Source organism: Pantherophis guttatus, chromosome 3 (assembly GCF_059756535.1).
Source record: "Pantherophis guttatus breed Tessera chromosome 3, ASM5975653v1, whole genome shotgun sequence".
Taxonomy (NCBI): Eukaryota; Metazoa; Chordata; class Lepidosauria; order Squamata; family Colubridae; genus Pantherophis; species Pantherophis guttatus.
The window spans coordinates 80,927,435-81,200,425 of NC_142065.1; the positions used below are offsets into that span (position 1 = coordinate 80,927,435).

A 272,991-nucleotide genomic window follows, 5' to 3' on the forward strand; every position below is an offset into this window, starting at 1 on the left:
ATGGTTCTGAATCAACCAATATACCAAGAACATGCAAATCAGATGAGCCATAGATTAGGGTTTGGGGATCTGTAATCAGAGCAAAAAAGTATAGTAATAGTAAAAGATATAGGAAAAAAATAATCAGCGAATGAAAAATAAACAATGTGAAAGCTATACTGAATGCACACTGTCTTAAATATGAATCTCAAAGAACTATAACAATGGCCTTGCTATCTAGTTCAGGTTTAATTCATTTTACAGTGGCTTCAAAGTCCAATCACTTGTGTCTATTTTGATAATGCCGAAAACTGACAACATTGTTCTGATGAAGTATTGATGAAGGAGATGCTTGAAATATAGTAAGCAATATAACAGTTTTAAAATAGTTTTAAAAATACCCTCCACTAGTAAAACCCAGGGAAAAATAGAAACTCATATCCCCAATAGATTTCACCACTGACAAACCCCCACCTACACAAATCTGAATCATGGAAATTTTTATTCACCCCTGAACTACCTCAAGAATGAGGTGGCTATATGTGTACCATCTATATGTTCGTCAGATACCCTTTTTGCTTCATCTCCATTGCCCTGCTGCCATTTTTGCCTCTAACACTCAATTCACATGATGACATTGCTGATGTAGTAGAATTAAGGAAAGGTACCAATTTTGCACCCACCAGTACATGGTGGCATCTCTGCAGTGGTTACTGTGATCCACATTCCCTTCATCTGAGCAAGATTTTTTGGGAGGAACACCCCCCCAAAAAATCAGGCAACTATAGTGGCCCCCTGTCCTAATTTTTCCTTCTCACTATTTCCATTTCACTGTGAGGAAAACAAATCAAGCAAAGAAAACATGGCCGCCATGCACAGGTATCAGAACATTCTAGCAGCAAGCAGGACTAGAAATGGGCAATCAAACCCAGAAGCTCTGGGTTTGGTGGGTACAATTTCTTAGGTAACAGCACAAGCCTGAAGCTCAAATACTTTGGCCAACTCGTGAGAACAGAGAACTCATTGGGAAAGACCTTGATGTTGGGAGAGATTGAAGGCAAAAGAAGGAGCCTGTGGCAGAGGATGAGATGGTTAGATAGGGCAGTGGTGGGTTTCTATCAGTTCAGCCTGGTTCGGGTGAGCTGGTAGTGGCAGCATGGGAGGCTCCATCCACCCAACCAGACATCATCACAGATGCTCTGCTCATGTGCAGAAGCACCACACGTGAGCGAAGCAAACACACGTGTGAGCTCACAGTTCCAAACCGGTAGCAAAGGTAAGTGGAACCCACTACTGAGATAGGGTCATTGATGCAATGAACATGAATTTCAGCAGACTCCAGGAGTCAGTGGAGGACAGGAGAGCCTGGCATGCTATGGTCCACGGATTCGTGAAGAGTCAGACACAACTTATTGACACAACAACAACAAAAACAGCACAAGTATGCTTTCTGATATAAGTCCTGAAGATGGGGAGAGGAGGAGGGAGGGAGAAGAGGGAGGGAGGGAGGGGGAGGGAGAGAGAGAGACAGAGAGAGAGAAAGAGAGAGATTGACTTTTCCGTAGCAATCATAATTCAGCTGAAATAACTGGAGAGAAGGCTTTAGATAGCTATCCCTAAGTTTATAAAGGTCCTCAAAAGCTGGCAAGTGTTTGGCAGAGTTAAGCAATGGAAATTTTTCTCAGCTGGATGAAGAAGAATTCACCACCACATAAAGACTTTATGGAAAGTCTCTGTATGCAAGCAAGAATGTGTAATAAGGGATATCTTGGAAAAGTTACTGATGTGAGACTCCAAAAACCAAGACACACAAAGTTACTTCTAAGAAGTTTTCTTTATTATGTTCCTCATCTGTAGACAGAAATCTTGTGAAAGTAAAGCAATTAATTGCTTCATTAAAGATGTAATCTGAGATGTTCTAGGGAGGAGCTATCTTTACCCTCTTTCTCTCAACCAAACTGTTTAAACCTCATTGTCTCTTGCTCCTCTTGCAGCCCCTCCCACCTGGGAATCCAGACTACATTCTACCACAGCTAACCAATTAAAGGGAACAGAAGGAATGGTTGGTCTACTCAGAGATGTACTTCTAAGTAGATAAACTTAGTATTACTCTGTTACAACATAAAATATGGAAACTCTCAAAATGATTTTCTCGGTCATTTTTATAGTAAGAACCTGTCAACTTTGATAAATATTTTTTAGCCCAAGGTATTTTACCGGTCTGGTAGAATTCCAGAATCTTTATATACTTCTATATAATCACAGCCTACTTTATACGAACAGTCAGCAAGATGAAAAACCTGCAGAGTACAAGTTAGGGAATGCCTAATTTTAAATTTAAGAAAAGAAGGAAGATGACTACTGCTAATCTTTTCCTTGATATGCTAGTTGTCCGTGTGAGTGTTTTCTATTTCTTTAATAGCATTTCCATCCTGTTTGGAGATTGTTTTTAATCTTGAAAAATTGGAATATCAATTTGAACAAGCACCTCCCACCTGTTATCTGAAACACTATACTTCAAGCAGATGTGTTTTGTGTGAACATAGCCAAACTAATGATCAATTCAATATCTTACAGTGTAAACACAGGATAAAACTATATTGATATTTCATACTAAAGATGTGGTTTAATGCAGGGAACTGAAACATGTGGCCCACTGAAGTGTTTTTGTTTAGCCCATGATGGCTCCAAAAACGTAAGACAAGACAAACAGCCACCATAGAGAGCAGACTTAGCAGGATCCCAATTCCAGACGCTGCATAGGATTTGGATCCACTGTGGATGATATGCCAGCAGGAAGAGCCCACAAGGGCTCAAAAATTTACAATCTACTGATCCTCAAATCTCACCATGGTAGTTTTGCAGCTATGCTTTCATCATCCGGCTTTGCCTCGTGCTACCATTTGTCTATGCTAGTTGGCACCAGGGAGTGTCCACACAGACAACACAGTGGGCAAACAGGCAGATCAGATATTGCAACCACAGTGATACCCTGTTTAATGTGCTTTTGTTTTCATTAACCATCAGTAATGACATTTTAAGTTATTTTCATTCATTGTACAATAATACCTTGTTTTAATTATTTAATTTATAAATAATTTAATTTAATATTTAATTATTAATTTAATTAATGAATAAGTATTTGATTTTAATTTTAATTAATGAATAAGTATTTGATTTTAATGGATGTTGCACGTTTGCCTCTGTAGGAATGCAGCCCACTGAGTAGCTCATTGTATGTAATGTGCCACCATATTCATTTGAGTTTGAGACTTTTGGTTTAATGCCATGTGTACCTTTATAAAATGACAGATATTAGTAGATATTAATCCCTATGAACTGGGTAGCCACTGGAGATTCTTTTCAAATGCTATGAGTAAATATATTTTGTTTGTCTGCCTGTCTGCCTGCCTGCCTGCCTGCCTGCCTGTCTATCTGTCTATCTGTCTATCTGTCTATCTACAGTATTTATCTATCCTAGATTGTATGATGCATCCAAATTGTCCTGTTTCAAATTCTTACTTGGACTTGAAGACAACTTTTTTTAAAAATTGGGGGGAAATTAAGACTTATCTTCTCTGTATTGTGGGGTTCTAATCTTAACTGGAAGCCCAGCAGCTGATATTTGCTATATATCTCTAATGGCACATACAATTTGTCACTTGTTCTTTGCTAGTTGTTACCCCAGCTACCAAAAATAAGCATCACACAGATTAAATGAAGCAACTGCAACAGATAAAGCTACATCGTTAGAAACATATAATGAAACAATTATCACAGCATCTCTCTGCAGACTGAACCATGGCAACTTTCACATAGGGGTTATAGCTCAAAAGGTTATACGTGGAGATAGAAGAAGATGGGGAATTGATGTACTATAAATGTCATCTGCCTGCCACAGGAATCTACCATCCTTTTTTCAGGATGTGGGAATTAAGTTATAGCAATTTGAAGAATGGCAGGGCCAAGTTACGCCTCTTGAAAAAGTGAGAGAACTTCATCCAAGTCCATTAATTTTGCAGATGTGAAAATATAACAGAAGTTATTGCTCCTACTTGGAACATCTGCTGAAGAACACTAATATCAGTATAATCCTGATGGCATCAATCAGATGTTTATAGAGATGCTTCATCTGATTGCTTAGATGACAAAACAGCACCAGGCCAAGCAAATTTAGATTCTTATACTGCATTTGTCACTATAGGTTAGCTTAGAACATTATCTAAACAATGTTCTGTAATGATGAAACGAATATCAGAAATGCTGTATTTAAAACACACGAGTTGCTTTAAAGCTTATATAAGAAAGATGGGAGGACGAAATATGTCTACATACTGGAGTTGGTTGTTAGACAAAACACATAAAGAACATTTTTCTTTCTTTCTGACCTTGAATGCGACAAAACTTCATGTAAGGGGTTAAGCTTATGAAAGAGCTTCCATTTACAGTTATCTAAACATTGTTTAAACTAGTTTTCAGAATGAAATACTAGCAGGAGTTAGTATTTACTCCATACACAATCATAATCACTTTAACCTTGCCATTTGCACAGTGGCTGTCTTCTTCACAAGACTACTGAAGCTATGGGCTATAAATCTTTATAAGATAAGTTGCTCATTCCTTGTTTGTCAAAATGCCACAGCGAACTACATCAAAGAAAACAATTGCCAACTCAAAGCAAATACTAAAGCGCTGATCCAGCAGTCCTTAAATTCAGTGAATTTTGCCGTATATATGTCTATGTGTATTTCACATACATGTGTATGCATGTATGTATATACTGTATACATACATATATACACACATATATACTGTACATGTGTATATATATATATATACATTTTATATTTACTGTAATATATATAAATGTAATATTATATATATACATACATACTATATATTTGTGTGTAAGTATATATATATAAATATGTGTGTTATACAGTACATATATATAAACAAACATACAGATATAGATATGCACACACACACACACAGCTATTCAATCTTTTCTATTTGAAATGTTCAGGCATATTGACAAGGCATTATCAGAAACTGCAGTCTTCTTGATATCATAAGGAGCATCATACAACACCTTCTCCCTCAAATCTGGTATCAGCTCAGATGATTAAGATGTGTATGTTATGTCTTAAAACCACTTGCTGTATTAATAAAAAATATTTCTTGAATGGAGAATCTTTGTGTGGGCTTCTATTTTAGATTGAAAATTAATATTACCATCTAATGAATTTGGTTTTTCCTGGACATATTTTCTTGGAGCAATATTCCTCCCTAACAGCTTTTTAATTTAAGACCCCAGATATGTTCGACTTCAACTCATAAGATCCAGAAAATCAGTGAGGAGATTTTAACCATAAAGTCATCCAACCAACCAAAAGAACATTTAGTGCAAATATGTGTTGAGACAGAGAAATCTGAAGAAAATCCATTTCATCTACTCTGCCTTTCTTATGAGTCAATGGATGATATCACCTCTCAATTTAATTAAATTATGCTTGCCACTTCTGTGCGATATGGGAGGGCCACGCTATAAAGGAAACAATTTTTGTCTCTTATAAAACATGAAAAGATAATTAACAAGCAATCCCTGGAAGTCCGGGCATTGAAATGACAATAAATTGCTGACAGAAGAAGCTGGCACTGGACGTAGGTCCCTACCACAATAGTTAACAGGCAAAAGCTGTGTGATGTATTAATGCTTTGTATTTTTAAGTCCACTTGAGAAACAGCATGGGAGAGCAGCATCTTAGGTTGCTGGGTGAAACTGCCTTGTGTCTCCAGTCCGTCATCTAATTATTTCCTTGGCCTTATCCAAACTCCAATTCAGGAGAATCTCAGGAGACATACCAGTTAGGCACATTTTAATTATCATACATGTCCACAATCTAGATTTAAATTTCTCTCTTGTAATTTGGGAAATCAGCTTAGTCTGGACCAGGTTGATCTCTAGCTGTATAAACAGAATTTATTTGCAAATCCTAGCTTGGGGCTTTGGGGAGCTTTGTCTCCAATCTCAGTTTTGCACTGGATGCACATCTGGGAATCAAAAAGGATCTTGGGAAACCCACTTTGCCTTTTTCATAGTACAAGGTGCCTGATGTTAGTTACCCGATTTTAACATGAGACAATTTAAGTGAGATTGGGATAAAATGCCTCCCTCCCAGGCTCCATTGGAAATTAAATGGCAACTCTAAAATTATCAGGAGCATCAGGAGCATAATCTGAGGAACCTTGTTGTTTTAAAGGGTTGGATCACTCTGCCTAAGTATTTCCAACATTTAACATCAGCTCTGGGCATCTAGTTAGCAGGCTGGGAGTCAGCGGTGGGTTTTACTTACCTTTACTACTGGTTTGTAATGGGATCGCACACGCGTGCCTTGCTTCTACGCATGTGCAGAAGCTTCTGCGCATGTGCAGATCGCCGATGACGACATCCGAGGTGGTGGGCAGGGCCTTCCACCAGGGGCAACCCACCACTGCTGGGAATGTGTTATCAGCTTTGGCGGGTGTTCCCATTATGATGTGGCATGTTGTTATTTTTCTACTTGAAGTATTTGTAAATATGTATATATGCAAAGAAATAAATTTAAGTTGCTGTGGAGGAGCAGGTTGCATAGAAAAGTTGCATACATCTGTGCTGCTTTCTTCCCCTCCCATATGAGCAGTGTTGGTATGCTGCTGGTTTAACAACCAGTTTGGTGATGTGCGCTTGCACACAGCACTGAAAATGAAGCATTTAGTAGTTCAGCTGCTTACCTTCCAAGTCAGCAATGGTAAATAGAACAGCGAGGGAAGGGGGAAATCAGCTGTGCCATTACAAAGCAGGAAATAAAGGACAGGATAGAGAGAGGGCAGGTGGGCGGGGCCAACTGATCGTGGGAGCTACTGGTTCGCTTGAACCGGTCTGAACCAGCTGAATACCATCTCTGCATATGAGCCTTTTCCTCAGATAAGCACAGCAGAGTTGCTAATAAAACTGCAACCTTGAAACAGATGTGGGAGGAAACAGGTGTGGTGGAAGCTCTGCAGCCACTAACAGAAAAGAACCTGAATAAAAGAAGTTTGTTTTTCCCCTTTAAAGGGAATGGACGGTCAGGAGGGGGGGGGAGTATAGGTAATCCTTTTTTTTTTTTAAATTTGATTTATATGCCGCCCTTCTCCGGAGACTCAGGGCGGCTTACAATGCGTTAAGCAATAGCCTTCATACTTTTGTAAATTTATACAAAGTCAGCTTATTGCCCCCACAAACTGGGTCCTCATTTAACCTACCTTAGAAAGGATGGAAGGCTGAGTCAACCTTGAACCTGGTAAGATTCGAACCTGCAGAAATCCTTGATTTATAACCATTCATTTAGTGACCATGTGAAGTTTCAATGGCACTGAATAAAGTGACTTTGTGACCGTTTTTAGCACTTACGACCCTTACAGCAACCCGATGGTCACATGATCAAAATTTGGTTGCTTGGCAACTGGTTTATGACAGTTGGGGTTATGTGATCACCTTTTGCGACCTTCTGACAAGCAAAAGATTCACAATCATATTACTAAAGTACAGTGATTCTCTTAACAGCTGTGGCAAGAAATGGGGCAAAGCTCATTTAACAACTGTCTCAATTACCAACCTAAATTTTGGGCTCAATTGTGGTTGTAAGTCGAGGACTACCTGTTGGAAGCTTAAAATTTCACTTCCCAAATAAAACTAAGTGCAGCAGCCTGCATGGTTTGGGCAGACCCCGGTATGCACATGTATCACCTCTCCTGCGGGAGCTGCATTGGCTGCCAATTTGCTTCCAGGTGATTAGAATTTGGGGAAACATGAGCAATGGGAGAATATCCTCTTCATTTAGATCTTCTAGAAGTTAAACTGAAATTTCAGAGATAGTTGGGGGAAAAAACTCTTCAAGGACATGGTTAATGTGCTTTTTCTCAACTTGGTACTCTGTAGTTTTTCAATGTTGGTAACCTGAAGACATGTGGACTTCAACTCAGTGGTGAAATTCAAATTTTTTTACTACCGGTTCTGTGGGCGTGGCTTGGTGGGTGTGGCTTGGTGGGTATGACAGGGGAAGGATACTGCAAAATCTCCATTCCCTCCCCACTCCTGGGGGAAGGATATTGCAAAATCTCCATTCCCACCCCACTCTGGGGCCAGCCAGATGTGGTATTTGCCAGTTCTCCGAACTATTCAAAATTTCCACTACCGGTTCTCCAGAACCTGCTGGATTTCACCCCTGCTTCAACTCCTAGAATTCCTCAACCAGCATGCAGGCTGGGGAATTCTGGGAGTTGAAGTCCACATATCAAGTTGCTGTAGTTGAGAAACCCTGTTGTAGATATATCTGTCAGATGTAAATGCCTTATTCTCCAATGTGTAAATAATGTATATATGGAACATCAGAGGTTAACTTATTCTTTGGACTTTAATGTATTCATAACTTACCACTCCCATTCCTAGCTCCACCCCTTGTATATATAAGGAGCCACCCTCACCATTCTCACTGCTTCTACCTTGAATATTCAGTGAATATAGAATGCCTATCATAATTAAAAAGAAATATATTTAAAGCTCTAACTCCTATTATCTTTATTGAGTCTGATCCTGAAAATATTGCAACAAGCTGGTAGCAGAGGATGGTTAATTGACTCAATAAGTAATTAAAAATGTCCAAGAAAGATAGGCCCAACACCAGGGCCTACAGCAAAGAAATAGAAACTGATCAAGAGATGACCAACGAATCCACCAATGCGATTTCGAGAGAATCCGAAGAATACACCACTGAAGAAGAAGAACTAATGAGTGAAAATAATGACCAGAGAGAAATCGAAATAGAAAATAACGAACTCAGGTCAGAGATATTAAAGATACTAAAAAGCCAAAAGAATGATGAAAATCTCATCGCGGACCTCCAGGAGATGCTGAAGAACAGCGGAGCAGCGAGAGAGAAAAACGTCATTAAAGAAAAACCCAAAGATCAAAAAACCGTAAGTGAGATGACTACTGAGAAAATAGTTGTTAAAAAGAAAAGATGTGATCCCGCGCGAAATTTTGAATGGCAGCCATCTTGGTTTCAACGAACTTCAAAAGAGAATGGAGCAGAGCCAATCAAAACGCTCAGTTCAAAATTTCTGGCGCGAAAAACACTATCAGACGAAGAAAGTGAGAAAGAAGTCTCAAACTCTTCAGATGATTCAAAATCAGAAAGTGAAGACGATTTAACAAAATCTCAAGTAAAATCAGCAATGAAAACGCTTTTTGCTGCTTTTGGGCCAAGACTGAAAATTACCAAGACATCTACGAAGAAGCAAGAAATCAAACCGGCGACTCAAGACCTGCACGCTCCCATCCTGACTTCGAAAGCGACGACGCCCGAGCCCAGAGAGCCATGCCGATTTCGCCCTACACCACAGACAAGATCGAATGCCAACGCACACAAAAAGAAGAAAAGAACCGTCGCCACCACCAGAACCCCAAAAACCGAGCCAGAGACCGACTCATCTGAGGAGGAGCGGATCGAGAGAGCTGAAAGGGAGAGAACCTTCCACGACGCCACCAAAGAAGAAATGAGCAACGCGCATGTGCGAAACTACGTAGACGACCCAGAAGGACTTGAACTGGCCAGAGAACCGCGCAGACTCATTGCAAGCATCCCAATGCCGTTCTGTAATTTCCTGCACTTGAGAGATCACGGACTGCCCCAGGTTGTAAGTAATGGACAGAATAATGTAGGTAACTTACCCAGTGACTTCCCAAAACTTAGAATTGATGGCATTAATTTACAAGAGTGGTATCAACAGCTTCAGGTTATTTTCATGAAAGAAAATTTACTATTCTTTATAACTAGCCCTCCAAGAAGACCTTGGACCTTAAAAATAGATTGTTTACATCATAGAGCATTTTTCATAATAATATCTAGCGTGTCTCCTGCAATGTATCATAGCATCAAACCAAACCTAACAGTATCAGAAATAATTCAATGCATGTTTAATCTATTTCACAGCGATAGCGTAGCTACAACCACAAGAATGTCTAAGGATTTCTTTTCCTCTAGAGTAAAACCAGGGGTTTCTATAAGTGAGCATTTGATAAATCTAAACAAAATAAGAGCTGAGCTACAATTGAGGGGGGAAGTGATTTCAGATCAAACAATGAAAAGTGTTATTATCAATTCACTTGATCCATCATGGGATAGCTTTATGTCACACTTAGATACCATTAATTTGGGATATTTATCCATAGAAAGCCTATCTAACAAATTGATAGCAGAAGACAATTCAAGAAAAAATCGATCCAGTAACCAAACAGACCACAAACCTTTTAGGAAAGTAGTCTTTCAAGATAAACATAATGAGGCCTTTAGATGCTACAATTGTGGATCCAGGGAACATAGTAGAAGAGACTGCCCCAAAGTCTCAAGAGAGAGACATAGGCCAGAATATAAGAGCAAATATAATTACAGACAATCTTCCACAGATAGACACAAATATAGAAGTCCACCAAATTACAAAGAAGGTAGAGGGGGTAGAGAAAATTCAAAAGAGAGGAAATCTGGGTCACTGAATGGGCTAAATAAACAAGACAGCACCAGAACACAGCAGGATGAGAATAACAATTGGCTTATTGATTCTGGTGCAACAAATCACACCACCAACAACAAAAGTATATTATCTTCATTTATAGAAGATAAGTTTGTGATAAAGGTAGCTAATCAAGAAAAGGTTCAAGTACTAGGCAAAGGAAATGTGACCTTGCCTGGTCTAGGGAAAATAGAGGGGGTATTATTAATCCCAGAAATACCTCACAACATACTAAGTGCCATAAAATTAAGCAGAGAATCTGATATCAATATAGTTTTCTCAAAGGGGAAAGCAACTATAGAAAAGAACAAAACAAATGTAGGTACTGTAATGATAAAAGGAGGTCTACCCTATCTGATAACTAAAGAAAGATGTTTACATAACATTGATTCAAATATGGAAGATTGTATTGAAGCAGATGATGAAAATGTCAGTAACAGTGACAATGATGAGTGTAGAATAACTCATGATCACAAAAATACATACAAGGAAAAGAAACCAAAAATAGGTAAACCAATTCATGATGAGTGTGCTCACATCTTACACAGGAAGTTAGGACATGCAAGCTTTCCTGTAGTACAAAAAATGACTGAACACGCAGAAGGTGTCAAAATAAAAAATTGTGAAAATTATTTGGAATGCTCAGTATGTAAATCCACCAAACTAAAAACCAGTCCCAGACCAAAAAAATCTAACAGATCAACTAACAATATTTTTGATTTGGTACATATGGACTTAGTTGGTCCATTAAGTCCCTCAATTACCTATAGAAAACGTTACTTCCTAACAATAGTGGATGACTACAGCCGATATGGTTTTGTTTACACATTAAAGCACAAGGATGAAACATTTCAGAAATTTAAGGAATTCTACAAACGTATAGAAACACAACATAATATCAGAATAAAGCAAATTATGACTGATAGGGGATGTGAGTTCATGTCTAAAGAATTCTCCCAATGGTTAAAGGATAGAGGAATGTTACATTTCACGTCCAATCCTTTTTCTGCATTTCAAAATGGAGTTGCAGAGAGGAAAAATTCCACACTACAAACCATGATTAGGTGCACATTAGAGGATGCTGGTTTAGGCAAACAATTTTGGTCAGAGGCATTACATTATTCAAATTACACTCAAAATAGAACCTGGTCCAGTATTGTGAATAAGACACCATATGAGGTGATGTACAATAGAAAACCCAAATTATCACACATGCACATATTTGGAGTCACTGCAGACGTACACATACCTAAACAATTGAGGAGAAAGGGAGAAAACGTATCCAGGAGATTAAGATTCATGGGATACGAAACTGGAACCAAAGGGTACAGATTCATTGATGGTAATAACAAATTTATAGTATCCAGAACAGCTGTGTTCCATGAACAGGCCAATTGGTCAAAATTGCACCTTAATGAAATATTTCCTAATAAATGTAAAGATACGATATCTTGCGAGGAAGGAACAACAGAAAATCAAAATATTAACAAAAGTAAGAACAAAACCAAAACTTGGACTAATAGTCAGCATAAAATAAAGACAGACACATTAACAAAAAAGGAAGCTAGATATTTGCATGATAACCATAGCAAGCCTGAAAGAACTATTAGAAACAATAGAAACCAAATACCAAATAAATACAAAGATTACATAATGCATATGAATGGAGAACAAATAACACCTAATACATATGAAGAAGTATTGAAACTTCCACATGAAGAAAGAGAAAAATGGGAACTAGCTATGGAAAAAGAGATGGAAAGTTTACAAGGATTGAATGTATTCACACCTGCGATCGCACCTAAGGATAAAACAATTATAGGTACCAGGTGGATTTATAAAATTAAGAACTTAGAAGGAGGCAATACCTTATACAAGGCTAGACTAGTTGCACAAGGCTATGCACAAAAATATCCAGAAGACTATACTGATACATATTCACCCACAGTGAGAACAGAGAGTGTCAAAACAGCCCTTGTAGTAGCATCTGCACTCAATCTGGACGTATTCCAATATGACATACAGACCGCATACTTACATGCAAAATTAGATAAGGAAATATATGTAAGAGCACCACACAGTCAATACACTAATAAGAACGAAATTTGGTTATTAAATAAGAGTCTGTACGGATTAAAGCAATCCGGCAAAAGATGGTACGATTGCTTGGTAAAAGTACTTAAGACCATGGATTTCAACGCCACCACTGCCGATAACTGTTTCTTTGTAAAAAAGAGTAATGATCATATTGAATTTGTATTAATTTACGTGGACGATATTTTATACATTGGAAAGCATAAAGAGAGCAGGGAAATCTTTGTAAATAAGTTAAATGAACACTTCTCACTGAAATCCCTGGGTAAAGTGAATAAATACCTTGGTGTGCAAATTAACAAAACTAAAAGGGGATTCAAACTTACACAGAAAGATAAAATCATCGAACTCCTAAACAAATGTAACTTAAATAATGCCAAAACCTGTGACACCCCTATGCAAACTGATTTTCTTAGAAACACTGATGAATCTTCCCCTGAGTTTAAAGACAACACATTTTACAGATCAGTTATAGGTTCACTCCTCTATATATCTAATTGGACTAGGCCAGATATTGCATTACCTCTCAATCTATTGTCAAGATATGTTAGTAAACCAACCTTGTATCATTGGGAAGCTGTCAAAAGAATTCTAAGATATCTGAAGGGTACATTAGATTTTTGTTTAATGTTGGAACCCAATAATGACAGAGAACCAAAAATTACTTGTTATGCTGATGCAGATTGGGCTGGTGATACATCATGCAGAAAGAGTACTTCTGGTTATGTTTTTCTATTGAATGATTGTCCAGTTTACTGGTATACTGGTAAACAAGAACTAGTAGCCACTTCTACTACAGAAGCGGAATATGTTTGTTTGTCCAAGGCTGCAAATAACCTTGTATGGTTCAATGATCTGATCACTGATGTTTGGAAGAAACCCACTTTACCATTTATTATGCATGAAGACAATAAAGCGGCCATTGAAATATCCAGATCCGATGCAATTGGACAAAGGTCCAGGCATATTGATATAAAGTTTAAGCATGTGAGACAACTGTCCCAAGACGGATTCATTAAAGCAATACATTGCGATACTTCTGAACAATTAGCTGACATATTAACAAAACCCTTACCTTCTAAACAACACAAATATTTAACTTCTAAATTATATGTATTATATTGTCCTGAATCAGAATGTAATTGGTGTTGTGTAACGAACCGGCATTTAGAGGGGGATTTGTCAGATGTAAATGCCTTATTCTCCAATGTGTAAATAATGTATATATGGAACATCAGAGGTTAACTTATTCTTTGGACTTTAATGTATTCATAACTTACCACTCCCATTCCTAGCTCCACCCCTTGTATATATAAGGAGCCACCCTCACCATTCTCACTGCTTCTACCTTGAATATTCAGTGAATATAGAATGCCTATCATAATTAAAAAGAAATATATTTAAAGCTCTAACTCCTATTATCTTTATTGAGTCTGATCCTGAAAATATTGCAACAATATCAACCCTGATGGGTTCAGTTCACAGTGGGAATGACAAGGCCTTGTTTTGGGGAATTGTTTTTCAAGATAGCTGGAGGATAGTAAACAGAGAAGCAGTCAAAAATCTTGGAAAATGGAACATTTTTAAACATTTTCAGTTGTTTTCCATATGTTCATAAAACCTGCAACTCTATCCAAGCTAACACTTAAAGAACGGATTGCAAAATTTTCCCACTATTGCTACAGAGGTAGGCACTGGTAGATCTGCCAGTGAATGAGATGGTGGTGCCTTTCTAAAATCAAGTTTCCCTAACTAAGCAAATGGCTCTCTTATCCAAGAGTGAAATTCAAAGAGTTAAAATTCAGGTGGAGATAATTGGTTGTCAGCTTGACAGGACTGATCAGAAGAATCCACAGAGTAATTTATCACCTACTCTTTTTCAAGTGTTCAGCACTGCATTTCTAATTAGAAAACCTAAGTACTTTTCCTCAAATTGAAACTCAACTAATTAGAAAAGAATTTATTCTGTGTACTTTAGTTTTATCCCAAATTCTCCCCACTTTTGAATCCCTTCTAGGCTTCAAACTTATCTCTCATCATTTTCAGCCTTCTTAAACGTAGTAGCTTTTCTTATACAGATGACAGATTATTAAAAAGCAGTTCTCGGTGCTAATGGACATCAAGTTCCCAGGGAAAATCCTTGACTCATATCAAATCATTCCTGCCTGAGGAGAAAATTATTTTGGCCACATGAGCTAAAACGAAACAAAACAGATTATGTCCCACCTTCCGATTATCTCCCTGAACTCATTTGCAAGATGCTGATAAATGTTTTCCAACAGGCCCCTAAGATGCACTTACCAAAAGCAGGGATTTTTTCAACCACCAAGCATCAAAGAAAAATGTATGCGATGCCAAAGAATTTATATGAGAAAGAAATGGCCAATGATAACTTTGGATGCAGAATTCATCCACTGACTTTCAGATTCAAAAATGGCTTGAGCTGTTCTATAGTAAAAAAAAAAATCAGTGAATGATATATCAAGAACTGCACTTCAGAAATATAGATAGTTCTCAGCTTACTGGCAGTCATGTATCAAAGATTCAAAGTTCCAACTAATGTACCTGGAGGTACTTAAAACCCAGATCCAAAGTTCCAATGGTGGTTCCATTAAGCTACGGTTATCAAGTGAACCAATGCTTCACTATGGGTGCAGTTTTTGCTGAAATTTTAAAATGTGGTCACATGACTGTACTTTGCTTGGGAACTAGACCACACTCTTTAGAGCAGGAGTGTCAAACTCAAGGCCTTTGGGCTGAATCCAGCCTGCAGGGTGCTTAAATATGGCTCATGGGGCCAGCCTGAAAATATCAAAGGACTGGCCTGCAGTGCCTCTGCCAGCCCAAAACGGGCTGTGCGGAGCCTCACAGGGCCTCTATGCAGCCCATTATTGGCTGGCAGAGTGCTGCAGGAAGCCATGGAGACCGAAAATGAGGTGAGGGGAGGGCACACATGCCCCCTGTGCCCGTTTTGGCTGGCAAGATGCTGCAGGAGACATCCATCCCATAGCAGCCCTCGCTCCCCCGTGCCCCCCGCCGGCCCGTGAAGGAGAATTACAATGCTGATCCGGCCATTGAAGAAATCCAGTTTGACACCCCTGCTTTACAGTCCTTTACAGTCCTTCAGCAAAACTGCACCCATAGTGAACCATTGGTTCCAGTGATGGGCTGCTACCAGTTTGCCCTGGATCGGGCGAACCGGTAGTGGCAGCGATGGGAGGCTCCTCCCACTTGCCCGGATGTCTCTGCACACGCGCAGAACTATTCCACGTGCAAGCGTGCACACACCCACGAACAAACTGGTAGTGGCCGAAATTGAAACCCACTACTGATTGGTTCACTTAACAATCACAGCGTTTGCTTAATGACTGCAGAGCCAGTTAACAACCGCACTGATTTGCTTAACAACCATCACCAAAAAGTCACAAAGGTGCTTTTTCAAGTGGCAACTGGATTTTCTGGTTTTTGTTTGAAGATGTTTCGCTTCTCATCCAAGAAGCTTCTTGGATGAAAAGCGAAACGTCTTCAAAGAAAAACCAGAAAGTCCAGTTGCCTCTTGAAAAAAGCACTTTTGGGACAACCATGACCGTCCTAGATGACTGAGAATCTCTGTAGACATCACCAAGAAGGCTGTAAATTGGGTCAAATGACCAACCCATTTATGATTGTGATGAGAAGGCTCCATTATAGTTGTAACTCGAGGACTACCTGTGCTAAACCCCACAACTTTGAATGCTAACTGATCGAAGATATCTTATTCAATCTTGTGTTATTTCATTCTGTCTTTTTTATATAAAGAGACTGTATATTGATATAATATACTTAAATTGTTAACAGTCTATTAAGTACTTTAGAATATACAACTGAATATAGAAAAAAGTGGGTATTCTATCAATAGGTGGTACATTTTAAGATATTAATATTACTAGCATTTTGATTATTTGGCTTTTTCATTCCAAACTAAAATGTAACATTAAAAATCAGGATCAGGAAAGAGCAGATGTCTAGGTATCTGTTGTGTAATAAAAGTTTTATTCTTAAACTAAATTACTTGTCCTTGCCATAGCAAGCCCATTCCATTCTTATGCTTCATTGCATAGATTATTTTCCTCTTAATTTGTATTTCAGCTCTGTCTAGTTACAATTGGCACCAAATCTACTTAAATTTCAGCCTCAATTACAATAAAACAAGCACAGAGTTTTGGCTGAACTTATGCTGCTGTGTCAATCAGCATTTCAATCTTTATTGAGTCATGATACTTTTTCCGGTTTTAACCTATTTTACTGTGGTATGTGGCATTATTTAGCCAATCTCTAGACAGCCCCAAGCAAGTCCTGGTGATACGCAGGAAGACAGAAACTGGGTGTGCCATCTGACCTAAGCTACATTGCTCCCCTTAGATGCAATTGGAGGGCACTGTGCCATCACTAGCATTGAAGTGTGATTTAACAGCCTATCTCCGTGATGGTGAACCTATGGCACACATGCCACAGGTGGCACTCGTAGCCATATCAGTGGGCATGCGAGCTCAGCTCAGGTCCCACCAGAAGTTGGCAAATAGGCCATTTCTGGCCTCTGGAGGGCCACTAGGGGGGGGTGGGGAAGGCAGTTTTCGCCCTCCCTAGATTCCTAGAAAGGTTCTGGAGGCTGGGGAGAGCAAAAAACAGGCTTTCCAGTCCCACCGGAAGTTGACAAACGGGCCGTTTCTGGCCTCTAGAGGGCCTTCGGGGGGGGGGTAAGGCCATTTTACTTTCTTTTCCCTGTCATCAAAATAAGCCATGATACATAACTTGCATGGGTTTTGCAGCAGGATACTCAATGAAAAATACTCTATGAGTATTATGAGTATTCAACTATCACATCAAATTCTCTTTTCTTTTGGCACAAACACATAAACTTTGGAACGAAATACTTTGAGATGCCTAAGCTGGGCTTCCTTCTATGTTAATATTGAGTTCTTGGTTCTCTGAGCTTGCTTTTTCTCCTGCAGATGTTCCATTGTCAACCTTGGTAACATCATCAATGCATGGGAGAGTAGAATTTTCTGGTTTATATATAACATTTATATATGTTGGTTGGGGTGTGGTTATTTTCTTGATGGTTCCTTGATTAGGATATTGTTTCTTCCTTGACTGTTTATCTGGTACTGTTTCCTGCATATCTGGGTGTTGTCTGCTCTGGTTGTTTGCTTCCTTCCTTGATATTTGGGTGTACCTTTCAAATGGTATACAGATGGAGCCTCCAGAGCTACTGCCACAACAGTTCAGCTATGAGCTACATACACGATTGCAGGATCCAAACTGGGTCGGTCCCTGGGACCAGAGGTTTAGTCTTCCGAGCTTTCGGACTCCTGCTGGAGCCCATCCTCAGGGAACCTCTCTCTACCAGAATGTGTGCTATTGGGCTATTCTATGCTTAGCATTTATGTGGTGCCTGGTTGTGTGTGGCTTTTTAGTTGTTGATTATGGTGCTGCTTGCTGGCTTTTAACGTCGTAAATTCTATGCATAGAATAGCCCAAAGCACACATTCTGGTAGAGAGAAGTTCCCTGAGGATGGGCTCCAGCACCTGTCTGAAAATTCAGAAGATTAAACCTCTGATCCCAATGACTGACTCAGATTGGATTCTGCAACATTATCCTGAGACATGTATATTTGCCTTTATACAGACACTGTCTATTATAGCTCAAGTGGTATTGCATTTGTGGATCTCATTGGGAGCCTGTTTTGCATGTAGTTGACTGAGCTATTTACTTTTCCTCAGTACTATCCTGCAGCATGCATCTCATCATTTCGGCCACCAAAAAGAAAAAGAAAAATCCTGATACCCCATTTTGTTCTGGGGATAAGAAACTCTGGTCTCGTGTACAGTCTCTTTCTCTTTTACCTGTTGCCTGCTGTATATTTGCTCCCAACATCAGTGGTGGGTTGCCCCGGTTCGGACTGGTTCGCAAGAACCGGTAGTAAAACCGGCGGGAGGCTCCGCCCACCAACCTGGACATCGTCAGGAAGCTTCTGCGCATGTGCGCCGTCCTGTTGCGAACCGGTAGTAAAGGTAAGAAGAACCCACCCCTGCCCAACATGTGTGCGGTCTTTCTCCCATATTTATCACACACTAATGCCATGTATTTTTAACTTCCTGAAGCACTTGACTGTAGTCACTGAACAAGTAGCAAAATTGTAACTGCATGTAATCATCTATGAATGTGAGCTTATTTTTTTTCCCCCAATTGGCAGGGCGATATTCATTCCCACAAATGTCATGGAGCATTAACTGTAGTGTTCTAGAGCAGTGTTTCTCAAGCTTAGCAACTTTAAAACAAGTGGACTTCAACTCCCAGAATTCCCTAGCCAGCAACGCTTTGAATTCTGGGAGTTCGCTTTTCTTAAATTTGCTAAGGTTGAGAAACACTGCTCTAAAGTTAATTTGTCTCTTCTTTGTCCCTTTCTCTCTTCTCTCCACTTGGTTTATTCTTTTGATCTTTATACAGTTTGAACATCCAGAATCATTCACGCATGACTGCAAATTTAATCCTTTAGCTAACTCTCCAATTTGGACCCCGGTACCATATTCTTTGGTGCAATTAATGTATGGGTAATCCTCAATCATTTGTATAGCAACTGTTCGAAGTTACAACCATGCTGGAAAAAAATAACCTATGACCGGCCTTTGCACTTACAATCATCACCGTCTCAGAGTCAGGTGGTCAAAATTCAGGCACTTGGCAACCAGCATGTATTTACAATGGTTGCAGCGTCCTAGGGTCATATGATCCTCCAACAAGCAAAGTCAATGGGGGGAAGATGGATGCCCTTAACTACATGATTCGCTTAACACTGCGATTATTCACTTACCAGCCTTGGCAAAAGGTCGTAAAATTGGGTGCAACCCACTTAACAATGGAATTTCAATGGAAATTCTGGTTCCAATTGTAGTCGTAAATTAAGGACTACCTATATGCAATTTGGAGAGTTGCAATTCTTCACTGCTCTTGCTTTGTCTGCTACACAATCTAATTCCTGGAGGGAGCCTTTCATAAGCGATTTTCCAACCTCAGCTACATAACAATGCTTTCCTTTAAGTATTGCATTCTTTCTCTGTAATATATTTTACTGAAAACAAACTTGACTTCAGATCTGGGACACTGTCAGTGTTCCAAGATAGACCAAATTTGGAAACCAAAGACACAAAAGCTAATATTACCTTTATTATAACATTACAGTAACAAAATCTTCCAAGTCTGAATGTGTTACTGCTTCTCCCTTTTTCTTCACGAGAATTAGGGAAAGCCAGATCTGAGATGCTTTATCAAATTACATTTCTGCCCTGGACTTACATTTCTTTTATCTGTTGTCTTGGCTGCAACTCTTTCTCCTGTTCCTAAAGATTATTCCTTTCCCCCTTTACAGACATATAAGGTATTTTAATTGTTACAGAAAGTACATCTCTAATGAATAACAGAATTTTATAAAGCCTCTTTCACCTGAGGTGACCTTTTATCCATTTGTCAAATAAATTGTTAAGTTTATACACTTACTGTATAAACCGTAAGTCTATAAACCTTCTTAAATATGATGTGTGACTGCTGAATATTCTCATGTTTTCTTATGCAGGCTGAAGTACAGTATGTCATGACTTTTAAAATGAAGTCTAACAAGTTTGCCCTGCCTCCCTTTTCTAGAACAATTGGTTTGCAGATGACCCAAACCCTTGCACATGAATCATTTCCTTTCTTTTCTCCTGAAGGGTTTTAACAGAAACCACAACTCATTTTTAAAGAGTTATACAAACTACAATTTGATAAGTGACTTATCAACAAATTGAGATCTGCTTTCTTTTTCTAGTGTTTCCTTTAGTTGCTCAAGGAGATTTACTCTTTCTTGTTCCTTTGTGAATCTCTTTTTTCACAATTACTTCAGTTTCTGCAGCCCATAATCCTTCTGGAGAAGTGTGTCTGTGTGTCTGTGTCTCTATGTTCCTGAGACCAGGAATCTCGCCACAGCAATGATTAATGAAGCTGCTGTGGTGGGATTCAAGTAATTTAACAACTGGTTCTCTGCCCTAATGATTTCTTCCCACAACCAGTTTGCCAAACTGCTCAGAAAGTTAACAACTGGTTCTCCCGAAGTGGTGCGAACTTGCTGAATCCCATCACTGTATGTATGTATGTTTATGTGTGTGTGTGTGTGTGTGTGTGGAATTGGGATCGTAGAAACACCCAGGAGCATAGAAGAGTCCAGGGGCAGATGCATGATTAAATGTCTTAAATGTATTTATTCATATAATAAAGCATATTAACTATGTACAAAGGCTGTCTTAGTATTCATTATAGGATAGGGGGCACACAGTGTGTGTGACTACCCTGATCAGAGATCAAGTCTCATGGGGAACAAATGCGAAAAGAGAGAGCCTGATAGAAAAGGTTGGAGGGGGTTTTATACTCAGGGTAAGCCCCTCCTTTCCACATAGGGGTGGAGGCACTCTCTGTCTCCACTGGTGTCTATATGACACATGTGCCAATGGCTTGCAAATACTTGACAGTTCCCCTCCTTGCGAGCCAATGGCATGCAAACACACTAATGCAATGCACAACAGATTTTACCCTGTGAGACATAACTTTTTACACAGATCTTTGTGCCTATCCGCTGGTAGAGGTTTTGTGAAAATGTCAGCTGTTTGATGTTTGGTCTGACAGTGCATTAAAGATATAAACCCTATTTCTACTAGTTGTCTAACATTTTGATAACGGATATCGAAATGTCTGGACCTTTTCCCCACCGCATAGGCTTTGGCAATGCCTATGGCCCCGGTGTTGTCTTCTATAATTTGGATGGGCAAAGTCGGTGGTGTCCAGATGCTAGAGATTAAGGCATCAAACAATCAGGCAGAATGTGGTACAAATGCCTGACTACGACACTCAAATTACTGGGTTTCCATCCATCTCCAGCTGATAAATGTACCTTCACAAGAGATACCAAAGGGGGGCTGGAGAAAGTCCTGGTGTATGTCGATGACCTTTTATATATAGGGCCTGACAAGGAGGGATGTAATATATTTGCCAGGACCCTACAAAAAAGGTTCACTCTAAAGTCTTTAGGATATGTGGACAAGTACCTAGGCATACAAATCATCACTACACCAAAAGGTTTTGCTCTCTCCCAAAAGGAGAAGATAGAGGAACTTTTGGTGAAATGTAAAATGGAAGATAGCAAGCCAACTGCTATCCCAATGCAGACCGACTATTATGGATTGGCATACAAGGATAGCCCAGAGTTCCAAAATAATACTCTATTTAGGTCAGTGGTCAACTCATTATTATATATAAGTAATTGGAGCCGTCCAGACATTGCCCTGGCCGTGAACCTGCTATCCAGACAAGTGGAACATCCTACCCAGTTCCACTGGTTGGCCATTAAAAAGCTATTAAGGTATCTCAAAATCACAGCAGATTACGTGCTTCGCTTGGAACCTGAGGATAGAGACAAGGCCCAATTAGAATGCTTCGCGGATGCGGACTGGGCCGGAGATACCAAGACATGTAGGAGTACTTCAGGCTTCTTAGTACTGTTAAATGGGGCACCCATCCATTGGCATGTGGGGCAACAGAAATTTGTTTTGTGCTCCACCGCTGAGGCCAAATTTGCATGCCTATCAGAGTCAGGGAACTATCTGATATGGTTTGATGCCTTAATCTCTAGCATCTGGACACCACCAACTTTGCCCATCCAAATTATAGAAGACAACACCGGGGCCATAGGCATTGCCAAAGCCTATGTGGTGGGGAAAAGGTCCAGACATATTGATATCCGTTATCAAAATGTTAGACAACTAGTAGAGATAGGGTATATTGCTTTTAATTGATCAGCTCGTACCTTATTAGTTTTGAGAAAATTATTTAAAACCGAATTGTTTCAGAGGAACCTTGATAATGTCACCAATCTTATTTATTTGTGTCTGATTGTTTTGATGTTTTTTTATTTTACATTTTTAACTGTTTATATCTTTTTATGAATGCCTACTTAATGTATTTACTGTGGACATTTTAATGTGATTGTAACTTACCAAGAGTCTCTCAGCCATGACAGGAAAAATATATAATGGATAAATTTTTCATGTATTCTCCATTGCCCTCTTGTAGACCATAGGTGCTGAAAAGTCAGCACCATTGGATCCGTACTACCAACAATGGCAACACATTCCCCACAACCAAAGAAACTGCTATATAAAAGACTCAAATTTGCTACTTTGCCCAAAAGTGCACCCCATATATAGCAGTTGTTGACAACATTATACACAATCAGAGACCAGAATCTCAGAAAGTATCAGACGGGGACACTTAAGTTTCAAGTTCAGTCTCCTCTTTAAGTCATATGATTGCACACATTTTGTTATAGGATAGCTGCTATTCTAAACAGTAGGATAGCCACTTTGTTGTTCTGATTATGAACTACCTTTGCAATCAATTTTGTCCTGACCGCTAGAACTTGGAATTCTATTATTTTACTGGTTTACTGCACACCAAGAACTACATGGCTTCCAGGAAACTAAATGCACATCAGCAAAAAAACTGAAGGTGGAAGGAGAAAGAAACTAGCTCTCTCACATACCAAACTAAGGATGATGCAGTGTGTGCCACTCCAAGGATTTTTAACTGGGCCAATAAGTATTTATGCTTGTACTGAAATAATTCTTCGTTGAAAGAATTCTGGAACTAAGTTTTTAGTCTTCTTTTTGCTAAGTGCTTCTTAGTCAGTCACTGAGCAGGTATTTCCCAGATTTTATATGAAATACTGTACCTCTAAATATAAAAGATGCCTTCAAAGATTCTGTCAGCAAATAATGGCCGACTGCTATACAATGTGTAAGCTTCTGACTTATAGCCTAAAGAGAACAACTTTTGAAATTATCTAGGAATTTGAAGACCCCCCCCCCCCCCGAGGACAGTCATAGCTTGCTTTTGCTACCTTGGGTTCATACGAATATACAGACTGGTTATATCTTTTGGATACCAGCTTATAAATTAGTATTAGTATCCCTTCATTGCAAACAGGCTATCCATAAAGTCATATTGCTTAATGCATTGTAAGCCGCCCTGAGTCTCCGGAGAAGGGCGGCATATAAATCAAACTAATAAATAATAAATAAATAAATAAATAAATAAATAAATAAATAAATAAATAAATAAATAAATAAATATTTGGTACTTTAAAATTTGGAGCAGGTTTAAAGAATTTTGCTTGAGTAGGCAATTTTATTTCTTATTAAAATAATTCTGGAAACAATATTTCCAAGTTTAGGAGACTTGGTGGGACCATAGTCTCCTAAACTGTATAGAAATTTCATTTATACAAAATAGCATGTTTTAATGTTACAAACAGATTTAATAGATTACATAGTTTGGGAATTGCATCTTTTTTTCCCCTCAGAAACATTTTTCATCCCTAATTTTTATCTTCAGAAGGATAGTGAGAAGAACACCTAAAATTCCAATAGCATAGTCTTGTTAATCTATTCCAGAAAAGCAAGAATCTTGTATGGCTACTCTTTGACTTATAGTCACTTGTTTAGTGACCGTTCAAAGTTACACAATACTGAAAAAAGTGAAATGACCATTCTTCACACTTAACAACTGTTGCAGCATCCCCATGATCATGTGATCAAATTTTGGACACTTGGCAACTGGTTCGTATTTGTGACAGTTGCAGTGTCCCAGGATCATGTGATCCTCTTTTGGGACCTTCTGACAAGCAAAGTCAATAGGGAAGCTAGATTCACTTAACAACCGTGTTACTAACTTAACCACTGCAGTGATTCACTTAACAACTTGGTAAGAAAGACCGTAAAATAGGGCAAAAGTCACTTAACAGCTGTTTTGCTTACCAACAGAAATTTTGGGATCAATTGTGGTCATAAGTCGAGGACCACTTGTAGTGTGTTTTAGATCAACAACTTATTACCTCATAGCCTTCCAATCTACTTCATCTTATCATGTACATTGTCCTGACTTACAGGCATCATTAAAATTATTGTTCTACTATTGAGTAAATAAAATATAAATATATTTAGTAGAGTTGTCACACAATTAATTATTATTATTTCTTCACTTCGGCTCTATATTATTTCTATGTCTTTTTTTGGACTTTTAGTTAAAGGAACATACAGTATGTACCCACTGACCACTAGATGGAGCAATTCAATTTCAGTAATTCCGTATTAGAAGGAAGATCCTCAAATTTCAAATCGGAACACTTTCTCAGTACCATTTGTCTAATTTTCCCGTTTAAAAAAGACCAAAACAATCTGAAGCAACGTCTGCCTTTGTCATATAAGCAACTGAACTTCTATTCTATATTATGTGAAGCCCACAGATTACTTTTTTCAGAATCCTGCCCCGTGTTTCCCCAAAAGTAAGACCCTATCTTGTTTTTTTGAACCCTGAAATAAGTGCTTGGCCTTATTGCCATGCACTCAAAAGCTCGATTGGGCTTATTATCAGGGGATGTCTTATTTGGGGGGAAACAGGGTAATTACTAAATATAACTTTTCATGTTTTACTTAAGTGTAACTAAATTTTGGTAATATTTATTTTTATTTAAATTAGGAATCCAAAAGTTAATTACCTAATATTGTTACAAACATGAGTCGTGTCAGCCCGTTATTATAAGCCTGTGCAATTGGCTTTGAAATCACATTCAGTTTCAGTGTCACACACTATCTGTACTCTTACAGTTATGGGTTAGAGCTGATGGAAGTAAATGGATGGGGAAACGATCCTAGCAGAGTCTGCTCATTACCTGCTGCCATTAGAAATAAGACATGTTTTGTCTTCATGTTGGAAATAGAGGTGGTATAGTTGCTTATCCTTCCAGTAATGCTCACCTAGATTCCCCTGCTCCCTCCACTAATAACAAAAGCAGTCTGCAGAAGATCATGAGAAATGGGAAGTATACTGTTTTTACTCACAGGCCCAGCCATCTGACAAATAAAACCAAATATTAAACTTTCTGCAAGCTGGCTTTTCTCCACTACTCTTCCTCTATACCCCTCTCCTTTTTTTTTTTTTATAGCTCAAATAAAACTGCCCTGGAATTAACAAGGAGTAAGTTGAAAACAGCCCTGGATTCTATGAGCCCAGAACCTTACAGAAAATAGGTTGCCAGATCACTGGTTTCCTGCTGCTTTAACTGAAGGAAATTAGAAACCTCTTTTCCTCTTGGTTGCTGATCAGAAGCTCCATAGGCATATTTCATGCAGCTGTGACTTGTCTACCTATATATTCAAATAATGCACTGCAGTTAGCATTAGGGGAGAGATAAGTTATTCAATGCCCGCCAGATGTTTTGGACTTCAAAACGTATCACTTTTTAGCTTGGCCAACAGCAAGAAGACAAATTGAGAGCCAACTCCTATATTACAACAAAGGTTTCTTGACAAATTACCTCTCTCCAAAAATGTGGTGCTACTTGAGCATCAGCGAAATGTGTTATGAGCTGTTATGCCTCCCCCTAAATCCCATAAGAAGAAAGAATCGTAAGTATTATAAAGCTGTACGCTTGCTCCAGGGTACTTTGAACCGATTACAGTTTTAATATTGTAAGCTGCCCAGAGTTACCCTGCAGTAAGATGGGTGGCCAATAAATTTGACAGACAGATGAGGGATGGATGGATAGATGATAGGTAGGTAGGTAGAAAGGAGATACATAGACAGACAGACAGACAGACAGACAGACAGACAGATCAGTGAGACAAATTAGGTATAGGTATAGGTATAGGTATAGGTATAGGTATAGGTATAGGTATAGGTATAGGTATAGGTATAGGTATAGGTATAGATATAGGCATAGGCATAGGCATAGGCATAGGCATAGGCATAGCTATAGATCAGTGTTGGTGAACTTTTTCAGCACCGAGTACCGAAATGGGAGTGGGTGGGCAGGTGAGCGCCAGAAACCCGAAGAGCAGCTCCCAGGTGTGCACACGTCAGGGGTGGGTTCTACTTACCTTTACTACAGGTTCGCAATGGGGCCGCACGTGTGCACTTGCTTCGCTCACATGCACACACTCTTCTGCACATTTTGGTGACGTCAGGGTCGGTGGGCGGAGCCTCCCGCCGGTTTTACTACCGGTTCTATTGAACCGGTGCGAACCAGGGGCAATCCACCACTGGCGCACGCATGAGTGCCAGAAACTGGAAGAGCAGCTCCCCGGCACCAGGAAACTGAGCTTCCGGTTTCCAGCGCATGCATGCATGCCAGCCACCTGGTCTTCCAGTTTCTGGTGCTCATGCACGCATAAAGACCAGCTGGGCTGCACGCATGCGTATGCCAGAATCAGAAGCTCAGCTTCCCGGTGCCGGGGAAATAAAATAAACATAATCTGCATTTTGTTAATTAAGAAATTGTCACTTTAAAGCAGTTATATTTGTCATGCCAAAGAGAAGATGATTCCAGTGACAAGAGCCATTTGCCAAAAGGAGAGGTTAAAATAATTCCAGCCAATCTGAAACCATTTGTGCTAATTAGCTTGCCTAGCTTTATGAGGCTTGGAATTGTCAGAGAAACCAATACATGGGAGTTCCTATACTATTGTATAGAATGGGAATCCATTGTATTTCAGATCAATTTCAGTGGGGTATCTAGACTTGTTAACGTCAGAAGTTTGCCAGAAATAACTCAAGTAAGGCATTATTTCACAACCTTGTTTCTCTCTGATAGATAACACTGCACATGCGACATGGGGAAGGTATGTCCATAAACAATTACTACAAATTATTAAATAAGCAATACTAAATTACTACTATATTCCTATCAGCTCTGCAAGGAGAAATATTCTCTTATTTATTCCATTATTTCAAGATTGAAAGGTGCAGCAGAAGTTCCCATTTCCCAGGGGAAGTTAGAAAGCTGTGTAGGAAGTTAGCACCCATCTCTCTCCTAGAAGAATGAAATATGCTAGGAGGAAATATTAAAAAGGCAGAACAGTATACCTCCCTGGATGAGAAAAGGAGAAACATGCTCTCGGAAAGCAGCCCCCACCTTTGCTAATAGCCCCAGAAAGGCTGGACCAGCTTATCTACAACACAAAAAACCTTCACCCTCAGGACATAATAGGATTAGCCCTCTACTCATCTCACCACATGACGCCTAAGAAATTACATCACCCAGCAAGATTCAACCAAGCCTGGGACTCGAGACAACCTACAAAGTTACCCCTGCATGGCCCCATGGGAGTCTGACAACCAATCATTTCTTCTCTCCCTCTCTCACCCATGTGCTCTTTTTGCCCAGGACCTCAAACCGTATGGCCCTGTCCACCATTAAACCATCTTTCCAAGCGGTCTCCATGTTTCCAGTGTCTTTCTTCCCACTTGGAACTGAACCCAGGTGGACATTTCTTCCAAAAGCTGCTTGTGACCTTTCACATCACCAAAAACACTGCAGTTCAATCCTGGGCTACAGATAATCTCTATTGTTGGAAGTTGTGCTTTCTCTAAATTGCCATGCCACTAAGAGCCATTCTTGGCTCTTATCAATTACAACACACAAGTGAGGTGCTATTAGATAGGGGATGATTTAATTTCTTCTGAAGATTTTACAAGATTTTACAATTCACGTCTACTAACACTACAGTATTTTAAAACAAATGATTTTAAAAGGTGATCAATTCTCTCACTCCATTCTCAGGGGAAATATACAAGGCCCTTAGCAGAGGTGGGCATTTGGGCATAGCTGAAAAAGGAAGGGAAAAAAATCATGAATTCCAGACTGTGCCTCTGCATGATTTAATTTTAGGGGCATCCATGGGGGCGGGGTGTCAAAAACAAGTCAAGATGGCGAATGTGGTCACATACTGTAATCATCACATACCTTATTGTGCATGTGATGGAGGTAACACATTAAATGGGATGGGTGTTGATTGTGCAATCATTTCTCCCACCCGGACATTTTTACCCTTTCGTAGACTTCTCTGCCAAATTTACTGATACTTCTGTTTGAGCCAAATGAGACATCAGGAGATATCAGTTAGTGGTAGCCATTTATCAAATCATGGAGGCTCAAAGCAGGAAGGTTAATCTTCTGCAAAAATGTATATAACAAGGTATTATGGTTAATATCATTTTATAATACCATGTTTCCCTGAAAATAAGACCCTGTCTTATATATATATATATATATATATATATATATATATATATATATATATATATATATTGAACTCTGAAATAAGCGCTTGGCTTTATTACCATGCGCTCAAAAGCCCGATTGGGCTTATTATCAGGGGATGTCTCATTTTGGGGGAAACAGGGTAGTACTGTAGTGTTGAACAAGTATAAAGTTGTCAGTCCTATTAGGTGGACCAGACCAAAAAATCAACTCCACATGACTATTTTTTTATTGAGATTGGTTACACAATGGTTACAGTAGCACAATTTTGCAGGCCTCTCCCTAGAGAGGTTCCACTGAATTAGGAAAGTGTATATTTGAGCTACTTTGAACTATTATCTCTCTATTATGGACTTAAAATATTTCACCCCCTATCTGGCAAAGTTATCTTCCTTGCCCTCGACAAAAGGGGATCTTCACAAGATAGTTAAGTTCTCCTGATGTGAGATGTTTCCAACATTATTTGTCAATGTTCTTTTATCTGCAACGTTTTCAGATATAATATTGCTGTTTCTACATTCGCATGGCCCACAGGATAGCTTTTCTCAACCTGCTGCTTTCCAGATAAACAAGAGACTGTGGCTATGCTGCTGAAAATCCTGAACAGCTTCATGCTGACAATTTTAGTAATAAGCTAAAAAGAAAGGTAGAGATTTGTACTCAGACAAAATGTAATTTCAGTGCTCAAAAACTAAGGCCAAATTTCCATCCGGAGCAAGATCATCAAGATGTAGTCTCCAAAGCAAGTCTGGTGGGGCAGATGTGAACAAAGTGCCTTATCGGGGACCTTAATACAATGTACATTCTGAGTCCAATCTTGTTGATGACTTCAATGCTGGAAGAAGATTGAGTTCATCCAGCTTTTCTCCGTCACTGAGGCAATTACAGAGGGAGGTTTTCTCACACCCTTCCCATTACCCATATTTCTTTCTTTTTTCTTTTTGGCAGGTTCCCACTTGTGTAAACAATACATTTATAGAGGAAGAATAAGCTCAGGAAGAAATTCCATCCCAAAATGAAGCCAGCAAAGCTAAAAGGATTCTGCAAAAAGCCTGAACCAACGTTGTATTTATTGCACATAATTCAAAACACACTTTCTGTTGCATGCCGAATGTTAGGGTTTTTGCAGATGTTGTGCCATCCATTCTGTCCTCTGCCTCACCAAAACAAGTTTCCCTTGGGCTACTGTTATGTTCCAACCTATGAGAGCTTTCTGGTTAAACTGACTTGAATGCCAAATTTCCACTAAGTCAGTTAGGTCTGCCAGAATATTGCCCACTGTCTCCTTTTCAAAACACATTCTCCCTCCCTCCCTCTCTTTTTCTTTAATACAGAGTTGTTCTCTTGATTTGAATTATAGCTCCAGATGCCAACTCTTTGTTTTCATCCCTCTTCTTCAGTCTATTTCTTCCAAACCATCTAAGCAGAAAAGCATGTTTGCAGAACAGAACCTATAATATATATATTTTTAGCGACACATTTAGTGTGCTTCCCTTAAAAGTTCATTAGATTAGTATTTCCTCTCAAAAGTCATTAAGCAATAATTTTGAAAAAGCAACCCTTTTGGAAAGTTAGCAAAATTATATTTGTACAGAAAATAGCCTCGGGGGAGGGGTTTGCTCCTTAAAAAATTCCATCTTGTCAGTTGTCTCACACTTGCCTCAAATGAGGTTAAATGAAGAAGTTCTTAAAAATCAGTGGAAAAAATATGGTGCTGAGTCAATACTCTCCACCCTGTTTTCCAAACCTAGTGAGCATGCTCAAACCAATGGGCTTAAAAATTTCTGGCTCTATAACTCTGTCAACTTCCAAAAAAGCCATGGGAGTGAAAGCTGCAGAAGGGAATCTCTGGAACTGGGGAGTATCAAGGAAGAACAAACACTTAAATTATTTAAAGGTAAACTTTAAAAGTTCTTCTTCTCCTGATAAATGCTATAGCATGCTCTTTTTCCCTTTTTGCCATCTTTTGAATCCTTTATTTTCCTTCAATATGGGAAAGTAATATTGTCTGTATTTACCAAGTCATGAGATTTCCTACCATGTTAGACCTTCTTTGTCTGCTTCCTTAAGAAAATAATCTGTTTTGCGCTAACAAAAAGAATCTGCCCACAACACAAGGAAAAAGGAATTTTAACCAAACTCCAATACTTAGTATCAAATCCCCAGGTTTTAGTAAACTAATTCTATACTTGAGCATAGTCAGACAGTCTTGTTTTCGGGTAACAAGTACATCCCCTTGTGAAGCATCCCCGATAAAACTCAGAATCACCTTTCCCAGCCAAATATGGTTGAACAATGAAAATTATTAATTAATAAAATTCCATTTGTATTATATTAGTTCAGGAAGGGCATGTTCTGTCTGCTTGTACATGAATACTCCAAAGCACAGACCCTGAGATAAACTGCAACAAATAAATTTACTCAGATCTTTAGAAGACTTCTATCTCCTGGCTTGTTGCACTCATTTTGCAACAGTTGCATTAGCTTCAAATTCACCCTTACAAGGCCACCTTACCTTAGCCTTCAAAAAAGAGGCAATGCAAATTCTTCTCCATATCCTAATTGTAGTGAAGGCATCATACTTATTGATAGGGAAACAGGTAGGGCTTCGTGGAATTTCTTACCTAGATAGGCTCATCTAACACCAATCGTCTTAGCTTTCTACAATCTAGCTAAGGAATTTTAATGGAACAATATCCTTGTTATAAATTGTTTTATCTGCTGCATCTATTAATTATTATTGTTACTGTGTTCATGATTTTAAAAAAAAGATAACTGAGTTCAAAAGTTAATAGTACAACTATGCAATACTTGCAAGTTGATTCCAAAGCAGAAATAATGGCTTAAGAAAAGACAAGTGCTGTCTAGGTTCTCATAACACAGTGACAACTATGGTCTGGCTTCAACAGAGGTTTGTTTCAGCCTTGATTTATTAGATAACCCACAGATGGATTTATATCCATCAAAGGAATCAAATCAAACCATTATAAGGCTTATCAAAACGAGTGGATCCAGCAACTATTTATTTCGCATAGGTCCGTGATGGCGAACCTATGGCATGCGTGCCACAGGTGGCACGGGGAGCCATTTCTGTGGGCACGCAAGCATTGCCCTAGCTCAGCTCCAGAGCACATGGCTGAGCCGGCCAGCTGATTTTCGAGCCTTCTGGGCCCACCGGAAGTTGGGAAATGGCCATTTCCAGCCTCCAGGAAGGTGGGGGAAGCCGTTTTCAACCTCCCCAGGCTCCAAGAAAGCCTCTGGAGCCTGGGAAGGGTGAAAAACAGGCCTACTGGGTCCACCAGTAACCTTTTTGCCATCGTGTGCCAAAAGCGGGGGAAGTGCGGGTGGGGATGGCGGGGAGCATTGAAGTATGGGTATGGGCACGTGTGCGCGCGACCCCCCCTCCTCTCCCCATGCTTTTGGCATGCAACGGCAAAAAGGTTAGCCATCACTGGCATATGTGAACACAAAACTTAAGTTTATGATTATGTTTGAAGTTGGATTTCGTCTCTGGCTAATTAAAGTTTTCATGCCATAGTTTTCAGTGAGGATTTCAAATATGAACGTAGACTATTTAAAAAGTCTCAGAAGCTTTACATGAGAGAGCCGCAAACACGGTGAAGAATGTATGGGCATATATTAGATTTTGTTCCAATAAGCCATTTTTATTGGACTATTAAATCTGAATCAATTCATTTTCCAAAATAGATGTAAACTATATCTTTACAGAATTTTGATAACCTTTATCTCTGGCAAACAGACTAAAACAAATATTTATGCATAGCCAAGTCCTAAGAAAGTTCATTCACAGTAAAGTCTCACTGAGTTCAGTAGGACACACCTTCAAGATTATAGCCTGATGTAAACTTGGACTTATTGTTTTCGTTTGTAAACTAGGTTAAGTTGCTTTATGATTCATTGCATTTTAGAAAGGTCTTTGTTCCTAGAAAGTGCTCTTTGGGCTAACAAACCATTTGATAGAATTTGAAATTTTGTTTTTTTTTTTCCATGATAAAATAACATGATTATTGGGCTTACTCAGTAATGCAAACTGATATAACAAAGCTCTCAATAACATTAATTATTCTTTTTAAAGAAGAAATAGAGACTGTACTTTATGTTTATTTTTTCCTTTAAAAATGGTAATAGACTCTTTAAATTCAAATTAGGTTAACCAACAGCGGTAAAATGATTGGTTGTAAATGGCTGTGTCCTTAATGTTCAATGTTAGGGAAAAAAATCACTCTAAAGAGGATCATGAATTAGTCATAAATTCTGACTGCAGCTCACTTTTATTTCAAATATAGAATAATATTTACAGGATCTAGAATTTTCCTAGAATGGAAACTATTCTCTAAAAGCAAAAAGAAAGGATTTAGCTTTTTTTTAAAAAAAGAAAGAAAGAAAGAAAATGACTTTACAGATCTTCTGGATCTATTTCTGGATTCTGGATCAGTTGTTTTGGGTGTTTAATCACGGGAGGTTTTTAAGAAGAGATTGGACAGTCACTTGTCTGAAATGGTATAGGACGGTGATGGTGAACCTTTTAGATACCGAGTGCCCAAACCGTGCACTCATGCCCAAACTGAAAGGTGCACGCGCATGTGTGTGTAAACATGTGCACGGACGGCATACGTGCATGTGCTTTCATGTGCGCATGTGCAGCAGAGACCTGAAGACCATCTGGCGAGCAGAAAGTGGGGCATCCCAACACCGGCAATGTGGTAAGAGGTAAGATCTTTTTCTTTCGTGAGTTTGTTTCGTCGTTTGCAGGGAAACAGAAGCTCACGAAAGAAACGCCACAGAGATCTGACCTGGGCCAAAAGTGCACTTGCCAACAGAGAGGGCTCTGCGTGCTAGCTCAGGCATGTGTGCCATAGGTTCGCCATCACGGGTATAGGATCTCCTGCTTGAGCAGGGGGCTGGACTAAAAGGCCTCCAAGGTCCCTTCCAGCTCTATTCTGAGTGATCTATTTCAATTGATCTATTTAAGCAATTTAGAAACAAGGGGTCCTTGGTGCTCTCTGAGCTTGCTTGTTTTCTTGCAGACATTTCATTACCCTAACTAAGTAACATCATCAGTGCTATTAAGGAGTCCTATTTGCTGTCAATTTATATTCTGGTGTCTTGCCTGTCTGTGTGGGTGGGGGTGGTTTAGAAAGTCTTTGGTTGGGCTGTTTACTGATGGCTCTTTGGCAGTTTCTTGATTGGGATATTGCTTACTTGATTGCTGGACTGAAGTTAACCTTTTATTACCTTACAACGTAGAATTTAGAAACAATACACAAACAAACAAACAAACAAGATAGTGGGGAGATGCAGAGATGGCATATAATCAGCCAATCGTATTTGGTTTAGGGCTAGTCCAGGGGTGAAATCCAGCAGGTTCTGACAGGTACTGGAGAACCGGTAGCGGAAATTTTGAGTAGTTCAGAGAATTGGTAGTGGAAATTTTGAGCAGTTCGGAGAACTGGCAAATACCACCTCTGGCTGGCCCCAGAGTGGGGAGGGAATGGAGATTTTGCAATATCCTTACCCCAGGAGTGGGGAGGGAATGGGGATTTTGCAGTATCATTCCCCTGGAGTGGGGTGGGAATGGAGATTTTGCAGTATCCTTCTCCTGAAGTGGGGTAGAATGGAGATTTTGCAGTATCCTTCCCCTGCCATGCCCACCACACCACGCCCACCAAGCCACGCCCACAGAACCGGTAGTAAAAAATTTTTGAATTTGACCACTGGGCTAGTCCATGTGAAAAAAATATTGCAATACAGTAGTAGTTGACTACAAACTTGAGTATGAGTCTACAGTGGGATGTAGATCAGGGGTGGGTTCTACTTACCTTTACTACTGGTTTGCAACAGGGCTGCACGCACGTGCTTCTGCGCATGTGCAGAAGCTTCCTGATGACGTTGGGGTTGGTGGGTAGAGCCTCCCGACGGTTTTACTACCGGTTCTATAGAACTGCTCCTAACTGGGGGCAACCCACCACTGATGTAGATGCAAAACAAATAACATTTTAAGCTACATCAACGGAAATATAATTTCCACATTATGGAAAGAATGTTGTATCTACCACATCAAGGGTACAGGACATTGAATAATACAGTTAAGGAACAAAAATTCTGGTTGAATGTTAGACAAAACATTGTTAGGCAAAATTAAGAGGAGTTTGACAGTAGAATCAGATACCCGGCGATGTACATGGTTCTTCTTCTGTGGACGTGTTCAGCTAGGAGCTAGACAGTTATGTGCCTGGGATACTTTAATTTGGATTTCTGCACTCAGCAGGAGGATTGGACTCATGCTCTTCTTTTGGACATTTTACAGGCCAGGAGCAAATTGCTTTATGGAGCAACCTATACTTTTGTGCCAGCTAATCTAATAGCAGTGGGCAATAATGAATAGGCACATAAGACTTTAGTTTTCAATTTATATATATCTTGCCTTTATTATTTTTATAATATTAAGTAGCTGATAGAGTAGAGATAACTAACAATCTGACTTGATCTCTTCATACGTTATCTTTAGTGATGCGTGCAAACTAGCATTTGCATTTCCTGTATCGGAAGAGGAGAGCAATCTTTCTCCTTCTGTCCTGGCCACTTTTTACAGAGGCACGATTGAGAGCATTTTAACAAACTGCCTCACTGTTTGGTTTGGTGGTAGCAATGCCCTCTGATAGAAGGTCCATACAGAGAGTGGTAAGGATAGCCGAGAAGATTTTAAGAAGCTTGCTTCCAGTTAATCAGAATATTGCTTATAAGTACTATGTGCTTAGAGCTCAAAGCATTGTTGGAGACTTCACAGACACACTTCATGGTCTGTTTCTGTTGCTCCCCTCTGGGAGGCTTCAAAGTATCACTTTGAAGCCTCCCAGCATGACTACTAGATTCTGTAACAGCTTTGTTCCTTATGCCATCCCTCTTACAGGATTCTTTTTTTTTCACCATGTATAAGTATACATTCGAACTAGACTTGGGTTGTTTCTTTGTGTCATATGTGTGGGTATGTGGGTATATGCATAATGGTTTTCTTTTGAGAGCTGAATGCAATGAAATTTCATTTGAATGTGCCAATTAGTGTACATTTAAAGCGAGTTTTCATTCTATTCTACAAATAACTCAAGGCAGTGAACACATGCAACATCCTAATATTCCTTTTTACTTACTCTTTTCATGTATTCAAATTATGTTTATACTTTTACCTGTTATCTTATATATCCTTGACAAAATAAACTTATGATTATGATTTCCCTCACATCCCTGTGAGGTAAATTGGGCTGAGAGAATAACCGGCCCAAAGTCATCCAGCTGACACTATCTCCTCTCTAGGCCAGCACCTTAACCACTACACCAAACTGGCTCATTGTCTTTATAATATTTATTTCTTAATGTACCGGTAGTTTTTAATATATATATATATATAGGTGTTGCATCTGTTGCTTTTATACCTGTGGTTTCTTTCTTTTTTTATGATTGTTGTGTGCTGCCCAGTTACTTTTGGTGAGATGGGCAGATAATACAAATTTGATAAATAAATAAAAGATGAATAGGCTCCTCTTTTTTTATTTTATTTTATTAGATTTATATACCACCCTACTCCCACAGGACTCAGGGTGGTGAACAGCCAGATAAAACACATAAATTACAAAATTTAAAAACAGTATAAAATCTGATTAAATAATTTGGCCCGTGACAATTTAAACAACCCTAATGTTTTTAAGACAAATTTAAAATTCATCATTTGAATTAATAGGGGAAAAGAAAAAGTGTTTAACCTTTAAAGCGCTACTGTTCATATTACTTTGGCTTAACATATCTAAAACTCTGGATTACATGGCAGCAAAGAGTCAAAAAACCTAAAGTAAACTTTAGGCTGGCGTCTGGTGGTTTGAGATTTTACTGCTTAAGATGCCTAACATGACCTCTAATATGGCACAATCCCCTCTTTTACTGCCTAATGATGGGGAAAGGGAAAGAAAAAAGTGTCTACGGGTTGTGATTTAAAAGAGAAATGGGGGGTGGAGAAAATCGCTGCCTCCTCGCCCGACCTTCCCCGATAAAAGGGAAGAACCCAGGATTTTGCCCAGCCTGCAGGAGGATTTGCGTCCTCCTCCTTAGCCCCCCCCCCCGCCAACAACCCCGGCCGGTCACCTGATTCAAGGAGCCGCAAAGCACTCCTGCTTTTGCGGCAGGGTGACAACCAAAGGGCGCGACAAGGAGCGGCGGCGGCGCCCAAAGCTTGGGGGGGGGGTGAGGAGAGGAGGAGGAGCCGGGCGCGTGGTGGGCGGGAGGAAAAAAACGGGAGGGCCGCGCGGGCGGTGGGCGGGAGCGAGCGCGACGCCCGTCCCGACGTGAAACTCCCCCCCCCTCCTTTCCCTCATGGGAATCTGAGTCGAGGGGGTTAACACCCCCACCCAAACACACACGCACACTCGTGGCTCTCTGCTCCTCCGGCCGGCCGAGGCTCCGAGCCAGGGCCGCCCTCCTCACCCCCACCCCCACCCACCCCCCGTCCTGGCCCAGACCCGCCTCCCCGGCGGCGGTGTCCAGGTGCGAAGCCCAGACCCAATAGCAATGGCGTCCAACGCGGCGGAGAGGGAGATTTTCTTCACGGAGCTGCAGCAGGTAGAGAAAAGAAATTGGAATGGAGGGGGTGGGTGGGGGGGTGGGGAGAGGGCAGGTCCCCTCGCTCCCTTCCTTCCCTTCCGTTCCTATTTTCCTTCCCTTCTTCCTTCCTTCCCTCCCTCCAGTCAAAAAAATTCCTTCCTTCCTTCCCTCTCCTAGTCAAAAAACTTGTTTTTCTTTCTTCTTCCCTTCCTTCCTTCCTTCCTTCCCTCCCTCCAGTCAAAAAACTTGCTTCCTTTCTTCTTCCCTTCCTTCCTTCCGTCTCCTAGTCAAAAAAGTTCCTTCCTTCCCTCCAGTAAAAAAATTCCTTCCTTCTTTCCTTCCTTCCCTCTCTTCCTCCAGTCAAAAAACTTGCTTTTCTTTCTTCTTCCCTTCCTTCTTCCCTCTCCCAGTCAGAAAAGTTCCTTCCTTCCCTCCAGTTAAAAAAAATCCTTCCTTTCTTCCTTCCTTCCCTCCAGTCAAAGAACTTCCTTCCTTCCTTCCTTCCCTCCCTCCAGTCAAAAAACTTGCTTTTCTTTCTTCTTCCCTTCCTTCTTTCCTCTCCTAGTCAAAAAAGTTCCTTCCTTCCCTCCAGTCAAAAAATTCCTTCCTTTCTTCTTTCCTTCCCTCCCTCCAGTCAAAAAACTTGCTTTTCTTTCTTCTTCCCTTCCTTCCTTCCCTCTCCTAGTCAAAAAAGTTCCTTCCTTCCCTCCAGTCGAAAAAGTTGCATCTTTTCTTCTTTCCTTCCTTCCTTCTTTCCTACCTTTCCTACCTTTCCTTCTCCTACTCAAAAAAGTTGCTTCCCTCCTTCCCACCCTCCCCATCTTCTTCAATTCCTGACTGGGGAGGTGGAGCCGCCCCCTCCAGGCCCCCTTTCTCGCCTGGTTGGCGCACCACCCTCCCGTCCCCGATTTTAATCTCCTTTACGGGACTAGCCTTTGCCTCGCTGATTGCCTGGCCTAGAAGACCCCTGGAGTCCTTCTCCCCGCCTTTCTTTTTTCCTCGTTGCTTTTAATTGAAAGTAAAACTTCTCATGTTAAAAAAAAATCCTCTTTTCCCACCCCACTCGTACTTTCTTTCCAGTTTAGTTTGGGCTTGAAGGATTCTTAAGGATGGAAATGGTAGAAATCTGTGCTGGATTTTGGTACCCACAGTTGTTACTTTGTCCTCCCCTACCCACTTTAAAAATGTTGAGTGTCGCATTATCTTGCCTGTTTGAGGAAAAGAAGGCATAACAACATATATGTTGGGTTTCAGCCCTCTTGATTACTTAGCAAGTAGTATATTGGCTGGGCATGATGGAGTTGCAATCCAATGCATCCAGAAACCACCAGTTAGGGAAAAGCTGATCTAATAGCTAAGCAATGAACGGGAAATGATTAGAGCAATTGTTTAACTTGCATCTCCTAATTTAGGAATATAAGAAGAGCTGTTCTAGATCAAACCCCCAAAAAACCTGATCTGGTCCTTCATTCTTTTCTTACAGAGACCAATTAATTGCCTGTAGGCAGGACACAAATGTGCAACAGTATGTTCTTGTTTAGATTTTGCAGCAGTTTTCTGGTAAACATTTTCAGAGTTGTGGCAGCATCCCCTGTTTCTTGCACAGTATCAACTGAGACAAACTGTTGTGGAAATTTTACAAGTTTTGTAAACCAACTGAATATATATCAACAATTCAAATTACATGGTTTTGTAAGCTGCCCAGAATAGGTACAGAGATGGGTGGCATACAAATTTAATAAATTTATTCCTAGCTGATGATACCTTAGTGCTCAGAACAGCATTGATTTAATGCTGTTGATTTAGGAAGCTTGATTTTTTACCAACTGTAAAACTTAAGTTTATTACAGATTTCATTAATAATCTGAATAATTCTTCAGATTCAATAATTGTCCTAAAAGTTTATGATAAAAAAACTGTATCATGGTTAAACAAACCGTTTAAACTGAAACATGATTGGGCCAAGATATGAAATGAAAGCAGGTGTCTATTTGCTCTAGAGATGGGTGCAAAGATGGTCAAAATATTTTGGGGTTGTGAAACAGAAAAATGGAGAAGGCTTGCAAAAATGGGTGTCTGTTGGGTAGCACATGTTATGTGGGGAGCTGCTGGGGGAGGGAGAAGACGGGGCAATTCATATCAACCTTGCTCTATTTGTCCCAAAAAATTCTTTTAAGTGTTGTTTTGACCAAAATATGGAAGAACAAAAATGTTCCAGCTTTTGCTTCTGCTAATTTGGAAAGGTACAGCAGAATTTTGAGAATATGATAAAATTTATTTCATGCTCAAAACAAAAAATACTTTGCTTTGTGTACACCTTTAAAAATGTTTAGTGTTTAAAATACAGGTAGTCCTTGACTTAAGATCACAACTGAGTCCAACATTTCTGTTGTTAAGTGAGACATTTGTTAAGTGAGTTTTGCCCCATTTTATGACCTTTCTCATCACAGTTGTTAAGTGAATCGCTGCAATTGTGAAGTTAGTAACCCGGCTGTTAAGTGAATCTGCCTTCCCCATTGGCTTTGCTTCTTAAAAAGTCATAAAAGGTGATTCCATGATCTTGGCACACAGCAACTGTCATAAATATGAGCCAGTTACCAGCATCTGCATTTTCATCACATGACCATGGGGATGCTGCAAAGGATGTAACTCTGAAAAATGATCATAAGTCATTTTTTTCAGTGCCATTGTAACTTTGAACAGTCACTAAATAAATTGTTGTAAGTTGAGAACTACTTTTATACTCATGAAATGTTTGGCCATGGTTAATAATACCCTATAATGGGCAAATAATAGAAAGGCAAAGATTAGGCTGAAAACTGAAATATAGTCATTGCCCTAGGGTGTGAAGAAATTATTATGATGTTCTCTAACCTGTCAACCTACTCTAAACAAACGTTAGATGTTGTTGTATATACTTTACTACTCCATGTTGTGATAGATACCAGCTTTTTTCTATTTAAGGGCAATTTTTTAAAAAAAAACCATTTGTCTGGTTTATTTTCCATTCCAATACCATGCCATATGGAACAATTAAAAATATTTCATGTGAAAATTAAGCAGTTGTTGAATTAGATGGTATTTTACACATACTACCTCAGAATATAAAAATGAATGGAAACTCAGAGAATAAGCAAAAGTTCCATGCATATGGTCACTGAGATTCCTAAACATTTTGATGAGCTAAGGAATGATTTTGCCCCCATTGAAAAATAGAATTAATAGTAATTCTGTAATGTTTGCTTAATTTACTAGATTTTAGAAAAAATAATTTGCTTTTAGAAATTATCATAATAATAAAGTCTAATTTTTTCAAGTGGTAAAAAGTACAGAAATGGTTACTGCTATTCTTGCTAGCTGAGAAAAAGGAGTGTTTGTGTCTTAATGTGGCCACTTCTTAATGCATAGTTCAATAGTTGTACATATGGGGAAGGTTTGATAGTGCTTTTCACTTTCAAAGTACAACATAGTACCGGTAGCTGTAAAGGGGCAATAATCCCTGTTGGCTATAAATTCTGCAAGCAGAAATCCCAATATGAGCTACTTTGATATAGTGGTTAAAGCACCAGACTAGAAACCAGGAGACTCTGAGTTCTAGTCTTGCCTTAAACTCAAAGCTAGCTGGACAACCTTGGGCCAGTCATTTTTTCTTACCCTTAGGAAGACAGCAGTGACAAACCAGTTCTGAAAATTGCCAGGAAAACTGCAGGGATTAGTCCAAGAGAAGTAGTCAGAAATTAATGACTTGATTACTGATCACTGATTTGAAGGCACACACAAAAAAAGTCTCAGTATATCTGGAAAGGGTTGTTATTTGTTATTTATTATCTATTAAATTTTTCTTAGAAAATGGTGAGATACTTTGGCAATCATATTCACTTGGATAATGAATTAATGTTACTGATTCTCAGATTGAAATAGCCTCTGTTCCCAGCTTCTGATGTTCCATTGTAACATTTCTCACTGCCTTGCATGCCCCTGAGCTTATCAGCACCTTCTCTATTCCTCAATCGCAACAAAATTAGTGGGTTTTTTTCCTAAGTAGCTTCATCCTCACTTAATCTATGTGTCAACATTTTGATTGGTTTTTTTTTTCCATAAATGGGAAATCCAAAAGAGTTGATCATAGCAAACTCACTGCAAAGGTGGCTGGTCATCAGCCAAGAAGCACTGCAAATGATCAGTAGCAACAGTTTGCTTTCTTGTCCAACAATGTAAACTTGGAGGTAACAATGATAAGATTTATCGTAAGTATAACCATTCTAGCTTCTAGAATCATTCTAACTTCTAGCATTAGAAGTTGTTCGACTGAGAGCTAGTAGCAGCATTCACATGCACTCTGCTGTTCATCTTCACTTGGGCTTGGGAATTCCGGGCTCAAGAATTTCATATCCTGATCCAGAGTATAACCCTGATCTAAAAAGAGATATTCTGCAAATAGAGTTTTGTTCTTCTAATATGCATAGCAAACCTCCAAACCAAATGTAAACAGCAATAAAGATTCTATCAGCATTTACCTCTTACACATAAATTGTAATCCCTCTGTGAAAGCAAAATTTAATTCAGTAGCTGAGAAACAGAATTCAACAGGGCCTTTTCTGCTGTCCATTTTTGAGGGAGAGATTATTAAAGAGTCTACACATCAAATTTAGTAATGGGTGGGTAGAGTTCCTGTTTGTAATTTTTCATTTCTCAATTGAAATTCCTTAAATATATATCATTTTTATAAAAAAAGCACAAAGTAGCTCATGAAAAAAATCATAATATTCATGTCCAAAGTTCTGAAAAAGGAGAAAAGGATAACATACAAAAAAGTGGAGAAACAAATTGTTAATTTTGATTAGTAGTTCATGAAATAAAGTTATCTTACTGGTTCAATTAAGTTTTAAATAATTTCTATTATAAATTGTTATTGTTTTGTGCTTTGACTATTTGAAGGTTAATTGTCATTTAAAACACGGGTCCCCAATCTTTTGGACCTCGGGGACCACCAAGTTCATAATTTTAAATTCCGCGGACCACTAATCCGAATCCAGCGCGCTGCTTGCTGAAGCACCTGGACTCCCAGTGACGGGATGGGGTCCTTTAGGCTCTCTCTCTCTCTCTCTCTCTCTCTCTCTCTCTCTCTCTCTCTCTCTCTCTCTCTCTCTCTCCCTCCCTCCCTCCCTCCCTCCCTCCCTCCCTCCCTCTCCCTCTCCCTCTCCCCTTTCTTTCTCATTTTATCTTTCTCTCTCCCCCCCACTCTCTTTCTCTCTCTCCCCCCACACACTCTCTCTCTCATTCTGATTCTCTCTCTCTCTCATTCTCTCTTTCATTCTGTCTCTTTCTCTGTCTCTCATTCTCTCTCTCACACTCTCTCTGATTCTCTCTGTCTCTTTCTCTCTCTCTCTCTCTCTCTCTCTCTCTCTCATTCTCCCTCTCATTCTTTTTCTTTCATTCTGACTCTTTCTCTTTTATTCTGTGTCTCATTCTAATTCTCTCTCTCTCTCATTCTCTGTCTCTTTCTCTCTCTCTCATCTCATGGGCCAACCAGTGTCTTGGGACTGAGAAGAAGTCAAGCATCTCCCTGAGAGACCGAGGTGCACAGAGCACCAACAAGGGTCGGAAGAAGTGCGGGAGCGAAGCCCTACTTGAACTTGCACGGCACCAGCATTCGCCTCGGTATATTTGCACCAGCCAGGTTCAAAAGCGGTGTGGGAAACTTTGGCTGGGTTCCTCGAGAAACGAGAGCTTGCAGGGGGCCAATCTGGCGTCCACAATGGAGAGCAAAATCTGGCTGCTCCCCAAACCAGACACCGTTTACCGCTTCAAGTCCCAAGCGGCAGGAGACGAAGGCTGTGTTGCGCCACCGGCTGGCACAAATATACCTAGGCAGAATGCTGTTGCTGCGCAAATGAAAGTAGTGCTTTGCTCCTGCAGGTTCCAGCCATCGCAACCGCCGCTTCTGCCCGCTTGCGCCGCCCCCTCACCCGCTGCCGCAACAGCACCATTATTTCATTCCCGATGGCGAGGGCTGCGCTCCTTTTTCCGTATTTCCAAAGTTGCATATTGCACGCACCATCCCAGGGCAGAGATTTCCAGCCCCGCCACGGCCAGTTCCATATTCCAGAGCTGTAGTAGTCTCACTCACAGGAGTGGCCCATTGGTCATCCCAGAGCAGCTCCTCCACCTGGGTGCACCGGCCTGCCAGGGAGGAGGCTGCCTCCATGGCAGGCCGGTGCACCCGGGTGGAGGAGCTGCTTCAGGTTGACCAACCGGCCAGTCCTGTAACTACTACAGTCCCACCCAGAGGCCATGCAGAAGGAGAGATGTAGGCCCGAAAGGCAGCTGAACCTCCCCACCCCCAGGCAGCCGTTTGGCTGAGCGCTGGGAGCTCTTGGTCTTACCTTCCAGTTCCAATTTGTGTGGCTTGCACCGCTCTACTGAGGTTTGCACTCAGCCTTAAGAGTGGGGCCTAGCGTGTGGGTGGGGTGATGTGGGCGGTGCAGCCATGTGTTCCCGTGGCGCGGGCCGGATTAATTGCTCTCAGGGAACCATATCTGGCCCAGGAGCCATAGCTTTAGGATGAGTGCAATCTTCTTCCCACCACCCCAAATATTATTTGAGTGCTAAGACTTGTTTGTATGACAAAAATGAGTTGCAGTTGAATGTGGACATTTTCTCTCCATACACTTTAATTACAGGAAAGGTACATACATTTTTATTTCTATTTATTGTTTATTTATCAAGCATCTGAATGTTTAAGTTTCTGTCAGTGTGAACCTTATTTATAAGCCTGTAAATTGTGTAGACAATTAAGCTATATATAGTACATTTTGTGTAATATCTTGCAATAGTTGCATTCAGTGTTATTTTGGAAATTCCAGTAGGAGTGAAAAACTTGCTCATTGTTATCCATGTTGCTTTTGATATAGATACTATTCATTCAAATGTTGGATATATACAAACTTTGCTAAATGCATATTGTGTTGGGAGTGTGTACAATATTTAAGTGGATAGTGAAATACTGCTGCAAAACACATGACTGTAGGGATAATTATTTTTAAAAAGATGGGCTGGCTTCTTTATTTCTGAAATCCAGCATGTATTGAAATAACATTTATTACACTATTTGGCAGTTATGGCATCACATTTTAATCATCATCAAATTTACTTCCCTTTTATTATTTGGCTATTTTATTTTTCAAAGAAAAAATAATGTGAAACTAGCGAATTATGAGAGACCCATATCTATCATAATTATTTGTCCTCACTTTTTCTTCTGGTAGTTTCTTTCATGCTAGAGTGCATCTTGGTTTATTAAAACTTACATTTTCCACCACTTTTAAAAAATACCTTAGGAGTATTCGTTTTGGTCCTACATGAAAAAGGATTGAACAGGCACAAATCTATTGAAGACGACAGAGATATGTAGACCCCGACTGTCATGATTGATTAAAGATGGATTGTGAATAAGGAGATTCTTCCTCTCACTGTCTAACATGTATATATCATGTTGGAAATAAGAACGGCTGCTTTTAACAACTAAGAAAAAAATGATTGGTGAGCCCAAATCATAAGAGTTTTTTTTTTTAAATAATAAAATGAAGTTCTTGCAATTATTATAGATAGATAGATGATGGCATACTAAATAAGACCATTATAGAAAGGTTAAGGAAATAAAAGGCAATTTATGTATATTTAATATTAGTTCTTGGTTAACTATTTTTAATGTATGACAAGCTATTTATAGAATCTGATATTTAGAAACTTATATTGACGTTTGATGTACTCTAAAGTTAGAAGCAGCCCTGGAAATGTAAGAGTAGTGTAAATCAAGCATGCCAGACTACTGCTGTAGTTCTTGAATCATTGCCCATGTAGAGAGCTCTGTAATCTCCTTTAATGGAGACATGTTTTCTTTGATAGCAAAGTTTGTTTGTTTGGTAAATTGAATCTTAAACCCAATATGGTAATTGTCTCTTACTGTTTTGTGATTGGAAAGCTCCAGATACTTTTATCAGCTAGATTTTTCATCATTTCTTTTTAACGGTAAAAATTTACCTATTTTCATTTGTTTCTGACACCATGAATTTTAAATGCAAAGTATTAACAATGAGCTGTTTTAAATATAAAGATTGTGAATGAACATTACAATAGAAAGTTTCTTGGAAGCATTTACTGTAGATTCTTGAAAATATCATTGGTTAAGACTATAAATACTGTCCCATAACTTAGATTCCACTTAACACACTATTGGCAGGAGCAGCTATTCTAGAGGGATCTCTCCTTGTGCTGTTGCGATGAGAGAAAATTTAATTTATATTTATCATCCCCTTGTGTTTCTGAATATCTGCTCCAGAAGTTCTATAGGAATGGATAGTAGTATAGGGATAGGATTGCACATTCAATGAAAAACCCATGAAAATCATCCCCTTCTGCTTCCTTGAAAAGAAGGAAGTTTTTAAATTCATTAAAACAAAATGTAAACATCAGTTCCAGGACTGGTCAGTACTGTCCAGTTCTCTGTATATAAGCTAAATTTATTTGCCAATTTCAGACTTAAGTGTCCCACGTTTATTAGGTATTTGTAATGATTGGTAAACAATAACCACATCAGGTAAAGTGAAATTAATATGGTTTACTAAACTAGTTAAAGATTTGAGAGAGACCTGTTTTCTCTTTCTGTCATGTTGTAGCTGTGTAATTGAAATCAACAAGTATAAATTTGATTGTAGAATTAGGTTTTGCTGATTCTGTCTCCACTTTAAGGCAGCCTATATGCATTCTCCACTGGTGCCTAAAACTCAGGGCTCCTTCTGGAACAGCTTGTGGAGAAGATAAAGGAAATAGTTCTAACTGTCCAATTTAGAAGATATCTCGAATCAAAACTATTATTTACATATTTTTTTTATAATTTAAGGGAGTTTATTTATATCCATACCTGAATTTGTCCAAGCCAAAAATCTATGTAGTTCTGTATCAGTCAGTCAATATTTTCTCACTACAAGCTTCGTACATATATGTGTTTTTATCTGTAGAAGAGTTTTAAGGTGACAGCCAAATGACTAAAATCAAACATTATTTATTATTTATATTTAGTCATAAAACCTTCAGAGCTGAGCTAGTTAAGCTTGTTTGCTTCATGTAAAGAAATGAAATGATTAATAGTAACCTATTTGGGGAGAAAAACTGGAAAAAGTAAATGATATAACTGACATATCTCTCTGCAAATATCTAAAGTGCCTCAGAACATAAATTTTAAAGAGAAAAGGCAAGTTGGTTTATACTTAACATACAAATAAATTCTATACTTCCTGTTAGGTTTCTACAACATTATTTGAGTTGAGAAAACTTCATATTCCTTCAACATGGATCAAATGTTTTACATATATGTTATTATGAATAAGAAAATTTTAAAAATATTTCTAGTATATAATCATTTTAGGTTCCAAATGGGCTAACATTAGTGTCCATTAATGAGTGGTTTGGAGCATGTTTTGCAAAGATAAGGAGAACACAAGGAAATAAAAAACTGGTGGCCTGGCTATCTCTCAGTGTAAGGGGACTCTAGTGTATGGTAAGATGATTAAAGGGGTAATGTAATGGATGAGATATTACCAGACACTCTTCCCTATCTGCAATTCAGGAGGCTGGAGCTGAGAACCCTGTTGAAATCTTTGGTGATAAATTATGAGCAAATTGGTCATATTTGGCCAGCTTCCTAACCAAACCTTACTTTCTCCTAATTACCAACAGATGTAAAGATACAGGGATTTATGAGGTGTTCTTAGTGTTCCTGATCTATGGATATGACATTTAGGAAGGATTATTTTGAACTTCATTGATACAATTGTTAGATACATTACTTGTATCTCATTTCATTGATACATTGTGGTGCACTTAGCTCATAAACATTCTCCCGCTCTTCCTATGAAAATAACAGATTGTACCTTTTTTGCATAGGATAAGTGTGATCAACAAAACAGATTCTTGCCCAGGATTTGACCTCCTAAAAAATAATAAAATCATAATAAGCAGGAACAAATCATTTAAGGGTATCCAGTTTATCTGATGCATTGCTGAGGTAGGACTGAAAATATCCCAGGTGAGCACACCTAAATATTTAGTACTGATATCTAGAGATTGGTATTACTCTTCTGATTGTGACTTGAAACATTAAACATATGAATATAAAATGGAATATTTGGGAGAATTGATTCATTATTTTTCCGGTGAGAATGTGGTAATTTATCTTTAAAAACCATTGATTCAACAAACTCCGAAATAAGAATCTTGGTCCACAACACTAGATTCTTACAGGAATATGTGAACAAATCCTTTCTAGTTGACCACTGTCTCTTCTGATTGCTTAAATTGTGCAAGATAATGGCTAGATTCACACACATTGCACTAAGCTATATGATTTGTAAAGCAGGTTTTAGGTTCATTGTTTTGGGTGAACCCATTTGGTTGTGGCTTATTCAATGTATGAAGTAATTATTTTTCCATCCCACACTCATGTATATCCCAAATTGCAAAGCACTTGGTGTATTTTATATTTAATAGTTTATTCCTTTTTTTTACATTTTTAGAATAAATAGGATAAGAAATAAAATTAATGGATTCATTTCTTAAATTATTAAAGATTAAAATAATGGTTTTTATATATTAATGTATTTATTCATGGAAAGCTATAATGATTTAAATTTTTGACATTGTTAGGCAAATGCTTAATATGTTTAGATAATGTGAGAACAGAAAATCATAGAGAATGAGTTATGACATATTTCCAACCCCCACCCCATCCCTTCTTTAGTTAACAGGTTAGTGATTGAGGAATTGTAAGATTGTATTAATTTGCAGAAAGATCTAATGGTACAATTTCAGTTACAATTCATATTGAGTTATACCTGGAGCTGCTGATTGTGATCTGTTATAATTGATGGTCATATTTTTCTGAAATATTCAACCCAGTAGGTAATTTAATACAGGTACTCATCACTTAATGACCATAATTGGGATTGGCAACTCCATTCTTAAGTAAGACATCATAATGACTGCAACAAACTTATAACCACACTTCTGCCATCATCCTTCCTTTGGTTTCAAATACTAACTCACAATATTTGCTGGGATAGTTCACAGTTTATTCAAGGTCAAAGAGATAACAAAACAATGCAAGCCAAAACAGAGTCTTTGACGGACACTTGCTTGAATAATTAGCTTTTTAACAAGAATTTGCAGAAGAATAGTCCAAAATCAGTCCAAGGTTCCAAGAGCTGGATCAGATTTTTCAACCAGTTCAGAGATCAGAATTTTACAGGCAGAATCTACCCAAATTATCACACGTCCACCAGAGAACATACAGTTGTTTTAAGCAAAGGAATTTGGGATAAGGCTGCCTTTAAATCAGGCTGCGGCCAGCTGTTGCTGATCAAGAGACTTCTTCCCTTGCTTGGCAAAAAGCCTTGGCAAAAAATAGAGAAGTCTCGTCTCTGTTCTTCTTTCTACTGGCTGGGTATGGGGGCTGGGAGACCTTACATCATTCTCATCTGACACTCTGGCTGTCCAGGTGATGCCTGTTTTTGATCAGCCTTGTGTGATTTTTGGCTTTGTGTTTCCTGAGCCTGATTTTTTACAAGTTCTGCTGGAGTATTTTCTTCAAGCTCATGGTCAGCATCTAAGTTTTGGCCCATGTCAGTTACAGTATTAAGCAAATCAACTATGGCAGGGGTGTCAAACTAGCGGCCCGCGGGCCAAATGCATCACATGCTGGCCACGCCCACCCCCATTTTATCAAAGGGGAAAAGTCACAATACGTAATGTGATGTGAGGCTGCAAGTTTGAGACCCCTGACCTATGGTCATTAACTGAAACTTCACACAACCACATCTTGCAATTTTACTGCTGGCTGCTCCATTGACTGTACTTGTCAGAAGCCATATGTGAGGCACTCAAATGGTGATTACATAATAGTGGGATGCTGTGAAGATTGGAACAGCCCAAGTCTTGTCCTCATGTCCACGAGGACACTGCAAATCTACTGCAAACGTAAAGGACTGGTCGTAAAGTACCTTTTTCAGAGCTGTCATAACTTAGAACAGTCGCTAAACAGAGCAGTTGTTAAGGGAGGACTACCTATACCAACCTCTACTGGTAATGTTAGTACTAGTAGTACTGATAGTAACAACTATTTGTTACTATTTTATTTATTTTAGGAAATTTATATTGCCGCCTATTCGCACATGGCAACTCAAGGCGGCTTACAGGAAAATAAAAAACTCATATATAAAACAATAAAACTAATAAAAGAGAAGAATCACATAACAAATTAATAAAATAATATAACCCCCCACCCCAGCGACAACATATCACATGAGACATATAATGGACTCCATCCCGCTCTCTGCGTTCCCCAGGGCCAATGGCAGAACCAGGTCTTCCGTGCCTTCTGGAAGAATGTTAGAGTGGGGGCCATTCTAATCTCTAGGAGAATAATGTTCCAGAGAGAGGAAGCCACCAGAGAGAAGGCTGTTCTTCTGGGTTCCACCAGGTATATGTCCCTAAGGGATGGGACCTGCAACATTTCTTGTCTCCCTGCTCTGGTGGGTCGGGTAGATGTGACCAGCAAGAGACAATCCCTCAGATAACCTGGTCCCAAGCCATGAAAGACTTTAAAGATGACAACCAGTACCTTGAATTACTATCAATTTCTAACAATATTTCTATCATCTCACAACTCTTGAAAGTTACAGTATTTCAATTAAAACAGTTAAAATCCAATTAAAATCCAAAAATAAAATGAAAATGAGAGAGAAAAATAATGACGCACTAGGAGTAAAGACTCTCGGGGGTGGGGGAGCTTAACTTTTGAAAACTTCCTGAAAACTATCAGGGTGTGCTAATCTAATCTCATTAAGGGGACAGTTGCTCAGTAAGGGAACATTGGCACTGCTTCTTTGTAGCAGTATCTTCTATCTTCAGCTCTTCTAACATCCTAGTAATGTGAGATAGTAGGAAAGCCTCTCCCCAATCCTATATCCCCTATTATAGGGTACTGTTTTATTACAGGAAAAGATCCTAGCTAATAGATTTTTTTTAATTAAAAATCTCTTTTAGGAAGCAAAAACATCTAAAAGAAGACACAGTGCCAGAGTTAAAAAATGTAACCATCCAAATAATTTAATTTTTGTTAGATTTTCTCTGTATAGAAGTCTTCATTGAATTGCTTTATTTTGAAAACATACTCATAGAGCAGTATGGAGATAGCTTTGAAGAAAGTAAGTGGCAGCCATTATAAAAACATCAGCTTAGCCCAGAAAGACAGGAGAGGATGATGAAAATTGCCCTGGCTTGACTCTGGTTAATTTCTTAATTTTCAAAATTCAGAAGCCTATATCAATAAATTAGAGTACTAGCATTTTTTGTAATGCCTGTTTTTGACCTGATCTGCTTCAGAAGGCTTATAGTACACCGAGGGGTGGGCTTCAAAAATTTTAGCAAGGGGTTCTCTGCCTGGTTGATGAGTGGGTGTGGCCTAGTCGGCCTCCTGCACCATGGCAGGGAGGGGGCGTTTTTGCCCTCCCTGGGCTCCAGAGGCTTTCCTCAAGCCTCCAGGAGGGTGAAAATTTCCTCTGGAGGCCGGAAACAGCCTGTTTCCGGCCTTCCCGAACTTCCTGTAGGCCCATTTATTGCCCTCCCCAAGCCTCCCTGCGTGCCCTGCACTTACCTGCATCCAAAACAGGCCACGTGGAGACTCCTGGGAGGGGAGGGGCAGGGTGGGTGGGGACAGCCAGGAACAAGATTTGGGGGTTCTCTGAACTGCACAGAATTGTAGCTAGAGGTTTTCCCGAACCCCTGCGAACCCCCAGCAGCCCACCCCTGAGTATACCCTCCTCTTGTCTGGCAGTCTCAATCTTTCCTTAAATCAGAAATGAAATGGTCGCTAATTGGGAAGATCACTGGCTATTGCCATTCAATTCAGATAAAGTTCTATGGTATAGTGTCCTATGTTTGATTGTTCTGCATTTTTTAAATTTTATTTTTGCCGTCTCACCTGGTTAATAGCTTTTATTTAAAGGTTTTACAATAGCTTTTATTTAAAGAAATACATTCAAAGAAAAAAAAAGTACATGCAAGAAAGAAAAAGGAAAGGAAGAGACAAAGAAAATAAACAAAATATGTTTGTAAGTAAAATAAAGAAGTGGCTTCTGATCTTCCTGTTGGCAAACCTAATCAGTCCTCCATTCTCTAGTCTATATGATAATTCCTTTATTATAGTCTATTCTTTCCAAACATCAAAACCATGTCACAAATTCATTTTCTTTTTTATACCATGTCCATAAGAGGTTTCCACTCATTGATGATGTGACTTTAATTAGTTGAATAAAACCTTTCTGCCCACTAGGATTGCTGCCTGAAACTGACTAGACCTTAATTGAATGCTTTTATTGTCATGGGCAGGAAATTTGGTTAAAAAAATGCCTCAGAAAATGATATATATGCATACTATACTATGATTCATGGTGTTTGTTAGACTGTTCAGAGTTTAAAATTCAAAGGGAAAAGGAAGTTTAGGAGTATACAGGTTCTCATATGACACCTGTCAGCAACTCCTTAAAGAAGCCGTATCTTCTTCTAGGCTTATGCACTGCAACATGATCTTCAAAAAAGATTAATTTGGGCTAAGAAATTATCAACAGGTGCTACATATGTACCCACGCAGGGAAACACAGATTTCCTTTTGAATTCAAGTGTTGCACAACCTTATTATACAGTTTGTCCATTGAACATCTGAACTCTTGGAGCTTTATTATTTCTATACTTTATATGGGATCTGTGTAGTGGCATAAATTTCATTCTGAGTCATACATACTTCCCTTGCAAACTTGCTTAACTAGCTATACGACTTGTAATTAAGTCTTCCTCGGTATATACATTTGCTGCTTCTCCAGTTCAGTACAGTCCTTCTAGTTCAGACATTTCTGTAGATAACAAAGAAACAAAAAGAATTCTGTTATTAGGAATATATCTTTGTGATATAGATGTATATATTATGTTGTATTACATACTATTATATATTTGACAGAATAATAAGAGTTGGAAGGGACCTTTGAGGTCAAGGTGGCATTTAAATCTGAGATGAGAAAAAAAAATAGTTTCTGAGTCCCACTTATGCAACAATAGCAGAAATAGAATTACAGAGGGATGCGGTGGCTCAGTGGCTAAGATGCTCAGCTTGTCGATCAGAAGGTCGGCAGCTCAGCGGTTCAAATCCCTAGTGCCATGTAATGGAATGAGCTCCCGTTACTTGTCCCAGCTTCTGAAAACCTAGCAGTTCAAAAGCACGTAAAAATGCAAGTAGAAAAATAGGGACTACTTTGGTGGGAAGGTAACAGTGCTCCGTGTGCCTTTGACATTTAGTTATGCCGGCCACATGACCATAGAGACGTCTTCAGACAGCGCTGGCTCTTCAGTTTAGAAACAGAGATGAGCACCGCCCCTAGAGCCAGAAACAACTAGCACGCGTGTGTAGGGGAACCTTTACCTTTACCTATCCTACCCTAGTTCTCCAGAAAATTTTGATTTAGAAAGTGTTCCTATTGAAATTAACCTAGTTTAAGAAGCCTTGTTAACAAGGAATGTGTTTTTTATATAAAAATCATTTTTGTTCCTTAAATTGCAATAGAATCTCAGTGTCTAATTTTATCCTGCCTTTATTATTTTTATAAATAATTCAAGGTGATAAACATATTTAATACTCTTTCCTTCTCTGAATTTATATGTGTGTCTAAATAAAAAATAAAATCTGCCATAATCTCTAGTAATTTCAAAATAATTGTTTTCATAATGTTTAGTATTACTATATGAATTGGACCATTGTATTCAAGGATGTTGTTCTTGATTAAATATTGTTGTTCGGAGTCTTTTTCAGGAGAAATAGTTCCACAATGTTTTTAATATACTGCATTTGTCATATTATATTATTTAGAGGAGACAAAAACCTTCTTAAAGGGCTTTCTTCTCAAAAGAATTATCCATTGAGTTGGGGGAAGGTATCAAGTACAGGTGCCTCAATGATCAGTTCTGGATCCTTTACACTTCAGTATTTTGATGATTTGGATAAAGAACTGCAATTTATGCTCATCAAAATATAAACTTGAATGGTTATTAACACTTGACAAGGCAGCAATAAAAATCGATACTATTTTTGTAGTTTGGCAAAATAGGCTGAAAATAGCACATCAAATTTCAGAGACAAGTTCCAAATTCTTCACTTAGGAAATAAAAAATCAAACATACAGCTACAGGATGGGTTATATCTGACTTGGTAATAGTACTTGCAGAAGAGTAATTGCACATTTAATATGAACCAGCAAGTGTCATGAGGCTTCAAAAAGCAGTACAATTTTGAGCTACATCAACAACTTTTTTCCCAATAATGGAAGATAATTCTTTTTTTTTTGTCAGCCCCCACCCCCTTCAAGAACTATGTTCAGTTCTGAGCACCCCATTTTAAGAAAGATTCTAACCAATTGGAATGGGTGCAAAGAATGACAATTCTAATCAGAGTATTAGAAACTAAGCCATATAAAAGGATTGAAGGAGGTTTGAGAATGGATACCTGGAGTGGCACGATAGCACTATTCCAGCACTTGAATGGATGCTACCTAGGACAAGCTGACTTGTTTCTCTTGTTCTTAAATACAGATCATGGAATGGTGAATATAAACTTTAGAAATCCTGATTCTTACAAAATGTTAGGGAAAAAGCAATGAGAGGAGTTTGACAATGGTGCCAATTACCTTGGTGGTGGGTTCCACCTCATTATATATGTTCAAGGTAGATAGCTTTCTGGGATGCTTTAATTTGTATTTCTCTACAAAGAACGGAGTTCACTTCAATGGCCTAAATGGTGTTATTGTTATGATTATTCATGTTAAAGATGTATTGGTTGTTTTGAACTTTCTGGAAATCAGGTGCCTGAAGTAGGCAGCCTCTCTTCTCTTTCAGGGTTTCACAGCTGCATTGGACTATAAGAAACAGTGATGCTTCCTTGATTTCCACTTAATGTGAATTCACATAATCATAGGGAAGCACACTTTATGATTTTTAATATAAAAATATAAAAAGGAAAATGTATTTATTTTGAGCTTTAAACAAAACAGTCTCATTTGATACTTTCTGTACAATACATTTGGCGGAATAAAACTCAACTGCTCTAGCCAGGGAAAAAACATTGAGAATTTAGGATCAGTTGCCACTTTCTTGTTTTTCAGCCAGGACCACAAGTAAGGGTGAGGTAGTGTCTATAATGAGTTGCTATCTCTTATCATTGAAATCACAGAAAATCAGACAGCTGTCATTTCAGTTTTAATAAATAATTTACTTCAGCAATCTTTATATATATATAATCTCTTTCACTAATCTGACCTCCCATTTACTAAGCAATATAAGCAGATTTGATATGTATCTTCTTTTTATAGCTGCTTACCAAGTGCAAGCCTAGCAAAATAATTTGTGTGATTCTCTGCTGATTTTTTTCCCTGCACATAATATAATAGTGTTGCTAGCTGCTGGTACTTCTTAATTACATAGAGAATATTAACCTTACAACAATAAGATGTAGGCATCAGAATTTAACAACTCAAACCAATATTATACTAGTAGTACTATGTACACAACCTCAGTAGGATACACACTACCTACCTACAAAATGAAGCTTAATATAACATAATCCATCCACACCAATCTTAGCTTTCCTACAGCAAAGGGGTTTAAAAAAGTAATTTATCAGTTGGACTGGCAGGCATGCAGCTGTGTAGGGTCTACTTTTTTTCTGGCAACAACTGCTCCTTCTCAAAATTTTATATTACACATCTTAGCTAATCAGAACAGGAATATAACGGGGATCTGCTGCTATATAGACTAGGCTGTGAAAAAACCTGGATTGTCACAGAACACATCCAGTGGCATTGCTCAGAATGCTGAGAATACTCAAAATCATGTATATTTTTTTCCAGCTGGGGACAAAACATGCATTCTGAGTTGGAAACAAACTCTCAGAAAACATGTTGGCTTCAAACTTGGCATACATTAAATGATGATTGGAACGTTATGAATCCCCATGGTTTAATATGCTGTGCAAACCAAACCATTTATAATTTACTCCAAATGAGGATAATTTTATTTTCCTTCTGCCTATTTAGTTTTCAGTGCATAGAGAAAAAAAGTGCTTGTCTTTTTCTCTCCAATATTTTATACATTTATTTCCCACTGCAGCCCTGCCAACTCTGAATGGGTAACAATAAAATAAAACATTTTATACACATAAACAGCATATGAAATGTAGAAGAAAATGATTTGTTCTTAAAGGAAAATCTTAACCTTCTATTTTTCTCAGTATGCCAGTAAATCAGAGGTCTTCAAACTTGGCAGCTTTAAGACCTGTGGACTTCAACTCCCAGAATTCTCCAGCCAGCTATGGTGGAGAATTCTGGGAGTTGAAGTCCACAAGTCTTAAAGCTGCCAAGTTTGAAGACCTCTGCAGTAAGTGATCTGATCATGGTTGAGGCTCCGTGAGCTGAATGCAGCCTCCTGGTCAGAAGCCCCACAGCTCTGCTCTATATAAGTGACATCTCATTTCCCACTTGATCTGTTCTTTTCCAAACCACACGATCTAATCTTTACTAAACAGGACAAGTGGGTGTAATATTTTATTACCCATGCAGGTTTAACAATATTTGAAAAGTAAATTATTAATTTTGGGGTGGTGTTATATTTCTTAATAATCAGGCATCCACTTCTGATAGTAAGATATACTCAACAAATTTGAAATTGTTTGGTTTTATTATACAAAATTTTCCAAATATCATATCTGATGCTTATCTGGGTGACTCTAGCCTATTCTGATTGGAATGAGTGGAGGCTATTGCAGAATTTACTTAATTATTGGGAAGAAAGCTCAAATTTTCTTAAGATGCTTGTATTCAAAGTTCAATTCATTTAGGATCTACTTAAATGCACTTCCTGATTTTGTACAAAATGGGGGTAAATATTTTATTTAGGAAGTTTGTTAATTTTTAAATCATTAGTCCAATATTCCCTCTTCCTTCTCTTTGTGGTTACTGGTTATTTAATTTTCTACTAATGCAGAACTGAACGTGGAAAAATTCATTTTCAATATGTTCAGAAACTGAAGCAGTTAAGGAAAAATTAACTCACTAGTATTATTCTTGTTTATTAGATTAATATGCTGCTTTTCATTCATGATCTTAAGATCAGTTAATATGTCCTTCCTCCTAATACTATGAAGTGAGGTGTACTGAGGCAGGGTGACTTACTAAAGTCAGTCAATGGGCTTTCAGGCTGAGGATGGACTGAACATGGTCTAGTTCAGAGCCTTAGCCATATACCCTCTCAATCCAGATAGTAGAGACAGCAACAACCAAATATGGTTAAATCAGATGCTGAGGAGCCAGTCAGGAGTGTGGGTTTCCTCTCTTGGGTTTTACAATTGGCATGGGCAATCTCCAATTTTTTTCTCCCTCTTTCTGTTTCTTCTCTAGAGTTAGCTGAAAGCCAGAAAAGGGGAAATCCCCATCTTCAAAGCCAGCAGCAAGAAGGCTGGATCTAGTAATTTGGACATCAAGATAGTGTCAGTGAAGCTACTTGTAACATATATTCTGATTTATTCTATGAACTGAGATATATGGCATGTGAGATCAGGTGGATCAGAAAAAAAATAAGTCCTTCAATAGACAGCAGCTGTTCCTTCTTCAGAAAATGATTTTTCTTTATTTTTATTTTTATTTTTTTGTCCAGCCTTCTTCAGACTGAAAGGGATCTGCCATTTTCTTACTGGAAAACCAGCTGCTCTGAAAAGAGTTTCCCCTAGAGTAAAGTGACTTGTGGGAGATAACAGAGGTGGCAATCCTCTGGAATTGCAAGGGGGTGTAGCAGAATTGTGAGAAGAGAGTTTTGAGGCTTTTCGTTGGAATCAGCAGGAGGTCCAAGCCATTACACCTTCAGTATGAACAGTTCATCACACAAAACAACTTTTTCTTCAAAAAATTGCAACGGTGTCAGGGTAAAGTTAAAATGTTACATTAGATAAAATTTTACAAATAATGTAGTATTACAGACTACTTGATAGAAAATACCACGGCTTTTGAAAGAATATAACAGAAGAATAATGATTTTCTACTAAAATAGTTTCCTGTTTTCTCAGTCTTCTCCTTTCTCTTAAGCTATTTACTATATTTATAATTTGTTTTATAATTTCTCATTCATTCTCACCATATCAAACTACCTCAACAAATTCTTTCATGTGTCACTCCGCTTTGTATTCAGTGTACATTAATTCAGTGCCCATTAATTTTTCATCCCATCTCTTCTTATTTTACCACATGTATTCTTTTAAGTACTCCATTACCAAAATATTCAGCTTCTTTTTATATTTCACCTAACATTCCCAATTCACACTTCCATATTTTAAAAGGGCAGAAGCACACCACACATTATGCTTCTTTCAACAAAGTTTCATTCCTCACAATAGTCCATACATTATCCATTAACTTTTTTTTTACATTGCATGTATGTTTAAAAATTTTGCATCTATTTCCCTGTATAAATAAATATTCTACCAAGGGGCACAAATAGCTCTTCTTTTTCATCATTTATATATAATTTTCCAGTATTTACTCAGTTTTCCCTGTGAAACTCAATTACCATTCCCTTTGATAACATTAATTTAAATGCTCAGATCTGTACTCCAATCCAAGCACCATATAATCTATATAATATTTGCTAGAATTATTTAGGGTTGTCATCTTAACAACATGAGATCATTTGTATACAAAAGTATATATGTATTTAAATCCCAACCAACACCCATCAAACAGCAGCAGAAGCATTCCTTATGCATTTTTCCATAAATACATTAAACTCTCAAGGGGATATTATACATCCTTATCTTGCTGCCTGTTGAATCATTCTCTAAGCATTTCATTTATTCTTACACAATTCTGACACTGCATCATATACACTTATATTCAGCACGTAACCTTCATAGTCTTGCAGACAATTCTGTAATTCAAACTCTATGTTATCATATACTTTTTCAGTATCAACAAATGGTAAAACATCCTGCTATATAAAACATGTACAGTAATGGTTCAAGTGACATATTACTATTAAGTAGACCAGTGAGTAACCTATAATAGAACAAGATTATATATGTGCGTGTTTTTCCTAATCAGATTTGATCTCATTACCTACCAGCTTCTAAAGTGGTTTATTTTTATTTAGGATTTGGACTTCAGTTCTTAGTTTAATTATCTGTTTTGACAGGAAGTTTTTTGAACATTGTGGAAAATCAGTATTAAATGGACCAATGGATAATTGACATCTGAAAAATATGGCAAGTTTCACCAATGTCTTACAATCATTCTACTGCATATTTATTATCTGTGAGTGTCTATATGTGTTCACACAGTTAGAAGGAAGGTGAAAGGATGAATTTCCTAGAAAAGAACGATGGTTTTTCTCTTTGTAGGGGTGATATATAAATGAGATAACACTATAGGTAAACTTAATTATGTATGATTGAGGTTATTTAGAAATAGCGACCAAATATCTTTGGTTAGTCCATGTATATGTGACTTACTAGACATAGATACTGAAACACCTTGGTATTCAGTTGGAATTTTTGTTTCAAACTTGATTGAAACCTGACTAAAAAAAGTTGTATAAAATTGAGCATATGTGACACTATTTCAGATGTGTGCAGCGGAAAAAGGGAAAAAATGAACCTTTTAATATATTAATAGTACACAGCATAATTGCTTTAATTTATTTCCCAACAAGTATTAGAGCTGATATGGTATATACGTTTAAGTAGAAAAAGTTCTCAGGTAACTCAGTGGGACTTAGTTTTGAATATGTGTAGGATTGCTGTGGTTCTCAGACTTATCAGAATAAAATTCCTGTGTTACAAATCTTGTGGAATTTTAAGGCATTTAGGTTAAAAAAAGGCATACAACAGATTCTCTAAATCTAACACTTATATTAGTGTTGTCAGTCAGCATATTAATCTCTGTGACTTTTGGGTAAAGAATGTCTCAAAACAAATGAATAGTAGAAACTCACATAGTTTTGCAAACTAGTGAGTTAACATATTTTTCTGATTTTTATAGGGAGATGTGCGAAATATCATTGTTCCTGAGAACGTGAACATTGGACAGAAATTGGACTATTCGGACACAATGGTACAACAAAATTTGGATGAAGTGAAGGACCAAATTAAACGGGAAATAAGGAAGGAACTTAAAATCAAAGAAGGAGCAGAAAACCTCAGGAAGGTCACTACAGATAAAAAAAACTTGGCGTATGTAGACAACATTTTGAAAAAATCAAACAAGAAGCTAGAGGAATTGCACCATAAATTACAGGAATTAAATGCTCACATTGTGGTAGCAGAACCTGAAGATGTTACAGGTATGCAACTTGTTTTCTTTCTTTTTGTCAAAGGTATAAATTTTTTGCAGCAATTTAGGTGGAAACAGATTCTTTAGTGTTTTGAACATATTATTGCTAAACATTTTACCTGCTTTTAAATATTGTAGGTTTTAGCAACATTTGCAGTTCATTACTTGCAGATGTTTGTATGTAAAAAAAAAGTGGCCATCTTCATGTCTGTTTAGTTATATGTGGAAACATCCGAATTTGGAATGTTTGTGTCATCTGGTTGTGATTAACTTTCTCTTCTGTATCATTATTTATGCCTTTTATTAAATATATTGATACTTCTCTGCCAAAGCATCTCAAAGTGGTTAACGGTAAAAACAGCAGTAGAATACTTCAAAATAATAAAGTACAACTTTTTTTTTTATGAAAAGATGTATTTCTTAAAATGATAAACATTCTTCCATCGTTTATGTTAGGAAGGCTTGACCAAAGTTTCAAGAGACTACTAGAATATGTTATAATTGGTGCTTCCTGAATTTCAGAAGAGAAAGTGTTCCAAAATGAGGTGCCACCATAGAGAAGTTCCTCACATAAGTGTACAGAGGTTTTCAGCAGGACCTTCACTGCAGATCTGATTGAACAGTTTTTTAAAAGCAATCTGGCAATATGAGTAGGAGTTTATGCTCCTAAATCTTAAAAATATGATTAGCTATGATATATTAAAAACAAAATTTAGAAGAATGATGGGAATTCATCTTGTGCTAATTATAGTTCTGAATTTCAGTTACAAGGTATATAATTTGATGGCTTGAATGACATGCACAATATTTTTTACTCCATAGTATTACCCACAAAAATGGAAATTTTAGTTCTGCAGTCTTGTTCCCTGACTACAATATGTTAATTTGCTGTAATATGATATAGTAGGAGTGTTACTGTTTTCCTTAAGTTCATCATTTAGTTAGTTTTTGATGCTGAAAATCAGTAGCTGCAAAACTTCAGCATTTGAGTAAACTGCTTTTCTACAAATTCTGAATTTGTGAAAAATTTTTATGTTTATACTCTTAAAGTTCATTGGTGGATCTACAGGTAGCCTTCAACTTATGATCAGTTGTTTAATGATCATTCAAAATTAGGATGGACCCACCCAAAAGTTACTTATTACTTGATTTTGAAGTTACAACAGCTACACAAATACAGTCTCATAGTCATATGATCATATTTTGGGCACCTGGTAGCTGGCTCACCTTTGTGGCTGTTTGCAGCATCCTATGGTGATATGACCATATTTTTTTACTGCCAGTTTCCACATTTATTTCCAGCAAAAAGGCCCATTGGGTAAAATTCAGGGCTGAATTTGCTTTACAACCACAGCATTCACTTAATGACTGCTGCAAAATTGTTTTATACTCAAATCTGGTTATGTGATGATATGCTTAATCACCACAATGACTTAACAACTATAATTCTGGGCTCAATTACAGTTGTCAATTGAGGAGTACCTATATATCATTAAGTAAATATCTTTAGAATTGCCCAAATTTCATACTTATTTTTACTATAACATGCTGGTAGGATGAGGTTATTTTTCTGCCAACTAAAACAACAGTGTCTTTTCTGTGATTTACATCAATATTCCAAGCCATGTTCCATGGTGAGAAAAGCAGAGACTCATGGTGTGCAGACATATTAGCTGTCTAAAACATTTATGGTCTTATCCAAACAGTTATACTTGATGCTTTCTGCCATAAAGATTACTATAAATGATGATAACATTAAAGATGCAATGATAAGCGCAGTGGTGGTACGGTGGTTAGAATGTAGTATTGCAGGCTAATTCTGGCAACTGTCAGGAGTTCGATTCTCACCGGCTCAAGGTTGACTCAACTTTCCATCCTTCCGAGGTCAGTAAAATGAGGGCCCAGATTGTTGATGTCAATATGCTGACTCTGTAAACTGCTTAGAGAGTGCTGTAAAGCACTGTGAAGCAGTATATAAGTCTAAGTGCTATTGCTATGATGGTGATTAACTAAAACTGATAATGGCAAAAATTACTGTATTTTTCGGAGTATAAGATGCACTCCCCCCCCCCCAATCTGGGTGGGAAAGTCTGTATCTTATACAGCAGGTTGGTGCAGCGCCAATCGGCTGTTCTAGAATGGGCAGCGGCAGCAGTGAATGGGCGGTGCCAAATGTGCCACGCCAAATGGGCCGTGGTGAATGGGCCAGATGAGTACCAGATGGATGCTGGGAGGCAGAGGCAGATTTTTTTTCTAGTTTTCCTCCCCAAAAGGTAGGTGTGTCTTATATTCCGGAGCATTTCATAATCCGAAAAATACGGTACTTAACCTGGCAATATTAGGCTTACCTTGAAGTTAAAATATACTACTTTGTTCTTTCTTCATTATAGTGTTGATTTTTTTAATGTTGTAATACAGTGCATATATTCCTTCCCAATTTACAGTTGCTGTGGGTTTCAAGGTCAGGTTTTCACCTTTATTATATAATTGAGATTTGGTTTGGGAAAGTGACAATGTCACTTTCACTAAATTCTGTCCTATAGCAGCCTTAATCTCTAGATGGTGGAAGTAGTATCAAGGATGATCTAATGACAATGCATGATCTTGCCATGTATGTGGTTGTCAGTAAGTGTCTATAATGTTGGGCTAGTGGGACAGTTAGGATCCTGCTTGTGTAGTTCATCTTGCTGCATTGTCAAGTTTTTTCTTGACTTCTTGGAACTTACCATAGGGCTGGGCTTTGGGTAATGAATAATTTTAATTTCCATATGTGTGAAGAAGGTTTTGGGAAAGTTCAGGAGTCAATCATGGGTTGGAAATGACATACATAGGCAGTTACACTTTCGGTTTGGATTTTAGGTCCCATCAGCTGTTTGGTGATCTGAAATCGGAAGGTGGAAGAGTGAGTCCTTTCACATAGTCAGATCAACCCATGATTGCTCTGAGATTTTCACCCCAGAATGCTTCTGCGCAGTGGGTAAACCAACTAAGAGGTCTGCCTCAAGCCTGTCTTATTTTCATTGAGGGCTGCATCAGGGTTGTGTTTGACCTCGGGGGCTGGGGTGGGCATGGCCATGTCGGGGGCATCTGTGGTGGTCAAGTGCTAAGGCAAGACTTCCCTCAGACCCTCCCTCCCTCTCATTATAATCTTCCTTCCTTCCTTCCTTCCTTCTTTCCTTCTTCCTTCCCCTCCTTCCTTAACTTTCCTATCTTGCTCTCTTCCTATCTTTCCTTCTTTTTCTTTGTCTTTCCTCTTTCCCTTTCTTGTTTCCTGTCCGTTCCTGCATGCTCAAATGCAAAAGGGGAAACATTTCTCCTTTTGTTTTTAGTTTATTTTGCTAGACCTCTGCCAGTGAAAACAGCGGTCAGGAGGGGCGTTTTCAGCTGGACGGTCTCCTGCAGCCCTCTGCCAGCGAAAACGGAGCTTGGAGGGCCATGTGCGCGCCCCCCCCCCCCAGCTCCATTTTTGCTGGCAGAGGGCTGCAAGAGGCCGTTGCAGCCAAAAACAGATCCGGGGAGGGCCACATGTGGCCTTCCCAGGCTCCATTTTCTCTGGCAGAGGCATTGCAGGCCGGTCCTTTGCTGTTTCCAGGGAGGCACCACAGGTCAGATTTAAGCACCCCGCAGGCTGGATCCGTTTCGCAGGTCTTGAGTTTGACACATAGATCCACATAGATTTCAGAAGTGATTTTTGGACCTTCCCAGTAATTTGTAAAGCAGTCCAGTTAAGCTCTGATTGATCTCTGGAATTTACAGAAGCCCAGAGTATTTGAGAAGATTGGCCTCTGAGCCTTCTTTTTAATATGTTTACTGAGGAGTTCCAGTGGGGGAAGATCAGATGCTGGACCGGATGCTGGTAAAAGATTACACTCAAGACAATACCGTTGTAGTAAGGGTAACAAGGATGACTTGTTTTTGCCTAATTGTATCCACAGTAGCTCTTGCTATAGTAAACTACACATTTTGGAGGTAGAAAACATAAGTATTTGCCTGAGGGGCAGGCTGAAATTTTCTGACCTGGTTCCCACATGGGCAAGGTCAGAAGAGGTGACTATGATCAAATGTTGCAGTGAAGAAACAGCTTGAAACTGAACCAAGCACAACAGAGTTGCTCTTTGTCCATTTCAAATTTTGTTCAGATCTTAGTGTTGTCTCTTGATGATGCGGCATGGGAACAGTAAGTTAATGCCATATTTAATATATTTTATTTTGAATTGTTTATATTGATTTAATTGTTGCTATTGCATATGTTTGTTCCTATTTAATTATTGTTTCATTTTATATTTAAAATGAAATATGGATAGCAATAGCACTTAGACTTATATACAGCTTCACAGTGCTTTACAGCAGTGGTCCCCAACCCCCGGTCCGCGGACCGGTGCCGGGCCGTGGAGTACCTGGCACCGGGCCGCACAGTGGCCGGGGGACATGAACGCTGCAGCGCACGGCCCAGGAGCCTTTGCGCTGCAGCGTTCATGTCCCCCGGCCGCTTTTGCGCACTGGGCCGTGCGCAAAAGCTCCTGGGCCGTGCCCCCACCCCTGCGCGCGCTCAGCGGGCCGCGGCGATAAAAAGGTTGGGGACCACTGCTTTACAGCCCTCTCTAAGCGGTTTACAGAGTCAGCATATTGCTGTTGTGGCCCGTCAGCGGCCTGTGCAGCTAGTAGCTGCTTCCGACAGCGAGGAAGCTGGTGTGCTGTGTCAGAAGCCTGTGCAGCTGGCACTCGAGTCGGACAATGAGGAGGCTGGAGAAGATGTGGTGCCAGAGGCAGGGATTCAGCCAGGGCCTTCAAAACCTCCAGAAACTCCCATAAGTGAAGAGGAAGAAGAGGAGGAGCCTATTCTCGATGCATGGGCATGCAGAGCTGCCAAAAGGCAGGAGTGGCTCCTCAGGATGAGGTCTCCTCGAGAGTAAGGCTTGGGGCTAATTGGCCACTCCCTTAGCCTATTTAAGGAAGGACGCTGACAAGCAATTTGCAGGGAACAACTTAGTTCACTCTCCTTCACGTCTTGATCTTAGTTCTCTGCAAATTGCTTCTGGGCTTTCTGCCAACCATAGTAAGATTACGATTATTCTTTGGATTCTGTTAAGGCTGTTAAGAAAGTTAATTAACAGCCGTTGTTTGAAAAAAAAAGCTGATTTACTTTAGTAAACTAAGGTTTGTACAGATTTTGTGTGTGCTGCGTTCTTTGGGGTCCGTAGCTGGGGCAGAACAATTGCCCCCAACAATCTGGGTCCTCATTTTGCCCACCTCGGAAGGATGGAAGAAGGTGAGTCAACCTTGTGCTGCTCAGGATTGTAGGAACTGAACTCCTAGCCAATGTGAGAAGAGTTAGCTTGCAATACTGCATTCTAACCACTGCACCAATACAGATATATGTTATCAAAAGTTTTGTAAACTGCTAGATGGATATTGTTAATTGTTTTGTAAACTGCTATGAGTCTGTATTGCTTTGGCAGAATATAAGTAAAATCAAATCCAATAATCTCTAGTTGGCATTCTAGATAGCCAGTCATTTAGTGACCGGAATTGGGACTGGCAATACAGTTATTAAGTGAAGGGGTCACTAAGTGAAAAATCACATGTTCACAACTATGCTTACAATTTTACTTCAGTTTTCTTTTGCTTTACAGAAGGATAAGCTCTCAAACAGTCAGATAAACCCAAATGGCAGGAAAGGTTTCTGGAACTCAACTCACGAGGGAGCAGGGGAAAGGGGCAAATTGTATAGCCTTTTTTCCCCATTCCTGCCCTTTGGGATGCTCATCCTGGCATTAGGGTAATTAGCAAGAAGAGAATTGATGCTTGTATTTACCTTTATTGGAAAAGAAGGGATTATAAGAGAATAAGCAGGCACACAATGGTGAATACACATAGAAAGGAATACCCTAGCATTGGCTGTTTGCCTATTGGGGGCTCATGGCTGCAAGCCCTTTAGGAGGTTTAAAAAAGCCTTCTGTGTGAAAATGATTAGGGTTTTGTCAATATCAGGCAACACTGCCAGCTGGTGGGAGGACTTTAATGAACTAATTAAGGTCACAGCTGAGCTGGGTAACTTGCAGTTACTTATTTATTTTACCTTCAAGTCAGTCTTGGTATCAATAGTAATAGCGCTTAGACTTATATACCACTTTATAGTGCTTTACATCCCTCTCTAAGTGATTTACAGAATCAACATATTGTCCCCAACAATCCGGGTCCTTATTTTACTGATCTTGGAAGGATAGAAGTCCTGAGTCAACCTTGAGCTGATCAGAATCGAACTCCTGGAATGAGCAGTGAGTTAGCCTGCAGTACTGCATTTTAACCACTGTGCCACCACAGTTCTTAACATGGCTCATCAACATGAATAAGGCTATCCAGTCTTTTTGGCAACATGTTTCAGAAGTGGCTTGCCTTTACCTTCTTGTCAGGGCTATGAGAGAGCAAGCTCTGTGCCTAAAGGAGATCTAGAAGTCACAGTCTTTTGCTTTCTGTCCCAGGGTCTTTAAGCACTACACCAGAGTAGCTATATATATTGCAAATGGATATCTGATAATTATCTAATAATATTCTGATTTGCTTTCTAATTTGAGGCTTTTGTGTTCTATTTAATTTTTGTACTTCAAGGACGTGTAGACAAGTTTCCAACGTTTTACTTATATTTATATTTATTTTCCTATTTCTTTCATTATTGAATCCTATTTCTTTCATTATTGAATAATATATTGTGTATATGTAAATAATACAAGTAAATTGTGTGTGTGTGTTTAAAGGTTAAGGAGACGAAGGAGTAACGATAGAAAAGCAACACACAATCATACTCTCATATGTAGCAATTTTCAAATCTTTTTTTAAAAGTTCATATTTGAAAAATATAGTAAAATATAAAATAATACAAATAAATCTAATAACTATATAAAGAAAAGCATAATCACTAGATGTTTCTCAGGCCACATACTATTCATGACCTTGCTGTCAATATTTGCCTATCTTAAAATTTATCCATTTCCCCATTTTTAGTAAACATCTTACACAGTACAAACATTCACTCACTTGTTCACATTTCTTGGCATCTGTATATAACATGCAATCATTTATCCCATCAACCACAATTGCCACATTCCTTGTTGTAACAATGCAATCTATAACATTTGCTCAAAATCGTGCAGCTTGTAGGCCAACAACATAGCATCATCTCTATGCCAGAATATATGTTCATTCTAACATCAGCCCAAATATTCCTTATACGTTTATCCCAGGGGTAAAATGCTTCCAGTTCAGACCGGATCGTCTGATCCGGTAGCAATAGTGGCAGGTGGTTCGGAGAACTGGTAGCAAAAATTCCTGCGTGTCCCCCACCCCCCAATGCCCAGCTGAGTTGCCTGATCGTCAGAGGCTTTTTTTTCTTTTAAAAGCATTTTTTTCTACAACCGCTTCGGCCGAAGAGGTTGTAGAAAAAATGCTTTTAAAAGTAAAAAAAAAAAGTTGGCCACACCTACCCAGTCACATTACTCCCCCCAAGCCACACCCACAGAACCGGTAGTAACAAATTTTACATTTCACCACTGGTTTATCCATATATATATTAAACAGTCAATGGGATATCATTTGATAAATAATAATAATTCATCCTTATCTTGCTCTGTGTTGAATTATTCACTAAGTGTTCCATTTATTTCTGTACATTCCTATTACTTCTATTTACACTTATGGCATTTAGCAAACAACCTGCAACTTCATTGTTGTCCAAAGCATTCCATAATGTAAGATTTTTTAAGTTTATAAAATATATACATACACACACACACACATACACAATAAACGTTCTCACATTAATTTCTCAGTGAGCTACTGAAGAATAACATTTTGGGATGCACATGCCCTAACCTTTGTAGAGCCATACTATATTTTCCTTGCATACACTTTCAAGCACCTTTAGGCATACTTAACAAATTAATATTTCAGTAGATTTGCATTCACTCAAACTATCTACATCTGTACCCATAACAGTTTTTCAACATTCTCAGCCCAATTGTGGCTAATTATTCATCATATTTCTTCTTGGAAAACATTCATAGCTTTCTTTTAATTCTAGTTTTGACCTAATCACTATCGGACTCCTGTTAACATTTCCTCACTGCACTCTTAATTCCAAATCATTGCACTACTTTTTATTTTTTTTTCAATTCCATTCACACTTCTAAAACATTTCTTTGTTTCCATCCAAATTGCTCTGCATTTTGTGTGCCTCATTTAAATGTCTTTAATGCTTCCTTGCTACCTTTGGCTACATTTTCCTCAATCTCTCTCTCTTCCCACACACATAATATCTTTTGATAATCTTTTTTTTTTTGGGGGGGGGGGGGGGAGGGGTTGCAGCAATTACACTATTTTATCTATTTTTTATCTATTCTTCCTCATCCACAACCTCCTTCCCTTCATTTCACCAAGCATCTTTTCCCATACTTTGGTGCACTTCTGTAATATCCTATGATTTCATCCTTTCCACTCTATTCTAAGCAGCTGCCACATTTTTTTAAAAAAAAAAATACTTTTTTTTTCTTCATTCTTTTGGAAGTTAACCTGTTCTTTAATATTTTTGCATACAGAACTGAGACTTCTTGTTCTGCTTTAATTCTAGTTTCTTTCGCTTCTCCTTTTTTTTCCATATCCCTTTTTTTCTCAAGACCCATTCTTACATATTACTAATTTGAAAAACCTTACACTAACTTTAGTGCCTTCTATGACCCAACATTCCTAAACTAAACTGAGTGTTCGTAACTTCCTTTAAATCTGTTAAAAGGTAAAACACCCAACATAAGGAATTTTGCAAAAAACTGCTGTTGTCAAGGGAAATTATCAGCAATTAAGATTATCCAAAGATTTGTCTGTGATCTTTTATTCTGAGACCTCAGAAGGAATATTTAACTAAGGCCCTGTTATCTCTGTAAATATAATAAAAAGAGAAGTGCTTATGTTTTGGTATAATATTTTTTTATGGACACCAAATTACACTGCCTTCCCCACTCCATAACATATGATTTCAAAATAGCTTTACAACACTTTCAGATGCCAACACAGTGACGTGAATATTTAAATATATATCTAGAAATTCTGCCTGTAAGTAATCAATAATTTAATTGGCTTTGTTATTCCACATTTGCAAATCTACCTACTTGATAAAATATATTTGTAACCACAATATTAGCAGTGTTTTCATGATTATTTGCAAACACACAAAGAGTCTTAAGAATTTGAGTGCACATTCCAAACTGAGATTTTATTATTTGCTAATTCAGTGTTTGCCTCAACTTTATAGAGCATAACTTCCATGAATAATGAGAACTGATTGTATATGCAGACTTTGGAGGTGCTCCCAGAATGGTGAACGTTAATTAATTACTAAACATAATTTAATAGTAATTCACTAACAATGATGCCTTGTAAAAGAACTAATATAGGGGCTACATTATAATTTGTAAAATTATATTTGTAAAACAACTAGATCTGTTTTCAATTTCTTAAAAGTAACTTCTTCAAAGCTACTTATAATCAAGAGCAATATGCTGTGAATGTGTGTTAATGAAAATTTTAATGGATGATTGATTAAAGTAAAATTATTGTTTCCCCTTTAAGTAAAGTAGTCAGTGCTTCCTTCTTAAGCCAATGGGAACTCATATACCTTCAATAGATCATTTGCTATCTGGTAAGCTTCCTGTACCATATTTTTTTAAATAAATATTTTAAATATTTTTAAAGAAATGAATAGAAAGTTAACCTGTTGCAAAGTAAAATATTTTACAACAATACTGTTGGGATTCTCAGTAATCCCACTGGTACAGTGGAAACAATCATGTGGGGCTAGTTCATCTTTGTGTGAGATTCCATTAGCAAGAATATGGTGTGATCAAAACTTCACTTACTGTTATTTATTTGGTTTCCTTTTTATTGAAAGGTTTTAGTTGAAATACCTTTGGTAGCCAAATTATTACTGGTGGGGATTTTTTTAATGGATATTTCAATTGTCTAGGAAAAGTTTTGTAGAACTGACTGATACAAATTTAATGCATTTCTTTTATTATGGAGTATTTAGAAAAAATGATGTTGGGCATTTGTTTCTAATTTACAGATTGTCCCAGAACTCCAGATACACCAAATAGTGATCCTCGCTTTCCTACTAACAACAGATTAATTGCCTTAAAGAAACAGTTAAATATAGAATTGAAAGTAAAGCAAGGAGCAGAAAATATGATTCAAATGTATTCAAATGGTCCATCAAAGGTAAGACTTATCAGCTCACACAGTTAATCAGGTTTTCAGATAAGGGATTTAAAATTTCACAGTCAAGAGAGACAATATAAATAGATGCATACCAGAGTAATGGATAATTTTCTATCCTGTTGCTAATTACAAATAATTCATGTTTGAATTCAGTAATACACTATTTAATTTTCATGTTTGTAACAATTTGTTGAGATTGTTACATTTTGAATATCTGATATTACAGAGTTGGATTTGGGGAGGTGTAGAAATCATTATATGCTATGTTTAAAAGTTAATTTCTGAGCAAATCACATATTTTGTTGGTATCTATTTGTACCAAGAGGAGTTTCTGCTGCTTTTGACAGGATGTACTAGCCATAGATCATCTAGGGTTATGATACAATTTCCACATCCTCCAGTAATGTGCCCTGATAACATTACCAGTAAATCATATTTGGAAATATTGTTTCTGCACCAAACCATGGAACGGTGTTTATCAGCAATCATAAATAGGAATTCAGTTTTGGCATGTAGAGCATGAACTACAGAAATGTAGATTTCTACAATAGAATTGAATGTATTACAGTGACAGAGTGTTGGCAGTTTGAATTGCTTCTTGATGGTTCACTGACCTTTCTGAAAATCAATTTGTAGCTTTCCAGACATTTTCACTTATATATTAAATTACATTGTTAATCTTGCTGCTGAACTACTAACATAGAAGGAAACTTCTTCAAGTCTTTTCCATTACATTCAAATTTTAAACTGTATGCGTATGTGTTGTCTGACAGAAGGAGAAAGAGTAATTTTTTAAAGATTTTTTTTTCTTCATTTGTATAAATGCTCTCAGTATTACATACTGCAAATAAATGCTAACAGCATTATAGTAAAAATCCTGACAATTTCTTTTTAGTTCTGTCTCTTAGAGGCTGCATTATTCTATTGGCTTTAGTGCTCTAATTTCTAAATTATTCTGGATGAAATAAAAATAATAAAAGAAATTTAAACAACAAGGGTGTATTTGATGTCTATACCTGATGCAGCCAAAATTTAAACAAAATGTATTGGTAGTCTTTGCACAATAGTTTTCAAACCATACTGATTTCTGAATCTTGTTCAGTTTGTCAGAATTCACATTCTCAAAAGATAGCGTGAAAAGGTACTTGAAACTCATTGGAGAATTCAAATTTTAGTATCACATAACTGCTTTTTCTTTCTTTTTTTAGGATAGAAAGCTGCTTGCAACAGCTCAACAGATGCTTCAGGATAGCAAGACAAAAATTGAAGTTATAAGGATGCAGATTCTTCAAGCAGTGCAGACTAATGAATTGGCTTTTGATAATGGTGAAATATTAGAGAGAAAACCTTTCATTAAACTCTTTCTATAATCTTCTAACTCAAAACTTTCATGGGACTTTTTAAAAAGTCCCAAGTCCTGACTTCCCCATACTACAAGGCCAGACCAGTGCTCAATCAGTCTTCCTCCTCCCCCTTTAGTCTAGGAATCTGTACTACAGTTTAACATAAGATATTCTGAAAAGGCTCATTAACCAGGCTCCTGTATTCTTCTTCTACAACTGGTTGACAAACATGGGTATGCACACACCGCCTTGAGCAAATCATAACTTCCTACCTGTGTTGACTCCCTGTGGCTCATGTCAAATCCCTAATGTTGTCATCTAAATCCCATTTTTGTAGTAATGTCTTGGGACTGCTCAGAACTCTCTGTGTTCTTACACATCATTCTGTATAAAGTTTATGCAGAATAGATTATTACGGGGGGGGATCCCTCTTATGAGTATAATAAGCTTTCCATACACGCTTCATTAACACTTTAAATATCCTTATTTATTATTTATGTTATTTACTAAATAAACTTAAATAGCTGTCCATCTTCCTGAAGAAACTGGACATTGAACAGAATAGAACTACAGTACGTAAAAACAACAAGCCTTTTAAAATAAGAAACAATATTGAAAGCCCAGTAAAACTTGCATTCTTCCAACAGCCACCCCATGCCAGTTCCATTAGTATCCTGGCCCAAGCACCTGGGGGGTGGGACCAAGTCTAGAACCAAGTCAGGGACAGGGTCATATCTCCAAGGCAAGGCTGTTCCATAAGGCAAGTGCCATGACAGAAAGCATGCTTCTGAGACCTTCAGGACCTGAAGTATGCCTGATTTCCCCTCCAGGACTTGAAGTATTCCCAGCCAGCCAAATCTAGTAGGATAAGCAGAAACCATTGGGCTGTCCCACAAGTAATTCTCCTCCATTCCAAGTGAGAGTTTAAAAGTATACATGCCGAGTACATTTAGATGTCATGTGACAAACCCATCAATCAGTAGGCTTGGGTAAGAGTGCTACTGGCTTGCTACTGTTTCGTATAGATGACTCAGTGTTGTGAGTAAGCCTGTTTAAATTAGACTAGGAAAGATGGACTAATAACACTGTTAAAAGCTTTCTAAATACACTGAGTCCTTTTTGTACATTGTATATCAAAGATGATTTCCATCTAATGCAACCAGCTGAATCAGGACAGGTGTGAATTACTGAAAAAGTAATAGCATTGTATATTGTTATCACTAAAAATACAGACATAACTAAAGGGCCGAGAATAGAAATTGAAAAGTAACAAAGACAGGACTTTTTGTTAAACAAAGGGAATTGAAAGGTCAGTAGTTTATGCTAGATATACAATTGCTAAGGGATGGAGACAGGAAAAGTAGAAAATACATTGTAAAAAAAAAAAAGGTAGTTTGTCCAGTGTGGAACCTGGGAGACTGTGAATTCTAATCCTGCCTTGGGCACAAAGGTAGATGAGTAATTCAGACCAGTCACTCTCAGCCCTAGAAAGAAGGAGGCAGTGGCAAACCATTTCCAAAATCTTGCCAAGAAAACTGTAGAGACTTGTCCAGGCAGTCACCAAGAATCAATACTGACTCAAAAACGCACACACCAAAAGATATTCTCTTATGCTTATATAGTCATTCAATAGTGTGCAGGTAAAGAGGTCTCTGCTGTTCAAATGTATAGGTGTTTGTGTGTAAGTGAAACTCCTTGTGTACTTTGTAAAGTTTAGAAAATTAATGCAGTGGATGTCTGCCCACACCAAGATGGATTTTTAAAGTTGTTTCAGTTGGCATTTGCTCTGCCATGAATCTGTTGGCAAGTAAAATACCTGTATTCAAAAACTTTTGTTAATTTGTAGGTAAATGTCACATTAAACTCTACAGAACTTAAAGAACCATCCCTTGAGTGCTTAGATCACTTCGTTTATCTGTCTATCCATCCAATTTTAAATGGCCTATAAAGCAGAAGCCATGGGATTGGATTCAATCTGGACAAGATAACAGATGTGGAGTCATAACCCAAACTGTTCTTTTGTATGCACATGTAACATTGGCACTCATACAAAAGAGGGCAGACTTGCCTGCTTTAATGCCCTCTCTCCCCAAAAAGGTCACATGAACTGTAATACATCTATTAATTTTTTTTTCATTTTTATGCCAATATGCTGGCTAGTGTAATATACTAATAGTTCACTATACTAGTTAGTACTAATTTTTGTTTATTTTTATATGTATAGCAAAGCCCGTGATAAGCCCTCTTGAGCTTCGAATGGAAGAATTGCGACATCATTTTAGGATAGAATATGCAGTAGCAGAAGGAGCCAAAAATGTTATGAAATTGTTCGGCTCTGGAAAAGTTACTGACAGAAAAGCGCTTTCAGAGGTAATTTGTATGTAATAAGTGAAATTTAAATGTAAGCATGTTAAAGAGTTTTTCCTAATTGATTTTTTTTTTCTGTTTAACTGAATAAGGCTCAAGCAAGATTTAATGAATCAAGCCAGAAGCTGGATCTCTTGAAGTATTCATTAGAACAAAGGCTAAATGAACTCCCTAAAAATCATCCCAAAAGCAGTATTATTATAGAAGAACTTTCACTTGTTTCATCACCAACACTAAGTCCACGGCAAAGTATGATATCTACACAAAATCAGTATAGTACACTGTCCAAACCAGCAGCATTAACAGGTTTGTTGTGACAGTAATAGCTACATATTTTGTGTGCTTTGGTTTCTAACTTGAAAATATTTGTTACATTAAAAGATACAATGCAGTTTTGTACATTCGGGAATATCTTTAAATATAAAAGGACATAGCAATCATACTTAAACATGTATTATCTCTTAGAAAATGAGCAGTGGCTTTTTTTCGCCAAGTTCTTATTTGCATTAATTATATCATAGCAAGCATTTCAGCTGCTTGACTAAATTCAGACTTTTAAAGGTGGGTTATGTGTAAATTGCTTATGAAGATGATCAGTGAAGGGGAAATTTTTATTTTAACATGGTGGTTTCTTATATATTTTTATTATGGGATCCAGCCTGTGAAACAGTAACTTATTATCAAAGAGTCTGATAAATTAAAGAATTGCATTGTATAACTTGCTAGAATCTGCAACTCTAGTTATTGCTTAAAGGATTCCAATTCAAAATATTTGAATCATTTATTTAATGCATCTAATTTCTGGAACATTTTTAAAAAGTTTTTGTATCATTATTCCTTATATTAGAAAGTATCGCAATGAAATCAGGACATAACCTCATAGCCATTCAGTTTTGATGAGAATTTAAGTTTTTCCCTAAAACATTAAAACTTAATAATACGAAGAGAATTTTAAACAGCAGCAGTGCATAACACTGTATCTCTCGTTTACTTGTGCTAGTGTGTTTTTAGATTAAAGTAATTAAATATAAAAAATTAAGAGTAGGCATTACAGAAGAAAAACTCTGCACGAGGGTTATGAAATTTGAGACTCTGTAGTCCAACAGTTCCCCTCGACAGTCTGTGCATGCTTCTGTAATTGCAGCATTTCATAAAGGAAATAAATTCCAAGATATCTTGTATGCTTAATGAAGATCTTAAATATATCCCTGCAGACTTTATTTGCTAACTTGAAGCAGGTGTTGAATAAAACTCTGATCCTAATATGTTGTTTACTAAATTATTTAATAAACAACCAAATTAGAAGCAGTAGCACAGCTGTTAGCTTATATTTCCCAAAATGACTTTGTTTTTAAACTAAAGTTGTAGCAGAAATTGTTGATTCTCTGAATGTGCCTGAATATTGTTTGTGTGTTTGCGCCTAAATATGCAACAATACATTGATCAGCACAGGTTAAATATGTAGCATCCCATTTTACCATTTCTGTCCATTATTACAGAATTACTAGATTGAGATTATACAGATAGAATATAAATTGATTTCCTTCATGTTTTATCCACATTAAATCATAATATCTAAGATAAATCAATACATATATACATACACACACACATACATACATACATGAATTCAAAAATCTATTAACATACATAGGTACCATGTTTGGACAGGGTTTCCTGGTCCCTGCAACATTTGCCTTTTGGGGGGAAGGAAATAGTACATGAGGCAGATTGTTAGACAATTAGAATGGACCCCCTGATACATTAGGTAAAAACCATAGTTTAAAAATACTTATTAGCATTCTGTAACTAGCAGTGTTGACACAAGCTTAGGCAGAACAATCATAAAAGTTCATGTCGGGTAAGCCCACTATGAATGCATATTATAATTACTGGGACTTGCATCAGTAGCTAAACCCAGTTGATTTCATTAGATTTATTCTAATTTTGGATTCAACCCACATTCTTCTAGTTAAAGCTTATATATTTAAGAGCTTTTAGACTGCCTCATAAATATGAAGTTTACAGAGTATTAAGATTCCTGCCCACACAGAATGACGTTATTTATGCTGATGCCATTTATCAATTGCTTGTACTTGCTTAAGCTGGTGTTTTACTAATTATATGAGTTAAGACAATCTGATCTCATTTTAGGTACTCTGGAAGTTAGGCTTATGGGTTGCCAAGATATCCTGGAAAATGTCCCTGGTAGATCAAAAGCAACATCCTTCACTCTACCTGGATGGAGTCCAAGTGAAGCCAGATCATCTTTCATGAGTCGAACAAGTAAAAGCAAAAGTGGCAGTTGCAGAAACCTCCTGAAAACAGATGATTTATCCAGTTCAGTACCTTTCTAATGTTTTTTATTCTTCATTTTCAGAAGCACTTTTATGAAATCACTTAGAAAAAACAACTATGTAAAAATAAATTCATTTTAATCATATCTTTTATTACCACTTGATTATTATTATTATTGTGTTTTAAATAATAATCCAGGAGCCTGGATTATTATTGTGTTTTAAATAAAATATCCAGGAGCCTGGATAGCTCAGCAGACTAATGCATTGTAATTTAACTCCAGCTGTCTGCAATTAGTAAGTTCAAATCTTGCCAGGCTCAAGGTTGACTCAGCCTTCCATCCTTTCTAAGGTAGGTAAATTGAGGACCCAGTTTGTGGGGGCAATAAGCTGACTTTGTAAAAATATACAAAAGTATGAAGGCTATTGCTTAACGCATTGTAAGCCGCCCTGAGTCTCCGGAGAAGGGCGGCATATAAATCAAAAAAATTTTTTAAAAAAGGTTGTGCAGTAGTTTGAATTTGAAAGTAAAAAAGACACTTACGATCACCCATTGCACAACTGCTGTGATTCTCTGTAAGTCATTAAAGCATCCAGGCCCTTTTCTGGATTCATTCATTAACCAAATGATTCTAGGAAAAGAAATATTTGGTTTAGTGAGTTTTGTGCCTCTGGCACTTCAAATCACTTTATTATTATTATTATAATTAAAGGTGCACACTACTGAATGTCAGCAGTAGTTCCCAACAACATGGATTTCTATGAAATGCCCATGGTAAAATAAATTAAGTCGAATCATAATATAATACACAAAACATAATGAATTAATAATCAGTAAAATCCAGTTTTAGATTTCTTGGCACTCAATCCCAAAGTTCTCCCCAAAGAATATGGTCTTCACTGCCCTTTAGGCAATCATAATTGAGGGGGCTAGCCTAGATTTTAGACAAAGGCTATTCTACAGTATAGGTGTAGAGTGTTTTCTCAGTCACCATGGATAGAGCTATGAAATTCCCCCTCTTGTAGTCAGAAGGCAGGCCTTGAGGCAGGCATTTGCATTGAGTGAAGGGTATTACGCTTTGGTTTTACTTCTAAAAAAAGTAGGAGGGCTTTTTCCTTCTCAGCTCCATCTTGGACTGAAAACCAATCTTCCATTAAATAAAAATGAAAGTGCAGTGGCAGAAACCATTTGTCTTATCTTGCTTAGGAGAATTTTTCCACCTTTTTTTTTTTTTTGGTTCTACTGCCTTTGCAAACTACACCAGGAGGCATTTTGACCATGGTAGTAGGCTCTCCAGAACACCTCACAATCACAGCAGAGTTTACAGAATCTGGAGTATGGCTGCCTGCATAAGATGCCACCGATAACATGAGACAAGCCCATGAAAGCCATGGACTTTATGTCTCGGTCCAAGGCATTGAAATCGCCCAACCCCAAAAAGCATACTGTGGGGTCTCCAATACCAGACCAGAGACCAGATCAAGAAGCCCAGAAAGGGAACTAGTTGGATAACAGCCAATTCACCAGATGTGTAGCCAGCCTGTTCCCACATCCTGTGGCCTTAGGTCTTCATATCCAAAGCACTGCCCTGGTATATTCATGCAGACTGATGTCTTGAACAATTTTTTCTCTCAGCCCATGAATTTTTTTTATTATATAACCCAAAAAGTACTATTTCAAGAATCATTAACGGTAATAAGAATCTTCATTTAAAAAAAAACTAGGTTGGGTGATGTCCTCCCTACAGTTGGCCATGCCTGCTGGAGTTATAGTTCAGTGCAGTGATGTGCAAAATATTCCAGGAAATACATAATATTTATCTATTCCTCTGAAGCATGTCTGTCTGACTATTCTGGGCTGGCAGTTTTGTGGAAGTAATGTTTCTGGAATATAAAGAAGTTGATAATGTTTTAGGTGTAAACTGGCCCTCTATCCAAATTTTGGTTCATGTCTAGAATAGCACAAAACCATCAGGAAGGAAAACCAATGTAGTTTTTACCAGAATATATTGTTCACAAAATGGAATGTTTTGTACATCCTTAACTTGATGATGTCTGAAAGGTGGTAGGTTCTCTTTTCTGTTGGGAGCCTGTGATTGGGATATTGCAACTAATAAAGCATAGGCTGCCTCAAATATATTGGAACAGTTCAGCTAAAATTGAATTTTAAAATGTAATGAATGAGAAAATGAATTATATTTCCCTGTTGATTCAAAATACATATTGATTGAACCCTCCATGATTGATGAAATTAATAGCATAAAATCCAAGTGATATTTTTTTTTACAATTCCCTCACTGCTGTCTTTTTTTTCCACCTCATAATGATAATATTGCAAGACAGGGGTAATAATATGGACTCGTACCTGTGCCCTGGTATATAGAATTGCTTACCAAGAGTCCCAGCGTTCATAGTGTGAATGTAGAATGTAGGGTAGGGTACACCTTACATGTGTAGGGTACACAGGAAGTCATTGACTTGTGACCACAGTTGGGACCAGGATTGTTACTGTAAGTTGGTGTGGACATAAAGCAAGTCATCACAATTTATGGCAATCCTGGTAATCCTCATTGTCGTTAACTGCGAATCTTGGGTTGTTAAACAATTATCCATCCCAATCCAAGCCTTTCCAATTCGGTCCCTCACAGCCCCAAGCCTCAATAAAGGGACTACTTCCAACTACAGCTGTCTACCACCCACCTCTATCTTTTAGCTGCCTGCACCCTGTTTTGTGGGTCAGCAAGCAGTTCCCAGAACCGTACAGCTCTGGGGCTGTTTGCCATGACCCAGGAAGCTCCGGGCACAGCAAGGCACACATTGCTGCTGACAAGCAAACTTTTTTTTCACCTCCTATGTGTGCCTTCTGTTCTTTAACATTGGTCTGGAAAAGATTACTTTACCGCACCTCGGCCATTACCCTTCAATCAGATTAGTTTAAAATTAACTTTGGCATCCCTTTATTTTTCTTACTCCTCACATCAAGGAGTTTCACAGCCCCATGCATTCTACCTAGCTCTGGCCTGCCTCTTCATCCACCGTGGGGTTGTATCTGGAAGTCAGGAAAACAAGTGCAACAATAGGCCAGAGAAGCATGTTGAAGATTAACTCTTGCCCTGCCAAAATCTATCTCGCCTCCAATTTGCTTGCAAGGGGCAGGTTAATCTCTAGCCATCCTCCATTTCCTTCCCTTCTTGATCGCTTTCTAATCCCGATCTAGAACTGATCTTTATGAGTAGGGAAAGGAGACAGCTAGAGTTAGAATGTCACTGGTTCTGGGGCTCCTTGTTGATCCACAAGACAAAGTGCAAGGTGGCCAAAGGGCAGAGATGGGGAAGGTAGGCAAGTGAGAGGATTTGACCACCCCTGTGATCATGAGTTCTGGTGGCCTGCAAAGCACCCAGATTTTGTTCACCCATTGCAATGGCTGCAATTTCAAGCATGGTTCATAAATCCATTTTTTCAGCACTGGCATAACTTCAGATGATTGCTAAATTAATGGTTGGTTGCAAGTGAAGGACTATCTGTATATGGAGAAAAAGGAGCCAACATTTTATCTTTCTAAGAAAGGTTGAGAGAAAAAGGAAATGAGCTGTTGTTTTTTCTAGTGAGAGAAGGGGGAAAATGCAGTGCCATAGTTTGGAAAGCTTTGCACACAATGACTTGGAACATTCACACTGAGAATTTTCATCCACCATTATTGTTGTAGGTTAACCTAAACAAAGATTGTAATTACTCTTCAAACTAAGTAGAAGTTTGTGCTTTACTTACATTTTTGTACAGATTTTACAGTGGTTTCAAATTATTACTCATTGTCAGGGCTGCTTCTGTTACTGTTTTTGGAATGTCATCTTAACATTCTAAACTGAATTTACTTAATTTGCTTGCAGATGAAATCTGTGCTGTTTTGAAATTGGATAACACTGTTGTTGATCAAACTAGCTGGAAGCCTATCTCCAATCAGTCCTGGGACCAGAAATTTACACTGGAACTAGACAGAGTAAGGACCTTTTTAATACGTTTACAATGATTTTCAGTTGAGTTTGCTTCTTATGCCTAGAGAGAGATTCTGACTTGGAATGTAGCTTCCCTTTCCTGAACAGAATAGAGCATTCCAGCCTTCCCTCTCTCTGAAACAAGGATGAAAATATGAGATGGTACTTATATGAGCAGAAGTGCATTCCAGTCATACAACTTTAGGATTCTGCATCAGTGTGCTCATACATTTGCAACAAATCATTTATAAGTGCTTAGCTTCTCATGATATTAAGTAAAGTCAGTAGTAAAACGTATGGAGGGTTTGAGAGACGTCTTAAGTAATTATATGTACTGTTGTAAACCAATTGTATCTGTTGAAACAATTTGTTCTTGGAGTAAAGTAAAAATATTATAAAATATAGATCATAAGTTGGGCAGCATTTCACAAGAAATTTGAGTGATCTGTTCGTACTGGGTTTTTTTAAATACTGAGTATGCTTTTTGTATATAGAGATTTTTTTTTTAAAAAAAAAAACTTATTTTATTTGATGAAGTCAGGAAATAGATTTCCTGAAACTGAGTCAAAAAGATGAAGTTTTTTGACTTTCAAAATAATGTTTCATATCTAGTCAATCGGCATTCTTAAAATAAACAACCTCTTGCCCTGCCAATTTACTGCTTTCAAAGACTGCCAGCCAGTCAGTGTAAAGACAGTGAAAGGCAACTGACATTTGGCATGCTTACAAAGTTCTTCTCCATGTGTTTTTATCTTTGCTCATATATACTTAAATCTATTCCAAATGCATTTATAGGGTATGAGTTCAGGACAAGAAGTTTTTTTAAAAAACAAATATATAAATAACATTGAACCGTGTGCTAAAATCCCCCTTAAGTTTTGATTTTCTCTTATGTGGAAGAGATCTGAGTTTGATCTGAGATTGACAAATAATATGATCTAATCTGTATATAAAGTGGCCCATTGAGGTCATGGGAAATGGCTCTACACATTAGAGGTAGGGATACAGTATTTGTGATGGGAAGGGTTGGGGATGAAGAAGAATTAGAAAAGCAGCAAACTGAAATGAAGGTACCCCTTGATCCTTGCATCTTGTTTAGTGTACCTACACGCATGTTATTAGTCTTCACTATAAAATAAACGGTTCCTTTTGGAATTAATATAGAGTAGTTTACTTTTATCCAGCATTAGTGTTGCAGATCATAAATTACTCTATTCTAGCCTTCCAAGTGCCACCCAGCTTTTACAGGATTAAGCTTTTCATTTTAGTATTTTTAACATTTTGAGAATTGCAGAAATAATATCCTTTACTTCTTAATTATGATCAATACATGGAAGCAAAAGAAGATTCTTCTCTAGTCTCCAATGATTCTCCTTAAAATTTGTAACAGCATTGGAATTATTTTTTATCATATAGTTGGCCATTCATTTTATGGATATAACATCTGAGCCAGTTTATGCAGTACTGCACTAGCTTGGAAGCGGCAGGTAAATTCATGAATTAATTCTGTGGGCAGAAAAGAAAGGTGGTTTCTTCCATTGCTAAAGTCATCTGTTCCCCCAAGGTAGGGTGATTTTGGTGTAAGAATATTTCCAGCTAGGTCTGCTCAAATCTAGTAAATATAAAAACTTAGCTTCGGTTTGTTTCTTATTGTTCTTCAGTCACGTGAGTTAGAGATTTCTGTTTATTGGCGTGATTGGAGATCTTTGTGTGCCGTGAAATTTCTGAGGTTAGAAGACTTCTTGGATAATCAGCGACATGGAATGTGTCTCTATCTTGAACCTCAGGGTACTTTGTTTGCAGAGGTAAGGGCAAATACTTTTAGTAAATATTTTAAGTCTTGTGAAGTCCTGTTTCCAAAAAGTATTAGTCTGCATTCTAATACCTATTGCCTGAATTGCAGGTTACATTTTTTAATCCTGTTATTGAAAGAAGACCAAAACTTCAGAGACAAAAGAAAATTTTCTCCAAGCAACAAGGTGAGGGGGGTTGGTTTTATAGTTTTAGCACTTGGTCCTAGAATTAATAAAAATTGATGCTGATATGTCAACATTTCATTAAAGATCATTCTTCATAATTTGTCAACAAGGCTTTAATAAGAAAGAAAAAAAATAGGAAATACGACATGCACAGCTTATCCATCACAAGTAATAAACTAATGAATATATGAATTCTCATTTAGTTATAGCTTTTGGTGATAAATAAAGAAATTACTTAGGCTTTGTTTTCTTTATCCACAGGCAAAACATTTCTCAGAGCTCCGCAAATGAATATTAATATTGCCACTTGGGGAAGATTGGTGAGAAGAGCTATTCCAACAGTAAATCATACTGGGACCTTCAGCCCTCAAGCCTCTGTGCCTGCTACAGTATCAGTAGCTGATGCTCAGATTTCTGGATTAGGCTCACCAACTAGGTAAGTAAATGGCTAAAATGAACACATTTCACATGTTAAAATTCATGTGAAACATTTGCAGCATAAAAAAACCTAGATGCTTATCACTGGAATTTTTTTTTAAAAGAAAATTAAATAATTGTGTAGAATTCTGCTCATATGGTCAATAGGCTTACTGTGAACTTTTTTTCCCAAGTGATTCCCCTGTAGGTAAATTGGTGTTTGAACTTGACCCTGAACCCACCTATCCTCCACGCGTATCTTCTCATGGAGAAATCAGTGAACCTTCGCCTGAACCAAAGTCTCCGCCTACCCCCACACAGGCAAGGCTCCTCATTTAGAATTCTATTGCAGTTTCTTTGCTTGATTGTTGTGAGCTGCCCAGAGTTGTTGAGAATTGGGCAGCTTACAAGTTCAGTAAATTGTTGCGTGGTTGTTTTAAAAATGTTTAATTTACTATGTAATTTTTAAAAATGCCATCTTAAAATGAATATGATGGATGAATGTTCTTCCTGTTGTGATTTTGAGCGATGTGTTTAGGGGCCGCGACGTTGGATGAAGACTGGTGAGCTCCATGCTCAAGATCCTTGTTGTTGCCCATTGAACTTAGACAGACAGAAATTAATTTCAGCCGTTGACCAATAAAAATACAATAAATAAAATGAACAACACAAAGCTGTCCCTTAACAATAAGAACTATGAGCAACCATTTGTGGGCGAATTTTACACATAACGTAGCAAAATTTTATTTTAGAGAAATAAATTTCTTATTTATCAGATAAGTGCAGATAAAGGCTATCAGAGTGCCCCAGAAATGTAAATAAAAAAGGTGTAATCAACTCATGGCAAACATCCCAATACAGAACTGTCAATACAGAAAAACATGGGCTGTTGTTTCTGTGGCACCCATATCATAAGGCAATATTGGATTTCATATGGGGTTTTCTTATATTTTCCTTTCAGGACACCTGTGAGGAGCTTATATTCATTGTATTTTGCACAAAAGCTGATCATTTTCTCTCTGCCAAACCTACCTAGTATAGGTTTAGTATAGGGAGGATGAAATTAGTAGAGGTCTCCAAGTAAGCCACCTTGAGTTCTCAAAGAAAAAGGAAGAATATAAACAAATAAGTTCATGGGTTTTGGTATTTTAAAAATGTAATCATGAAGCTGTTGTTTCCTTTAAATGACTGCTTAAATAATTGCTTTTGCATTGTTTCCTTCCCTCACAATTTAGCTGGTTGCTTGATTAAATTCGGTGTGTGTGTGTGTTCACTTCATAATGAAGATCCTTTAAAAATCTAGTCAGATAAAAACAGATGTCAGCCATATTTTGGGGTAATATATTCTTGGAAGAATGTTCCAAAATTTGGGGGACAACACACAGAATGTTTGGATGCATATTTTTGTGGTGGTGCAGATATGGAAAGAGAGACAGTCTAGTCTCCCTTAAGAGTGTGCATAATATTTTAAAAGGTCTAAAAGAGGGTTATAAATAACATGCCCAGTCATTCATAGCTAGTAATGTTCTTTCAATATATGGCTATAAATTGAACCTTTCATAATGGAGAAGTACTTCATAGTTTTTCTTTGTATACAGTACATGTGAATAAGAAATAGATATAGATTTGATATAGATATAGATGTATGTATATTTGGGGAGTTTGGGCTTTCTAGATTGCCTTTAACTTTTCCTGTTTCAGGGTCTTGTTAACTTTCTAAGTTTTATAGAAGTATAGAAATATAGCAAAAGTGCTTTTTATAGATGATTTTTCAAATCATGGCTCTGAAAAACTACCACTCTAGTTTTACTCTTCTAAATTAAGCATACTTCTCAAATTTCTGGCATATTTTTGAACCTTCTTTCTTTTTTATTTGTTTCTCAAATTTTCACAGGATGTGGAAACATTTGATTTTGAGAATAACAAAAATAATTTTGTTCCAAAATTTCAACCAGAAATTATTTGTGAGACTCAGATTTCAAATTCTGATACTGAGTATAAACAAGTGCCCGAAGATAGAAGGTAAGCTGTTGTGTTACTTTTATATGACTTCATGCTGAATAAGGCTATGCAAAACAATGTGCTTTGCACAGATGCATTGATGGGAGCTTCCCAGAGAATGTGAACTGCTTTGCTTTAGTATTTCAAGAAAGGTTGGATTCTCATTTTATTTTTAAATTTGTATATTTCAGAATACAACAGAGATTTCAGTTTAGTTTACAAGATTTCCGATGTTGTGCTGTTCTGGGTAGAGGACATTTTGGAAAGGTACCTGTGAGAGCTAAAATTACAATTTTGTATATTTGACATACTTCTGTAACTACATAGCTATACTTGAGGCTTACTTGCTTTTAGTATGTTTAGAGAATCTGTGTGAATTTGTGTCTACTTAAAAATGATTGTCAGTCTAAAGGAAATATTTAACCAATAAGATTTTTAAACAATAAAAACACACTGTTTTGTATTTCAGGTCCTATTGGCTGAGTATAAAAATACTAATGAAATGTTTGCTATTAAAGCCTTAAAAAAAGGAGACATTGTTGCTAGAGATGAAGTAGACAGGTTAGTATAAAGGGGAGTAATAGTTAAATATGAATGTGTTTTTAATTATTTCTGTTTAATTATTTCTATTCTGATTTAAGTTTTTGTTCAGAAACAAGCTAGAATTGGGGTGACCAGTGAAATGGTGAGATTTGCGGATGATGCAAATAATAAGAAATTATAGCAAACAGTTCCAAAGGGATTTTCTAAATTTATGTGAATTGGCATTGAAAAGATAAAGATAAAGTTCAACATATAAAGTGATATGATAGGAAAATATTTTCTAGTTTCAAAATTTTCCTGCAGAATTGAATACTTCAGTTAAAAATATTGATCCAGTTTGTGATTATTATGAAAAAGACATCCTGAGATTCATTATAAAGGAATACAGGTAGTCCTCGACTTACAACAGTTTGTTTAGTTACCGTTCAAAGTTATAATGGTACTGAAAAAAGTGACATGTTTTTCACACTTAACGACTGTTGCAGCATCTCCATTTTGTGATCAAAATTCAGATACTTGGCAACTGATTCATATTTGTAACAGTTGCAGTGTCCCAGGGTCATGTAATCCCCTTTTGTGACCTTTGTGCAAACAAAGTCAATGGGGAAGCCAGTTTCATTTAACAACAGTGTTACAACTGCAGTGATTCACTTAACAACTGTGCCACATAAAATGGGGCAAAATTCACTTAGCAATTTAGAAATTCAGAGCTCAATTGTGGTTGTAAATTGAGAACTGCTTGTAACATTTCATCAATATTATACAGCACATTTGGAATGCAGTTTTATACACAGCTTTAGTCATCACACATTTAAAAAAATACTGTAGAATGAAATAAATTGTAGAAAGGAATAATAAAAGAAATTGAGTAGATAGAATAATTTACTACAGTGTTTAGGTTTCATTAGATTACAGAAATTCAATTACATAAAGGCACAATTGAGTTAAATAGAAATTAGTGCGCTGGGAGTACAAAGAATTTTCCTCTTATTACTACAATTAAGTTGAATGATCAGATAAGAGGATAAGAGTTAATGTAGTTAATGGTTGTTAGAAGATTTGCTGATAATCACCAATTTGGGACAGTTTTAAAAGCAGAGGAATTCAGGGCAGAGAAGATTAATGACTGCTAATGATGACAACTATGTATTACATCCAGTATTAGAACCAATGGGATTTACATTCTGGCCTTCTATGAATGAAAAAAAACATGCTGGAACATGCTGGTCAATTGGTCTCCATTGGTTCCTTTTACTACAGGAGTGGCTAAACAAACACGTTGGATGACTTTATGAAACAACCACTAAAGCTGGTATTATTTGTAGATCCAGGCTCCTTTTATATTGTCAGGAGGATCACACCAAGCTCTCTAATAATACTTTACAAACAAATTCAGAAAATCTAAATTTTTTGAAAATCTGTGAAAATCTTTTTCATAGAATTATAGGGTATATATTTTTCTATCTTTTATATGGTGTGAACCTTGAACCCATTATTTGTAAATATACATATTTGAAAATATGTTTAACAGAACGTAATTACAAATAACTGTAGGATGAGAGTGTAAAGTAAACTAAGCATGTGTCAACAGGAAATCTGTTATTGTGTTAACAGCTGTTTACCTCTTTTTCTCAGTATGTGCCACATGAGTGTATATCCTCTTCTAGGAACACAAACATAACATTTGTTTGTATCACTGTGGAAATTCTACGAGCCTGAGTGCTAAATTATTTATATTTATATAAGTTTGTCATATTGAATGTAGTGTGGTGCAATGTAGTATAGCATGATATATAAATATAATAATATGCTATACTATGATACAATGTATACTACACTGTATATCATATAATATGTAAATATATAATATATAATATAATATATGATATGATATATAAATATAATATATTCAAGGAGCCCATTCTAAGCTTCTGTACTTACTTATTGAGTATCTTTTTGCCCAACAGTTGTAGTTTTTTTATTTACCTGGGTATTGGCACTTAAAAAACATTAGCTGTATAATTATTATACAATAAGCCTCTAAGGGCTGTTTTGATACAATCTTGTCATTTATTTCCACCATTTGTTTTTGATCTTTTATATCAGGTTATATGAATTGATCTTCTGGCCTTTTTTTTTTTCTTTTAACTTGTTTTTCTGATATACTAATGGTAAAATAAATCACATTACTTTTTTTCTGTCTTTCGACTTTCAGTCTTATGTGTGAAAAGCGAATTTTTGAAACTGTGAACAGTGTAAGACACCCCTTTTTGGTGAACCTCTTTGCCTGTTTTCAAACCAAAGATCACGTGTGCTTTGTAATGGAATACGCTGCTGGTGGGGATCTCATGATGCACATACACACTGATGTCTTTTCTGAACCAAGAGCAGTGTAAGTTTTCAGCCTTCATATCATCTCCAGTATCTTGTAAATTAATAGATTTTTGGAACTTGGCTTGTGAGAATACTGAGGACATGACTTTTATTTCTTGCTTAACTGAGTTTAGATTAGAAGACAAATCACTGTTCAGAATTTGGTTTAAGACAGTAGTGATTGTCTAACTTTGATAAAGATACCTCATTCATAATTACAATGAGAGATATTCTTTGAGTTAGATGTTTTCATGTTTTCACATTACTAGTTTAATTTTTATTGTTTAAAAATGTTTGCTATATATGTTTTGAATTTTGAACTGCCCAGAGTTGTTTGCTGAGATGGACAGCTATAGAAATTAAATATAGATATTCCTCGACTTACAACACTCCATTTAGTGACTGTTCAAAATTACAGTGGCACTCAAAAAAGTGACTTAACAACCATTTTTAACACTCATGACCATTGCAGCATCCCCATGGTCGTGATCAAAATTCAGATGCTTGGCAACTGGCATGTATTTATGACAGTTGCAGTATCCCAAGGTCATGTGCTACCCTCTGACAAGCAAAATCAATGGGGAAGCTAGATACACTTAACAACCGGGTTACCAACTTAACAAAACTTGACTACCCACTAGATTAGGCAGTATGGCAAAGTTAACATGATCCTTGGGGCATAAAGCCTGAACAAAAGTGAACTTCTTACTTCCTGGAAAATAATAACTGCTGACAGTTATCTTTGGGTGGTGACAGTTTTCTAGAGCTTAAAAAACAAAGAGTTGCACACGGCTCGGTTAGAAATCAGCAGATTTTAAGCTTGTGGGATTCTGTTTTGCCAGAATCCTTAGATCGAGCCATCAGAGAAGGTCTTTAAAAAAACCTAAATTTTCATGACAAGTGAAGTGGAACATTGGACTTACAATGCAAGTTCCTTTTCTTCAGTTGAGAGAAGGTGCCTGAAATCTGGATGACTCCTGCTACTTTCTCTGATTAGCAAGACTGAAAGTTTAATAACAACCCCTAGAATGAGAAGAAGAACTCCTTTGCCATCCCTTTCAGGGATGTAAAAAAAAACATTTTATTCTCCAAATGAAATTCAAGAGAAAAAGAATGACAGAAGAGGAAAAAAAAAACCATTGAAAAGCTAGTCTTGCTCCATAGTAAAACATCAACAGGAAAGTAAAAATACTCTCCATCCAGTATAGAGAAGGAACTTGGGCAGTTAAATCCGGAGCTTTATTTTTTTGCAATTGAATGTTGAAATACGGACATTTACAGTACACTATCTGTAGACAAATGAAAGCATAGCATCTCTACAGCCCAATAAGCTTTTTAAGCAGTATTATTTATTTATTTATTTATTTATTTATTTATTTATTTATTTATTTATTTATTTATTTATTTATTTATTTATTTATTTATTTATTTATTTATTTACATGTATTGGCCCTCCACCTCCAGTGGACTTTTGAGTAACATAGAAAACTAATAAAACAACTAAGACATTAAATCAACAGGTAGCGCAGACTTACATGCCTTAATAACATATGCCACAAAACAGAAAGTGGCCCCTCAGCAAATAATAAACTTCAATCTCAGGAAAGAGGGTGCCATCCTTACCTCTGTTCCAGAGGCTGAGGGCTGCAAGAGGGAAGGAAGGCACACTTCCCAGATCCCCACGAAATGTCAGTGTTTAATGAAGATAAACTGGAATGTACCCATTCTGCTGGAAATACTGGTTGGGCAGAAAAGAGATAAATGGTCTCTCAGGTATTCAGGCCTATGCCATACAGGGCCTTATAGGTATTTAGCAGCACCTTGAATTGCACTCAGAAGGCAACCAGTGTAGCTCACGTAGCAGTGGTGACACATGGACACACCAAGAGACATCCGTTATTGCTTACACTGTTGCATTTTGAACCAGCTGTAGCCTCTTAGGGTTTTTCAAGTAGAAGTTGTGTCCTAATAATATAGAATTCTAGTCCTAACTTAGGCACAAAGCCAGCTGGATGACCTTAGGCCACTTATGCTTTCTCAGGCTTTGGAAGGAGGCATTGGCAAACCACTTCTGAAATTTTGCCAATAAAACTGCCGGGACTTGTCCATACAGTTGCCAGGAGTCAACACTGACTCAAAGGCACCAAAAAGAGAGAGAGAGAATAAAATAAATAGCAAAATAATAACCTGCATAAACACCAGATTCCATTGCAAGAATCTATTGCTTCCTCATTTACCAAGCTTTAATCCCTCAGACCACAAAGGACAGGCCATCTTTCTTTAGATCTTCTATTAATAGAAGAAGGAGGTATTTTTTCTTTGAGAAATATAACAAGCTATATTGCTAAAAAAGAAAAGTCCCATAGAAGATCTTAAGAACCAAGATGACTCCAGGGAATATAAATGTCTTTGCTTTTAAAGGTTACATGTATCAAGCCCTGATAAATTAGCCTCCTACTTCGTTGAACATAACAGAATCATCTTACTACCAAAGGAATTATTTTCTTCCTGCCCTCAGATCATATTAAAATAGCTTTCTGATGCTCAGCAACTGGATGTTTTTCAACTTCTCCAAAAGGGGAGAAAGACAAATTAGTCTTACATTTGAACTTTACAGTCCATATTATATCATTTTACTTTTGATATTGAGTGCATTTGCTCCCCAAATACAGACCGCAGAGTATTGGAACTAGCATTTCTTCTGTCAAAGTCAGAATCCCTTCTTGACTAGATGAAAAAGCTTGCAGAGCATTTAATTTAATTTAATTTAATCAATTAAATTTATATGCCACCCCTCTCTGAAGACTCAGGGCGGCTCACAAAACATTTAAAAAAATCATTATAAAAAGACATTGAAAAATTTAAAAACATGAAAAGCATTAAAAACTCATTCACACCATTCATGGGCGGATCTCGCCAGATCACAAGAGCGAGATCAACAGCCCCAGGCCTGTTGGAAAAGCCAGGTTTTCACCGCTTTTCGGAAGGCCAATAGGGTGCTTAATAGCATTAAGCATTGCTCTTATGGGGATATCTGGAGACAGTTATTGCACAGTCCTGGTGAAATCCTGGGAAAAGTAAAAACAGCCAGATTTACTATAGCTCAAGAACACAATGCCAGAACTCAACTGGGTCTTTTGCGATGGGATCCTGGAAGGCAAGGAGGCAATTCCTTTAGACAAGAATCAGGATCGGGCCAGTAGCACAGATTTTGTGTCCAAAATTTCCCCACAGCAAGTATAATGGAAATGTGCCCCAGTTGACAGACAGTATTTCCTTGCATGGGAATCTCCAGAGATTAGAAGGATGGCTACATTGATAGCTTCTCCAAAGAGGTCTGGAATATAGAAGACTCACCCCATTTTATGACTGCTCCTTCATCTTTTGTGCATAGGAGTCGGGGGGGGGGAGATTCCTGCTCTACTCTCACATGGATGTTGTGATTTGGGTCTGAAATGTTGTTCTTTGCAGTAATGTAAATAAATGTGCAGAATGGATGAGGACCAAAACATTGTATTTCTCTCCAAACAGATTTTATGCTGCATGTGTAGTTCTTGGCCTGCAATATTTACATGAGCACAGGATAGTTTACAGGTAAGTATTTCAAAAAAAATAGTGTTCCATTTCATTTTATGTTCTGCTATGTATGTGAACCTGGCTTAAATGCTGCTGTTGTTATGATTGATAAAATCGTTCCTTTTCTTTTCTAGAAGAAATTAATGCCATTGGATGTTTGTACATTATTAGGTTTTGTTCAGATTGAAAAAAGGAAACATTAACAATTAGTAAATATTACCAAGTGGTAACTCTCTAAAATAGCCTTCAGCAGATTGGGTAACTTCCCAATGTGTAGACATTAATTACAGTCAATGTGACTTTTGCTAAAAATTCTTGAGATTCTCCTTTCCATAGGTCACACAACCCAGCCTGGGGAAGGCAGCTCTATAGCTTAGCAGTTAAATAGTTGGGTTGTTGTTTTTGTTGTTTTACTATTTTTTTTTAACTTTATTTCTTTGGTAGAGATCTAAAGCTGGATAACCTGTTGCTGGATACTGAAGGCTTTGTTAAAATAGCTGACTTTGGTCTCTGCAAGGAAGGTAAGTTTTGGGGTTTTTTGGCTGATAATACTTACTTCTACTACTGAACATGTTGTGGTGACTGCAGATAGCAACTTTTCCCACCAGCAGGAGAATGATTAAGAACAGAATGTGTTACAGTAATTCAGGCTAGGAACTCTATTGCTAAGTGATGCACTCACAAAGCATGATGTCATATGACAGCAATTGCAGCAGCACCAGTTGCTGCTATTAAGGGACTTCCATGTGATGGTTAGGTGTGATGTCACGTGACTGACATTTTCAATCTCCTAACGACTTTCCCCTTGAGTTAGCTTGTTGGAAACCAGCAGTGAAGCAGTAAAGCAAATGGTGATCACATGGGGTGCTGCCAAAGCTGCAGTTACGAAGATCAGTTGTAAGTTTCCTTATTCAGGGCCTTTGTAACTTTGAACGGTCACTGAACAAAGTGGTTGTGTTGTTAAAAACAAGGACTACCTGTACTTATGATAGGTGTGCTCTGTGAATATGCAGAATGAAGATGCTGTATAAAGTCCTACATCTCGCTTTATGTGTCCTTGATATAATAATTGCCACATTAATATGAGCAAGCTACAATCTCCATTGCAGGAAGAGTAGTAGGCTTTATGAATAGTGGCATCGGCTAAGTGTGCCATATGAAAGCTTTAATCTTAAGAAAACTATGCCTTGCTCGTAAGTGGAGATTTTTTTCTTTGTCCTCCAGTTTCCTCTGCTCTATTTTTCAGAGCACCAGTTCAGCAGTTTTCAGTATGATTCAGGAAACTGAGAGTTATAAATAGAAGTCCCTTAAATTTAGCAGTACCTCCTCAAAGTTACTTGGTATGTCTTTAACATTGTACTGTAGCAAACATTATTTTATTCCTAAGGATAGAGATGGTGGGAAAACAAGGCACAATTCAAATACATTATTTAAAAATCTCTGTTTGCAAACCATTGGTTCAGATATTAAATTCAAAGGAAGTTTAGTTACATTTTTGAATTCATATTTGGGTTCAAATTGTCATAATCATTCAGAAACCATCAAAACTGTATCTCATTGTCAGAACTACAAGCAGCCCCAATTGACACTTGAACTGTTGGTTTACTTAGGATTCTTGCACTGCAAGGTGACGATAAAAAATACGTGGAGTACAATGGGAAAATAGCTCAGTGATTTCATATGAAAAACTTGTGTGACTCTGCACATTCATGAATACCATTTTATCAACTGAATTAAAAACGCTAAATTTGGCCAGTTTTTTAAAAAAGAAACAGATTTGAAAACCAGGTATAATCCTGATTCAGCACTTTGAATGGAAACATTAAATTGACTTCATTAAACATATAGACATCAAATTGATTTGAGTGTTTAAATGGAATTGATAACATAAATCAAATTTGAGTCAGTCTGTACAACCCTGACAGATATATATCTAAATCTTCGTGTAATTTGTGTAACCATTGCAGGAATGGGATTTGGTGACAGAACAAGTACATTCTGTGGCACGCCAGAATTTCTTGCTCCAGAAGTATTGACAGAAACATCTTATACAAGAGCTGTAGATTGGTGGGGTCTTGGTGTGCTCATCTATGAAATGCTGGTTGGTGAGGTAAGCTTCACAAAAAGTATGGAGGTTAATAGGCACATTGTTCTGTAAATGTAGTGTCTACATTTATGTAGTATAAGGAGAGTTGTACTCTTCAGAGTACAACTCTCCTTATGCCTGAACACATGGTGGTGGCAGATAGTCTGCAAATTTGGCCCTGGTCTCTCTCATTTGAGCATTCCTCAAGTGAATGCCTTAATGGGATTGACGATTCTTTTTCAGTATTGGTTTACTTTAAATTTGATTTAATAATGCTGTTTGGGGACGAGAGAATGAGAGAGATCAGATACATACTTGCTCAATACCTACATTATTTTAATACCTTAAAAAAATGGCTTTGAATTACCATTTCTAAGAAGGGGTTTTTTTCAGTCTCCTTTCCCAGGAGATGATGAAGAAGAAGTTTTTGACAGTATTGTAAATGATGAAGTAAGATATCCTCGATTCCTGTCTACAGAAGCCATCTCAATAATGAGAAGGGTAAGACTATATTTCTGAATAGGTATTGTAACATTAAAGTATGATTTACTGATACTAATAACAGCATACCTTGTCCCAGTGCCATTGAATAGAAGTGCTGAATGCATGGCCTTTAATTTAACGGCAGGAATGATATAACTGAGAATTTAGAAGGACATTCCCCCTCCCCTCTATCAATGGACTTCAGAGAAGGTACTATTATGCAAGTAGAAATGCAACCAGAGGCTTGCTGATAGTTAAGGACTAAACCTTGAATGCATACAAAATAGAAAATTAGAATTCTAATTAAATGCATGAGGGCAAATGAAACTGGAAACTTAACGAGCAAATTAACTGGCCTTATTCTGTTTAGCTTGCTTAAATAGTATTTATAAATTGAAGGTGCTTCAGGACAATGTTTCTAATTGTCTAATTGGATAGCCCTGGTTCACTATTCTGGTAAACCTCAAATGTTTTGAAATACGAACAAAAGTAATGATAATAAAAAACTTGATTTGACTAGTTTTCAGAGAAAGCAGCTTCTGTTTCCTGTCTTTGTCTAAACTTAGTGTCTCTATCCAGACTATGATTCTGTACTTGATTTGTTTAGAGTAGTATCATACTATACATAGAAAAGAATGACCTGACTTCATTCCTGACATTGTTTTCAGCTTCTGAGGAGAAATCCAGAGCGTCGCCTTGGTGCTGGGGAAAAAGATGCTGAAGATGTCAAAAAGCATCATTTTTTTCGGGTGAGTGCCATCTCTCAAGCATGGTTACAATGTAACGATAGCCAGAAGCACAACACTTAACTGGTGCTCTTTTTACAGTTAATTGACTGGAATGCGTTGCTCGCCAAGAAAGTGAAGCCCCCTTTTGTCCCAGTCATAAGAGGAAGAGAAGATGTCAGCAATTTTGATGATGAATTTACCTCAGAAGCGCCTATTCTCACTCCACCTCGGGAGCCTCGGATACTTTTGGAAGATCAGCAGGAAATGTTCAGGGACTTCGACTACATTGCTGATTGGTGTTAATCTTTTAGTCACTGTGAAAATTCCAGCCGATTTGCTCCCCAGGACAACTTTCTCCCATTGCCCTAAGAAGACAGTTCTTTGGATCACTCTCTGCTGCCCGTAGCTTCTGATTTTTAAATCATATGAAGATTTTAAACAGTACTGTTTTTAATACAGAGGAGGCATGGCCTCTCTTTTGTATATCTTTTTTGTTTCTTTCTAACCTTGAGCACTGGAAAGCAATTTTGTGCAGCTCTTGAAGCTGATTCGGTGGGTGCGGGCTGTTTTCCACATTCACATGGGCACCCTTGTACTGTATCTTTATTCTTCCAGAGAAGAAAGCATCACAAAACACCTGCCTTACAAAGTGGGACCATAAACAGATAACTAAGCTAGACCGATCACCTGCCCGAGTTTTAAGGAAAAAAAACAAAAGCTGTCGGTCCTTTTCAGAAGAATGAACATCCCCTCAAAATGGTAGAACTCAAAAGACTGTCGAGCACACTAGTGACTTGATTTCTCAAAGTATGTATTACAAACTAATGCCTTGTTTAACAAACTCTATGGTATTTATTAGTGAGGAGATGCTTCAAAATCTTACCTATGTCAAAGCAGCGTCAGTGCTTCCATTTGCAGAAAGAAAGAAAAAAAGACTGGTCCTAAAGGTTTACCAAAGTCACTTGCTAAACAGATGTGTTTGCCTTTAAATCTTGTTAAACACTGTTCAGAAATAACCAGCAAATATGAAGAATGTAATGAATGTTTTTCTAGTCTTAACCAGGAATACTCGTAAATGTATGACTTTCCCTTTAAATATGCAATCACTGTTCTATATTTTTAAAGTTGTGTATTTTCCACATTAACTTCAATCATATTCTAGCAAATCAGTATATCTAGTTATCTCATTCATCATACATTTGCTGTTCAAAATGTTCAAAACATTCATGTTTAAAGAATGAGGAATTGTATTGTATACATCCAGTATACATGTATATTTGGAAACTATACTTTTGCTTAAATCATATAGATTAACTGTACACTTTTAGTTTTGTCCAGTGGCTGTTTGAATGTATTACTGAAATCCAGATTTAATGGTGAAAACCCACTTGTATACATTTTTATGGCCACTGAATTCAGTAATCATCATCGGAAATTACTGAGAATAAGGGTAAAAGCAATATGTTTTAAGAGAATGTATAAATATTTTTGATAAAACTTGTATATTTTAAGTCTCTTAACACTATGCTGTACCTCAAAAGTTAAAATATCTTTGACCAGATGCTGTGTGTTTGCTTTACAGACTTTAATGTAGTTAGACATTCTGAAAGAACAAAATCATGTTTAAATCGGTGGAAAGCAACATTCCACTTTGTCAGTATATGTATTTGTGATCAACTTTATTTCCTAACACCAGAAGATCAAGAATAAGCATTAAGTTTTTAATTAGTAGACTTACTATTCAATCTGGAATGTGGTTCAACATCGATAAGTCACACACAGGGCAGATGTTGCAAGAAAGTAGAGTAACATCAATAAGGAGTTTGTGTGGGGATGCTGGGGGGGGGGGGGTATTTTTTTCATAATCTGTTCCATCACCCCATTCAAACTATTTTGTTTCAGTATGATAGCTGGGGACTCTATTCATATTTTATAACCTTACAAGAATATAAGGAATAAGAAGGTTGCCAGAACAACATATCTGTAAATTCCTTCATAAGGAAGATAAATACTTTATAAAAATCATGAATATTACTAAATTGCAGTTTTTTTAAAAAAATTGCACTATCATTTTTCAGTATGCTAATTTGGTTTTTTTTTTTTTCAAATGGCTACATCTTAATTAAGCAAAACACTACATATCTGAGGTACAATCTGCCAACCCCTTCCTTATTATTTCTATAAACAGCTGGGTCCCTGGTAGGTGCTTCAAATTTAAAATCCTATGGAAGAAACTTTTTGTAAGTATAAATTGTACAGAAATGTTTGTAATCTTGAATTTCTGAAAATCACATTAGAGGCAGGGTATTTTCACAATTAAGCTGAATGAAAGCACTAATTTTATCTAGTTTTGAAAAATAGGCAAATTAAGTTTTAAACTCTAGATTGTAAATATATTTTGCTATACATATGTGGCTGCTGAAGCACTTTGTAAAAAAAATTAGGGTATTTTAGAATGGTACACTATGCATTTAAATGAAATGTGCCTTTAACAGTGTAATAGTACAAAATATCTGCAATTAACTCAAAATTTAAATAGTGAAATTTGTATAGGAAAAAAATTACTGATTTGAATTATAATCTTGTGTTTGCTCTTTAGATAAATGATGTCTTTGGAACTTTGTGTGAATTACTTTTTCTTTCAAGGTGGATAAATATCTGCTTTGTTTTTTAAACATTTAAGAAACCTCCCTTAGGTGCCATCTTCTAATCAAAACAGTTTATAGAGCTGCTTAGGAAATTCCTTAATGGTTCACTTGGGAAACTGATTGTTTGAAACTTCTGTGCAGTATTCAGTGGGTAAATTGGAAGCTGAACTAATAATTTTCAGTATATGGTTTCAACCGGAATGAGTATCCCTCCCACACAGGCTGAATTTAAACTTCACACTAAACTCTGTTTTATATGCATTACAGTAGCCTAAATCACCACACCACTATGGCAAGAGTCACATAATCCAGTAAACCCAAACTGCATTTATGTGTAGCATGTTTACATTACAATTCATGGGATGGGAAGGGGGTACCAAGGCCTGCATTGAAAGCTTGGGAGGACTTGGGTTATTACGAAGTATTGCTGAAGATTGGCCCTAAAATAATTCTCAGCATAATTCTCAGCTTTTATCTCTCTCTCATTTCTTGACAAGAGTTTTTAAAGCAGCTCCTTTTTCATGTACAAAATGAGATGATTCTTTCCCAATGCATTGTCTCATTATTGTACCCAAGAGAGAAACAAATGGAAATAATTGCATGAAATACACTTAAAGCCCTTCCAAACCATTCATTGAGAAAAGCCCACCAGTTAACTGAGATCAGCATGGATTTGATAAGAACATGATTTGCCAAGCAAATCTTGTAACTTTTTTAATTAAGTAATTTAATCGATGAGAAATCTATATTCATAATACCTTGTTTCTGGGCAAAATATCCCATCAGATTCAGATTAGATCAGAAAGCTATTTTTTAGTTAGATATGACAATTATATAGGTTCAAAGCTGGTTTGACATACTCAGAATGGTTTCTCATCACACTAGAGAGATGAATCAAATGGGTACCACAAAAGTTAATCTTGAAGCCTTCTCACTTTATTTTGTCATTAATACCAGTATATGAGAGGAATGGAATCCTTCTCAAAGTTGTATGAAATACAATTTTACGGTATAGTTAAAAATTAAAATAACCTAGATGAATGGACTGAAAACAAAAATGAAATTGGATACATGCAGAGTCTGTCACTTAGGAAACAAAAATTAAATGTACAATCATAAAATGAGAATACCTGCTTTGGTAATCATACTTAAGAAAAAGATCTTGGAACAGTAAAGTAGGAGAAAATTCTGCAGTGATCAGACTCTAACTCAGGTCTGGGTGCTACACTTTAATTGAGACACTAGAACCGTGGTGGCGAACCTATGGCTTGCGTGCCACAGGTGACACGCAGAGCCGTATCTGTGGGCACACGAGCCTTGCCTTAGCTCAGCTCCAGTACGTATGCAAGCACCAGCCAGCTGATTTTTGGGCCTTCCGGTCCCACCGGAAGTTGGGAAATGGGCCGTTTCTGGCCTCCGAGGGGATAGGGAAGGCCATTTTCGCCCTCCCCAGGCTCCAAGAAAGCCTCTGGAGCCTGGGGAGGGCGAAAAACTGGCCTACCTGGCCCACCATGCCATTGTGTGCCAAAAGCAGGGGGCGTCATGCGTGCATGCGCGTGGGGGCGGGGCACATTGAATTATGGGTGTGGGCACGTTCATGCATGACACCCTGCTCTCCCCCCGCTTTTGGCACGCGACGGCAAAATGGTTAGCAATCACTGCGCTAGAACATGTTCAACTAAGATCAGGATCATCAACAGACTAGAAATCTGAGTCCTATGAAGGGAATTTGATAAAACTGAAAATGTTGGGTTAGGATAAGAGTGATAATACAATAGCAATCTTCAAATACCTGAAAACATATCAGAGAAGCCAATCAGAGTTTGTATTCCAGATAACCGGACACAGAAGTGAATTTAAATAAGGCAGATCCTGATTGGATGTTAGGAAAAAATAAGAGACACCAAACAATGGACTATCCTTTTACTAATTATGTTCAAGCAGATGTTGAAAAAGGTTTAATTTTAATTTCTCTGCTGAGCAGAGGGTTGCCCAGATAATTCCAACATTAAAATATACTTACTATTATGCAAAGCATAGATATCTTCATGCTGTTAAGCAATATTTCAATTATCTCAAGATTCTAAAATGATTTAAGCCTAGCTTGTTTTTGTTTTTGTTTTTTACTTTTTGGTTACTTTCTTAACTTTTATCTAAAGTTAATTCTATTTCCTATAGGTTTGGACCCATTACTACTTAGACATGATTTTTAATCGTGGTTTAAAAAAAGCCCTAGATAAAATTCATTTACTGGACTTACATATGAAAAGTCTGTGCTGGTTAGGTTTTGACACTGATAGAACTGCCCGCAGTGAATTACATTCAAGATGGTTTATTGTAGTGAGTTGGATTTCTGTGCCCTTACTCTACAGTACAGACTACTGCAGGCAAAGACAGACAGACACAAAATAGGAGAGATCTTGCCAGGACAATACCATCTTTTGGTAACATCCCTTAATAAAATAATGCCAAATCTTAGACCCATGAAATTGTATGAATGCAAACCACTTTCATAAACAAAGAAATTACAGAAAGATATGAGCCTCCAGGATTAATTTTATTTTTCATATACATTGTAAAGCTTTGGAGTAAGCAGACTTAAAATTAATTTTTTTAAATTATCATGAGCTCTGTCATGTTATAGCTGCTGAAGCGGCAAATGACATCCCCACTTAAAGGAGTGAACCTGATTTTGCAATTTGGACAAGAGCTTCTAGTCACAAAAGATTCTATTTCTAATTCACCTAAATGCTGCATAATCATTAAAGTATATATTTTCCTAGTTCCATCTCAATGGCCTGGAGGGACTATGGATCTTCCTCACACATTTTTCACACACACACACACATACACACACTCCTGCTGTTTTCTTGACCTCAGCTGTGTTTCAGTAGTTAAACTGACTTCAGCTCTGCTAAAGAAAACAGTAATGGCAGCAGGGAGCTGCTGGAATATCAGTTCGACAGAAACATTTGTACATGTAGGATGAAGAACCTTAGATTCAGTTTCCTTCCTGTTCAACAATGGTACTCAATTGTTTTCAATGCCTTAGTAATAGTCTACTTGTTTTTAACTAGACTATCATCATCACTGACCAAAAAATGTTCCTGGCTTTGTGAAGAGAGAAACGGTGATTGTCCCACTTCTATTCAAAACTCAGCAATAGAAAAATCTGCCTGTTATGACAGAGACCATGAACATAATATGGTCAGATCATTTTTTCAAGTAGCCACCTAAGGTAACGAAGAGACATGCTCTTGATTTATGGGATTTTAAATAGAATGAATCAAAGTATAAACTTGACATGGTTAATCTTTTCCTAAGGTGAATAGAAAATTTTCTACAAGTATATTTATTATATGAACTATATTTTCTCTGAATTAAAACTTCCCATTATAATTAACTAATAGTTATCAAGAAACAATGTAAAATCCATGTACAGCATCTAATTTGGAAAACTGAACAACTTTTAAAGATTACATTTTCCACTTGGATATTTATTTAGAACAAAGTTACATACAGTAAAACTTGTAGGTCAGTACTGTTTTTTGGAAAACAGTTTATTCTGATTTGAAATATTTTCCAAAATACATTTTACCAGATCTCTATGAAAGAAATCTAAATACACAGAATAGAAAATTAAATTTGCTGCAATGGTTGTTAAATACTTACATTCACTAATATATACATAAAAATGCCACAAAATTATTTTGTTTACATCTGGAATGTGTGCTCCATTTCATCCGATCAGTTTTTCCATCTCCTTTCATTCACCAGTCCTGCAACTGAAGGCTTGACAGGACTGCTTTTATATGCTTAGTGCTTTTCTAAGTCAAAAATTATTTTGCAGGGCTTTGAAGTTTCACAGCTGGGGCAGTTTGTCCACTGGGGTGTCAAATCTGAAATCTGCTGGGAAAAGGTCTGGAGCACGTGGATAAATCAGCCTATATGACTGTCTTATTGTAACATCAGCTACACCAGCAATGTCTCCAATTTCTGAAATAAAAAGCCAAGGTAAGCAAATTAGCACTAATGTCTCCAAAATGAATTATATAGTTTACAACTTGGGAGTTTAACCCTGATATTTAAATTCAGACACTTTTAAGGCTAGTTTCAACTAGCACAAACCAGATAAGGTGTAGAGGAAGTGAGAAGGCTTTGCTACAAAGCAACAGTTCGTAATACCATTTACATTTATTTTCAGTTCTTTCTGGACCAGCCTGAAATGTCTGAATTAACCTCTACAATTCACGGGACAGTTTGATTTCTATCCCGAGACACACCGAAACTGCCATTACCTGGGTTTACTCATCAAAGAAAGCAAAAATATGGTTTATTTTAATTTAATACAGCGCACACTCAGTCTTTGTGGCATTTTCAGTAACCATGGTTTAGTCTGCTCTGTAATTAATTTAACAGCCTACTAAATTAGCCCAAAAGAAGAGCAGAAATTCAGGCACTGACTACTGAACATGTATTTCAAACAAAACAGAAGAGCCCTTATGTAAAGCAAAGTTTGTGGCATCCATGCCAATTCTTTCTTTTTGCAAAAAAAAAGTCCTACTTCTGGCATGCATAAAACTTACTTTCCTAGATACATAAAGACATTACCTTTCTGTGTTCTCTTTTCAGCCGAGGCTTGTGAAGCCATATAAATAGCAGCAGCTGCAACTGAGATAGGACTCCTTCCAGGAACTAAATCTAATTCCACAGCTTTACGCGCAATGTGTGTTGCGGCCATCTGGACTTGCTTAGGGAGACCCAAGTTGGAACAAAATCTGGACATGAAATCTCCAGTAGTGATCAAATCCACACTTGTTTCTAAAGCTTTCAAGATGAGTTTGAAACACCGGCCTATTTCTTTTTTGGAAATTCTGGAAACAGCACATATTTCTAAAGGATAAAATAGTATATAGTCACAATGAATTTAGATCAACACTCCCAGTTACCCTCTTCATCAGTTAAAGCTTAACAGTTCTTTCAATGTTGGTGGTTACATTTTCATAGCACAGATATAAAATTAATCTATGTAACTAATAAAGTGATATTATTTTGAGAGCTTAGCCAGGCTTAATTGCTATATTTACACACACACACATGCATAGGGCACACATACATTAGACATCAGCAGTATTTTTAAAAAAATGAAATTTCAGCAAAAGATTATGGAACTGAAAATATTTGTCTAGTTCAAAACAACGAAGATAATGACAGCCTTTGGAACAGGGGAGAAATGAAAGTCTTAATTTCCTTGCACAGTCTTTCCTCATTGATTTTCATTTTGAAAAGAATAAAAAACTCCAAAATGAAAAATTGATTGTGGATTACAAATTATAGGTCAATATGTGGCTTTGCTTCTTTTTTTGAATCACTACAATTACACCCACATAGGGTTATTAGGGTGCAACACTAAATCAAACTGCATATAATCTTCTGTAACCTTGAACTTTTCAAAGCTTAGAAAAACAAATTACAAAGCATATGATACAAAAATTCATGAAAATTGTTGGTTTCTTGGAGAGATGGTCTTCCCAATAAGAGTCATGCAAGCTAACAATAGGATTTGGTAGAACAGAGAAGTACTTTGGCATGTTCTTAGTGATTTTTTTTTTCATTGTAATGTATTTTATTAATAGTTGGCCATTTTGGTGCAGGTTTTATCTTTGACCAATAGTCAAAACAATTGTAAAAATGGGATCGTAAAAATTAACAACTCTCCTGCTAGAGCCAATTTTGGGCTCAATGGTGGTCATAAGGTGAAGATTATCTGTACAAGGTTCACTATATTCAGAAGAAAAAAGATGATATAGGCTGGGGGTCCTATGTTGAAAAGCAGTTGAAGCATGTGTCACTGAATGTCTTACCTTTAAATGTCCTAGGAACTCCCTCTTGTCTACAAGCAATGTAGAGACAAGCGGATGCAATGGCATCATTACTTCTCCCCTTCAGGCTCTTCTGCTCATACACTTGTTTAAATAAATTATTTGTTCGATCCTTCAAAGTAAGCAGACAAAATTCAATTAACCCCAGGCCATTTAATTAGCAATAATATCAGAAAGGACCCTGTTCATTATATTACGCTAAATGACGCCGGAAAAATTTTCAGAGGACAAAGCATGACTTACAACTATATTGCGGGGCAGGTTGATTCTGTCGGCCATGCTAGCAATTTCCTTGAAGGCGTTCATCATTGCACGGTCAAAACTGCTCATGGTGCGACGATTTTGATACTTTGAATTCCCAAATTCGTCAAAACTAGCTGCGCCTGTCCCCTGCAGAAAAAGAGTTGAGGAACAGAGCACATTTACATCCTCACAAAATACAGGTAGTATGCATATCTACTGCAAGGTGAATGGGAAGACAACGCACCATCTAACTTAAACACCTTTTTTTTACTACCACGTAATAATGTGATTATCAGCAAAGTATAAGTGAAACAGAATATGTTATATCAACATGGACTACAGAACAGACTTAAAATCTGAAAAACACATATTATGTAAAAGTAAGTCCTTTATAATGTTCATTTTATTCATTTTCAAAAGCTATCCTTCCACAAGCAATTAGCACATCCAATTTAGAAATCAGTTGCCTATCTAGTTTTTATAAAAGGTGAAATATTAACAAGCTCTAAGTAAATATCACACTACACAGAACAAAAGGAACAGCTAAAATGGAATATAATCCCAGGGGCTTCAGGCTGACGTGTAACTAAGTCACATATTAGCACAGTATCTAAAGCATGGACTGAATAAATCTCTGATATTAGAAAGATAACTTCTATAAAAACCAAATGCTGAACTTTTTTTTCTTTCTTTCTTCATTCTCCTATAAAGATGGCTTGATATTGATTTAGAACCAGAGAGAATATCGATGATTTAAGTATATTTAGGAGGTCAATGTCATTATCTATGTACAACTCATATTAAAAGCACATCAAAAATGTAGAAATTTCAGAAGAAAGTCACCTATTTTCTCTGTCTTCCTGCTAGTGTTCTGCAATAGGCAAGTATGAACAATTATTAGCCTTCTCTATTAAACTCCACAGATGGGAACTATAAGCTTTGCCACCAGCTAGGTCAGCTCATAAGAAAAAACAATTTTCTTTGGAAAGGAGTACTTTTGGTTTAAATTATCTTATGTATTTCATTGTCTGACTGAAACCAGGAAGATAAGGAACCACACACATACATATGCTTTAATGTGACGTTTCTACATGTTGTTATTTCTATCTTTTCTTGGGGGGAAAAAATAAGCATGGGGAGGAAAAGAGCCACCCTTCTATTGCTCACAAAAATTTTAAATTTCCTAAAACTGGACCATGCACAATCCAGAAAATAAAAAGCAAAGAGTGAAAGTAGAGCTCTGGGTGGAGGAAATATTTGAAAGAACTGCCAGCACAAGAATGTTCCCTCTCCTCCCTGCCTGATTCATACTGGCTGGGTCAACTGAAGTTATAGTCCAAAAAACGACAGAGAGCACCAGATGGAGAAACTCAATGGCAGAGGAGAGCTATCTAAGCAGGACCTCTGAGAAAGTGACAGGCAGCCTCTGGAACAGAAGCAGGAGGGATCCCTTCCATTATAACCTTTTTCTCCCCCAGAGTCTTACAGCACAGCTCATGGCTTCAATTTCTAATGTTTTAGAATGAAACAACATTTAGCATTCTCTTTCTTATCAACAAGACCATTCTATTAGCCAAACTATTGTCCACTGCAAAAGAACCCAATAATAGAACTATCTTGTGACATTAAATTGCTAGTGAAATGTCCAATCCTTTCACTGTATCCTCCTTTAAGCTTCCTTGAAAATATTAATTGCCCATCATTCCATTAATGAGCTGACTTTGAGGAAACCCACTTCTTAACCATTTTCCAAAAGAATGGCAATATTCTAATTACAGTTAACCAGTACAACTGTAAATGTTGGATTTCTTAATAGCCCGGAAGAAGTAATTGAGAGCTCATACTCTACTGATATATCAAGGCTAGCACATGATGTTTTGTTGACTATGTCACTTAGACATGGATTCTGGCAAAAAACCTATGTCTCAGTAGAAGATTACTCTATTGGTATACAGGGGATATAATGTGCATGCTTGTGTAAAACATGCAGCTCCCCAGTAAGTAGGAATACTGTGATAGCAGCTGGGGGAAAAAAAAACTACAAGACCTGTAACAGCCATCAGTTCAAAAGATTTTGGGATAAATGTCAGTAGTATCAATAAAAGAATGTGTCAAACTGGCACTTGAAAATGTATCAAACTTTATAACTCAAGAGTACAGACAAAAAGGACAAAATCAAAACAAAAGTATTTCTAGCCTTAGTACTAAGAAATTTGTATTTAGCAGTATTTTTGTTAATGCAATATAATTTTGAACATTGAAACATTCACACATTGTAAGGTTAAACGTTTATATATTACCTTGCCAATCATTGTAGTCAAATCTCCATCACTAAGGAGAGGATTCTGGGTATCTCCAACTCGAGATGGGTCTTTAGTTGCTTTGTCATTGCTGAATGTTCGCCATTCTGACCCTACATCTATTACTCTGTCACCTGAATATGCAAAAAAACCCCAACCCTATTATAGTTTATTCCTTTGGGAAAGTTGTTTACAAACATACTTCTTTCTCACTAGCATTTGTATCCCCTGAAAGCAATTAAAACAATAGCAAATTAGAAAATATGTAGGAGGCTTCGGATGAAAAAATTCCTGTGGAAAGGTCTATATAACAGTAATATTGGGATGCTTCATAAATAGTGACAGGCCTTAAAAGACAATTGTATTTCAAAAAATTTCATAGTGATGGCACTATACCCTTAGAACTATCAAACTATACCAGCTCAAGCATAGGCAGCCAAGGAGCAACATAGGCATTACAACCATACAAAATGAAATATTTTTCTATGAAAAATCAAATCTGTAAGCACTGCTGTGTGTCACAGAATCAAATTTCCCTACTATTTGTGCCTAGTACATCCCTTAGTTCCTGGGCTCAGTTAAGGCAAGAGAAAGAACAGAGACGGTTAGACACATTTAGAACTGAACAGACAGATCGTTAGTAGCAAATCTCATGTGAGTTACGGTAACTTCATACACATGACATTCATAGCAGAGAATTTTTAAATCAATTCTTGTTTTCAAGCATAATATGAAACATATTCAGCAACATATAATCGGTATTAATATACTTACTTACTTCAGTTATCAAGAGCAAACCAGAAAAATACCATAACAATAAAGTTATAATTCATTTGCCTATTTGAGGTATGAAAAACCTAGTTTATGGAGGTCTAGCAAATACTAACTGGCATATGAATTTTGTGCTCTGAACTAATATCTGGAATTTGGGGGGAGGGGGGTGATCTTAAATCAGTACCTTTTTCTACATTATTTACAAAACATTTTATTTTTTTTATTTTTTCCCACTATTGTTTCTTTCTGTGGCAACCAAAATTCAGCCAAAACTCCTGCTGTTTAAAAATGAAAACCACACCTTCCAATTTATCCCATCAAAATGGAACTTTTTTATTTTAATCTATCAGTAAAAAAGGAATACTCTTTTCTCTTATGCAAGATTTTAACAGGAATTTAAGAAAAATTACATTTGCATCATCAATTTTCCATCTTGTATTAAAACATTGCTACAAAACTTAGTCTCTTTTTTTTCTTCCTGTCAAGTGCATCAAGACATTCTTTGGAACACTTCTTATTCTCACAAATCTTGTATTTATTCTAAATATGTTATCAATTTCTTCCTCTGTATCTTACTCATTCCAATCCCCTCAAAAATTGCTCAAGCTTTCATAACCTTTTCTCTAATATATTTTACCAGAATCCTGTGGAATTATTTGATATTTCAATTTTTTTCTCCCTCAATGCTAGTAGTGCCAAATTATCTAGTTCTTTTTCAAGCTCTTTCCTCAATTTTCAACTGGTCCTCGCAGTTATGATCATCACAGCATCGCCATGGTCCTATGATCAAAATTTGGATGCTTAGCAACCAGCATGGTTTTATTACAGCTGCAACATCTCAGGAGCATTTGATTGCTATTTGCAATCTTCCCAGCTGGCTTCCAATAAGCAAAGTCAATAGGGGAAAGCAAATTTGCTTAAAGACCATTTAACTGCAGTGATTCTCTAACAACCATGGCTAAAAATTGGGCTTAACTTACTTAACCAGCTTGATTAGCAATAGAAATTCCGGTCCCAATTGGGTTCATAAGTCAAGGACTACTTGTGTAAGTTCTGTCTTATACTCCAGAATTTCCACTATGTGATTAATTTGTTTTACAAATCCAGATACTTGTTTCACATCTCCAGACACTTGTTTTACAGGGCTTTCCATCTTCTTAACTTCTCTGCCTGGCCTTTGATCTTTACAAGTCTGTGATCCATTCTTTTTTCAAAAGCTGTCAATTTAGTATTAACTGATTTAGTCAATTTAGTATCACATGATTCAGCTAACATACTGCCCAATTCCTCAACCATTTTCTTAAGTAAATCTGATATAATTCCTGTCTCTGCTGATACCTCTAGTAATCCTCTCTTCCGCCACCCTCCTGTTTTTGCAGGTGGTTTCCATTATAATATTGTAATCTTAAAGTGAAAATATCTCAGTTGCAAGGGAAAGAATAAAAGACAAGCTTAATCTCATTGTCTTCCTGTGCCCTTGATGCTTTTATCTCAAATGCTACTCTGTAATTAGAGTCAACATTACAATCTGTCTTATGTTACCTTTATCTTTTGTTTTGTAAAATCCAACTTTGTCTACACTCTTTAAAAGTAAACCAAAAAAAATTCTCTCAAGGATCCAGTTTGTTTATTGTAATTCTAATTTCAAAAAAAATCTTTCAAAATAACTATCCCCTTTATCTATTTTAAATTATCTTACATCTACTCCTTGTTAAGTTTTTTAGCAAAAGTTTTCAAATCTTTAAATCCCTCCTTTATTTTCCCTTTTTAATCCAGAATGTTGAATCATCAAATGAAATTCTCTTATCCTGCCACTCAGAAAATCTCTCTTCAGGTATAAATTACATCCAAGAGAATTTTAATGATGCTTGTGCAAATTTTGTGTCCAGATAGGCTACACTACAGCTGTGAACTTGATTGAAATCCTTCAACTACCAGTCACTCAACTCACAACCTGACTGCAAAATGGGTGTTGGTCCTACCTGAACACCATTTCTAGTAGAGCTGGAAGAGAGCATCCAGAGTGGTAGTAGCTCTATGTTCTGCATGTAGACTAAGCACATGATCTTCATTTGCATTCCTAGTCACTCCTCCCTCGCCTGGTGCTTCCCCAGTTTGGCGAAGGTCAAGTGATGCATAGATTTGTGTCCTGTGAAAGAGGAGCCCCCCCAGACTGTGGACCAGACCTTAGTAAGGGTGGGGCTGGATGCTCTCTTCCAGCTCTACTAGAAATGGCGTTCAAGTAGGACCAACACCCATTCTCCCTAGAGCTGGATCGAAAACATCCAGAGTGGGACATACCAAAGCCGGCCTGTCCCTTTAACGGGTGGGTAGCGACTGGTCCTAAGTCCCCCCCTCCCCCGGCATTATGGACCTTCTGGAGGACCCTCCTCCCAAAGGCCGCTTACGCCGAAGCAAAGGTCTCCAACTTATAATACTGAATGAATGGTGTGGGGGAGGACCATGTGGCCGCTCGACACACCTCAATGGAGGACTGTGTCGCCCATGCCGCTCTGGTAGCTGCACTCCTGTTGAAGTGGGCCGTTATTCGGCTGGGAGTTGGGAGAGCCCGTACCTCATATGCCTTGGCTATGCAGGCCCTCAGCACCGACCCAGCTTTGCAGGAGTGATCTTGTTGCCTAATGTTGATGGTTGGAATGAAACAAATAATGATTCTGTCCATCAGAATTAAGCCGTACGTTTGATATAAATATGGATGGCCCTTCTGACATCCAAGGCTTGCCATCTGTGTTCAAGGGCATGTCATGGCTCCGGGCAGAAGTTTTCTCAATTTGCCTGCAACAATGTTTGCACAGTCCTGCAGGCATTGCTGACATAGTTTCCTCCTGTGGGCGGATCCCTGCTGCAGTCAAGAGTAAAGGAAGCCCTGGGGCCTGAGGTGGATGACTGTGCAAACGTTGTAGGCAAATTGAGATTTGCAAGTGCAAAGGCCTCTGCCCTATCCAAAACCTCTCCTAAGGTGGGAAGGCTCCCTGGCGCTCTCTGGCGACCAGGCCTCATAAGAGGCAGGTTGCAATTGAGCTGGTTCATTTGTGGGATCCAATGGCTCCTGTTCCTGAGGGCGGGAAAATTCCATCCCTCCTCTGGGGTTTTCACTTCACTCCTGGGTTTCTTTATTTGCCTTCTGGAGATTAGTCAGCTCTTTCCAAGGCCTTTTGACACCTTTCTGCGTCTTTTTTGGCCTATTTGGAGCCCCTCTTGCCACTCGAAGTGCTGCCTGGCTCCTGTAGTTGCCCCTTTGGCTGCAGCTCTCTGGCTGTAAGCCCCTTGTTCCTGGCCTGGGGAGGAAGTAGGGCACGCCCTCTTGTCCCCTTTCTGGGCTGGTAGAAGGCGTGCGCAATACATTATCCCCATTTAATAAAGGCAAGCCGCTTGCAAAGAGCTGAGACTGCCGCAGCTCTAATTAGCGCGCCCACATGCTCCCGCCGCTTCACAGTGTGCTCAGGCAGTCTGGGCAGGGACTGATTCCCCCTCTACCATCTGACAGAAATGCTTGGCCCGCCGGCTCTGATCAATGCCAGTGAGGCCCTATCGCTTCTGCGCAGTGGCAAGGACTTCGACTTTGAAGCCAGAACGAGACCGCTAGCCAGCAAAACAGCTAGCAGTCTGATCGCTGAAGCGATCTTCCAATTAATTATTGCCAATCTCACAATTAGATGATCACAGAGAAAGAAGGCAAAGCCACTCTTCGATCACGTCTGTTTGCAATGCAGACTGAGCCGAACTGGGAAGCACCAGGCGAGAGGGGAGTGACCAGGAATGCAAATGAAGATCACGTGCTCAGTCTACATGCAGAACATAGAGCTACTACCACTCTGAATGCTCTCAATCCAGCTCTAGGGAGAAACCTCAGTTCTTGCCATCTACTCATGAAAAGCAGCTGTCTGGAATGGGCTTTCTGGTAAGCATTTATTGTGGACCAGGGACAGCATTGCATTAGAGATCAGTGGCCAGATAGTGAATTCTGCTGGTGCAGCCTTTCTGGTAAAGGAGGGGATCACACATAAATTTCTTTAGCTTAGTATTTCTAACCCTATTTTTGTTGCCTGCTAGTGCTTCATGCTGCTTGTGCCAAAAGTAAATTCAATAACTGATGGCTACATATATATTAACTGACAAGTTTTTGTTGTGTATGAGGTCTATATTAGTTTAGAATCTGAAGATCTTTGAGAAGCTTTTGACAAAATGTATCATCCATGCTAATATTCCATTCATTAACTACAGTACTTTGTTTTAAAAAGAAATCTCTATTATGACTATATTAGAAATACTGTAATTGTGCTCAAACCGAAAGCATTTAAAATTAACAAACTATAAAATAGAGTTTATATATTAAAGTGGAGTAATAGTTTCACTGTTCCAAATTTTCCCATTACATATAAAAATATTTCACATTACAAAATATTACAAAATGTGAAAGCTGATGTGTTGCTAATGAAGGGTATTCAGCTGCCGGCTTGTTATCAAGCCTGTGGAAAAGGAAATCTGTAATTAGAAAAAATTCCAGATATAGTCATGAATTCATAAACTATGAATGTGCCAAAATTACTGACATTATTAAGCGGAACTATTTTCCAAATCATGACTCAGAAAAGGCTTCCTCTAAAAAGACAAGACAAGAGGTTTGAAAAAGACTTAGAAATAATTGAATTCTGTGCTTTGTCCTAAGCTATGTGTTGCAGAAGAGGTTAAGCCTACTAAGGCTACATACATAGAAAACAGGCAACAAGAACATCAAGAATTTTACCTGACTTTTCTACCATGAATACAAGGTAGTAATTCCACATAGCATCTTGTCAGCCATACCAATCAGATTAATCTACAGCTTTGAATATTTAAAATCAAATTTGAAAAATGTGTTGTATTGCTAAAATAACACCATGACTGAGATATGCCTACTTTTAGAGTACTAGTCTAATTGTGTTACAACTTGCTCTAGCTGAATCACGCGAACAAAATGACAAAATAGCTTCTACAAAGTTCTATTGTACAGAATTATAATAATTAAGTATGACTTATAGAAACAGATATAGAGAGAATGAACCATAATTGACAAGGCTGATAACAGGGTTTTTTCCCCCCAGAACTACAGTAGATCGGCCATTATTCTTTGCCCTGCATGCTAAATTTAACTTGACCAATCACTGACCAATTTCATTTATAATCTCCAGTTTACAACTGACTTTAAAATAAAATCCTGGGCTAATGTTTGCACATCCCCAAATTTGGATAACAAAGAATTCTGTAGAACTCAGACTGCCGGGAATGCATTTGGGTCAATGTAAAAGGGGGAGGAGGAATGACATTGCCATAGGTGTATACTATATATGCCACCCAACCAAACAGAGGAAATAGATGAACTTTTTGCTAGTCAGTTAACTAAGGAAGCACACCACAATAGTAATGGGGGATTTTTACTACCCTGACATCAACTGGGAGACAAACTTTGCACCAAATGGAAGATTAAACAGGTTCCTGACAAACCTAGCAGACAACTTTGTTTCCCAAAAAGTAGAGAAGGGAACAAGGGAATCAGCCATGTCTAGTCTTACAAAAAGAAGGACTAGGGGTGATATGATAGCAGTATTCCGGTATCTCAGGGGTTGCCACAAAGAAGAGGGAGTCAAACTATTCTCCAAAGCACCTGAGGGTAGAACAAGAAGCAATGGATGGAAACTAATCAAGGAGAGAAGCTACCTAGAACTAAGGAGAAATTTCCTGACAGTTACAACAATTAATTAGTGGAACAACTTGCCTCCAGAAATTGTAAATGCTCCAACACTGGAAGTTTTTAAGAAGAGATTATATAACCATTTGTCTGAAGTGGTGTAAGGTTTCCTGCCTAAGCAGGGGGTTGGATTAGAAGACCTCCAAAGTCCCTTCCAACTCTGTTGTTGTCTATTCTGTTCTGTCTTTGGTGCGATTGTGATAGTTTCTCATGATGGCATCAACCAACCCCAGAAGTAAATTTATTTTTTATTTGCTAGGATAATTGATATTTTTAAATCCTATATTAATACAAAAAAAATGAGGCTAAAGCATGGTCAGCAAGATGCATTCCTTCCACCATCCTATCACCTTCTTGCAAGCTTAAATTGGGATTCATGCTCCCTTTTTGGCTGCTAGCTTTTATGTAAATATTTAAGCATTGTTCCTTTTAAGGCCTAGCAGTAACTTCACTTTGAGGCAAACTCTCATTACTGTTTACTGCATCTAAAAAAAGCAATATGTACTTGAAATTCTGGCACTATATAAATAGAACATTCAGCATAGCTATTATGTAATATTTTTCCACACACATGGGAATGACCTATATGACTCACTGGAGAGAAGTACCCTCTTGTGAATTAGGCACCATTCCTGCCTTAACAATCAACAGTATTGTGACATCAATAACTATGGCCAAATAAGTAAAAGATGGCATAATAATATAGAAAGAACACAACTATTTGGGATAATGTAATACATAAACATGGCGTATGATTTAATATTGAAGAAATTTCATATTTCAAGACCATGTAAAATATTCTTCTCTAAAAATTATTTGTGGGACTGTGAGAGTTCTTTGTTTTCCAAGGACTGTACATCCCAGTGTAGATGATAATCATAAAATGCCTTATTGTAGCACACACGTTTTCCAGTAATAGGCTGTTGCCCTGGATTAACTCCACCCTCTTTGTCATGCCCCCATCAGGAGTCTGACTCTGTGGTGGAAGATGAGCTGGACAAGAACTGACAGAGAATGAGAGGGCAGCTCCATTGGTCTTGGAGGAAACTGGGGAAGGGCAGAGTCAGTCTAGGCAAGGCTGTTCGGAATTAGTAAAGCCTGCAGGCAGGGAGGAGAGACAGAGCTCAGACGAGGAGCAAGAACTACCCCCTCCTGATGCAAGGACTCGGAGAGTGCAGAGAAGGCGTGATCAGTGCAGACGGAGCAGGCCACGGCGGGGCAACTGCCCCGCCCAGCTTCACCAGGCACACCTGGGGAATGAGATTTAAGGAGATGCCGTAGGGAGGGGCATTTGTCGGGAACAAATACTGAGTTCCTGAAGTGTTGTGTGCAGACGTTTGAACTTGCCAAGAGTCCTTGCATTCCTTGTTGGCATTCTGGACTAATTATCTGGATCTTTTTCTCCCTGAAGTCCTTGCTTGGCTCTTGTTTTACCAAATACATTTGGGATTTATTGCCGTGTAGCCTTGGTGCAGACAGCGCTGGGCTGGACTAATTGCAGCCAGAGGCTGCTTGAGGTTTGTGTGGGGGTTTGTTCTCACTCTGCTCTGGGACTTGCCAGAAATATGGGAGCTTTTGGGGAGCTTTGGAGTAATAAAGGGGCGGTTTGAACTGCCAACTGTTTGTGTTATCTCTGTGCCGTACCCTGGGTCATCACACTCTTAGGCTTTGCAAGCTGATGTAGCCATGTTAAATATTTGATGATTAGTCCTTATCACAAATAAAAGTCTTTAAGTTTGCAAAGTGGCATATAGCACCACCTTTGCCTCATTCCAAAAGGTCTTGCATTTGTTTGGATTAGGTAATGTCTCATGGCTGTTCTTCTTTTCTGGCTACTTCCAAGCTCCAAACTCTGCACTTAAACAGTGTTTCTTTTGAGCACTCCAACTGAGTTCCCAAAGCAAGATCCAGGAACCAGGATATGCTGGTTACCATCAGGATAAGCTGCCTACCAGTTTATAGTCTTGTAGTCCTGGCAATTGATTGATAGTCCTCTTGTCTGCCTGTCTGCCTGTAATAATTATAAATCTGCACAGGTGGCCTCCAACTTCCTTATATGCTTGCCATTTTCTTACCTCCTTTTCTTCTAGATTCCCTCCCCCTCGCTATCTATGCTCACTTTTTAAAGCTAAGGGCATGGGTGGAGTGAGGCTGCGTCTAGATGTTAGCACAGTCCTGATAATGCCTTGGTAAGGTTCAATTAGCCAGGCAGCTGGAACTCCAGCATGGAAGTTTGTGAGTAAACTATGAGTGGGGCGGATAAATAAATGAGCCCATCTGCTCTTAGGGCATCTGGAGCTATAAGACTCTTGGGAAGTGGAGGTAGAAAGCATTCTCTCAAATGCAGACAGCAATCACAACCTCAATCCTTCATGAGGTCCAGAGTTAAAGCAAGAAGAGTATGTCATGGTGGTTCATTGGTTTATTATAAGCTATTATAAAAAACACATTAATCCCAATTCTTCAAATGTATAGAAGGATTAAAGAACACTTCAGTAGTTTTAAAAAGTGGCAATTTAAGTTACTGTTGACTGTTACCTGCCTATGCCTGGTTCTAAGTACAAAATCCATCAGTTGCACAACTCTACTAACTAAAAATACTATTGTATTTTTCCCAACCTAAAGTGATGTATTATACAATACCTAAAATATAAATTGATTGAGATTAAAATAAAGCCTAGACTACCAACATTAGACAGGTAAATAGCTAACATCTTAAATTAGCTATATTCAGATATCTGATCCTATGTACCGGTACATCTATTTTTTTCTGAAACCAGCGTGGTCAGAGGGCATTTCTCTGAAGGTATGGTTCGATTCTTTTTTTTGCGGAATAGTAAGGGAAATTTAACAGAAGGGAATAATGCAATAACTTTCATATTCTTTTGAATCTTTCTTCTTTAAAAGGATATATACAGTTTGTGGAAATAGAGCTGCTGGGAGTGAAAACTGTAGAAAAGATAGTTGAACAATTCATTGTGCATTTCATCTAGGCCTGCTGTTTTCTTATTTAACAAATGATATTTATTTTTATTTATTTAGAAAATTTATATGACTGCCCACTCACTCTCATCACATCTTACTTTTTAGTGAAGTCAGCCTATTTCACTCCTATTCCTTCTCTGAAAATGTTTTTGTTTTTCTATAATCCATTTTGTAAAGTATTTTAATATATTTCCATCTCTCTTTAATCTTATCTGTCTGCATTAGGTCTGTTCCATGATTTCTGGAACATTCTATGTAGCCCCACCTGCTCTCACTCCCTAAGCACTGCTGCAATCAGGTCTCTGAAGCTCCTGAGCCACCTAAAGCAACAGATAAAATTTCAACCCCTTTTTAAAAAAATATTCCCCAAGCCTTATAAAGATCAATACTAAAAACACTAGAGAATATTCTCCAGCCCAGCAGTTGATTTTTTATTCTCTAGAGTACAATCATTCCAGTACTCAGAAGGTGGCAGCCCAATTTGGCTTCTTTTCCCTTAATATCAAAGCTTATTTCCAATTAAATTAATGTAAGCAAATACCTATATGAACAAAGTTGTGCATTTTTATAACATTAGACAGTAGTCTAAGTAAAAACCAAACTTAAAATTTACAAAAATGGAAAACCAAACATTATTTATTCCACTAATCTGAATCATCACAGCATCAAATAGAATCTAATGCACTTATACATTGTTCTAAATAATAATTTATTTTACCATGGTTTATTAAACAAGCCAGAATCTGTCTTATTAGTTAACTAAGTACTCATAATTTGTTTGAGCTATTTTTTGTTTCCTTTCCCTGTTAGCTGTTTTTGCATTTCATCTTTGTAGACAGGGTACAAAATACCCCAGTAAATGTCATGAAAAACAAATTATGCATCCCTATACACACATTATAATCAGCAAACAACATGTTCTTAAATGTGGCTTGCAACCCTAATACAAAGTACTATTCCCCTTATCACACTAACTCAGAATCAACAAACCAGTTATGTTTAGTACAACATATGAATCCAAATCTACAGCTTTCTCTCATTTCAGTTTAAGATCATGGCTTAGTACCATTTCCATGATTTAGTATTAACCACTTGTTAAACATTTTATTATCGTACCCAAAGAACACTTGTCCAGAACTGAATGTATGCATCTGAAATTAAAACTTACCTATTTTAGAATTGTATTATATTATGACTATTCCAGAGAATAATCCTAATTTATGTGCATTCCCCCAAAATGCAGAAAAGTAGTATAAAGAATAAACATGCACAGAAGAACATAAAGAATTCAATTGACTTGACACTGAATGCAGGCTAATGAAATTCATACTAGCAAAACTATAAAACATTTATGTATTTGTTTGTTTATATCCCAACTTTATTATTTTTACAAACAACCCAACACATCTTCCTCTTCCCATTTTTCCCACGATAACAACCCTGCAAAGTGGGTTGGGCTGAAAGAGACTGACTGGCCCAAATTCACTCAGTTGGCTTTCATGGCTAAGGTGGAACTTGAACTCACGGCCTCCCTCTTTCTTGCCTGGTGCCTTAAACCTCTAGACCAAACTGTCTCTCCATTTCTACTTTTTTTCCTAAAAATAATCTTCCATAATGTCATCATTCAAAAATGTACAACTTTATACTTAGATTTTTGTTTCCTTCCCCCTTAACTGGTAGTTTGTGTGTCAGTAACGATGAGTGTTCTTAATCTGGAAATGAAGGATGACAAAATCTAAAATATATCCAGCGATAATACTTCATGACTTTATAATTTCATATTCAATGTCCACTTGCCAAGATCAGCTTATTATGTGGAGACCTAGACAAGATCCGTTCACTTTTATTTACCACTAGGTAGTGGAGGGGGATCACATAATTATGTATTTGTTTACAGAGATGACCTAACAAAATAGGAAATTTCATTACCCAAAATAGCTGCCTGTATCAGGGGTTTAAAGTCTATGGAACCTGTTACTTTGGAAAAATCCCAGGACTCTTGACCATGAGGCAAAGCTCTAGTGATCAAATCTGGCTGCTTTTGAGTGAACTTAAAACTTTCTCATAGAACCTGTCAAATTCTCATGCACTCTTAAGACTCCAAGCAACACAGCTGAAAAAATCTTAGACTATAATGCATCATAGCATTCAGACATCAGTTCACACAATGAATTCTGTGGGTAGCCAATTATTTCTATAAAATGTATATCCAATTCTAATTAATCTTAGACTATTATGTTAACATTCCATACTGTGGATTTCTGCTGGCATCTGTTTTAATATTTTTCCCCCACTATAAGCACTGAACTGTATTTTAGGAACTTTAAACAGAAGACAATCCCATACAATTTGTTCAGATATTAAATAGGGAATGTGCTGCCCTCTAATGACTGGCAAAATCACCAGTTCTCCTCTTCAAATAAAAATAAAACCTGTAAAACACAACTAAAATTAAAAATAAGAGTAAATCAAAATAAAAAAACAAAAAAGCTACCTAAGAATATGAACATAATTCATATTCAGAGGCAGAGTTATAAAGTTAGAATAGCACTGGATTATATTTGAGAGATTAAAGAATAGTAGTATCTGAATCAAGAAAAATCAAATGTTCTTATATGTAATGTGATTTAGGAAAAAAACACACACTAATTAAGCTATCAAAGGTGCCCTAAGATTTATTCTACATTCAAAGAAGCCTTATAAGTCCATATCTAGACAGAGTTATCTAGCTAAACCTACTGAAAGTGGCTCTCTAGAGCTTTAGCAGCAATCTTTCTAAATTCTGCTACTTGAGATCCATTTAAATGCCAGAAATGCCACATGGAAGCTGCCACAAAGTGAAATTTAACATTATTTTAGAAATGAGAGAGTCCTATAGCCTTGTTCTTTATGTTGTGTTACTTTTTTCTATATTATTTCCTAGATTAGCAACTTTATCACAATTTTATAGAATAAAAACCGTGGAAACTGAACTACTAGTAATGAATGGCATTTCTTACCTCCCAGGAAAAACAGAGCTGAGATAAAAACCAGCCTTGGCTCAGTCATGAGCCACAGAAGGAATACTACAAGCACTTTTGCAGGTAGTCCTCGATTTATGACTGGCCATTTAGCAACTGTTTGAAATTATAACACTCCTCACAAGAGCCATCTGCAATCCACTTTTGGAGTTCTAACAGCCACATACATTCTGAGTGCTTGACAATTGACCTGTATTTACGGCAAGTTGCAGCACCCTGCAGTCACATGTACATTCTCCTGGTTTCTGGCAAAAAAAAAAATGCCCATTGGGTACACTGGGTTCCCTTAATGACTGGTATAATTAGTGGACATAGTGTTCATTTAATAACTGTTGTATTCACTTAATGGCTGCCACAAAATACATTATAAAACCAGGCAGTCATGTGGTGACCTGTTTAAAGACCTACATGACCTGTGGCCATGATCAATTATGGTTGAGTTGAGAACTTACAGGTCTTTTTACATAATAATTATCAAACTTCAGAGTATTTCCTTAAAATTGATGTGTTATCTTCAATAGGAAATTTCAAGTCTTCTCATTTTATGAATACGTCTATTCTATCTTTATTTTTATTTTATTTTATTTTTTTAATTAAATTTTATTAACATAAACAAACGTAAAACACAAATACATGTAAAGACTTATACATTAACAAAAAGTCAATCGACTAACTTCTAGAAAACCTTCGCATCGGTGATTAATGTCCATTTAACCAATTTTCCTTAATCATACTATTTACAAATTTATTTGCTTATACCTTAATACATTCATTGAAGTTCAGCAGTATCTTTCTACAATCATATTAACCATTTATTTATACAATCCTACGGCTCATCTCATGTATCTATTTCTGCAATTCTTGAGTTATGTTCTCCTAGTGTCCTATGTTGTTGGCCCTATCCTTCCTTCTAACCATGTGTACCATTTTTGCCAAACTAAATAAAAGTCAGTGTTCTCTTTATCTTGGAGCTCTTTTGTGAGCCTATCCATCTCTGCGCATTCATTTATTTTTGTTATTATTTTTTCTTCTGTTGGTATTATCTCGGATTTCCAATTCTGAGCGTACACTATACGTGCCGCTGTCAATATGTGGATGGTAAGATATTTTATCTCCTTGGTACACTGTGGTGTAGTCATTCCAAATAGAAAGAATTCTGGTTTCATTTCTACACTTTGCCTCGTGGTTTCTTCAATTATTCTCTTAATCTCTTGCCAGTAGTGTTGTGCCTTCCTGCAAGACCACCAGAGATGGTAATATGTCCCCATTTGTGTCTTGCACTTCCAACACATTGGTGATGTCTTTGGAAACATTTTAGCCAAACGTGCCGGAGGAAGGTGCCATCTATAAAATATCTTGTATAAATTTTCTTTGTATGGAATCGACAGTGTCATCTTATAATTTTCTGCCCATAGCTTGTCCCATCTGTCCAACTCTATATTGTGACCTATATTTCTTGCCCAGCTTACCATGTTTTCTTTCACGGTTTCCTCCTCTAATTTATACCTTATTAAATATCCATAAATTTTAGATATTATTTTCTCATCTGTGCCTTTTAAAATTTTATCTAGTTCACTTGGTTGGCTTTGAAAATCATAATGTCTCCGGTCTGCTATATATTTTGACTCAATGTCTATTCTATCTTTTTTTTTTTTTTTTTAATTTGATTTATATGCCGCCCTTCTCCGGAGACTCAGGGCGGCTTACAATGCGTTAAGCAATAGCCTTCATCCTTTTGTATATTTATACAAAGTCAGCTTATTGCCCCCACAAACTGGGTCCTCATTTAACCTATCTTAGAAAGGATGGAAGGCTGAGTCAACCTTGAGCCTGGTAAGATTCGAACCTGCAGAAATTGCAGGCAGCTGTGTTAATTACAGGGTGCATTAAACCACTGTACTACCAAGGCTCCTCCTATCTTTAAGTTACTTTGTTTGCTATATGTGAAACTAGCTACTGTTATCCTTCACACTCCCATCCCCGAAAGCTTTTCAACATATTATCCAACATCTTCAAAAGAAAAGTGACTTCTTCATTCATATTCCCAATCAATCTAGAAATAGAACAGTTAACAGAATTCCAGGGAGGTTTTTCTCTACTACATGTTGAACCTCCATCACAACCAAATCATTTCAGGGTCATGTTGTCAATTTCTAGAAATAAATCCTGAATCAGATGCAGTTTGAATTGCTCTAAATGAAATGTAGGATTCCTGGCTTTACAAATTTTACAAATCCCTATTCCTATTTCTAATATACAAATTTTATTACATTTCTCTGTAGAAGTTTTGCAACGTAATTTAGCTTAAATCAGTTTTCCCTAACCAATTATTTTACCTGATTAAAGCCATTACGTTCATTTTGTACAATACCCACTAAGAGCAGAATATACATTTTTAAAGCCTCCATTTAAAAATGCCTTTTAGAAGCCGTCTGCACCAGCGGTCTTCAAACTTTCCAGCTCAGCAGACAGGTGGAGGTGGAGGTGGCAGCAACAGCGTGGGGAGGAAGAGGGGATGATTTCACGCATGCACTGCTTTCACAAATGCAGTTTTGTGCACATGTGCACTGGGCCACTAATTCCGCAGCCCAGTTCTGAGCAGGCTGCAGCCCGGCACCAGGCCACAGACTGGGAGTTGAGGACCCCTGATCTACACTACATGCAACTTTTTTAACCCACTGGCTACTAAATTGTTACTATCTGATATTATTTACCTCTCCAGAAGTTTATAATCAATCTGGACTTGTCTCTATAAATTGTGAACAAACAGAAGACTGTCTAACTTTTGTTATACAATAAAAACAAAATTGCAATATAATATGCCATACTGCAGAGATAAAACAATAAAATGCAGAAGCAAACATTCAAGTTAGAACCCCAAGTCCCTAAAAATTCCAAATTCGTTTTATTTAAACCACTTAAATCCCAGAAAATCCTTACAAAGGGGAGAATTCATCTAGCACCAATAAGAGTACATAGTGAGAAACAATGCTTCCTAAAGAAGGAATTCTATAAATTCTGAACTGCTACTACAAATGTACACAATTTAATAATTTCAGGAATGGAATTCTTTACATAATAGGGACAATTCAAGGGTTCAGTATTTTTCTATATCTAAATATTCCAGAAATAATCGAAGGTGTCCCAGAAAAGGAGGGAACTGTGACCTTTGAAACCTCTACAAGTTATCATTAAAAAAGGCTCTGTTTGCAGCAGTCTCTGATTGAATCGCTGATTTAGCCAAATGATCATGAATGCAAACTTCAACCATAGCAAAAGAGAACCTTCTGATAATCTTGTCAGCACCAAGGGGTCAAAATTTTAAACTACCTCTTTGGCTTATCTGTGAAGCTAGCTAGAAACCAGCATAATTGAGAAAGCATTGATTTATATTGAAAGCTTAACTGTGATTTGCAATAAAACTTGCAGCCCTATTAAAATTACAAATCAATGTCAAAAATAGTTTCCGTGTTAAATGCCATCATACAAACTATAGAATTCTTATGGTCCTGAGCAACTCAGAAAAGTTGGTCAGGAGTATTAGAAAAATCTACAATTCAGAAAATCCTACAACTGTTTTTCTGTCCTGCAAGGGGGGGAAAAGCTAAAATGTAGATACAAATCCTGTAATATTTACATTAATGGTAAGGCTAAGTATGTTTTTGTTGCCACAAATTAGCAAGTTCTCAAGCAATTTAATGCAAGAGACAGTAATGACAGAGAAGAACACGATTTTTAAAACTGCTCTTTTAGTATTCTTTGAGTACTTAGTATAACACAAATCACTTGCATAAACATTTGCAGGCAACTCATCTATTAATTACTGAGTATGGAAGTTTACTCAGAACTGTTTGAAAAGTGCAGTGATTAATAATAAATATACATTTATCATTTTAGACTTGAGAAAATTATGAAACATTAAGAATATGAAAAATAGAAGAATTAAATATATAATATATAATTACTCACCTACTACAAGTCCACATTCTGGACAAATCATGTCTCCAGCTCTATAATCTTCTACTAAAATGGAATCTGGGTGGTTTGGACATGTCACTCTAGGCAGAACGTCCAAGCTTTAAAAAATATAACATAAAATTTTATATGACAATTTACAGTAAATAGCACATGTTTTACTTAATTTCTGAATCATTCATGTCTAGTGCTTTGGGAAAATTCATTTTAAATAAAATTCACAATTATGACTGACATCACTTGCTAGCTGGTGTTTTTCAGATGTGTCAAGACTACTGTTGCCATCCATTATCACCAGCCATACTAGCTGGCTTCATGGAGTTGCCATTACCAAAATGGGAAGTGGGGCAGGGAAAGGACGGATGATCTGGTTCAATACTATGGAGCTACATAAATGAAGATGGTTTATGCAGTTCTTTAAAATTATGAAATATGAAATAAGTATTTAACTAAAATTCACATATAGCCCTGAATGGGAAATAGAAATTATGCAAAATTAGACTCTCATATATAGCCAAACTAATCAAACTAATAAGAAGTTGCTTGTTGGTTATTTTAAAAAATAATACTCCATTTTCTACCTAATAATATTGGAAGTGGAAGCACTACTCAAGAATATGAGTTTATCATACAGTACTGGATACAGTGTATGCCCTGTTAAATTACTGATTTTTCTTTCATTCAACAGACATTTCTACAATCAAGGTGGTCCTTGACTTACGGCTATTTCTTTAACAACCGTTCAAAGTTACAGCGGTACTGAAAAAAATTATAATTAGTCCTTCCATTTACAACTGTTGCATCCCCATGGTCATGTGATCAATCTTTACATGCTTCCCAACCAGGATGTATTTACAACAGTTACAAAGTCCAAGGTCTTATCATGGTCATTTACAACCTTCTCAGAGAGCTTCTGAGAAGCAAAGTTAATGGAAGAAGCTGGATTCAAATAAAGACCATGGCAAAAAGGTAATAAAATTGGACGATTCACTTAACCACATTAGTTAGCATTAAAAATTATGGTCAATTGTAGACATAAGTCAAGGATTACTTGCACGTATCTATAGAACTACCATCAACAACCTTAAAATAATCTCATATGCAGCACTGTAGCCCTTTTTTCAAAACCAATTGCATCAAATTCAATTAACAGGGGTATAATGGTTATTTATTAAAAGAAATACCTTAAAAGATATTCTCATTTTATGTTTGTAACCTACTGAGTAAGCTGTATTTTACATGAGTAAAATGGAAATCAGATCACTTCACTTTAATAAGTGAATAATGTAGAATAAGAGCTATTCTACATTAATACTGTATATTGCAGCGATTTTGACTAAAGATATTAAAGGGAAGAACAGCCTTTGGTCATATCTGTTAGTGGTTCTAAAATTTAATCTTTGTGTAGATTCTTTGAAATAAGTCCTTGAGATAAACAATATGAACATAGTATTAGCTACTCTTGTGCGTGTAATAAGTAGCCAGAATTCTGGAGGGTTCAAACTTATTCATAAACTGCATATTCATTCACAGTGTCCAATTTCTCTCCTTTAATCTTCTTGCCATTAAGAAAATCTAAAAAAAGCAGAATCCAGATAAAAGAAAAAATGTTACCAATACATAAAAAGGTCTCTTGGCTCGCCTGGATGCTTTTAAGCAAGTAAGCTACTACAACACTAACTTCAGATTGCTTTCTTTTTTAAAAAAAAAATGCTTTTATTAATCCTACTAAAATCATATCAAAGTAAATTACATTCAGTATGTAATTTTTGTTAACTTTATTGGCATCTGAATTCAAAACCATTTTTTCCTTTATGCATCTATAAATGACATCCACAATATTAGGAATCTAGAAATAATATTCAAAAACCAAATTAAGAATACTAACAAACTAATGATAGAAAAAATGTACTTTTAATTCTACTGTTGTGTGCATCTTGGAAATAGTGCGAATACATAAAACCCAAAACAAACCCAATTTAATCTCTTGGAAGGAAAAGGGGACTGAAAATAAGAGCTAGCCTCATTTGGCCTCTGGCCTCTGGAGATATCATCACCAAAGGTAAATTAGTAAGTGAATAGCACATACAAAATGATGTTTCACATTACTAATCTAAGCAAATTGCTGAAACTACCATCTTCATAGCCAAGATGCTAAGAAAAAACAGAGCATCTGGTATGTTGCCTAACAATGAATTTTATAGATGTGAAATTCAAAAGTGCTTGACAAAAAAACAGAATTGGAAGTAACCACAAAACTGTCAGTGCTCTTAAAAAGAAGCACTGTTTGGTTGAATCCAGAACCATAGTGTTCTTCAACAAATATATTATACTTTTAACTGATTCCTCCTTTGGTCAGCAAGTGAGTTATTCAACTTTTTTTATATGACAATTTATTGAAACACTTTTCCCTCTGATCCTAGTGAGTCTACTAACTTAAAATTTAATTTGAACTTCAATCACAACCCCAAAGTTGTGATGTCTTAGAAAACATACATCTCCTGTAACAGATTTGAAATTACAAACAGTTATGCATCCTCATGAATGAACATGGAAAGGAACCCAACAATTTTGTGACCATAGGCCTAACCATGCAAGCCAAATTTTTAAATCAATTTAATTCTAATGCAAGCAGCTGTTTTTCCTATTCATCTGGAGACCACTGGGTTGGAAAACACTGGGGAATATAAGTCAAATCTTATATTAGCTTATGTCCTTTATACTAGCGTCATATTTATTGCCAGGCTGAATTTAAACCTTTAAATGGACCACACTGCATTAAGAATCATTTGCTTCAATGTTACCATTCCTGAAGGTAAATCTGCTCACAAGACATGTAGAAAAATATGAGGGGCAGAGCCTCTTAGTTACTGTTCAATTACTATGAAATATTCCTTTAATTAAATTCAGTAATTCTCCTTACCTGTGTCTTCTGCCAGTAAAGACTATTGTGAGTCTTAGTTTTTGCTGCTATACATTTCCTTGCTACCAGTCTTAATCTGCTCTTTTTATACCTTGGTGCTGTTAAGATGTATTATATGTTCACTGCTACTGCTTTAGAAATACAGTAGTTCATTTAGGAATACAGAACATCTTTATATAAAAATAATTAATCTATTGGAGCATATACTTCCAGCACTATTGATAGTTGGTTGCTAGGATTTTTTCAGAGCACTAGCAAGAGCTAGCAGGTTTTTTTAAAAAAAATCTTATTACTAAGCTATATCACTCTTCTTTTGTTTAGAATATAAAAGTATTGATCAACAAAGTTCACTTCCTCCTCCTTGTACCAAACTTTTTCAACAACTCTACACATTTATTATTAATGAATGAAAACCAAACAGAACATACAATACAGGAGAAGATATTTCTAAAACTGCTGTTTAATTAACTTCTGTCTTTTTTCATCTAAGTAAAAACAAAAACTTTCACTCAGTTTAATTAAATTAAATTTATGACTTTAATTTAATCTACATTTTAGAGACAACCTGTAATTCAAAACACAGGTTAGCAATTATTGGGTAAGGATTGATTCAGTACACACTGAAATACACACAATACTCCTTCTTCCTTCTATTTTCCCCACAAAAATCAAGCTTGTGAGGTGGACTGGGCTAAGGGAAAGTAATTGGCCCACACAGCCAGCTTTCATGGCTAAAATAGGACAAGAAGATGGTGGTAGAACAAACTGGATTTTATTTATCTATCAATTATTCTTATCTTGAAAACTAAACATACTATAACAGTAACAGAGTTGGAAGGGACCTTGGAGGTCATCTAGTTTAACCCCCTACTCACGCAGGAGACCTGTACTAGAGATTCGAAACACCGACCTTTCTGATTGACAAGCTTAGTGTCTTAGCCACTGAGCCATCTAGTCAGGCTATACAATCAGACAGTTAAAAAATGTAAAGATGGCTAAGATTCACAATTTAATAACCCAACTTTAAATATTCCTGGAAGGGACGTGGTGGCTCAGTGGCTAAGACACTGAGCTTGTTGATCGACAGGTCTGCAGTTCAGTAGTTCGAATCCCTAGTGCCGCCCAATGGGGTGAGCTCTGGCTACTTGTCCCAGCTTCTGCGAACCTAGCAGTTCGAAAGCACGTAAAAAATGCAAGTAGAAAAATAGGGACCACCTTTGGTGGGAAGAAAACAGCATTCCGTGTGCCTTTGGCATTTAGACATGCCGGCCACATGACAACGGAGACGTCTTTGGACAATGCTGGCTCTTCGGCTTTGAAACGGAGATGAGCACCGCCCCCTAGAGTCGGGAACGACTAGCACACATGCGTGAGGAGAATCTTTACCTTTTAAATATTCCTATGATGCATTGGCAAATTTATACCATAAAACATTTTTTCTACATCTAAAAGCAACATTTGCAAATGGCAATGAAATTTATATTATATCTGCAGATGTTTAAAGTAAACCTCCTGTTGTTTTAGAGATGAATTTCTTCCGGCATTAATTTTTACAACTGTCAGAGAAACCTGTTCATATAATTCAGGTCTGCATTTCTTAAAACTTTTTTTTTCTCTCTCAGGACCCCTTCCCATTTTTAAAAAGCATGGAGGACCACCAAAGAGCCTTTGCCCTTTGCTTATATGAATCATATTTATTTTTTACTCTATTAAAAATTACATGTGATTCACTCATTCGGCACTAACGATTGCTTTGATGGCATTTTAAGATTGTATTATTTTTCTACACAGGCTGAGAAAAGAATTTTGATTTTGGTGGCTCCTAATGGGACCCCCAGGAATAATATAACCACACTTTAAGAAACAGAGGTTTCTCAAACCTCTAATTTGGTGTCCCCCAAAGGTCATGAACACCTGAGAAAGGAGGCACTTTTCTCTAAACCAAACTTGGGTTCGCACAAGCACTGGCAAAACTAGCTCCAGGTTTGCTCCCTTACTTAATTTGGTACAAGTCGGCTTCTGGGGGGGAAAAAAAACTGTTTGCCCAGGAAAAACTGGATTGAGTTTGACAATGTATAAAATAATTTGCCAGAGAAAGGGCTTCCTTCCTTCTCTCCCCCCACCCCCTCAAGTTGCACAGCAGTTGGGTCACCTCAAAATGTCAAATACCTGGATATTTGAGATACACAAACATCCCCTTTACGGGAAAAAAAACGGCACACATTATTCCTCGCCACATTTCCCCCAACACAAACATTTAACTTTATTCATGGGAAGTCATGCGAGTCCCATTTGCCGTGTGAGCGGAGAGCTATGCCGCAAAATGGAAGAAAGGCGATAGGATAGGATAGGATAGGAGTGGCGTCTACTTTTTTTTTTTTTTAAATAAAGGCTCTTTTTTCTTTTTTAAGAAAAAGGTATGCCTTTCTGCTCCCCGTCGGTGAGACGGGGCTGCTTAATGCGAGGGGAGCGCCTCAGCAAGGGCGGTAGGGAGGCGACGAGAAAGAGGGGGACGACGAGGAGGGAGGCTTGGAAAACGGGGAGCCTATTGAGACCGGGGGGGGGGTTCCCCTCAAAGCGCTGAGAAAGGCAAGAGCTAAAGCCGGGGAGGGAGAAGAAGGCGAGAAAAGACGAGCGAGCGGGGCTAGAAGTCGCTCGGGAGGCCATAAAGGGAAGATGCTCCTCAGCAAGTCAAGGGAGGCTGAGGCCTAAGAAAAAGCTCCAGCCGTAGCCGCGGCTCCTCCCGGTCTCCCCAGACACCTTTCATTCTCCCGCCCACCACCGCCCTCCCTTTAAAACCCGATGTCAAGGCTCCCGAACCACACAGAGCCTCCCCACCGGAGACACCTTCCCCCCCCGACTGACCGGCTGGTGGACGCCATCTTGTTTCCTCCTCGTCGACTCCAGCAGGCAGACTGACGGATTTCCTTTTAAGCCAAAGCTCCGGTGGGTGGAACTCACCGAGGCCTCATCGACGGAAAGCCGCGCGGGTCAAAAAAAAAAAAAAAAAGCAAAGGATCGCGCTTTCCTGGCTTCTTCCGCGGGAGGAGAGGAGAGGCGATGCCGTCCCCTGTTCTGTTTTAAAGGAGGAGGGAGGCCTTCAGCATATTTGCTAGGCAGGGTGGTTGGTTTTTGCCCCTGTGGGATTTAAATTCCAGCAAAGTTGTTTTATACTCCTGTTGCATGGTTGTAACTTATACTGCAACCAATTTTGGTCACTATGCAACAAAACAGACGTTGAGACACTGGAAAAAGTTCAGAGAAGAGCAACTAAGATGATCAAAGGCCTGGAGACTAAAACATATGAAGAAGGGCTGCAGGGTCTGGGTTTGGCTAGTCTAAAGAAAAGGATTAGGGGTGACATGATAGCAGTATTCCAGTATTTGAGGGGCTGCCACAAAGAAGAGGGGGTCAAATTATTCTCCAAAGCACCAAAGGGCAGGACAAGAAACTAATGAAAGAAAGAAGCAACCTGGAATTAAGGAGAAACTTCCTAACCGTGATAACAATTAACCAGTGGAACAGCTTGCCTCCAGAAATTGTGGGCGCTCCATCACTGGAGGTTTTTAAGAAGTATCTGGACAGCCTCTTATCTGAAATGGTATAGGTTCTCCTCGGTGGGATTCAAATTTTTTAATACCGGTTCTGTGGGCATGGCTTGGTGGGCGTGGCTTGGCTTGGTAGCTGTGGCAGGAGAAGGATACTGTAAAATCTCCATTCCTACCCCACTCCAGGGGAAGATTACTACAAAATCTCCATTTCCTCCCGATCAGCTGGGACTTGAGGCAGAGAATAGATGGGGGTGGGGCCAGTCAGAGGTGGTATTTACCGGATCTCCGAACTACTCAAAATTTCTGCTACCAGTTCTGCAGAACTGGTCAGAACCTGCTGAATACCACCTCCATTCTCCTGCTTGAGCAGGAGGACTAGAAGATCTCCAAGGTCCCTTCCAACTCATTCTATCTATAGGCAATACTGATGGTTTTTGCTTGTGCATTGCATAGAGTAATGGGACTGCAGCGTTTGACTGCTGTTTAAACCCAAGCAATAAAAGAGAAAAAGGGAATTGGAAGAGGGGGAGAGAGAGACTCCAGCTTAATTTATCCACTAACATAAAGTTCCTTGTAGAATATACTGTGTCTGTCTGTATGTACATATGTATGCATAGTGTCTATGATGACAGGAGACAGTTTTTGACTCCTGACAACTGCCTGGACAAGCCTGCAGTTTTCTTAGCATGATGGAGCCTGGTGGTGCAGTGGACTAAACTACTGTTAAAGTAGTATTTAGCTGCCAGCTGCCTGTAATTACTGCAAGTTCAATTCTCACCAGGCTCAAGGTTGACTCAGCCTTCCATCCTTCCGAAGTAGGTAAAATGAGGACCCAGTTTGTGGGGGCAATAAGCTGACTTTGTATAAAATAGAACACCGCTTAGGGGGAGGCTGTTGCTAGTTTGGTTATCCTGGTTAGGCCCATATATAAGAGACTGTAGGCTTTCTTGTAATAGTAATATTTATTTCTTTTCTTCCTCAGGAACACAATTAGACAGGCACTAATCTGGGAGGAGCAAGAACTTATATACAGAGAAGGCGGGGCTAATGGTAAGTACTAACCAATGGTAAGTGACACAATGACATCACACAATGACATATAAACAAGCACACATATTTACAGATATCAGGTTAGGTATTTTCATCTGTAACAAATCCCCCTCTAAAATACCTAACTAATGGTGGGTTATTAAGATTATATATGCACATCAAGTTTGGAAGTCAAATACATATGTTGTTTGGTTGGCAATGGCTTAGTGAGGATATCAGCAATTTGTTCACTAGTATTGCAATGGATAGCTTTAATAAATCCTATACTTGACAGTTGTCTTACATGTTTATATTTTATATCGATATGTCGAGATCGTTGACCTATTGCTTCGGAAGCTGATATATCAATTGCTGCCTTATTGTCCTCATTGATAATAATTGGATAAACAGGTTCATCCCACACATTGGTTAACAAGTCATCGAACCAAGTTAGATTGTTGACCGCTTTGGATAAACAAACATATTCGGCTTCCGCTGTGGAAGTGGCAATTAAATTCTGTTTGCCTGTGTACCAGTGCACCGCACAGCCATTTATAAGAAAAACATATCCAGAAGTACTTTTTCTGGTTTTTGAATCAGTAGCCCAATCAGCATCAGCGTAGCAGGTCAAAGTTGGTTTTTCAGAAATGAATGGTTCTAAGAATAAGCACATATCAATGCTAGACTTTAGATATTTTAGAATCCTCTTAATTCCTTCCCAGTGGTATGAGTTAGGATTGCTTACATGTCTTGACAACAAATTTACAGCAAGGGTGATATCAGGCCTGGTCCAATTAGATATGTATAATAAGGACCCAATAATTGATCGATATAACGTGTTATCCTTGAATGGTTCGTACTCATTATACACATTCCTATAAAAATCAGTTGACATAGGAGTATCACAAATTTTTGAATTAATTAAATTACATTTTTGTATGAGTTCCATAATCTTGTCTTTCTGAGATAATTTGAACCCCTTATCTGTTTTGTCAATTTGGACTCCTAGATACTTATTTACCTTTCCTAATATTTTTAAGTTGAAATTTTTGCCTAGTTGTTCAGCGAAATTATCACATTTAATTTTGTCGTGTCCAAAATACAATATATCATCAACATAAATCAAAACATATTCAATAGAATCATTATTTTTTTTTGTGAAAAAACAAAAATCAGATGAAGTAGCTACAAAACCCATATTTTTAAGTATCTTTGATAAGCACTCATACCACCGCTTACCGGACTGTTTTAGTCCATAAAGGCTCTTGTTTAATAGCCAAATTTCTCCCTTTTTTGTATCCTTTCCTGGGGGTGCTTTCACATAAATTTCTTTATCTAGATCAGCGTGCAGATAGGCTGTCTGCACGTCAAATTGATATACTTCCAGATTTAAGATAGAAGCTAACACTAGTGCTGTTTTCACGCTTTCTGATCTAACGGTTGGGGAATAAGTGTCTTCATAGTCATCCGGAAATCTTTGGGCAAAGCCTTGAGCCACCAACCTGGCTTTGTATAGGAATTTACCATCCTCTAGCTCCTTGATTTTATAGATCCACCTAGTGCCAATAGGGGATTTCTCAGTGGGCAGGTCTGTTGGTGTATATACATTTAGTTCTCTCAAACTGTCCATCTCTTTTTTCATTGCTTCCTCCCACTTACTTTTTTCTTCTAGGGGTAGCTTAAGTATGTCATCATATGTGTTAGGAGTCAGGTGTTTAGCTTGGATAGACAGTACGTAATCATCTAATCTTTTAGGAATTATGCCCCTATTGGATCTAATGGGCCTATTCTGGGGATGTTCATCGCTATGCATATACTTAGCTTCTTTTTCGGTTAATTGATCTACTTTCAAAGTGGGGTGTCCTTTTTTCCATTCATCATTAACTATTACTGGGCATTTGATTCTGTTAGTAGATGTGGATTTGGGGTTCGTATCTGATGTGTGATGTTTTGCGTGCGTGTGTGTAATATTTTTTGATTCTGGGTAAATTTCATTGAGATGTAATTTTGACCAGTTCATGTGTTCATGAAACACGGCAGATCTGGATACAATGAAGTGATTATTTTTATCAATGAAGCGATATCCCTTGGTTCCTGATTCGTACCCCATAAATATCAGTCTTTTGGATACTTTCTCTCCTTTGCGTCTTAACTGTGAGGGCACATATACATCAGCAGATACACCAAATACGTGTAAATGCCCAATTTTTGGTTTCCTTCCATACATGAGTTCGTATGGGGTCTTATTGATTGTACTGGACCATAAGCGATTTATAGTGTAATTGGAATAATTAAGGGCTTCAGCCCAGAATGACTGGTTTAAACCAGCATCATCTAACACACATTTAACCATGGTTTGTAGCAAACCATTCTTCCTTTCAGAGACTCCATTTTGGAATGGGGAAAATGGACAAGATTTAAAGTGCAATATTCCTTGTGATTTTAGCCAAATTGAAAATTCGTTGGATAGGAATTCCGACCCTCTGTCAGTCATTATTTGTTTGATTTTGGTATTGTATTGTGTTTCTACCATTTTAAAGAACTCCTTAAATTTTTTGAAAACCTCACTTTTGTGGTTAAGGGTGTATACAAAACCAAATCTACTATAGTCATCGACTATGGTCAGGAAGTATCTTTTTTTGTATTTAATTGAGGGTTTTAATGGGCCTACTACATCCATATGAATTAGTTGAAAGGTTGATTGTGTGGTGCGGGTGGCTTTTTTGGGTTTTGGCTTGTTTTTAATTTTGGAAGAATTGCATACAGAGCATTCTAAGTAATTTTTACAGTTCTTTATTTTTAAATCTTCGGAACACTCTAACATTTTTCGTATGACTGGAAAGCTCGCGTGTCCTAGCTTTCTGTGGAGTAAGTGACTACAATTATCGTGAATAGGTTTTCCATTGTTTAAATTTTCAGACATATTAGTATCAGTGTTTGATGCATTCTTATCATTATTTTCATCATGGCTATCTGAATTTGGTTTTTTGTTTCTTAATTGATAGTTTGCATAGACTAGTTCGTTATCTTGTGGCAGTAGGTATGTTAGTCCATCATTTGTAAATAGTTTACCTATGTTTCTGTTGTTCTTAGTCATGAATACCTTTCCACCTCTGAAAGTGGTTTCTATTGCATTGTCTAAGCTTAACTTTAGGGTTGCCAATATGTTATTTGGAATTTCGGGCACAAATAGTACCCCCTCTATTTTTCCTATACCTTTTATATGCGTGTCTCCTATTCCTCTCACTAGGACTCTATTTTGGTTTGCTACTTTAATATAATATTTCTTTTCAGTGAAGTTACTTAATATTTCTCTATTATGAGTTGTATGGCATGTGGCTCCTGAATCTATGAGCCAGGTGTTGAGTGAATCAGATATCAAAGTGTTATTATTTCTTATTCCATATAGTGATCCTTTCTTATTTTCTCTAGGGTTATTTCTGTATGTTTGTCTTTCTCTAGAGTGTGGTGATTCTCTTCTCTTATACCTGTAATCTGGGGAGGTTCTGTCTAAAAAGTGTATTCTTCTATCCTTGTGTTTATATGAGTCACTGTATCCTATATTCTTGGGACAGTCTCTACTCTGATGTCTTTCAGATCCACATGTGAGACATTCATGTGGGTATCTGTCTCTGGCCCTGAAATCAGTCCTTCTTTGATTTCTACCTTCTCTTTGTTGTGTATATCGCTCTCTTCTAAGTCTATCTTCAGTAATAAGCTTATTGGTAAGGTTTTCTAAAGTAATTTGCTCTATACTTAGGTTATCTATTAGTGTAATGTAGTTATCCCAGCTGTGATCTAGTGAGTTAATTATAATGCTTTTCATGGTGTTGTCAGAAATGGTTTCTCCCCTTTGAATAAGGTCTGCTCTTACAGCGTTTAAATTCAAGATATGCTCACTCATGGATGTATCATGTTTTAGTTTGGCAGAATAGAATTCCCTAGAGATTTTTGTGGTAGTGGCTACATTTTTGCTATAGAACAGTCTGAATAATTTTTGATATACTTCAAATACAGTTAAATTATGCTCTATACTGGGGAGTATACTTGGGGAAATAGAAACAATTAACATATAGTATGCTTTGTGGTGGAGGCAGTCTATTTCATAGGTCCAAGGCTTATTTGGTGGGTTATCAATAAAAAATAAAACATTTTCTTTCATATATACAATCTGTAAACACTGATCCCATTCCATTAAGTTGCTTCCATCTAATTTCAATTTTATAAAGTCTGGAGGTATTGTCCCTGAGTGTAGTGAGGTGTTATTCATGTTTAGTAGCTGTCCATGATTTAAGACCTTAGCATACTCACAATAAGGCCTGGGTATGGTAGATGTATGTCTGTATTTACTTATCTCTATGTTGCGCTGACTTGTATTTATGTTTCCTTCTTCTTTCTTTGCAGGCTCGTTCTGGGCATGCTCAGTCCTCATTTTTCTCCAGCAGTCGATGAGGGAGGTTCCTGTGTCTGCAGCTCCTGGGGTGAAGTCCCAGACGGCCTTCTGTTGCTCTGCTTTGTTTCCGGAGGGCCTCTGGTGACTGAAGAATGCCTGGGGTGCTGCTCTGCTCATCGGGGAGTCTTCTCTGAGGTCGTCAGTAAGTGGAGCTTGAGGCGGGCCGCCATTGCCAATGGAGCCGGGTTGTTCAGGGAGCTGCTCTTCAGTAGGTAAGTATGATTGCCAGCTTGTCTTTCTTCGGGTGGCTAGGCCTTTCTTTAGACAGTCTATTTCTTTTTGGCCTTTGGTAGATGGTAGTTTAGAATTTTCTATTTCATTTTCTGGTTGTTTGTTTGGTATTGTTAGTTTAGTCCCGAGTGCTGCAGTTAGCACCTGTATAGCATTGTCTATTTCTACTTCAGTAGGTTGAGCTTTGTTTTGTTTAAATAATTGTTTTTTATTTGTTTTTGGACTCGGGTAATCATCTTCTTGGTAGGTTTTGTTTTTTATTTCGTAGTTTGAGGTTTGGAATTCTTTTAGTAATTGGTCAGGCATTTTAGAGGTATTAGGTGGGTAAGATGGCTGCCATGAAAAAGGCGGGAAGCTGTCGCCATCTTTGGTGTCATTTTTGAAGTCAGGGGTTGAATTTCTTACCTTGCAGTTTTCTTGTTTGTTATTTTCGTTATCTGCTGCTGTTCCGTGGTCGTTTATTATGCTGCGGATTTTCACAAGCAGATTTGATTCAGCTGTAGTTGTTTCTATTAATTCTAGTATTTTTCTTTTTACCTCATCTTCTTTGTTTGGTGTTAGCAGTTCATTTTCTTGTAATTGCGTTTGTTTCTTAATATTTTCAAGTGGTGTATATTTGTCAGGAGTTAGTTGAGCTGCCATTCTTTTCGTTATGTATCTGGTGGCAGGTCTTCTTTTGTCGTTATGTGAGTCTTGCATCTTTATGTTCGGTTGGGCCTACCAAACCATCCTCTTGCTACCAATTTGTTGCTAGTTTGGTTATCCTGGTTAGGCCCATATATAAGAGACTGTAGGCTTTCTTGTAATAGTAATATTTATTTCTTTTCTTCCTCAGGAACACAATTAGACAGGCACTAATCTGGGAGGAGCAAGAACTTATATACAGAGAAGGCGGGGCTAATGGTAAGTACTAACCAATGGTAAGTGACACAATGACATCACACAATGACATATAAACAAGCACACATATTTACAGATATCAGGTTAGGTATTTTCATCTGTAACAGAGGCAAAAGCCCTATTAATCAGGTATATACAAAAGTATGAAGGCATTGCTTAAAAAGCATTGTAAGCCACCCTGAGTCTCCGGAGAAGGGCAGAATATAAATCAAACTAATAAATAAATAATAAATAATAAATGATTTCAAAAGTGATTTTCCTCTTAGAGAGAATGACTATCCCAAAGCAACCCAGATGGCTTGTGCCTGGGACAGGACTAGAACTCACAGAAATAATATTTAGGATTTGAGCATGTGTACCATACATAGACAAGATTTTATTTGACATTCAATACCATGCTATTCCATTATACCTTCCATGGGTGAAACTGAAGTCAATACTAAATTCCACTCTCCTTGCCACTCTTACAGAAACTTATTTATGTATCCATTGGTAGTATAATGGGATGGCTATTCTGGGTTTAAAAAACAAACCATTTGCTCCCATTCTGTAAAACCTAGGTCAAAGCTCATCAGGCATAATGAAAGTCACACCCATTCACTGTTAGTGAAAATGCACACATTGATAGGACCTGCTACCCAGTGATTTGCAGGATAACATTAATTCTGAGAATGCATATTTATTTCCCACCTTTATTATTTTTACAAATAACTCAAGGTAGCAACAAACACATCCAATGTACTTTCCTCCTCTTATTTGAAGACAGTTGAACTGAGAGAAAGTGACTGGCCCAAAGTCACCCAGCTGACTTTCATGAGTTTAAGATGGGACTTAAGCTCGCGGTCTCACACTTTCTAGACTAGTGCCTTAAGCATTAGACCAAACTGGCTCTCATACACATATGATCACTTATGCAACATTTATCTTGTTGACCTTGTAATTTTTTAAAAAAAATTTTTTTGTCATTTTGGTGACAGAATTAGCTAAGAGCATATACAACTGACCTTAGACCTAAGACAGAATAAATGTGTACAGTGTTCTGACCCAGCCTTCACAAGCAATAAGAAACTGCTTACTCATGAGTAACACAACCCCTTTTTTATTTAAGTCAGGGCAGCAACAGTCTTTGTTCACATTGGATAAACAAAACCAAAAGTAATGAGTCGCAAATGAAAAACAGGGCAATAGTCTCTGTTCACATCAGCTGAGGCAAATTCACTCCCTATTATTTCCCAGTAGGGAGATTCCATTGGCACTTCAAATACAGAGCAATTAGTCCCAACAAACCTGGTTCTGGCAAAGAAATCCAACGTGATTGTTGTACATTGGAAAACAAACCGTTGTCTGCAACAACCGACCACTCCCAAACCCTTACTATTTATTTCCCAGCCAGGGAGGGTCTGGCTAACGTCTATGTCTTTTTTCCCCTGAGAGCCAGCTTATTTCTTTCCTATCTATGCATATGCACATCTGGGATGGGCCCCATCTGTTCCTCCCCCTCACTCAGCTCAGGCCCTGAAGACAGCTGCCTCTCCACCTGGGGGAGGACGGAAGGCTCAGACTGCATTTGCCTCTGATCCTGCTTCCTCATCAGAGCCTTCCAAAGGCTTGAAAACCTGCCTAGGCTCTCCTTCAACCTCCTCATCTGACTGCTGCTAGCTTTGCTGGCAGCCGACAGGCCACAACACACAGGTGCATGATGGTGCAGTTTAATGCATCTGAAAGTAAGCTACATTTAATTTCTGTGTAAATATGCATATGGTTGTTCTGGAAGGTCTGCAGTCCCGTGCATTTTGTAAGAAGAGCACCTGGGAAATAACTTCCAAGTACAAACACAAAAGAACAGATGTGCCATCTAAATTAGGCAACAACTAGTTGCTCAGCAGATAAAGGAACAGGACAATCAAGCCAGAGGAGGGAGGACTCTATAAAATGAGAGATGCTTTCTATAAAGGGGATTACACCTCCCTTCACTCAGTTCTCTGGGAAGTGGTATATGGTTCCCCACATTGTGCTTATCTATATACTTCTGTGCTGGCATTGGTAAATACTTTTGATGGGATGACTCCTGTACAACCTGTTTTCCATATCCTCTTGAAGGCTAACGGGAATCATCCTGTCATGGGAAAAAATCGTTAAGCATTAGCAACCAAACTGACCCAGTTAGGTAACAATGCTGTGTATGATAGACAGCCAGTTTAGTGTGATCGTGAAAGCCAGCTGGGTGATCTTGGGTCAGTCATTCTCTCTCAGCCCAATCTTACCTCACGGTGGTGGTTGTTGTGCAGAAAATAGGCAGGAGTACTAGGCATGTTTGTTTACATTTTAAAAAGCAGGATAAGAATGTAAGAACAATAGTAATATTACAAACCTATTTTACCATATGTTCACAATTTTTTTTTCCTTAGTCATGTTATTTTTCATCTTTAGTTAAACAAGAAAATTAAGAAACTCACTCTTATCTGTTATACTTCTATGTTAGATTTATTATGTTTTTGTGCATTTATAAAATCAATGAAAACAAATAATCAGATAAAATTTATGACTAAGCAGTTTTAGTGATTTCTTAAGTAAATCAATTTTTCATTCCATAAAATTAGTTGACAATTCTTAACAGGTTCTCAAAGAATATTATAACACAAAATGGTAATAATTGGAAACAGCCAGTTATGACAGATGACACATCTCATATCATGAACTTAAACAAGATCAAAGGGCTTACCTAATTTACACAAGATGGGGAGAGGAAAAACTCAGATTCTAAAGTAATCTAACTTCTTTTTTCTAGAATAATTTATTATATGTCTTTTATATTCTTTCTATTACATTATTAGCTCTATGTATTGGAATTATATCTGCATACATATTTCATTTATTAACTTTATGTAACAATTATGTACATAATATTTATTGTTTTGTAACAATTATGTACTTTGATTTCTATCCTGATGACCTCCAGAATGTTTCTATTATAAATGTCAGAAGCTCCAGTAATCCTGGCTTTTACAATCTGGAGATATTAATATTTCCTAATATTTTAAAGGTTGAACTTGAAGGATTCTGTCAGAGTATTGGGCAAGAAGCTAAAAATGAAAGGCTGGCTATTAAATTTACTATTAAATTGTATAGGTGCAGTTTTACTTGTTTAGGGAAAACACTGACCAGAATTTTATTTTGTAAATGCTAGTGCCAATTAAAATTAAAATAGTTTATCGCAATACAAGATGTTTAAAAAAGTGTGCTCTATAGCAGCTTGGCTGTCTCAGGAATTCTGGGAGTTGAAGTCCACAGGTTGTAAAAGGGCCACATTTGCCCACCCCTGCTTTATAGCAAGGTTAGCATGGCACTTGGTGATATGGATATTTTGCCATCTCTTCTTCTATTTGCTGGGAATCCTGTCCAGGTGTTCACAACAAAATTTCTCAGCATTTGTACAAAGAGGTAGAGAAAATGTACACTGTATTCCCTATTGCCAAATACCAGTTTATGCTGACATTTTTGAATGAAGAAAGACAAAAAAACTATCTGCCATGCAATAAAAGCGGAATAGCTTTTGTTAGCCAATATAATGGAACACAGTAGTTTAAAATTCAAGTGTTTCTCAAAGTTGGCAGTTTTAAAACGTGTGGACTTCAACTTCCAGAATTCCCCAGCCAGGGAGTTGAAGTCCATGTGTCTTAAAGTTGCCAAGTTTGAGAAACACTGCTTTAGAATAATATTTATATATTTTACTGAAGAATATTAAAAATTAGATAGAGCGCTAAATGTTATTGGTTTGGAGGATACCAATATCAACACATTTCAATTATTAATGCTAAATATCCAGCAGATGGCAGCATACTGCAATCTTTAAAAAAAATTGTTGGGTTGGGGTTTTTTTTTTTTTTTTGGATGATTGAAGCTGTTTATTTCTAGGTCATTGTTTCTTCCAATTCTTCAGAATCATTTCTGCCGCGTCTAATGTGCTGTCTTTCTGCCAACAAAGAATGCCATGAAGATTAAAATCAACATTCATTCATGATATAAGATATTAAAGAGCAGAGATTGGGGGAAAAGTGATTTGGTTACAGTACAATGAATGTCATCTTTATAACAAACCAGTAATTCAGTTTACTCTTGATAAATAAATGGTTGTCAATGACTCAGCTGTTAGTCAAGTAATCAGCAACAATATGCACATTCTCAAATGGAGTAATGAAAAATAGAAATTCAGCAGTCTACTCCTGAGAAGTCTTCCATATTCAAATGAATACTTCAGAATCAAAACAGCGTTTTGTTTCTAAGGAGCATTTTGGGGCTTAGAAAAACACAATGTGAATGTTATAAATATGATATGGAAATGAATAGCAGTATTTAAAAATCTCTACATGGTTAAATTAGAAAAAAAAAAGAAATTCTGTAAGATCATTAGATTGTAGAACTTACTTTGATGAAGCAAAAGCGTATATATTTTTCAAATTGATCTTTGGTTTCTGGGCCACAAAATGAACTCAAAGGAATAGCTGACAGTTTCTGAAAAAAACAAAATAGAATTACAAGCTCACAGTACATTAAAAAGGATTTTGTATGTGGCAACTATTTAAATGAAGTTTTTGGATAATGCATTTTATTTCAATTTTTGCTTCTGCTAATGAACAGCTTTCCTATGTTAAATGCACAGTTGGAGATAAAAAGTTCTGCCCATTTATGGACATATAACTTTCCACTGCACCTCTATATTGGGAGTCCCCATTTCAATTTTATTTAAAATATCATAGTTGGATAATTGAAATAGGAAGGAAAAAGAAATCAGAACCTACCTTAGATTTTATCATCCATTTAACAAATTTATAATCATAAGGTTTCTCTTTTTCCATGTCAGACAAATCTATACCTGTAAAAAATAAATAAATAACACTATTTTCCAGTTCAGAAACATCAAGTATTACAATTCCACATTTTTGCAGATACACAAAATCAATCTAAGCTAGGGAAATAATGTGGGAACGGTTTTGTTGCATTCCTTTCCCTATATCTCCTCTGAAGCAGTATACCAGGGGTGTCAAACTCAAGGCCCGGGGCCCAGATCCGGCCTGCGGGATGCTTAGATATGGCCCACAGGGCCACCCTGGAAACAGCAAAGGACCAGCCCGCGGTACCTCTGCTAGCAAAAATGGAGCTCGGGAGGGCCGCGTGGCCCTCCCGAGTTGCATTTTCTCTGGCAGAGGGTTGCAGGAAGCCATCACAGGAGCCTCTTTTCAGGAGCCCGTTTTCACTGCCAGAGCACTCGGGCCACCACAGGCGCCCCCGGCAGGAGTGGTTAAGCTGGCCATGCCCACCTTGGCCATGCCCACCCTGCCCCCCTGAAGTCAAACACAATCCTGATGCGGTCCTCAATGAAATTGAGTTTGACATCCTTGGGAGTATACTAACGTTTTCTTTTTATGCAGACTAGTCCATAGAAATATTTTGAGAATCCACCATACAAATTAATGGCCTGGCACTTACGAACATCATGATGTACATCTGCAAGACACTAAATGTCATGAAGTCATCAACCTGAATAATTTTTCATTTACTGTCCAAAACCTCAGAATCCAGAACTCAGGTAGCCTTCACTACAGGTAGTCCTCAACTTACAACCATTCACTTAGTGATCGTTCAAAGTTAGAACGGCCCTGAAAAAAGTGACTTGTGACCATTTTTCACACTTAACGACTGTTGCAGCATCCTGATGGTCATGTGATCAATTTCAAGCATTTGGCAACTGGCATGTATTTATGACGGCTGCCCTGTTCCCCGATCACTACTTGTAACCTTCTCAGCCAGCTTCTGGCAAGTAAAGTCAATGGGGGAATCCAGATTTGCTTAATGAACGCATGATTCACTGAACAACTGCAGTCTTTCACTTAACAACTGTGGCAAATGGGACAAAACTCATTTAACTGCCTAGCTTGGCAACATAAATTTTGGGCTCAATTGTAGTCACCTGTATAGACAATATATCTTTCTGATACAGCTTCAATTTTGGTGAAAATAAACTCCTCCCTTCCATAAATTAAGAATGTCACTAACCTAGTGTGGACACATCAACAATCATAAAATATCCTCCCTCGGGAATAACAGGGTTCAGTCCAACTTCCAGAAACATCTGAGCCATTCGGTTCCGTTTACTTTCCAGCTCTCTAGGCAAGGAGTAGAAATAGCATTCTGGATCATCCATGCGTTTGAAATCTAGCAAAAAACTTTGGGCTACAGCTTCCTGAAAAGCCAAACCCATTAAGAAAAAGTTGAAATAATCAACATAAACCGAAGACACCTCTGAGATCTAGGTTTAATGATAATGTTATCTTTAAAGCTCAAAATTGTAATTGTTTTTCGCTAAGAATGCCCACCAAAATAGATGTTCCATTAACAAGAAACACATCAGGACATTCTTCTATCGTTGGGCTACATTTGTTTGAAGACTTTGTTTCTTTCAACCTTCAGCCTCGTTATTTTAATTAATGCAATTTGTATCTGTGTTCAACTTTTGTCAATAATATTATTCCAAATTGTTTAACCAGGGTTATGGTTTTAGGATAATATAAAATTATGAAGGGATCTACAATAGTGTTTCATAATTTTTAATTATGAATAAAATCTAGATATCTATTCATATTCCTCTCTTCTTCCTTGCAAAAGGAAGAAGTGTCCCAAATACTTATAAAGTTTAAATCTAACCACAAATCTACAGAACACTACACTCTAATATAAAGGTTGTATATAGGTGACACTTTGGCAAGTTAAAATTGTCTTTAAAACTACTGGATAAATTTAAAATTGTCTTACCGGATATAATTGCCTTTAAAACTACTGAATACATTTCACATTCGCAAAATGATACTCTGTTCTAACTATTTCAGTCCATTTTCAGATAACAGATAACAGAGAAATGGTTATTTATTCCAATGCTGATTCACACTGGGCCTATTCATTAAAGAACTCACCTACTGTTATTATTTAGTGTGTGGCATATATTGATTTGCAATACATTAATATTTCACATAGATTAATAAAACACAATATAACATAAACGTTAAACAGATTTATATTCAAATACGTCTAGGCCATGTAACCACTGAAACACAGCATCGTTTATATGGGGGTGGGGAAATCAGATAACCCACTTACAATTTGCATCCATACATTTCTTTCTTATCCGTTTTAAATCCATACTTTCCATACTTCTGACCTCCCAAATGTGCAAAAACATTTCTTTTGTATGCCTTTGTACTTACTTGTAATGGAGTTGGGCATGTATAAATGGTATTTTGTTGAACGACCTGCAAGTGCTTTATCAGATGTGAGGGACCGATAGACCAACCAAGCTGAAATGAAAGATAAAATATGCATTACTTGTTGACTGTTTACTTACATTTACAAAACAACAAATGCTAGGAAGCATTCAGGCGTTCGCTCCTTTCATCTATCTCAAGATATATAAATTGTGCCTGCTTTGCAGATAAATTCACAGAACTTATAATATACAAAAAACATTTATTTTCCCACACAAATCCCATCAGTCACTGATAGACGACTGATACATTTAGAGAAGAATTTTCTTTCAGTTGATGAAAAATTTTCTCCCTAACTCTTTTAGGAAGTTTTTATTGGGTAGTGGAAGACAATCGAATCAGAGATTCTGCAGTTAACCCTTTATTTAAAAACAGACTTTTTTAAAAAAAAAAACCACAAAACTACTTTCTAGAAATAAACATCTATTTTATAAATAAGTGACATATATAATGATCTTAAAATATACATATATACATATATCATTTATGTGTCTATAAATTTCCACAACAGCTGTAAATGTTAACAAATTAAAATTCCCCTAAGGTCATGCCCATTTGAGATTTAACAGAGATCTTAAAGTTTATTTGTGTACATATGGGATTTATATTTGGAATTTCCTCAATTTTCATTTCTGAATGCAACCTTTCATGATATATTTCACTATAGTGGTAATGTCCCAAATCTCACCAGTATATTTTCAATAGAACTGTGAAAAAGATCAAAATGCCATGCAAAAGCATGGTCTAGAATTAGATTTAGTTCTTCATTCAGTAGTACCCATTTTTAAATTCAAATTAGAACTACCATATGAAATATACAGCTGGGCATATATTACTATTTAAGGTTGATAATAATCTCTTAAATTCAGTTCTTTCCAGCCTTTAATTTTTTAAAATGTCTTTGGGCGTATATAATTTGCAAATATTGGTCTACATTCACTAGTGCCAATGTTTTAATTCAACACTATCTCAACATATGACTTTTCATGGAAGCAATCTCTAACTAAGTCCATTACCTTCCAGCCAGTTACACTGTATGTTTTTCCAGCGCTTCCTATTGTTATTGTTCTCTCCCACATTCCAGGCAAAGTAGCTGTTCATATTAAAACAAGTTAATTGATATTTTATTTATGAAAATTTATATTTTGCCCTTCTGGGTACATAGTCACCATTCAGTAATTACGTTCTGCAGAGATACCAAATTTCACTTTACAAACAGATATCCATTAAAATGACAGGGTAGAAATAATTGTATTTATGATCAGTAAAATCAGTTCAGAGCTGTAAGTAACGAACTGGAAGAAAAATATCTGACAAGATAAAATTATTTTTCTGAAGTTCACAAGGATATGTATGATAAAAGACTTCTATAATACAAATTAGCACTGAATTAAACCAGTCTTAATATGAGTTGGCTAGTTATTAGGGGAGTGCCAATACATTTGGAATGTATTGGGGAAGTTGGCCCCAAAGCTGACTATTCCATTTTAGCAGTAGATTTAAATAACGAAGGTTATCACAGCACATTTGTTATATGAAGCAATAGACAGAACGTGTTTTCATATCCAATCAGATTCAAAAATAGTATCAGTAAGACAACATACAGATTCACATCAGCACTATCCCTATGGAGCTATCAGAAGAATTCTCATTTACAATATGCATTAAGTTTGTCAGCACAACTTCCATTTTGCACAAGGCAGATAAGAAAAAAGGATTTAGTATTCTACACTACAGTAGAGGAAACTATCTTGATGACAGCATAAAGAGTGTACTGATTCCATGTTCTATCACTCACAGCCTCTATTAAGAAGGTACTGGAGAATTATAACTGATGCTGCAAATGGATGCAATATTCCTTTTCATGATGCATGCGTCACTTCAATTGATGGAATATAAGAAACTTAATACAACTCTGTCTCTAGGGAGAGGATTTATATTCTTTGTATAAACTTCATGTACAAAATAAATAAGCTAAAGAAAAATCGCTTTCTAGAAAGAAAAAAAAAGAGAGGAATAGTTTGCTCAGTTTGTAAACATAACTGTCATTTATACCTAGGTTTTACAGTCTGAAACTGTTCCATGGGATTTGCTTAAAAGTGACCAAGAAGAAAGAAGTATACATGAACAACTTCATCTAAAATATTTTATACTGAGTTTTCTATGCATTCTATACAGTGCAATAAAAATACTTTATGAGTTTATACACACACACACTTTTCACAAAACACAGAAAAATAAATTTACATAAAGAATGTGACATTCTTTACATACAATCTTATAAAAATAAGAATGTAATGAAACAGTATTTGTTGATTTGATCTCTTTGCTCAGGCCTTTGGCAAATATGATTGAAGTTCCCTTTTTATATTTTCATTGTATCCCATCTGGAGTCGTTATCTCAGCCATTCTTTGTTTTGCAATGTTTTTCTTTTTTTTTTTTATGTTTTTAACTATTTGTAAACCTCCCAGTCACTGGGAGTCAGGCAGCATATGAATTTAGTTGAATAATAAATGGTAGTAATACCAATGAAAATATTCAATTAATTTTGTCAACAAGCAGTTTTCAAATCCCATTTAAATATAAAATTTCATTAATGGTTTGTAGCACATAATAAATACTAAACCTATTATGGGTTATGCAAAAAAAGAAATAAGCAATTAGGGAAGGAAGTGACAAGCTCCCGCATTGCTGGATGCATTTAAACTGAGGCATATAGCCAAACGGAGTACAGAGTCAAACGGAGCTTCTCAGAATTTGAACCGGCCAGAATGAACAAATTGCTTCCTGCAAAGGCTCACGTCCATTTGCTCCTCTCTTATGTCTTATGGGAGGGACCAATCATCTCCAAGCCTTACTCCCGAGTCACCACTTTTGTCTTAACTGTTTTTGCCTCCTGGCAGCTCTGCGCATACACGCATTGGGAATAGGCTCCCCGTTCTTCTGCCTCGCTGATGTCAGATTCCGGAGGCAGCACATAACTACCCAGTGGCCCTGCCCCACTCTCTGCCTCCGACGCAGAGCCCTCGTCCAAGCCTTCCCCAGACTCCAGGACTGGCCCACGTTTCTCCCCAACCTCCTCACTGTCCGTATATGCTGCCAGCTCTGCTGGCCGCTGGAGGACCACAACATCTCCTTCCAACTCTTACTATTTTATGAAAATAATTTAGCGTTCAGAGATTTGGCTTTTATGGCATGAATGCTTTCATAGACATTTCAATGAATGTATGGTTTCATTTTGCAACCAATGATTTTCTTTTTGTAACTCTCATGTTTCCCTGCCACTGTTTCTTTTTTTTTTCCCCCATTAAAAATCAGTTAAGGGGTGGAGAAGATGGATTGACTATATTCAAAATAAGTATCAGACAAGAAAATATCATATAGCTTATGATTGAATGTTAAGTATTAGAGGTATTTAGTTATCTATAGTGGAGTTAAGGTTTCAGGGGGGGAGTTAGTAGTCTGAGGATAAGTAGGTTAATCTATTTTATGATTGTTAAATGAAACACCTTGTATTTTGCTCTGGGAAGTCTGGGGGGGGTGGGATGAGGGGAGGGAAAGGGTGGGGGGAATAGGGGAGGGAAGAAAATTTTTGTTTTTTGTAAAACTTTTTAATAAAAAAAAATCAGTTAAGGGGGGAGGGGGGAATGGAATGGCTGCACAAATTCTTTTCATCAGTGCGACAAAGAACTCTTTTGTGTGAAACCATCCAAAGTGGATGAATATAATGAAGCTTGAATGGCTCAGACACACAACAGGTAAGTGTATCCAAGGTCTACCTATACCTCTACTGCCTGGAAAAAAGATGGAAAGAAAAAGAATTTAATCCAAAGTAGAATTAAAAAAAAGTCTCCAAAAACTGTAAGCTCTGAAAATATATGTTGCAAAAATAACCAGATGGATTTCTTTCTTTGATATCAAATGAATCAAACCTTGCAAATCACTTCATCCCACCTACTGGGTGAAGACATATCCAATTAGAACTAATGGAGTTTAAGGTACTAACAGTAAATCACTATCTAGAGCAGAATGTCATACAGTAAGCATTTTGCAACTATATGTTTTGGGGCTCTGCCAGCAGGAAGAAAATTAGGAGTTAAAATATTCAGTTACCTTTGGAGAAGCCAAACAGTAATTCATCATAACAATTTAAACATATCAAATAGCACAATTTGATCATATCAAATAATGTTTGGATGAGTTTGTCTGGGCTCGGAAACTACACAGGGTCAGATTTGATTACTACCTGGAAAAGACATCACCAGAAAGCTGCAAACTAGATTGGGAAAGCTTTGAAGAAGGCAATGTGACAAGACCCTGCTGCATATCTGCCAAGAAAACCATGTTGATGTATGCATGTAATCATCCCCAGTAGTTCAACTCAGCTTGAGAACTTCTTTCATTGAATTACATAACATTTACATATATAGTAACAATAACATTTCATCGAATCATATGACTTATTTTAAGTCAGATATTTAATATTCAACATTATTTTCTGAAGCTAAATGTGTGCGCCTTTTGGGGGGGGTGGCTTTTGGCATTTTTAAAAATTTGTTATAATTAACAGGCAATATTTCATTAAGTTGGAGTGGGGCAGAATGGGACAACTCACCCCAGCTGACTCTCCCTGGCCATCTCGCCGCAGCTATCTCATCTCAGCCGACTCGCCCGGGGACGACTCACAGCGAGACAATTCGACATGGAATAACTCAAGAAAGGGACAAGCAGAATTGCAGCTCACTCCAGCCTTGAGGGACTTCTAAATTGAGAAGGTCCAAATCTAAAGCAAGACAAGGCCTGCTGCAATTCACTCGTCCCTCTCGAGTTATCCTGTGTTGAATTGTCCCACAGCAAGTTGGTCGTGGCGAGTGGACCAAGGTGAATCGGAAGCAGAGAGTTGTCCTAGAGACCTAGACCCTATCCATAGCCCTAGGTGGTTTCGCATAAAATTCTAAAACAAAAACAGTTTTTGTTTTAGAATTATATGCAAATCCATCCAATATGATTTATCATATGTAAATCAGACCATTACACCTTGTTCAACACATCCTGGTTAAAGTACAGAGGCTTAGCATTACCTATGAGTACAGCCATATTCTCAAATATTTATTTATTTAATCATCCATTCCTTGGTTCATTCATTAAATTTATATGCTGCCCCATCTCACTCTGAAGAACAAAATATAAGGAGATATAAACATGTTTCTTTTTGTTCAGCAGATAAATTCAAAATATTTAATATTTTAAAAAATATACTTTTTACTGATTATTTTTTTCAAAAATTACTGGTATTGTATTTTTCAAAAATTACTATCTAATATTCTTTAGGCAAAATCTATTTCTTATAAGCAGTAACTAAAAGGTGTATTTAGGTTTCTCATCATGTACCATTTATACCATTTTAAATTTTAGTACCTATTTTAATATGTTTATTTCCAGTATAAACTAGCCATTCGTACACCTCATCACTGATGCACAGTGTATCATATTTAATACAGAGATCAGCAATTATCTGGAGCTCTTCTTTTGCATAGACCTAAAATGAAAAGAAAGAAACATGTTGATCAGTATATTCAATATATACTTTAAATATGTGTTTGTGGTGTAGGTGGGTGAAGCAAACTTCAAAACAGGATGCTCACCTTTCCTATGGGATTGTGAGGGGTATTCAGTATAATAGCTTTGGTCTTGGAATTAAATTTATTTGCAAGCTCAGTGGGATCCAAGATCCAGTCAGCACTAGAAGCAACTTCTCCATTCACAGATTTCTGGAATAAATAGAACATATTTTATTAACTGCTAGGACTGCCCAATGCCAAATCTCCTAAACTGATAGATTTCATTGTTATACAGACCCAACAAATAAAATCAAATGAATGATAAATAATTAGATCTGTCTCTACCTCTCTGTCTCTCTTTCTCTCATTCCCTCAAATTGAACATATTTTCTTGAAAAAAAATAAAGTCGAAAAGGGGGCAAATATAAGAGGTTCATAAGGGTAAAAAAAATGTTTATTTTTTTAACTTTCTTGAAAAATGCCTGTCAATTAGTTTGACACAATTTTTAAGAAGGGCCTATTCCACAGCAAGATTTGAATTGATGGATTCGAAGGCAAAAAGGGGCACTTCCACTGCTTGCCATATCATGAGAGGACATGCACATGTGGCCCCAGCTATTGAAAATTTTACTCATGTTTTGCTCAATTGTCAATTATATGTCTCCCACAGGTTCAGATACTTATCATCCCCATTGGAAAGAATAGCTCACTGGGGTCTGAACCACAGATTGCCTTATTTTTCACTTGCACTCAAATGTACATATTGTAAGCAGTTTATAATCAAAGCAGCTAAGCCAAAATCCCAATACATTGAACAAACTGGCAATGCATTTATCTGATTGCTGACTCCTTGTATTACCGCACATGTATTTTATCTCTGTATCTATATCTATATCTTATATCCCAGAATCAGATCATGTATCGTATTTTTGTTTTATCTGATATGATCGTAAGACTCAATTAAGAAACTGGACTATCTATATTACGCTACACTACGCTATACTAACTTTCTGAAATAAAGGGCTGTCTTTTATAATAAAAAATATATGGTTACTGCACATATATAGCTCTCACCATGCAAAACAGTAATAAGAAGATTTACTGTATTACACAGTTGTATATTCTTACATTCTAGTATATATCTCTATGGATGAGAGAAACCAGCAATATTAAAATGGTTAGGGATGCAGAATTAAGATAAGGATGTAACAGTCCCACTATTTATTTTTAATTAATTCTGAAGCAAATATTTTCTTAATTTCTTATGTTTAGGTAAAGAAATAGGAATGATAATTGCTATCACACCAGATATTTAAAATGTAGGAATGAATTAGGCAAGCTCTGGATATTCATCCCTCCCTTCTTTTCTTTCCACAAAGCTTTAAAGATAATTCAGAAGTTTCTCTCAGCTATTGTCTTCTTGTCACCAAAACCACAGCACTCACCTTTCTCAAAGGTATAAAAACAGGTGTGGCACCTGCCATCTTCACCATAGGCTCATAACAGTCATAGAAGGGTTCAATTATTATTACCTAAAACAAAGGTAAGCTTACATGAATAAAGAATTAAAAAGTGAGCTACCTTTTTTTCTAATGTCAGAAGCAGTATTCAGTCTGACTTAATGATAACTTTACACATTTGTAAACATTTCCTGTATTAAAGCAAAGTCTTTTGGGGGCAGCAAAGAGGGATGCTAACTTGGATAACAGATTTTCTCAGTGTCTCTTTTTGTAAAATACTATAGCTATTGCAATTTTAGAATGAATGTGTTAGGCGTGAAAGACCAGGTCTACATATGAAGGTTCAATTCAGTTGATTTAATCCTAAAACCTTATGCAAAGGAATCTTCTCAACTAACAGGAAGCACCTGGCTAGATAAGGGTCAAAGGCACCCAAGTGGGAACTAGACTTAGCTTGTGGCTACAAAGGGATTCTAAGGTGATACCTCTTTTCCCTCTGCCCCCAGGTTTTTACCATTTTTTCTCCTACAAAATGAGAAGTATGGAAGGAAAAAGAAAATAACAGATCAAGAGGTAATGTCTGCATTGGGTGTGCTGGAGGTAAACTAAAGGAATTGGAGATACAGGTATTCCTTGACTTATAACCACAACTGGGACCAGAATTTCCACTGATAAGCAAGACAGTTATTAAATGAGCCACACCTGATTTTTGCCACCATTTTTAAGCGAATCCCTGCAGTTCTTTAATGAATGATGAGGTCATTAAGGGAATCTGGCTTCCCCATTGATTTTGGTTGGAAGCCAGCTGGAAAGGCCGCTAATGGTGATCACCTGACCTAGGAATGCAGCAACCAAAGTAAATAAATGCTGGATGCCAAGGGCCTAAATTTTATGTATCATATGACTACGAAGATGCTACAATGGTCATTATATAAGTGGATTGTTGATAAGTCTCTTTTTTCAGTGCCATTGTAACTTTAAACAGTTGTTAAATGAATAGTTGCAGGCTGAGGACTATCTCTATCTAACAGAGACAACAGAACTGAACAGTGAAAAGAGAGAAATGTGTGTGAGAGAATATGGCATGTGTATAAAAAGCCCTGATTTCATTGTCAGATTTCCCCTGAATGAAATTACTTAAATATGCCAAAGACAATAAGAAGGTGAAATCATATCTCAAATTTAAAGAAATCAGCATCCAATTTTTAAACATCATGAAATAAATTTTACTATGGGTTTAAAACTATTGTAGACTGCTAGAAAATCCATGATAGAATATTGCCTTATTAGAATCTTTTTTTAAACTTTATTTTTGAAAGCAAAAAAGCATTATTATAAGACCAAGATATCAGCTGACTGCAAAATGTATATGTATTAGCCTGCAGATAAAGCTACAGGTACAGAACCATTTTTTTTTTTTTTTTTTTAAAAGAGGGAGCGGGGGTAGAATGGGAAATCCTCTTTAACCCAAACCAGATTTCTATGTGTCAAAAGAGCCAATCTGAAGTAGTGGTTAAAGTAGTGGCCTAAAAACCAGGAGTTGTGAATTCTACTCCCATCTTAGGCATGATAGCTAGCTGGGTAATTTGGGACCACTCACTCTCTCTCAACCCAAGCCACCTCACAGGGTTGTTGTTATGGGGAAAATAGGAGGAGGAAGGAATATTATGTAGGCTTACTACCCTGAGTTGCTTAAAAAGTAACAAAGGCAGGATAAAAATATGTACTTTAAAAAATTAAGGAATGATTTGGGAAACTGCATGTAATTTCAGCACTGGTTTTTAATAAAACAAAATAATATAACCCAGTTATTTTATAACAGGAATTATTACAAAGACTTACTTCATCTTCTGCTTCAATAAGTCCCTGTATTGCACTAAACAGGGATCCATATGCCCCTATTGTCACCAGAATGTCTGTGTATGGATCAATCCTTTTTCCACAAACTTTTTCATATACTTGAGACAGGACTTTCACCAATGGTGGATGACCCTGAGTATTTTTTTTTTTTAAAGAGAGAAAAATAGTTAATAAGAAGCACAGAAAAATGTCAGCTATATGTGAATGATGCATGCATTAGTTCAAAACATAAGTAGATAGATTATATTTTTTGTAAAAGATGGGAAGTATTAAGTTCGATGAACTAACATAAGAAAATGTACCAAGACCAATTCCATCAAAACATTTCTCTACTTCTATAAACATTTTTATTAATTATATGCATGTACTGAGTCCTGCAAAGCATGTTGCTTTATTATCATCATCAAACAGGAAAATAATATCACAATGTGCTCTGTGAAATTCTGGGAAATCCACACTAGTTTAATTTAATGTATTAAATAGATTGTGTGGATGGATGAAATGGGAATTCACTTCGTTTGCATATAACTCGAATTTCGGTGGTGAAGACCAACCAAAGAACAGAACCTTGTATTTCTATTCAGAATAAGAATCTAAAACTGAGAAATATAAACAAACCAGCTGAGAAACATTCAGGCTAGGCTATTCATTTAAAGCAAGGTCTTTAAAGAGAGTCAGGCATGTAACGCACTCACAAAACCCCGGGTGTACTGGTTCAGCCTATCCACCGATGATGCTTTTGCCAATTCTTCTTTGACATAGTTAGGAGGAGATATATCTGGAAGTCCTTGTCCAAGGTTAACAATAGTGGGATCTGCAGCAAGTTTTGTAAATTCCACCCTACGGAACACAGAAATGATTGCAATCCTATTAAATCCCAGGAAAGACTAGCTCCCCTTCTGTGGAAATCATAACACAAAATAGCAACAATGTGCAATTTTTTCGAATTCAAATGTTTTGTTTTGATAGTCTGAAACAGTCTGAAACAACTATTCTAACCTTACTGGAAGCGTATCCAATGCTGTTCGGATGATTGTCTTCCTCCCTAAAAAAATCAATTTCAAACTTGGGATATTTCTGAAATGACCAGAGGAATACCTTCCATAAGGTTTAGCAATCTGTTTCAAATTTACAACATCCTTTCAAACTAGAAGAAATTAAGCTGCATAATGGCCAACCAACTGCACCAGAAAGTTCACTATTCTCCCGAGATACCTTCAGAGGCAGTCCCACTGCCACCAAAACTAATAGCCATTGATCCCCATGGCAATCATGAATTGGTCCAATCCTTTTTTAGAATCAGACAAGCTGGTAGCCACCTACGACATCTTGGAATACTCAATTGCAAAGCTGAAAACATGTTGTATAAAAAAATCTTACTAAATACCTATTGGAACAACCCTGTTTTGGGTTTTATAGTTTTTAAAATATAAAGTACAGGCTTGTTCATGCCTCCAGAAACAAAGTGTATTTATTTATTTGTTTGTTTGTTCTTTCATTAACAGGTTCTGCAGCCGGAAAAAAAAATTGAAAATTCATGGCTTATTCAGTCCCTTACCCATATATTTATTCCTAACAACCTTCTATAATTGAATAATGAAAAATGTGGCTAATGAGTAAAATTCTTATTCAATCTCTTGGCCATACATTTATTCTTATCTCTAATTGTACACTAAATTATATCATCATCAGTATTTTTTTTTGTTTAATTTCTGGTATTATTTAATGCAAATATGTGAATAGAATTTGATAAAGATAAAATCAGGAAAAATGCCAACCCCTGAGAACTTTAAAAAAGATGAAAAAAAGTCCTGGAAACTGCCAACCTTTCAGCTGATTTCTGTAGCTGTACTCTTCACAGCAGCATGCTGTTCAATTATTATTTATCTCCTTATGATACAAACCATAGCATACTGATTTCTGCAATCAAAGTGATATTGAAGGCACAAATGAAGATGAAAAATTAGTTACCCTAACACACATTCTCTTCACAAGCTGTAATGTTTTGAGGTTTGATTATTGATTAAATTAATGCTTTCATTCATTATTACTTACCACACATTGTTATCAAGCCCTTCAATTCGTTTAGCGTTTTTGTGCTTGAAGTTCATGGCCTAGCAGCAAAAAAAAATCAGAGACAAAAGGACTTTTGTTAGAGACAAAAAAGAGTATATTATTGGATGGTATGTTAATGTATGCCATCTCTCCTTTTATATTTCCCCTTAATGCTGTAAAGAGCATAAACTACAACTATATTCTAATATAAAACAAATTTCACTTAACATTGAAGACGCAAACAAGAATGAGAAGTAGATACATCCTCTATGAAAAAGTACTAGAACCAAATTAATGGAAACTGGATGTAAGTAAATTAATTTGGAAGCTGCTTCAAACAGAGTTACTCGGGAGAAATATGAGAAGGATGTTTGCTGGATGCGGAAGAGAAAGAAGCTGCAGATCAGAATAAATGCATGTAAAGATTGCTACAAAAAAAAGAGGATGAGAAAATACTGTAAATATATCTCTATAGACAGAAAGTTACAGAGAAAGTAGTCAAAGAAAACAAGGAATAGATAAGTTTAAAAGAGAAAGAACAAACACAAAAGTGATTTTGAAGGAGAATTTTAAAAATCATTTGAAAAAGGGTGAGTGCCTAAACAATGGTCATAAATGTGAGGATTGGTCATAAAGTTACTTTTCCATCACAATAATAACTTCCATCATAACTGCCAGCAGTCACTAAACAAGGCAATCACTAAATGAGGGCTACTTGTAAACTATCCTTGCTTCCAGCACATTGATACAATACAATGTGCCTACCTTGGTGTTTGATATATTAATTTTAGATTGATATGCTTCATTATGGGATGCAGTGGCTCAGTGGCTAAGACGCTGAGCTTGTCGATCGAAAGGTCAGCAGTTCAGCGGTTCAAATCCCTAGTGCTGCATAACGGGGTGAGCTCCCATTACTTGTCCCAGCTTCTGCCAACCTAGCAGTTTGAAAGCACATAAAAAATGCAAGTAGAAAAATAGGGACCACCTTTGGTGGAAAGGTAACAGCACTCTGTGCGCCTTTGGCATTTAGTCAGGCCAGCCACATGACCACAGAAACGTCTTCGGGCAGCACTGGCTCTTTGGCTTTGAAACAGAGATGAGCACCGCCCCGTAGAGTCGGGAACAACTAGCACATATGTGTGAGGGGAACCTTTACCTTTACTTTTACCTTATGCTTCATTGCATTATACCATTTAACATTTGCTAGAAAACAGTCAGATATTGGGCCAACACTGCATTGTCATAATCTGCATACATATATGTACATTTACATTGTCAACCAATACACTTTTTTAACATCGCTAAAGAACTCCTTGGCTTAGACAATCCAAAAATGTATTATGGGTTGTTAAACATATACCTACATTTTAATGTTTTTTTAACATCTCATAGCATTATGAGTTTGCACTTTTTTTCTGGGTTTATAACATTTGTTTAAATACGGTATTCCTTTAATATTTTTGCCTTATTATTTTATTACTCCAAAATGGAATAGCACAATGGATATCATGCATCTACCGGTATCCATGTACAGCAACATTATAAAATATAGCTCTGCTAAATTTCTTTGCTTGGCTTATGGTCAATCTAAGTACAGAACTCCTCTGGTCATACAACCCAAATAAACCAAGAAATTCTGAATAAATGAGTGAATATGTAAAAAAAAAATACCTGCTATTCTAGCTCTTTCTCTCTCAATCTTTTAAATATTATTAAGAAATTTGGGATCGATAAATTATTATAAAACATGTATAAACCAAGCAAAAGCCTCAAAACCATTTACTATAATACCAGGATACTAATAATCATTCTAACAGTTCCTCAAAAAATATTAAAACAATCTATGTAACCAAAATGCCAAATGTAGAGAATGATATGTTAAGAGAATTACATGGAGGCTAGTAGACAGAGCAGCACTTAGTCTTAGATTCCAACATAAAAGTGACAACAAGACACACAAAGGCCAATTTGATTTGTTTTAAAGGTTTCAAAGTATTTGCATCAGAGATATCCACACAGAACATCTATGCCAGCTGTACCTTCTTGGATTGCTCATGGAGTGTTGAGAAGGGCCTTGTATGAATAGCCAGCAATGTCAATCACTAGTCTTATAAATACTGTTTTGCATTTAAAGAGAAACCTGAGGGAACCTCAAGTGCACATCTAAATAGAGCCTCAGAGACATTAAAGAAAAATGCAGAAAAAGTTTCTTTGCTTTGCTCAATCAAATGCTTTGTCCTCCCTTACTTTGTCCTCCTTTTTTGGTTGTTGATTCTAACCATCTAAAAGAAGCTGCCTTCTGTTCCTGCTTAAAAGATCAGAAAGACCAAATTTATTTTTCCATTCTAGTCCAGTTTTCCCATGGTTTTTTACATACTACAGTATAGCCTACAAATGAGATAAGAAATTGAAGTTCTTATGTTTCTTATATCGGCAGTATTTTTAAGGAAAGCTTTTTGAAGACATTTAAGTTATGCACTGCCATTAGTGATTCAATAGTAAATGTAACAAAAAGTGTGTGCAATTATGAAATCTACAAAGAGACTGAATACATACTGAGCAAGTTGAAAACCTGGAGCATCTCAAACGATAATTAATTTTCCGTAGAGATGTTCTAATGCCAAGACACTTGAAGTACTGATGAGCTAAGAACATTCCTGTGTAACAATAAATGTTAAGAATGTAAAATAACACTGAGACGCAACAGAGGTAATTAACAGGCAAAATTTGCACTACTGTATTTTAAAATGAACATACAGAGATAAATTTATATAATACATTTTGGTTATCAACCAATAGATAATAAATGGAAAATAAGAAATCAAGAAACATGAGGAAATCAGAAGGGATAAACCTATTTAATGCACTTGTTGGATTAGAACGCAAGTGCAAAAAATAGCAAATATATTTAGAAAAAAGCAATAGGATCAAAATTAACTCTAGTGGAAAGTTTATCACAATTTATAGACAGGCTCCATTCATTGATAGTCATAATTTCTTAAAAGGGAATAGAGCACATTGCATTAAGTTTTCTGATCCAGGTATAAACTTGATAAGATCTGAATTATTGAGTTCTGATAGTGGATCCAAAGTCCTTTTTGCTCTCCAAAAGAGAGAGAAGAGAGCTGAAAAGGACAATTAGAACAATCAAGGAGTTGAACATATTTTAGGCTCGTGATAAGCAATTCTTCAGACGAAAACCTCTAGTCCACTGCGTCACAGGTCTTTGTGGGTTTAAGCAGCAACCAAAGAGTTAAAGAAGTCATTGTGGCATCCACAATCATATCGCCAAACTTGCTCCTTTGGATATGCATGTGATAACACAATACATAAACAAAAGGGGCATGACTTCAGTTGCTTAATTGGAGCTGCCCCTTGACTTTTTTTGACACATCTCCCAACATTTCTGATGAGTTCAAGGGAGCTAATACCGAACATAACATACCTGGCACGAGTTGGGATATTTTTTTTTCCTATTTTGTTAATACAATAAACAAAATAGTTTTGTATTTTCTACTTGAGCAAGAGCTCTGTACAACCATATAAACCCCAACTCTTCTATTGTCTCCCTTATAAATGCAGAGGAAAACACGTGAACTAATTATATTGACCAGCATTCTCTATCAGGCTAGCAATCACTTAAATCTCTGGCTGGTAGATCTTGACCTCAGTGGAGACCCTCTGCTTGCATTGATTTGCTCCTCCTTTGCTTCAGCGCTTTTTTCCAAATTGTCCAGGCTTCACTTCAGGAAATTTCATATTTTCATTGAACTAACAATCCAGAAGTGTAACATTCCCAACCTATCTCAGGATCACCAGCTATCACTACAGCAACCAGTGGAAAAAAATCCACATGCAGTACTGTTTACATCCTTTGTGAGATAGATGCTAGACCACCCCTCTATCTCTTTCCAAAAAAATCCGTTCCGTTTTTAAAGACTCCAACTCTGCTAACTCAGCAACTATTCTCCATTCTCTCCATTCTCTAAGGGATTTTTTTCCCCTATGGGTAAGGTATCTCTTACTCTCAGTTAACCAGAATAGAGTGCCTCTTTGGATTTATGGGTGGCTATACAACAGAATGCTAAAGAGTCATGGATGAGAACAAAATATTACTGTTTGTTTCAATAGATATATAGTTATACAACAAATAGTAGAGAGGTTAATTAGGTGGTCACTTATAAAAAAAAAGTGGAAATCCGATATAGAATTAATTACAGAAAAAAAATGTTTTCCAGGCAAAAGCAAGATGCACTCTCTTTGCATTGATTGCCCTTTCTCATTTTACATTTGGCCCAAAGCACAAGAATGAAATAAAGGTTAGTCTTACCATGTAAGGATTTCAGATTATTTTGGGTGCAAATCAGGGAAGAACAAGGCATCATTTAAAGAAAAACAACTTATCACTATTTATTTGGAAATAATTATGTCACTTCTACCCAAACAAATCTCTGCAATTCAGGACTGAATTAAATGGGGGGGGGGAGCAAATCAAGTTTGAAATAACTTCGCTTAATTTCCTCAGAAGAAAGATACATAGAAAAAAGAGTTTTAAGAAAGTATTGGATTGGGTCTAAGTATTGAGAATATGGGTTTTCATAAAGACTAAAGTAAGTCCTGATGTCTATTTTATGATAATAGTATACTCATCGTGTTATTCTCTTTCAAGCTAAACAAACTTTACGCAAGGTGCAAAAAGCAATAAATGTCAAACAAGTCATAATATAAGAGAAGGAAACAATATATAAATTTAGTTTACACCCACTTCATTCATTTTATTTGTTTCAATTCTTCACAAACCATTTTTTCCACAAATTCTTAAATTACCTCATGTAAGGCCTTTTGCTCTTTAAATGTCCCATCTCTCTCTTTTTCAGGATTTTTCAGCTGTATCCTACTATGACTTTCTCAGTTTCCACTTTCTCTCAACCAATGTATATATTTCTTTTACTTTTTATACTGGATTTTTTATGTGGCCAAAGCTTAACACGTTTGTTTAACGTTGATTAACCCACTATTCAATCAACTTTCATTCATGGCTCATTCTTGTATCACTTTGTATTTTCTTGCATTATCACATGTATTTCCTAAGTAACTCATTTTCACTGCATTCAATTTATTTTAGGATTCTCCTGACTACATATCCAGCCTTAATCCCACCCCTTCCAAATACAGCGTGCCCTGTTAATAGTAGGGACAGTTTTAGCAGTTTTGGCATATTTACAAGCAGCTTCTTGAAGTTATTTTTATTCTAAATATAAAAGACAGCCTGCTTCCTTTCAAAGGCCAGGAACTCTACTGACCCTTATATCCTGTAATGCTTATTTTTGTTGCAAATCTAATTTGGCAGGAATTGTATAAGAATAAACCTGGGAAAAATGCTTTGAAATGGTGACAAGACATATAACTATGCTGAGCTCAGTAACTACATTTACAACAAAAAGGAAATGAAATGTAAATAAAGTCTCTCTGTGATGATTGGATGCTAGAACTGTAATTTAAAGCGTAACACAAGACATGCCCTTCCAGTTATTATTTTGCAGGGAGGAATCAGGAATGAGAATTTGGGAAGGGTGGGTAGATCTCAGAAATCTCATAGCCCTACCTATAAGAAAATAGTTATCTGTCAGAATGACAGGTTTATGAATATATATTAATGCCAGGGAACCCAAGGATTGGAACCCCATAATACATTGTGTAATATAAGATACAAGTCATCATATTTTATTCATTTGTTGTTTATCACATTTCCACACCACCCATCTTACCTAAGTGTTTCTTGCAGCGTAAAGGTAACCTGAAATGTAATCTTAAGCAGGCTGTTTACAACCTATTATAAAATTATGCAATGCCATTTATTTCACTTGTTTATTCCAAAAGTGAACCGTGCTGCTCCATATCTTTCTCACTTTACACCAAGTCTTGTTATCCAAGAAACAGAACAGAACAGAGAGGGAGAAGGACAGAATATTCAGATCAGGAAAGTGTTTGGTCCTAAGGGCAAAATCAACAGTTCCCTTAAATAGAGGGCTATCCTGATTAATTCAGGAATAGTTTAGTCAGGCCTTGATTTTGAAGAACAAAAGAAAAAAAAAAGGAACTGTTATGGTGCAGGCTCAAGGTTGACTCAGCCTTCCATCCTTCCAAGGTGGGTAAAATGAGGACTCAGATTGTTGGGAGCAAAATGCTGAGTCTGTAAACCACTTAGAGAGGACTGTAAAGCACTGTGAAGGATGGAATACAATAAATCTAAGTGCTATTGCTAATCTCCCAATGTAGTACATATATTCTACACTGAGCTCAGAGGCTAACGAACACACTCTGCGATTTCCAAGTCATGATTTCAAAATACCTGTTTGCATCTATGCCCATTTACATCATTGGTTTTAGTGCCAGGGCTAGACACCCACCTCGGTTTCTTTTGCACATTCGTCTCTTTAAAAGACTTAATATTTTCACTACTCCGCAAACTCTTCTGTGATTTTAAAAAAAAAAAAATCACGTATCTATAAGGGAACTGCTGCAATCATGCAGAAAGAAGTAAAATTCACTCCACGCACTCTCAAAACATTATTACCCAAGGCTGGAGGAGTGAAAGCCAAGCAAATCTTACAAGAACTCCCTGGATCAAACCCATACGGCCTTCTACCAAAGGGTGCTTTTCCTATCTATTGCTAATTCTGCAAATCCTTTCCCACTTTCTTCTTTCTCCCGTCGTCCTACAGATTTTTTTTTTTTAAATCCACCTCCCAAGGAGGCCATTTTCCTCTCGTTTGCTTGCTTCTTCGCTCGGCAAGAGACTAAAGACAATTTTATAATCAAAGTAAGTAAGGAACCAAAGCCCCCGGGGACCCGCTTCAACGTCCCCTCGACGTTGAAGAAACGATCTCCCTAAAAGTTTTGGCACTTTCTGCGTCCAAATCAACCACGCTGCGTCTTTCCTTACCTCACACTTGTTTTCCCCCCCCACTTTCCCCGGATATGGCGTGTCCTTCCCGAAGAGGCGGTGAAAACAAATTGGAGAAGGGCTAATCGCCAGGGAGGATGGGCTCGGCTTGCTTTGAGTCCTTTTATCACAGTCGCGTGGCCGGGATCAAAGGCCCGATCGCAGTTCATCGTTCTGGATCTATTAAGGACTGAACAGGCTTCCCCCCCCCCCCCCGCCCCGAGTTTTGTTGGTTTTTTTTGCAAATAGCAAATGTGCATGCTTGTCGGGCACGCCAAAAACTAGCAAGAGAGACTCAGGCTGGCCTTTGCTTTTACAAAGTATTTTTTTTCCATGTGTAGCGTAGCAAGTGTTGTCCTTGGGGGGAAGCGGGGGAAAATCAAACATGTAATGTCGCATCGGTACGTGGTACAATCCAGCAAAACTATCAATATAACAGTGTAGAATAAGCAGCGGATAATGCAACCTGTTGCAATTTTATTCATATAATGATACCTCCTAATCTTAGCAGAGGAGAACTAAGCTTGTAAATCGTTTAACTAAAGCTACAATCTGATATGCACGTGTACACCCACACCCACACACACACACCAGAAAAGGTGATGTCTTCTGCTGTCTTTTTCAAGCTTATAGATTGTCCTGGAAAATTAAATCTGTGTTGGACCAGATACTCTGTAAACAGTCTGAAAGAGGATGACATCATTGCTATTTATAAAAGATGCTCAGTATGGCACATCCACCCAGTCATTCCCCACCTAGCATCTACTTCCATGCACTATGGATGTACATTCCCGTCCATTCCCACACCCTGGGGTCAAGCCTGTAGCTGAGGCACATGAATGGCAGATTTAGGAGCTAATGGAGGAGAATATTTGTCGCTCAAGGTTGAAATGAGGGGTCCTTCATGCTCTCTGAGCTTGATTGTTTTCTTGCAAACATTTCATTACCAAACTAGGTAACCTCATCAAGTTTAGAAGCTCTCTTCCTCTGCCAGAATTTTCGCTTCTACTGTATAGCACCTTCTGCTGAAGCGAGTTGTGGCTTACTTATAAACTAATAAAGTTGAAATTTAAAAAATGCTAATAAAAAAATAAGATCAGGCAGTTGGACCAGTTGCTGGATATAATGCAACAGGTAGTAGTGTATTTATATGCTGGAATTTCTGTGAGATGGAAATAAAATTATTTTAGATTAAAATGAACAAGCCTTGTCTAAAGGATTAATATGTTTTAGTTTCAATAGTGAAAATTGCTGCTTCATACAAAATGCAAGGTAATGTGGAAGAACTATCTGCACAATAATGTAATGGTAATGTAGAAAAAAAACAATATATTTTGCATTCAACTGTAATTCTTGGCATCTCTAAAGAAGAATTTTGGATAGAGGAGTAGAAAACATTTCTATCAGAAAATCTGGGGAGAGAGTATTTTCAATTATATTGATTATTTGAGTTAAGCCTCAGATAAATGTTTTACTGATCTCCTTCAAAATCACTATTGTGTATTTCAGTTTTCAAATTGGTCAGTAGAGGGCAATATTCCATTAACTACCTATCTTTAAAGCTTCAGACTTTAGAGGAAAAACACATTTAACAAATGTCTTCTTTATGCTGTATATTCATGATACTAAAACTTTCTGTTGTTTTTGCTGAAAATATATTTTTTCTGCAATTTTTCACCATCCAGACAATACCATATTGTGATGGCTTGTAAGTAAGTAAGAATATGTGATATATTAATATACTTTTTAAAACATCAACACTATCAATTAGTTTAGCAATCAATATTTTCTACATTGATAGATTTTTATTAATACGAATGTTATTTTTGTAAATAATTTCCTTTTTATTCTAGCACTTCTCTTAAGCGAGACTCCTGATGCAATAAAGAAAGGCCTTACTTCAGTTTTAAAGCTAGTGACAGATACATTTTTGTGCCCTGATCTTACATCTGTTTATTTGGTTAATTTAACTTATACCTAATGTGACTTATTCACTAAAGACTGCTAGTTTTTACTGGATTTGTTAAAATAAAGAACAGTCATTACTCTTTTGTCCCAGAAATGTTTACTGTGATCTTTTCCCATCAAATAACATTTATAGACCAAATTTTGTTTATATTTGTTCAGATGCAAGTGTTACAATGAAGCTAATTTTTATATAATTAAAAATTAGGCTTAAAACATTAGCCTAAGGCCATGAAACATTTTCTTAATAATGTTTACTAAGATTTATTTATTTAGCATATGGCTGGTCACACACAGCATTTACTAAGATAATCAGAACCCAGGATATGCCAATGTTTGAAGTCAGTATCTGAACTTTTAATATAAATAATTAGTAGTGCCATTTTCTCAGAACAAATTAATCAAGTCAACATGAACTACGGTATATCAGAATTGCTAACTTTTGATTGTACACTACTGTTGAAGCTCCAATGAAAGCTCAACAATGTAGGAATCTAGAACTTATAAATTCATGGTAGCCTGGTCTCTTTTTAATTGACTATGTGCCATGAATTTTCTGCTGATTCTTTCTGTTGTTCTGCTGCATTTTGTTTTCTTAGGCTATGAGTCTCCAAACTTGGCAACTTTAAGACTTCTGGACTTCAACTCCCAGAATTCCTCAGCCTGTCCTAGACTACACAGTTCAAGTATATATTCTAGAATCCAGATTATTTAAATTCTGCAGCATTCCAGGTTCCAGTCATAAAGAGCACATCTTGTTTGCATGCTTAATTTCAAATTGAACTTGTTATCAAAGTCACCAACCCTATCTTATTCTGTATCAGTGGTTGCATCATAAACCTGGATAGTTGTTATATTAAAGAGTTGTGCATAAAGTCCAATTGATATTATTGTATTGCAGCCAAGTATGCACAGTAGCAAACAGTATGATCACCTGACTGAATATGTTCAATTCCAGTCCACCTCAATTCACTGATAACTAATATATCGATGTGTAGTTGTTCTACTGCATATTTTATTGTGTTGAGCTTTCTCTTTCATTTCATGCTTAATAAAAATTGTTCCATGCCACATTCCAATCCTGGGAATCCTTTAGTAACCTGAAATTAAAATTGTTCATATTAAAAAATGTCATTCATTTATAATTTTTAAAAACTTTAGTTTATTTATTTTATTATTTATTTATTAATTTAATTTGTATACCGCCCTTCTCCCAGAAGGCACTTAGGGCGGTGAACAGCCAAAATTTAAAAACATACAAATACAAAAGTTAAGATAATTAAAAAGAATTAAATAATTGGCTTCCCAATTTAAAACCCCCAAGTCCATAAAATTTAAAATCCCAATTATGGCTCTTATTTAGGCTAGGCCGGCTTGGTGGAATAAATAAGTCTTCAGGGCCTTACAGAAGGTCCGGAGGTCCGGAATCGGTCGTATTCCAGGAGGCAGCTCGTTCCACAGGGTGGGTGCCCCCACAGAGAAGGCTCTCCCCCTGGGGGCCGCCAGCCGACATTGCCTGACCGATGGCACCCTGAGGAGGCCCTCTCTGTGAGAGCGTATTGGCCGGTGGGAGGTTATCGGTAGCAACAGGCCATCTCGCAGATATCCTGGCCCTAAGCCATGGAGCGCTTTAAAGATGAGAACCAATACCTTAAAGCACACCCGGAAGACCACCGGGAGCCAATGCAGCTCGTGCAGGAGAGGTGTTACATGGGAGTGCCACGTCGCTCCCATAATCACCCGCGCGGCTGCATTCTGCACCAGCTGGAGCCTCCGGGTGCTTCTCAAGGGGAGCCCCATGTAGAGAGCATTGCAGTAGTCCAGGCGTGACGTGACGAGGGCATGAGTGACCGTGCACAAGGAGTCCCGATCCAGAAAGGGGCGCAACTGGCGTATCAGTTTGATCTTTATATGATTATCAGCCTGCCTTTCACATCTGAAAAGCCTCCATCTCTTGATGCAAATTCAGAAAATTGGATTTAATTATTAATTTAACATGAATTGTGCAAACACTGTCAGGATGTATGGAATATTGGAAGTATCTCCTGTTTCTTGGATACTAACATTGTTGATATATGATTTGTATTGTATGGCTAGCTTGTTCCATTCTATAGAAATATTCAAAATGCTAACTGTCTTGTGCAACATTGAAAAATATATATATTCTTCCCACCAGCATTGAGTTGTTGTTAGGTCTTTAATAGATACAGGAATAAAGTTGGCATGCAGGTTACCATAAGACAGTGGCAATTATTATCTGAATCATCACAGGTTGTATGTATATGTAAGGTTGCTTTAGGTTGTATTATATATGCACCAAATAGATGCATATCATTCAAGGGTTCTTTTAGAGACACACCAGATTGTTTCATTTAGATTGATAAGTAGAAGCAACAAAGAATCTTGCAATACCTTGATGATGATAATGTTATCCGGTTGGTCAAGCCGACCCGACTCTTGGCAATTTTATTGTGGAGATTTCCCAGAACACAATTCAGTGCAACTAATTTCATTACGTTCGCACGATATATTGAAACCAGCCAAACACATTTGAATCTAGTATTTGAGAAAAGCAGACTGTGTGGGTATTGTTTATGGTTCAGCATTTTATGTAAGCCCAGAAAGTTGGGTCAATTCATTCAAACAACAGTGAAGTTAACCATAACTAATTGCACCGTACAAAGAGAGCCTTTAATTGATTTTGTTACATCATCTGTCAGTTTCTTTTTTTTTTTTTTTAAAGGAGAGAATGTAAGTTAGGAAACTTCTTTATAAATTAGTAAGTCTTTAGGAGAGAAAGAAAACTATTTTTAAATTGCAAACTTGCACACTAAAGCCAATTAGCCCATTCATCTGTAATTAGTAGACAAGAGTAAATTAAATGTACCTGCTTCTTTTACAGCACAGAGTCTGGGAAATATTCCTATTAAGGTACAGACAGCTCATCGTCCTAGAGAAAGTATGATTTGTAAGTTGAATGTCAGCCTTTGGAATGCCTGAAAAAGAAACAGCAGTGGCCCCCTCACCACCTGTTTTCTTTTGTGATGGGAGGAACAGTAACAGGAAGGAAATGATGGCACCCTGCTAGGTTACCAATAGGATAGCAGTTCAGCCACCCCCTCTCATTTGTTGCACTGCTTCGAAGAAAAGACAGTTTAAAAAATGCTTTTTTTTTTTTTACAAGCTGAACTTGTGCATATTTATTCAGAAGTAAATTCTATAGAGTTGGATAACTTTTTTATCCAAATTTATTCAACTTTAGGACACAGCCAAAAGCCTAAATTCTGCTAAGAATGATGGCAGATGCCACCTCCCCCCACCTTGTTCTCTGCTCTCCCCCCACCTATCTTTTGTATTATCATGTTGTATTTCTTCTCATTGTGTTCCTTTGTTTATGTTACTGTTTTATTATTATTATTTATTTATTTATTTATTATCAAATTTATAGACCGCCCTTCTCCCAAAGGGCTCAGGGCGGTGTACAGCCAAAGTAAAAAACATAGATACAAAATTAAAAACAATTTAAAAAGATGCATATAAATTTGGCCCCAAAGTTAAAAAACAGTAACAAAACATATTAAAAACATTTAAAAAGCATTAAACCAGCCCGGCTTGCTGAAAAAGGAAGGTCTTCAGGGCACGGCGGAAGGCACCGAGTTCTTGAATTCTTCGTATCTCTGGGGGCAGTTGATTCCAGAGAGCAGGTGCCCCCACAGAGAAGGCCCTTCCCCTGGGGGCCACCAGTCTACATTGCTTGGCCAATGGCACCCTGAGGAGGCCCTCTCTGTGGGAGCGCACCGGTCGGTGGGAGGTCGTTGGTGGCAGTAGACGGTCTCAAAGGTATCCAGTATTTACTTCTGTTCTGTTTATACGCCTTTTCATTTTTCTTTATTATTGTAAGCTGCCTAGTGTAGCCCCGTGGCAAGATAGACAGCAAGTACATTTAATAAATAAATAAATTCCACTTTTGAGATATTCATTTACTAATTAAATTTATTACATATATGATATATCCCACCTCCAAAGGCTGGGCAGTTAACACAACTAAGATTAAAATCACAAACACATACATAGCAATAGCACTTAGACTTATATATCGCTTCACAGTGCTTTTACAGCCCAGTCAGCATATTGCCCCCAACAATCTGGGTCCTCATTTTTACTGACCTCGGAAGGATGGAAGGCTGAGTTAACCTTGAGTTGGTCATGCAACATAACAATAAAAATTACCGCCAAGTCATATCAAAATCTTGTAAAAATGGGGTCTTTAAAGGACACCCCCAGCTTGAGTTGTATAAAATTGAAGTAGGTAAGGTATACTACTAATAAATAAAATAAATAAGCCATCTTCATTGCTCTGTAGAAAGCCAGTACAGAGGAAACCTTGAGGGCAAGGTATGGAGGCCATTATAGAAAAGCATTGCCTTTGATCCCCTAATTTCTGTTAGGGATCCCTGTGCATCTCAGTATGCATCTCAGGGCAGATTCCATGTGGTGGAGAATCTGTAAGGGTAGGGTTGTATCTTGGTCTTGGAAACTTATTTGTAGTGTAATGCAGGGCCTGGAGGATCATTATTACATAAGTAGTCCTCATCCAGTGACAACTGAGACCAGCACTTTTGTCATTAAGCAATCACTAAATGAAATCATAACTTGTGCTTAAGATCTTACTTCAGCTTTCCATTACAGACCTATGAACATTGTAAATATGATTGGTTGCAGTTACTACTGTTGTTCCCAATTCGGATCTGAGCTTGATGCCGAAACCAATGAAGAACACCAGACACGAAGTGCATAGTTTTGTTTCCTTTTATTGAAGCACTTCAGCAAAAGGGGGCCCAGCCAGCAAAATGCCAGGACAGAGGATTAAGAAAGTTTTATACAATTTTACTAAAGCAGAAGGCGGGATAAGGCGGGCTATATAAAACAAATTATCTAATAAACATTTTAGTAATGATCTAACAATTGCTCTATTGGCCTCTAGCCATCCCTATTCCTAAACCTTGGCTAATGAATGCTCCAGGAGTTATCTAATACACATTCTATTTGCTCAGGGCCATCCCTATTTCTAACTTCTAGCTGAGATATGCAGGATGTCTAACTCTTTGATACTGTTATCAGTTCTCTAACCACCTAGAATGGATACAAGTGTTACATGTGCATATTCTCCGTGAAGAATAGAATAGAATAGAATAGAATAGAATAGAATAGAATAGAATAGAATAGAATAGAATAGAATAGAATAGAATAGAATAGAATAGTTCTTTATTGGCCAGGTGTGATTAGAAACACAAGGAGTTTGTCTCCGGTGCATAAACCATTATCATACTCATTGTAAAAATACATTCATCATAAGATATTAGATACAACACTTAGTGACAGTCATGGATACTAAATAAGCAATCAACATAAATCATACCAGGATACTAAGTAAACAATATACATCTTAAGATACAAGCAACAAACTTATAGTCGTAAGAAGATAAGGAGATAGGTATTAGGGAAGATGAGAATAATGATGGTAATACTGCCTTTCTGGATAGTTTGATAGTGTTATGGGAATTAGTTATTTCACAGAGTGATGGCATGGGGGAAAAACTGTCCTTGTGTCTAGTTGTTCTTCTAAACACTTTTTGTTCTTGCCAGACTCCACAAATACAGGCTTCCCCATTTTCTTTCAACTGCTTTCATAGCTTTTTAGCAGACAGCCCATCACTACAGCCCAAGGCAGTCGTTAAATGGGGACTACCTGTATTACCAAGCTCTGCCTCCTGTATCTTAGGCATCATTATTTTATTAACAGTTACTCCCAGCTCCTTTATTCACAAAGACCCATAAGCTCTGAATAATGAAGAAGCAGTAACAAAAGCCCTGGCCATCCCACTCAAGCTGCTTAATTATGCTTTTGAAGCCACACTGCCTTCGACACTTTGGAGCAGGCCTCTTGCAAGCATTCAAGAAGGGAATAATAAATAAAATAAAGTATTTTATTTTATTTTTATTTAGCGTATGGCTGATCACACACAATATTAAAACACTTCATTTTTACAGGTTAAAACAATTAGAAAAAGAGCAGTTAAGAAAACCTAAGAGGAAAACAGAAATAACATTTCAGAGTTTAATGTTGAGTTTGGAGATCCAGTCAGTAGCTGTCCTTGTTACGCAGAGGAAGTCCCTAAAATCTCCTGGATACCTTCTGGTAGAGCATTCCCTCACTATATCTTAGATAGTCTGTCCGGGGCCCCCCCCAAATCGCATTGTGCTGATGGTGTCTTTCCCCATTTATACATTATACAATTTAGGGACTGAGATCAAAGGAAGGCCAGCTATCTAAATACAGGACACGCCTGCTTGGGAGGAAAAGCCCCAGTGGTGCTCTGTGAAACTTATTGCATCTTTCTAAAGCCAAAAAAAAAAGAGGAACTGATAAGGTCATGTCAGGACACTTTCAAGCGCGTTCGACCTCCGCCCGCCTTTGCGAAGTCGAAACGGGGCTGTCATCCGCCTCCTCCTCCTCCTCCGTTCTGAAGCGAAGAAAAAAGCCAACACTCCTTTTGTTTTCTCCCTTCTGGTCCCGCCCCTTTTATTATTCGCTCCCCTTTCCCTCCTCCCCCCTCCCTCTCCCAACCCCGCCTCCGCGGCTTCTGCCTTGCGCTTCCCTTCGCGCCCAGTCAGCGGTTCCTCCAGCGGCAATCCCATTGGCGGACGGGCAGCCGGTGACGCGACAAAGGAATCGGGCGGAGTCTGAGCCGCCGAGCCTCTGGTCGAAGCCGGCTCTTAAGCCCCGCCCCTTTTTATTTATTTCTTTTTTCCCCCTCCCCCTCTCTTTTCGGCGGCTCGCTTTCCTTTCGCCCTTCCGCGGCGGTAGAGGAGCCGGGCGGCCCAAGCGTGCGTGCGTGCGCGCCCGGTGGCAGGCTTGTCCGGGTGTCGCAAGGCGGCGGTTAGAATCGACGGTAAGCGAGAGTGGAAGTCGGGCAGTTGGAAGAGAAGGCGCCGGACCCGAGAAGGTTTACCTGACGTTTGCGGCGTGACGATTAAAGGTTGAGTTTCCGCCCTTTCTCTTAGGTGGGGAGCTTGGCGCAAGTTCCTGACATTTGTTCTTTCTGCAGGCATCTTCCAGCCTTGTGGGAGGAGATGGTGGAGAAATGGGCTGCCTCTCCTCCTTGCAAGTCTTTCTCAACCCCTAATGAGTGTGTTTTTTTATTTCCTCCCCGCGCTTAATTAAGCTGTCAAACCTGCTCCTTACTGGCGTCTAAAACTTAGGAATCTGGGCATGGGTTAAGTGCCTTTCCCTTTCCAGCGAATCCCAAAGGTGCTTTTTCAAGAGGCAACTGGACTTTCTTTTTCTGGAGAAAAACTAGACGTCTTTTTTCTTCGATTTGGCTTCTTGGATGAGAAGCCAGAGGTCTGCAAAGAAAAAAAACCAGAAAGTCCAGTTGCCTCTTGGAAAAAAAAAAAAAAACACCTTTGGGATAACCATGACCTGGATGAGTGAGAATCTCCATAGACTTCCCAGCGAATGGAGATTGTTTTTTTTTCTTTTAATAGCTTGCCTGTCGCAACTTCTGGTTAAATGTTTAAAGGTGAGTTTAGTATAGTGGTTAAAGCACCAGGCTTAGAAAACTGGAGCTTTCAGTATGTTTTCTAGTCCCCCTTTTATGCATATGAAAGCCGGCTGGGTGACTTTGAGACTCTCAGCCCAACTCACCTCCCAGGGTTGTTGTGGGGAAGGTAAGAGGAGGAAGGAATAATTAGCTATAGTCGCTGTCTTGGATTATTTTAAAAATAAGAAAGGGGATAGAAATACAGCATTAAGAGATCTGGCATAGATGGCTTCAGCTCTGTTAAGTGTGGACTGTAGGTTGAAAAGGGGGTGGCTGGTTTTCTTTTTTTTTTTTTAAAAAGGGATTAGCTTTCATGAAAAGACTTTTTCTCCTTTGCTGCTACAAAAAAGTCGGTTCTGCTTTTCTGGTTCTGAAGTGGCTGAGACCAGTTATGGCTAACAGAGATCACAGGGAAGCACTTCTCAGAGTTATTTGTTACCGAGAGAAGCATGAGGCCATGCTGTGAAGACAGCCATTTCTTACAATAGCAGAAGCAGCTTTCTTGGCCTAAGAACATTTGTTTTAAAACGTAACAAATATATGCATATAAACATGCTTTGGTCACAATTTGGCGTGTTTTTGTATTTTGGACAAAGTCCTTACTGATCATAGGTCCTGTGGAAGAGCCCTGTTTATAGCAACTCAAAATCAAGAGGACCCCGCTAGCACCTTTTCAGACTAAAAAAATATACATTAAAAAGGCACAAGCTTTTGTGAACTGTTCAAACTTGTCAGCTGGAAAAGGTGCCCGTAGACTCCTGATTGTTGAAAGATGGCAAGCTAAATCTTATTTTTTAATTGACTGGATTAATTTATTTTGAATGGGACATTCCCTGTTGATATACTATGATCAAAATTTCTGTAATATCTAATAAATTCTTTGAGCTGGACATGTTCTCTTAACTTGGTTCACACAACAGTTTGTCTCCATTTATTATAGCAGATATAGTTATTTTATGATTTTCTGAGCCATAATTGATTTAAAAACTCTAAACAGTAAAATATTTATTAAATTTATATGGCTGCCTGACTCACAGTGACAGTAATAAAAATTTTGTATGAATACAGCAATATTTGATTGTTAGATTTATGTGTGTGTGTGTGTGTGTGTGTGTGTATACGTATACATATATATATGTATATATATGTATATAAATATAATTTATTAGATTTATATCCTATTATTCATAAGCTCAAGGTGACATACATAGGATTCCCTTCTTTCTCCCAACAATCCTGTGAAGTAAGTTGGCCAAATAAGTTGGCTGGAGAGAAAGTGATTGTCCAAAAACCACATACTTACCTGTGTAATTAAGATTTTTGTTAACACATCGTTTGATTACCTCTTTTCTATATTTTTAAGAAATAAACTATCAGGAGTCATTTACAGCATGAATCCTATTATAAAAATTATCTCTTTTCTGGTTCCAAGGAACAAAACCAATTATGTTAATATTTATCTATTGAAGGAATAATAACAAATTGGTAACCAGACTTAGTTGTTTCCTTGTAAGCAAATGATAAGATACGTTTTATAAATATATATATATATATATGCGATATATTATATATGTATATATATTACAAACTATTCTAAAAATACGAGGTATATTCTCTGCCTTTATATGCCATTAATCAATTTGGCCCTATTACACGCACAAGGGCCAAATTGATTAATGCCATATAAAGGCAGAGATCTCTGTAATGGTAGTTTAATACTCTGACGATGTCAGCAGATGGCTGACAAAAGCTTAGTTAAATAAAATTTTAATTATTTTAAAATTTTAAGTTCCAGAGCTCACAGGATTGTCTGGTTTCAAGCAGCCCAGATATAGTAATCTTAAATTGTGGTAATCTAATAAAATTGATTCTTGATTATGTTTGTATCCATACTTTAAATTAGAAGCATTGATAATTTTTGACTTCCCTAGTAAATCCAAGATATGGCTAAATAAATTGCTAGATTAAAAATCCTGAAAAATAAAGTCCGTCTTAATTAGGTGAACTTGATATTCAAATGTATTGACATTCTATCTGATTTTTAAATGCTTCTTGGTATTTAGAGAACTGATACAAAGTGAACAATTTAGACTTCATTGCAGTAAAGATTATTCCATCTAAAATCTATTCCTGGTAATTTATGACTGAAATATCTAGCGCCAATCAATTCTTTCAGTATAAAACATCCAAGTTTTATCAAAATTCTCAAAAATGCTTTGAAAATTATCTTACTCTCTGGAGAATTAAGCAGCATCCCAAAGCATTTTTTATTCACTGTCCATTAGAATCAAAGACTACTTCATCCTAAAGTGTATGTAATTAAAGGAAATTTTTAAAATGTGGCTACTCCATTTTTCTGTAATTGATATCCTGCATGGGATCAGGAATTGTTTCTCCAGTAATGTTTTCCTCCTCTATCACCTTCATTAAATTCCTACATCCATGTATTTTTATTCTAAAAGGCTTTAGAATAAGAGAAATATTATTTATGCTCTTTATTGTCAGCCCTATTGATTTTATGCACTTGTGTTTGTCATAGCCATGAGGCCCAAAAGAGCAGTATGGCTGCATCTGGTCATTGTCACCCATTTAGCACCGCCCAGGGAGTATGTGTAGATTGAGGAATGCTATGGATAAGGGTGACTGTTGCTCCCCTATTAAACTTATTGTGCAAGATTGCCCACAACATGTGTTCTCTTGTTCCCTAGAAGATCTGCATGAAACAACACCAGAGGTGATCATTTTGATAGCTGAACTGGACATCTAGTTATGAGACCATTGCCATACCCATTACTTAGAATTATGTGGACTCTGTATATATGTTTGTTTCTGTTCTGTCATGTTTTCATCATAGGCTAAATAATAATAAATAATAATTGTCTGTCCTGATGCTTTGAATAATTCAGTTCCAAGACAATGTTTACCATTTGTGTATATAGTGTTCAGAACTTCTAAATCAGGCATATTTGGGGTGTTTTAAATTTCGTTTTCCGGGCCAATTATTTAATTGTATTTTAATGGTTTTTTAACATTTATATTATATGTATTTTATTCGGCTGTTCACCGCCCTGAGTCCTGAGTAGGGCGGTATACAAATTCAAATAATAATAATAATAATAATAATAATAATAATAATAATAATAATAATAATAATAATAATAATAATAATAATAGATATGAAAAATTCACAAGTCAGCTGCTGGGCCAGAAAGAACATTGTTAAGAAAAAGGCTAGCCTCTTAGCTTGGCATAATGCAGCATTTACTGCTTATTTGGAAAGAAGTGTTCCCAGAAGAAAGCTAACTGGTGATTAGAGTGGAATTTATAGACACTAAAAGCCAAAGTGCCATCTGAGCAAAATGTCTTTCCTAAGTGACAATTGCAAATACATCTATCTTCCACCCATGTCAAGCATTTTATTATGCTTGACATGCTTTCTCATTTAGTTGAACTCAATCAATATGCCTAATCTAACCATATCTTCTGAAGTGCCTTTCAGATATATCTGAAGAAGACAATAAAAGGGAATAAAGCTGGCCTGATCATTTTATATTTAAGGACATTACAAGTAATCCTCGAGTTATGACTACAATTGAGCTCAAAATTTCTTTTGCTAAGTGAGACATTTGTTAAGTGAATTTTGCCTCATTTCATGACCTTTCTTGTCACGTTTGTTAAGTGGATCACTGCAGTTGTTAAGTTAGTAACAACTGGTTCCTAAGTGAATCTGGCTTCCCCATTGACTTTTCTTGTCAGAAGGTTTATAACCGTCATAAATATGAGTCAGTTGCCAAGCATCTGAATTTTAATCACATGATCATGGGGATGCTGCAATAGTCATCAGTGTAAAAAAACAATCATAAGTAACTTTTTTCAATGCCGTGGTAACTTTGAATGGTCACTAAATGAGCTGTTGTAAGTCGAGGACTATCTATTATGATCATAACTTCCAATTGGCTAATTGTTGAGTGTAGGAGCATGGCTCTTCTTTGAATCTGAAATTTCTACATAGATAGATCCTTGTTTGGTTTTTGCTGACATCATACATATTGTTTCATTTACTTGATAAATAAATGTGCATATATATTTGCATATGATTCTACTCAAGAAACCAAAAGTTGTTTGCAATATAACTATGATTACATAAAACCATCAGAAAATAATTCTAAAAAAGAAATCCAGCCTAAAAAACTTTAAAGACAAAGCTGAATGTTGCTGTGTTTTAAAAATTATAGATGTAACATTGAGATAACATTTCGGTATTTTGCTATGACCCTAGAATAGGTCCTGTTTCTTGTGCTTAATGGAATTATATGCTACGACAGCAAAGACTTTGAAGCTGATCTTTATTTAATTGCTGTTTTTTGCTGTTGGTAAGTATGTTTAAACCTATTTTGATGATCATTCTTAGGGTAAGAAATAGACGGATGTATTCTACTTGAGTTCTTCCTATTTTATTGTTTGTAGTAATGCAAATGGTATATATGTCAATGGCTTTTCTTGTGCCAGATCAATACTATTTCTGTGCTCTGTTTATAAAATATGCTTCTGTGACATATCAGTCCAGTTTTTGATGCATGTAATTCTAAACACTAATATTATTACTATGTAGATAGATCCTAGAATGAAACTTGTATACACAAAAAAGGGAATTTGTAATACATAGTCAAGCTGAAAATGACTAAAGAAAGCTGAGTAAAATCCAAATTAAATGAACAGATTTGGAAGCCTCTTAACTAGTGACTAGACTGATCGAATGACAATTAATCAAGTAGAAAAAATACACACATTTTTGATTGAACATACTGTATATCCTGCCTTTTTGCTTTCATACGCATTCAGGAAGGCTAAGAATATGCTTGAAAATACTCTCACCCTGAAATGCTTAAACTAACTAAGCAATATTAAAAAGTGAAAATTTCTCTGGAATAAATCTTAGCATAAAACTGTTACAATGCCTTACACAGGCAAAGCAAAATTAACAGTATAGAGTTGCTATATATGGCTTTGTGCCTCTTTTTATCATGAGCAACAACTTCCTTTAATCGTGGTCAGTCTTTTAGCTAAGCTTTTCTGTAAGTAGTTTTATGAAATATTTACTGTAGTGCTCCCTAATATTCAACTTTTAACCAGGGGGATTCTTAATAAAATGTCTGAATGAGAATTGAATTAGTATAACAGTGGCAATTTATAAGATTATCAAATAAATCCCTAACATGCATAATATTATTTTGAAATATACTTATGGATATACATTGGCAGAGAGTAGGAACTAAGAATGACTCTATATAGTTTAGTAGTGATAACAATATATAATAACTGGGAGGAGAGTCAAAGTAAAATCTATATACTTCTAAAATTCTTGCTCCTATAACCTTTAACTAGGGAAACAGTGCATTTTAGGATAGTAGTTTTTGAATCAAGGTATTTTACATGGGCTAACTTTCAGAATGTGTCCAAAATCTGGGACCCATGACTCCTATGGAATTGAAATTCAGCAAATTTTATAAAACATTTTATGACATAAAATTATCTTAAAATAGTTTATGACATAATACAAAATATCATAAAACATTTCCTGCGCTGATGTTTGTGGACTGTTTTCCAGGCAGATACATCTCTGAATGTATCCCAACTGTTCTAGTGAAGAAGTACATTAGACGTCTTGTAATTTTTGAAAGTAAGGAAATATCTCTGCAATCATGACCCAGCAGGTTAAAGGTTGTCTAGTAACACAATAAAAGTTGCTAGATTTAGTTAAGAGCCAAACTTTTTTTTTTTTTTTTTACGATCTCCAGTTGTCAGGACAGAGAAGATCAACAATTCCATACATAGCACTAAGCACAATTTTACACAAAGCACTAAAGTTCTAACCAAGATATGCCAGCAAATCTGGAGAATGACACTGTGGCCATTCTACGATGCAATACCAATAACAAGGAAACTTGTTAGAGTGTGCTGACTATCTTACAATACTATTAATTTCACATATTAACAAAACAATGTTTAGGATCATCAAAAAGAGATGCCAGACCTTCAAACTGGCTTTAGAAAAGACCCAGAAATGGTAATCATTATTCCTGATACATGCTAGATATAATAGAAAACCAAATTAACCAAAACCAAGTTAATATGTGTTTCATTGATTATAAAAAAGCTTGTTCACATCAAGCTTTTGGAATATGCTTAGAAAAATGATAATTCCTGGAACATCTCATTGTCCTTATGCAAAGTTACATACTGATCAGGAAGCCACAGTACAACACAGTGATCAAAACCCGTCACTACCGGTTCGCTCGTGGGTGTATGCGCATGCGCAGAAGCGTCCAGGTGGGTGGGCAGAGCCTCCCGCCACCACTGCTACCGGTTCACCCAATCTGGGGCGAACTGGTAGCAACCCACCACTGAACAAGACTGCCTACTCTGCTCTTATTTATTCAACCGTTATGCAGAATATAAATTAGGCTAAACTAGATTGAAAGAATTTGAGTGTAGTTTTGAAATGGTAGATAGTTTCTTAATACAACAAACCCTCAAAAATAATGAAATAAGCAGTTATGAAACATGCCACAAATTAGCACTTGTTTTTGTAATCATGAAGGCCTTGGGAAGGATATTTATATGCCTTGATGTAATCTATCCGTACACGTATCAGAACAGCGTAGGCAATGGTATTCCATGTGATACTTTATGGAAATGAAATCAGAAGTTTGAAGAAGCCAGATAGAGTTTTGCCACTTTTGAGTTTGGATGTTGGAAAAGGCTCTCAAGAATCCATAGAGAGCCAAGAAAACCAACAGGTAATTGCACAAAACAAGCCAGAGTTCTCATTAAGGCACAAATGATCAGACTCAAATGATTACATTTCAGACACATTATGCAAGGACCTAGCTCTCTAGAGAAGGCTCTGATGCTGGGAATGGTGGAAGGAAAGAGAAGAGGAAGACCAGCTAGCAGTGTGGATGGACTCAGTTACAGTAGTGATGGGTACACCCCTGGAAAACCTGAAGGTTAGGGAAGGTCATCATGGGAAAATAGCTATGTGGTCGTCAAGAGTTGACACTGACTTGATGGCACATAATTAACATAATCAAGAACCTATTATTCAACTGAACAGGAAGTGAAGGAAATAATATGGGAGAATCCTATGGCCAGCATAACATTTCTGCATGCTAATAATGGTATAACAATATATTTATTTTCATTCTTGTCAAACATTCATTTTTTTAGCAAATGTTATTTTGTTTAACTGTCTGTCAGCAAAACTAAGTATAATAGCATGGCAAAGAAAGAGTGATCATGCAACTATTTGCCTAATATATTTGAAAAATATGAAATATTAAACTGAAACAAATATGTGCTGTTGTGTTTTTATAAAATAAACTTTAAGAAAAAATTAGCATATGTAGCTGAAGTTTGAAATCTGTTTAATTCCATACAGATTGTCAAACTGTATTAATAAGAGACTACACAAATCTCTAAATCAGGGGTGTCAAACTCAAGGCCCGTGGGCCACATCCGGCCCGTGGGGCCGTCCTGGTTTATCCAATGGAAAAAGGAAAGATCAGGCCAGCATAGCTTCGGCCCGGTCTATCCAATGCGAAGAGAAAACATGCCAGCAATTTGGAGAGTGGCGTCAAGATGGCCACGCCCACCCCATTGGTCATACACCCCGACCCCCCCAAGGTCAACCACAGTCCTGATGCAGCCCTCAATGAAATTGAGTTTGACACCCCTGCTCCAAGTCAAGCTAAGTAAGAACAGAAATGCAGTTAAAATATAGAAGGTTGGAAGAGGTAACTATTTTTTCTTTATTCCTAGCAATGCTTACAATTTCCTTGATGAATTTTAACATTATAACTAAATTAAGAAATATAGTATATCCAGACACTATGCTACTTCATTTCTATATACCGTATTAAACTATAGCAATGTTTCAACCAGTGCATATTACTAAAGCATCAATTTAAATCCAATCTGGTACTATTTATTTACCTGGATTCTGACTGCAGGTGGACATTAATACTTTCTCATCTATAATACCCTTTAAGTCTGACGATTAAAGAAACTAATCTGTAATCTGAAACCCATCACTGAGGTGTAGGTAAAATTTCAAATTGTGGTCACATCATGTCTCACTTAATTACGGTGATGATTCGTTTACTGACCAAATGGGAAGTGACATTGTTAGCCCATTGCGGTCAAATGTTTTTCCACTTAGTGACCCCAGAATTTAGTTATGGAATTGCCAGTCCCAATTGTGATTTCTAAGCAAAGACTACCTGTAATCCCTAACTTTGCCCAGTAAAGAGTATATCTAGCACTACTACAAAAATATACAGATTATAGTAATAATAGAAATATCTTATTTGTCTACTTGTACACAAAGACTAAAAATGTATTTTGCCTTTTCAGAAATAATAGAAGCAAATTTATTCAGTGTTTTTATTTTTATAAATTTATACTCCACTTTTCATTCATTTCAGTTATTTTCCGGAATTGTAATATATCTGTTTGCAAGACTTGCTTTACTAATGACCAGATGAGCTATTCCTAGAGCTGTGTGCCCACTGCTTGTGAGGCTGGTACATTTCCTATGTTTAGTACAGCCTTCCTTGATCAAGATTGCCCAAATGCCTTTTACACTGGTTAACTTGTATATTTTTAATATCCCAGACTACTAGATAAGAAACTTTTGGTGTAGACAGTTTGGCAGCAAAATTATCATATTATTAATATAGTCCTAGATGGGGCATCTTCTAGTCTATAGTGGATAACCACAAATACTAGCTCTTGACAGGTAAGAAATGGAACTTTTTCATAGTCACATCTAGAGGTAACGTCTTCAGCAATTTTAAAGCTTGTCTCTTTGTGTGTGTTGGAAATATTCCCTTTAGAGGACTTTGCTATTATGTCCTCAGTATATAACATTCGTTTTGAGGTCAAAATACTTCCAAAATACTTCCAAAAGCTCAGAACAGCTACTTTTCATTCAGAATAAACCATACAATGCTGTAAAACTGTGACTGCATTTATTCATATGCAGGTTTCACCCAGAAACTGCAACAAATAACGAAAAGTAATAAAGAACTAGAGTAATAAAAAGAACAGAGATTTCTCTACATTTATGTTACCAGTTTGCCAATTTATTCATGGGAATAAAGAAATAAAGAAAACAAGAAAAAAATCTCTAGAGATGGGATAAACATTTACAGTATATATATTTACATATCTAAAGCTGGATGTACAAAATATTTGGAACAGAACTGAACTGAATACAGAACAGCCATTTTGTTCAATAAGCACTATTATGTTTCCTTCACTACTGTTTCTTCATTCCTTACTATAATTTGGAACTGAAGATTTAAATGTTTTCTCATTCCATATAAATCAATATTAGTCCAGATAAAAATTATTTCACCTCTTGAGGGAACCTATCCATACCCAAAAATAGTTGGTGACTTTAATACAAAGATAAATATTACATTAAGTACCTCCATTAAGGATACCTTGGTCATATCTTGTATAAGCAGTAAGAACTCATTTCTCTTTCAGCACATTGCAGCAAACCACTCACAAAATGCCCATTTCCTGTTTATCACTGCATTTCATCTGAGGCTTGAGAGAAATAATTATATAATGATGAATCAGAAAATGTAGGTACTGTATAAAGGACTTATGGGTTTGGTTTTGTCAGCCCCACTAGGTACAATTTCATAAAAAGCTAAAACTACTTTCCTTGAGTTTGGCTATAATAATAGAAACTTGTAAGTCTAATTATGTTGTACCTCCTCCTCATACTTATAGTTCATTGAATTAGGGAGGTATCTGTCTGAACTGCTCCCAGATATTATCTTTCTGTTGTGGATTTAAAATATGTCATTTTACCCCTTGTCTCCCTGGCAACAGTTCTTGCATGTTTCCATCCACTTTATCTTCTACAAGCCTCCACAGAGGTTAATGACCTAATTGTCCAATTATGATAAGGGAAGGGTGCAGACAGAGACTTAATTCTTCCTGAATTAATAATTCAGACTAATGGGCACCTATCACGGCTTCACTGTTAATATTTAGTTGAAAGTATGATCGGATCTTGAGGATTTGAAGTTTGTACATATAGTCTTAATTTGAAAGGGGAGACCTATTGCAGCAAATTACTGGTTAATCAGTTAATACAACCAGTGCAATGTTTTTAGTGCAAGATATTTCTTACAAGGTTAGGGAGCAGATAGAACAGAGAAAATCCACTGGAGGAACTGGTTGGCTTCCAGGAGGACTGCTGCACTATTTATCAATGTAGTGTCCTCCAATATAGACAGTCCTTGACTGATCAAAGTTACGATGGCACTCAACTTATAACAATTGCAGTGTCCCCGCAGTCACATGATCAAAATTGGGAATCTTGGCAGCCCACATTTATGACTACAAGAGCACTTCAGCTCCCCCCATCCATTTATGGTCTCCCATCTATGCCCTTTTGGCACCCTGTGCTTCGCCACCCAATCTGACCTTTGCTGTTCCTGTTCTTGTTCCTGATGAGGTGTGCCTGGCCTGGCTGCTGAGGCAGGTTGGAGATGAGTTTCTCGCTGTAGAAAAAGAAAAAAAGCCCCAGAGCCATGGCACACAAAACATCCCTTTTGTGTTACAGACTTACAGGCCAGGGCTCCTTTTGGCTTTTTTTTTTTTTTTTAAGCATAAAGCCCAGCCCCAGCAACTAGGCCATGTACACCTCATTGGCAGCAGGAGCAAGAAGACAGCAAATGTCATATGGAGCAGAAGAGTGCAAGGCAGTGGTGGTCTCAGAGTGCAGAGTAGCAAAGGCAACTACAACTCGCTTGGGGTAACTGGCTTCCAAGGTGTAGCAAGCAGCTCCAGAATTGGACAATTGGGAACTGCTTGCCACCTTGCATGATAGGGTTCCCCAAAGAGCAAAACTGGGGAGAAGATATAAGGGCGGAGAAGATTGGAGCCAGTCCCTTACCTTACTGAGGCTCAGGGCTACAAGGGACCAAGCCTGGAATGGCTTGGATTGGAGTGGTCATAAATTAATGACCCATGATTCTTGGTTAACAACAGTTGCCAGAATTGTCATGTGACACCTCACAGTAATGGAAATTCCAGTCCCAATTTGAACTACCTGTGTTTAATAGAAAAATACTTTTCCTTGTCCACAGTTTGTTCAATAGCCAATATTTGATTGGGTTAATCAAAGTAAACTGGGAGAAGCTGAAAGCTTCTTTGATTGTCAAAAGGCTATTCTTAGGTTGCATTCTTCATGATGTTTAAAGTCAGAGGCAGCTCCCCAGGGTCATTTAACATCTGCTGCATCAACTAAAAATGGAGTTAAGCTTGGTTGAATTTTAGCCCCATTATTATTTAACTTTTCTGTGTTTGACTTGTTAAGTTACCTAACAAATGTGGACTTTCACCACCCTAAACTGAGAGAGAAATTTGTTTTCACTTTATGTAGCTGAAGCAACTATATTATCTTTGATTCCTATTGGTCTCAGAAGAGTTGTAAAGACCTTGATACAATTTTGAGTGGAGGGAAAAATTAAAATTTATCAAAAAACTAAAATCTTGAGCTTTGCCAGGACACCCAAGAGTTATCCTGGCATATAGATGGACTTTCAATCAAGCAATATTTTCTAAATATTTGAGGGTATACTATTAAGATGTGTTCATAATCATGAATTCTAAAATGCTGTACTTGAAAATAATTATATTTTTGTCTGCTGAAATATACAGCTTTATCAGCTTTGTCTCTGGGTAATTTGAATGATTGCTGGTACATATACATATTTTGGAGCATATCTAACAACAAAAGAAAAGCAACTATTTGCAGCTTTTAACATTATGGTTAAATTGCACAACAGAGACCAGAAATTAATCATTAAGGATGCTAAACAAGATATCACTTGACCAAGACATGCAGTCTTTCCTGCTAGCTTCCCCATTGACTTGGCTTGTTGGAAGCAGTCTGGAAAAGTCATAAATGGCAATCACATTTCTGTACGATATTGCATCTGTCATAAATGTGCAATAGTTGTCGAACACCAGAATCACAATCATGTGTTTTCAGGGATGCTGTGTTGGTCATCGATGTGAGGACCGCTATTAAGTCACTTTTCAGTGCTGTCGTAACTTGGAACATTTGCTTAATGAATGGTTGTAAATCAAGGACTATATTATTCCTCTGCAAAATACTACAGAAATTAGGCGGTTGTGACTAGGAGCTGTAAATATTAAAATTATGTCAGGAGTTTATGAATGTAGCTAAGGATCTGTTGATAAATGTCTTGGGCAGTGGCCCCCAACATTTTTGGTACCAGAGACTGGTTTTGTGGAAGACAGTTACAGAATGGGGGAGGGAGATGGTGTCGTTTTCGCTCGCTTGCCCACTACTCACCTTCAGCTGTGCGGCCTGGATCCTAACAGGCCACCGAGCGGTACCAGCCCATGGCCCACGGGGTGGGGATCCATTGTGTAGGGCACTTTTTAGTTGATTAGTAATAGTATTTTATAAATTAACAATAGCAAATGAGGTTGCAGATGTTTATTTTTATTTTAGATGTTTTTTTCCTGCAGTTCATTATTTTTATGAATAACTCAAGCCTAACTCTATACTCCTTCCTCCTCCTATTTTCTCCACAACAATCATTCTGTGAGGTGAGTTAGGCTAGGAAAGAGTGATTGGCCCAAAGCCAATATTTCATACCTAAGTGGGGACCAGAACTGACAATTTTCTGGTTTCTAGTTAAATGTCCTAACCACTAGACCAAACTGGCTTTGTTTTATAATTATTCTTATATCTGAATCACACTAATGTTTACTGTATAATTATGTAGTGGCTTTACTAGAGTATGGTAGCTAGTTCTAGAATTTTAATTGCCAACTGTGATAACTCAAACGTAGATTGAAGATTCATATAGTCACATGGCCCTGACATTTAGGTAATAGACTTTAGTAAATAGTTGGCTTTGTCCTGTGATCCCTCATTGGCTCTGTTGCTACCTGTATATGGGAATGTAATGATACGATATTTTCAATAATCTTGCACAGAGGTTTTCCAAGTTCATAGACTTTAAAAATTTATAAAAAGTTATAAATGAAGGATTGCAATATATGAAAGAAACAGGAAATGTATTTTTGTTCGGTTTTGGAAAAATGAGGAGGACCTTTTCCTTCTATTTCTCTGAGAATCTGTACTTGTAGCCTAACTGAATCCACCCCTTATCATCGACAGCATTCATTAGATTAGAGTAGTTTGACTTCTCTTTCAGCACACCCATAACTAGATCTCTTTAAAACTGTAAAATAACCAGATGAAAACACTTTTCTATTCCCAGGCTCATATTGACACCAAATTTTATGCTAGTCTATACTATGTATTTTGTAAAAATGTTGGGCTGCTACAATAATAATAATATTTGTAAATAATTTCTTTACTAAAAGAGGAATCTTTTGAATGAACAAGAACTAAGCTCTATTTTGTTGCAATTTAAACTTTTCAAAATCGAGAAACAACTAAGAATAATATGGTAATTTTAAAGAATTGTACTTTTGTTATGAATTACAACCCACTTCACTGGAGAGTGATACAAAACTGTGGGCATAAGTTTAGAAATATTTATAATTTAAAATATTTCTAAACTTATGCCCACAGTTTTGTATATTTTGACAATTTAAAAAAGTTTTTAAGCAGTTTTTTAGATGTTTTAGATGTTTTACCAACTTAGTAAAACAACAGTGAATCCAAGATGAAAATTTATTGAACAGTAAATATGCAGTAATAAATATTGACTAGTACAGAAAACTGTATATAAAGTAAATTCTCTAAAAGAGTTTCAAAGATCTGCTAACAAGTTTATCAATTCTGCTCAGTCACAGAGTACTATACAAAAAATGACGCAGCCACTGTCAATAAGAATTAGTTAATACGATTGGCAGTTTGAAGCAGTAGCTTCACATATCCACTTAGAACAGACTTTTTCAAATTTGTCAAGATGTGCTTGACACTGGTAGAGTGTTTCCATTTGCCTATATCTTGGATACAATTGGCTGTATTTTGTGAGCTGTATGTGTGATAGAAATGTAGTGGTACTTAATGTATAGTATATTTAAAGTTTTTAAGAATTGAAATAGAATTTTGGGGTTTAGCAGAAATAAATGCTGTGATTAAACCATGCCACTAGATGGTGCCTTGGATTAAATATTTTTCAGACATGCTGAGATTGGTATTTAAATCTTATTAACCATAATTAGAGAGTTCAGACTACATGACTCTCATAAGCTTTTCTTGTTCTATAATTTTGCATTGTAAATATGGAGTAACTCTTTCAACAATGTCTCTGCAGGAACTGTCAAGCTCCAGAAGGAATCATATCTGACTGGCAATTGGCAGGTAAGAACATGTTAATTATCTTACCTGGCTATTTTAGCTATTGTTTGCTGAATAGATTAATTTAAATTATATGCCTAAATATAAGCAAAGTTCAAAGTTAAAAATTGAAGCTTGTGTCACCTACTCTGATATCAATGGTATTTCCAGATTTAAATTATCATGCCTTAGAAATTTCTGGAGCTGACAAGATAGAAAGCATATCTTGATTTAATAATAACAACCCTCTGATTCTTGTTAGATATGTTTGTGGAACAGTTTTAGGAGTTGATTATTGATTATTGATGGCTCTGTGCCATCATATTGGTGTCAAACTCTTAGTGATCACATAGACCTTCTCCAGGATGATCTGTTCCCATCCTGACCTTCAGGTCTTCTACTGGGACACCAATCACCACTGTAATTGAGTCCATCCACTTTGCTACTTGTCGTTTCATTACCCTCTTTCCTTCATCTTCTCCAGAGAGTTAAGTCTTCACATAATGTATCCAAATTATGATCATTTGAGCCTATTCATTTGTATTTAAGTGAGAATTCTGATTTGATATGTGTTTTGATCCACCTGTTTGTTTCCTTAGTGGTATTTTTTTTGAATTTGAAGAATTAAAAAAAATACTCTTTCTATCCTCTGTTTCTTCAAAGTCTAGTTTTCGCTTTCATAGAAGGTCACAAAGAAAACCTTTGCCTGCACAATTCTTTGTACTTCAGACATACTGTACCACAGTATCTGAATATGTTTTCTAAGACTCTCATTGTTAATCTATCAAATGCTACCCTGTGGCATGTTTCTTGATTTCTGTTTTTTTTTTTTCTTCTTTTTCTTTTGATAGTCCATCTTCAAAGGGTAGAAGCTGTCCACCATTTTAATATTTCACTTTCAATTCTATTTGTGGTTATCAATAATTTGGTATTCCTTATGTTTAAACTTAATCCCATTTTTCACTGTGTTCTAGTAATGAAGCGCCTTTTATTACTAGACCTTCTGGAATATGGATCATTCATATTTTCAAATAGCATAGTAATATCAGTATAGTACAGATTCTTGAGGTTTGTTCCTGAAATTTTAAAACTAAACTTACATTCCTCCAATCCAACTTCCCTTAACATATATCCAAAATAGATAAGGGGAGACCGTATAGCCTTATCTCCTTCCTTTGCTGATCTAAGACCAGTCTGCTTTACAATGTACCATCTGAACAGTGGCTTCCTATTCAATGCATTTTTCATTACTACTAAGGTTTCAAATAATACAAACACCTATATACATCGACATAACCAGATGGAGTACAGAATCAAACATACTACTTCTAGAAGGATATGGAAAATAATAATAATAATAATTTATTAGTAATATCAGTAATAATAGCAAAGATAAGCCTAGCAGCTGGCTTTACCACAGTTTCTACAGCACATATACACCATTTTCAAGAAGAGCATCAGAAACTAGTTTGAAGTCCTGAACCTCTTAATCAGGAACCAGATGAATTGTGGAAATGAAATCAGGGAGGTTGTCAAGGATGAATGTGAAAAGAGACTGCTAAAGACCAAGAAAGGGAAGAAAGCAAATTGGATTACAGAACAGATGGTGGATATTGCGAAGAGAGACAAAAGCCAAGGGGAAAAAAAGTTCTCAGGAAGAAACTTAACAAAATTTCAGAATGTTAGAAGAGATAAAAATCAGTATTACAATAACATCTATAAAGGCATTGAAGATGGAAATAGATATAGAGAAGCAAGGAAGTCTTGCAAAAAATCTCTGAACCTTGAAGGATGTCCCAATCTTGAAATAGTATACTAAAAGAGAAGCCATAACGTATTCCAAAAAAATCAAACAAAAATGGAAGAATACTGAAATTTTGTACGAGAAGTGATGTCAGCATTCAACAGAAGATATTCCCTATTTACAATATTCTACATCTAGAAACTGAAATTAGATCAGCAATCTGGTCAGTACACAAATTATCTGAATAAATATTAATATTTGGTAAACAAGACAAGGATAAATAAAATTCTAACCAAACTATGCCAGAAAATAAGGAGAATGACAGATTGGAAGTGGTCAACCCATATACCAATAACAAAGAAAAGAGGCTTAAACAGAATATGCAATCTGTCATACTATATTCTCAATTTCACCTGCTGGCAAAATAATGCTCAAGATTATCCAATGCATATTAGAGTCCTACACAGAAATGGAGATGCAGATGTTCAGTCCGGCTTTAGAAAAGGCCAAAGAACATGAGACATTGTTGCTGATGCATGCTTTATGATTGAGGAAGCAAATTAATATTTTTAAAAATCCAGCATGTACTTCATTGTTTATAGAAAAGACTTCAGTTGTGTCAAGCTGTGGAAAGACCTTAGGCAAATTGGAATCCCAGAAATCTGATTGTCCTCATATAGAATTTACAGACAGAATAGACAGAAACTGATAAATCATTCTCCTGCTTCATTTCTGTTTCTAGGCCATATAGACGGCCACGCACGTTTTCCTGCTTACTATTCCCAACTTTACCATTCCAGTCTCCAACTATAAGCAGCCTATGTTGCTTGCATATTTTGCTGATTTCAGGTTAAACCTGTACCATAAAATTCATGAACCTCTTTTTCTTCTGCATTAGTGGTTGGAGTGTAAACCTGGATAATGGTTATACTAAGGGATGTCTCCAAATCTAATTAGTATAATTCCATCTTTGATTGCATAATATCCATGTACTGTCTTTGCAGTACTTTCACTGCCTTGAAAGCAATGCTGTTCCTTCTTTGTTTTCTGTGTTCTGAATAATAAACAATACTAACTTCTAACTGTCCATTTCTAGATAATTTAAATTTAATGATGCCTGAAATGTCAATGTGTAGTTGATTCATTTCATCTTTCACTGCACTGATCCTTCCCATGTTCATGTTTCTTACAGTATATACTATACTGTATATACCATGTAATTCTATCTTTGTAAAGTCAGATTTTTCCCTCTATGTGATAATATCACCAATTAGACATCCCAAAGGTTTTAATCTACCACATCGTAAACACTATTAGTGTTCCAAAACATCCACAGCACTTCCTCAGTAGCATGTTGAGTGCCATCCAATCCATATCCTAAATCACTTTACATTGTTCGTCTGCATGGTTTTCATAATAGAATGTAGGAAGGGATTATCACTGTCTTCTCCCACCAAGTTTCAAATGAAGCTTTTGCTATTGTCACTAAAGCAATCATCTGCCTGCAGCATTTTCCTGTATCACTGCCCAATAAGGGTGCCTGCTTGCTTTAGATGGGTAATTGGCTTCACACCTTGGGTTAGCCTGCTGTGAGTATATTCCTGGCATTCTTCACTCATCCCTTCCAGGAACAGATCCTCTGTCATGATGAATACTTGAGAGGGAGTTTTAGAAATACAGGTTGTAATAATTCTGTTTTCAAGCATTTGTATTAATGTTCAATACAAATGTTTCCTCAGGAAAACATTGGAAGTTATTTAAAGAATTATAAAAGAATAATTTTATAATACAATGGATCTATTTATCATAGAAAGAATGAATATGTATAAGAAAACACCAGCATGGTTAAATAAATGTTAAAAAAATTGTGAGCCAAGGATTTTTTTTAAAAAGTGAAAAGCTTAATTTGATAAAAACAGGGAAGGAAGTATTCTGGCTAATCAAGCAAAAATAGGAATCTGAGGAGAAATAATACATTAACTCAAATAAAATAATGAGGGAAATGCTGCAACCTCTACAAAACAACAGTATAAAAACATTCCTGAAAGAGTATAGGGCAGGGGTGTCAAACTGGCAGCCCGCAGGCCAGATGCGTCAAGTGCAGACCATGCCCACCGTCAGAGGCTTTTAAAAGAAAAAATGCCTCTGACGGATCAGGCAACTCAGCTTGGATCGTCAGAGGCATTTAAAAGAAAAAACCCCTTTTTTTCTTTTAAATGCCTCTGACAGTCCAAGCTGAGTTGCCTGATCGTCAGAGGCATTTAAAAGAAAAAAAGCCTCTGTTGATCAGGCAACTCAGCTGGGATCGTCAGAGCCTTTTGAAAGCATTTTTTTACAACCTCTTTGCCAAAGAGGTTGTAGAAAAAATGGTTTTAAAAGTAAAAAAAAAAAAGGCCACGCCCACCCAGTCACATTACTGCCCTAAGCCACGCCCACAGAACCAGTAGTAATAAATTTTAGATTTCACCACTGATCTAGGGTCACATGCAGCCCACTAGCCGGCTGCAGGTTGAACACAACTGGACTAGGTTGTGGTTCTTCCTTAGGTAGGTTATATCTGTCTATATGAATATGTGTTTCCTTGATTTAATAAAATTTTTGAATACTGTGTAGCATTCATTAATTCAGCAATACATTTCTATCAGGGGTGGGTTGTACTTACCTTTACTACTGGTTCGCAACGGGATCGTATGCACGTGCTTCACTCGCACACACGCCTTGCTTCTGCGCATGTGCAGAAGCTTCTGCGCATGTGCAGATTGCTTCTGATGACATCAGGGTCAGTGGGCGGAGCCTCCTGCTGGTTTTGCTATCAGTTCTATAGAACCGGTCCAAACCAAGGTCAACCCGCCACTGATTTCTATGCAAATAATTAGTATTTGAAGTATTTCAGTAAATAACGCAAGAATTACAGCAAAAAATTATAGTTTTTATTATTAAAAATGTGGTGATTGAACAAGTGTTAAATAGCATTTAGGCTAATTGATTACTCCTTATCCTATTGAAGTCCCCACTAAATGGCATATAAAATATTAAATTGTAACAAGGTTTTATTCATTTCTGTTTAACATGTTTACAACAAGTTTCGTAAAAACCGGCAAGTCAAATACTAGACTAAAAATATGTACTGTTTGTATTTTACATATTTTGACGTATAAAAGTTACCAGGATTTGATACTACATTTTGTTGATCTTCAAACAATAAAAGTCAGCAGTTGACACATTCTGCAATTGCATTCAGAGGCTTGTCATCACATACTCTTCTAATCTTGTATGCAGTGAACAGTTCTTGAAGAACTTAAATGTCATCTCAGTTAGTGTGCTTTGTTTTCTGGAAGTTAAGATTACAAGTACACGTTATTCAAGGTTTCCTCTTGAATTAGCCCCTGCTAGGATAGCCATCTGCAAAGTCTGTTTTCTGTGTCAGACCAATGATCATGTTAACCAACTTTGTGCTGGCTAAGCTATATCCTGGGAAGCTTAGGCAAGGTCATGTCAGAATCCATTGTTCTTTCATTATCTACCATAGACGAAACAGCAGCATTATTTGTTACTGTGATTGGCTGTCCCAGTTTTTATTTAAAACTTGTTATCATAGGCTCACAGTACCCTGTTATAATAATACAATTATGAAGCAATTTGGAATCCATGTGTATGCAGCTAGCTAGCTAGGTAGAGAGAGATAGAGATGGATAGACAGAAATGGATAGATAGAGATGGATAGATGGATGAATGGATAGATGATAGATAGATAGATAGATAGATAGATAGATAGATAGATAGATAGATAGATAGATAAAAATAGATGTAGAGATAATCTTTGCCCTTCATATACCACAGTTTCTAAATGGCAGCCTATTGGCTCTAGTTACCTATTAGTGAAATCGGCATTAGTGTGAATATTACTAAAGATAATTTTTTGGGAATGGAAAATAACACAAAAGTAGATTTTCAATGCACCTGAAGGCCTGTTTTCTATTAAATTGTCTTAGCACTGTTCTGGAAATTTAAGACTTCCATTACTGTGTAAACAAAGAACAAATCTAATCTTGTTGGCTGTATTTCTGATTTATCTTGCTCCCTGATTATATAGCCAGTTGTTGGTTTTTTTGGTGGCTTAGCTCCTTACTACGTTATAAAATAACAGCAGAAAAGAAAATAACTTTTCAGGTTATGAAATGCACATATTTCTATGCTTTGTTTTTGCAGGCGCAGGAAGGGGTATTAGAAATTAATATGTTTCTGTTTTATTTAACCAGATGGGTACTATTCAAAAGTGGCAGCATAAAGGCTTAACTAAATTTTCATTTGTAACTTTGAAATACATGTTATTTCTTCAACATGTATCCTGTGTTTCCACATTTAGTATTCAGGGTGTCTTCCAAACATAAAAAAAATGAAATTAATAATAATGTAAATCAAATATCAAACAATACATAATAAAAGACCAACTAAAACAAATTTAGTAATGGAATAATACAGAATCAATCAGTTTAGTATTCTGTAACATAGGAGAAATAGCACTCTATCTTAACAGCTCTGTGAGAAAGAAGCAAACATGTTGGAGTTCCATTCCTCCTTGCTGTGGTTGTGACCACAATTATTGCTCTACAGCAAAGATAGAAATTCTTATTCCTATATGTGGCAGTATTAAATATTTGAGTGAACAATATATATTTAAAATATATTGCTTAGAAAGCTGGCCTGCATTGTAAATGGTAATACTGTGGTTTGCAGTTTTTGTGGATTAATCCCGAAACATGTTGATACTGATACCAAAAAGGAGGCTTGATATTAAAGTAAGTTTTCATGTACTCTTAGCTTGAATTCCCTGTGACCTAGATAAATGCAAATAGGATTACAACCTAAAGCTCAACAAAATGAGGAGATAATTATTGAGATCATTTTAGATACTTCATGTTCCAATTTTAGAACATAATCACAATTCAATTAGAGAACTTTGAAGTGCTTTTATGCTTTTATGAGCTAAAAGCTGTTTGGAAAAGTTCTGATCTATTAATTGAATTACACATTAATTGAATGAAATGTGTCTATTCTTTTTTATAACCTTTAGAACTAAACAAAATGGACGGGTTAGTATTGCTTCAACCAAGGTGTTCAGGAACAACTTTTCTTTCATTATAATTTTATTTTGTTTCTTTTAAGATTGATGTTGAAGCAATACCTAGACTCAGTCAATTGGACTGTGTCCCTAGTTTGTGGCAAATGAAGCTTTAGATCCCTTTTTAGTTCAATTTCTATTCTGAACCCTTCTGCCATAAAACAGAGGAAGCAAAGTACTGTTCAAAGAAGACAAATGGCTAGTACAGGTAGTGCTTGACTTAACAGTTGTGACCAGAATTTTCATTGTTAAGCAAGGCAATCATTAAGGGAGTCCCATCTGATTTTACCACCATTCTTTTCCCATGTTTGTTAGGCAAATCTGGCTTCTCCACAGGGGTGAAATGCTCCCGGTTCGGACCGGATCACACGATCCGGTAGCGATGGCGGCAGGTGGTTCGGAGAACCGGTAGCAAAAATCCCTGCCCCCCCCCTTCCACCATGCTCAGGTGAGCCACACGATCATCAGAGGCTTTTTTTTTTTACTTTTAAAAGCATTTTTTTCTACTTCTTCTGCCGCAAAAATGCTTTTAAAAGTAAAAAAAAAAAGCCTCTGATGATCATGCAGCTTAGCTGGGATCGTCAGAGGCTTTTCAAAGCATTTTTTTCTGCAACCTCTTCCGCCGAAGAGGTGGTTATAAAAATGCTTTGAAAAGCCTCTGCCAATCAGGCAACACAGCTGGGATCGTCAGAGCCTTTTCCAAGTATTTTTTTAACCACCTCTTCCGCTGAAGAGGTTGCAGAAAAAAATGCTTTAAAAGTTTCTCTAACAATCCCAGCTGAGTTGCCTGATCGTCAGATAGGCTTTTAAAAAAATATCTGACGATCAGGCAACTCAGCTGGGATCATCAGAGATACTTTTAAAGCATTTTTTTCTGCAACCTCTTCAGCGGAAGAGGTGGTTAAAAAAATACTTTGAAAAGGCTCTGACGATCCCAGCTGTGTTGCCTGATCGGCAGAGGCTTTTCAGAGCATTTTTTTACATTTGCAGAAAAAATGCTTTGAAAAGTAAAAAAAAAAAAAAGTTGACCATGCCCACCCAGTCACTTTACCTCCACCACCACCAAGCCACGCCCACAGAACCGGTAGTAACAAATTTTACATTTCACCCCTGCTTCCCCCATAGACTTTGCTTGTCAGAAGTTGGCTGAGGAGGCTGCAAAGGGTGATCACATGACTCCAGAATGCTGCACTTGTTATAAATACATGCCGGTTGCCAAGCCCCTGAATTTTGATCACCGCAAATGCTGCAATGTTTGTAAGTGTGAGGACTGGTTGTAAGTCATTTTTTTTTCAGTGCCGTAATAACTTAGAATGGTCAGTGAATGTATGGTTGTAAGTTCGTTTGTATTTCCAGACAAACTATTTACTGTAATATAATCTAATCTAGCTTGTTTCAGCTATACTTTCAATCCTTTTTTCAGTAGTTTTCCTTCTAAGGACGTGTTCCTTGTCAAGTGAAATCATTTTTTACTATATGGATTTCATTGGGATCACGGTCATATGTGGCACTCCAATCTAAATTCATTTTGAAGTTCAGACTCATTGCCTTCACTGGAATATCCAGGCAAGTAACTTTTTTCATTGCAGCTTGACATAGTTTGGCATATTAGAGCAGCTTTGGTATTCTAACCAAGGAATTAAAATCACAAGCGAATTGTGCTTGCCTCTCCCCATTTAACACATATTAAACTCCTTTTAGTCAAAAACTAATAAGTGCACTTACTAAAGGATTTAACCTTTAGTTGTAGCTTTTCTGCTGTTATAAAAACTAATTGAATATATTTAGGGAGAAAGAAAAAAATATTTTCTGGGAAGGCTATATTCTATAACCCCATTGTAAGAGGAAATGGATAGCATTTTGTCATGATAAATTTGTGAATTGGGCATGTAGAGTTTTTCTCTGTGCATTTCTGATAAGAGATTAATAATTACATTCTCTCAGGATTTTTTTTCAGTTTAGCTGCAGCATTTCAAAAGAAGCTATTCCCCTAACTTCCTTTCACAGGGCCTGACAATTCTCTCTTGGAATATGAAACTAAGGAGAATCTATAGACAATAAGTCTTCTCCAGCCATACCCCTGTATCATAGTGTATCCTTAAATCCTAATGTACAATGTAAAAATAACCTAGAAAGAAATTGCTTGGCACTATAGGTACTCTTCAAAGAGGTCTCTGCTGGCTAGGACTTTTCCTTTGCTAGCCTTCAGATATCATGTATTTTTGTGGTAATCAAATCAAATATAATGTATTTTTGTGGTACCTTTAATTCTCCATGGCTTCTTTCAGCCATAAGGATGGATGGATGGATGGATGGATGGATGGATGGATGGATGGACAGACCACTCATTTTACCTTCCAATTATATATAATGTACTTATACCCTGTTTCCCCCAAAATAAGACATCCCCTGATAATAAGCCCAATCAGGCTTTTGAGTGCATGGCAATAAGGCCAAGCGCTTATTTCAGGGTTCAAAAATATATGAGACATGGTCTTATTTTGGGGGAAACACGGTATTTTAACATGTATTATCTAATGTTTTGGTCTATTTTAAAATGTACGTTTAGCAAAGAGAACAATTCATCATACTGACCAGAGTAGAGCTGATATGGAACTAAATGTCTAAGAACTGCTTCCTTTGTAATATTTGCAGTATTCTTTCCTTATAAATCACAATGAGAGAGACCTATCTTTTAAACAATGAAGAAATCTCTATCAAACAAAATTTCTGGCTTTATCTGGATGGAAGGCTAAGATTATGAGATGCCAAGCTAATCTGAAACATTCTACTGCACAACTCAGCATAAAACTTCAAGATGGTTTAAGGGACTTTTAAAAATATTTATAAAGGGTGATACCCTTCTGAAAATCTAAGGCTATTTACCCTAGTTTTATACCAGCTTTCCAGAAGTTGTTGTTGATTCTTTACTTGCAATTTATATCAGGGATGGTGGTTCTGACTGAGTAGTATAACTATCATACCAAAAGTAAGTAGTTAATTATGCCACATGACATTTGTTATTTCTTCATGTGATAAGTAACTTGCAAATTAACTCTCTCCTAATGCTTACATCTGAATACATTCTTACATGTGTTATCACTGTAATGGATGTTAACTAGGATGAGATGTTAAGTAGAGGTTTGACATTTCAAGAATTTTGGATGAGAACCTTTCTGATGTTCCAAATTTGTTTTAACTGGACTTTTTTTTAGACCATATATATTTTCTGTTTGTAGTTTCATCCTTCATCTGCATTCTATGAATTGATTGAGCAAAGATAGAAATATTATTTTTAAACTTTGAAACTGATAGTGCTGTTTAATCATATATCCATATATTATGTAACCAATTACTAATATAACCTTAGAAACAAAGATTCTCTTTCTGACACATTATCACCAAGATTCTGATACAGTACTGTGTATGGTTGTATATCTTACAATATAGGCAACATCAGTTTTGAATCCTTGTCATATGTTGATATTCAGGATGAAGACGGTTGTGAAGATGGCATGCCTGAGGAGTTTTAAAAGATGCAGACCACCTGATTGAAAATGATACTTCTATGTTTTATGCCATTCAGTTAGGAAAGTAAGTACAAATTAATATTTCCAACATATACATTGCACATTTATATTAGAAGTCTTTTTTATTTGTTATTATTTAGCAGGTTCAGAAGTCATCAGAATTAGAATTAGAATTATTTATTGGACAAGTGTGATTAGACACACAAGGAATAAGCTCTCAGTGTACATACAGCAATAGTGAAAGATCATTATCATAGTCATTGTAAAAATACATTCATCACAAAACATTAGATACAACACTTAGTGATAGTCATGGATACTAAATAAGCAATCAACATAAATCATACTAGGATACTAAGTAAACAATATAAATCGTAAGATACAAGCAACAAAGTTATAGTCATAAGACGATAAAGAGATATGTAATAGGGAAGATGAGAATAATGATGGTAACACTGCCTTTCTAGATAGTTTGTGGGAATTAGTTGTTTAGCAGAGTGTTGGCATGGGGGGAAAACTACCCTTGTGTCTAGTTGTTTTTCTAAACACTCTTTGTTCTTACCAGACTCCACAAATACATTTTCTTTCAACTGTGTGCCATAGCCTTTTAGCAGACAGTCCATCACTATAATCCAAGGCAGTTGCTAAATGAGGACTACCTGTATTAGTGCCCTATAGCGTCGTATATTATATCTATTCAACAAGACCATGTACCATGCATAAATAACAAAAATCCTCAGACTTAGCAGTGAAATGTTCTTAGGGAAATGGACAACAGTCTCAAGAAACTGCTTCTGTGCCAGTATGCAGATTTGTATCATGACAACTTCATTTTTTTAGGAGATGTTCCCTTTAAACAAGAGGGGGAAGGGCTGCTCAAAGTGAGAGGCCTATCATTTCATTTAATGTGTATATATAGCAAAAAAACTCAATACAGTAATAGTGCATTGTGAACCCAATGTTATTTTATTTGCTCCTTAATTAGAGTAATATAAATAGTATAAACAAATTACACTTTGTATAATCTGATTTAGCAGTTAACCATATAAATATTATATACCATAAAAAAAGTGAAATTAAAAAAGAGAAATCTGTGGGAATATGTATGCCAAATTTTAAATAACCCAAGAAAATTTGATTAAATAGATTAGATTATAAATTTATTTTTATAGTACTGTACAATAAATTGATATTAGTTTAATTGATTAAAAAATAAAAGTATATAATTACAATAAAAAGCTAAAAACTATAAAACAAACAGATATATGTATCTTGTTCATATGTGGCTACTAACATTGGCTCTATAGACCACCGAGTAATTGAGGCATAAGCTGAAAAATAAGTGAGTTAGTTGTAAATAGGACAGTAAAAACCCACTCTCTTTGCCATGCAAATGGAATGTAGTTGAAAAAAAATATGAATATCTCAAAGAAAGAGCCAATTTAATGTAGTGGTTAAAGCATCATGCTAAAAACCCGGAGACTGTGAATTCTAGTCCTGCCTTAGGTACAAAACCAGCTGGGTGACCTTGGGATAGTTGCTCTCTTTCAGCCTTAGGAAGGAGGCATAGGCAAACCACTTCTTAAAAAATATTTCCAAGAAAATGCAAATTTGTCCAGGCAGTCTCCAAGAATTAGATACAATTGAATCGAAGGTAGTGGTGGGGGAAGAATACAGAATACTAAGTCTTGTACCACAATGGAGTTAATGCTTGCAATAACAGATAGAATTTATCTTTTAGGATTAAAAAAAATGAGAAATTCATAGAAATATTTCATTTGTGACAAAATTGCAATGAACCATAAATTGCATTTTTCTGTGTAGATTACAAAATAATATTTAAAGACTTCTAATTTGTTTAATATGTTAATGCTACAATTTTGTTTAGCGTAATTTTAATTTCTATCCAGTTAATTCAGCTAAACATTCTCCTTTGTTTTTCTTTTCCAGTTGCTACTGCGTCATAAGCAAATCATGATTACATTAACTGAACTCAGATGCTTAGCAGATGCCCAGGCATCATTTCACATCTTGAAACCATGGTGGGATGTTTTCTGCTACTATCTTACCATGATAATGCTGCTTGTTGCTGTCCTTGCTGGGGCTCTTCAGCTCACTCAGACTAGATTGTTATGTTGTCTTCCTTGCAAGCTTGAATTTGACAATCATTGCACAGTGCCTTGGCATCTGATTAAAAGCAACATCAATGAATCCTTCACCTCTGCAACACCAGAAGTTCATCCTCTTCAAATCCAGAATTACCTTCATAGGCAACAGTATTCTTACATTGATGCAGTGTGTTACGAGAGAGAACTTCATTGGTTTGCCAAATTTTTCCCGTACTTAGTGCTTCTCCACACTTTCATTTTTGCAGCTTGCAGTAATTTCTGGCTTTACTACCCCAGCACAAGTTCAAGGCTAGAGCATTTTGTAGCCATACTTCACAAATGTTTCGATTCCCCTTGGACCACACGTGCCCTATCAGAAACAGTTGCTGAGCAATCTGTGAGGACTCTGCCATGCTCCAAATCGAAAACATTTCTTCCCTCCCCAAGCAACATGACAGAGCTGGAGAGCAAGAGGCAATCAATGTCCTACTCACAGACTGGATTAGAAACAGCTGGTAGAGAGAGCACTTCAAATGTTCTTGATCGAAGAGAAGGGGAACAAGCAAAGTCAATATTTGAGAAAGTAAAACGATTCAGGGTACATGTTGAACAGAAAGATGTCATTTATAGAGTGTATCTAAAACAGATTGTGATCAAGGTCATTGTGTTCATTTTAATAATGATTTATGTTCCATATTATTTAACCTTTATTAACCTAGAAATCGATTGTATAGTTGATATTCGAACTTTTACTGGCTACAAGCGATACCAATGTGTTTATTCACTGGCCGAAATTTTTAAAGTGCTTGCTTCATTTTATGTTGTCCTGGTGATTTTATATGGCCTGACATGCACTTACAGTTTGTTATGGATGCTGAGAAGTTCACTTAAACAATATTCTTTTGAGAAGCTGAGGGAACAGAGTAATTACAGCGATATCCCTGATGTAAAAAATGACTTTGCCTTTATTCTTCACCTAGCAGACCAGTACGACCCTCTATATTCAAAGCGGTTTTCAATATTTCTCTCCGAGGTGAGTGAAAATAAGCTGAAGCAAATTAGTCTCAATAATGAATGGTCTTTAGAGAGGCTGAAGAGCAAGCTGGTGCGAAACCCTCAAGACAAAATGGAACTTCATCTTTTTATGCTTAGTGGCCTTCCAGATGACGTCTTTGAACTCACAGAGATAGAAGTTCTAACACTAGAGCTCATTCCTGAGGTTAAACTTCCACCGTCTCTAAGTCAGCTATCCAGTCTTAAAGAATTAAACATTTATCATTCAACATTAACTGTGGAGTATCCGGCACTGCACTTCCTTGAAGATAATTTAAAAATTCTGCGTCTAAAATCTGTTGATATGGGAAAGATTCCACGCTGGGTATTCTATCTAAAGAACTTACAGGAACTGTATTTGACTGGATGTTATGTGCCAGAACCCCAGAATGGCTTCTACAGTGAGGGTTTTCAAGACCTTGTAAATCTGAAAGCAATTCATTTAAAGAACAGCCTTTCCCGCATACCTCAGGTGGTTACAGACCAATTGCCTTCACTGCAGAAATTATCTATTGACAACGAGGGGAAAAAACTGTTAGTGTTGACCAACTTGAAGAAACTGTTAAACCTGAGAATCTTGGAACTGACCAGCTGTGATTTGGAGCGCATCCCTCATTCTATTTTCAGCTTAAACTATTTACGTGAAATAGATTTGAAAGAAAATAATCTACGAACGGTAGAAGAAATTATTAGCTTTCAGCATCTTGAAAATCTTTCTTGCCTGAAGCTGTGGCACAACAAAATATCTTATATCCCTGTGCAGATTGGTACCTTAGCAAACTTGGAACAGCTCTACTTAAATCATAACAACATTAAAAAAATCCCACCACAACTTTTTCTTTGCAAAAAGCTACATCATCTGGATCTGAGTTTCAATAAGCTAACCTCTATTCCTGATGAAATCCAATATTTAACAAATTTGCAGTACTTTGCTGTGACAAAGAATCATGTAAGTAGAAGCTAATGCTGCCTTTAAGTGCATTTTGAAGTATTTTTTTCAGATCCTCCTTATTGTTTCCTCTCATTTATACTCTACCCATGTTTGACTGACTCTGAAGTATGTTAATGGCCAGCAAAATGCAGTTGATCTGATTCATCTTCATTCAGCTGTATTGACATTCCTTCATTTATATATTTACTTAAGGAGCATAGGGCACACAATAAGATTCCCTTGTAAACAAGAAGTGGTGTGGCAATTCAGACATTGCTAAAATACAGTTCCCAGTATCCTTCATAGTTGGGCCATGTTGGATAGAACTGCCAATAGTTGAGATTCAGCAATATATGGAAGACCATAGATCAACTTGCCTTGATGTAAATAGGATTGTATGAAGGCGTGTCACATGGTCACATCCTTCATAGTTGATGAGATTTCTGATTTAAAAATGTGCTTATAAATGTAGAGCAGGGGTGTCAAACTCGATTTCATTGAGGGCTGCATCAGGGTTGTGTTTGACCTTGGGCCAGGGGGGCGGTGGCCAGCTCAATGTCACTCATGTCAGGGGTGCCTGTGGAGGCTCGAGAGCTTTGTCAGCGAAAATGGGCTCCTGAGTTCCGTTTTTGGCTGTGACGGCCTCCTGCAACCCTCTGCCAGTGAAAATGGAGTTGGGAGTGCCTCCCGCGGCCCTCGCGAGCTCCATTTTCGCTGGCAGAGGCACCACGGGCCAGTCCTTTGCTGTTTCCAGGGTGGCCCCATCAGCCAGATCTAAGCACCCCATGGGCCAGATCCGGCCCCTGGGCCTTGAGTTTGACACCCCTGATGTAGAGGAATGACCTTGACAGAAATATGCAAGAACTGTTACTTAGGCAAAGACAGCTGAAACATTCTTCAATATTGTGTAAAGCACAATAATATTTGGAAGTGGCTCAGGCAAACATTCTTCTGATTCACTGGAGTATAAGAATGAGGGACAGCCCAGTCTGATTTGCAACATTCTCTTATTATAGCATAGCTCAATAAAGTATAGTTCTAATCTTTGTGTGGAGATCATTGTCTGCTCCATCTAGTAACCAGTTTGGTGTAGTGGTTAAGGCCCCAGGCTAAATACTGGGAGACCATGAGGTCTACTCTCACCTTGTGTGTGAAGCCAGTTGGGCGACCTTGACCAATCCCTCTCTCAGTCCTATGAAAAAGAAGGTATTTTTCAAAGGATGCTGTTCTAGAATGCTGTGTCTTTTTATATCACTTGTGGGTTTCATGGCCTGAACTGCTGATCCAAAGTCTACAATTATAGACAAACTGTATTAGTGGTGGTGCATCGCAAATTATACAAAAGTCTGTGCTTGTTTTGAATATATAAAGGATAGCATTTCCAAATCTTACTAGTATTCATTGGAAAAGATGAGTTATAGGTGCAGAAAAGAAACAAACATTTTTTAAAATGTGATGAAATCTCAACTCTCAGGGAACTTACAAGAAATTGTCTTTCCTTAAAAGCATTTTTTTTAGCAAATCTTCCAATTTAATCTCAAATCTTAATAGCCAGTATCTACGCATTTTCTTCTTCTTTTTTTCCCTCCTGTCTTTGCAGAAGCCATTTTGTAAAATCAAATTACTTTCTCCTGCCTTCAGTTAGTATTCCCTGAGGAAGGCAATATGAGTAGTGATACTTGCCCATATTTTAGAAATTTGTAGCAGACTACTGAGTGGTTTAGTTCATTGCAGGTCTTTGTTTGGAAATAGGCTTTAAAGAGTGAATTAGCAGGATCCAATCTGTTAGATCTTGAAACATTATCCCGGGACGCTAGTGAATTAACAATTACATGAAATGTTCACTATTTAATGAGCCTTGGTGGTGCAGTAGTAGAATGCAGCACTGCAGGCTACTTCTGCTGTCTGCTGGATGCCTGCAGTTTAGCAGTTCAAATCTCACCAGGCTCAAGGTTGACTCAGCCTTCCAGCCTTCCATGGTCAGTAAAATGAGGACCCAGATTTTTGGGGGCAATGCAGTGACTCTGTAAACCACTTAGAGAGGGCTGCAAAGCACTGTGAAGTAGTATATAAGTCTAAGTGCTATTGCTGTTGTGGAATTTATTTAAAAATATATATTTCATTAATATGACTTACACATACTTTTGAAAGAGGAAGGAAAGTGTGAGTACTGTTACAATTTGAGGGCATTCCTTACACTAAGTTTGCAGGACTGATTTACAAATTGAAAACAACTTTTTATTACTTGTTTCTTTTAGATTGAAGCACTTCCTGATGAATTATTCCAGTGCAAAAAGCTACAGCACCTTCTTCTGGGACATAACAGCCTAATGTACTTGTCCCCTCGAGTTGGTGAGCTTTCCAACCTTGTTCATCTGGAGCTCAAAGGAAACTATCTGGAGTTACTTCCTGCTGAGCTAGAGGAATGTAATTCTCTGAAACGGAGTTGTCTAATTGTAGAAGAATGCTTGTTGAAAACACTTCCCCTTCGAGTAACAGAGCATATACAGATATGCTTGGACAAAGTTTGAGATTGAGAAAATTTGTGTGCATGTGGACAAAATCATGGTTCAAAGAAATTTATATAGACGAAAGAAGAGAAATACAGATCTGCCCACTGACTTCAGTTTCCTGATAACAAATCAACATTAAAATCCTAAGCAGAAATATAGACTTGGCAAGTAACTACATGCATTTCATTCAAACCTGAAATTAATGTGCGGAAAATTAAGTGGTTGGTGTAATCAGTACTTAAGTGGCCGAGATTGAATAACATTATTCAGGTCTAGAAAGTTTTTTTTTTCTTTTCCTTAAAGGGCAGTTCTTAAATAGTTGTAAGGACCAACTAATAATTTTTTTTCATATCTTTTACTGTTGGCACATATATAGAGGGAAGGAGAGACTATTTGTGAAAGCTTCCCTATATAAAATCTGTTTCAGAACTAAACGTTCACTTTTATTTTTGAAATATAGGAGTGCTTCCCCACATAGGCATAATGAAATTTCATTGGGATGCTATGAACTATGTCCAGATTATGGTACCAAAGTTCATGCAATCCAGACTCCCAATAATTTTTGCTGCTTTAACACTGGAGTTAATTATGTATACCTAAAGGAAAACAACTGACCTGATATAAAGGTAAAATCAGATCTTAAGAGAACTATGCAAGTGGTAAAATTCAACATGTCACTTTTTTTTTTACTATACTAATATATTGCTTTCATTAAAAGAAAAAAGGCTAGTGCTTTAATTTTGAGTAGATATGTAATATGCAATATAGAGGGTCTCCTTTCTTTTAAAAACCTGGCTATTTTTTTTCTCCCCAATTTTCTGGCCCACCATACTAAAGATTTTAAAGATGTCCCTCAAGTTACAAGTAATTGTAGAAATAGCAATTTAAGCACTTAAGAATATAGAGTGTATGAAAAGCAAAATATTTAATGAAAAGCACATGAATGCACAAAACTTATATATTTCTCTCTTGTTCACAAATGTCCTTTGAAAAACTAACATTAGGAGGAACTTTACTATAACTCATTCTTTATTTTCACTAAAACAGGAGGACGATTATTTATACCTCTAAAGCTGAGTCCTAACTAATATTTCCTAACAGAGTTCTACTTTAAAGAACTAGAAGAATTTCTGCAATAGCATATTGAGTAGTAAAGGAAGACAAGAGGAAAAGTGATCCCTTTAACACAGTGTTTTTCCTCCTTGGCAAATTGAAGGTGGGTGGGCTTCAACTCCCAGAATTCTCAGCAATGGCTATGCTGGCTATGCAATTCTGAGAGTTGAAGTCCATATACCTGGAAATTGCAAAGGTTGGGAAACTCTGGTTTAACAGAAACCTCTATTAGACTGAAGTGTTTTTCTGTGAATGGAAAAGCAATTCCTGTCCACAGCAGAAAACTTGGGATTCAGTCCGTAGTTATTTTGATGCATTTCAGTCTTGTTTGGGCACATCATCTTTATTGTGGCTGTGGTGCTCTGTGTGTGGGGACTTGGGGGGAGGGATTTTGGCTTCTGTTGTAAAAAATACAGTAACTTGATCGCATGCTTTCAGCGAAAATGAATCTTTTACTTATGTATGATATAGTTTTATAATCCACTGTCTTCATCATGTGCCCAATTTTGTGGTTGAGTTGAATGAGATACTGGAAATGTTTTTTTTAATATGAATTTTTGATTGCTTCTTTAAATGCAGCACACTTGTTTTAATGATGCCATAAATTTGAGTTGTTTATGAAGCGAACATTTCTCAATGTTCATGTTATGTCCATCTGAAGAATTACATTCCAAAGAACTTTCAGAGTAACTCTCAGGGAACACACACACGTGTTGTCGTTTCATGGGTTTGATGCAAGTCACATTTCCCCAGCTTTTTTAGTTAAAGGTACAATTTATTATACAGGTATCTTTTTTCCAGTAATTTTGTTAAGGACAGTAAAAGGTGATAAGAAGTTTAAAAAGTAAAGAAAGAAAAAAGTGCAAGAAAATGAAAAAGTAAAAAGCATCCCCCTTTTTAACAAAGCAACTTTCTACCCTCATCACAAGCATGTAAACAGTTTCATAAACATCTCTTCTAAATTAACAAATATAAAACTCTTCATCCCATAGCCCAACTTAGTAATAGGCAAATCAAATAAGTAATGTCTTTTTAACCAACTTATCAGCAAAAAGTCCAAAAAGCTATAAACTATTAACATTAATTAACATATATAAAACTCAACGTTTCACATCTCAACCATTAGTTGTAAGGAAAACCCTACATAAAAGCATAAAAAGGTCAAATTCCAACACAATATACATTTCTCCCATTCAAAATGCCAGCAATTCCAGAGAAAACTACCCCATATAGCAACATTATTGTATGCATGTATAAATAATAACTATCCTAGACCACTTTGGAGCAAATCATATCAATCTTTTGGAAGCTTTTCTTCTGCTACCTTCTACCAGTCACAAGATAGAATAGTTCATCTCCCATTTCTTGTCCCAGAGAGCATAGGCAACAAACACTTTCAATGCCACCTGGCCCAAAGACCTGGAATATATATTTCCCTCCATTCATCTCTTCCTGAGGCTTATAGTCTCTTCCTGAGACTATTTGAAGCCAGAAAAATAGAACTGACTGTGGTAGCTCTCATTTGGGCTAACAGATCCTGGCCATCAGTTCTAGTCATCTTCTCAACTTGCCATCCATTAAGCTAAGTTGTTTGCTGAGATGGGCAGCTATAGAAATTGAATGAATGAACCGCAAACAAACAAGTTGCCTGGCATCATCAGAGTGGCTAAGTCAACTGGGATTCAGTCATCTTCATTCATCTGCTTATTTTTATATAAAGTTTATTGTCATTGTACGTATATACATAGTACAATACACAGTATACCCATACAATGAAATTCACATAACACCCAGAGACCAAGCCCAACACACCAATAACAACACAACAATAATTAGATGATTGCAAGTTGTAGTAATATATGAGAATCACCTTGAAAAACAGAGCAAAGGGAATGATCCGCTGCCCTAAGGAATAACCAGAAAGAGGATACAGCCCACAGCTGTATAACAGGCAGAAAAAGAGGCTCAGAAGGGACCCTCCCCAGTTTTCAGGCTCTAAAGAAAATGGTGGGAGATTTGTATTTTCAGACTTGCAAGATTCTGTTAATGTAGCCTTACAATAAAATTGAAGTAGCTCATCTGGTCTGTTTCTCATCTGGTACACCAAGGAGGGCTGACATATTGAGTGGAACTATCTTCCTGAGTATGATAAAATAACAAAATGATGAAGAAATTCTTGAGGTGGGCTGTTATTAAGACTAACAGTTATCCATAGGTATCTTTCAGGAGACTTCTACTAGAAGTCTCCTGATACTTAGAAGCCTTCAGTCATTCCCTGTTCAAACCCTTGCATGGGTTGTCCTCAGAAAATCTGGAAAGGAATGGAATTGGAAATAGTCATAATAATTCAGCCAGGCGGAATTCTGAAATAGACGCTAGATGAACTATCAAAATCTACGTAAATAAAACAGGACTTTACAACCTCAAACAACATCCTGGTTGACTTTCAACATTGATATTTCAGCCGCAAAGCCTTCCTAATCTGATTTCCTACTGAATCGAAGCATACATCAAACTAGTCTGTGAGATTCAAGATAAGTCTCTCTCATGGGGATGGCACACTCCATAAGCACAGCCACCTCAGCCACCCTTGAGACTAGTGACTTCCTGGCACATAGGGATAGGAGGTATTCCTTACAGAGCAGCTCAGTTCTTGTGCCTTGGTCAAAGCATCTTTCAACAGGAAAGTACCCCCCAAAAAATAATATTCAGCAAGAACTAGGGCCTCTCCAAATACTCAGATCCTGTAATTTTGGTATATGCCACTTTACATTATCCTGGGTCTACTATAGAAAAATACATTGGACTTGTCATGAAGGTCCTTCTTATCCAGCCCACTCATGCACTTACAAAATCTGTAAATTGGAAGGCGTTTTAATGTCTCTCCTGTATTCTTGATATTTCAAGCTTTGTTATACTGAGCCCTTTTTTCTGGCTTGTAACTCCAGAACTGGAGAAAAGAATCGTCTCCTTCCATAAGAAGCAATTTCAGGCAGCTTTTGAACCCTACCACTAGTACTGGTATAAGTATGAGGAAAAATATTGTACTCACTTTAACCCACACTATCTCTGCTGTAGAAAAAGGACCATCATGTACCATTCCATATACCATTAAAAAAAGGTTTTGCTTGTTTGATTTAATAAGAGTTATCTTAATATTGAAAGATGATGAATTGTATCTTGAGGACATTTTCTAAGGTTATCATGAATCTGATGTTCCCTGTTTGAAATAAGCCTGTCTTTTTACATTGTGTTTCGCCAAAAATAGCTTTGAACATTCTCTCCATCCAACTATTTATCTTCTAAAGAAGCTTTCCCCATCTTGATGCCTTCCAAATGTTCTGGATTTCCATCTCCTGCCAACTACCATTAGCTGACAAGATAAAGACTTTGAGATCCAACCCATTGGGAAGACAATGAATTAGAGAAGAGCGAAATCGTGTTTTGAAATAAGTAGCAGGAACAAATGTAAAGAGTTCCTTTTGCATTCATAAAGAAACTGTGGTAGATAAGAAAGTTTTTGAAAAAAGTGCATGTAATAAAACTTCAAGCAAATTAGCATTTTAATATTTGTTGCAAAATATGGTTCACAAAAGGCAAGAAATTGAAAGGCTGGTAATTCTAGCCTTAACGGATGCCACAGTGTGCCTTCTGGATTTCTTTTGTGCCCCATTCCTCCAGTAGCAGAAGTGACCTATAAGTATTTTTAATATCCAGTCTGTTGCTTTCCATCATCACACTATTTATGTATTAGAAGGAAATTCTGCTGAGAGCAAATGAACTACTTGTTAAATTCTCCTTCATGATTGTAGAATAAATAAGCTTAAACCATATTTGTAGATAGCACTTATTTTATACTGTGGTTCAGTAACTGTAATGCTGCTGGGCTGTGGGAGGGCTTTGAATATGATTTTGCATATGTTGACAGATTTGTTGAGAATAAAATTTGAATAAATAATGGATAAATGGATAAACATCAGTTATCTTGTCCATGTTTAATTTCTCAATTCTATTTTTTTAATTTGTTAAAGGAGCAGAGGTTGTATACATTTATAAATGTAGAACATTTTTGTTAATTAGAAGCACTATCCAGCTTATAAGCACTCATATCTGCATTGTGGAACCACTGGATCCAAAGATTTTTCATCTTTGCTTCTGTTTGCACTGCCCCAAGCACTTTCAGAGGGCAACCTAGGGATCCTTCTAGACTCACCAGTTCCTCATCAAAGAGCAAGTGGTCATGATTGTGCTGATTGTGCCCATTTCTGGATCAGAAGGTCTTTCTTAGGGTTACTCATACCTTAAGTCATCTTATGAGTGATTACTAATGCACTCTACGTAGAACTGTCCTTGTTGACTACTCAGAAGCTTCATCTGGTTCAAAATGCAGTAGTATAGGTGGTTATGGGAATACTTCCTATGCTCATATAACACTGTGCATAAGATGCACATATCACTTGCAAGAATGGTAGGGTTAGCATGTTCTGGGGTCCCCTCATCCCCCTCCCTTCCTCTCAATATTTGGCTGGCTCTGTCCCTCCCTTTCCTCAAATACCACGTCTGGTAATGGTGTGACCCATTGGACGATATTTTCTCCAGCATTTTATATGTTTCTGTTGTGGTTTTATATTTTGAATGGCTTTTTAATGTGATTTTTTGTGGAATCTATTGTTATTGAAAAATGTATGCTGCCTGAGTCATGTGCTGAGTGGGGAAAGAGGAAAGGAAAGGAAAAACCAGTGCTTCATTTTATAAGTCAATTATTTATTTCAAGATTTTGTGACCCTCTATGCTTCTCTCTATTTCCATCTATTGGTATAACAATATTATTAAAATTATACTGTATTTTGTAGCACTTTAATTTCTAAGCCTCTGTTGTGTTCATCTTAAACATTGCTGCACTGTTTTTGTCTTAATGTTATCACTCAGGAAAAAGAAATTCAGATTTTAATACATGTAGAAAACCATGTATGGAGTTCTTTTGTGCCTTTCAATGTTTTTGTCCCGAATATTGCATTTTAGCTTCTACCCCAAATTTAATAGTCGGACAATTGACAGAGAACTCTTAATTGTTTCTTTTCTTTGTGATTTGTATTACATTTTTTATTAATCTTTTCTCATTTTGGGCCTTAATAACCTATTAATTAGAATAGATATTAATTTTTCATTGATTGAAAAATTAATACAGGAAAGGTGCAGACAATTTGCGATCATCCTTTTTCATCCTCCCAAAATCACTAATAAAATTTCAGTTGTTTTTTATGTAGATGAATGTTGGGTACTCCTTGGGTTGGCTGGGGAAATCCTGTGTCACTTTCCTACCCACCACACTTGTCACCTTATAATTTTTTTTATTGCTCCTTATAATTGCAAAAGCTGAAAGATTTTGGATTAAGAGAGGAACTTCTCTTTACAGTACTCAGTGTTACCCTAACCCTAAATGATCCTAAACTCTTAGCATGTCATCAGTCTTACAAAAGACAATCTCATAATATTCCAAAGCACCAATAAATGGATGATAATGGGTTGTCACATGAGATTTCCACTTGTTGAGTCTGCCAAATTCAGCATATATTATTAATGTTGATGAAATCTACAGCTTTGTACTGAACTCTGTCCATCACGCTTGTCCAACCGACGGCCTGTGGGCCACATGAAGTCCTGGATAGCTAGTAATGTATCCCCACAAGATCATTTTCTTTAAAAAATTAAGTTTGTTATGTATATACAGTAGTTATATTATATATTTTATATGTAGCCCAAGGCAATTCTTCTTCACTTAATGTGGAGTAGACAGGCCAAAAGGTTGGACGCCCATGCTGAGAACAATGCTAATTTTGAATAATTTTTTCCAAATAAGTCTGAATGTGATTAACCATGAATGTATGTGAGCTAGAAAGTATATGAATGCTTCTATTGAGACAGAAAGTGCATAGAAACTTTAGAATTTCTCACTACCCCCTCAATCCCTTATTGACTTTGAAAACTTGGATCTCTGAAGCTCTTTGATTATTTGATTGCCATATACAAAAATCTTAACACAAAATCATACATTCAGTTAAATATGAAATATAAATAGATATTTCATCTGAAAACAGAGCTTAAATAATTTAACACAAAGTGCAAAGTACAGAAATAAGTGACAACACGCAGAATGCCTATGTCCCATGTATTATTTTGTTAAAAGCCACTGTAATTCTTAATTATTTCTTTTCTTCCCTTTTCCAACTTCCTTCCCTACCAAAAATTGGATATGAGAAACAAATTATTATGAGATAATGTTTAAGTTGTTACAAAGCAGATTGTTGTTATAAATATGTGGCAGGATTTACTGTGCATTGCTTTATGCTGACTTTTTAAAGAAACTACTAATGGAACAATGTGGTCATTAATACAATGATTTTAAAATCTCTATCCATTAACAACATTTATATAATCTGTTTTGTAAAACATCTTTTCCAGGAAATGCATCACTTTTCATGTAAATTGAAAACATATGATAAGCCTTTTAAATTTAAATCATCAACAATTCCTATTTGTTGCCTCATGTCTGCTTTGGTTTAGATGTCTGTGGGTTTGATTTTAATTGGGTTTTTAATGCATCAGATTAGGTCAAACATTATGCAAGCAACTATGCTATCAGAAAAATCATTTGTTTATGTTCAACCAGAAATGTTGAAATTCTGTCTAAATATTTATTTTTCAGTTCTATTAAAATTGCTGCAGTGTTAATGCAAGCTCATTTTTTCTTCCTTTTTTCTCTCAGACAAGAGAAAAATGTATTTGAAGCAGCCATCATACGGAATCCTACTTCAAATTATATCCGTGCATAATTTGTATACATAAATACATTTAAAAGTGTCTATTGGCAGAAGACAATGTTCTTCATCAAATACTCAGTGATTATGCTTTTTCTTTTATTTATCAAATTTATTGTCTGCCCAGGGTAAATCTGAATGGTGCTATCATTCTTCCCTGACATATTTGCTTTCAAATATGTGTTATACTTTCTGCCAGGTAAAATAGGCACTTATAAATAAAAATAACAACAGAATAGAAAACTGTACCACTAAAAAGATGTATTTGTATTATATGTGCAGATGTTCATGATCATTATTATACCCTCCTGCGCAGTGGTGAGATGCTGCCAGTTTAACAACTGGTTGGGTGAGCACACACCTGCTGAAAATGGAGCATTTAGAAGCTCAGCTGCTTACCTTCCAAGTCAGCAACGCACGGGGCAGAAGGCTGAAGCTGATGGGATTTTAAAAAAATAGAAAAACAAAGACTCCTAAAAATTTATACTCCTCCACCCAAATTCTAAGAACAGGACTTGACCTTTAGGACATAATAGGATTTACTCACCACCATTAGGATAAGCAAAAAACACAAGGCTCACTACATTGCACAACCCCCTGGAGCATCTCAATCACCAAACCCAGAACCCTATAAAAAAACCACCTACCCAACCAGCCAATTGGTCAACCACCCAAAAACATGCTGATGTCACTGAAGTTTCTGACACCCAAATAAACAGAGACCTTCTTTCCATGTAGTCTGCCTCCATTTTATTTTCACTGTCTTTTTCCCGGCTTGGAACTGGACGATTTTTCTTCCAACAAGATTAAATTTATTTTGGTTGAGGATATATATCCCTCTCAAATGTCCAAATCCCCAGGTCTGGCGAACACAGAAACACGCTCTGGAACCGTTGGATACAGGTTTATTCAAGGCTGAGGCCTGGCACAAATTGAGTAGGTAGCAGTCCATTGCAAAGTCAGCGCTGGGAGCTACCACCTCCCAGCGCTCTTTATAGGCGGGACCACATCCCTCAGCCCCACCCACTCAACCACCATCCGGCGTTGGCATTCAAACCGGTAGGGGTTTGACAATCCCCATATATTTACGGTTATACAATTGTATGTGGTATTCTAAATTAAATAGTTGTGCACAACTAAGAAGCATACTGTACATTTTAAAAACAGAAATATAATTATGGCTAAGGAAACATACATTCAAACCCACATACTAATGTTTGCAGTTTCAAGGTTTGTTCTGAAACATCTAGGGCACCTCTATGCATGTTTGGGGGGGGGTCATGGAGAACCTAGATAAAGCCCTAAGTTTCTAAATATTTTTCTAAGCATCTGCAGTCCAAAAGAGCAGTGGTGAGGGATGCTGAGATTTCTAACTAGGGAACATCTGAAAATCCAGTGATTTTTACTGTGCACACATATACACACAGAGAAAGTCGCAGAAACAATTTGACTACTAGGCAGTGGAAAGAGCCCCATTTTGTTACACTTCTTAGGTAAGGATCCCTTATTCATGCTGCTTACTTTCCTCCTCACCATTAATATGTCATTCCTCTGTGCTTGGTTCACATTACTAAGAGGACAAAGGCTCCTCTTTCTCCTTCATAAGGAGGGAGGGGGAGGGAGAGAGGGAGAAGTAAAGTCAGAAACTAAACTTCCGCTTGTCCTCTAGTCTCTAGCAACCTGCTAATGCCAGTTCCTGAGCTTCTGGTGAAGCAAAGCAGATTCATAAAACACATTTTAAAAAAGGAATCTGACCTGTGCTTTGCATACAGATGTAGTATTTGTAAAATGTAGTTTTGAATACATTGTGTGCAAGAGCAATCTGCACAGAAATTTTAACCAAGAAAAAACAAAAAGTCCCCTGACCTTTGGCTGAACTTATTTTCTCATGTTCCTTTTTATGTACCAGGCTATAACACTGGAGTTCTTCAGAAAATTATGTGCTTGCACTGTTGTTTTTAACTGAAAAAGGGAATAAAAAGTGTGTTCTGCACTAGAATATTTGGGGAAAAAGGCCAACAGATTATTCATAATGTGAGGAAAAATATTTAGAATACCCTAACAGGTGCTTGAAATAGTGAGCATATAGAAAAGGGCAGGGGATGGACTCTCCTTCCCTGGGGATATTTAAAGAAAGGGTGGAAAACCATCTCATTATTAGATAGTTACACAGTTTTTAAGGGAGGTGATGGTCTCCAAAATCCTTTCCAATTCATTAAAAGATTCTACCTCCCTCCTCAGCAGTTCAAACAGCAGCAGCAGCACCCTTCAACCTTCACTAAATGGCAGAATTTTTGATCAGGGAATTGACAATGATTGAGGAAGGGAAAAACTGATGTCAAACTACTCTCTCCAAGTTCAGAGTCTCAAGGGTCCAATGATTGCAAACTTAATATAAGATTATCACATTCATACACTGGCATCTGCCAGATATGGCTCCTTTATTATTTATACAGATAAAAAGCTCTGCTGATGCCCTACTGAACACTATCTGGCAATTTAGTCAAGAGAAACTGCTGTTCCCCATGCCCTCTTGAAACCATGATTTAGCAAGGTATGTGTTGAACTCACCACTGGGCCAGAGTTTGTGCAAAACCGTGTTTATTTTAGCAATAATTTGTTGAATAATCCTGAGTTGGCTGGGTTTACATTATACCCTAAACTGTGAACTATGGTTTACAAATCACAAAGGCTACGTTTAAGCAGTAGGATTAATTTGTTTATTTCTGTCTTAGCATGCTGTATGAACCTAATCAGTGTTATTAATTTACTAACTAGTCTTTAATATCAAGCATATACAAAATATGAAAGAACAAAATAATGCTTTTGGCCATGGATCTATATAATACAATGACTATGGTCATCATTTTACAACACAGCTGCAAAAATTTGGCTCACAGGGGTCATGTCAGCATCCCTTTTGAATACCTGCAGTCCAGGGGTGCTATTCAGCAGTTTCTGACAGGTTCTGGAGAACCGGTAGCGGAATTTTTGAGTAGTTCAGAGAACCGGTAAATACCATCTCTGGCTGGCCCGAGTGGGGTAGGAATGGAGATTTTGCAATATCCTTCCCCCAGGAGTGGGGAGGGAATGGGGATTTTGCAGTATTCTTCCCTTGCCACGCCTACCAAGCCATGCCCACCAAGCCACATCATGCCCACCAAACCATGCCCACAGAACCAGTAGTAAAAAAAATTGAATTCCACCACTGCCCCAGTCTTTCAGATGAGGTGTAGTGTTTGTTGTTGTTGAAGGAAGAAAATTAGTTCCAAAATGGGTCCAGTTGGAGATTAGTTCTTACAATGCTATAGGGCTATGATGGTGAACCTATGGCACACATGCCACAGGTGGCACACATAGCCATATTGGTGGGCATGCGAGCTCAGCTCCGGCGCCACCCCCTGGAGGCTGGAAACGGCCCATTTGCCAACTTCCGGTGGGACCGGAAGGCCCATTTTTTGCTGTCCCCAGCCTCCAGAGCCTTCCGGTGGGACCGGAAGTTGGCAAACGGGCTGTTTTCAGCCTCCAGGAGGGTGGGGAAGGCCGTTTTCACCCTCCCCAGACTCCTAGAAAGGCTCTGAAGGCTGGGGACAGCAAAAAAACGGGCCTACCATGCCATCGTGTGCCAGGATCGGGGGGAGCGTGGGGGGGTCACATACACATGCACGGGGGCAGGGTGCATAGAATTATGGGTGGTCACGTGCACATGTGGAAAACTCCCCCCACTCCTGGCACGCGATAGCAAAAGGTTAGCCATCATTGCTATAGGGAATGTTGCAACCTTGAGCTGATGGGAGTTGTGAAGACCTGGTTCAAACATACAAGAAATCACTGTAACATGGAGAAAAATATGGGATTTTAAAGGAAGATTTGTCCTAAAGCAATATTTACATGTGATTTTGAAATACGGGCTTTATTCTCTAAACAAATTACTTTCAAGCCTAACCTCTGTTTAAGATTGTGAACATTTGCATTAGTTCTCTTGTTTAGCATGGAATCTCCCCATTTATCATAGTACAAAAAATATTTTGATTTATTACATAAACTGAAATGACAGGCTACGAATGCACAGAATTCTTTCCCACTCCAAGGAACACTGAAATGAAAATATTAGAATCCTCTCCCTCGTTTTCAACTTGCCAGAAAGTTATATCACAATAAAACAGTGGTTATCCTCACTGTAGGCTTATCAGACATCTGGCAAAATGAGGGCGTCCTCTTTTTTTGCCCTCATGTCCTCAATTCAGCAATCATAAAATCAAATATTTTCCAGCTTTGGGGGAGATTTTTTGGACTGTTTTCACAACAGTAGTTATTCAAACTTTCATTTATCGCAAGCTTGCCTCATTTTTCCCATCATCTGCCGACAGATTCAGCGGCCTAGATTTGCACTATTTATTTTACTTCCCGATTCCATCAGTCAGCTTCATTCCAACCCCTTCAATCCAATCTTTGTAGTCTGTAGATCACATGATTCATTCTGTTTCAATGGTAAAATTTGGAGAGTGCATTGTTGTTAACTTTACATTGTCACCAGCATATGCTCTTGAAAATAAAAGTTTGTTGGAAAAATATTGCAATTGAACAATCAGTCTTTCTGATGCTGAAAAAAATAATGTTCACATATATGTAAACCCAAGTATATTTTTTGCAGTTTTTCATTGTAATTTTTGTTGCAGACACCAAGAAAGTTAAACAGATAGCGTGCCCATCGTTTGTTCTTCTTTCTAATTGTCCATGTCCTCGGCTGCCTATTCAGATACCCGATAATCCTATCCTGATAGTAAATCACTTTCTTGCCTCTCCTGCCTGTTTGAAGTCATTGCGGTTATCAGATTTCCCCAAAAGATAGTAACAAGCTTAACAGATTTCTACACTTTCAGCCTGCCCTTGGATGGTGCTGTCATAATGTAAATAATGGCTTAAGCTTGTCTTAGTCAGAAGGTTAAGATGAAGACAATATTACAAATCTGACAAATAAATTATGGGGGTACAACAGAAAAAAGACACTACCAAGACATGTTTACAAGTGGAGAAAGATACTCCAGCTAATGTAAAAGCTGCCAATTTTACAGAGGAATTTCCCTTTAGAAATCCCAGCATAAAATTAGTCAATTGGAAGTGATCAAAATGTTCCATACATACATCATTTATGGCATAGTGTCATTTTCTCTTACACTATGGATGTCAGAAGCAAGCTACATCCCATCTTACTCATAGCACATGTTTAAACATATTTTAGTCACAGCACATGTTTAAACATGTTTTAATGAAAAAGCCGATTCCTAATTTGGAATATGTTAATTCTGGATTCTACGCTTCCCTCTCCATAACCACAAACAGTAGTTTCAAGAAAAATAACACTGGGAAATGTTTTCTCTAAAATTAAAAATGATGCAGCCCCATCCCAAATTAAGAGCAAGTTTTAGAATAAGATTGTCAGAGTAAGCATACTTATTTCTGCAAAGTAAAAGGAAAAAAAATCACCAGAGTAAGCACTGTTTTATTAAACACATAGTACCATATATATTACACTACATTAAAGCATGATTTATTTTAACCATGCTTTGTTGGTTTAAACAATGGTCAAGTTCAAAAATGATGCTATACCGTAATTTATAAATCACACCAGTTGGGCGTATGCAATACATTAAACTACAATAAGTCATATTAGCACAATACATACAATCAGTCATTTTTCATTCACATATATATAAATATAGAGAATGCTTTCCACAGTGTCTGGCATTTGTTAGGTTTTGGCTTAGTTCATAGAATGATTTCAGCCCTCATGGCTGACAGCAGTGTTTCCCATCATTCCTGCAGAGCTAAAGCAACTGGATCCCAATTACCCCCTTCCTCCAGAGACAACAGGAGGAAAGGGAAACGTATTCCCCATAGCAGGTCCTTTCCTAGTTGCTGCATGATGTCTGATATCTTACTGTAATCCATCAGAAATAACAACATCTTTTCATCATTTATTGGCAAAGGCTAAAATCAGCTTCAAGTGAAGATTGGAGAATCTGCGGCTTTCTGGATGTTGCTAAAACTCTGAGCAGACTCAACCAGCATGAACAATGAGGGAAAATAGGAATTATAGTTGAGCTACATCTATATACATCTATTCTACATATATATATACTTACATACCATACATACATACACACACTCCTACATACATACATACATACATACATATATAATCAATTAGCCCTGTACAGATAAAACCTTCTGAACTGGAGCCACTTTTATGACTGCAAAAAATATAAGGGAGGTTAATCCTGGGCAATAAGCAATACTTAAAGGCAGGCTGTATTGTGATCTTGTACTTATTTAGCAATAAATATCAGTGAATTGAAATGGAAACGGGCTGGTCACATAGCAAGAAGAACTGAAGGCAGGTGGACCAAGGCAGCCTTAGAACTTCAAAACTGGGTAAGTCTCTCCATTCCAATAGAATAGAATAGAATAACAGAGTTGGAAGGGACCTTGGAGGTCTTCTAGTCCAACCCTCTACTTAGGCAGGAAAAGCTACACCACTTCAGACAAATGGTTATCCAACATCTTCTTAAAAACTTTCAGTGTTGGAGCATTCACAACTTCTGGAGGCAAGTTGTTCCACTGATTAATTGTTCTAACTTTCAGAAAATTTCTCCTTAGTTCTAGGTTGCTTCTCTCCTTGATTAGTTTCCATCCTCTGCTTCTTGTCCTGCCGTCAGGTGCTTTGGAGAATAGTTTGACTCCCCCCTCTTTTTTTTTTTTTGTGGCAGCCCACTTGATAAAAAGCATCCACGAAAGAGACCTAAAACAAGATGGATCATTGTTGGCTCAATTGGAAAAGGAAAGCTCAGGACCGTATTGGTTGGAAACATGCGGAAGAGGCCTTTATCCTGCAGTGGATAGACAATGGCTTGGATGATGATGATTAAGTACCAACGAAGTCGGTGAGGTTCATTCCTGAATAAACCCCCAATATAGGTTTGCACAGCTCGGCTGCAACCTTGCCTATGCATATTTGGGCATAAGTTCTTAATAGTGGAGCCAAGCGCGGGCAGAACTGCGCAGTGAGCGGGCATTCCCGAAAACCACAGCCTCCCCATGTTGCAACGAAATCGGGGCGCCGCATCTGCCCTCCACCGGTCCACGTCCGGCCAGGGCAAAGGGCGGAAACCTCCCGCCACCCTCCCTGCGCAGTAGCAGCCTCCAAGAAGCCACGTGCGCCTCAGCGTCGAAGCAGGGAGTGGCCCGGAGGTGGCGGCCGGCAGAGAAGGCGGGAGGAGGAGAGAAAGGAGGGACCGGGGACCGCGGCCTCGAGTTACCGCTCTCCGCACAGAGCTCGCCGCGGAGCATCAGCCGGACGCCGCATTGGGCTGCTATGGAGGGCGCCAGAGCCCGCCTTGGCTTCCAGCACAGCCGCTGCCCGTGAATTGTCTCTCTCTCTCTCTCTCCTCTCCCCCCTCCAGCGCTCGCGGGGCGCTCTTTTCAGCGAGGTGAGTCCACCCATCGTGGAGGGTGGGTGGGTGGGAGATGGAGCGCCCCTTGTCCGCAGCCACTTGGCGGCCCCTTTTGGCGGCTCAGGAGCCGGAACGCGGCAACTCCGGATGGCTTCTCCATGCGAGACCTTTGGGGGCGGGGGGGCGGGAGAGGAGGCTCTCCTCGAAAATAAATTGGGGCGGGGGTGGAATTACTAATCAGTGTCTCGCGCTGGGAAAACATCTCAACACCGGGGGGTTCGGGATTTTTTATGCATGCCATCCTGAAGTTCCCCCCCCCTTTTTTTTTTTTCTTCAACGAGTAAAGGACATTTATTTTTCTTCCTTGGCTTTTGCGTTTCCTCTCTCAAGGCGGCGGCGGGGAGGTGGTGGTGGTGGTGGGGCGGCCACCCGGAGGAAACCTGGCTCCTCTTTGGCCTTTGCCCAACCTCGCCCCCCTCAGCCTTGGCTGTTCTTGGGAGCCGGGAAGCCGTCTCCCCTTTATCGCCTCGAGCCGTGCCTCTCGTCTCCCCCAACCGCCTGACGTGCCACAAAACGAGCGGCCCGTTATTTCTCCCAGGAGAAATGCATCTCTCCGCTTGCGCGTTGTTGCTCCGTTTGGGCGGACTCCGTGGCTCCCTGGAGGAAAACTTTTCAACAACGACCGGTCCCTCGTCGTAGTTAACTTTTTTTCCCCTAGACTCCGCTTTCAGCGAGGGAAGGAAACGGCGGCTGGGGCGGGGGGGGTGGGGAGAAAGGACGAGGGTGGCGGCCACCTCTTTTGCTGAGGCTGGGGACGGCGCGGGACGTTTCCCGCCGCTGCCGACGACGCGTCTTTGCCGGCAGAAGCGACGGAGGCAGAAGTGGAAGCCGAAAAAGTTGCAGTTTCAGGGCCGGCAACCGCGCTAGAAGGGGATAGGAAGGAGTGGAAAAGTTGCAATGCGTAGCTTTAGTTTCGGGCGGGCTGATTTGTACTCGGCTCAATATGACGCCTTCGTAATCTCGCTTCCTTACTGTATACCTCTGGGCGGCTGTGGCTGATGGGAGAGGTACTCCAATGTCGGATGGGTTACACAGGATCTAAGAGAACAATGAGTTATGTAAAGCACTCCTCTTGATATAATCCACTATATCTATATATCTCCATATCTCTATATCTATATGTGTGTGTGTGTATGTGTGTGTGTATATATATGTTAAAGATGAAAATAGAAGTGCTGCCAACTCATATTGAATAGTTATTGTCATTCCTGGGACTGGGAAAAGGGGGAAAATGGAATTATTAGGGCAATGTTAAATAGCTCTCACATTTCCAGCGACTGTAGCGAGACAGAAATAGGAAATATTAACTAGCCAATGGAAAACTTTTGGATTCTATTTTTCCTCATCCTCAGCTAATGTTTGGGGTTTATGGGAACTGAAGTCCAGTATCATCGCAAAGGCCTTATATTATGCTTCTTGCTTTTCCCAAGGATGTAGTGGAAATTATGATAAAGCGGGACTTCAGGAGTGGTGGAAAATTTACTGTGCAACTGTCCTGCCTTCTTCATTTAAAATTATAACCTTACAGTTAATCTGGTAATAAAACTCAATTATCTATTTTGAATAGGCATGCAAAGGATTGTGCTTTTGGAACATTTCATTCCAACACTCCATTGCAGTCTTTTAACTGTTGTTTACAAACTAAGATAACCGTATCTAAGAGGTAAGCCATCACTTTATTTATGCGGTTTCCTAATTTGTGAGAAATACTACCCTAATGAATAGATGGATGTGACTGAGTGAATGAAAAGCCTTGAGGTAACCAAGTCTGATTGTTTTCCTTTCACTTAAAAAATAGTTTCTTGACCTATGTAATGGAGTTTTGTTTTTATTCTTGTTGATATGAGATGGGTGTTGGCTGCCAGCTTTTCTTTATCGTTTGTAAATCCATTAAGAAAACTGAGCATACTGTAAAAGCTCCCATATGCACGCTAATGTTTTATTCCTTTTGGAAGGCAAGCTTACTTCATGTTGTAAAACAAAAGATTTTGAATTTTCAATTTAGGACATATGTTTTTGATAGGCTTATTGGCAGGTTTCAATTTTTATAACTCACTGGAACGCAATAGAAAAGGCTAGTAGGGCAGCGTTTTATGGGTATTTTATCTGTTTTGCGGGGCAGGATAGTGAGGACATTTGGATTTTTTTTCAAATCGTTACAGAGAAAAAACTGGACCACCAAATGACTCCCTGGATGAACACAGCCATCACAATTGTCAGTTTTTCCCTTATTCTGTATGGACCTACCTGATTGTAAGATTCAAAATTGGAGGAAGTGGGACTGCTGGATTTTCACCTTGCAGCTCAAGAGTCAGTAGACTCCCAGATGAAGTTCAGGAAAAAGAGCCTTTTGAAGGATGAGCCTGCAATTCTGGAACAGTCAAGTAACCAGCCTCTCCTCTTGCAGAAGCACAGCAGTCTACTGAGTCACCTGAAGTAGACTCTGAACCCAAAAAGATTCTCACACATGTAGAAAGGTCAGGTGAGTGCAGCCACTCCTCATTTAGCAGCAACTATTCACAAATATGATGGTAATAAGGGGGGGAAAAATCCATTATGACCAATGCATTCATTTACGGCCAAATTTTGTGAGCCTGACAACAAAAGTCTTCAGTATAAAACTGATTCAGGCCGCAGCACCACCCAGGAGAGGGTTCTACTTAACTAATTAAGGTCAGGGACCTGAGTTGGTTAGCTTGTAATTAACACTTTTTAGGGAGAAAAGCAGCTCAGGAAGAGATAGCTTGTCTAAGCAGTTGACTCTGCCCTGCGAGGGGACAAAAACAGGTTCAGGCACAGGAAACTCTGTGAGATAACTTTGTATGAATCAGACGGCAGCAACCAGTGATCTTTGCAGCATCTCTCTCTCTCTCTCTCAGACACGTCAGACATGTGTTCATATAGTGACCATTTTGCTGAATGAGCAAATTGTTAGAACAGATAGCGGACACTAAATGAGAGGGTGCAGTTGTTCAGTAAGCCAAGAAATCTCATTGGCTTAATGAAGAAAGAGGCATGACACAGAGAAATGGACACATGCTATAAAAGAGAGCTTTTTTGAGAGTCAGACTTCTGTAGGTAAATAATTTTCCAGCCTTGGACTTGACTTTCTGATTGTCTGCTCCTTTTGATTCTGTAACTGTTCTGTGAACTAGTACAAGACTCCACTCAGGTCTGATGCCTTGGTGTTAGATTTGCCTGCATGGGAATTCTGGCTTTTGATGTAGGGTGGCTATTCTTCTCATCTTCCTATACTGGCTTTTCTTCTTAACTTCCTATATTGCCACCATAAAAACTTCTTTTTTATTTGTTAGCACAGGACACACTTTAACGATCCTATCTGTCTTTCCAACAAACTCCCAGCTCCCTTTTAATCTTTTTTCTCTCCTCTCCTCTCCTCTTCCCTCTTCCTTTCTTTTCTGGGCAAGCTTCTAAATATAGCAGTGGACTGTATCTACCTATCACAATGATTTCCTATGTTGCTTCTGAGCCCTATGAAAAACTATTAAAAACTTTTTTGTTTTTTTAAAAAGTCTCATTTTTTTTCTCAGCACAGGAGCAGAAACTTAGTAGGCACCAAGAGAGATGTTTGGTCTCATTGCAGTGTATATCACAGAACTCTATTTAGTTTTCTTATTGCTATTTTATTGGGCATCAAGGACTTGGTTTGATTTCATACTTCCTTAGTGGCAGCATCCGTTGCAATTAAGTAAGTGTTAGATGCGAAAGACCAGGTTCACAAGAGAAGGTCCAAAGAAGCTGATTTATTGCTAAAAGCCTTTGGACTGAAATCTTACTTAACAATTGGCACCTGGTTAGAGTTAGATAAGAGTTACCGGCACTCCAGGGGGTTGCACTTAGTTTGCTTGTGGCTACATAGGGATTCTAGGCTGATTCCTCTTTTCACCCTGCCACCAGATTCTGCCATTCCTTCTCCTATATTAACACATGCATCAGAGTGTCTCATGCAACATAAGGAAGCTTAGGGAAAGAAGCTGACATTCTGTGACATTGATTAGGCTGGCCATGCTTCAGCTCCTGGGAAACTTGCAGTATTCTCTTTATAGACTAACATTGGTCATTCATCTTTTTTTTTTTTAATTTGATTTATATGCCGCCCTTCTCCGGAGACTCAGGGCGGCTTACAATGCGTTAAGCAATAGCCTTCATACTTTTGTATATTTATACAAAGTCAGCTTATTGCCCCCACAAACTGGGTCCTCATTTCACCTACCTTAGAAAGGATGGAAGGCTGAATCAACCTTGAGCCTTGGAGAGATTCGAACCAGCAGTAAATTGCAGGCAGCTGTGTTAATAACAGGGTGTGTAGACCACTGTACTATCAAGGCTCTTTATCTCAAGGATCTTATTTACTATCAGTCTTTTACAATAAACAATAGACAAATTCATTTGTATTGACACATCCAGAGCTGGAAGATGAAGCTATATTTGGTTTTAAAAACTAGTTTGTGGGCCTATTTAGGATTGGAAACATAGCTCTTTTAAGCACCTGTGGTTTGTGAATCATTTCCTTTTTTTTCTGTTGTTTTTAATCAGTCAGAACACACTGATGTTTCTTCCTGCTTTTCCGTTCAGTTTATTGTAGCTTGTGTACAATTATTTTTCTACTCGAGGTGGAGCAAAGTAATTGTCTTATATGAAAACTAACTTTTATTTATTTTTATCCTGCCTTTATTATTATTTTAATAAGTAACTCAAGGCAGTGAATACTCTTTCCCCCTTCTAACTTCCCCACAACTATGATGTGAGGTGGGTTGGGCTGAGAGAGAATGATTGGCCCAAAATCACCCAGCCGGCTTTCATGCCTAAGGCAGGACGAGAAGAATTCAGTCTTTTGGTTTTCAGCCTGGTGCCTTAACCACTAGACCAAACTGGCTCACATTTCAGTTAGTGTTAATTTCCCCTGAAGTCCTTGGTTTCAGATAGAGTTTTTTCAACTTCAGGCAGAAATGCCAGCAGCTGAATCAGTTGCATAGTACACTGTTCTGAAATGGGGTTCTTTCTTACAGGTGTAGGAGAGATTGGGGGGAACCTGAGAGAGGAAAGGAAGGCATAGCCACCCAGGTTTCAGTTGACAGTTTCTCTCAAACTACAACTCACCCCAGGTGAAGAGAAATCTGTGAAGATGTTGCTGAAAAGATTCAAAAAGTCTTTATTGCAGTTACTGTATTTTTTGCACTATAAGATGCTCCAGACCATAAGATGCACCTAGCTTTTGGGGAGGAAAACAAGAAAAAAAAACCTGCCTCTGCCTCCCAGCATCCATCAGTCTTCATCTGGCTAGCGTCCTTGCAGCAAACAGGCTGGACAGCTTCGCAGCCTGATTTAGCACAAGCAGCTGATTGGTGATTGGATTGGCCTCCAGGAGTTCTGCCGATCAGCTGTTCCAAGGTGTGGGGATCGCTGCCGCCTATCGCTGTCTCCATGCGTCCTGTTTTCAGCCCCCACGTGTCCTGTTTTCAGCCTCCGTGCGCTCCGTTTTTGGCCTCTGCGCGTCCTGTTTTCAGCCCATTCCAGGGAGCAGGAATCACCGCCAGCAGTGAACAGCGGTGGTGGCGGCAGTACCTGCCGCCTGGAACAAGCCGAAAACAGGATGTGCGGACGCCAAAAATGGGATGTGCGGAGGCTGAAAACGGCCCGCGGGTGGGGGCTGGCAGGTGGGCGGGACTTCGGCAACATTCGCTCTATATGATGCACAGACATCTCCACCCACTTTTGGTGAGGGGAAAGTGTGTCTTATGGACTAAAAAATACGGTAATTCAGTATACATGAGGCTGAGAAATAGTTATTAACAGTTTTCAAGATTCTGTACTTTCCCCAAGATATTTTACAGATAGTATCTTGACTCATGACAGTTATGGTCCCTGCCAATTATGGTTATAAATTGTGATGGTTGTAAAGTGAATCATTATATAACCAACCCAATTTTACAATGTTGGGGTTTTTTTTGGGAAATGGTCATTAAGTGAATGTGGGATGCTGCAAATGGCTGTAAATGCAGGCTGTTTGCCAAGCACCCAAATTGTGGTCATGTGTTATGTTGGAACTTTGGAATGGGGTCATAAGTACCTTTTGTACAGTTAATCTTCAAGTTACAACCAATTGCTCAGTGACTTGTAAATTGAGGACTAGCTGTGCAAAATTCTGTGCATTCTTGTATTCTTAGTCTTGCTCTGCTCTGTGGGGTTTGGCAAGGTTTTGTGTCTGTTTTACAACATGTTTTCATTGTCACCCCTTTGGATCTTCCTTCACAGAAACACAAAAAGAATATCTTATTGTTAAGGAGGAAGCTGGCAAAGCAGGAAATAGGATGTCTTGGAACAGGGATGTCTGCTTTATAAATAATTTGGGGATGGTCAAAACAGAAAAGCCCCCCACCTATTCCCAAGAGTAGCTATGTGTCTTTTCAACAAAGTTGCAAGAAAGAAATCCAGGGTTTAAACATACCTATAAAAAGAAGTAGATCTAGTGGTGGATTGCTACCAATTCGCCCCAGATCGGGCGAACGGGTAGTGGCAGCGGTGGGAGGCTCCGCCCAGCTGCCTGAGGAAGGCACTGTGCGCACGCGTGCCCAAGAGCAAACCAGTAGCAAACTAAATTGAAACTAAATTGAAACCCACTACTGAGTAGATTCTTAAACTTTGTAGACTGTAGTCCTTATTATTCTCTCCATGTTTCATCATTTGCCTTTGTGAAAATTTCAAGGCGGCATTTTTAATTCTTAGACGAAAAATGTATTACCGTGGCTTGGATAAAAGCCTGACATCTATGAATTTCTGCAGGTTATTCCTATTTATGCCGGGGGGGGGGGGAGAACTGGTGTGAAAGTGTGATTCCAGTGTAGCTTTTGCTGATAGCTCCATGAATAAATATTTACTGAATTTTAGTGAGATCCAAATTTGGAGGGAATGTCTCATTAGCTGAATTTTGCATAACCCTTACATCCTACAAGAGAAGTTTGTAAAGGCCCATTTTACATTGGTCACAACATCCTATACTCACCTGATCGCCATTTGACACCTTCACAAGGCTTCCAAAAAAGCAAAAACCACAGGGAATACAGCAAGAAGTCACAAGTTGCAGTCACATGACATTGTACTTAATGTCACTTTAATAACCACAGCAGAACTGACATTGTAGTTGAGTGTGACATTGTAGTTGAAAGTCACAAGACTTTCCCTCTACAATCGCACAACAGTTCCAATTAGAGTCTGTAACTGTGGCTATATGTTTATTACCAGGATAATTTTTTTAAAGAAACTGTGAAAGGTAATGAGGTTTTACCAACAGTGATATCCAAAGCTATAAAGATGATAGTTTCACCCCCATCTCATAAATGTAGAGACAAATTTTACATTTTCTCTCCATTGAGGCTATCTAAAACAGTGGCCTCCAACCTTTCTGGTGCCAGGGACCAGGGTGGATTTGATTTAAATCGAGTTGATTTAAATCACGATTTAAATCGAGTTGATTTAAATCACAATTTAAATCATGATTTAAATCACAATTTAAATCATGATTTAAATCACTAGTAAAAAGGCTTGATTTAAATCAACTCGATTTAAATCATAATTTTTAAAGAGCAACTGTCCTCTCTGCTACTCCTTTGACCCACTGTTGACTCACTGATAGTCCCAGTGTTGCAGAATATACAGCCTCATGCTACCTAACTAAGCTCCATTTCATGCTGAATAAACTAAATTATTTATGTATCTTAAATAGAAAACTATCTTAGATAGATTTTTACCCCAAAAGTTTTTTATTAAAATAAATTCAAAAAAAATAAAAAAATTCCGATTTAAATAAAAAAAATCCATTTTTTAAAAATTTTTTTTAAAAAAACATTGATTTTTATTCACCCTGCCAGGGACTGATTTTGGAAGAAAAATTGTCTTCCTCACAGACTGGGGGTGGGGAGAGGAGGAGGAAAATGATTTCACGTGCAATCTAGATCCTACACATGTGCAGATAAAGCTTCACTGCTTTCACAGACCAGTTCCTAACAAGCCATGGACTGGTACTGGTCCATAGCCCGGGGGATTGGGGATCCCTATTCTAAGAGACTGAGAACCTGGTGATATATGTGCATCTACCCAGTAGTTTGGTTCAGGACAGAAATTAAGATCCACTTCAAAAATATTTCCAATTCTGGTTTGGAAGCAAGCAATAATTGTTTTGGCTGACTTGCATTGCTCAAGCAAGAGAGGGAGTAAGAATAAAGGATCTGTGTGAGGTCCTGGCACATTTTTACTTCCCAGGATACACATTATGTAGTTGGAAGAATAAGATAGTTGTACATAACCTCTGTCATTCATTATATTCTGCCAACTAGGTTGGAACTGTGCATGGAGATACTTTGGACCATTTGAATCAGCCTAAATGCAGATAGTCATTGACTTAAAACTGCAGTGGAGTCCAGAAGTTTCATCATATGTCATGACAGTTGTAAGACAAGGCACTCTGACTGACCTGATTTTATGACATTTTTTGTGGCAGTTGTAAAGCAAACACCATGGTTGTTAAGTGAATCCATTGTCTGCGGTGGTGTTTCTTGCTGGAAACCAGAAGTAAAACTAGTTACTGGCAAAAAAAGAAAGAAGAAGTAATAATCATAAATCGTGGTCATGCGATCATGGGATGCTGCAATGTTTATAAATGCAGGCTGGTTCCTGAGTGCCCAAAATGCAATCATGTGACTGCATCGGGGGATGGCCATCATCAAACTTCAAATATAGGTTGTGAGTACCTTTTGGGGGTCCATTGGACCTAAGCAACCAGACGCAAGTCAAGGACTGCCTGTAGTTCAAAGTATTCCACTTGAACCACAAGTATGAGTAACTATTTTGGGTTTTTGCTGAACAGACAGGGAATCAAATTTTCTCTTCACTGGAAGTGTGCATGATGATACATCAAAAGGCTTCTTTCCGTAGCTTATCTTTAGCTTTTGGTTATGACTTCTGGTAATATAATATTCTGGAAGGGCATTGATTGCCATTTCTTTTGTGACTTTGTTAGTGTGGTAAGTCTGCATATAATGACAAAAGTGAATCCTTTTAAGTCAAGTATTTCAGCAGTTTAATTTTAGACAAAATAGTACATGATAAAGATAAATTGTTACGGGAAGCAGTTCTGTTCCAATATTAGGATGCGGGAATGACAATCTTCTCTGTGTGTTATGGGTGGGAGGATTAAGACTTACATTTTGACTGGCTGCTTATTCTTGATCAAAAAACATTTTACTTGGAATACTTTCCACAAAAAAGCCGGAGGAGTAGAAGTATAATTCTGTTGTAAGCCGAGGTAGTGCTCGACTTACAACAGTTTGTTTAGTGACCATTCGAAGTTACAACAGCACTGAAAAAGTTACTTATGACCATTTTTCACACTTAACGACCATTGCAGCATCCCCATGGTCCTGTGATCAGAATTCAGACGCTTAGCAACCCACTCATATTTATGACAGTTACAGTGTCCCAGGGTCATGTGATCACCTTTTACAATCTGACAAGCAAAGTCAATGGGAAAGCCAGATTCATTTAACAACTGTTTATCAATTTAACAAGTGCAGTGATTCACTTAACAACTGTGGCAAGAAAGGTCATTAGATGGGGTAAAACTCAACAAATCCCTCACTTAGCAACAGAAATTTTGGGTACAAATGTGGTTGTAAGTTGAGGACTATCTGTGCATATATCTGGGAATACAAAGAACAGTGTGAGTTGCTTCTGAGTAAAATACACATGAGGGATTTCCAGAGTGAGGTTCCATTTCTGTCCCTTAGCCAAGTATCTCCAGTAACATGATGTTTTGAAATATGTAAATAGAATTAATAAAATGGGACTGAACTCAAAAATATTTAAGTAAATTAGGTTTGGCGTGTGTATCTGTGTAATATGTGCATACATATGCATACATTTTATTAAATTATGAGTCAATGTTGCTTGGAATATTTTCCATGGTTAAATATTTTGCCAGAGACAGTATCTAGCATTAACTACCTTTGTACCTTACTATTTCAATTCTATTTTTCCACAAATATTTAAGACTGTTTACATTGAGCATAAGTACTTAATTTTGACGATCTTCTTTGAAAAGAATAGCTTAAATTGATATTGTTTTCATCCTCTGTCTAGTTAGAGCAGTCTTGACTGTATGCCACATTCTGTTCCTGTTTGTTGAATTAGGTTATATGAGATGCTTGGAATGAAAGCATCTTTAAGTTGAAAGCAGAAGTTATAAAAGATATTTAATAGAGAAAACCAATGAGTAACTACCATACATGGCCTCCATCCCCTGTTCAGTGAGGTATTCTCTCAGGACAGAGGGAACCTTCTCTGGGTTAGAGCTTCAAATTCTTGAAGGAAGTGATGCACTCTTTCATGATGAGAAAAACCTTATAACCTTGTAACAATACAACCCTATTTACAGTGGTGGAATTCAATTTTTTTTACTACGGGTTCTGTGGGTGTGACTGGCATGGCTTGGTGGGCGTGGCAGGGGAAGGATACTGCAAAATCTCCATTCCCATCCCACTCCAGGAGAAGGATATTGCAAAATCTCCATTCCCATCTCACTCTGGGGCCAGCCAGAGGTAGTATTTGCCGGTTCTCTGAAATACTAAAAATTTCCTCTATCAGTTCTCCAGAACCTGTCAGAACCTGCTGAATTTCACCCCTGCCTATTTATAACTCCAGTCACTGAATGGATTGAAGACCTGATTACGATTGCAATCTATGAGCGAATTGGCTATAGATACAGATTTTGTATGGACAAGTATAATGAAATTTGGAACTCATTTATACAAAGTACGGTAGGCTAAAAGAAAGATAGTTTTATAAATGTATTGGAAATTAACATCTATGCACTTGGATAATATTTACATTGAATAAGTATATTATTATTAACACTCAATTGCTATAAATATATATTCTTTGCTTCTTTTTTTTTCATTTTTAAGTACCTTTTATGTGTAGTTTTAATATTTGCATTATAGCTATCTTTCTGCTTTGTTTTCATTTTCTGTTTCTTTTAAAACAATTTAAAAAAATACACTCCTATCTATATGGGCTGGGAAATAAATCCCACCATATCAAATATAAGCTACTGTATTAAGATCCATATTCAGGGACATGCATTTTAGGAATGCAATCAATAAGGGTGTTTTGCTAACCAATAGCACTGATACTCACAATAGGTTATTCTGCTTAGTAGATGGGGATTCATCTTTTTCTGATAGCTGTGACATAGTTGGTCTTGGCAGAGTGTCCAGAACAAGATGATGTTTATCTCCATTAACTTTTTCTATCAACTTGCTAGAAAACTACTTTAAATTATAGCAGTATGCTAAACTTCAGTCTTCTTAATTTGTTGTGTATTTTAAACAAATTCTGATCTATCCCTGCATTTGTTTTCTCTCTGTTTTAATGTTTAAAATATTAAAACAAAAACAGCCTATAAACCTATTGTAAACAATACATATATTAAAAAGAATAAAACATAACTTTGGGCATGGTTTGAAATATTCCCAGTATGTGTTTTAATTATCTACAGCTTTATGAGATGTTGCATACTGAATTGTAGAAAAATAATAGGTTGAAGGTACTTAGCACTAAATTCATAACAATATTGTTTGTTTCTCATTCATCTCTTGCCTCCAACTGACACGAGTGTCTGTCCTGTTTCATTTGTGGATCTGCATTGGAAATCATTTCTGATTCCTCATGTTTTAACTCTGCAGTACTCTACCTTCTAAGAGTTAAGATAGAGGAACTGAATGAAAGGAGAGATCAAACATCTGTTGATTGGATTTTGACATATCTTGTTCTTTAAAACTTGTTATTGTGGTTGTAAACAACGGTTTATGGCTTACCATATTATTTGAATCCAGACAATTGTAGTCAAACCATGGTAAATATAGTCCCAGTTTAGTGTGATGCACAAAGCCCATGTAATATATTATTTGAAATACAAAGCTCTAAAATATTATGAAGTATGGAGAAAATTGTAGCAATTGCTTTTATTAAACACGCTGTTTACGGCCTCCGAAGGGCCTCTAGGGGGGTGGGGAAGGCTGTTTTTGCCCTCCCCAGGCTCCTAGAAAGGCTCTGGAGCCTGGGGAGAGCGAAAAATGGGTCTACTGGGCACACTGTGCCATTGCGTGCCAAAAGAAGAGGGAGCATGGGGCGGGGCAAATAGAATTATGGATGTGGGCACACGTGTGTGTGACACCCCCCCCCCCCGCACTCACACCGCTTTTGGCCCGCAATGGCAAAAAGGTTAGCCATCACTGCCCTATACCATTTCAGACAAATGACTATCCGGTCTTTTCTTAAAAACCCCCCAGAGATGAAGCCTCCCCCAACTCCTGAAGTCAAGCTGTTCAACTGGTTAATTGTTGTCACCGTTAGGAAGTTTCTCCTTAATTCCAGGTTGCTTCTCTCCTTGATTAATTTCCATCCATTGTTTCTTGTCCCAGCCTGGTATCTGCAGTTTTGTTGCAACTACAGTCCTAGAATTTTGCTTGTAAATAATTGCAGACATTGTAATTTAAACTTATTTGAAGAGCAGCAAATTGGGTGTAGAGGTTAAGATATTAAATGAGGAGACCAAGGTTCAATTCCTACTTAACTATGGAATTTACCAAACAACTTTGAAAAGCTTATTACGATCTTTCAGCTCAGTTGCTTTCTAGATTTGTTATTGTAAAGCTGAAATAATAACAAACATGATGCTCACTCTTGCTACAGCTTTATGCATTTTCTATGCATGAGTTCATTCTAACTGAGTTGGACTTACTTCTGAGCACAAATAGGATCACACTCTGGAGTCTAAATTTCTTTTAAAGAAAATAAATGCCTAAGATGCATTGGATGCCTGAAGAAATATTTATTAATCCATGTGTGTAAAGGGCTGCTGAAAAATGCTACAGGCAATTTGTAAAAGGGCAGACATAAGGTAGAATGTATCCTTTATATAAAAACCCATATTTCAGGAAATCAATCGTACCCCTCCTTAGCTTCCTGTGATCTTAAATTAACATTTCTTACAAGGAAAGGTCTTGATAAGAAGACCTTTTGATTTTGAAATATGCCAGTTAAATTGCATCTTTAGAGGATAGTGTCTGGACAAATCAGCTAGATGTATAATTTGTTTAATTTCCAATTCAGTTCATTGCTTGCAACTAATTTGGGTATTTGTTATCATGAGCAGGCATTATGATATAATTTTAAGGACTTCAGTTGGAGAAATCTGTATATTACTCTTGGTCGATAGAAATTTTATTAGTGACCTGGCTTTATTCAGTGACCCTGGATGCAGGACACAGAGTAGTGTCTCCTCCACAGAGGAATTCATGGCTAGCATGCAACTGACCCAAAGTTACCTGTGGCCTAACAAATGATTTAGGGGAAGTGTCACACTTTGGACCTAGTTTTTATCTTTTGGCAGTGACAATGTGATCGGTAGCTAGGCAATATGTGAACTCGAGACAGAAAAAAAATGAAATCTTGATTTTGGGATTTGCTGTTTAGATTACTTTGATGCCATGGAAATGGCTAATATTTACTAAATATGCAAAAGTAAAAAGTAGAGGCTATAATTTTACTTTGTATTCTACTGAGCTGAAAAAAGTTGGAAATCAATACTTTTTTCCCCTTTCTCCTATACTTCTTCTTTCTCTGACTTTCTCTTTCATTTTCCTATTATGTTTATTTTCATTTGTATTAAAATATTTTTTTTAATCTCTGGGCTACCTAGAATTACCTATATGAAATTGCAGATGGGCAATAAATATATGCATGGTATGTTACACCTATTGCCTCCTAGTAATCTTCATAATAGCTTTGAGTGAGAGGTAGATTATTGTGAGAGGTGATGATGCCCTGTCTGATTTTAAATGCAAATTTGAATTTGGGAATCCTTAATTCTAGTCTAGTTCTGTTTTCTTTTTAATATGTTTCTCCATGAGTCTTGATAATCTAAAATGATTCTTTGTAATTTATGGCATCCTGAATATGCCATTGGCTAATGCAGAGAATGAAACAAATATTGTCAAGTACTTAAATGTTTCTGGCTTTCATACTAATTTTTTATGTGCAAGGTTTCTCTGATGTTTGTATTGTATAAGGTAATACTTCATGTTTAAAAGGAAATACCCAAATTAGCAAATTGCCCTGATGATGTGGTCTGGTTGAAAAATTGTTCAAACATTTGATGTGAAAATAACATGTGATGTCACTGGAATATTCTAGAATCCTTGGGGAATGCTTTGCTCTGCGGGCCAAATGTGATGTGCCATGAGCCTTTGCGATATTCAGATGCTACTGAGATTAGAGATGTTTCTTTTTGGTGTTCTGGGAGGGGAAATTTGGCCTGTTGTCTTAAAAGTGAATAATTTGAGGTATTAAGCTGATCTTTAAACAATTTTTGTAAAGCTTTCCAGTTTTTCCAACAACAGTTTTTTGTATTTTAAGCATTTATAGATATGTCATTTAATGTTGATGTTTTTAAACTGTGGAATGTTCTAGTTATGATAAACAAAAATGGGTTGCTCATCAAATATATGACAAGTTGGCAAAAAACACACAAATCTGTAAAACAAGATGGCCTTGCCAGCATTTGTCATCCTGCTCTGAACAGAAAGTACTTGCAAAACCTAACACTGTTTCTTACATTCATCATCCCACAGAGCTCCTTCAATCATAATAGATAGTATTATTTGGCTCTACTGTAGAATGAGCCAGAATTTCTAAAGAGAGAAAAGAAGAATGACCATTTTGCTAAATCAAGCAGATCCAGAAATTAAATTGTGTTAGATTAATAGTTAACAAGAGGAAATTTCAATTGAAAACAAGAAGTAAACAGTAAGTAAGTAATTGCGAACAAGAAATAATGGTTTTACTTTTTCCAGCCAAAATAGTTAACAAATAAATAACTAGTAGTTATTTAGAGTTAGTAAATAATACAATTTACAAGGTAACAATGCTCATCCTTGATTTATATGTCATCTCATTAGCTATTGGTGCTATCATTTTAAATTCACTTGAAACATTGTAATCCTTGACTGTCACGCATGTTTTACTGTATAGATCAAATCCATAAATTTCAAAACAACTCTGGATTCCATAATTAAGATAAATGATTTTTAAGACTAATACAGGAAGCCATTCTGAGTGCTGTTTTCCTAGTGACTTTTCCAGATGACACTGTGAATTATAAATTAATATGCACATTACAGTAAAGTGAGCTTGTTTTGTATTAATAAAAAACAGGGGAGTACTGTGATGTAACAATAATTATATTGGCTGGTTCATTGTTGCCTGACACCTTAGCATTATATAGCATTTGTAGGGCATCCTGAAAGAAATGCGAGCATTTGATTTGACATGCAACTTCTGAAAAATAAACCATGTACTGAGACAAAGAAATATTTGTATTTGTATTTAATGAACATTTTCCTACAGAACATCACTTTTCTTGCTTATTACAGTAAATGGTTCTTCCTTGTCTTAAAAATAAATCTAGAGAGGAGCAAAGGTGATCTGAGTGGAAAATAAAATTTACATCTCAAGAAGCAACATGGATGTTTACTTCAAGCTGTAATCTAGCTATGTGCCTTTTAGTAACTGATTCTATACGTTTCTAAGAATGTAGCTCATTTTCATACTAGTGGTTTATAGTGTTTTCACAGCACCACCCAAACATTATTGAAATGATATAAAGCCTGGCTTCACTGCTGTTGTTTTGGCACAATAGTTGAACAATTGTAGGAGATGCTCTAAATCCCTAGTGTGGAAATGACCTTTGTGTTAGCCAACAATGTGATTATTAATCTATCTGTTCAAAAGTAAGATTGATTGTAATACTAAACTGATTAGAGATGATTTGGTTAGGGAAGGCAGAGTTGGGATAGGCAATAAAAAGTATGTTTGGGCACAAATACTTTACCGTATAGTTTTTGTATAAATGGGAAGTCCAGAAATTCCAGCGACATTTTATTCTTGCTGGAGTATGTCCTACCTATCTTTTATATGTAGTGTAAACTAAAAAGAATAAATGCTTTAACAATGTTCATCCCAAAGTGTATCGCTAAATGTCTATGGAGATTCTCAGTCATCCAGGTCATGGTTGTCCCAAAGGTGCTTTTTCAAAAGGCAACTGGACTATCTGTTTTTTCTTTGAAAACGTTTCACTTCGCATCCAAAAAATTTCTTCAGCTCTGTTGAAGTTTAACAGCGTTGTTACATTTCTATTTAAAGTAATTGACTCCATTTAGCTTTCAAATGCACAGAATAATCCACCAGTCCTTCAAAACAATGAATAATGTGGTGTTTCTATTACCAGACCACACTATTTCAGATTGCTTCTATGCAGACCTATCATGATTCACACACAGTAGACAGAAAAAGTAGACAATAAAAATCTCTCGGCTTTTCCTTCACATTCTGTTTCTTCGTTAAGAAAGAACATTTTGTCATGTAATCTCCTCAACCTGCGGCCTAGAGTCAAAATCCCAAAGAACAAAGTACTCCATTTATGGGTTTAATTATGCCCCCTGATATTATGTGGAATCATAACTTTGGTGTGGATTCAAAAATTTCCACTTCATCGAATTAGCAACTATCCCCAAATGATTTTCTGAAATCTATTCAGGCATTAAGCCAGAAGTGATGGCTTTGCAGATCCTTTAGGGAAGCTTGCATATATAACTCTTTATGTACAAATGGTGTACTATGCTCTGGGTATACAAATTTGACAGAGTGCTCATGAAGTGGCCAACAGTTTGTATTATGTCCCCATGCAATGATTTTTTGTGTGTGTTGTACAAAATTTACATTTTCCTGAAAAAATGGCATAATGGGATCCATTGCACAAAATTTCCACAGTCTTCAACAGGTACTCCTCGACTTATGACTACAGTTGAGCCCAAAATTTATGTTGCTAAGTGAGATATTTGTTAAGTGAGTTCTGTCCCATTTTACAACCTTTCTTGAAGTCTTTAAGTGAATCACTGCAGTTGTTAAGTTAGTAATACAGTTATTAAGTGAATCTGGCTTCCCCATTGACTTTGCTTGTCAGAAGGTCGCAAAAGGTGATCACGTGACCTGGGACACTGAAGCCTTCGAAAATCTAACTCAGTTGACAAACACCTGAATTTTGATCATGTGATGGTCATAAGTGTGAAAAAGTGTAAAAAATTTCAGTACCATTGTAATTTTGAACAGTCAGTAAATGAACTGCTGTAAATCAAGGATTACCTGTAGTTGTACAATAACTGCATGAATTATTGGGTGTGATTGCAAAATAACCCACTTCTAAGTCCTTTCCAAATCTTGATGCAGTATTTCAGGACTTTGAGCTGATGGAAAATTGTTTATCTCAGGAGAAAGAGAAAAGGGGGATTGTGACAATTTTAACAGTCACGCAAGATCAGATGTAATGAGAATGGGAGTTTCAGAGTAAAGGCAAGAGTAGCAAACTATAGTTTAGTAAATTTTTGATCAACCAAGATCCCAGTGTATCTCACACGTATACAGTGGTACTGTGGGCAACCCCACAGAAATTTAAATCCATTTTTCGGCCAGTTCTAGCCAAAATGGTATAATATAGTATAATGACTATATATAAGAGCTGAGGCTGCAGAGGCAGAAACCAGTGGTTTATGGGCTTCAGATTGGCTCTAATATCTCATCCATCTTCTCAAGCCATCAAGTACCCTGTCACTTTACAAAGTGGGAAAAAGAATCATAGGTGAATAGATAGCTAGGCCTCTGATTTCTTTGCACTGCAGTATTACTCATTTATTGTGGTTGTGTTTTTGTCTGCAATAAAGAGACTACTCTAGCTAAATTGTGTCCGGGAGTTTTCTGCCAAGTCTAGCTGAAAGCCGAATTAAGGATTAAATGCCTGGAACCTGAGATTTACTGCTGAGCCTGATAGTTGAACTCATCTGAAAGAATTCTATAGCAGTACTGTGGTCACAAAAAGAAAATACATATAAAGGAATTGTTAATAATGCAGGTTAGCATAAAGCAAACTGAGGATGCATAGGTTTTAACTTGAATTTAGTGCCATTGCTAGAAATTTGTTTTTCATACAACCGCTTTCTCTTATTCTGTGTTCTTCCTGATCAACTTTTTAACTACAACTCAACCTATTTCAATCTCAAACCCTCATCCAGGAGTGATTCCTGAGTTGCCAATGTGCAGTAGGTAAATGAATTAACTTACAATATATCCTGGTGCATAGGCCCTCTCAATCTTTTGAAACTCAAAATATACTTTCATTATTCAAGGAATGCCATCTGTACTACCAACTTCATAGCTTTTCTTTATTTATGTGACAAAGACCAATTGGGGGGAAAAACAGAATTCAAAGATAAAACTCTTTTAGAATCAAGATAGATATGTGTGTGCAGGAGTTCCTCATTACTCATCTCCATTTGAGTACTATGTCCTGACTTAAGCCTACTTCCAGGCCTTTAATTACCAAACATTAACCATGTTTGTGCTTCTGTTTACTCCGTTGGAGAGTGGACTGTAATGTCATCTTGGAAAAAATTACCATATGAAGATTCAGGTTAATTAGGACAGAAGCAACGTTTGTACTATAAAAGATCCTGCTGCTTTTCTATATAGCTTATTCTGTCAGAAGACATGATGAGATTTACAAGTGGGTAAAAAAACATCGGTTTATATATAATCTAATTTTATCTGTACCAAAGTTTTTTAGGCTGGTAGATTTTAAAATAACAGCTCAGGATACAATATAGGAAGACTGAAAGCAAAGCTAGAAGAAATTATGTTTGTTTCTTGATGAGCATAAACCACTATAATTTGTGCATTTCTTGGGTGGAGTCTAAGATTTACTTTTGGGGAGTGGGATTGGAGACTAAGAAATGAATAATTCTTTCTGAGTATATGAATTCCTTTCTCTTGAATGTCCACACATAGGGTCTAACCTACAATGTGGTTTATCTGATTGGCTTGGAATTTTGAATGCAAAGTTTGAAAAACATAATTTAAGACTTAGTACTCTGATCACAGACGGTTGTAGTTTATTCAAATTGTGGTTTAATGGTTAAAGAGAGAGAATGGGTCCCAAGCTTTTATTCTCTTGGCTCCCTTCCCTTTGCTCCTCCTAAGTCATCAGTCATATTTCCAAGAAACTCCCTTCCTTCCTTTCTAACTTAATTGACTGTCCTGTATGCTCTTGATTTGCCTTCTTCCCTTATAGCTGTTGGGCAAGAAGAGTCTGGGGCTTTCCTATTGCTGAGTTAAATTGCTATTCACTCATTTTTGAATTGGCAGAAAACAACGACCAAACAAATTTGCTACCCTGTTGTTGATCCTTATCTATGTAGCATTTATTACTTCTACTTTTGGCTTGCAACCAAAATGACTAATAGAACTCTTCCCAGTTGGGCTGGCACTTGATTCTGAAATGAGGTACTTCAGGCCGATCAGTGGAGTGAAAACACAATTTGGAATTTGTAAAAGTTAAGTAAGGAGTAGAAGAGGTTGATGGTGGAAGCCTAGTCAGACAGATTAGAATACAGATGTTCTGGTTACTGATTTGTTTATCTTGTCATTGAAAGAACATCCATGTTTGAAGCAGTGTCTGATGAATTCCTTCCTTAAGAGGCTTTGAGCAATCAATCATTCCCTAGGAGATCATGTGATCAGTAAGAAATTTGGGAAACATTAATACTTCCCTAGTTCTTCAAATTCCACCACCACTTCTAAACTATCGTTTCCTAGCCTGGCATCTCTCTTTATGTATAGTGTTTCATGCACAGAATCCCCCAATATCATCACTGCTAAGAATTAGGGGAATTGAAATTCACACTTCTGGAAGATGCCAAGTTTTAGAAAATGTTGTCTAGGCTGACTGACTCTCTCTCTCTCTCTCTCTGTATGTTTGTATGTTAGGGTTGCACTGAATAAAACAGCAACTTATTTTTCATATTTAAAAAAGTAACCATTTCACACATTCCCCCTTTTGTTCTTTTTCAGAACAATGATTCCTATCACTGAATTCCGCCAATTCTCTGAACAGCAGCCAGCCTTCCGTGTTTTGAAGCCATGGTGGGATGTATTTACAGACTATCTTTCTGTTGCCATGTTGATGGTTGGTGTGTTTGGTTGCACATTACAGGTAAATAAACAGGACTCCAAGTTAAAAATGAATAATACCATAGAAGCAGGACTGTGATGTGTCTCAAATTCTAAATGCTGGTTAAAAAAAAGATTTTAAGATCATGGATACTAGAATTATTTGTTCATCTGCTCAAGTAACATAGCAGACCAATTTGCAGTAGTGTTGCTCAGCTTTTGGAGTAGTGGGCTCCAGAATCACATGTGGTCATTTAAGTAATAGGATATAGGAGAAGAGCAAGCAGAGGTGGTGGGTGGAGTTAAACATGTCATCAGTTTAGAATCTTTAATTCTTATCTAGGATCAATTGAGTGCCGACCAGATTCTTGTGCATAGGTTTGTATAAATCTATATTGCAACTTTACAAACAGTCCTGATTCTTTGCTTTGACAAATACTTTTTTATTTAGCTATCATATTAATATAAGGTCTGGTTGTCCTACTTTACACTTGACATTATATAATTTGATCACACTTAAATTATATAAATTTGATCCTATCCAAGTCAGTCACAAAGAACCAGGACCATTGTGTAGATTGCAGCATAACCAATTTATTGAAGCCTATACACAAAAATCTAGTCAACTAACAGTCAGCATTAACTGGCGCTAGATAAGCGCCAATGAAATTCATAGGAAGGTGGAGTTGGATCTCTTGTGGTAATGCAAGGCCTCTAAACTGGTGTTACGTTTAACTCTGCCCCCCAGCTTTGCCTGCTCTTCTCCTACATATAATGAATCTTTGGTAGAGTTATGTGTGTGTCCAAATGAAGTGTTCTCATAACCTGTGCCCACACATTTGTAGTACATTGGAAAATATTTTCAAGTGTACGGCTTGAGGTACGCTCCCACCAGCCGGTACGCTCTCATAGAGAGGGGCTCCTCCAGGTGCCGTCAGCCAAACAATGTTGACTGGCGGCCCCTAGGGGGAGGGCCTTCTCTGTGTGGGCACCTACTATCTGGAATGAGCTCCCCCCGGAGATACGGAGGATTCCGGATCTGCGCACTTTCTGCTGTGCTTTGAAGACACTCCTATTCCAGCAGGCCGGCCTGGCCTAATTTTTCCCCTTCTTTTAAATTTTTAAACTCAAATTTTAATTCGTTTTAAATTATTGGGAGTTTTAAATTGTCTCGGGCAAAAATTATTTAATTGGGTTTTAATCATGTTTTAACTTTTGTATTTATGTGTTTTATTTCGTGCCTGTTCACCACCCTGAGTCCTTCGGGAGTAGGGCGGTATACAAATTTAATAAAATGAAAAATGAAAATGAAATGAGGTCACAGAGTTGTTTGCGGCTCCAGGCTTTGTATGCAACCCCAACAACTCTAAAAATTGTTACATGATTAAATCCAGCTGACAAAAAAAGGTACTTAATGAATACATAGGTAGTAAATATTTACTTTTATTTTGATTTAATTTAATACAATTTTGCTTGGCCCTGATATCTTCCTTTTGATCTAAATGTTTAGATCAAAACTAATAAATTTCATACTCTTGGTATGTGCTAATTTGGGAAGGGGAGTGGAACATAACTTTTTCTTTTAAATTTAAAGAATGAGAAAAAAATAATTTGAAGGAAAGAAGGGAAAAGATTGTATTAAAGATTTACAAAATATAACAGTTATGTAGGAGTTTACAAAGAAAAAATACATTCCACTGTTATTTCTTATAAGTCACTTTAGATTGGAACAGATATGAAGATAATTGCACAAGAGTTTAGCATTTTAATTTCTCTAACATTTCAGCCAAAAATCTCTTTATCCCATCTCATATTTTCTCTATTAGCAGATAATACTCATTAATCAATGAGCAAAAATCCATTCAGTTACTAATAGACACAGAAACACACACAATCTTAAACAAGTAAACCAACTTGTTTCCTTTCCTTTCCTAAAGGAGTTCCTTTCTTTTAATTAACCCAGTAATTTATAATTTTCTCTAAAAATGCAACAACAAAAGCCCCTTCCCATATCATATCGCATTTCTATAAACAGATCCTTAAAGCCTTGTCATTCAGACTTAAGAAAAATTCCATTAAAATGGAAACAACAACATATTGAAAATCTTGATCTTTAATTCCTTCAAATACTGTCCCACAAATTAATTTATAATTTTTCCAGTATTTCTTTTCAGAAACTCCTTCTCAAGCTTAACACTGTCCTTCAATTTTAACACTATAGCTTATCACTGTCTCTTAAAAAATACAACAACAAAAATCTTCATACACACCCACACATTACATATATATATTCCTTGATTGAAAAAGTCAACTTTATGATCCTCCTTTTAAAAATCTTGATTCCTTTTAAGTAACTGATTTCTTTTCATTCTCTCTTTATCTTTTCTCACAAACTCCTTCATAAATATAACACATCTCTTTTGTAGGTCCACAATAAAAAGTTGTCCAAGTCACTTTTCTGAGTTGAAATCCACACATCCAAATTACTCTTCTGATCTATGATTCTTTTTTAACTATTAAAACATCAGCCACTTTCATTTGTACAGTAAGTCCTGTTTAAAGTCTTTGCTAATATCTTTCTTGTAGCCTGTCATTTTAAAATTAATATCCAAAGCAGCCTGATTCTTGGTTGTATTCCCTTCTATCTCCTGTTTAAAACCCGTTTTTATAGTAGCAGACAATCTTAAAAGTTCTGAGTGCATTGTTGCCAAATATCCTTCCAGATTTACACCATTTTGTGGTGTATCTATATCGGAGTGTGACAGGCAAAATATAGTCTTTTGAAGGTAACGTTCTGCAAAGACAAAGTCATCTAGATCAGGGGCCCCCAATCCCCAGTCTGTGGACTGGCACCAGTCTGCAACACGCCAGAAACCCGAACCGCACAAAAAAACTGAAGCCCCATCTATGGGATGCAGGCAGCAGCCCCCTCCGGTCCATGGAAAAATCTCTCTCCACAGAAGCGATCCTTGGGACCCAAAAGTTGGGGGGCGCTGATCTAGATAATAAATTTGCCTTTTTTGCACTGACTTTTGTTGTGGACTTTGCCTTATATTGAAACCATATATTCCAGAGTGTTTCCTCTCTCTCTCTTACAGGAATTCAATTTGGTGGATTAAAAACGAAGTTGAAAAATCTGGAATATAACCATTTTTTAATTTTTGTGATACAAATAGCATTCAAATGCTATATATGGCATTAAGTTGTTCTTATTCTCTCTTTCCTTTCACACATACTGTATTCTGTCTTTCTTGAATTGGCAGTCAGTAGCAGTTATATGCAAGACTTAAATTCTTGACTCTAAAAGCCTGTATTCTTGGCCAGAGGCCTAGTGCTAACTAAACTTCCTACTTCTGGCTTTTCCTAGTCAGTGTATGTATTACCATGATCAGCAGAGTCCATGTAAATTGTTTCCGAGATGCAAACAAAATTATTCATTGGGAGCAAGAGGTAGTGGAAACGGCAAACATAGAGAGTAGGTGGAATTTGATAATCCGGTTTGGCATAATATTACAGCCAGAGTAGAAATATTATTAAATAAAAACTCTGAATGTAAGGTCCTGGTGTCAATGACTTGGAGCTAAATTAGAGATCCAGATGTCTTCTTCTGTCCTTGTGGAATCTGTAGCTAGACTGGAAGGACATGCTAAGAGAGGGACAAGCTTGGAGTCCTGATATTGTAGAAAGCAGCACAAAATCCCTGAAGCCTTATCTGACCAAGGGAATGCAATTAGTCTGGCAAGATTCTTGTAACATAGGGGACTGACAGTAAAGTTTCTGTTTGAGATTGTTCACTAGTGGCCCTGGTTGCTTGTGCCTGACAGCACTCTGTCATGCTCCTTTACCTGAGAATGCACTGTTTTGCCTCCTGCAATCTTTAAACATGGCTATCATGGCAAGATACAAATTGCAGGTACAATATTAACAGATATCGGGGAAAATACATCATCAACAGCATTGTACCATATCACATATCAGATCAAGACTTAATGTGGTTTGCTTTGTTTTGACTTTGTAATTTGGGTAAAAAAGCTAAAGCAGGGGTCTCCAAACTCCGGGCCATGGCTCAGAACCAGATCAGAGCCCATTAGGAACCGGGCCATGCAAACAGTGGGCAAGTGTGTGTTTGAAGATGTATTAATGCAAGTGGCATGCATATGCGAAACCATCCCCTCTCCTTCCCTGCCACCAGTTGGTGGAACTAGAAAGGTTGAGGACCACTGAGCTACAGTGTGCTAATGAGTAAAACTCAGGAAAATAGCAAGTAAGAAAGCCAATTTTTGAATTTATACTGCTGCTCATTTCCTCTTCTGCAAACAAAGCTGCTTTGCTGGCACAAATCTGTGATTATTCAGATCATATCAGAAATTCAGACCAATGCGTCATTTGCAGTATCCTTATTACTGATTGTGGGACTAATTGTTTAATATAAAGAATTATTTTCTGCTGAGTATTGTGGTCCACAACAAAGAATTTGAAAACACTTGTATGTATTCAAACATTCTGTAATTGGGCATTGCAGTTCTCTGTTTACCTAAAAAGAAAACTAAAACTTCCCCCACCCTAATATTTTCCCCTTAAAATATGAGGGCCATCTTATATTGAGAATATAATATTGGAAGCAGATGGATTTTTCATCTTTATTTTTGAGGTTGGAAGTCAGTTTAAATTCACAATCATCCTTCTTTTGATAAATTGCACCATATGGGTGCAGAGATAGAACTGGTCTAAAACAAAATTTTGTTAACACTGGAACTGGTAATATTTAAGCCACTACATGGACCTTTTGACTTGTATATTTCCTAAAGGTTGATGGAGAATAGCTCATTGTCCTTTCCCTCTGCAAGATTACCTCATTTGTCCCATCTATTATGAGGCTTGGGAGGGCATAGAGCAATAGAGCAAAGTGTAATTACAGCTGCTTTTAATAGGTTGGTCTGGCAGTCCATTCCTGTTGTTGAAGTTAAGGAGGCCTAGCCCTTAAACTATCGGGGTTAGCTTCATGCTCTACTTCAAATAAATGTAGGGTTTAATGAATATACAAATGCATGCCCCTGTTGGCAGTTGAAGAGATGCCCATAACAACAATCTGGAACACCCATCTGGCCATTTTGATGGTAAAGAGAAGGCCCTGTGATTTGCTTCCTTGTTGCTAAGCAACTACAAGACATAGTTTGCATGCCGTTTTTTCTCCCAGGCTGCCGGAATGCCCAGATGGGAAGTGGTACAGCTACAGAAGAGAAAGGAGCAAAGCTGCTGTTCATTGTAAAGATTTAATTATCTATGGCCAATTTTTCCGTTGGAAGTAAACATGGGTGCCTTTTGAAATGCTAGATTTTATGAAGGGGGCCTTTAAGCGACTCATGCCACCCAAATACAGAGGCTCATGGTTTGGAATTTTTTATTCTGCATGAATATAGTGGAATATAAAATATTTCAAAAGCCCTGATCTATGCTATTAGTCAGTCCTCCCAAACTGATTCTAGTTTTAGGAAATACAGTTGGAAATATGTTCCAAAACATTATTCATGGCAGAAAAACATGGTTTAGAGAAAAATATTAACTTTTTGCCTATGGCTTGAAATCTTATACCTTTCAAACCATCCAGGCTTCCAGTCTGAAAACTCAGGCTGTGATTATCTGCCAAATTTACTAAAAGGTGCATCTGTATTTCTATATGTTTTAATATTTAAGCCACCATATTTCTATGTCTCCTTTCCCACAGTGAAATGGAGACTTGCAAACTTCGGATAGCAATATATATTGCAAGAGAGGGAAAACATCTATTACCTGCCTTGAATGGAACAGGCTAACAAATATATACATGCAATAAAATCTATAATACTGTGATTTTCTTTTGTATGGTTATTTAGTTCAACAATAAACACCAAGTGAAAAGGATAAATAGCCTTTGAAACAGATGGTCAGGTTGAAATGTTGGTGGCCAGAAGAATATAACAGCACTGTAGTTATCATTTTTACACACAACTGAGGTCTACAGAACTTCTGGTGATTATGGAGGTGGCATGATTTATATTCCAAATCTAGAAATTTTATAGGTAGAGATGTTTCAAAGTCTGTAGGTGTCTGACCTTTTCTTCCTTCGCTAAAAGAGAAACTTGCCTCAAAATGTATTTTCAAAATACAATTTTTGTTTGTGTGCATTTCAGGTGATGCAGGATAAGATCATATGCCTTCCCAAAAGAGTCCAGCCTTCTCCGAATATATCTCACCTTAATATATCAGATATGGATTCCAGTGCAGCTCAGTTCCTTCCACCCAAGCCATCCACACCTCCTGCCACTGTTGAAATGAAGGGCTTAAAGACTGACTTAGATCTCCAGCAGTACAGCTTTATAAATCAAATGTGCTACGAGCGTGCTTTGCATTGGTATGCAAAGTACTTTCCATACCTTGTCCTTATACACACATTGATCTTCATGCTATGTAGCAACTTTTGGTTCAAGTTCCCAGGGTCCAGCTCAAAAATTGAACATTTCATTTCCATTCTGGGGAAATGTTTTGACTCTCCTTGGACCACAAGGGCTTTGTCAGAGGTTTCTGGAGAAGACTCTGAGGAGAAAGACAACAGGAAGAACAACATCAGCCGGTCAAACACGGTCCAGCCTAGCACAGAAGGCAATTTGGTCAAGACGCAGTCCTTAAAATCCATACCTGAAAAATTCATTGTGGATAAAGGAACTCCAGGGGCGTTGGATAAAAAAGAAGGAGAACAAGCTAAAGCATTATTTGAGAAAGTGAAGAAATTCCGTCTCCATGTTGAGGAAGGTGACCTACTATATGCTATGTATGTTCGCCAAACAGTGCTGAAAGTAATCAAGTTTCTTATTATTATTGCATATAACAGTGCGCTTGTTTCAAAAGTTCAGTTTACAGTAGATTGCAATGTTGACATTCAAGACATGACAGGATATAAGCACTTTTCTTGCAATCATACAATGGCACATCTTTTTTCTAAACTCTCATTCTGCTACTTATGCTTTGTAAGTATTTATGGACTGACTTGCCTTTACACTTTGTACTGGCTGTTTTACCGCTCTCTGAAAGAATATTCATTTGAGTACGTCCGGCAAGAGACTGGAATTGATGATATCCCAGATGTCAGGAATGACTTTGCTTTTATGCTCCACATGATAGACCAGTATGATCCTCTTTACTCGAAAAGATTTGCTGTATTTCTTTCAGAGGTCAGTGAAAACAAACTGAAGCAGCTGAATTTAAACAATGAGTGGACTGCCGATAAACTCAGGCAAAGATTGCAAACGAATGCCCATAACCGTTTGGAACTGCAACTGTTTATGCTGTCTGGACTTCCTGATACAGTCTTCGAAATTACAGAGCTTCAATCCTTGAAACTTGAAATTATTAATAATGTCATGATACCAGCTACCATTGTGCAACTCATCAATCTCCAAGAGCTCTCCCTATACCAGTGTTCTGCAAAGATTCATAGTGCAGCCTTGGCATTTCTAAAAGAAAACCTGAAAGTCTTGAATGTCAAGTTTGATGACTTCAGAGAACTTCCACCTTGGATGTACGGGCTCAGAAATTTAGAAGAATTGAGCTTAATTGGTTCTTTATGCCACGACATTTCTAAAAATATAACTTTGGAGTCTTTTCGAGAGCTGAAGAACCTTAAAGTCCTGCAGATTAAAAGCAACCTGTCCAAAGTCCCACAGTCTGTAGTTGATGTTTCAAGTCACCTTCAAAAAATGTGCATTCATAATGATGGCACTAAACTAGTAATGCTCAACAACCTGAAAAAAATGGTCAACTTGACAGAATTAGAGTTGGTGCACTGTGATCTGGAGCGCATTCCTCATGCTGTTTTCAGCCTTAACGCTCTTGAGGAGCTGGATCTCAAGGAAAACAATCTGAAATCTATAGAGGAAATTGTTAGCTTTCAACACCTTAGAAAACTTACAATCCTAAAGTTATGGCACAACAGTATAACCTATATCCCTGAGCACATAAAGAAGCTCACCAGTCTAGAACGGCTTTCTTTTAGTCACAACAAGATAGAGGTTCTCCCATCCCACCTTTTCCTGTGCAACAAAATTAGGTATTTAGATTTATCTAACAATGACATACGATTCATCCCCCCTGAAATTGGGGTTCTACAAAGTTTACAGTATTTTTCCATTTCTTGGAACAAAATAGAGAGTGTGCCAGATGAGCTGTACTTTTGCAAAAAAATCAAGACACTGAAGATTGGGAAAAATAACTTGTCTATTCTTTCACCTAAAATTGGAAATCTAGTGTCGCTATCCTACTTGGACATTAAAGGAAATCACCTGGAGTTTCTTCCCCATGAACTTGGTGACTGCAGAGCTCTTAAAAAGGGTGGACTTGTGGTTGAAGACACCTTATTTGAAACTCTACCTTTGGATGTTAGAGAACAGATGAAGGCTGAATAATATTCTCAGTACTCAGTACAAACTTTCTGCCAAATGCCTTGTACATAACTAATATGCCTTCAAGTCTTTATCTTATTTTGATGTATTTTGACATTTTATATATGGATCATTTTGGAATATATGTATGACATGTAAATGTTTATATTTATATAAGCTTTCTTTTTCTACCCCACCCACTTCCATGTTTACAATTTTATTTTTTAATTTTGGCCTCGTATGTCTCTACTTTTTACTCTGCTTTGTTGAGATCAAATTGCTGACATCTGCCTTAAAAAATGCCCTAGCTCAAACGAAGATAATCATCTTTAAAAAATAAATAATTTAGGTAACATATTTAAGTAGAATAATTTATGGTTGCTGTAGCAACTGGGATTCTTTCTATTCTGCTTTTCAAAAATCACCTAAATGCTTTAAAACTGAAAAAAAGTGTTCTTTATCTTGTTTATTTCCTAGTGTCAGGTAATTGTGGCTTCTGCAAGTCAGATTGCCCTGTCCTTGGGATTTCTTTATAGCAAAACAGCAAAGTAACCGATCATTGATAAAAGATACTTCTTCGCTGATGACTGTTCTGTGCTCATCAAACCTATGCTGCTATTGCTGGCAATAGAACCTGTTCTTTAAAAGACTGAATTAAAATCGCACTTTAGCTAGGATTCAGTTTTATTTAAATTTCTTTTGAGTCTCTTGACTCCATCTTTAGCATTCTTAGTTATAATCAGAACATGAGTCTGAAGATTATGTTCTGACACTGAATCTTTTCTTTCATCTCTCCTTTTGTATGTTAAACACTGATTCCTAAATCTATATTAGTAAGTCTCTGCAAATTGCAACCAGATACGATTTTGCACAAAATAGTTTCTATCATGAATCTATCATGAATACCTTCATAATTATCTAAGGGTGCATCTACGTCATAATTATAATTTCAAAGAGAAGGAAAGATCAAATTTATGCTGTTTTTTTAATAAGGTTTTTTTTTTCTTTGTCCTGGTGTCCCACAAAGAATTATAGGAATTTAACTGAGTGGGAGGGTTAAAAATTCTATTAATTATTTCCTCTGCTTCTCTCATTCTTAAGAAAGTACAGCATCCTAGATTCCCATGAAGTGACAAATGTGTGGTTGTGAAATATTTTGGACTTGATTTTCCATGAAAATGTAGCATGCAAATCAATTATAAACAAAGTCATGCAAGTCGTGACTTAAGGAATTTTTAGTCTACTCAATTACTCATGCTTGGTTGGAGAGAAATAATTCAGTTCAGAAGGATTTATTTCCAGTATGTTACGAAGAAAATGTAAACATAGCTCTGCACTGTAGAGAATAATCCAGAAAGATGTCTACATGTGGAATAAGTCTTCCCTGAATTTGGTCATTACAGATGCAATTTGCACTTAAACATCTATCATCAAATCATTAAATTGCTAGGTGGATTAGTATTAAAGGTATGCAAGGTGTTCACAACTAATTGCTTGTGACTGCAGTCAAGCATCATAGTAAGTTTTTAGTTTATTGTAATGGGAAAGAAGAATAGGCTCAAATTTATATACCCTTATCTCCTTTTCTATCATGGCCAAAAGTTGTAAAAGAAGCCTGACACATGAAAAAAAAAAAAAAAACAGCTAGAGCTCTGGGCAGGGCACAAATAGAGACCCTGGGTGGGCAGGAATGGAGGTCTAGGGTGTGGCACAGATTTAGGCCCTGGCTGTTATACAAATAGAAGCCATGTGCAGGACATGAACGGAGGTCCTGTGGCATGTGAAGAAGCCCCGGTTGAACTGGCACAAAAGAAGCTCTCTGCCAATATAGGAGTGGGCCATGGTGCAGCATGCATGACTGCGGGCAGGGCTGGGTGATAGAACAGCTGGTGGCAGCAGATAAGGTTATAAAATGAGGTGGGCCCAAATTTTGTTCACTTGAGGGAGCTGCAACAATTGAAACTTTGAGAACCGGTCACAAATTGCTTTGTTCAGAGCTGTTGTAACTTCAAATGATTACTGAACAAATGGATGTTAAGCGCTTGTGTAGCTAAACTAAGTATGGAGTGGACTTGATTCTACCCTCTTTCTCGTATCCCACAGAGTCCACGGCAAGGTTTCTGCTCCCACTATTTAACAAGCACCTTCACAAGGAATCTGACTTGAAAACAGTACATTTAGTGTTTGCCGAGTGTCTAGATTTGTCTTTCCTGGTAGGTTCACCAAACTAAGCATCCGATCTATGACAAAAAAAATGAAATCTTCATAAACCTAGTTAAAAACAGCTTCCGCATTATACGTGTTGCAATCTCATGTGCTCTTTTTCTTAAAAGGGGGAGGCCTCCCAAGTCAGACCTGTCAATACCCATGTTCTTTTCCTAGAGTGATATTCAGTATAATTCCCACCAGAGCAGGAGGACAGAAGGCCCTTCCATTGTTGACCCCCTTCAATTGGTACTGAAGGCATGTTGCTGATTTATTTTCTAATTTGTCTGACCCCGTTTCCGGTACCTCTGGATTATCAGTTCCATCAATTGTCTTAAAAAAAAAAAAAGAATACATATGAATTACTGATACATTCCAACTTCGTTGATCATGTATGTTTGTTTGGCACGGCTCAATTCTGCACACGTTTATGTTGGAATCGGAACCACTTAATTATTTAAGCCTTTGGGGTTCTTTAGGGTTACATTGCTCAGTTCGGACATGATCTCATCATTGTAAAACAGAAACAACCTCCACCAACAGAAACTGTTTCTTAATCTTTCAGCAACAGTCTTGAGTTTTTTCCTCCATTCAGAGGACCTATCTATATTACAAGCAGTTTTCGGTTTTATAGTGGCTTAACTGTCATGAACCTTGAGAAATAATGTTTGCTAGAGACTCTTATAAATGCAATTCTCTTGGAACTACAGGTAATAGACTAGGCTACGCAGTATTTCCTAGTGTTTCTGTATGAAGCTGGGAATCCCAGGTCTTGATGCTATTAAACAATAAACTTCCACTTAATGGAAAACGACATTATTGTTAAGGCAAATCCTTATGCTAAGATGGGAAATGCAGACCGAAGTTCAGCCCCTGCCAACTTGTCTCTCATCTTCATTCTTTGCTTAAAAGTATAAACAAGTCAAGGGTTGAAGTAAAACATCCCAAGCTAAAAGAATCTTACAAGCAGTCCATTCTCTACATTGCTGAGATTTTCCAGTACACAAAGAGGAGAAATGTTCTTTTCAGAGTCTTAAATCTATTCTATAAACCAAAGTGCTGATGTTGCTAATAAACAAACTATTTTAAGTTGTCAGTACAACTAGTGACTTTCTGTAGAGATCTATTATAGAACTGAAGTCTTGTCTTACACTGAAGAGGAGAATTGATATGACCTAACAGTATAATCTGGCAAAGGTCTACTTTTACTGCAAGGGCATACTACAAGGGGTGGCTTATCACCTATACGTGGAGGGTGCTATTTCTGTAATTACACAAGATATAACATCTGCTGAAAGGATGTCAAAGTTGTATGCACTATTCCTATCCAGAGTAATAAGATGAAAGGGCACACGTATATCAATGCATATCCGTAATTGCAATTTCTTTCATGCTTACAATATTATATATTACTGATTAGAGATTGTAAATTTTGGGCATTTATGATGGGATATGTGTTCTATACAGGTAGTCCTTGACTTACAACAGTTCATTTAAGTGACCATTCAAAGTTACCATGGCACTGAAAAAAGTAGCTGTTTTTCCCATTTATGACCATTGCAGCATTTCCATGGTCAAGGGATCAAAATTGAGATGCTTGGCAACTGACGCATATTTATGATATCTGCAGTGTTCCGGGGGTCATGTCATCATCTTTTGCGACCTTCTGACAAGCAGAGTCAATTATTCACTTAACAACCGTGTTACTAATTTAACACCTGCAGCGATTCATTTAACAACTGTGGCAAGAGAGGTCGTCAAATGGGGCAAAACTCATTTAACAACAGAAATTTTGGGCTCAATTGTGGTCGTAAGTTGTGGACTACCTGTATTTGTAGGGTGAGGGCCAGAAGACGCTTGTGTTTTATGATTCATTGTGCATATAGTATATATTGTATACCTTACATGAATTGCCCATAATATCTACTTTCATCAGAGAAATACTTCAAAACGGCTGCAGGATCTTGGCCACTTTCTTTGGAGAAATCTCAGAATCTCCGTAAGGGTTCCTTCAAAGCAAGTAGTCAAAGGAGCACATGCTTGTTTTAAAAAATACTCTTAATGTATTTAAAGCTTTTGTCATTCCTAAAACTGTATTGCATATTGCAAGCAATGTTTTTTTTTAATTCAAATAGCAAGTGCCTTTAAATAGAGTTTCTAAAAAAATCTGTAAAATTTTAAATGTATAATTTTTAACAGTGATGCGTAATATTCATGAAATAAGCTTAGGAAAATTGACTACTGGACTTCAGTTTAGAATTATTTTTGTGCAAAGTCATATTATCTAAATATACTTTAAAAAAACATGCTTGCTCAAAAGTGGTAACTTTTCCAAATGCTACCCATATTGGCAAATGAATGAAGAAGTCACTATATTATTACATATATCTGCATATAAACAACTATTTAAACATTACAGCAAATTATGTCCATTTAGTCTGAATCAGTTTTTCTTCCTATTATTCAGCAGTATTAGAATTGGTTCAACATGATAGTAATTATGCTACGTCTTACCTTAATGCATAGGAACACAATCTGGAATTCATTACTGGTGGTCAGGACGTTGTCAATCCTATCAGATTCTCCCTTTTCCTCCATCCTAATTAAGTATAACTGCAATTTTTATAACAAGAGTTCCATATTATGAGAGTAAATAATGGGATCTGACTGAAATTGAATGGAAAGATAATGCAAAGATTTTAAGCTGTAATTAAGTTGTAACATGATGCCACTTTCAGAAGATAGGTGGTGAACAGCTTTCCTAACTTGGCATCTTCCAAACCTGTTAAATTATAGCTCCTGTCAATCCCAACTGTTGTTTGCTTCTTCATCCCATCAGTCTTGACAATATGAAGTCATTGCCATGTTGTGGTGGAATCTAATTTGAGTATCTGTAGTCATCTTCACTCCATTTTATGAGTTCTACCATGCAGACAGACAACCATGCATGACTTGAGAGTCAAATCAAAATTGTCCGCTTGGTCTTTGATTAAGATTGCAAGTTGGGCAGTTTTGAGTGCTTCATGAATATATTGCTTTACTGGAGGTTTCAAAATTTTTATCTGTCATACAATTAGGTCCTTTGTTATTTTCGTGAAATAATAATTCCATAATTAAGAGTTTCCTTAATTGAGATTTTAGGGAAAAAAGAACTTAATGTAAGAATGGAGTTTGGGTGGTTAATATGTGATCACTCTCATAGCTGTTATTTGAAATGGGCCATTCTTAAGCAAATGCAACCATTATTTTCTTTTGAACTTCCCTTTCTGCATTTTTAATGCAGAGCTAAATTCAGCTCAAATGCAGCAAAAGTGTTATAGAATGGTAATTCCACCAGATAACATAATGCTTTAAAGATTTGATTTGATAACTGAATAGTGCGGAAGAATTGTCTTTTAATGGAACTAGGCCAATCTGGAACAGAATAGAATTAAGAGTAGGGAGGGAAAACTGAATAAAATTGGTTCTTTTAAATGTGACGCTTTAGAGCATTTAATCACTGTATTTCTTCTCTCATGTCACTTTTTCTGTTGAAAGCATTGACTGATTCCATGTCAGTAGCTAAAATCCATTTTTATAATGTGTCTAACATTGGAACAAGAAAGCAAAGTAGATGCAAGCTCTGCCCCCATTTGCCCTTGAAGAAGGCACAATCATACTCTGAGAATAATGTTCACTTTCTCCATGAGATAGCCTTTATCTCATCTCCAGCCCATGAGAAGGACACATAAAAGTAGCATTTTACTCTTATTCCAACTTCTTCCATCTGGTAGGTGAGATCAGCTAGCCTGTTGTGGTTTAATCCGATACATGTTTGGGGAATGTTTGGCGGCCTTTGTCCATCCCTTCCCCTCTGATCATGAGTCATTCTTGCTTGTTTGTCAGTTTTAATTTTCTTCCCCTTTAAAGTCAAAAGTGCTTGCCAGCATCTTGTCAGTTTCAGTTCTGCCAGTTGCAATCATGGTAGAGACTGCCACCTTCCCCCCCTGGGATTTCCTGCTCTGTAATCTTTCTGTATGTCTATTTAGCACAGTTTTAATTTGGAAGAGGACCAAATGGAGGAAATATACACAAACCAACCTAAAGAACATTGGCTGAGTCCAAACATTGTCCTGGACCATGATTGATGGATGTCTTCCTCACTGGCTAGCGACATCGTGAAAAGGAGAGGAAAAAACTGACCACCTTGCATGGAAAGAGTGGCACTGTCCCAAATCAGGGCACCACCCTCCTGGCAGTGATTGAGAACTGATGCAATAGACGCAGAGAAGAATTGGCTGTGGAGATAAGGAAATGTTAGGCTGACTTAGTGTTGTGCTGACCCAAGAATGGGCAGGTCACATTCCCACTTGTTACAGAAAGATCTGGAGTGATGGCAGCTGCATATATGTGAAGCTCATGTAAACATTCTCACTGAACAAGTAGTGGAAAAGAGATGCACAAGAGTGAAGGCAATCCTAAGTGGACCATCAAGACTCCTCCAAAAATTGAAAAGGGAAGTAAAGTTGCTATCAAAAGAAACTTATGTGAAAGGTTACTTTGTAGTCCATCACTATTATTGCAGATACTGCAGTCAATGTTAATCATTTTCTATGTTACTTATTATTTATTAAAGAAATGCCTGCTTTTTCTTGTTACAGCAATATGGTTTGCAAAAATATTAGAGCAACACAAACATTTCAACAGGAAATACAAGATTAAATTATGTGCTGGTTAATAAATCTAGAGAGTCTTTTTTAGAAGGTGTATTCCTGAGTTTGCCAAGTAATATCAATTTTTCCAAACCAAATTGGGTCATAGCTCTTTACTTTTTATATTTTTATTGCTTTTACCATGTAGAAAGAAAGGAAAAAAGAAAGACTTTAATATTCTTTGCCAATTTAAAAAATACTACAAATTGGAAGACATTCAGGACACATTTCAACATGAATAATATGACAGTAACTCTTAATTTAAGAGTGATAGATGCAGTTAATTCATCTTCTAGATCAAATTGTGAAATCAAAAGTTGCTGTAATTGTATATGTGGTGATTCTGCATTTTTACACCGCCAATGCAAAGTTTTCTTGCAGTAGCTGAAATAGTTTGAAAACTTGATTAGCAATAACATGGTCTAAATAGAAACAGTATGAACAATAATTATTTATTTGCACTTTTTAAACTGAGATTGTCTCACAGTATAAATTTACCATGTGAAAAAAGATCAGAATTGTACTCCCATCCCGGCATCTTCCAAATGCTTTGCCATTTTTAATGCTGGAAATGTGATAGAATTATGATTACAAAAAGAGTTATTTAGAATAATGATATAAGAGGGGTCACATAACAGCTTTCTAATTGTGTTTGGAATGAATTCGGAATTGATCATTTGGATTCTGTAAATAAATGTAGGACAAAATATGTAGAGGTCAAAGATGTGTCTGATGACTACCAGTATCTTTCTCTGTCTCACTAATTTTCTCTCCCACTCTCCAAGAAACTTAAAACTCCTTTAATCTGTAACTAACATTATGTGGATGATGAACGTTATGATTTCAGGGTTTTTTGAAAGGTTAACTAAAAGACCAGTTAGTAATTTAATATTATCTAAGCCTGATATACATTTATGAACTTACATGGTAGGTGATAGCTCTGAGAATCAAAATCTTTACCAACCTTCAAAATTACAATTGGAAACGGTTATCCAAAAAAGCAACATTATAATTCCTCAACAATATAAATAAATCAAGGTAAATTTTATATTACCCAAGTTACAAGGACCAGGAATTTTTAAAATTGTTTTTAATACTATTAACAGGATTTATTATTTTCTGAAGAGGTAAAGATAAAAATAAACAGCTTGGTCATGTGTAATCCTGAGAAGAACTATATTATTTTTTAAAGTTATTGATTCCTTCCTCAGTGACATTTACTCAGTATTGTAAAGCCAAGTATAAACATTTTAAAAAAAATAAATATTGACTTCGAAAAAAATCTATATTATTATATACTATTTCTCTAAGCACCATTAATAATACAAAGATCACTGTTTTGTTGTTTCAGACAAGAATCCAATAATTTGCCAGGTCTATCTAGGTTCTGACAATATCTTTGCTTTATTTAATTCATTAGATATTCTATATGAAGTGCTTAGCTAGAATGCTGTACCAATTTAGCAGACATAAAATTATTTATTAAGCTGCCTGGCACATCCATTCAAAAATTCTTTTAACTTTTCCCCCCACTTTGTCTTGCCTGGATTTGTTTGTTTTTCTTTTCAGATGAAGTATGTACAAAAACATGAGAACAAATTATTCCTTAAAACTTCCCAAACAAACATTAAGTGGGCAAAATGCCTGTGTATTAAAAAAAAATTGTTCAAATTCATCTCTCGTTTGTTTTGTACAATGCAAATCTTTTGAAAATCATGGATTTGAACCTTTTGTGAGAAAAACAAGACCGCTTTTTTTTTAAGGCTTAATTCCGCTGGAGCAAAATCTGATATTGCAATAGCATTTGTATTGCAAAAGGATCTATCTATCCTTTTAACTAAGGATTAAAATATTGAAAAGTCATACAAATATACAATATGGAGTTGAACAAAAAAAAAAAAGCATGTTCTTGCTGTGAGGGATTTAAAAATACTAAATATACACTAAATTACACTCCAATGTATAAACTCATAGGATTTTCATGTGTAGGTATTAGATTTAGGTAGAATATTTTACAATATACTACTATAAGAGATGTTTAGATATATTTCATATTTCCATGAAACAGGCTCTGTAAATAGGTCACTTTACCCTATACATTTATATTTCTTTTCAACAGTATTTCAGCATTGGTGGACATTAATCTGAATTTTCAAACTGAGCAATTCTTGTCATGTGAATCAGTGAACAAGGTTTCTAATTTCATCATTTTCCAAGTGGGAGCATTAAGTTTCTGCCTCAGCCCCAGAAAGCTCTGATCATGTAATATGCCAAGTCAGTCAGTCTAAACGATTTTAAATAATGGAAAATGACTTTTCAAGTCATAAATGACTTCACATATTTTCTTTTGTAGTTATCATTTGTAGATCAGGAATAGATGAAGTCACAGCGAAACCCTTTGTATATTCTCCAGCTTGCTTTAAAAGCTATAGTTGCTACAATGAAAAGTGTGGGATCCTTGTTTTCTTTGTCTTCTTGATTTTAGATTTATAATTATGATGGAATTTAATCCGGATTCGCAGAAGGAAAGAGTGAATTCCAAAGAAACAAGAGAATTCAGTTCAGACTTGTTTGAGGAAAAGAGAGTGAAGATTGCTCCTCCTTAACAATTCCAAATATGCTTATGGGAGTTGTAGTTTGCTTTAGTTTGGCAAGATTCTGTCTATAGTAGGGGTGTCAAACTCGTGGGCTGTGGGCTGGATGCGTCACGTGCTGACTACGCCCACCCCCGGTTTAGCGAAGGGGGAAAAAGTTGCAATACATCATGTGATGACAACGTGTCATTGCGAGTTTGACACCCCTGGTCTATAGGTAAGGAATAGTAAAATATGCTTGGAAGAATCACAAGATGTCTTCTTGTTTTTTTATATATACTGCTCAAAAAAATAAAGGGAACACAAGCAGAAGACATCCGAGATCTGAATGAATGAAATAGCCTTATTAAATACTTTGTTCTTTACATACAGTACTTTATACACTGCTCAAACAACTAAAGGGAACACAAAACTACTGTATGTAACGAACAAAGTAATAAGGCTATTTCATTCATTCAGATCTCGGATGTCTTCTGTTTGTGTTCCCTTTATTTTTTTGAGCAGTGTATATATCTATTTCAACTATCAATTAAGCAATGATGATAAAAATAGCTGTCAATATGGGAGACAACCTAATTTGTGAGTTCAGCTGGTTAATAGAATTATCAGAAGTACATCCTTCACATTGTTGCTACCTGGTAAGGCCCAAATAATAGAACCTGCCCTATAGTAATATAAAATGCTATTTAAGATGATTAAAATAAATTGTGTGGCATGCAAAAGCTGCTTACAGACTTAAAGCGATGCTCAATTATCTACTTCTCAAATGTTTTAAAAATCCTAGTTGTATAATTAATTTCAACTGAAGGGAGTAAATCAAAGGGGTAATAGAAGATCATGCCATTATACATAGAGATTTATGTTTCATTTGCCTGACCTTCTAAACAGCTAATTTACACATCCAATTCACAGGGTATTATAATAAAACAACTGACCAACTGCTTACAGTGACAATTCCAGGTCAAGTGCTAATTTGTTGCTAATAACAGCAAAAGGTTAGGCAGAATTCATAGATAATTTATAGGTCCACGCTTCCAATCCCTCATGGGCTGGCTACATACATACATATCATATCAGTAGTGGGTTGCAAAACCCGTCGCTTGTGCATGAGCTCTGCAATGATTCTGCGCACGCGCAGAAGCGTCTGGCGTGGGTGGGCGGAGTCTCCCGCCACTGCCGCTGCCGGTTCGCTGATCCGGGTAGAACCAGTAGCAACCCAGCGCTAATACATACATAACTAAATCCCTATCATGAATAGTTTTCTGAATATTGGAGACATTATTTGTTATTCAGCTTATACAGTATGCTTTTCACAGTTACATGCCCTTTTATCAGTCTATAGTTGTTTTTCCTAATGCTACAATAGAAGTGAGCCTAGGTACTCCCTTCCAATTCTTTATTTTTATCTCCTTCTCAGGCAAAGAGAGTAAGGAGACTCTTGATAGATGCGATGGCTGCAGGTATCCAAATCTTTTACACACAGCTGTGTCCAGAGGCTCGCCTTCCTGCCTTGTTTTCCATAAAAAGCAATTGTTCCCATGAAACTTTTTGTTTGCTAGAAAAGTTGACCTGAACAGCAAGATCTTTGTTCCATCTAACGGAAAAGAGTAATTTTGTTGAGCAATTGAGCAAAAACCTATATATGTACTTATTTGAAGATGCAGGATTGTCTGAAAGTGCTCCAGATATTACAACAATAGCCTTATAACTGCTTTGAGACCACTTTCTCGCTAATAGTTGTACTGTGATTGTCACTGGGATCAAGTGCAGAGTAGTTCATCAAGAACCATCACATCTTCTATATTGCTACTTCTATATAAAGAACATTTTTTTCCCATTGCTCCTCTGTGTAACATTTCTTCTTCAGCTTACTTCGTAGGTCCATGTAGCTCATTTTTTTTTTCTTAAGATGTTCCCTGCTTGTTACACAACTGTTTCTTTTTTATTGCCTTTGTTGAATCTGTCCAGATCAGGAGCCTGAGTGGCGTAGGAGGCTAAAGCCTCCTACTAAGGCAGCATTTAACATCCAGCTGCCTGCAATTACTGCGAGTTCAATTCTCACCAGGCTCAAGGTCGACTCAGCCTTCCATCCTTTCTAAGGTGGGTAAAATGAGGACCCGGTTTGTGGGGGCAATAAGCTGACTTTGTATAAAATATACAAAAGTATGAAGACTATTGCTTAACGCATTGTAAGCCGCCCTGAGTCTCCGGAGAAGGGCGGCACATAAAAATATAAAAAAATAAAAATAAAATCATTTAGCATTTCCTGCTTGCTGCCCCAATTAAGAGTCCCAGAATGTGGGAGAGTGGTAGATTTTCCAAACTTATCCAGGATCTGTACCTACCCAACTATAGCGACCCCACTTTTGAACTGGAAAAGCTTCATTACCATGAATAGTGAGGCAAAACGGCAACAAGGACCTCTCTTGTGAACAAAAGCAAAGGGACAACAGAGAACATTTTGCAGTAAGGTGGATGCATAGTCACAGAGGCAAATCTTAGTAAAGCAAAGCAAAATCTTAAGAAAAAGTTATAACAATAGCACTTAGGTTTATATACCGTTTCACAGTACTTTACAGCCAGTGTGGTGGGATTCAAATAATTTAACAACTGATTCTCTGCCCTAATGACCGGCTGGGTGGGTGTGGCTGGGTGGGCATGGCCGGGTGAGCATGGCCAGAGGGCATGACAGCACTCAGCCTCCTGCAGCACTCTGCCAGTCAAAACGGGGCGTGGGGGTTAATTACAAAATGTGGACTTTGCTTTGTGACATCCAGATCCAGCGAGCAAGGGATGTGAACTGCACAGAAAATACACTTGTTTGGTTATGAAGAAATATCCCTGAAGTCAGATGTACACTAAATGTAGACTGACTTTTAGTTACACACCTCCCCAGCAAACAGCAAATTTTGAAGCTCCAGGTGAAGGGGATTCATTTTAGGATGAGTAACCACAGTTTGCATGTTGGAAGTTCCTAAAGGAATGCTGGGAAACTCTGTATTTTAAAGAACATTTGAGGGAGGGTGCAGAATAGCCCTTCTCTGCCTGAGGCTGTAGACACCCGGCACCAATCAAAACACTTTTTGTGAAGCAACTGATCAACACTGACAGGGTAAGCCACTAGTATATGAAAATAAGAGCAAACTCCACTCCCTTCTAGTACTGATGATGTTACCTTGTATGGTAAGGATGGAAGGCTGAGTCAACCTTAAACCAATGAGGATTGAATCCTGGCAGTCGACAGAATTAGCCTGCAATACTGCATTCTAACCACTGCGCCACCACAGCTCATGTATATTAATTAATTTCTTTTATGACTTCAAGTCAGTTTTTGATTCCTGGTAACTGCTTTACCTCCTTCTTAGGGTAGAAAAAGTGCCTGGCCCAAGGTCACCAAGCTAGCTTTGTGCCTAAGATGGGAAGAGAATTCAGAGTCTCCTAGTTTCCAGCCTGATGCTTTCCCCACTACACCAACCTGCATTCTTATAAGTTCACTTCCTCCACAATCATGTCAGTGACATTGGAGGGAGTTAAAAAAAAAAAGGCAATCACACCTGAATAATCAAAGTTCCTCACCATTTGAGGGCACATCCCAGTTGGGTTTTGGTTTCAGGGCTATAATTTTCACAGATGACTCTGATAAGGGCCATTTTTACTATTGCATCTAAAATATTTCTGTACTCCTATAGGTAAAAAAAAAAATTACTGATTTTTTTTCCTGCTGCCATAAGAGTTGTAGTGGTGCAGTGGTTAGAATGCAGTATTGCAGGCTAATTCTGCTGACTGCCAACAGTTCGATTCTCACCGCTCAAGGTTGACTCAGGCCTTCCATCCTTCCGAGGTTGATAAAATGAGGACCAAGATTGTTGGGGGCAATATGCTGACTCTGTAAACTGCTTAGAGAGAGCTATAAAACACTATAAAATGGTATATAAACCTGCTATTGGTATAATATTGTTCCTCGCAATTAAGAACTAAAGTTTATGCCAGGCAATGATCAACAGAATACCACTTAAACAACTGTCCTTCCCTTTTTCATTCATTTTAATAAAATGATGGTGTAGCACACCTCAGCTATCCAGGGGAGGCTGAGGTCAGTGCAGAATTGCTAAGCGATGGGTGCTGCTGCATCAGATTCATCAGTCTCAAAGCTAATTGTGGGAGTCAAGCTTTTCAACCTGCTTTCTTCCAAATATGGTAGACTTCATCTTTCATAATCTTGCAGCCAGGTTATGGAGGTGAAGCCTCTAGGTTAGTTGCATCAGTTATTTGAATGCTCCAATGTGAATATCTTTGTATTTTTTGTGGTGATACAGAGGTGTAAAACTTGCGGCCTGTGGGTCGATGCATCACGCACTGGCCACGCCCACCCTCAGTTTAGTGAAGGGGAAAGAAGTCACGATATGTCACGTGACAACAAGGTGACGATATGAGTTTGACACCCCTGCTGTAGATCCTCTTGGCTGAGTTCACACATCACTTAACCATGTTTTAGTGAATAGACCACATGGGCTGGGATCATATAGCACATAAAGTCTTAAACTATCAGTTACCTTGAAACCCAACAAATTATATTATGGCTTGAAAAGAGATATGTACCCAACCTGGGTACTGTTTCATAGATTTCACAATCTGAGTCCCAAACCAATTGGCTCTTTCAAAACATATCTCTAAGTCACTTACTGAAATTACTATATCTCTATTTTATTTTTCCATCACATAGCTCACATTTAATTCTCATGGATTCTCTACAGCTGAATTTTTATCTAGCTTGCTGCAGTTCATCCGACATCTATCATCGACATATAATTTTGACAAGCTGAAATATTGAGTTTCATCTTACAGAATAATTTAGGCATCACGTAATCCTTGTCCAACCGATTGGGTGTTGTATTAGCTGCTAAAGAATACACTAAGATAATGCTTCATGTAACATTCTTGACAATTAAGTCCTAATAATTGCCAAATGAGTAGTTGGGAGTTGGGTAGGTTCTATTTTTTTTAGCAGCTCAAGAGAACTGTCATCTATTCTGTATTAGGAGTGCAATCTTGCACTTCATTAAAAATTGCTCTTTGTCGTAATGGTATAGCTTTGGTCATTTTCCAGGGAAATTTAATTTACGATGCAACCTTATATCAATTATTACATTTTGATTATAACATTGTATAACATGGTTTATTTGGTTTTATTTGTATTTGGCAGGGGCATTTTAATTTTCTGATAGAGAGTGTCTATTATATATTCTTAGCCAAAAAGCTTGCAGAGCTGCTTTTAAATATTAAAATAGAGTATACAATAATATGCATCAAAAACAAAATAGCAACCGAATATCAGCACAATATAAAACTGACTTCTTAAAAGATTTAAACGAGTCATTAAGGAAAATAAAGAGAATGCCAAACATTCCTTTAAAAAGAATCTATTATTTCTATTACTACTACTACTACCATGCTACTACATAAATAGTAGAAGCAGCAGTAGTGCTGCTGCTGCTGCTATTTATGCCTGCTATTTTCTATACTTCATGTGGCTCATGTAAGATGCATCCCGTCCAATCATCAACAATGTACTCCCCCCAATGTATTAAAATTTTAGTCTAAAATAAACGTAAATAAAATAAACACATAAAAGCTGCATAACAACAGTACAACCATAAAAGGCAACCTTCTCCAAAATGGTTGTCCTCCAGATACCCTTCCTGGTCTGATCTTAATGACCAAACAGGAGAAATATCTTAATAATTAGGGTTAAACAGCATGCCGATGTTCCTGTTCTTTGGAGTCCTTCCACTGCAACACTTTTTAGAGCTGTACAGATAACAGATATTATTTCATTGGTTGTATGCAGCCCAAGCATCTCCCCACCCATTTGCATTCCTGGTGTAGAACAACATGGCAGCAGGAAAGAACACTCTTCTTATCTATTTTTGATCATTCTTTTTTGTAGGAAAATGGGCAGCCAAATCTGATGCTTGGTTTCCTACAATGTATGCCTTCCAGGAGATACAGACAGAACCTAAGCCTCACAAGAAGTTGAATAACTTTACTTTTACTTTACTTATTTTTTATTACTTTATTTATTTTATTTCCCATCTTCATTGTTTGTTTGTTTTTACAAATAACTCAAGGTGATGAACATATCTAACACACCTTCCTTTCCCTATTTTCCCCACAACAACAACCCTGTGAGATGAGCGAGGCTGAGAGAGAATGAGTGACTGGCCCAACATGGCTTTCATGGCTAAGGCAGGACTTGAACTCACAGCCTCCTCCTTTCTAGTGTGATGCCTTAACTACTAGACCCCAACTGGTTCATGACACTGGAATGCCAACAGGCATCAAATGTAGAAGTCAGGGAAGAGACTAAATGAAATCAATAGGATAACATTTGATCATGCCCACATAGGGTAGTTTGTGAGGTCACGCTGAGCCATGATTTAATGAATAAATCACAACTGACAAGTTTAAAACAACATACTGCCATAATCCATGCTTTATAAACCATAATAGCTAGGATTCACCCAACGAACTATGTAAAAAATCGAGTAAACAACATTTTGAATTAGCATGATGCATATATCTAGCCAGATATTTATTTGGAGATTCCAATTTATGTAGTTTTGTTTAAATATTTGCTCTTACAGCCAGACTTGGCTTATATATGGCCTGAATTCTTCCAACAGATTCTTGGCTCCTGCATTTAGTGAACATTTGAGTAAGCCTCCCTCAGTTGTCCTAATTTCCCTTCTCCAATGGATGCCTTTCAACTCTTGAAATAATGTCTTCAATCATTTGGTTTACATCATTTTTCTTAGTTGAGAAAAAGGTAGGCCGATGCACATAGAGATCATTGGAGATAAAAATCTTAAAAAAAAAAAAAAGCATGGGATGAAGTGAAACAGGATGAGATTCACATAAACAACTGAATAAGACGGGCGTCTGACTAAAGATTAAACTTTAGTCAGTGCCAGTAATGGAAATGGATTGCAAAAGGAAAAAAAGGGGGAGAGAAAGCAACAACATGTTTATCCTGAGGCCAGAGAGGAAGTTATATTGTCTTAAATGATCTGGACTCCAAGAAAGAGTGAGCTCAATTTTAAAGTGATTTATTTTTAATTCAGTTACAGTATCTTAAAGGCCAGCAAGGAGTCGTTCAGTCTTCAGTAATGGAAATGTGTGCATACAGAACCAAGAAAACAGAATCAACTATCTTATAAACAACTTGGTATATTCAAACATTTTCATTTTTATCCTTGATCAGATGACCAATAATTCATTTGGTCGTTGTTTGAGAGACACGTTTCTTTATCTAAACAGAGAAACAGAATCATCCTAGGCAGGCAAAAAAGCAATAGCAACAGGAGTGACTTCTGACTTCCTGCCACTTCCTCATTGACTTTCCTTCTAGGGAATTGGCAGGGAGCAATGAAAATGACAATCACATGATAGAAGTTGACCTTGGCAACATGGTGGTGGTGCCGCAATGCAGCAGCATTGAAGCAGCCATACCTTTTTGCCAAATTCAATCCCAAAGGGGTCATGGGTCCCAAATTTTGGACACATTCTGAAAGTTAACTCTATTGAGGTTCTTTCAGTGGTGGATTGCCCCTGGTTCGGACCGGTTCTATAGAACTGGTAGCAAAACCGGTGGGAGGCTCCGCCCACCGACCCTGATGTCATCAGGAAGCTTCTGCGCAGAAGCGAGCGAAGCAACCGCGCGTGTGGCCCCGTTGAGAACCGGTAGTAAAGGTAAGTAGAACCCACCCTTGGATTCTTTGATTCAGAAATTATTACCCTCTGATGTGCTGTTTCGCCCAATTGAAGATTTCAAACAATCAAACAGACACAAGAGTTTAAGTAGAATATAGATGAATAGAAAGTTCATTAGATGTTCATTAGAGAAATAATTCAGTGGAAGATTGATGCTTTTAGTACGATTTATCTTAAGATCTGCTGATCCTCACAAGGAGCTGGAAGAGCAACAATGTCATACAAATGGTGATGTAAGCACATCAATGCCACAATTGATGCATCATTGCATCAGTCACCCCATGCAAGTACACAATTGTACTGTTTGCTTGATGATGCCACTGCATATGTGGCATCATGTTGGTGTCACTGCAATTTGATGTGGAAGCTATAGGCCTTTGAGTCTCTTACTTAAGGGAGTAAATAAGGCTGCTAGAATAGAACTGAGAGGAGAAATTCTTTTTTTTTAATTAAAGTTTTACTAAACATAAAAATTAATGTAAACTAATAAAAAGAAAAAGAATTTCAAATTTCTTTTGTAGCAAATATCAATACAATTACAAAATTACCTCTTACTCTATGATTACAAAAAACTTTATTTTTTCTAACGGTATTATTCTTTCCTCCCCCCCAAAAATCAAACCACAAACATTTGTGCATTTTTCTGTTTCTTGCAAAAAGTTTGTAAGCGATTTCCAGTCAACCATAAGTGTAATTATTGTTTTTGTCTCTACTCAAAGCAGTTAATTTAGCCATCTCTGCAAGTTCCATCATCTTCACCAACCATTCCTTTGTTGTAGTACTGTTAAGCTTTTCCACTTTTGAGCAGATAATAGTCTCATTGCAGTTATCACATATGAAAACAAAGTTCTGTGACATCTTTTAGTTGCTTGCCCATTAATCTCAAAAGTAAATCTCTGGTTTCAGTTATAATTTAAAAATCTTTAAAATCTTCTTAATTGATGCATGTGTTTGTATCCAAAATGTTTCAGCATTTTAAAAATGTCCACCAAACATGATAAAATGTTACTTCTGGTTGTTCACATTTCCAAGACATTTCCTCTTGACAATTTCTTGCTGACAAATTCCAACAATACCTCATTTTATTAAAAAAAAAAAAATACTGCTAAAAAACATAATGTGCAATCCTTTCAACTGCACATTTTCCCATTGGTCAATTTGTGTATCACAGCCAAAATGTTTAGCTGATTTTATCATACATTCTTTCACTTGTTCTTCTTCTGTCTCATATTTCAGTAAAAGTGCATACATTTTAGCAACAATATGTTCATATGAGTACATAATTCTCTTCCAAATTCAGTCTTATTTTGTTCAAAACCAGAAATCTTTTACCCAGTTTAAACCCTTCTGTTCATTGTATATAAGAAAAACATAGGCATGAATATCCTTGAGAGGAGAGATTCTCAAGGACTACAGTCAGTGGTGGGATTCAAATAATTTAACAATCGGTTCTCTGCCCTAATTATTTCTTCCAATAACCAATTCACCAAACTGCTCAGAAAGTTAACAACCGCTTCTCCCGAAGTGGTGCGAACTGGCTGAATCCCACCACTGACTACAGTGCAAACAAGCTATTTGGTCTAATGACAGGCTAAAAATCAGGAGTCCCTGAGTTCTAGTTCTGTCTTAGGCATGAAAGCCAGCTGGTTGACTTTGAGCAAATCATTTCATCTGCTGAAACCCACCTCTGGGTTCATTCTCTTTGCATCTTAAGACTGCTTGTCTTCAGCAAATGCATCATGGGATTTGTTATCATCAGAACCAAGGCCTGGAAAAATAAAATTAAGAAAGGTGGTGAGGAATCATTTGTCAGTTTCCCTTCCAAAGTAGGGTTGCAACTCTGTTTAATCTTCTGCAAAAAATAATAATAATAAATCACTGTCTATGTGACCAACTAAAGAGGTTGCCTTATGAACTTCTTTAAGGAAATGGTACACACCCTGACAGGAAGAGTTGGCTATTTTGAGACTTCCTTTAATCATTCTGAACTCTGACATTTCTTTCAGTCTCTAACTATGCTGTGCTACTCCGGAGCACAGCATAGTAAGGGTTGGATATGATTCAGCAAGGCAAATTCTTCCAGCATTGCCCAGGTCTGTGGTTGAACATCTGCAAGTCAACATCTCACGTAGAGGAACTCACCTATAATGCAGAATCAGACTTTGTTCATAAACATTCCTAAAACCTTTTATCCACTTTAAACCCTTCTGTAATTGTAAACCCTTTTGTTAATTCTATATAAGAAAAACCTAGATGAGAATTCTTGAGCGTTACGTGGAATGCAAGAATAACTGCAAGAAAAAGGAGACCCAAAAGCGTTTGGGGATAAATACTGAGGAAAGATTATCATTAGGAATTTGTAAATAAATAAATAAAATATTGTGCACAATGTAAAAGTGTGTCTCCTACAGTTGCAGTTCAGCAATAATCACTAAGCAATGGCCAACAAATTGGCCATTTGCTATTTGCTGTGTTCACAAGAGTTAATAGCAGTCAAACGTCTTACAAGGCTCAAACCAAAATGAGAAATTGAATGACTGTACTGAGATACAAGTTATTATTAACCTAAGCACTCCCTCTATATCTTTGTTCCAACGTCAATCTGTTGTCTTTGTTCCAACGTCAATCTGGCATCAAACAATCAAAAAACAGCAGATAATACAAATATATATGTGGTTCCATCATTTTGTTGGGAAGATGTTTCCATTATCTGCTCGCTGAAAGACTCAGAATAAATCACTCACATGGAACATAGTACATTCTTAAATGCTGACATTGATGATCATCAGAAGGAATGGCATGATGAAGATCAGCCAGGACATAATTTTGTCTGGCTTGGGAAAGATTGCTGATGCAACTGGGAGGTCAAAGCTTATCCTGGCTTGGCAACCTTGCTATTGAGAAGATATATTTTCAGAAGTATAGATTGAGTAAGCAACAGACTATCCTGATCTTCTATTTGAGTAGAAAAATGTGTAAGAGTTTTAAAGGTTCTCTCTTGACCACCCAAATAACCCCATATTGCCTGAGTTCACACACTGCACTTAGCCAGAATGTTTTAATTTTTAATGTTGTTGTTTTGGGCTTCATATGTTCATCGATGCAATATTATGCTCTGAAAACTCAGCTGCGGTGGTGCAGTGGTTAGAGTGTAGTACTGCAGGCTACTTCTGCTGATCACTGGCTGCCAGCAGTTTGGCAGATCGAATCTCACCAGGCTCAAGATTGACTCAGCCTTCCATCCTTCTGAGGTCAGTAAAATGAGGGTCCAGATTGTTGGGGGCAATATGCTGATTCTGTAAATTGCTTAGAGAGACTGTAAAGCACTATGAAGCGGTATATAAGTCTAAGTGCTATTGCTATTGCTAATAGGCAACCAGTTTGGTTTAGTGGGCACCAGGCTAGAAAGCGGGAGACCGTGAGTTCTAGTCCCTTCTTAGCCATGAAAGCCAGCTTGGTGACTTTGAGCTAGTCACACTCTCTCAGCCCAACCCATTCCCCAGGGTTGTTGTTGTTGCGGGGAAAATAGGAGGAGGAAGGAGTATTAGGTATGTTTGCTGTTTTGAATTATTTATAAAAATAATAATGGTGGGATATACAGAGAGAGCACTTACTTAATAAACTATAGTTAAGTCATGCCTTAGGATCATATATTATTTCAGTCACCATTTTTGTTGTATACAGGGCATGATCATGAAGTCTCAATTTACTTTCAGAATACCGCAAATCAAAGAAGGCTGTTTCATAAAATTTCCTGGGCGACTATAGAATGGCCCTTGTGAGTGAAGGCCCCCTCTTGATCAGCTTGTCTCATCTTGCTTCTGCTTCCTCCCCATTGAAATATAGGTATGTATGTGTATATATATATGCAGACTGAGTAACCAAAGAGAAATACCACGGCTTAAAAACGAAATGTTTCATCTTGCACCTTACTTCTTCATCTACTCTGATATGAGTAACAACGAAGCTTTTGTCACAGTTCAGCCAGTCTCACATTTTTTCAATAATCCTTGTCTTACTTCCCTCCTTTGTGCTTGGAATCTCTCTGTAAATAAACAGTTTGCTTCCTTTCTGCTCCCAGTGGGACTGAGTAGGCATCAGACTTTTTATTTTTTCCCCTCCTTCTAAGATAGAAATCGAAGATTTTTGCACAAGCTTCAGGGCATGATCTATAAAAAGAACCTATCTGAGGAACCATCTCACCCCACTGGGATTGGCTCACCCCACCCATGCCAGTAGAAGAGGCATAAGGGAGATCCCATTGGTTAAGGAATTTCGGCTGGCAGTGTCCAGGAGAAGAGCCTTCTCTGCCATGACTCTTGCCCTTTGAGACATTGGGGCTCCCAAGGTGAGATCTGCACCTATCCTTTTGACTTTTGACTAAGGGTTTGAAGAATTGGCTCTGCCAGTTGGCCTGCGGCCCCAGTATGGATTCATCAAGATGGAGGGGGCTGAGGGAATTAAGACAAAACCCCACTTCTCCTCCGGGGGCATCCTAAACCTTTCCTCCCCTCTTTTTAATTGCAAATTATTACAATATTGATTGCTTCAATATTTTATTGGCTTTTAATGTTTGTAAACTGCCAGAGTCACTCTGGCAAGATGGGCGGCAAACAAATCTAATAAACAAAGGGTTGTTTTTTTAAAAAAATAATGACAGTGACTTTAAAGCAATGGTCTCCAACCTTTCTGGCTTTGTAGGCTGAGAAGGGGGTGGGAAGGGGATGGTTCCGGGCAAGTGGCAGGCACGGATGACCACCGATCATGCAGATGGAGCTGCATGCATCCACGCTTGTCTGCCACTTCTATAGCCCGGTTCTGAACAGACCACAGCCTGGTAGTGGATTGCTGCTTAGAAGTTGGGGACCCCTATTATCATATGTGGTGGATGTGTGTAGAAGCAAAAAAATACTGTGCAAGAATTTGTATGTGGTTGGAGAAGGTGACACAGCAGCATATTGATTTATAACCTGAGATATTCCTGTTGGGGATTTTACCAGGGAATTATAGTAAAGAAAATGTATATTTGATTATTCATGTAAAAACTGCAGCTACAATTGTATTTGCACAGAATTGGAAAGGTGAAGAGATTCCTGCAGATGAAAATGTGATTAAGAAAATATTGGAATGTGCAGGAATGAATAGATTAACACTTGCGATTAAAGGAAAGGAAGAATCTGATTATTACAATATGTGGGATTTATTTTATCAATGGTTAGAGAATAAATATGAAAGTAATGTATAATAAAGTTAAATAAGTTAAGAAGAGAAATGTTATGATAATAGATATATTAAGCTTAAGCATTAATATTAAATTAAGAGTAGATATAAGTAATGAATATGGTGGTAAGCTTTAATTGTTATGGCACAAAAAAATTTGTACCCAGACGACACACTGTTTAATGAACGATGGAATGTTTTGTATTAAAAGAAAATTAAAAAAAAAATTCAAGAAAAAGAAGAAGTTGGGGATCCCTGCCTTAAAGAAGCTTCAAAAAGATTCAGTACCCTATCTGTTTAAACCCAAAACTTGGGGGATCTTATTCTACTGACATTTCCAGAAGAATAATATTTATCATGCTTTTATGTCTGTTTTCTTTTCTTTTTGATAGTAGATTTAATATTGATCAGTAAATTGCACTAATTTAAATTTAGTACAATTTACTAATCAGTATTATCAGCATCAGTAAATTGCACTATCATGTTTTTCTTTCTTGACAGAGAGGGCAGTTGACAAATCTTAGGAGAATAATCAGATAATCCTCGATTTACAATAATTCATTTAGTGACTGGTCAAAGTTGCAACAGCAATGAAAACAGTAACTTATGACCGCTTTTCACAGTGAAAAGCATCCCTTTGGGGATGCTTTTCACTTGGGATGCTTTGCAGCATCCCCATGGTCATGTGATCAAACTTCAGACACTTGACAATTGGATCATACTTATGACTGTTGCTGTGTCCCAAGGTCATGTGATCACCTTTTCTATGACTTTCTGACAAGCAAAGTCAATGGAGAAGCCAGATTCACTTAACAACCGGGTTATTAACTTACAAACTGCAGTGATTCACTTAACAACTATGGCAAGAAAGGTCGTAAAATGAGGCAAAACTCACTTAACAAATGTCTCACTTAACAACAGAAATTTTGGGCTCGGTTGTGGTCATAAGTCGAGGATTACCCGTAGTGAAAAATCTTTGGCCAGGTAAAGCTAAAAAGATGAAAAACCCAAGGTAGTTCTTGCATATCCAGTGCATGAATACAAAGCTTACATGGTACTGATAGTCCTTGATTTATAACCATAACTGGGAATGTTCTGTTGATAAATAAGATGGTTAAGTGAATTATGTCCAATTTTAAGACCTCTTTTTGCCATGGCTGTTAAGTGAATCACTGCAGTTGTTAAGGATTATCACACGATCATTAGCTGAATCTGGCAAGCTTCCGCCATTGACTTGGCTTGCCAGAACCTGGCAAGGTTGCAAATGATGATCACGTGAGCTTACAGTGCTACAACTGTTGTTAATACATGCTGGTTGCCAAGTGCCCAAATTTTGATCAAATGGTTGTGGGGATGCTGCAAGGGTTGTAAAAGGACCAATCACAAGTCACTTTTTAAAATGCCATTGTAACTTTGAAAGATCACTAATCAAACAGTTGTTAAGTCAAGGAGTAACTGTACGTACAAAACTCTTATTTCCAAGCAATAATATTCATCTATGGCATATTTAGAAAAACAGAATATAATCTACAGTACTGCAATCCAGTGGTCCCTGAAAGGGGCATCATAAGATTTTTAAGAACAGAGAATAATTTCTTGCCTCATAAAACTCCCTGTTGGTGGAGAAATGTCCATTTACCTTACATCACCACTTACCTTACATCAGAGAAAATTAAGCAGACCTTGGGAAGGCTTGAATCAGTAAAATCCAAAGCATTCCTATTTACTTGATATTCTTCTAATCTAACAAGGAAGACAAAAACCAGCCCTGAACTGATGAGCTCAGGCCCCTTTTGTGGGTCTAAAAGGAGGGTAAAAAGGAAAGGAAGCATAGGAAAAAACAGCTGGCCTGTCTCTGATTCAACCGCTTTTCATAGTAGAATATCTCAGTCTATGTTTCAAGAAAGGGAGCCCATTCCAGGCAAAAGGTCAAGTCACACATGAGTTTTCAATTGTAAAGATGAATAACATTAATTTTCCATAATAAAACAATGCACACAGGTGTCACTCAACCGCAAGTTATTGCTGAGGTCAGTTCCACTTCTAGGGGCTTCATGGATCAGAAAAAACGAGAGGTAAATTGAGAGAGAACAGTTCTTAAACAGATATATCAGTTTTATCAACAACCAATCCAAAGCACAGAATCTGGGATTGAGAGTGGGAGGAGAAGCAGTGGATTTAAAATGGTAGAGACCAATCAGACTTTGAGAATTATTTCATACTGGTTTGCAATAAATTTATCTACCTGGACCATTTACTGGGGATATGTGACTGAGAAGCTACCGGTAAGTCCAAGTGTAACAGCTAAGTCAAGCTATGTGAAATTCTGGCATTTATTGACAAGCTGTGATTTGGGTACCTTGACAAAAAAAACCTTTCAGACAAAGGCTTATCTGATCTACTTTACCCCACTTTCTTTTTTCTTCTGTTCAGAACAATTCCCTAGTTTTCTTACAAATATTTTTTGAAGTGGTTTGCCACGGCCTTCTTCCTAGGGCTGAGAGAAATTGACTGGCTTAAGGATACCCAGCAGGCTTTGTAGCGATAGAAAGACTAAATCTCACAGGCTCCTGATTTCTAGCCTGATGCCTTAACCACTACACTAAACCGACTCTAAATGTACATAATTAATGTTAAATTATATTTAATATTTATTATGAACTTTATTATGAGCTTTTCTATTAGAATGTGCAACATCTGTTTTAAATTAAGAAGGTAAAATTCTGCATCCATTTGGTAAGCTGGTAAGAGATTTGAAATGTCTCACCCCCTTACTAATAATTTGCTCCATTCGATGCCTTCATCTCTGGTTGTGCTGCAAGCAGAAATATGTCTTTAAAAGGTAATTAAAAATACATCTTTCTTTCCTCCTTCTGGGTACTGAATCAAAAAATTGGACAGAGCAAATTAGGCCATGGAATTCAAACACTTGCTTGGTTTAAGAACACAAATGAAAACATTCCCAACAAATGTCTATCTGCCTTCTGTTTGTATACATCTGGTCAAGAGCAGCCCATTCATTTTCCTTGGAAAGCGATTCCATTGTTGACATGTTTTTGCTGTTAGGATGTTCTTCCTAATGTTCAGCTAAAATCTGCTTTCTTGTAATTTTAGGCCATTATTCCATGTCCTGAACTCTATGATGATAGGCCTGATGTCTGTGTGACATCTTTTCCTGTAATTAAAGAATGTCATCCTATTCCCCTTCAATCTTCTCTTCTTAGGGCTAAACATACCCAGCTTGTTTCCTCAAATTCTCTACTTAAGACTTACCGTATTTTTCACACTATAAGATGCACTGGATCATAAGATGCACATTAGCTTTAGAGGAAGAAAACAAGAAAAAAAAATCTGCCTCTGCCTCCCAGCATCCTTCCGGTATTCATCTGGCTAGCATCCTTCCAGCAAACAGCCTGGTCAGCTTCAGCACATTATTACAACCCCAGCACATGGCTTGTCCAGGCTCCGCTCTGTTGTGCCTCCCACTGGTCAACTGAACTGAGCTGCTGCCGATGCCGGGGAACATTGAAGCCTTTGCTCCCAAGCAGCTGATTGGCGGTTGGATCGGCTTTCTGGAATACGGCCTATCACCACTGCCACCTATTGCCACCACCTATCGCCTATCGCCACTGCTGCCATGCGGCGGCAGCGATCCCTGCTGCGTAGAACACCTGATGGGCGATATTCCGGGAGGCCAATCCAACCGCTGATCGGCAGCGAAGGCTCCAGCATTCCCCAGCAGTGGTGAACAGTGGCAGTGGTGGCACTAACTCCCCTCCCCCCACCACAATATTCGGTCTATAAGATGCACAGACATTTCCACCCACTTTATTTGGAGGGGGGGGAAGTACAGTAATTTCCAGTTCCCTGCTTTTTGCATTTACACCAGTTCCAGTTTGCTGGATCCTCCTTAAAGCATGGTGCTGAGAACTGGAGGGTTCTTATTATAAATTGTGACCAGTATAATACAGTGGAATAACTATTTCTGGCAATTTGGAAACTATACAGTACTTCTCTTGATGCAGCTGTGTGTTGCATTTACATCATACTGCTCAGAGGTGGGTTTCAGCAGGTTCTGACCAGTTCTGGAGAACCCGTAGCAGAAATTTTGAGTAGTTCGGAGAACTGGTAGTAAAAATTCTGACTGGCCCCGCCTCCATCTATTCTCTGCCTCCTGAGTCCCAGCTGGGATCGGGAGGAAATGGAGATTTTGCAGTATCCTTCCCCCAGAGTGGGGTGGGAATGGAGATTTTACAGTATCCTTCCCCTGCCACACCCACCAAGCCATGCCCACCAAGCCATGCCACACCCACCAAGCCACACCCACAGAACCGGTAATAAAAAATTTTGAAACCCACCACTGATACTGCTGATAGATCAAGTGTAATATTTTTGCCAAACTAACCCTAACCCTACCCTAGCCCAAACTATACAGTCCCCTTTTTGTGCATTTGTTTTCTATTTCCTAAGTGAAGGTTTCCATCTTTTTGTCAAAAGGTTAGAAAGGAATGACAAACCCAGATGCTTTCTTTGAATTGGTTAACCCATAGATCCAAACCTGTTCTGTATAAATCTGGTTTATTAAGCTACCATTCGTTTCACATATCAGTTTAAGCCATTAACCATGATTTGAAACTACATGGAAAGTTAACTATTCTACAACCCTGATATATGGGCAGGCGAATGCTTCATGTGCTGTTTAAGTAAAAGAATCTTATTAAAATTAATGTATAGATGTATGTATAAATAAATGAAGCTGGGATGCTGAAAAACATTTTGTGAACAAGCAAAGTATTATCTGTAATGACATCCTTATTTACAAGAATGCCTGTGAATCCCCAGACATCTTTAGAAAAAGAAGAATGACAGGGAACTGCAGCCCAGAGCATTGTTCACAAGTGTATCTAGCTACACTTACCACCAAAAGGTAAATTAAGTGATAAATGAGGTGATAGAAGATGCTGGATGGTTAAAAGACAGGGCAGGGCACAAGTTCCTCAGTTTGCCTTCTGGAAAATGATTGTTTTGCGACTAGTCATAGCCACTATGGTAGCTCTCCAGGCCAACCCCTTCATGGCATCCATTTTTGGAGAAGGTTTTTGCAACCTCTTCTCAACATTCTAAATCAGGAGTCTCCAACCTTGGCAACTTTTAAGACTTGTGGATTTCAACTCGCAGAATTCCTCAGCCAGTTTAACTGGCTGAGGAATTCTGGGAGTTGAAGTCCACATGTCTTAAAGTTGCCAAGGTTGGAGACATCTGTTCTAAATTGTCTTTTGGACAAAAAGGTAGTCAGTCCCTGATCCAGAACCCTGAGATGAGACTCATATGACAGAAGTACAATTTCTTTT

General features: G+C 37.3%; 5 protein-coding genes and 2 long non-coding RNA genes across 33 annotated transcripts; 4 read left to right on the top strand and 3 right to left on the bottom strand.

Moving 5' to 3' along the window:
- Positions 1-30,577: 30,577 nt before the first annotated feature.
- On the top strand, positions 30,578-96,974 carry PKN2 (protein kinase N2). 2 transcript variants are annotated; one of them, XM_087889909.1, is made up of 22 exons: positions 30,578-30,726; positions 59,618-59,918; positions 70,020-70,171; positions 71,380-71,497; positions 73,739-73,884; positions 73,974-74,187; positions 76,036-76,221; positions 80,066-80,175; positions 81,832-81,975; positions 82,074-82,149; positions 82,411-82,585; positions 82,761-82,887; positions 84,461-84,588; positions 84,759-84,834; positions 85,037-85,128; positions 87,326-87,502; positions 91,015-91,077; positions 91,504-91,580; positions 93,027-93,169; positions 93,539-93,646; positions 94,297-94,377; positions 94,456-96,974. In XM_087889909.1, exons 1-22 carry the CDS (start codon positions 30,586-30,588, stop codon positions 94,657-94,659), a joined length of 3,039 nt encoding a protein of 1,012 aa, XP_087746035.1. In that variant the 5' UTR covers positions 30,578-30,585; the 3' UTR covers positions 94,660-96,974. The 2 variants fall into 2 exon arrangements, with proteins under 2 accessions (XP_087746035.1, XP_034293049.1); XM_034437158.3 differs by lacking the exon at positions 30,578-30,726 and adding an exon at positions 37,077-37,457.
- LOC148114647 (uncharacterized) lies at positions 44,780-58,843 on the top strand. Its single transcript, XR_015733143.1, has 3 exons — positions 44,780-44,981; positions 47,385-47,526; positions 58,773-58,843. It is a non-coding gene; the product is annotated as an uncharacterized LOC148114647 (long non-coding RNA).
- A 2,568-nt stretch (positions 96,975-99,542) lies between the features above and the next one.
- Positions 99,543-127,993, bottom strand: GTF2B (general transcription factor IIB). The gene is made up of 7 exons (XM_034437161.3): positions 127,721-127,993; positions 121,927-122,033; positions 105,430-105,563; positions 103,130-103,276; positions 102,869-102,998; positions 101,616-101,897; positions 99,543-101,000 (listed from the first exon to the last, which is right to left on the bottom strand). Exons 1-7 carry the CDS (start codon positions 127,735-127,737, stop codon positions 100,867-100,869), a joined length of 951 nt encoding a protein of 316 aa, XP_034293052.1. The 5' UTR covers positions 127,738-127,993; the 3' UTR covers positions 99,543-100,866.
- Positions 127,994-137,484: 9,491 nt separating this feature from the next.
- Positions 137,485-160,361, bottom strand: KYAT3 (kynurenine aminotransferase 3). Of its 4 annotated transcripts, none has more exons than XM_034437163.3 (14): positions 160,219-160,361; positions 155,829-155,929; positions 153,273-153,331; positions 151,913-152,057; positions 151,200-151,349; positions 149,343-149,429; positions 147,982-148,107; positions 147,755-147,875; positions 143,352-143,428; positions 142,279-142,368; positions 141,074-141,260; positions 139,819-139,892; positions 139,445-139,531; positions 137,485-138,992 (listed from the first exon to the last, which is right to left on the bottom strand). In XM_034437163.3, exons 2-14 carry the CDS (start codon positions 155,925-155,927, stop codon positions 138,936-138,938), a joined length of 1,359 nt encoding a protein of 452 aa, XP_034293054.2. In that variant the 5' UTR covers positions 155,928-155,929; positions 160,219-160,361; the 3' UTR covers positions 137,485-138,935. The 4 variants fall into 4 exon arrangements, with proteins under 4 accessions (XP_034293054.2, XP_034293056.2, XP_034293053.2 ...); XM_034437165.3 differs by having other exon boundaries at positions 159,041-160,227; XM_034437162.3 differs by lacking the exon at positions 160,219-160,361 and adding an exon at positions 159,683-159,810.
- Positions 160,362-162,003: 1,642 nt separating this feature from the next.
- Positions 162,004-165,226, bottom strand: LOC117677165 (uncharacterized). Its single transcript, XR_004594671.3, has 3 exons — positions 165,071-165,226; positions 164,596-164,739; positions 162,004-163,283 (listed from the first exon to the last, which is right to left on the bottom strand). It is a non-coding gene; the product is annotated as an uncharacterized LOC117677165 (long non-coding RNA).
- A 3,699-nt stretch (positions 165,227-168,925) lies between these two features.
- On the top strand, positions 168,926-201,322 carry LRRC8B (leucine rich repeat containing 8 VRAC subunit B). 19 transcript variants are annotated; one of them, XM_087889913.1, is made up of 8 exons: positions 168,926-169,223; positions 174,067-174,160; positions 184,145-184,191; positions 192,159-192,290; positions 192,457-192,599; positions 194,525-194,627; positions 196,514-198,673; positions 200,914-201,322. In XM_087889913.1, the coding sequence occupies exons 7-8, from the start codon at positions 196,538-196,540 to the stop codon at positions 201,184-201,186; spliced, it is 2,409 nt and encodes an 802-aa protein (XP_087746039.1). In that variant the 5' UTR covers positions 168,926-169,223; positions 174,067-174,160; positions 184,145-184,191; positions 192,159-192,290; positions 192,457-192,599; positions 194,525-194,627; positions 196,514-196,537; the 3' UTR covers positions 201,187-201,322. The 19 variants fall into 19 exon arrangements, with proteins under 19 accessions (XP_087746039.1, XP_087746044.1, XP_060546006.1 ...); XM_087889918.1 differs by having other exon boundaries at positions 168,926-169,136; XM_060690023.2 differs by lacking the exon at positions 192,457-192,599 and having other exon boundaries at positions 168,926-169,248.
- Positions 201,323-216,297: 14,975 nt separating this feature from the next.
- LRRC8C (leucine rich repeat containing 8 VRAC subunit C) lies at positions 216,298-246,392 on the top strand. Of its 5 annotated transcripts, none has more exons than XM_034437180.3 (4): positions 216,302-216,589; positions 218,181-218,276; positions 236,648-236,789; positions 242,917-246,392. In XM_034437180.3, the coding sequence occupies exons 3-4, from the start codon at positions 236,652-236,654 to the stop codon at positions 245,182-245,184; spliced, it is 2,406 nt and encodes an 801-aa protein (XP_034293071.1). In that variant the 5' UTR covers positions 216,302-216,589; positions 218,181-218,276; positions 236,648-236,651; the 3' UTR covers positions 245,185-246,392. The 5 variants fall into 5 exon arrangements, with proteins under 5 accessions (XP_060546011.1, XP_034293071.1, XP_034293069.1 ...); XM_087889923.1 differs by lacking the exon at positions 218,181-218,276 and adding an exon at positions 218,776-219,095 and having other exon boundaries at positions 216,412-216,589; XM_060690027.2 differs by lacking the exon at positions 216,302-216,589 and adding an exon at positions 218,776-219,095.
- The last annotated feature ends 26,599 nt before the right edge of the window (positions 246,393-272,991 follow it).

What these genes read in the sequence shown, in the direction of transcription:
- PKN2 (XM_087889909.1), top strand. Translation starts at nt 30,586, where the DNA reads ATGCTCAAACCAATGGGCTTAAAAATTTCTGGCTCTATAACTCTGTCA. An exon ending in AACACTTAAATTATTTAAAG is followed by an intron (nt 30,727 to 59,617) that starts GTAAACTTTAAA and finishes TGATTTTTATAG; the next exon opens with GGAGATGTGCGAAATATCAT. An exon ending in ACAGAAAAGCGCTTTCAGAG is followed by an intron (nt 73,885 to 73,973) that starts GTAATTTGTATG and finishes TAACTGAATAAG; the next exon opens with GCTCAAGCAAGATTTAATGA.
- GTF2B (XM_034437161.3), bottom strand. An exon ending in AGAATGTGGACTTGTAGTAG is followed by an intron (nt 105,564 to 121,926) that starts GTGAGTAATTAT and finishes TTGCATATTCAG; the next exon opens with GTGACAGAGTAATAGATGTA. An exon ending in TGACTACAATGATTGGCAAG is followed by an intron (nt 103,277 to 105,429) that starts GTAATATATAAA and finishes CTTTTTCTGCAG; the next exon opens with GGGACAGGCGCAGCTAGTTT.
- LRRC8C (XM_034437180.3), top strand. Translation starts at nt 236,652, where the DNA reads ATGATTCCTATCACTGAATTCCGCCAATTCTCTGAACAGCAGCCAGCC. An exon ending in TGTTTGGTTGCACATTACAG is followed by an intron (nt 236,790 to 242,916) that starts GTAAATAAACAG and finishes TGTGCATTTCAG; the next exon opens with GTGATGCAGGATAAGATCAT.
- LRRC8B (XM_060690023.2), top strand. Translation starts at nt 196,538, where the DNA reads ATGATTACATTAACTGAACTCAGATGCTTAGCAGATGCCCAGGCATCA. An exon ending in TTGCTGTGACAAAGAATCAT is followed by an intron (nt 198,674 to 200,913) that starts GTAAGTAGAAGC and finishes TGTTTCTTTTAG; the next exon opens with ATTGAAGCACTTCCTGATGA.
- KYAT3 (XM_034437162.3), bottom strand. An exon ending in CTCACAATCCCATAGGAAAG is followed by an intron (nt 147,876 to 147,981) that starts GTGAGCATCCTG and finishes TTTTCATTTTAG; the next exon opens with GTCTATGCAAAAGAAGAGCT. An exon ending in AATGGATGATAAAATCTAAG is followed by an intron (nt 139,532 to 139,818) that starts GTAGGTTCTGAT and finishes TGTTTTTTTCAG; the next exon opens with AAACTGTCAGCTATTCCTTT.